This window comes from Mus musculus, chromosome 16 (assembly GCF_000001635.26).
Source record: "Mus musculus strain C57BL/6J chromosome 16, GRCm38.p6 C57BL/6J".
In the NCBI taxonomy this organism is placed as follows: Eukaryota; Metazoa; Chordata; class Mammalia; order Rodentia; family Muridae; genus Mus; species Mus musculus.
The window spans coordinates 51,966,851-52,230,384 of NC_000082.6; the positions used below are offsets into that span (position 1 = coordinate 51,966,851).

The 263,534-nt window shown below is 40.1% G+C and overlaps 1 protein-coding gene, 1 long non-coding RNA gene and 1 other non-coding gene across 9 annotated transcripts; 1 reads left to right on the forward strand and 2 right to left on the reverse strand.

The window, feature by feature from the left end:
- Positions 1 to 14,182: 14,182 nt before the first annotated feature.
- Positions 14,183 to 20,437, reverse strand: Gm29686 (predicted gene, 29686). Its single transcript, NR_153657.1, has 5 exons — positions 20,338 to 20,437; positions 18,719 to 18,837; positions 17,997 to 18,302; positions 15,626 to 15,735; positions 14,183 to 14,522 (listed from the first exon to the last, which is right to left on the reverse strand). It is a non-coding gene; the product is annotated as a predicted gene, 29686 (long non-coding RNA).
- Positions 20,438 to 64,379: 43,942 nt separating this feature from the next.
- Positions 64,380 to 241,197, forward strand: Cblb (Casitas B-lineage lymphoma b). Of its 7 annotated transcripts, none has more exons than XM_006521949.1 (20): positions 64,380 to 64,835; positions 65,328 to 65,448; positions 66,159 to 66,340; positions 80,349 to 80,599; positions 145,251 to 145,397; positions 164,215 to 164,371; positions 168,909 to 169,030; positions 172,641 to 172,778; positions 174,157 to 174,244; positions 175,917 to 176,048; positions 185,661 to 185,864; positions 197,446 to 197,631; positions 199,139 to 199,501; positions 207,504 to 207,598; positions 216,362 to 216,508; positions 219,285 to 219,382; positions 219,499 to 219,630; positions 222,163 to 222,303; positions 227,309 to 227,428; positions 237,583 to 241,197. In XM_006521949.1, exons 3-20 carry the CDS (start codon positions 66,173 to 66,175, stop codon positions 237,840 to 237,842), a joined length of 2,949 nt encoding a protein of 982 aa, XP_006522012.1. In that variant the 5' UTR covers positions 64,380 to 64,835; positions 65,328 to 65,448; positions 66,159 to 66,172; the 3' UTR covers positions 237,843 to 241,197. The 7 variants fall into 7 exon arrangements, with proteins under 7 accessions (XP_006522012.1, XP_006522011.1, XP_006522014.1 ...); XM_006521948.1 differs by having other exon boundaries at positions 65,328 to 65,409; XM_006521951.1 differs by lacking the exon at positions 219,499 to 219,630 and having other exon boundaries at positions 65,328 to 65,409.
- Positions 138,165 to 138,297, reverse strand: Gm23513. The gene has a single exon (XR_003952033.1). It is a non-coding gene; the product is annotated as a small nucleolar RNA SNORA84 (small nucleolar RNA).
- Positions 241,198 to 263,534: the final 22,337 nt, after the last annotated feature.

The window sequence follows — 263,534 nt, forward strand, 5'->3', positions numbered from 1 at the left end:
GCTAGTTTAAGGAGTTAAGGAAATTAAGTAAAGATGAGAAGAAGAAAAGATCCCTGGTAAGAGAAACAGGACATGGTATCAAAGCAGGCACTTGGAGAAATCCAAACGAGGGATGACAGGCTCTGAAACAAGAACTGAGGTTTTCTGCAGCAATCTGTTGAACTTCCATACGGCAGACTGCCATAGCAGATTTTGAATTTTGTTTTTATTTGCATTGAAAGAGTGAAATGAATGCCAATGCAATAATTTCATATCCTGTAGTTATATCCCATTTGGGCACCTATATTCTCGATAAATACATGGCAATTGTTTTTTGAAAGATTGCTCAAACTTTCGAAAGTTTGCTCAACACTGAACATATGATACTTATGCTAATTGGCTTGTTCCAAATATTTCATCATTATTTTATGAGTTTTGGCAACTGTACTTAGTCTTACGTCCTACTTTCATATTGACTGCTCATGCTTTCCCATGGTAATTGTTGCAGCCACAGAGTCTGAGGGCCTGGTTTCCTACTGCTTGGATTGGATCATAAGTCAAGGAAAGAGAAGAGGGAAAGGATGTATACAATAAAACATTTGAAGACAAGAAGGTAAGTGGTTTTATGTATGCATCCCAATTCAAAATGGAAAGTTCCCTAAATCCTTAGAATGCCTTTGAGATTTGGAAAATAATGAAAGGGAGCGGTTTGAGTCAGGACACTTTAGAAATGTGAGCACCAGGAGACTGGCACAAACCCGCTGGTGAGGGAGAAGTTGGCCAGGGACTGAGACTTGGAGCACTTGAAGTTCTCTTTCTTATGGAATGTGTTGGCCTCAGTCCCGGGCTGTTGATCAGAAGAGTCTCTTCCAAACAAGTTGTAGCTCATAAAATCCTGGAGATGAATGGATATCAAGTTTCTTCTATCAACTGCTATCACTACACAAGCTATCACAGGGCCAGCTAGCCCAGGGTCATGCTTCCAACTTGCATCTTGCTGTTGTTTTTAAATTTAATTTTAACTGCATATTAAAACATGTTTTATGTTAATATGAACATTATGGCATGTTCATATATATGCATATGATAACTTGTTCTTATTCACTGTCCTTTCCTGTCTTTTTCCCACTCTACCTTTCCCATCTTTACTCTTCCTCTCTATTGCACTCCTGATACACTTACCTTATGACCTCCTCAGACTGGATCTTCTTTCCGCTTTCATAACACACACACACACACGTGCATGCAGGAGGGGGAAGAGAGAGACAGACAGACAGACATAGAGAGAATTAAATCCAGATTCTTTTTTTTTTTTTTTTTTTTTTTAATTAGGTATTTAGCTCATTTACATTTCCAATGCTATACCAAAAGTCCCCCTTACCCACCCACCCCCACTCCCCTACCCACCCACTCCCCCCCTTTGGCCCTGGCGTTCCCCTGTACCGGGGCACACAAAGTCTGAGTGTCCAATGGGCCTCTCTTTCCAGTGATGGCCGACTAGGCCATCTTTTGATACATATGCAGCTAGAGTCAAGAGCTCAGGGGTACTGGTTAGTTCATAATGTTGTTCCACCTATAGGGTTGAAGATCCCTTTAGCTCCTTGGGTACTTTCTCTAGCTCCTCCATTGGGAGCCCTGTGATCCATCCATTAGCTGACTGTGAGCATCCACTTCTGTGTTTGCTAGGCCCCGGCATAGTCTCACAAGAGACAGCTACATCTGGGTCCTTTCAGTAAAATCTTGCTAGTGTATGCAATGGTGTCAGCATTTGGAAGCTGATTATGGGGTGGATCCCTGGATATGGCAGTCTCTACATGGTCCATCCTTTCATCTCAGCTCCATACTTTGTTTCTGTAACTCCTTCCATGGGTGTTTTGTTCCCACTTCTAAGGAGGGGCATAGTGTCCACACTTCAGTCTTCATTTTTCTTGAGTTTCATGTGTTTAGGAAATTGTATCTTATATCGTGGGTATCCTAGGTTTTGGGCTAGTATCCACTTATCAGTGAGTACATATTGTGTGAGTTCCTTTGTGATTGTGTTACCTCACTCAGGATGATGCTCTCCAGGTCTATCCATTTGGCTAGGAATTTCATAAATTCATTCTTTTTAATAGCTGAGTAGTACTCCATTGTGTAGATGTACCACATTTTCTGTATCCATTCCTCTGTTGAGGGGCATCTGGGTTCTTTCCAGTTTCTGGCTATTATAAATAAGGCTGCTATGAACATAGTGGAGCATGTGTCCTTCTTACCAGTTGGGGCTTCTTCTGGATATATGCCCAGGAGAGGTATTGCTGGATCCTCCGGTAGTACTATGTCCAATTTTCTGAGGAACCGCCAGACTGATTTCCAGAGTGGTTGTACAAGCCTGCAATCCCACCAACAATGGAGGAGTGTTCCTCTTTCTCCACATCCTCGCCAGCATCTGCTGTCACCTGATTTTTTGATCTTAGCCATTCTCACTGGTGTGAGGTGGAATCTCAGGGTTGTTTTGATTTGCATTTCCCTGATGATTAAGGATGTTGAACATTTTTTCAGGTGCTTCTCTGCCATTCGGTATTCCTCAGGTGAGAATTCTTTGTTCAGTTCTGAGCCCCATTTTTTAAGGGGGTTATTTGATTTTCTGAGGTCCACCTTCTTGAGTTCTTTATATATGTTGGATATTAGTCCCCTATCTGATTTAGGATAGGTAAAGATCCTTTCCCAGTCTGTTGGTGGTCTTTTTGTCTTATAGACAGTGTCTTTTGCCTTGCAGAAACTTTGGAGTTTCATTAGGTCCCATTTGTCAATTCTCGATCTTACAGCACAAGCCATTGCTGTTCTGTTCAGGAATTTTTCCCCTGTGCCCATATCTTCAAGGCTTTTCCCCACTTTCTCCTCTATAAGTTTCAGTGTCTCTGGTTTTATGTGAAGTTCCTTGATCCACTTAGATTTGACCTTAGTACAAGGAGATAAGTATGGATCGATTCGCATTCTTCTACATGATAACAACCAGTTGTGCCAGCACCAATTGTTGAAAATGCTGTCTTTCTTCCACTGGATGGTTTTGGCTCCCTTGTCGAAGATCAAGTGACCATAGGTGTGTGGGTTCATTTCTGGGTCTTCAATTCTATTCCATTGGTCCACTTGTCTGTTTCTATACCAGTACCATGCAGTTTTTATCACAATTGCTCTGTAGTAAAGCTTTAGGTCAGGCATGGTGATTCCACCAGAGGTTCTTTTATCCTTGAGAAGAGTTTTTGCTATCCTCGGTTTTTTGTTATTCCAGATGAATTTGCAAATTGCTCCTTCTAATTCGTTGAAGAATTGAGTTGGAATTTTAATGGGGATTGCATTGAATCTGTAGATTGCTTTTGGCAAGATAGCCATTTTTACAATGTTGGTCCTGCCAATCCATGAGCATGGGAGATCTTTCCATCTTCTGAGATCTTCTTTAATTTCTTTCTTCAGGGACTTGAAGTTTTTATCATACAGATCTTTCACTTCCTTCGTTAGAGTCACGCGGAGATATTTTATATTATTTGTGGCTATTGAGAAGGGTGTTGTTTCCCTAATTTCTTTCTCAGCCTGTTTATTCTTTGTGTAGAGAAAGGCCATTGACTTGTTTGAGTTAATTTTATATCCAGCTACTTCACCGAAGCTGTTTATCAGGTTTAGGAGTTCTCTGTTGGAATTTTTAGGGTCACTTATATATACTATCATATCATCTGCAAAAAGTGATATTTTGACTTCCTCTTTTCCAATTTGTATCCCCTTGATCTCCTTTTGTTGTCGAATTGCTCTGGCTAATACTTCAAGTACTATGTTGAAAAGGTAGGGAGAAAGTGGGCAGCCTTGTCTAGTCCCTGATTTTAGTGGGATTGCTTCCAGCTTCTCTCCATTTACTTTGATGTTGGCTACTGGTTTGCTGTAGATTGCTTTTATCATGTTTAGGTATTGGCCTTGAATTCCTGATCTTTCCAGAACTTTTATCATGAATGGGTGTTGGATCTTGTCAAATGCTTTTTCTGCATCTAACGAGATGATCATGTGGTTTTTGTCTTTGAGTTTGTTTATATAATGGATTACATTGATGGATTTTCGTATATTAAACCATCCCTGCATCCCTGGAATAAAACCTACTTGGTCAGGATGGATGATTGCTTTAATGTGTTCTTGGATTCGGTTAGCGAGAATTTTATTAAGAATTTTTGCATCGATGTTCATAAGAGAAATTGGTCTGAAGTTCTCTATCTTTGTTGGATCTTTCTGTGGTTTAGGTATCAGAGTAATAGTGGCTTCATAAAATGAGTTGGGTAGAATACCTTCTACTTCTATCTTGTGAAAAAGTTTGTGCAGAACTGGAGTTAGATCTTCTTTGAAGGTCTGATAGAACTCTGCACTAAACCCGTCTGGTCCTGGGCTTTTTTTGGCTGGGAGACTATTAATAACTGCTTCTATTTCTTTAGGGGATATGGGACTGTTTAGAAGGTCAACTTGATCCTGATTCAACTTTGGTACCTGGTATCTGTCCAGAAATTTGTCCATTTCGTCCAGGTTTTCCAGTTTTGTTGAGTATAGCCTTTTGTAGAAGGATCTGATGGTGTTTTGGATTTCTTCAGGATCTGTTGTTATGTCTCCCTTTTCATTTCTGATTTTGTTAATTAGGATTTTGTCCCTGTGCCCTTTAGTGAGTCTAGCTAAGGGTTTATCTATCTTGTTGATTTTCTCAAAGAACCAACTCCTCGTTTGGTTAATTCTTTGAATAGTTCTTCTTGTTTCCACTTGGTTGATTTCACCCCTGAGTTTGATTATTTCCTGCCGTCTACTCCTCTTGGGTGAATTTGCTTCCTTTTTTTCTAGAGCTTTTAGATGTGTTGTCAAGCTGCTAGTATGTGCTCTCTCCCGTTTTTTCTTGAAGGCACTCATAGCTATGAGTTTCCCTCTTAGAAATGCTTTCATTGTGTCCCAAAGGTTTGGGTACGTTGTGGCTTCATTTTCATTAAACTCTAAAAAGTCTTTAATTTCTTTCTTTATTCCTTCCTTGACCAAGGTATCATTGAGAAGAGTGTTGTTCAGTTTCCATGTGAATGTTGGCTTTCTGTTATTTATTTTGTTATTGAAGATCAGCCTTAGTGCATGGTGATCTGATAGGATACATGGGACAATTTCAATATTTTTGAATCTGTTGAGGCCTGATTTGTGACCTATTATGTGGTCAATTTTGGAGAAGGTACCATGAGGTGCTGAGAAGAAGGTATATCCTTTTGTTTTAGGATACAATGTTCTGTAGACATCTGTCAGATCCATTTGTTTCATCACTTCTGTTAGTTTCAGTGTGTCCCTGTTTAGTTTCTGTTTCCACGATCTGTCCTTTGAAGAAAGTGGTGTGTTGAAGTCTCCCACTATTATTGTGTGAGGCGCAATGTGTGCTTTGAGCTTTACTAAAGTTTCTTTAGTGAATGTGGCTGCTCTTGTATTTGGAGCATAGATATTCAGAATTGAGAGTTCCTCTTGGAGGATTTTACCTTTGATGAGAATGAAGTGTCCCTCCTTGTCTTTTTTGATGACTTTGGGTTGGAAGTCAATCTTATCAGATATTAGGATGGCTACTCCTGCTTGTTTCTTCATACCATTTGCTTGGAAAATTGTTTTCCAGCCTTTCATTCTGAGGTAGTGTCTATCTTTTTCTCTGAGATGAGTTTCCTGTAAGCAGCAAAATGTTGGGTCTTGTTTGTGTAGCCAGTTTGTTAGTCTATGTCTTTTTATTGGCGAGTTGAGACCATTGATGTTAAGAGATATTAAGGAAAAGTAATTGTTGCTTCCTGTTATTTTAGTTGTTAAAGGTGGCATTCTGTTCTTGTGGCTGTCTTCTTTTAGGTTTGTTGAGGGATTACCTTCTTGTTTTTTCTAGGGCGTTGTTCCCGTTCTTGTATTGGTTTTTTTCTGTTATTATCCTTTGAAGGGCTGGATTCGTGGAGAGATAATGCGTGAATTTGGTTTTGTCGTGGAATACTTTGGTTTCTCCCTCTATGATAATTGAGAGTTTGGCTGGGTATAGTAGCCTGGGCTGCAGTTTGTGTTCTCTTAGTGTCTGTATAACATCTGTCCAGGCTCTTCTGGCTTTCATAGTCTCTGGTGAAAAATCTGGTGTAATTCTGATAGGCTTGCCTTTATATGTTACTTGACCTTTTTCCCTTACTGCTTTTAGTATTCTATCTTTATTTAGTGCATTTGATGTTCTGATTATTATGTGTCGGGAGGAATTTCTTTTCTGGTCCAGTCTATTTGGAGTTCTGTAGGCTTCTTGTATGTTCATATGCATCTCATTCTTTAGATTTGGGAAGTTTTCTTCAATAATTTTGTTGAAGATGTTTGCTGGACCTTTGAGTTGAAAATCTTCATTCTCATCCACTCCTATTATCCGTACGTTTGGTCTTCTTATTGTGTCCTGGATTTCCTGGATATTTTGAGTTAGGATCTTTTTGCATTTTCCATTTTCTTTGATTGTTGTGCCGATGTTCTCTATGGAATCTTCTGCACCTGAGATTCTCTCTTCCATCTCTTGTATTCTGTTGCTGATGCTCAAATCTATGGTTCCAGATTTCTTTCCTAGGGTTTCTATCTCTAGTGTTGCCTCGCTTTGAGTTTTCTTTATTGTGTCTACTTCCCTTTTTAGGTCTAGTATGGTTTTGTTCATTTCCATCACCTGTTTGTATGTTTTTTCCTCTTTTTCTGTAAGGACTTCTACCTGTTTGATTGTGTTTTCCTGTTTTTCTTTAAGGACTTGTAACTCTTTAGCAGTGTTCTCCTGTATTTCTTTAAGTGATTTATTAAAGTCCTTCTTGATGTCCTCTACCATCATCATGAGATATGCTTTTAAATCTAGGTCTAGGTTCTCAGGTGTGTTGGGGTTCCCTGGACTGGGCGAAGTGGGTGTGCTGGGTTCTGGTGATGGTGAGTGGTCTTGGTTCCTGTTAGTAAGATTCCTCCGTTTACCTTTCGCCATCTGGTAATCTCTGGAGTTAGTAGTTATAGTTGACTCTGTTTAGAGATTGTTCTTCTGGTGATTCTGTTACCGTCTATCAGCAGACCTGGGAGACAGATTCTCTCCTCTGAGTTTCAGTGCTCAGAGCACTCTCTGCTGGCAAGCTCTCTTACAGGGAAGGTGCGCAGATATCTTGTATTTGGACCTCCTCCTGGCCGAAGAAGAAGGCCCAAAACAGGACCTTTCTCAGACAGTGTGTTGCTTTGGCAGTTCCCAGGTGGTACAGACTCTCACCTAAGCAGACTAAATTCCTAAGTTCCTTGGAGTCCCGGGACCAAGATGGCGACCGCTGCTGCTGTGGCTTAGGCCGCCTCCCCAGCCGGGTGGGCACCTGTCCTCCGGTCCGGAAGGTGGCCGGCTGTCCCCGGCCCACACAGGGTGCTGCCTCAGCGCCTCTGTGCTTCTGCCTGTTCCAGAAGCTGTCAGGTTCTCTGGCGCACCCTCTCACCTGTTCAGACTAATTTCCTAAGTTCGGCGGGTCCCGGACCAAGATGGCGACCGCTGCTGCTGTGGCTTAGGTCGCCTCCCCAGCCGGGCGGGCACCTGTCCTCCGGTCCGGAAGGTGGCCGGCTGTCCCGGGCCCACACAGGGTGCTGCCTCAGCCCCTCTGTGCTTCTGCCTGTTCCAGAGGCTGTCAGGTTCTCTGGCGCACCCTCTCACCTGTTCAGACTAATTTCCTAAGTTCGGCGGGTCTCTAAATCCAGATTCTTAGTATAATGATCTTAGGTTTAGCCTATTTTCTTGCAAAAGTCATAATTTCATTTCTTTTTATGTCCAAAAAACAATTACATCCTGAATATGTACCTATTCTTTAAATACATATCATCCCAAGGGCTGTCAAGGCTGCTTCTGTTTCTCAACCATTGATGTGAATGTATTTGTCTCTTCGCCTTATGTTCTGAAATACAGGCTCTATTCTCATCAGTTATCCTGAAGAAAAGATGCAATCACCCCACGAAGTAAATGCTACCTGGGATATTCTAGATGTGTTACTACATAACCAGTAAAAATTCTGTTCTACACAAGTACTTTCCAGCTACCTACTCATTTGGCCTCATTCAGTCATTATTATTGCCTGTGAGATAAGGGTTATTGGCACTGCATTATTTTCATGGAAATTAAGGTTCAGAGAGGCAGAGATTTATCCAACTTTAACACATGAAAATAAAGAACTATGGGCAGGGTTGAAGCCACATATCATTTCAAAGCCCCCGTCCTTTGAGCTGTAATGCTGGACCATGGATCAATGAGGGGTTGGATAGTGAAGGCCTTTTTGCTTGTTGCCGCTAACATCAAGGGACTGCTGATGCCAAAAGTTCCCTTTTTTGTACTTCCAAGAGTCCATGGCTCTCCAAAGGGACCTTTTGGCTGAAACATTGCTACTGATGTTTCAGCTACAGAACTACCAGGACCTGGAAGGTCTAATATACTGTGACATTCTTCTTGCTTCATAAATCAAAACGTTCTTTCTAGTGTCTGTAGGAATTAAAGGAATCTCCTCTCAAAAAAAGAAACTGTAAAAAGAAAAAAAAAGTTTGCCCTATTCAAGTGCTGGCATACATGCTTGACTCAAAATAGGGATTGGAGTTGTTCACTTTTGTTCTCTTTTGTAAGGTAGATATGGATAGCAGCACTTCCTAGGCAACCGAGAAATGCGCTGGTGACTAAGCCTCCTCATTTCACTTAATCGGGGTGAATAGATGTGTCTCTAAAATAACAGAAAATATGAGGCATGTAGGCTAACTATATCAAAGTCCAGCTTCATGGATTTCATAATATTGTCCAAGATAATTTATTCAAATTATCACCTTTCAATGAATATGATTTATTCCTAGCAATTCCTCTATCACATATTGCGTCTGTCCTGTGCTAGGCCATAGGTACTGAGTTCAGGGCATTGACGTCTGTCCCCATTCAGAGAGGGTACACAGTCACAGATAAGGTCTATGTGAGATTGACCATAATTGCTAATTGTTTTTTCCATGACTCATCCCTGCCTAAGGTGCAAGGTGGTATGTGAGGAGCCGCCCTCACATTTGCCATTATAAGATGGCACTGACAGCTGTGTTCTAAGTGGTAAACATAGTCTGCACACATGCAGGGGCAGTTTTCCCACCATGTGTTCTGCCTTTCCCGTGATGACAACTGGGCCGATGGGCTGCAGCCAATCAGGGAGTAATACATCCTAGGTGGAGGATAATTCTCCTTAAAAAGGGATGGGGTTTCGCCATTTGCTGGCTTGCTCTCTTGCTTCTTGCGGGCTTGCTCTCTTGCACTCTGGCTCCTGAAGATGTAAGCAATAAAGCTTTGCCGCAGAAGATTCTGGTTTGTTGCGTCTTTCCTGGCCGGTCGTGAGAACGCGTCTAATAACAATTGGTGCCGAAACCCGGGACGAAAAAAAAAAACTCGGGACTGGCGCAAGGAAGATCCCTCATTCCAGAACCAGAACTGCGGGTCGCGGTAATAAAGGTTCCCGTAAAGCAGACTGTTAAGAAGGATTCAACTGTATGAATTCAGAACTTTTCAGCTGGGGAACGAGAGTACCAGTGAGTACAGCTTTACGAGGTAAGTCTGATCTTGAACTTTCTAACGAAATTCAAGACAGTCTATCAGAAGTAAAGTGGAATATGTTTGGCCTTGAATTTTTTCTGGTGTTAGGAGCCCTTTTGTTCCTTTTCACATGTTATCAAGTGGTTAAGATAGGGAGGATTCTAGATGAAATTCAGGATAATCTATCAGAAGTAAAGCGGGGAGAGAGAGTAGGAGCAAAGAGGAAATATGGTACACAAAATAAGTATACAGGCCTTTCCAAGGGTCTTGAACCCGAGGAAAAGTTAAGGTTAGGTAGGAATACCTGGAGAGAGATTAGAAGAAAAAGAGGAAAAAGGGAAAAGAAGAAAGATCAATTAGCGGAGGTCTCTAGGAAAAGGAGCCTGTGCTCATCGCTGGATGGGCTCGGGAAGCCAGCTCTTAGTAGCTCTGAAGCAGGTGAAGAATCCTCCTCTGAGGAAACAGACTGGGAGGAAGAAGCAGCCCATTACCAGCCAGCTAATTGGTCAAGAAAAAAGCCAAAAGCGGCTGGCGAAAGCCAGCGTACTGTTCAACCTCAGGGCAGTCGGCTTCAAGGTCCGCCCTATGCGGAGTCCCCGCCCTGCGTAGTGCGTCAGCAATGCGCAGAGAGGCAGTGCGCAGAGAGGCAGTGCGCAGACTCATTCATTCCCAGAGAGGAACAAAGGAAAATACAACAGGCATTTCCGGTCTTTGAAGGAGCCGAGGGTGGGCGTGTCCACGCTCCGGTAGAATACTTACAAATTAAAGAAATTGCCGAGTCGGTCCGTAAATATGGAACCAATGCTAATTTTACCTTGGTGCAGTTAGACAGGCTCGCCGGCATGGCACTAACTCCTGCTGACTGGCAAACGGTTGTAAAAGCCGCTCTCCCTAGTATGGGCAAATATATGGAATGGAGAGCGCTTTGGCACGAAGCTGCACAAGCGCAGGCCCGAGCAAACGCAGCTGCTTTGACTCCAGAGCAGAGAGATTGGACTTTTGACTTGTTAACGGGTCAGGGAGCTTATTCTGCTGATCAGACAAACTACCATTGGGGAGCTTATGCCCAGATTTCTTCCACGGCTATTAGGGCCTGGAAGGCGCTCTCCCGAGCAGGTGAAACCACTGGTCAGTTAACAAAGATAATCCAGGGACCTCAGGAATCCTTCTCAGATTTTGTGGCCAGAATGACAGAGGCAGCAGAGCGTATTTTTGGAGAGTCAGAGCAAGCTGCGCCTCTGATAGAACAGCTAATCTATGAGCAAGCCACAAAGGAGTGCCGAGCGGCCATAGCCCCAAGAAAGAACAAAGGCTTACAAGACTGGCTCAGGGTCTGTCGAGAGCTTGGGGGACCTCTCACCAATGCAGGCTTAGCGGCTGCCATCCTTCAATCCCAAAAATGCTCCATGGGCAGAAATGATCGGAGGACATGTTTTAACTGCAGGAAGCCTGGGCATCTTAAGAAAGATTGCAGAGCTCCAGATAAACAGGGAGGGACTCTCACTCTTTGCTCTAAGTGTGGCAAGGGTTATCATAGAGCTGACCAGTGTCGCTCTGTGAGGGATATAAAGGGCAGAATTCTTCCCCCACCTGATAGTCAATCAACTGATGTGCCAAAAAACGGGTCATCGGGCCCTCGGTCCCAGGGCCCTCAAAGATATGGGAACCGGTTTGTCAGGACCCAGGAAGCAGTCAGAGAGGCGACCCAGGAAGACCCACAAGGGTAGACCTGCATGCCGCCTCCGACTTCCTATTAATGCCTCAAATGAGTATTCAGCCGGTGCCAGTGGAGCCTATACCATCCTTGCCCCCTGGAACCATGGGCCTTATTCTCGGCCGGGGTTCACTCACCTTGCAGGGCTTAGTAGTCCACCCTGGAGTTATGGATTGTCAACATTCCCCTGAAATACAGGTCCTGTGCTCAAGCCCTAAAGGCGTTTTTTCTATTAGTAAAGGAGATAGGATAGCTCAGCTGCTGCTCCTCCCTGATAATACCAGGGAAAAATCTGCAGGACCTGAGATAAAGAAAATGGGCTCCTCAGGAAATGATTCTGCCTATTTGGTTGTATCTTTAAATGATAGACCTAAGCTCCGCCTTAAGATCAACGGAAAAGAGTTTGAAGGCATCCTTGATACCGGAGCAGATAAAAGTATAATCTCTACACATTGGTGGCCCAAAGCATGGCCCACCACAGAGTCATTTCATTCATTACAGGGCCTAGGATATCAATCATGTCCCACTATAAGCTCCGTTGCCTTGACGTGGGAATCCTCTGAAGGACAGCAAGGGAAATTCATACCTTATGTGCTCCCACTCCCCGTTAACCTCTGGGGAAGGGATATTATGCAACATTTGGGCCTTATTTTGTCCAATGAGAGAGCAGCGTTGGGGGATAATGTCGATATTTCCACTCCCAATGACGGTGATGTATAATGCTCAAGTATTCTCCTGCTTTTTTACCACTAACTAGGAACTGGGTTTAGCCTTAATTCAGACAGCCTTGGCTCTGTCTGGACAGGTCCAGATGACTGACACCATTAACACTTTGTCAGCCTCAGTGACTACAGTCATAGATGAACAGGCCTCAGCTAATGTCAAGATACAGGGAGGTCTCATGCTGGTTAATCAACTCATAGATTTTGTCCAGATACAACTAGATGTATTATGACAAATAACTCAGCAGGGATGTGAACAAAAGTTTCCGGGATTGTGTGTTATTTCCATTCAGTATGAGAAATTTACTAGGGCAGCTAATTTGTCAAAAAGTCTTTTTCAGTATATGTTACAGAATTGGATGGCTGAATTTGAACAGACCCTTCGGGAATTGAGACTTGCCATCATTCAGGTCAACTCCAAGCGCTTGGACCTGTCCCTGATCAAAGGATTACCCAATTGGATCTCCTCAGCATTTTCCTTCTTTAAAGAATGGATGGGGGTGGGATTATGTGGAGATACACTTCGCTGTGGATTAGTGTTGCTTCTTTGGTTGGTCTGTAAGCTTAAGGCCCAAACTAGGAGAGACAAGGTGGTTATTGCCCAGGCACTTGCAGCTCTAGAACATGGTGCTCCCCCTGATATATCTATGCTTAAGCAATAGGTCGCTGGCCATTCAGCTCTTGCATCTCATTGCACGGGATAGAGTGAGTGTGCTTCAGCAGCCCGAGAGAGTTGCAAGGCTAAGCACTGCAGTAGAAAGGCTCTGCGGCACATATGAGCCTATTCTAGGGAGACATGTCATCTTTCAAGAAGGTTGAGTGTTCAAGTGTCCTTCCCCCAGGAAAAACAACACGGGACCAGACCAGGACCCCTCTGGGTGATGAGCCTGGGAGGAGGTTATGTGTACGGCTCCTTTACCTGCACACTGGGGATTTGACCTCTATCTCCACTCTCATTAATATGGGTGGCCTATTGCTCTTATTAAAAGAAAAGGGGGATCTGTGAGGAGCCGCCCTCACATTTGCCATTATAAGATGGCACTGACAGCTGTGTTCTAAGTGGTAAACATAGTCTGCACACATGCAGGGGCAGTTTTCCCACCATGTGTTCTGCCTTTCCCGTGATGACAACTGGGCCGATGGGCTGCAGCCAATCAGGGAGTAATACATCCTAGGTGGAGGATAATTCTCCTTAAAAAGGGATGGGGTTTCGCCATTTGCTGGCTTGCTCTCTTGCTTCTTGCGGGCTTGCTCTCTTGCACTCTGGCTCCTGAAGATGTAAGCAATAAAGCTTTGCCGCAGAAGATTCTGGTTTGTTGCGTCTTTCCTGGCCGGTCGTGAGAACGCGTCTAATAACAGTGGTAGACAAGATGGAATTATCTAGGGTACAAATAATTCTACATAAAAGGATTGCGTAAGTTGAGGACTCAGAACACAAAATGTTCTTTAATACAATGTGACACAGTTCGTGACAAACAGCTTGTGCTATCAATAGGTTGTTTCAGAGCAATAGAGATCACTTCATGCTTTCTTCTTACAAATTTATGAGAAGCTGAGAACATAATGTAGTGATGTTTCATAGCTCCATATTACAGATTATAATCTCAAGAATTGTATTTAGTGATTATAGGTATGCATGATAGCATGTAACTGTAATTCTAGCACATGGGGGATGGAGGACAGAGGGATGTTGTAAATTCAAAGTCAGTCTGCAGTATATAGTGAGATACAGGAGAGCCAGGGCTACAAAGGAAAAGTCTGTCTCTAACTAACTAACTAACTAACTAATTAATTAATTAATATTGCTTTGTTCCTATCAATGATCAGTAAGGACTCCAGTCACTTCATCTGTAATACAAAACACAGCATAGTCAAAATGTCCAGTCTGGAACTATATTTTTTTAAAGATTTCTTGTATTTATATGAGTACATTTTAGCTGTCTTCAGGCATATCAGAGAGGGTATTGGATCCCATTTTAGATTGTGAGCTACCATGTGGTTCCTGGGAATTGAACTCAGGACCTCTGAAAGAGCAATCAGTGCTCTTAACCGCTGAGCCATTTCTCCAGACCTGGAACTATATTTTTTACCATCAGAATTTTTAAATAACAACTATTGACTGAAGCATAATACTATTTCACTGAGTTTATTTTCTTAAAACCAGCTGAATAATATAATGGATGCATAACCTGTTTTGACATCTATAATCCTTTTTATTTCTCACGATCAGTTCTAAGTCTCATTCCATTCCCAAATATAAGGGCCACCTGTTAAAGATCGTCACCCTAATTCACTTCAAGTCAAATTCAAGTACAGAGTCTCCTCTTCCAATCACTACCCAGCAACGTTATTTCCCAAGAACCTCCTTTCAAACCCCTCAAAGGCCTCCATGATTCACCAGCTCTTGTGTACTTCCATGGACCCAAAGTCAAAATTTCTGATTAGTGCCTATCTCTTCACAGACACTTACAGAGATAAATTGACATGAGTTTAATTTCTGTTGTCTTTGACCACAGTTTTCTTCTTTTCTCTGTATAGGTGATTAAAGAAATAATAGTTAACATTTATTGAGTACTTATAACATAAGATCAATATTATCTACTTCGCTCCTTGTGATAACTGTTAGCTCAATGATAGCTCTGTTCCTTGTTACAGATAAGAAAATCCAGATGTAGATCAGCTAAGTTACTTGCTTTGGGGGTGAGGGGGTCATATCTCATAAGTAAAAAACTGAAGAAGCCTTAAATTTTATCAACCTAATTGAATTCAGGCTTTTGACTGTTATATGATTCCAATCATGAAAGAAAAGGACAGAGTAAGAATTATGGTAGCACAGAGGAAATACTCCCTTTACATTTTAGAATATGCAGCAATACTTCTCTGATACTTTATCCCTCTTTTAAACAGAATAAAGTCTGTGGAGCCCACAGAGCAGGCATTAAATGCATTAGCATTTTTGAAGCCAACAAGCTAAAAGCACATGTTAATTTGCTCATTTTTCAACCTGCTTACTTCTCCAATTTTGTATAATCGTGGTAAATTTTAATGCAGGCAAAACCTAAGATTGCCCACATTAAGGACAGAGAAAGACAGTGGGTAAGGAGAAGAAAGCTATAGCCATCTTAGCCTGGATTTGTGGAGAGTTTAAGGTGATTAAAGAGAGGAAGAGAGAAGCTGCAAATTGTCCACAATATTAATGAAGAGGTAGAGAATTCTAGTGTGTCTCTGTGATGAAGCATTCCTGAAACTCACTTCAACCTTTTTTTTGTTAGGTTTTAGCAGACCTCATTAGAAATATTTAGCTGAGCCAGGCAGCGAAACTGCTTGCTATCCAAGCTGGGTGACCTAAATCTACCCCTGAAATGCACATATGTGCGGGAGAGAAACCAACCCTACAAAGGGGTTCTCTGATATCAACGTGTTCAGCATGCTGTGAGTGCTACACACACACACACACACACACACACACACACACACATACACACACTACTAAAAATTACTTTCAAATGCACTGAAATTTCTTCTCAAAGCTTCCACAAACAGGACATGAAGAGCATCATCTGTGTTACTCACTCAAACTTCTTGAACTTAATTATAAAATTAATACTGCAGTGATGCTTTGGAATAACCCACCTCTCTCCTTTTTTGCCAATATAATATTTTTGTGGATTATTTGGGAGGCTCACATAATGCACCATATTCACTTGCCCATCTCCATATGTCCACTCGCATCCTTGTGACCCCTGCAAAAGAAAGAAGAAAGGAAAAAGAAGAAAGGATACCAAGTCAAATTTTTGTTGCTTATATACTCATTGGAGCAAGGTCAAACTCCCAATGGCTGAACCCTTAAAGAAACCTTGAGCCCTTCCTCACCCCCACCCCACTGGAAGTTTTCGGAAGAACTACACTTCAGAATCCCTATCACAATATTTTAAGTTCTTTTCAATTGATTCCTATCTAGACTCTGTTTTGTTTTGTTTTTTGGGGGGGGGTGTGCACTGGGGGGTGTCACAGAAGCCTTCTTTGTCTCTCATTCTCAACTGTGAGTCTGAAGTCATCAGCACAGGACAAAAGAAGCTTTCGTACCCTTTGCACTCAGTGGCTGCAGGGAATCACAGACTTCCACATGGTCTCTGTCATCAGCAGGACCATGGACCTCCTCATGGTCTCTGGTGACAGTACAGACTATATACATCAATATGCCCTCAGTTGGTACCACAGTCCAGGCACATGAACTAGGTTACCTGGTGCAGAGTACTTGGAGCTGAGTGAGGAAGGAGGGGTGTGTTGAGGGGGAGGGGGGCTCTACTCCACAGCTGACTCTAGAACACCTCAGGACCTCTGCAGGCTGTGCCCAAGTTTGCTCCACCTCCTAACCCATGTCTCTTAAAGTAAAATTGCAACATAATTCAAGTTTTCAGGTCATCTACTTAACTAAACTTCCCCAAACCTTGTTACCTCTGTTTGTTTGTTTGTTTGTTTGTTTGTTTCATTTGCTGCAATCTAAAGCACATGCTACTTCAATTTCTTTCTTTGTAGAATAATATCTATTCTCTTGTTTAAAAACTGGCACAGATATTTAGAAGCAATAAATGAGAAAAACTCACAGGAGACTTGAAGATTGCTCCACATGAGCCACAGCATTGTGGTCAGGCCAAATTCTCTTCGTACTCATGTTCTCTTCAGCTCCTTTCTCCCCATTTTAATCTCTGCTCAAACCCTCCTTGGAATTCATGCCCCTTGCTTATTTATTTCCCTTCATTTGTCTCTTGAACAATTTTGATTTCTCCCTTGATTTATTTTTTTCTCTTCTATCACCAGGTCCACCTCACAGTCCTGTCACTTTTAACCATCCCTCCTCACCTTCGTTAAGACACCCATGACATCTGTGTCATCTTACGTATAGATGGTGTCATTGAATGTTATTGGCCTTTCTCTTGTAGCCAAATTTTGTATTTTTCCTGTTCATCTGAAATACAGTAGAATCATACAAAACTTTGTACTTACTAGGTTTTACTGGTACGTATTTTGCAGCTTGTATTTAGAGTCTTGTTTAAGCCAGTCCTGGGGTATCACATTGGACCGTTCTCCTCTGAGCTCCTACACAGTTTATGAAAGCTGGACTGTGGAACCCCAGGGTTTATTCCATATACTTTTACTGGGAGAGCTTGGCTCACTCATCTGCTTAACTGTCAACTACATGACAATGATTTTTTGAATTGTTCGAAAATGCCTCTGAGTTTTAATTTTATGCCACGATTTGCCAGAGTAAAGCTCCTTTTGGAGAGCCAAAAGCAGTCCTTAAAATTAAAATGCTGCAGTTTCAGCCCATCATATTTCTCTCTAAATCTACAGTTCTGGAGTCTTTTGTGAAGTTGAGGGCTTTCCTATCTTGTGTCCATGTATGTGTGATGTGAGATGTGTGTGTGTGTGTGTGTGTGTGTGTGTGTGTATGTAAGGATGTGCATATATGTGTGTGTGCATATGTGTATATGCATATATACATTTATGTGAGAGTGTATTGTGTTCATATGCATATGTGCATACATGTGTATACATGTGTGTGTACATGTGCTTATGTATGTGTACATGTGCTTGTGTATATATGCATTCGTGTGTGTGTGTGTGTGTGTGTGTGTGTGTACGTATTCTTAACTATCCCATACAACTAAAGTCAGTTAAAGTGGTGTAATCGAATTTTATCAAACTTTCAGTCATTTAATGTAGCACTGTCAGGCTGTAATTTATAGTAAAACTTTTATAACTGGACAAAACTGTAGATAGAATGTAAATATGAGATACAGGAACTTCTAAAACTATGGATTGTTTTGTCATTCTAACAAGAAACACTAGAAATATCCTGGTTCCTTATTTCAGGAGTGGAAATCTCTTAGAGATCAGGACATTGTAGCACCTTAACTTTCAGAGGCATTAAGAGCTTCTCTCAGAAAGAATCAGGGTTGTAACATTTATGTTGCAATTTTTCCAGAGGTTTTGATGTTACCTGATATGGGCTTAGCAAATCTTGAGCTTGCCTCTGACTCACATCATTTATGTTCATGACAGCCATTAAAATCTCAGCGTCTGTCAGCCACTGGTTTGCTGTCTGTATTTACACTTCTAAACAAATCGCTGTCTTCAGGATATGGTCTTTTCCTTTTCTTTTTCATTTTCCTTTTCTTTTTCTGTTCCCCAGAGCCTTTCTTCTGCTTCCAAGTTACTGGGTATCAGGATTTCAATATACCTGAATAGGGCAGGCAGTCACTGGAAGCTTTTAAAGGTATAGTGAACTTAGAGTCCAGCCAGGTTTCTGGGGGAGTTTTGGAAGAAAAAAAATATGAATGATTAGTCTAAATAATTTCCTTGAGATATAAATTGAACATCTTTACTATAACTCTAAAACTCTGCCCTGAATATTTGTTATTTTTTAAAATTTGTGCTTTCCCCTATATTTGGCAATTTATTTTTTATCACCTCTTTGATGCTAATAGTTAAAAGACTTTGAATGCAAATCCTTTCTTTAAATAAAAGCACAAATAGGGGAACATAGGATTTTTTCATGATTTTTTTTTTAAACTTGGAACAAATCACAATGAACTGACCCATAGTTTTAATAGAATACATTTCAGTCTCTTTACCAAATTATTGAATTAATAGTTCTCTAGAATTGCAAGCCCTCTAGAACGGCTTCTGAAAACAAAGCATTTCTCAGCATGTAGTCCTGACCTTATAAGGCTTCCGGAACTGTGAGGAGGTGAGGTGTTCCTGCAGTGTCATCGTCTCCGAGGACTGAAGGGATGTTCTTTGCCAAGTGACGCTGTCGTTCGCATGGTTGGACCTACTGTCTGGAAAAAGAGTCACGCTCTCTTTAGTAATCCTCCTCTTTCTTCCTCTTCCTGTAAATGAAGGACATAGGAGTGGGAACATTCACACACACACACACACACACTCACACACACACACACACTCACACATACACTCACACACACACACACACTCACACACACACACTCACACACACACACACTCACACACACACACTCACACACACACACATTCACACACAAATCAGAACAAAGTATGTATCCCATGGGAAAGAACTATTTTAAAACTCTCTAAAAATATGTACTTGGGCAGGTCAGATGATTTTTGCAACATGACTGCGTTGTCCATTCAGTTTCTACACTGTCTATGAACATAAGTTCATTTCTGAATCCCAAGTCAATTCAAAATGCAGGGAAAGTGAACTTGCCAGTGAGTCAAATTGTTACAGGGCTAATTTCTTTATATTAAGTCCCAACCAGCTCCCCGAAGCAGAACTTATGGATATTTCTGAAAGTTTTAAAAGGCAATCGCCCTGCTTAGGATGTCTTCCTGATGGCATTACTCTCTCATCATGTAGCATTACAAGTCATCATCTTTGTAATTTAGTATATAACTTTATGACTTATTAAATAGGTCATAAATGTATGCAGGCAGGGAAAGACTGAGACACAGCAGGGGAAAGCCAGGTCACGGAGCTCATCAAGCACACTTGACTGGGAAGCTGTTATTCTTGGGCTGATTGGTGATTGGGGGCAAGAAGAGGTTGGCATCTCTATTAATAGAGGCTGTTTGAGAGTAGCCATAAGGCAAAACATAAAGCGACACAAAGTACAAAGAGAAGATTGCCTTCCATATCTGTACCCCCTATCCCACACGCTGTGATGCTAACACAGGATGTCAACTTCTGGAAAACTCAAGTTCAAAGAGAAAATCAAGAATTGAGTACTCTTTGGGGCATTTCACAGGCTCTCAGAACCCCATATTTTAGCATCATCATTCCCTCAATTATGAGGGAAGATTATAATTTTCTTGTTTGTAGATTTTTTTTAAACTTGTATTCATTTTAGTCAATATGCAAACGATCATTCCACATTTTTTTCTGGTCAGAATAATCACTAGATTCCCTGCCTCGCATATGTTTTTATCCGTGTAACAAGCAGGCAGTATTATGTTGTCCATTCTTCAGAGAGGAGTTGTGTCTAGAACAGAGGAAATGAATGAAATTGGCTGAGGTTGCACCTTTCCTGCGATAGTGATTACTGTCTTCTTCACTTGCTTACTCCCTCGCATACACCAAATTCCTTCTACTTCTCTTCCGTCTCATCCTTCATCATTTCCAATATGATCTCTCTACATATAGAGTTAGATGTATTATTTTTATTGAAGTTATAACTAAGCCAAAGAAGAGAAAATCTAAAGCTCATGACAAATAGATAACTCTGTATCTAAAGAAAAAGCAAAAAAATAGAGTTCCTCACAGGAATCTACTCATCAACACACCCTTAGGGTTCTAATCTTACCTGAATCCCTCCTCCTTCCGTCCGTTCTCCACACCCCAGGGAAAATTAATAGCAGTCTCCCCTGGCTATTCTTCATGCATTCATTTTTTTTTTCCGAGAAACCTCCAGCCCAGCCTATTCCCTAGATACTCCTCTACCACAGTGCATTTCCTCAATATGAGTCACACATTTGAACTTGGCTTGCATAAAAGAAGGCTTTAATTGTATAATGAAGAAATGTTAACTAACTAATTTCTGGAATGACCCTTTCTGAGGATGGAAGGAAAAGAAACCGAATTTACTCATCTCCACTGTACATGTGTTCCCTTTGACCTAAATCACAGATGTGAAGTGAATGGTATGTTAGGAAGAAGAATTATGATCCTGCCTTTTTCACACTCCTAAGCACTTATAAATGTCTTCCTTCCTTGGGGGAGGGGAGAGGAAGCATCACAAAGTAGGTCACAGACAGATAAGCTCAATAAAAATCCAACTTTTGTAATAAAATGCAGCAGCCAAATTAAATCACCATCTTGATAGAGCCAAGTCTTGATTATAATGTCAACCACAAGAAAACAACTTCTAGAATGTCAAACGACTTCACTGGCCTAGTGGTAAGGAAGGAGAGATGCCTCTAAATGTTGTAAGTACCAATTTCTGGATATTATCTTTTAATGGAGTTCTTGGCAGTATTATCTAATTATCTATTTTTGCAATACATCCCTACTAGTTCGTGAAAGTAACCTGAACTTACCATCCGCTTGCAACATTTTGTAGGTTTAATATATGAGGAGTAAATTTGTATATAATTATGTTCATTTACAAAGCTTACTAAGTGTTATTTGTCTTTGACGATGTCAATCTAATCCAACAAAGACAAATTCTGTTCCAAATACACAGAAGAATAAGTTGTGACTGAAAGTGTCTTGCTGATTTGTACCTGATAAAGCTAGATTAGAAAACATCTTGCCCCTGAGACTGTTCTTCATGTGGCTAGACACTAAGACTTACATTTGGAGAGAAATGTGTGTGCATAGCAGACACACTCCATTAACTTCCTTGCCTCCAGCTGCACACAGCAGCCACACAAGAAATCTCCACATCTGTTCAGCATCCCTGAACATATTGATGTTTGACATTAGAAAAAAATAAGAGCTAGACCAATGTAAGCCAGCTTCCCTCCATGACACCAATTATATATTTTCCCTTCTTTTTAAGAAAAAAGAACAAGGGAGATGTCAAAAATAAAAGGCTCCCTTGAAATTTCCCCATTAATATCATGCTGGGAGAAGGTAAAGTATGGTGTCCTGTTGCTAGCCACAAAGGCATAGTGTCTGTTAAAAAGACATTTCACACTGTTTGGGCAACTTGTCAACCATCTTGCAGGCAGAATATCATGACCAGTATGGTTTAGATATGCATGCTTTTTTGCTTCTGATTAATCCTAAACTGTAACTCAGGACACTAAAGATAGACATGGAGTGTCACTGAACCTTTTTTACCCTGTAAAAAAGGAGTTCCAAAGTAGTTACATTGGAACACTTTCCCTGATTCTCATCATTATCTGTGTCTCTAATTGGCTTATTCAGGGTACTGGCCAAGTCCAGCTTATAGGAGCTGCTAAGGCCCAGAATATCACTCTAACAACTCTTGCAACATCTTTGTGAAATTTTCAAGAGTGTTGAGAGTTGAAGATCTTGTTTGACTAACAAGGTAGATGATAGGAAGAATAACAGAAGAATAGGTTCCTTACAATAGTCGATGATAGAATAAGTTTTGATCAGCCTACCCTTACATGATTTTTACATGTTGTTAAAAAAAGAAATGATTGTAAAATATGTATTCTGCCTAACAACTGTAACAGGGCTTCTGCTTGTCTCTTCAGGGATAATGGGAGGTTTGTCTTTTATTTTATTCACTAAGCCTAATGGTGTGTTTGTGTGTGTGTGTGTGTGTGTGTGTGTGTGTGTGTGTGTGTGTGTGTGTGTGTGACAGATTCTAAGGATATTATACTGCTCTTCAAGAAAGCAACACCCATGAGACAAACTAGCATAAACATCTTCAGTATTCCATAGAAAGGGGTACAGTGAAGAGAAGGTGGAAAAGTCCTCAAACAGATCATGATACTTAAGATCAGAACTCAGAGGATGTCTAGTCCACTAGCAAGGGAGAGGAAAAAGCATATTCTAGGCAGAAAACAGCACATGGCCAAAGGCCTGGGGAAGCTTTATGACCTTAGTGAGCTACAGGAAATGAGTGTGAACTGCCTGGAATTTGCAGCACAGGGGAAATGCAGACTGTGTTACTTGCTTCCATCCCCCTTGTGCTACTTCCTGTACAGTGCGAATGCAACGCCACACACATTTACAAGAATTACTCAGAGGGTGCGTTTTCCTCTTCATGATAAAGATGCTAACTAACAAAATGACAATTCTGACAATTTTTAAAAAAGACTTTGTAGTTCAGAGCTGGTTTTGAACTCATGATTCTCTGGCCACTGATGAAATTATAAGCATGCACAAACACAGCCGTCCTTGCATTATTCTCTGTCTTTCCTTTGCACTCAGAAAAGAAGAGGGGACACAAAGGACTTCTCCAGTGTTGGGTTTGCCTTTGTTGTAAAGTCCAGAAAGTTGGAGGAGAAAATGTTTCATTCAAAAAAAGTCAGTGTAATAGAAGAGAGATCTCTTCTTAAAGATATAAATCCCAGAAATGGATAATCTTATGTTTTTATAATTAGTGTACTTTTGCAAGTTATCATCAAGAATTACCTGAGGATTATTCAGGATATCCACGTAAAACTGTCTACATAACTATAGACGAGTGTACTATATCATAATTCATGCTATTCAAAAAAAAAAAAAAACAGAACAAATTTTGGGCATGGGAAAATTAGACAAGTAATTTGGAGCTTGTCCTCATCATAAAAGGACCATTTGAAAGGAGTCTCATAGTCATGTTTGTTTCTTCAAATTCTGGAATGGAAAGAAAAAGGAAAGATGAAACCCCATGGAGATGTCAAACCACTGTAATGATTGTGGGACAGAATAAAATTACTGGACCTAAAAAGGAAGGTTAATGAAAGAAAAGGCAGTCACATCGGAAGATTGCTGAAGGTCAGCTTATGGGTGTTCAGAGATGGACTCACTAGAAGTATGGAACAGTCTTTTACAGAGATTAGAAATACTATAGGAAAGGAAATGGTGGGCAAAGAGTGAATAAAAACACTGGATTTAACTTTGGACACTGTAATCAGAAGCTTATCCCATCTCAATTATTTTGAAACACTTTTGAAGCTAATTTAAAAAGCTCCTAGAGACACTGGGAAGCTGGGTTATTTGTTAACAGCACTTGCAGAGAACTCACAAAGACCAGGTTCCCACACTAAGTAACAAGCCAAGCAGCCCACAAATTCCAGGAACTACAGCTTCTAAGGATACAGGGCCCCCTTATTATGTTCATATGTGCACACAGGTGTGCATACACTTCCCCTCCCCCACACATATGCTCATATACTTAAATATGGTAAATGTTTAAATAATCAAAACACTCTACAGAACTCTCAAAGAACTATTTAAAAGATGATATAGGTACAAAATCAGTGTGTGTGTGTGTGTGTGTGTGTGTGTGTGTGTGTGTGTGTGTTCATGTGTATTCCTAAGAGTGGATCTGATTTTTGAAAGACTAACAAAACCACCTTATAGATGAAGTGGACCTGTCCTATGTACTGGTGTACAAGTCATGTTTTATATTATTTTTATTTTTGTTCTGGGATTATCAGTCATGTATTTATGTGATATTTTATGTCCTTACTATGATATGTTGCTTTTTCTCACAGCAAGACAATGTGACAAAGGAGCAAAGAAAGCTGAGAATGCTCAGAAACATTATAAAGGGTGGGATTCTGAAAACATAAACACCTCTGAACAGGAAGAGAACATTTTAACCAATTCCTCCCAGCCATCTCCTTGACTCACTGGACACCAAAAGTTTTTCTTGTGACAAATCCCAAGTAATGTTTCACATGAAACGTTGTTCTTGCTGCTTTTAACAAACCTTCTTTTTTTTTTTCCATTTTTTATTAGGTATTTAGCTCATTTACATTTCCAATGCTATACCAAAAGTCCCCCATACCCACCCACCCCCACTCCCCTACCCACCCACTCCCCCTTTTTGGCCCTGGCATTCCCCTGTACTGGGGCATATAAAGTTTGCGTGTCCAGTGGGCCTCTCTTTCCAGTGATGGCCGACTAGGCCATCTTTTGATACATATGCAGCTAGAGTCAAGAGCTCCGGGGTACTGGTTAGTTCATAATGTTGTTCCACCTATAGGGTTGCAGATCCCTTTAGCTCCTTGGGTACTTTCTCTATTTAACAAACCTTCTAAAATGAACTGAAATTTCCTTAACTAAAATCCATTTCCTTTTTGTAGATTCTGAATACTAAAATTATAAGAAATACTAAATCATAAAGAAATAAATATATATATGAAATACTAAATATATAAAGAAATACTAAATATAAAGAAATATTCATACAATAAGAATAAGGAAACTAAATAATAGAAGGGAAATATATATATTTAAGGATGTAAATCGAGGAAATACATACTCTTTTACATTTTTATAAAGAGTCTGCAGTGTATGACTACAAATTTTCTGGTAATTATTTAGAATATTTTATTGCAATGATCTACATGACCATAGATAAGGCTCTAAAACAATGTTTTTATTCAGGGAATTAAAAGTAAGCCACTGTGTTCTTTGTCTCTTGGACCTTATGTTAAGGTTATCAGATCCTTTAGGGAGGACATAAATACTGCATTTCCCAAACTAATAAAAGCTGTACCTCACAGGTTATTTCCCCAGGTTGAACAATGGAAAATATTTCATCGGGCATGGACGGGGAGCTGACTGGGTAGCATGTGAGAGATGTGAACTGAAGTTCTCCAACTGCCCAGTAATCTACAAAGTAGAAAATAAATGTAAGCTGATTATCTATTATAGCACCATCCTAAAACTGAAAATTTCTACATAATGTCTTTTAAAAATCATAAAAGTAATTTTCCCTAAAAGAATGTGTAGAATTTTATATATGATCTCCCTGCCCCCCCCCCAAAATGTGTGGTCGTGTAAATTCTATAAATACAATGTGTATTAGAAAATGGGCAATAGATAATACATTCCCGTTTATTTTCAATATCTCAGTAGTCATTTGCTAACAAAATAAATTTTCATTAAAATATACGCTATCCGATGAGATTTATGCCATGATGTTTATTTATGACTTCAAGATATAACATTATACAATTAAAGTAAAAGTGTCCATTAAAGTCATCTAAATAGGAGCAGTCTTTCTCCCACAAATACTCAGTATTACAGGTTCCAGTTCTAGAACCCTGTGGGGCTGAGAGGTGTGGGCGAAGAGGGGAGGGAGAAAGCTCACGTCCGGCCAGAGCTCCTGTGGTCTGGGCAGATGATGCGGGAGGGCTACCGGACACCCGGTTGGGCATCTAAGCCACTGACCCCACTCCGTGGGGAGTGGACAAGGGGCAGCCTCTGATACTACGGGCCCCAGGGCAACAACCTCGGCCCTGGGGGTATGGGAGAGAGGGCAGAGGGAGAGAGGTTCCCATGCAGGTGACAGTCCTTAGTCTGGTCAGTGGATGGAGCACAGGAAGGCCTTCTGACAGGAGATTAGGCACGGCTCATTAGAAGAAAGCCTATCCCATCATCCAAGTACAGTGGGCTTTGATGAACAGAGACAGTCTATGGTTTTAGAGTTTTATTGTAGAAAGGCAGGGAGAAAGGAGAGAAGGTGGAGAGAGGGGGGGGGCATGGCCAAGAGGAGAGAAAGGGGGAAAGGAGAGAGAGAAGAAAGGCTGGAGTAAGAGGTTAGAGAGAGAGAGAGTGAGGAGAGAGAGTAAGAGAGGTTAGGGAACAAGGAGAGAAAATAAGAGAGTGACAGGAGAGAGAGTAAGAGAGTGAGGAGGGGCCAAGCAACCCATCTTATGATGAGCTGTTATCTTGTTGTTGCTAGGTAACTGGGAGGCATTTAGCCTGAAGGTCAGAAGCTTGGGACATTGTCTACATGACTGTTAGCCACAAGATTCTCCTGTGGGGGCCGTGGGGGTGGTAACTTAGACAAGGAACCAGGAGTCCAGGAGACATGAGGGAACGCCTTCTGTACCACGTATGTGAATTATAGCCACCGGGTTTCTCTGGGGTTCAGACCTTAGCTCGACTGGAGACCAGACTGTCCGTGAATAGCCCATTGCCCCACAGAGTCCCTCACCCTCAACCCACCACCACCACTCCCCAACCCACTCTCCCTCTCCTAGCACACATAAAAAAACTTCAATAATCTGTTATACTATTTTGCATATTCTCCTAAATATCATATATGCATACATATGTGTATATTATAAGCATGTGAACAAAAATAAAATTTATATATTATATCTGTGATTATTTGGACTCTTTGTAGACGTCAATATGTTAAGCTCTTGGACATTACCCTGTGATGTTATCTATAGGTGGCTTCTCCTCTAGAAGTCAGAATCTCTGGGGAGAAAATAAGTTCAATAAGATCACGTCTTTAATCCGTGTACTGAAAGGCTTCCTGCTGCTTCTTGGTCATTGTCTCTCTTCCTGTAAGGCAAAGGCTATCTTCTGCAACATGATGGACTCCATTACCACAAACCCATAATAACAGGCTCAAACACCTCTGGTCTGAAAGCGATGCAACTGTGACCCAAGCTAACCATTGCATCCTCATTTCAGGTTATTCTCTCCTTAGTTCTAAAATCTAACACACCTCTTCCAACTTATTTATCTTCTTTACATCTTGAATATTATTTCATGAAATAATTGTTTGCACTATTTCAAGGTATAATCCTTTTGCTTTACGGTTGGAATATTCCAAAGATTTAAAAGCAACTTTCCCTGAATATGATACAAATCTGGTTTGTATCTACATTGAAGGATCTGCCTGATCTCACAACAGCTTTGGCTACATTGCACTTCTTTAAGAATGCTATATGATACAGATTGACACCAACCCACTAAAAGCAGGGGATTTTAATACCCTACATTCTCCAAAAGACAGGTCATCTCAACAACAACAACAAAGTAATAATTACAAGCAGAGGTACATCAGAGTTAAATGGCATCACCCATGAAATGGACTTACCAGATACCAGCAGAGTATTCTACCCAAACACCAAAAGTATACATTCTTCTCAGAAACATACAGAAGCAACTCTAAATTAGACCACATACAGGGACACATGTATCGCATCCGTCCACAACGAAATTAAGCTTAAAACTGACAGCAAACCATCTCTAGTAACTATTCAAACTCATGAGGATAAAACAACTCATTACCCAAATGATGTATGTGTCAAAGAGGAAATCAAGAAAGAAATCAAATATTCTGGAGCTAAATAACAATTTAAAAGATGATATTTTAAAAAAATCATCATTAGATGTGACACACTGAAGAAATTTATAGCTCACTTATAGCTGGAAGTTCCTATGTTAAAAAAAAAAAACAAATCAGATCAGACACACATCAAAAAGATTATCCTACCTGTCTGGGTTGGTTTATTTTTGTGGTCATGCAGAAAAGGTCAATGAATAATTAATAAAGCACATCAAGGCACTTATTGACAAATATTAAATGATCATCTCAATAGATGGAGGAAAAGCCTTTGATTCAATCAACATGAATTCATAATAAAAGTCCTAAAGAGAGTAAACTAGAGGGAACATACCTCAGTATAGTAAAAGCTACACAAGAAGCACACAGCCAACATCATTCTAAATGGAGAAAAACGAAGCAACCCCACTGAATCAGGAATGAGACAGGGATGACCACTCTCCCCATTCCTGGTCAATATTGCACTTGATGCACTAATTGGAGAAATAAGATAAGGAAAGAAAATTAAATGGCTATAATAGGAAAAGCAAAATTCAAACCATCCCAATTTGCAGATGACATATTCTATATTAGAGATCCCAAGTTTCTACTAGAAAACTAATAACGATAAACAAACTCAGCAACGAAACAGAATATACTTCAACTCGTGCCAATCAGTCATTTCCCTATACTCCACCAAAAAACATACAGAGAAGGTGATCATGGCTCACTCGCTTTCATAGTATTCTCAAAAAAAGGGTTTAGGAATAAATCAATAAAAGGAAGTTAAAGACCTCCACATTGAAAATTTTAAATGTCTAAAAGAAGAAAGATGCAAGAAAACAGAACAACAACAACAAAAAGCTGGATGTGGTGGTTCATGCCTTTAATCCTAGCATTTGGATGACAGAGGCAGGCAGATCTCTGTGAGTTCAAGGACAGACTGGTTTACATAGTGAGTTTCAGGACAGCCAGAACTAAATAATAAACAAGTAAATAAACAAACAAATAAATAAAAATATGAAAAAATATTCCATGTTCAAGGATTGATAGGATGAATATTGCAAAAGTAACTGTTGTACCAACCAAAAACAATTTAAAAATTCAATGCAATCCCAATCACTATCCCTATTTCATTCTGTACAGGAATAGAAAGATATATTTTTAAATTCCTATGGAACCACAAAAGACCCCATATAACCAAAATATATCTTGGTCAAGATATATTACTGAGCCATCATAATAAAAATATTATTATGGTACAGACACACACACACACACATATGTATACACATACATATGACATGTAGATGAATGGAACAAAATCAAAGATCCAAACATGAGTACGTTAACTTTGGCCATTTAATATTCAACAAAGATGAAAAATACAATGGAGAAAGAAACTACCTTCAATGAATGGTACCAGGAAAGTTAGAAATGCATATACAGAAGAATAAATTTATACCCGTATCTATCTCGTTTCATGAAAATTAACTTTCCGGGCTGGAGAGATAGCTCCAGTACTGACAACACTGAGAGGCACTGGCTGCTCTTTCAGAGGACCAGGATCCAATTTCCAGCACCCACATTGCAGCTTAGAACTATCTGTAACTTCTATTCCAAGAGATCTAACTGTTTCACACATGGAGGCAAAACACCAATGTACATAATAAATAAATAAATAAACAAACAAACAAACAAATACCTAATTTTAAATGAATAAAAGTGTTTAAGCTGAAAGCTGAAACAATGAAAGTGCTTAAAGGGAACATAGGCAGTGATAAAGATGATAAAGGTGATAAAGTTGTGGGAAAGAACCTTGTGAATAAGACTCCATTTGCCCCAAAATTAAGGCCCATGAGATTCTTCATAAAGCTAAAAAGCTTCTCAAACTAAAATTCAAATCAGTGAAAATAAAGCACATAGACTGGGAAGGAATCTTTGCCTGCTCCATATCTGACAGAGGATTAACATCCACAAAATATATAGAACTCAAACACAGAATCAAAAATAGATAGATAGATAGATAGATAGATAGATAGATAGATAGATAGATAGATAGATAGGCAGATGATAGATAGATAGATAGATAGATAGATAGATAGATAGATAGATAGATAGATAGACAGACAGACAGACAGACAGACAGACAGACAGACAGACAGACAGATAGACAGATAGACAGATAGACAGATAGGACAGATAGACAGATAGACAGATAGACAGATAGACAGACAGACAGATAGACAGATAGACAGATAGACAGATAGGACAGATAGATAGATACAAAGCCAACCTAGCAGTTTGAACATGTTTGACCCGTAAGATTGACACTGTTAGGAGGTGTGACATTGTTGGGGGAAGTGTGTCACTGTGGAGGTGGGCTTTAGAAGTCTCCCCCTATGTTCAGGCTCCACCCAGTGTGGCCATAAGCTTCCTCCTAGCTGTCTGCAGATGCCAGTCTTCTTCTGGCTGCCTTCAGATCAAGATGTAGAAATTGCAACTCCTTCTCTAGTACCATGTCTGCCTGGATGCTGCTACACTTCCCACAATGATAACAATGGACTGAAACTCTGAAACTGTAAGTCAGCCCCAATTAAATGATCCTTTAATAAGAGTTACCTTGGTCATGATGTCTGTTCATAGTAATGGAAACCAAAACCAAGATAGCTAATGGCCCACTTAAAAAAAATTATGAACTTAGGATTTAAATAGAATATTATTGTGATGGTTTGTATATTCTTGGACCATCGAGTGGCACCATTTGGAGGTGTGGCCTTGTTGGAATAGGTATGACCTGGTTGGAGTAGGCGTGTCACCATGGGTGTGGGCTTAAGACTCTCACCCCAGTTGCCTGGAAGTCAGTCTTCCACTAGCAGCCTTTGGATAAAGAGGTAGAACTCAGCTCTGCATGTGCCATGCCTGCCTGGATACTGCCATGCTCCCACCTTGATGATAATGGACTGAACCTCTGAACCTGTAAGCCAGCCCCAAATAAATGTTGTTTTTATAAGACTTGCCTTGGTCATGGTGTCTGTTCACAGCAGTAAAACCCTAACTAAGACAATCATCAAATGAAGAAATTAAAATGGCAAAAAAAAAAAAAAACTCAAAAAATGTTCATTGCCCTTAGTAATTAGGGAAATGCAAATTAAAACAACACTGAAATTTCATCTTATTCCAGTCAGGATGGCATATATCAACAAAATAACTGACAACAAAAGCCTGAGAGGGAGTGGAGAAAAGAAACCCTTGATCATTGTTGGTGAGGTTGCAAACTCAGTGTGAAGAGTCCTCAAAAAAATTAAAAATAAATCTGCCCTATGTTCCAGCTAAATCATTCTTTGGCACACATCGAAAGCATCATTCACAATAGCCAGAAAATAGAAACAACCGAAAGACCTTCAATTGACAAATAGATAATGAAAGTGTAGTCTATAAACAGTATGGAATACTACTCCATAGTAAAGAAAAATGACAACATGAAGTTTTCAGGCAAAAGGTTGAGAATCAAAAAAGTCATATTGAGTGAGTGAACTCAAACTTAGAAAGAAATATGTGTTCTCTCTCATCTGAGGTCCCTAGCTCCAAATCTTCAAATATGAATCAATAACCTACAATAACTGCAGAAACCAGTAAAGCAAGATTGCTCCTAGGGAGACTAATTTAGGGGAGAATCCTAAGATAAAAATTATCTAAAGAGGTAAATAAAATCATGTAATTAGAGAAGGAGCGAGGAGACTAAAATAGCAGGAAGGATGACTGGCAAAGTCATAAGTGATCATAGTATTAACTATCTTGCTAAAACAGTCTATAGGTTATGTAAGTCTGTGCATAAATATACATATATATCTTAAAAGAAGATTTTCGATCCAGGGTGATGATGCTCTCCCTCAAGAGCCATAAATTATCTATCAAAAAATCTACCCATGAAGAGAAGAAGCCTTCGTTTGATCTGGTGAGCAGGGTTGTCAAAAAGAGTTCCAAAACACGCATGCTATCGCAATTGATTACATCCCAGAGATGGAAGGGAAGTCTATTGCTAAAGACAGTGTGCATTTCAGACTCAGTGCCTAGAACATCTCAGCAGAATCTCCCTGGAAACCTTCCTCCCTAGATTTCATGGTATACAAGACTTGTGAAAGCTTCCAAAGGAGGGATGTAACCAATAGATGCCTGTCCTATGAATCACAGCAGTGACCACCATGTCATGATAATCCTAAGGGTGCAATCGTAACATGTATACCTTCACAGTATCCAAAGATCTCTAATTGGACTTAAGGCCCATTGAACAAAAGGGAAATCTTGGTACTAGAAACTGTCCAAGTATGTGGGGCTAGAGAAGCCTCAGATTTTGGAGGAGAGCCTACACACTCCATTTTAGTAAACCATAATATCTAAATACAAATAAATAATTGTCCTTAAACCCTTAGATAAGTGTAATTTTCACCCATTATTGCAAAAACCTCCCCTTCGCAAAAGATAGAGGTCATTATGGAAACCCACAACCAGTCAAAATGCAGAATTTTACAGACCAGTCCCAAAGCATACATCTATGAAACAACTCCAGCACCGAAGGTCCAAGGATAACTATGAAAGAGGGGGCAGAAAGATAGTAAGAGGCAGAGGAACAGAGAGTTAGGTAAGAGACTTTGTCCCTAGAAATGTCAGAAGCTATATCCATTAAATCTTATAAACATGGTTTCCTGAACATGACCCTCTGAATAGGGAATGCCCAAATACACATGCTAATGTGAATGGGAGAAGGGCCACAGAATGCACTACATAGAGCCAGAGGTTGCTGAGAGTGAGACAAATAATCTTCCCCAGGGAAGAGCATCAACCCTAAAAACATACATGAGTAACATACAGAGTAAGAAGGTTGTATTTATATATTCAGATTTGAGTGTGTGTGTGTGTGTGTGTGTGTGTGTGTGTGTGTGTGTGTGTGTATAAACAAGGAAAAAGACATCATAAATTTAAAAGAAAGAAAAGGTGCCATAAATTGGTGGGTTTGGAAGGAGGAAAGAAAGAGGAATGAGGTAACTGTATTATCATCATCACAAAAAAGAGAAGTTCTTTTTATTAACTGAGAGGTTAAGAGTGTTTGTTATTCTTGAAGAGGTCCTGAGTTCAATTCCCAGTACTCACTGGCAGCTCATAGCTGTCAGCAACTCTATTACCCCAGGAATGGCCTCTTCTGCCCTCAGTGGCCACCTGGCATGTATGGTATACATCCATTTATACACACAAAATGAAAACAAATAAATCTTCTAACAAAAGAATATCATGTGTAAGGGAACAATTTCTTCCTCAGATAGCAGATCTTATGCTATGTCAAATGATGTTTTTCTCTTAAAAATCACACTTCAATTTACATTTTCAGTTATGTGAAGTGGGAAAAGTTAATTTGATTGTAGATGAATACTTCTTACGTTTTATTCTTAATCCATACACTGAAAAATGCTTTATGTTAATCATGTATTCATTTAATAATTTGTCTTTACAAACTTAATAATAAGAAGCAACTTTAAAGAGTCAGAGAAGTCTGGACTAGAGGAAGTTTCTCCCTCCGATGGCTCACACGAGTCATAACTACCACTCATAGACTTCTGCCTATTGCTTAACAGTCTGGAACTCTTGAGTCAGGGAGCGGATTCCTAAGAACCAACTGTGGGAGTTTCTCATGTCCCTGCAAGATTCTTATTTGGAAAGCATCAGCAGAATTTACCACAATGGAACTTGGGGAGAACTGATTTAAGGTTTACTCAGTTCCTGCTCTTGTATGTTATTGAATCCACAAAGTCAACACCTACCATGATGCTCACAAGCCAATGTCAACAGAGTACAGACTCTTGTCTTCCCTCAGTCACTTCCCAGGAGAGTCACAAGCTTAATATAGAGATTTGAGATCCTCCCAGGAAGCTTGCCCTAATGCATGGCCCACCACTCTAATTCAATACAAGTGGGAGTGTGTGGTACTTTGTGTTTCTTAGATAATACTTTCTACTTAATATTCCTTCTTTGTTCAGAGTGGTATCATTCCAAGACATTGACCTAAAATGTTTCTAAAATCTGAGTGAATTGGTTTTGAAGTAATACCAGTAGGTAAATGAGTGCAGTGTATCTGAAAGCATACTTTCACTAGGGATAAAAGAGTTTTCACAACCCAAGAATATACTTAGTGTGTCTAAAGCCTGAATTTACACACTTCTATTGATACAGATTTCTCATATCCTATGTTAATTCAAACTGTTAGATTTTGTTTCCTTGTATATTTACAAAATTCTGATGCCTTTCTATCTCACAATGAGGTTTTCTATATTCAGTACCAACATGTGTGTTCCTTAGCAATAACTGCCTTCAGGACTTCCTGTCCAGGGTCCTGCTATCCACAGGAAGCTCCAACATGTGGTGTGATTCATCCTGAATTTACTGCTACACTAGCCAGCCTGACTGACTCTCCTGATATCAATGAGCCTCTTCTGTTCCCAGAAGTCAGTGTGATTATTAGGCATTATACACTCAGTCATCTGTACATAGGGCAGTCTTCTGGGGGCACTATCCATAGATGAATATTGGCTTTCAATCAGCTCCACTTTCAAGATTAGCCTTTTCCAACAGCTTATTTATTCTTCTCTTAAAACTTTAATTGTCTAGCTTTTCAAAATGATTCATTTACAAACCTCTGAGTTCCCAAAACCATGCTTGAGAATCTTTCCTTAAACCAAATAAATATTTCTTTTCTGGCTTTACCGTCATATATTGGGCAAACAGCATCAGGGCCATGAGATGATCGGGATGAAAGTGAAAATGTTCCCCAGCTCCACTGTGATTGACAGCTTGGCGTGCCCCTTCCACCTTCCTACACCTCTCACTTTCTAGTAGGTGTTCCTAAAATATATAAGCTCTTTTTCACCTGGCTTCTGCTACACTGTGATAAAGCTGAAAAAGATTGCTTCTCTAGAACCGAGCCTATATAAAACTCAGAAACTTAAACTTCTAACAACGAGCTAAAGAAATATCCTTCTTTCTATATGTTAACTGCCTTTAGTATTTCATTGTAGAAACACAAAGCTAATTATGTTTTCAAGAAATTCTTATTTTGGGAAGTGCAGAGTAGCATGCTGAATATGAAAGTCATGACCATACCTTTGTACATATGTGCACAAATTTTTCTATTAAATTACACCCCAAGTCCAAAGAATGGTATTTTGAATACCTAAGACAAGAGAGGCAGTCTCTCCTCTTCCTTGTCATTTTATCTTTGATTGAGAGCAGTAATCAATTATATCACAATATTGTAACTATCTATTAAGGACTATATTGAAACTAGGAAGATAGATCAATTATTAAAGTGCTTGCCTTGCACATATGAGTCCAGCACCCACATGAAAGGCTGGGTGTGGTACTGTACTTTGTAATCCCTGAGGCACTGGGAAGGCACAGTCAAGAGAATCCTTGATGCTGACTAAAGAGTCAGCCTAGCCTAATATGTGTACACCAGTCTTAGTGTGAGACACTATCACCAAAACAAAACAAAAATCATCCGAACAAAAATCATAGGCAACTTCAGAAGAGCAACACTCAGGTTGACCCCAGTATTCAGGTATCCAGATGCATATGTCCAAGCACACTTGCATGCATCTGCATGTTCACACACACACACACACACACACACACACACACACACACACACACACACACACACCACATGTATAAAGTGCTGTAGTTCAGTGCCTACAGTATATTGCCTGGCATGTAAAAGTGTTCCATAAATATTTGAAAGTAAAATGTATGAAGTTGGAAATGAAGGAGAAAGGACAGTGGATGACACATGAATAAAAAGAGTGATATAAATGTGGCATAATCACAGAGTAGTTTATCCAAAAATACAGTTATAGTAGAAGTGAGTCTGACACGCAACAGTGAGTAAACCTTAAATAAACTTGGCTATATACGGCCTTGTGGTAGACGGTAATAAATGAGATGGATTTCAAGGCAGTGAACAGATTATTTGTGTTTGTGTGGAGAGGAATGAGGTGGGCAGGATATTTTGGTAGTTTTTTTTTTTTAAGAAAATATAAAAGCAGCTGCAGAAGAAATAATACAAGTGCAATTTTTCACAGATTGTTTCATAAGCATTAATGTAAAAGATGGAAAAAGATAATTAATGAGTATATCATATTATATGCTGTGTTTGTCTTTCTGCCTGTTTCTTTTTGAATTATTGCTTCAATGAAAAAAAATATATAGTCTTCACTGGAAATGGTGATGGAAAATGCCTAAATGATTCAAACAGAAGCATGGCTAAAAATATGTGGGGTTAAATAGAAGAGAAGGATCTAAACCAACCTCACACTTGGTGAGAGAATATAGATGACACGTTTTTATACTTCACTAATAAGTTATAAAACTTCCTTTTTCTTAGAGACATTAATTTAATGAATGTAGACTATAGTTCCTATGGCAACGCTATAGCTTGCAACTGTTTCTCTGAGTAGGTCCAACCTTTACACTGACTCTGAACATCGCAGAGCAGTTAAACTCAAAAGAATTATTAATGCACAAATCAAGAATATTCTCTTATCTTTGATATTAATTATTACTGAAAACCACCTTTATGTAAGAATACTTGAAGGCAGAGACCTGCATTTTTTCACTTCACTTATAACCTTCTTCTTTAAGAGTATCAAAGCTTTGAAAAAAGAGGTCTCACCTACAAATCTCCATCTATAAATGCACAACCATGCTACATACACGTCGGTGCATAATGCACACATTGCTACTGTGAATGCCATATATTAAAGTCGGGTTTTTAAAAAGTCTTATCAAGGCCGTTCACCAGAGTAAATTCGCAGTGCAAACTTTGCACCCATAGTCTGAATTTCTGACGAATAGTCAAAATACCAGGTTATAGCAATTATCTTTCTATTCAAGATTCTAAACATAATAGAACATATTTCTCTACTCTTACTAAAAACTACTAAGGAGATAACTAACTGTGGTATTTCTAGATAGTAACTGTGGTATTTCTACACTTTTACATATTAAATCCTGCCCACTATACTGTTTGGAATATAGTTATAGAATTGTAAATGGTGGTAGGCTATTTGCTTAGCATGCATTAAGCCTTTATTTTGGTTTCTTGAACTGGAAAAATAATAAAAGAACTATAGAGCTGGAAAATATAATTTTAAGTATTTGTATAAAAGAAACCACTATTAAGTCTGGTTCATACCTAAAATTACAGATAATATAATTTCAGTCAAATACCAAATGAGTGATGATCCAACTTATGGAAACAGAATTTTTCAGCAACAAAATTACTGACCATCCATTATAATATCTGTCCTTTTAATTAGTTTTTTAATCTTTGCATTTCTGCTATGAATGTTCCTTTTCAAAACACTTGAGTTATAATACCTTCTGTAATATATCTCTAGCTTCAATAATTAAATTTTCAATCCACAAAAAATTAATTGGGTTTTGTAAGTGAACTTCATAGAAATTACAACTCAAATATATAGAATAAGGTGATATTAAATTTTATTTTTGAAATTTAATTAGAAAATGTATTAATATCACTATTTCATAATTGACTCACAGAAAATAAAAATATTACTTTTAGCTTATGTAATAATTTAAATTTTATTAAATTATGAAACATTTGTACAAATGATTAACAAATAGTCTCATAAAACCAGTGTGTTAATATCAGAAATATTTGTTGTTTACTCATGGAATAGTCTGGTTTTATTGCCTTTGACAGATGTAATAGCTCCCCTCTAAGGTTTTGATGATGGTTCAGCCAGTAAAAGTGCTTGCTATTCAAGCATGAAGACCTGAGTTGGGAGTCCCAGTTCCTATATAAAAGCCAGGCACGACAGCAAGCAACTGTACTTTAGTGCAGTGGAGGCTGAGACAGGACCCTTGCCATTTGTTGGCCTTTCAGTCTAGCACATCAGTGAGCCCCAGTCTAACCAAAGCAGTCTGAAAGATATAGAAAGGGCTAGTACGATGGCTCTGCAAATAAGGTACTTACCACCAAGTCTGATGACTTGATTTCTATTCCCAGAACAACACAGCCAATGTTGCCTTTCAGGTTTCAAATGCATGCGTGAGCGCGAGCACACTCACATAACCCTGAACCAAACACATGCACAGACAGACAGACAGCAGACACACACACACACACACACACACACACACACACACACACACACACACACACGGCATTCATGTGGACTCACTGTGTGAGTCCCTTCTACATCATGATTTGGGGACTTACGCTTCTTTCACTTTGTCTTATCATCTGTCTTGGAGCGCTTCTCATGGACTTAGCAAATTAGAAGTAAAGAGCACAGGAAGACTGGTTGCTCTAGTTTATGAAATATTGATTAATATTGATTGCTCTAGTTTATGAAAGATTTTTTCCAATTATTTGAAAAGTCAATGCACTCGTTTTGCCTGCACACAGTTAGGGTCATTTTCACATTCTATCTGTTCTCAAGTTAACAAAACTCAAGAGTTTCATTTTTTTTATCAATTTGATAATTTACTAGCCTATTTGGGGAAATTAAAAACATGATGAGGGTAATTATAAACTTTTAATTATGCTAAATTATGATTTATAACAAACCCACTAGGAGACACCTTGGAGAACACATGCTACAAACAGCAAATCCACCTTCTATTTCTATGCATTTCAGTTTTTCTATTGCTCTCCATTTTCATCGTTTATTGTATAACTGATATTGAGTCAAGCAATTAAACACTATTTAAAAGTTTTTGAAATTTAGAAAATTATTATATCAGCTAGGTTTACGTTTAGCAGAGAGCAGAACCCACAGTGACTTCATCAGATGGATTGCTCAGGTTTGTCATTAGAACATGTGGCCACCAGCATAACAGTCCAGACAGATGCAGTACCTTCCTGGTTTTAGACATTCCAAGGCTCATATCTTCCTCATAATAATATAGTATTTTGTCATTATAGGTATAATATTGATGTCATAATCCTAGCTATTGGATCTGTGCTCCAGGCAGAATTTAGAAGGAAATGAAAACAGCAGTAGCATTTTAGTATTTTTCTTAACCTCTTTGGCTAGGAAACACTGCTTCCTTAAATCTACCTCCTAGATCTCACTACCCACCATTAGCTGGCCGTGAACTGAATACATTATCAACCTCAAGTAAAAGTTAGACTTTGGTTGGGACTGCAACCCAGTTATCAAAAGCACTTGCTTAGCAGTCCAGGAACTCTGGGTTCAGTCTCAAGCACTGTATAAGTAGGTGTGGTATGGTTCTACAGGTTTGTGATCCCAGGATAGGAGAGGGGAAAGCAGGAATATCCGAAGCTTGAGGGCATCAGCTACATAGAGACTCTCTCAGGGCAGCCTGGGTTATGTGAGAAAGTATTTTTTAAAAGACCCAAAAACCAGAAGTCAATGTTGTATTATACTTCCTAAGAAAGTACTGAAGTTTGATAATTTCTTACTAAAATTTACTGTTTTCTACATTTTCAATTTATTTATTTTCATTAAATTAAACTTATTTCTAATGTTATGCATATAATGTTTTTAAGTTGTGTGTGTACATCATGTGTGTGTGTGCATGTGTGCGCGCGTGCATGTATACATATATGTACTGTACACATGGTAGGTAAGCACTCACCGAATGAGAAACATCCCAGACCTTAAAGTTTACTTATATAGTTAAGACAAAAGCATACATCAAAAACTTCCTAGGTAACAATAGTCTATTCTCAAGATCTTTCAGATTTTTGTCAGTTATACTGTGACATTGTCTTTCAGTAGAATGCTTATTGAGACAAATAATTCTTATTGTTAATTTTCTTAAGTTTCTTGAAAGTTAAAGTGATTGATAATGAAAACTTAACTCGATAGTGAAATAGGTTGCTGTCAATGTTGGCTAGATTATATTGAGTTTAGTAGTAGTTTTGAATTTTACCATAATGCTCTGTTGTGCCACACATCTTAGGCTCTGTGTTTTGTAGAACTTACAACATTTAAATTGCTGAAATGTATTATATCTCCAGATCCTCATAGCATAATAAACAACAGAGAAAAGACCCACATTAGTGCTTTACAATTCCACATATTTAAAATAATTTTTTTCAATTGAGGTATTTGTGTGTATGTCTATGGGTCTGTACATGTGAGCAAATGTATCAATGGAGATCCAAAGAGATTGCCAGGTATCCTGGAGCTGAACTTAGAGGTAACTAGTATGTAGATGCTAGGAACTGAACTCAGGTCCTCTGGAAGAGCAACAAGAGTTCTTAAATGCACCGACATCTCTCCAACCCCAAACTCTATTTTTTAAACTGTGTATATATTGTATCTGTTTTTAAATGTTTTATTCCAAAAATATACGACAATCAACCTTGTATTTCCCAGAGCCACCATGAGTGCACTTTTGAAAGAAAAATGTTATAGATCCTACATCAGAAATCTGGAAGGCACTACCGCTTGAAAATGTTGATTAAATACTGAAAGCTGTGAGGATGAGGCTGTTTCCAGGCAGTCTGTCAGATCAGAGAACACAAAAGAAGGCCTTGTTGTGGTTGGCAGCAAGCTACTCCCAGCAAGCAGAGTCTAATAACTTCGTAAATGTGGCCCTGAACCACATCTGTAAGAACTAGAGACATCTGCATAACAGAAACTCTTCATCTGGTGTGAGACTATGGTAGCAGGGACACACAGCTCTCCCTCACCAGGTCTTCCTGGGGGAACTCCAGACTCTGGAGGTTGAATAAGCCAGGAAGAGAAGAAGGGAGTCTCAAGATGACTTCGGTCAACCCCAGAAACAAAAGAGAAAGAGCAGTAGAGTCATTTGCCCATTCTCAGAAATCCAAATGCCGTCCTTCCGCGCTCCCAAGAGGAGCGTCAGACTTAGATGAAATCTGGAAGTAGCCACGAGTACTAAAGTTTGGCTTAGGGAGTATAGGAAGGTCAGAAAAGATTATTTCATGGTCTCCACCTTATTAAGCTGCCAGTGCTTATATTGGGGCACTGGTTTATAAAAGACCTTGGCTGAAGACCTTTAACCTGTGGCGGAACTTCATTTTGCAAGACCTTGGGTTATTCTTACCGTATTACTGAGAGGTCCATGTCTTAGACTGTTTGTCCAGACCAGGAAGTATGATGTTAATCTCAGCCTCTTTTGACTTCACTTCATCTTTAACTCAAGTCCTCAGTTAGGATTTATGAATCTGTCCCTAACACATGCTCAGTGAAAATACTCAATGCATTCCCACACATTTTTGACATTGAAACCTGACTTCACATTTTTAGGATGTAGAAACATCGAGGAAGAGAAGGTCAGAGATGAAAATATTGTGGCATATGATTTAAAGTGTTTACATTTTAAAATCAATTTAAAAGGAAATTCAAGAAATGAAGCAACTAGGAAAATACCTTAAAACAATAACGTTTAAAGTTCTTCATCAGAAATGACAGGATATTATTACTTAGAAATACCACTTTATATTGAATTAAAGGATCAACTAATGAGAGATAATTTAATTTGCTTAAAGCTGAGTTTATTTAACAATTGAGTTCATTACTAAATTGTTTCATAAAGTGCTCTTTGCATGTTGCTTAAGGGGCGAGAGGAAAGAGATCATGAAGACCACCCTGGGTAGTGTGGCAGCCAGTACATAGATATACAGTTTTAATCCTACTTAATTGTAATTAAGCGAAATTTAAGAAGCATTTCCCAAGTAGCCTTAGCCATCTCTTTTGTGTTCAGCAGCCACATGTGGCTTTTAGGTGACGAACTGGGAAGCTGGGAGTAAGGAACAATTCATCTTTTCTGATAGCCAAAGCTGGAATAGCAAGAACATGAACGCCTTGAACAAACTTTGGGCAAACCTTGTGATACAACTTAAGCAATGACAGATCTTGCAAGTTAATTGACTTATCTGAGACACACTTGCAGTTTTATGAAAAAGGTCACATTTTCTACCACATGTCAGTAATTTCAGGAGTGAGTGTTGTGATAGTCTCAGGTCAGGAAAGCCCAATTTAGGAAGGTCATGTTATGGGAGAGGTGGAAGCCTGGGCTCTGCAGTCAGAAAGTCTGGGCTTCAATCCAAGTTCTGCTAATTACTGCCTTCATGACTTGGGCGGACTGCTAAACTTTTCTAAGCGTCAGCTCCACTTATCTTGGATAACCATAGGGGTGTTACAAAAATAAGAGAAGTACCTTTAATAGTTCATGATACCCATCAAGTAATAAATAAAAGCTAGGAAATTTCCACATGGAGTTAACCATCATATCAAAGGTAAATATGTGTACTAAATATAGCTTCTGAGAGTTCCACAAACTAAAGGTCAGAAATCACAAAATGCCACTAAATGAAGAAGCAATGGTAATAGGAATAGTTAGCATTACTGTTGGGGCGAGGGGAGGAAATGTGCCAATAATGCAATCGATTTGTTACTAAAATCAGATTTCAGTTTTACTGACCATCCATGTTTTGAATAATGCTACTTTGGTGCACTTACCTATATAAAAAAGAACGATTCGTTGGATCTCAAACTAATATTAAAGTATGCTCAGTAGAGTATCATTTCCACATGGCTGTTTCACATCTCCTCTTTTAAACATGTTTTTAACTGAAATACAGTTACATCACTTCTCCCTCCATTTTGACCCTCAAGCCCCTCTCAGCTAGCCTCCTTCCTGCTATCCCATGTTTCCCTCAACAGACCCTCAAATGGATATAGCCTCTTTTCCTTCGAACATTACTGTTACACACACACACACACACACACACACACACACACCTGTATGCACTAATGTATAAATAAAACCCGTGGAATCTTCATTAACTGGCTAAACTTTCACTTACAATGTTTTAAGAAATTTTAATGTGAGTTGTTTCCATACCACAGTCCTCATCTTAAGACAAGGGTTAGGCTTTGAAATGGTTCTGAGCAAGGCTCCATGCATGCATGTGACATAGTGTTTACAAGAGGCCTCCAATGAGTTTTGGCTCAGCCTTGCAACTTAAAAAGAACGACGTCCATGCATTGGCTTTGTGGTTTTGCCACTATGAATTTCAAAAGGATCATCTCTTTACTGATGATTTTATAAGCTGCACTTTCACATTACTAACTATACTAGTGTGTGTGCATGCGTTTGTGCGTGTGTGTGTGTGTGTGTGTGTGTGTGTGTGTGTGTGTGTGATGTACATATATATACGGCTTTGAGCAATGAGGTATGTAAAACATTTTTAAGATTTTAAAATTGCAGCTTCTGAATTGTTTTATAGTTTATGCATAATGAGTAATAAAACCAGAAAGTTAAAGATTTTAAATATAGAAGAATCTTATCAAAAATATGTGAAAACCCTTCATAATATGTATGTATAGTGGTTAGTGGGCAGCAAGGTACAGTCAGATCAGGTGAAGACACTGCAGGGTGTATATGCTTCACAGTTAGTGGGCAGTGAGTCCCAGTTAGGTGGATGGGGGCAAGAAGTTCTGTGGGGATGGAGCCCACTCATGTTCTGTGCACAGAGAACATCTAAAATAAAATGCCGTGAAAGTTTCACTGTAAGAAAATGATCAAGAGCTAGACATGTGTAAGCTGATTTAAATATTTTGCCACATTGATATTTTTCAGAATATTACATGCTCCCAATTAAAACGCACAGCTTTATAGATTGAAATATTATTAAAGATGAAAATTTAATTACATTTTATTTCATGTTTATTTCATTTCGCAGAAGAGAATACAGTCTGTGATGTTAATAATTAAAACTCACTGCTTAAAGATGGACGACCAAGACAACAGACACAGGAGCAAGGTGGTGCCAGGTGAATGGTCAGAATGGTCAGAATCCACAAGGAGGAGAATGGGGAGAAACAGGGAATTTTCTGGTGTTTTTTGTCACTCGATGGGGAGAAACAGGGAATTTTCTGGTGTTTCTTGTCCTATATACAGCATTTATGATTAATTAATGCAACTTTCATCTTTCTTCAATCTTTGAATAGTTTATGATTTACATGCCAAGTCCCCAAATAGAAATGTATGATTAAAAAATATATATACTTAGACTCACTATTCACAAATCAAACAAAGGAGGCAGACATTTTAAAAGTTTCATTTCAGGCTGATATTTTTAAAAATACAAAAAAAAACCTTTGAAAAAAGCATAAAGTACAACATAAAATATCCACTTTTGAAAGACTAAGGCTATGTAGGAAAACTAAACAGAGAAATGAGGCAATTCAGTAAGTATATTTGATTGGTGCAAAAGTAATTTCAGATTTTGCTTTGTTTTAATTTTTAACATTTGACATTGCCATATATTCTTAATAAATATGATTGCATTGCACATAATCTTAGTTCAAACTCCTTGCTTGTTACTCTTAATAATATATTACTTGCAGCTCATTTTGTATTTACTTCAAACTATGGAAATTATGTCAGGCAAAAAGGCAAGTTTGAATGATTTTCTCATTTGAGTTCAAAATGGTCACAAACCATTGAGGATGACAGGCCATGTCAATGATGAGATCACAACAACTAAGGAGCATACAGTGCAGCATTGCTTCACGAAGTCTTACAAAGGAGAGCAGAGCCTTGGGGAAGGGAAGCATATGTGAGGCTAACAGATGCTAACGATGGTCAATAGAAAGCCATCATCAAAGCTGATCTTCCACTGTCTACATGAGAAGATTCCAAAGAACTCAAAGTAATTCATGCAATAGTTATTTGGCATTTTAAGCAAAATGAGAAGGAAATAAATAAATAGATAAATAAATAAATATTAAAAAACTGTGTAATTTGTTCATGCTTCATAAACTCACGACAGCAAGCAAACAAAAACCCCACATCACTTTGAATTCTCATCTTTAGTAAATAATTTGGAATTTTGGTTTCTTTAAAAAAAACACAGAAATATTATAAGAATATGTTTTCATTTTAATCCCAGGCTTTGGTGCTGCTTCGGACTGTCCACAGCAGCTGACTATGATTTGCCTCATGGAGCGGCATGATTTTGCTAGCTGCAGATAGTTTCTGCTATTGTTGACATTTGGAATTCTGGGGACTTTTCAGAGGGTTTGTAGGATCCCGAGAGATGTTCTGGGTTGTTGGAGGGTTGTGATTGTTGTTTGGTTGCTGTTAGTTTTTGTTGGCTGCTGTTTGTTAAGTAATCATGCTGAAGGAGGAGGAGGAGGAGGAGGAGGAGGAGGAGGAGGAGGAGGAGGAGGAGGAGGAGGAGGAGGAGGAGGAAACTAGATAAGAAGCTAGATGCCCCTAATCAGCAAAATGGCAAAACGTAGTCTCAGGATAATTTCTCCCCCTTTCCTTTCTATTCGTTTTTCTCCCCTGTCTAGTGTTAGTGGTATAAGATGATGTATCTAACACTATGTATTACAAAGAAGTAAGGTCCAGGGTACTCTGTGTTTTTATATAATCCAGTATAATGAATGAGAAGAATATCAGTAAGAAAAGAAGTCCACATGAGAGTAGGAAGCTCTGTACTGATTTTCACACATGCAATTTAAAGCCTATATCTAATAGGTTTTATACCTATATACATTTCTGAAGTTGGTAAAAAGGTAGAGTCTTGAAAGTCATCTTCAGGGAGATAGTAGTCGAAACCATCTGAGCTAATGAAATCCGAACACAGCATTTCAAACGAGATGAAGGAAGTCAAAGACAGAACTTAATGATAGTAGCTGAATGGGAAAACAAAATTCGGAATGGTAGCACAAGGAAGACACACAGACAGGAAGAGAGTGGTGGAGCTTCGTAAGGTCACAGAAAGACTTCCTCGCTCACTCTGCTTATGTATAGCTTTTGTAATTTATGTAAATAAATGAACAGCATCAAGATGGGAAAACATAGGAAACAGGAGAGATGGTTCAGCAGTTAAGAGCACATGTTGCTCATGTGATGGACCTGGGCTTAGTTCCCAGCCCTCACTTAAGGCTGTAACCACAGTTTAGGGGGATCTGATGTCCTTTTCTCTAATATACAGATGCATCATCCACATCAATACACACAGGCACATATGCATATGTATAAAATAAAATTTAAAATTCTTTAAAAATATATTCAAATATAGTACTTGATTTCTAGACAATCCTACAAACATACAGATACACATGTGTGTAAATATATATATATAATATGCATTTGTGTTGTGTATACAAGCAGAAACATTCAAAAACATACATGTACACACAGAGAAACATACACTCAAACACACAAATGCATATATCCTCTTCCCTGTCATATTATGTAAGTATGAAGTAACTGATCATGAAAGTCATTCTGTATAATCCTCAGTACTGTGTATGTATTTAAGAAAATTTTTGTTAACTTGACTGAGGCCTAAAACAAATCAGAATTGAAATCTTATATCTTGAATTAAATGTCAAGAAACCATAGCAGTTATCTCCTGGGCTTGAGTTGTAGAGATTTTGTGGGAACATCAGCAGTATAACGGTGAAGTCACTAGCTTACCAGAAATGAGAAAAGGATATCTGCTGTATTATTCTTGCCCTTGGAATGCTCCCTCCTTCCTTCCTGTTTTGTTGCTGACATAGGATGTCGGCTGAAATTTACTGTCATTGCTGTCATCTGGCCAATGGCTATCATGAAATCTGGTAGGCAGTTAACCTTGTGTACAAGCCAAGGCGCAGGCAGTCTGAGGTCTGACTCCTCTAAGGAGGTTATCAGATTAGCTAAAGATTCTTGGAATAAAAACTTGGCAGTGAGAGTTTGCCTTCCATCCTTTCACTGAAGTGATTGCTTCAGAATTACTTTGTGTCCCATTCAAAGCAATGCAAATTTTCTTTCTTGCACATTTTCAAAATGTATCCATAAATTTAAGTAACATCATGAAAATCCATGAGAATTATCTTAAAAACAACAGCAAAATAAACATTTTGATGGAGAGGAAGCCTAAGATATGATTTTTTTAACTCAATATTTCTCTACTTGTGCAATATGTTACTCACTTTATGGAAGTTTTTCCTTTGGGTAGGGAGCTGCCTTGTTCATTGGAGGATTTTTAGAGGTGTTCATAGTATCTATCCTACAGATTCCAGCATGGCTACCCTCCCACCCCAAAATGTAATGATCAAAAGTCATCTCAGAAAGAGAACAAATGAAAAAAAGAGAGATGTCCCTAATCCAGACTAAAAACAAATAGAATTGTACAATGTGTACTGTGGTGTGGTATTTTGAATAGGTATATATCCTGTAGATTCGTGTGTCTGAATGCTTGATCCATATGCTGTGTCACTATTGGGAGGTTTGGCCATGTTGTAGCAGGTGTTGCCATGTTGGAGGAGGTGTGCCTAGCTAGGCCTAGTGTGGAGTTTACATCCTGCTGCCTGCTGATCAAGATGTAGAACTCTCAGTTCCTTCTCTAGCATAATGTCCACCTACACACCACCATGTGTTTCCTGTCATGACAATAATGGACTAAATCTGTGACCTGTAAGCCAGCCCAATGACATGTTTTTCTTCATAAGAGTTGCTGTGGTCATGGTGTCTCTTCATAGCAATAGAAACGCAAACTATGACAAGTGACATCACTTAAATTTCCTTTTGTACTTTCTATTATTTTGTGGCATAATTTTACAAGGATAAATGATAGCTTTCCAGAAGTCAAATTATCTGCTTATAGTAATACTTTACTAATCCTTATTTTACTAGTGAAAAACCTAATAAGCACTCAAAGATGAGGTACTGATTTTTAGTTCTATAGTGTTTTGAATTTTACATATTATTTTCATTCACTTATTTATTCAGGAAATGAGTATTTTTTTCCTGTTCCCCAGGCACTAGATATTGAGATCAAATAATAAATGAGATTTACAATACTGTTGCACCTCCTGTGTGGTTTGAATTCTAATAAAAGAAAGCATGTTACAAAAGCAGAGTTTTGTTCAACAGAGGCTCAGTAGATTTTGGTATGATTGAGTAAGGATTGGCAAACTATACTGGCTTGGTAGCTCAAATAAAGCTTTACGAAACACAGTCATAATTGTTTATTTATTGCCCGTGACTGTTTCTGATCCAACACTGGTTTTCCAGCTGTGACTGGAGAAGGTGGAGTGAAGGTGAAAACATCTGCTATCAGGTCCCTTACAGAAAATGTATACAAACCAATGATGAGATTGTGTGACCATTTTTGGTGAATACACTGAGAAAAGTATTCTGCATAGATGACATCTAGCATGATAGCTGAGTCAAAGAAGTCTAGCTTTCACAAATGAAAGGCAAGAAAAGCTGAGAGTGATAGATGGCCCTTTCACAGCGGCCACTTAAGACAACTGGAAAAATAAAGATATTTACAATTCATAACAATAGAAAACTATGATTACAAAGTAGGTAATCATGAGGAACTGTATTAAAGGGCCACAGCATTAGGAAGGTTGGGAAACACTGAGTTGGATTGTTAGTAGCAGAGATGGGGATGTAGAATTTGAGATGAGTTTAGCAATCAAATTTCCATGACTCATTATTAAGGCAGATTGATGGATAAGAAAAGGAACATTTTGAGGAGTAGAGACATGTTCATGGTTTGAAACTGAAAATAAATCTTATAGAATATGTGTATACTCCCTAAAATGCTTTATCGCATTTATCTTTTTTTCTTGTTGCTTAGTCCTACTTGTTAAATAGATTGTAATCAGTCTACATGTTTGCTATATTCTTACCGTGTCCCTTGGTTTCAAATAAGAAAACATGTTGCCATTTTTATTGTAAAATAATTTGGCCCCCAAATTCTGATACTTTAAGTGTGCATTGCTGCCCTTCTTGTGGATAAAGATAATACATATGAATTCTTTGTCTTGTGAAGAACATTCAAGGATTCATTTCACTAGAGTCAGAAGGAATGACCCATTGTATGTAATATACATATTTCATTTCTAGTTAATTTGCTATTTGATTAACAGAGGGATAATAATCTTGTTTTCCGAGACCACCTTTTCAAAAAGTTAGTAACATTGTGGCACAGTGTGCAGTGTGCAATTTTATGTGCAGGTGCTCCGCTGCAGGCTTTATTCGTGCCCTGATGTCTTTCCTGACCGTCTCTGCATGTCCAGTGTCTTTACATTAGAGACTATCGATCATAAAGCCAATTCACGGTTATGAGCTGGGTACATATATAGATATATGACCTCCAACCTCTACTGCTAATTTTAGCCATTACACAGCCCTATTTCTCTACTTCTATCTTTTATGTCTCACCACAAGGTATTGTTTTACCTCCTAATTGTGTTCTTTCGAGCCCAATCTGACTCAGCCCTTTTCAATTAAAGCTCATTAGGTTATTATTTCATGTATACAGGTATAAAGAAGTTTTTCTTACTGTTAACAGCATCCTTTCCCCTACTTTCCACTATTTGGATCCAAACTAGCGTTTGCTAGTGAATACTTATTTTCACACATTGATCTTTAGTGATTGAGCTTTCTATTTTTAACCTGGATTTTATGATAAAAGGTGAGAAATCTTGGAGTGAATTGCACCAGTCTAATCTAGGTCAGACATTAAGTCAACATTTTAGTTTCCATGGTGTTGATCTTTCTTAGCAAGTCAAGCAACACCAGTGGGAAGTTACATAACCAAAATGCAGTGTGTATGGAAAAGCTATGTGCAAACCTATGTCCTGCTAACTCAAAAAAAAATAATTAGAAACTAATAATAGCTGTGCAAACAAACATAGAGGCAGGCAGATGGTATACATCCATATATATATATACACATAATACTAGATAAGCAGAGATAGTTTTGATAAAAAAACTAGGATGGGTAGACAATGCTACTTATAAAACACAAGGGTTATTAAATAAAATATCAGTGCTATGCATGGGGTACTATGATTTAATGGTCAAGGTGATTCCATAGGCATTCAAGAAAACACAGGCCAAATGCCATTGTTGTTAGATGCCTATAATAACTAGATGGTAGAACTCTATTGCTGAAGGTCACTCACTATGAATGCAAGACATAGTGAAATCAACCTTGAAATAAGCAGGATACGCTCCTGGCTGGCGAGCTTTCATATTGCCAGAAAGCTATATAAAGGTTATTGGCAGAGAAAACAATCATCAATAGTCTTATCTTGTGTTGAGCTCTGCATGCTACAAGACTGACCTTCTGGAAAGATATGTCCACTGGTGCAGTAGAGCCATGGTCGTTAAGGGGTAACCAATGTTTTCTGATTAGATACGAGGTCAACTCCACAGGAGGGATCTTGTACCTGCTACATAAACTTGGTTCAAAGCTAATGGCTAGAGAGATCATAAGTCCTATGGGAAAATATACTATTGCTTGGCTAAATTTTCAGGCTGTCAAAATCTTTAACATATCTTTACTATATCTGGATTTATTCCCATGGATTTGTGCTGCTTTCAACTTTGATTAAATAAGCCCTTTTCTCTCAATGAGTAGTGAATGGTAAATCGCTTGTCAAAGTGCCAAGTAGACATAATCCTGAGTGCCTACCCATGGATGGGCCATCTCCATCAACAATAACTTTCTATGGAGTAGGAAGAAAGATGCAAAAGCCTGAGAAGGAAATCTGTGAAATGCTAACTTATGGATAGGCCAGGGTTATTGAATGCATCAACTCAGTGCAACTGAGTTATCTATTTGGAACCTAGACAAGTTCAAGCCAAAAATATTTCTATTATCGATGGAATATTGGACTCTACAGCTCTAATATTATTTTAGGAGTTATTGGCAATTGACTGTTAACTGGCAATTGGTCACTCTCCTTTGGCAATGTGGCCACTGTTAACTTGCTCATGCCCCAGTGGATAGTCACACACCTATGTGATGATGAGAAGTATTAATGGAATTCAAAGGATAATCAACCACAAAGCTAAAAAGAAGACGTGAATATAAGAGGTGGATGGGATGGGGAACACTTGGGGAGCTGGAGGGAGGTAGTGGTGTGTGGATATAATCAATACACAGTGTACAGATGCATGACACTTTCAAAGAACCAAAACTAGTATTTAAAAGCAACAAAAATCAGAAGCTACAAAACATACTCAAAATACAAACCTACACAACCACAAGAATCTTTTCCTCAAATGTTCCTTCAGCATGGCTCCTTAATCACACAGTACTGTTAAGTTTCAACAAAAATTCTTCTCTTGAATTTTTATTGAAGCTTAATCTTTGATAAGAAAAGTGTTCAGCCATTCTTAATCCGCTTACCAGTTTCAGGAACTAGACAAATGTCATATGACTTGCAGAAGATGCGAAGCCTCTTTTTGGATCCTGATGAGGCAAACCTTGAGAACAGACTTACCCAACTTTCTTAAGTTTGGGTAGAGTCATATGCTAAATGGCCTTATATATCACTAGGTGGATGTGTGAGAGTCTGTATTTGTTCAGATTTTAACTGATTGTTTTGAAATTATAGAATAAAGAAATTAACAAGATTGCTTAAAATAAATTAAGTAGCTTTCTAGATAGCCTTAAATGAATAAATAATCTAATAGCCCACAGCAGTGGTGTAAGATACCCTTAATAAACTTAGTGTCTAAAGGGGTTTTGTTCAAATACCTTCTGCTACTGGTAGGTATCAAGTGCAGGAATCGCCACTTTTGTGACATGATGCATGGAACAGCCATGTCATGTCTAGAAGCTAGCATTTCAAACCTTTCCCCTGTATCAGCTGTGTAAGGGGGAGATTCTGACATCAAGGTCTTGTTCCACAACTGGTTCTTGACGTGTCAATAAAGAAGTCAGAGGCCAATTGCTGGATTGAAGGTGCAGGTGGAACTTCCAGTTCCCAAGATGAAAAGGAGACACAGGGGAGGAGAGAGGGCTTTTTCTCCCATGCTTTGGAATAAGAAGAAAGCAACAGTTATGTAAGGTCTCAGGGCAGCTAGGGCCTGCAGCTTCTACTACAAGCAGGAGCCAAGGATGATGATGGGGGCTAGCTGATGAAAGTCACTAAGTTTAAGGTGGAGGGAGAGATGGATCTAATCAATTGATAAGGGTACTTTCCAGGCAGGAGGTATCTGTGCCCAGCAATTGTGCCACAAAAGATAAGCTGTAAAGTGACAAGCAGAGTGTGTGTCCTTTATCAATGGAGCAAGGACCTCTGAAGTGGACTGGCAGAGTGGTGGACTCCAGGAGGAAAGGAGGGTAGAGAGAGAGGCCAGGTTAGGGCTAACACAGCAATCACAGAGCCAAGCAGCAGCAAAGGTAGTTACAAAAGGAAGCTGGGTTGGGGATGGTTGTGATTGATCCTGGAGCTAAGCTGAGTGGGACAAAAGGGAGCCAGGAAGAGCCAGAGTACAGCAGCTCCTGGCCAAGGCAGTAGTGTGTTTTTAAAACTACATGCAACACTGCTGATTCTTACATTAATAACTATAATAGGCACTGAAGATGGATGACTTTACCCCTGCATAACACAACAGTCTCATCTGCTACAATAAGTAGAACAATATATACTGTTTTCTCTTCCCTTGAAAGTTCCAGGTAGAACAGCCAATCATCTGGCATGGAGTCTACCACAGCCCATCCCTCCGGGGAATCTCATTTACTCAGGGATGTGTTAGGGAGGTGGAGGAAAAATTGTCCTCTTTACATGATAATGTAAATTATCTTTTCCAGGTTTTTTTTTCTCTTAGTCTGAGTCACTGTTCTGTTGCTATGAAGAGACACCATGACCAAGGCAACTCTTAAACTGGAGGATTGCTAAACATTTCAGAGGTTCAGTTACTATCATTATAGTGGGTAGCTTGGTATTATGCAGACAGGCAAGATGCTGGAGCAGTAGCTGAGAGCTACATCCTTATTCACAGACAGAAGCTGTAAATGGCATGAGCTTTTGCCACCTTACCATCCACCCCAGCGAAACACTTACTCCAACAGGGCTCCACCTCCTAATCATACGAACCCTATCAACAAGTTAAGTTCCCTGGTGACTAAACATTGAAATATATGAGCTTATCTTATTCAAACCTTCAGACCTTTCCTTAGTTCAGGTGTATTGCATTAAATATGTGTATGAAATTGTCAAAAAAAATATAAAAAGGAAGACATACTCTTTTCAGTCAAATTATAGTCAAGTTTCCCCCACCTCTTTTAAAATAAAACCAACAAAACAAAACAAAACAAAACAAAACAAAACAAAACACAACAAAAACTGTGTTCATTCTATTGCTGGGGCTGTCTCATGATCCTGAGCTGCTCAAGACCAAGGAAGGTAAGAAGCCCTACTGTTCATTCTCTCAGTTAAAACAAAATTATACTGTGCTAACAATACATCCCTCCAATACTGACATTGCTGCACCATTTCTCTTCCGCCTCAGAAAATTGCTTGTAAATTTTCATTTTGATTACAGAATTGATAGAATCTTTCAGGTCTAGGATCAAAATATTGCACAGTTTATTTTGTAAAATCTGTTGAGTTTTGACATTTTTAATGTGATCTTTCTAGCACAGAACTGATACCCTTTGTTCCAGGAGATGTTTTGCCTCATGTTAACACTCCCTCCATTTACCTTCAAGCCCTTGTGTGTATTTACATTTCTGTCCTTAGATATCCTTCATGGTCCTTTTCCCAAGGCTAGTCTCTTGCTTCTTCTCCCAATGCTAAGAGGCCACTTCTTTTTTATTTCGTAATAGGCATTACAACAATATATTAATAGAACATAAATGTGGGATAGCATAGCAACACTCAATTTATAGAATGAAATTTCACATATGTAAAATGATCTTGGTCATTTTTTTTAGCAATAATGTTGTTTTATTGTGTGTATGTAATTGCAATTCCACACTGACATTTTCTTCCTACAATATTAGTCCTCAAAGAATCAGTGGAAATTTCCTGTCAGTGTCCGTAGGGAGGAGAAAAGCCTTCCTCTAGGAGGTTTAAAGCAGAAGGGGCAGATGACTGGCTCTCCACACAGGCTTGCAGGGAAGAAGCCTGCGTAGAAGCACGAGTACCCATGCTGCATATGTGTCATTTTTAGCTGTCTCAAGCAAAAGCTAATTTGATGCAAATATTATCTCACATCGGACCCAAAGAGGACTCTCTAGCTGCTCTTTGTATATGTTTCTGACAGGAAAACTGATTCCATGTTTTAAAACCCAAATATGGAACCCTCTATGAATAGAAGAGAGAAGAAATCAAGGGGGAGTCTGGAATGGTTTTCTTTTCTTTGGTGCCTATTTTTGATGTGGGTGGTAAAGGTGGTAGGCTCATTTGCAGCTTATGAAGGAGGATGTCAACACATTTAACAACTTAGAAAATCTGATTTTCTTCAAGAATTAGAGAAAGCAGTATTTTGTTCAAGAGTTTTGATAAAATTCTTTTATAAGATTTTTTTTATATAAAACTAACTTTAGCAGGTGATAAAAGTTCTCTTCTCTCCTCCCTTGCCGTCCTTTTCTCCTCTTTCCCTCTTCCTCTCTATCTCTGCTGTTGATATTTAGCTTAAAATTTCCCCTCATTTTCCCCTTTAGGAACATTTTAAAACATCTGTTCACTATGTTGACTGCTTTCTCAGCAATCTCTTTGTGATTTATGAGACAATCTTAGGGTTTTATTGCTGTGAGCAGATACCATGATCAAGGTAAGTCTTATAAGGACAACTTTTAATTGGGGCTGCCTTACAGGTTCAGAGGTGCAGTCCATTATCATCAAGGTGGGCACAAGGCAGTATCCAGAGGCATGGTGCAGGAGGAGCTGAGAGTTCTACATCGTCATCTGAAGGCAGCTTGAAGGAGACTGACTTCCAGGCAGTTAGGATGAGTATCTTAAAGCCCAAGCCCATAGTGGCATGGATATACCAACAAGGCCACACCTACTTCCAACAAGGCCACACCTCCTAATAGTGCCACTCCCTGGGCCAGCATATACAAACCATCACAGAGAGTAAGATGGAAAATTGAAAAGCAGTCTTTAAGAAAGGAGAGTAGCTCTCCATTGTTCTCTCCACCATCTGGAGGTCTAGCATCTACAAGGCTGCCTATTTCTAAATTCATTCTTCTTATTCAAACGCAGTAAAGCAAGAGACTCTTTCATCTACATTTTATAAAGACTATGCATATGAATGGCGGCACCAACCTACTTTCTTCCTTGCCTACTGGCCATAAAATTTTATTTTAAAAGTACACTTTTTTTTTAATTAACACCAAAGATTATATATCAACCCAGTGACTTTTTGATCATCCTATATAATCTTGGAAGTAGTTGCTTCTTTTAGCACTCTTGTGTGAACAAGATGACCATTCTTTTCAATACTTTGTCTTTCCCCTGCTGCTGCATCCTAAACTATGCAGATGACAACCTAAAAATACTCTCTCCCACAATCCTCGGTGCTTTCCATTCCTGTGTTTCCACACTTCACCCCCAGTTCCATCACAAAGCTGGTTTAAGGTTGTAATCTTCCCTCTATTCTCCCTGTTCAGAAAAGTTGTCCATCCTTTCAGGTGGATATCTGCTCAAAACATCCATCATTCTCCTTATGATCCATTCAATTTGAGAAGACAACTATTCTATTTCATCTAATATGGTTGGATTCCAATAGCACTGTGTGATGGTTTGTATATGCTTGGTCCAGGGAGTGACATTATTAGGAGGTGTGGCCTTGTTGGAATAGGGGTGTCACTATGGGTGTGGTCTTTAATACGGTTGTCCTAACTACCTGGAAGTCAGTCTTCCACTAGCAGCGTTCAGATGAAGATGTAGAACTCTCAGCTCCACCTGAACCATGCCTTCCTGGATGCTGCAATGCTCTTGCCTTGATAATGGAATGAACCTCTGGACCTGTAAGCCAGCCCCAATTAAATGTTGTCCTTAGTCTGTTCACAGCAGTAAAACCCTAACTAAGGCACACCATTACGTAATCTTTTATTAAGGTAATTTGTCATCTTTTTTTTTTGTCATCTTTAAAAACCACTTTAATAAAATTAAATCAGTTCCCCCTTCCCTTGCTTCCCTCCAACCTCTTCTGTGTCCCATTCATTCCCTCTTAATCAATGGCTTCCTTCTTCTTTCATTATTACTGTTACACACCTCACATACATTTGAGCACAAATACATGAATACAACCTGCTGAGTGTGCTTCTATGTTTACATGCATATGATTTCAAGGCTAAGCACTTTGTATTGGTTATGCAGTATAGGATATGTTTCTAGGAGAGGATAATTCTCCTGTTAGTGGTCATTAGTTGCCTGTAGTTCATTCTCAAGAAGTTGGACCTTGGGACATTTGTTCAAGAATACATTCATGATTACATTTCTTTCCTGTCAAATCTTTGTGTCGCTGTGTTTATACAGTCTGTGCCTAAGTGAAGAAACTATCTACATCCTTCATATTTTTGCAGTTTTTTTTAAAAATACAGATCTTCTTATCATTCATCTAGCTCCCATTCTTTTAAACCTACTGGTTAATCAACTGTGTTAAACAGTGATCCCTGTAAGGCCATAAGTGATCTCTCTGTTGTTTATTCCCAAGGGTGTTTTGTAGCAGTCCCCTGTGCTTGAGTTGAAGCTGGTGCTTTCTTCATGGTAACACCTGTCTCCCCTTGCTCAGTGTGAACCATACTTAATAGACTTCTCTTAGGATGTTCTCTGTCTTCTACATTTCTCTCAGTATTGGTACTTAGTATGCAGCTGAGTACTTAACACTCTTCTAAGCCTAGACAGCTTCCCTTTGATACAGTTTTAGTTCTATAATACTTTCAAGTATTATTGTCAATACTCTCAAATTCATAATGTCCTAAGCCTTATTGAAACACACACAGACACGCACACACTTGCTTATTCCATAGGTGCCTTAAAGTTCTCATATTCAAAAGGAAATTCATTTTCTCTTTCTTAGAGACTGTCCTTTGATCACCTCCATGCAAGATCCTGAAGACATCTTTCACTGTCATTAAAGCTAAAGGATCGTTAGTCACCCTTGCCTCCTTCATTTTCTGTATATACATATCCCTTTAATTAGCAGGGGCTACACAAAGGACCAATCAGTGGTTCTCAGCCTTAGTCACTAACTATGGTCACCAGGGGAGCTTTAAAAATATCCTAGATCAATTAAATCAGACGCTTTGGGCACAGAGCACAGAGCTTGGGGACTTGTTATTTAAATGTGCAGCGAGGATGGGAAACCACTTTTCTAACATTTTTTAAATACATCGCGTGTGCTTAGAGTTACCACTGCTCATAGCTTGTGCTTGGAGTTTCCCCTGCTCTATCCCAGGTCTTGATCATCACTGTGGCGTATCTCCTGATGGACAGTTGTACTTTCCATGCTGCTTATGTCTAGTCCATCAACAACCTGCTCATCTCAAATATATATTTTATACATCACCTCACTTACCTCTTCTGCTCCTATATACTCTCCCAGATCTCAAAACTTTTCAGTGGTTTTCCATCAAAAGAACAAATCCAAGTTCTTCAATTAGACATATGGGATTATTTTATTTACACTCTGAATGACACCTTCGCTGTAGGTTATCATTTTAAACCCCTCACTCTCCTTCTGTATGTGCATAACTTCTTTACTGTCCCTGATCATAAGAGCACGAATTTGCTGGGCAGTGGTAGCACACGCCTTTAATCCCAGCACTTGGGAGGCAGAGGCAGAGGCAGAGGCAGAGGCAGAGGCAGAGGCAGAGGCAGAGGCAGAGGCAGAGGCAGAGGCAGAGGAGGCAGAGGCAGAGGAGGCAGAGGCAGGCGGATTTCTGAGTTCGAGGCCAGCCTGGTCTATAGAGTGAGTTCCAGGACAGCCAGGGCTACACAAAGAAACCCTGTCTTGAGAAACAAAACAAAACAAAACAAAACAAAACAAAAACAAAAAACAAACAAAACAAAACAAAAAAATAAAATAAAATAAAAAAATAAAGAGCATTCATTCTTCTGTCTAAAGTAACCATGATGATATTCTTCTTCTCTAATCCTATTCTCTCTCTCCCCCTGCCTATCTCTCCATTGAATTTTTAAAAACATGGTTTTAGTCTATATCTCAGACTTCCCTGGGATTCCAGTATAGCCTTAAGTCCATTGTAATCCATCTGATATCATCTCGAAGTATTTGGATTATAAGTCCCTGGTCCACAACACCTGGCCAACTCTACTTATCTGTGTATCTTGACTTACTAATTACTTTTTCACATGTGTGTTGGCTGCCTTTCCTAAGATTGCCATAGCGACCTTTTCCTAAGAAATCATCACTTTCAATGCTTCAGCTAAAACCATGTTTGCCTGCATTTTCTTTGCGATTGCCTCATATTTAGTCATCTTATTTCTTGGTGTCTAGCCGAGCGTATATTGGCATATAATAGATGTTTAACAGAAGAGCTTTAGATTCTTGATACTTTGAGGGCTGAGTTCCAAGTGATAGTGGCAGCGTTGCTTGCCTTCTTGATGTAGACTACAGCCAAACATGTATATGCTTGATTGGGGGGAGCCGGCCATGTGTTCTGATGGCCACAGAAACAATCCAGCAAGAAAGGTATGGAAATGTAGAAGAACTACTTTTCTCTTCTTTCTTTCTTTCTTTCTTTCTTTCTTTTTTTTTTTTCTTTTATGGAGTCACAATTTCTCTGTGTAGCCCTGGCTGTTCTGGAACTCACTCTGTAGACCAGGTTGGCCTCGAACTCAGAAATTCGCCTGCCCCTGCCTCCCAAGTGCTGGGATTAAAGGCATGTGCCACCATGCCAGGCTAAGAATTATTTTTCAACAAAGTCAAGCGGCAATGAAATTTTCCTGATGAGTCCATCCTTTACAAATTAAAGAAATAGAGGAAAAAGGGATTGCTTGTGGTCTGGTAAAAATAAACCTGGATTCTGGATCATCAAATTCCTTTATAAACAGGATTCTAGGAGTGGCCAGAACAGCCATTTTGCTACCAGTGCAAATTGACTGGTGGTGAAGACATAGGGAGTAAAGACTTCCCCTTCGCTGGATGAGGTGACTGTAGGCATTGCTGCCCTTATAGTAGAAGCACAAGGCTGAGATTATCTCACTCAATATTAGGTCTTCCCTTTTTGCCCCTCCCCTAACCTTTCTAGTGCTTTCCAAAGAGACAGTCTGTTACCACATTTAAATGGCTCAAGTGCTGAAAGCTGGGATCTAGACATGTACTTCCCACCTGTGCTTTTTGTGTACCTGGAGGATGAGCCCTGAAGAGCTCTGCATGAGCCTTTTCTTAGCTTTGGGATTTATTAGATTTATCCTAGCATCACTAGATATAATCATGAAGGGATTTTTTTATGTTGTTGTTGTTGATCTCTATATTCATTTAGGAAGTTCTGTGCTTAATTTGGCCTGTTGAGTCGCTGCCAAATATTAGTTTAACACATTTTTTTGCAGAATTATATTGTTTCAATACTATAATCTGCTAATTTGAAGTCATCACTGATGTTCTTGATGGATTTATCATCATGGGTACATGTATAACATTTCAGATCTGCCCAACTGAGCAAACTGAGCCACTCCCTCTTTTGAAGCTCTGAATCAATATATTACATAGGAAAATTCAATGTCATATTTTTTCTTATAATCAAAATGCATGAACAGTGGCAGAGAAAATGTTAAAGAAAACATTTTCAGATACGAATTTCTTTTCTGAAAGTGTTGCGGGACAGGATTCATTGTAAGCATTTGTGAATGAGCGCCTGTTCGGGAAGCATGGGGAACCACAGGGAAACCCAGAGGGTGCAGTGCAGTAGGAAAGAGCGGAAAGTTGAAACAAAGTGGAAAATAGAAAGAAACCTGATTTTTTTTTGCTAGCTTTCTTGCTTGGCAGGAAAAAACAATATAGCACAGTGCCTTTCAAATTTTTGCAGCTAAGTTCTGGCCTTGATACACTTAGGAGATATATTTGTGGGATTCTGTAATGATTATTTAAAAGAAATTGATTCTAATGGATATTTAGTTTGTCCCTGACTCTCACTTTCATTCCTCGCTCGAAAATCGGTGATAATGGATGGAGTGTCTCTATCTACTTTGCTGTATAAAGTAACTGAGGACAGAAGCCCTGCACTAGAATTGTCTGAGGGAAACACAGATCTTTGAGAAAAGAGTAGAGCAACAGTTTCCTCAGTTTTGTTACTTTCTGACTGTGCTTCGGCAGCAAGGATGTATCTTGTTTAAGTTGTTGCTTGTCTTCTTCTTGTGGCTCAGTAAGCATTCTAATTAAGGCCAAATTAGGACTCGGAGTCAGGCTATATTTTTTTTTCTCCATTTATTAGCATCCATCTCTTTCAGTTGTTGCTGTGTATTAAAGAAGGAATAGACATGCAGCCTTTTAGCAAGCAAAGGCATGTTGAGTCCAAATATAGCTACATCATATGGCTCTTGTTTCTAGTTGTGTGGTCTCTCTCTGAGATTAGCATATTTTTATGGTATTCTGTTTTTTTTCTGTCAGGATACCCACTAGAAATAAACTCTGAAAGGTTTGCAGGTTGATTAAGAGCACCTTGCTGGAATTTTGAATTGAGTTCTCTGTCTTGTAAAACTACAATTGTCATGTGTTTCCCTATATGACATTCTAAAGTGGCTCACTCAGTTGACAGTTTTTCACCTAAAACTCCGTTAAACATGTTATAGATGTTCAGTTGGTGACTCAACAAAGGTTGTAGAGATCACTTGTCACTATGATGAAATAGAAAAAGAAAAGAAATTGGAATGTTTTCCTTAGACAGTTGTCAATTTTTTAATTGGATATTTTATTTATTTATATTTCAAATGTTATCCCCTTTCCCAATTTCCCCCCTTCCCATTCCTCCTCCCCCTGCTTCTGTGGGGATGTTTCTCCACTCACCTACCCACTCCTGCTTCCCCGCCCTCCATTCCCCTACACTGGGGCATCTATTGAGCCTTCGTAGGATGAAGACCTCTCCTCCATTGATGCCTGATAAGGTCATCCTCTGCTACATATGCAGCTGGACCCATGTGTACTCCTTGGTTTATGGCTTAGTCTCTGGAAGCTCTGTGGGGGTGGGGAGTCTGGTTGGTTGATATTGTTGTTCTTCCTATGTTATCTTTGATTTTCCCCCGTTAAACATTAGCTATATTTAAAGTCGGTCATATAATTGGTGTTTTTCCATGGACACTAACCTATTAGCATATGCTAATACTAAATTATCAGTGCTGACATTGAAAGTATTCATCATGGTTTCTAAACTTTCTGAAAATGCTGTGACATAAAGCCTTACATGTTCTTTTGCCAGCATGCTGGCTAGATTTTTTTTTTTCCAACTTGATACAAGCTCCAGTCATTTGGAAAGAGAGATTTTTAACTGAAGGATTACCCACATCAGATTGTCTGTATGCAACTCTTCGGGGATATTTTCTTGTTTAATAATTGATGGAGGAGGGCCCAGCCCACTATGGGCAGTGCCACCAGGAGGTCCTGGGTGGTATAAGTGAGCAGACTGAGCAAGCTCTGAGAATCAACCAGAGCAGACTTCTTCCATGGTCTCTCCCTTGGCTTCTTTCAAAGATAGACTGTGGTTTGTGCATGCAAAGCAAACAAACCCTTTTACCCCCAAGTTGGTTTTGCTCATGGTCTTTATCACAGCAATAGAAAAGCAAACCAAAAGAGCCCGTTGAGCTGTATCCTTCACCTATTTGGCCACTCTTGATACTGGCAGCACCTTTTAGCTAGGAACCCCACTGTTTCTCAAATCCCTCAGTGACACTACATTCACTTCAAAGTGTCTAGGGCTGGAGGCTGCCTTGTTTGGTAAAAATAAGCATATTATTCCCTCCACCAAGCCTGTTAGCTTGGAATATTACTGCTTAGACACAACATTTCACAAAGTCTACTTAGACAACATTGGTGCCTTTATTTATTAGTGCAGTCTTTGACTGAGGAATGCTTTCATGCTTCAGTTTTTTTTCCCAGCAGTCTTTATTCCTCCTGATAACAGAAACAAGGACTGATGACCTCCTAGCTAACCAGACTTCACCAAACACCAAGTCCTAATTTGAGCTCAGCTAGGATCCATGTTATATCTTAACTTAATTAGATATGAGATGGCTTTGATAAACAGAGTTCATACATTCCAATGTGTGAGTGTGTGTGTGTATGTGTGTGTGTGTGTGTGTGTGTGTGTGTTTGTCGTACATCTATGCCTTCCCGATGGGAGGCTTCTATTTCAGTTTTGAAGCTCGATGATTGTGATGGCCAATGTTGGTTCTCAACTAACTTGATCGTATCTTCTATGATTAAAATGCAAGCTTTGGGAGACTCATGTAATGAATTACTTTGAAGATTTATTTTATGTGTACAACTATTGTGTTGCATGAGTGTATGTGTACCACGTACACACTTTGTGCCCACAGAGGTTAGAAGAAGACATTGGATATCCTAGAAGTGGAGTTATGGATAGTTGTAAGCTACCACGTGAGTGCCTAGAACTGAACCAAAATCCTCTGCAAGAACAAGTGCTCTTAACCGTTGCGCCATCTCTCCATCCTGTGAGGTATTTTTCTCATTAGACTATTTGAAGTGGGAGGAACCATCCTACGTGTAGGCTGTTAAAAACTTTGCTTTTTGCACATAGGCCTTTATTCTTGCTGGTGGGTCCTCCAGTCTGTTGCTGCAGCACCCCTTTTCTAACATCAGAGCCAGCTTCCTCCATTTTCTAACACAGATTGCCTAACAGCAGCTCTCCAGGAACTGTCAGACCTTTAGCACCAGATTGGGATTAATGAGACATCAGCCTTGTGGGCTGAGAAACTCTTGGATTCTCAGCCTCTGAGTGTGAGAAAGAATTTGTCTGACTACCCAGACCACATAATGTGAGTCAGTCTAATAAATAGCCTTTTACATATATGTATGTTGTGTTATATATTATAATACACACACACACACACACACACACACACACACACACACACACACACATATATCTTATCACTTCTGCTCCTTTAGAGAACCTCAACTAACAGATTTTTATTTTTGTCAGCCTACATAAACACTATCTTAGACCAGTTTTTAGTTGCTTTGGTTAGAAAAGTTTGGCAGCCCCAGAGATATTTGTTATACCTGTGTCCCAGCCAGAGCAGAGGAGCAGAACATAATGAGGCTTGTCACTGTATCTCCATGATGCACTTTGCTCCGCAGGCCATTCTATTTTTTTAGTGTCATTGCCTTCAGCAAACTGCAGTTCAAAAGGAACTGTATTGTATATGTATTTTGTTCCATTTTACATTTATTCAAATATGAAGATAAGCAACACATTTAATTATACAGTATAAGGTTGGGCATAGCAAAATCTTCTACACATAGTGCCAGTTTCTTTTGGAATTGACTTTAAAGGTGCATTTTATACACATAGAGGATGTAACCACAGAGTTCTTTTTAAATACTGTCTCCACTTAGCAACCATAGCTACTGTTACAAGCAATAAGGGAGATATGGAGGGGCTATGGAGAAGCCTGCACCATCTACATATATAAAACAAGAAACTACTTTTTAATTATTAGTACAGAAATAATGAAAGAAAATATTACTTCCAGACTTGTACTTTACTGCCTGATTGCCTAAAGGGTCACATTTTGGTTGTTTCCATTACATGAAAATCATAACAATCTGAATTTAGGATTGCAGGACATTCTATGACCACTCAGGAGCCTTCACAGTAATAATTGTAGCACTAAAATACTTATTAGGGATTGGCAGAACCACTGAGACACATTTATCAGGATAGTTGGTTAGAAAATGCTTATATGTATGTATGTATGTATGTACATATGTATGCTTATGCATGTATGCACGTATGACATTTTTAAAAAGTGCAAAGTATTACACCCAGGAGCTCAAGGTGTGAGGTGTATCCATACTACCAATGACAGAGGAAATCACTCCCAGGTATGTAAACCTGGGGCAAATGGTACGAGCATGGTGAACCAAATAGAGAGAATCATGGAACTTGTCTAATGTGTGATTCTGATGACAGAAGGGCCCTGGCATTTCACTGTAAGCGTTACCAGACTGTTTTCTTTTACACGGCTATCAAGGACGGAGCCCAGAAAGAGACGAACACTGGAAGAGGATGGCAGAAACAGGGTTGTCATTAAAATGAAGATTCATCTACATAGAAGAAAAGTGACTCTGGCAAAAATCCAACAGCAGAGTTCTTTACTGGAATCCAGGGGAAAACTTGTTTGGAATATAAAGGTGTCAAACAGATTAGTAATCCCCATTGTGTGGAGTTTTTACTGTCCTGGGACGATTTACAGAGACTATTTAGCTGAGAGTTGTCAAGTATTTGCTTTCTCATCAGCCTGATGTTTGATCTGGAATCCTTCTAGAACTAATAGTAAAAGGGAAACATTTCAGAAATTTAGGAAGTTTTAGTTGGCACTCGGGTTTTACTCCTAGCCTACTCTATGTGAGGGTAACCTTCATCTTAGGAGCTATGGGACTGCTGCTCTTTATTTGACAGTCAACAAGAAACATGGTCTTGGACCTATTTGGCTGCTCTCCTGGGTAGCAGTTTGGCAGCCCTAGGGAGATGAATTTCTTAAGCCTGGGACCCGCCCAGAGCTGAAAAGCAGCACCACCCTGGCAGCCTCTACTCTGTTGCTATGAAACAAAGACTAGGAAGGTGAGTGAGGCAGGAAGTCCCGCCTTTTAGCCCCAGTTGGCTTAGACTCCCGCTCGGGGCGCTCACGCCCACCTGCGCACCCCTCATTGGTTAGCTCCCCGGCGCCTTGCTGCTACTTTTTCAGTTCCTTTCCTCGTTCCACTTTTGTTCCAGGCTAGCCTAGGTCCATTTCCCAACGAGTTCTTCTCCAAGTGGGACGCAGTGGAGTGGGCCTTCCTCTGGGGCCATTGTGTACCGTGGAGGACGTGGACTGGGGGGTAGCGCGGGAGGAGCGTCTCGTCCCGCCCATTGGCTCCGCCCGCTGTCTGGCAGAAAGCAGCCTCTCAGGATTGGTTCGAAGACTCAAGGCTCCGCCTTAGCTCCGCCCCACGCCTTGGTCTCCGGGGATGGCTCAGGGGTGGGGTGGCCAGTGAGTGGTCTCCTCCTCCGGCGGGCGCTGCGGCGGCCTCCCGAGTGTGGCGCGGGACTGCCGGGCGGGCGTGGAGCTTTTTGCACGGTAATTGCCGCGTCCCCGCGTCTCGGTGTTCCTAGATCTCGGTGGCTCCTTCCCCGGAGCGCTCTCCTAGGGCGATTCCACAGAGTCCCCACCCGAGCCACCCCAGCCAGGGCAGCGTGTGTGTGTGGAGTGGGACCCGCGATCACGCGTGGCTCGGGACGGCCGCGGTGACCCGAGTAGAGGAAGGAATGGGTCATCCCGGGGTTGGACGTCTCTTGCTGGCTCGGGGGCCCTGCAGCTGGGCGCGGGCCATCAGGGAGAGGGGACAGCCCTAGCTTCCAGCTGCTGTCGCCGCTGCGGGCCTGAGCCAAGTGGGGATTTAAACAGCAGTCCCTGGCTGGCCCGGGGCCCGGGAGGGAGCGGACTCTGGCTGATCGCCGCCGGTGGGAGGTGCGTGCTACTGGCGCTAGATCGGGCAGGCTGTGGGATTGGGAAGCCAGGACGGGGTCTAGGGCTACTTTATCTTTGCTGAGTTCCTCGTCTCTTTCCCAGACCCCTGAGTGGCGGGCTAGAGGCCCGAGCCTGGAAAGGGTACAGACGTTCTGAAACAAAGCTTTGGACCACTTGATACCGGGTAGGCAGAAGAGGGACCACCGGAGAAGTGAACTCCGCGGTGCGTGCCCGCCCTTGCCGGGTTCTCACCGCTTTTTAAGAAGGGGTTGCTTGTTGGTTTGTTTATTTGGCTCTAGGGAAAAACTACTCACCTCACTGCTTTAAAGAACTATTTGTGTGTCCGCAGCTGCTGGCTTTTGCGGGGGGGGGGGGTGTTGGGGGAATGGAGAGGGGACGCGCGCGCGCGGGGCGCGCGGGGGGGGTATCCAAGTCCTCCGCCTTTGTTGACAAGAGACGTGTCCCTTTTGCGTGTGTGGAGTACTTTGCATTTATGTAATAACTTGGCGAAATCAAACAGCGTGAAGGAGGCTACTGAAGTGAGGCTCCCAACGTGAATTTTAGGAGTTGCAGCTCTAGTATTTCGAATCTGGATTACAGCAGAAGGGGGGGGGGGGACGACATTGTGTTCTTACCTGTTAAAAGTTGTTTTGTTGATGATGTTGAGCTGTAGCTTCATAGAACACGGGCAGAGGATGCATCTTTAACTTTTAGTATTGTAAGAGCAAATCTTGTGTCATGGCTCCTAACTTGGAGGATGCCCTTACTCAGGGTTACTAAAAAGTTGAATCTGGGACCCTGGGCTTTGTCACAGAGACAGCGGAGAATATCATTAATGGGTACAAGTGAGCCTGTTCAGTTCAGGTTCCTGTTGGGGAAATACTTTCATATCCAGCTAACTTTTCCTCTCTTGAAATTCTATCTTGCAAAAAGGACTAAGATTCCAGATGGCAAATTCTATGAATGGCAGAAATCCTGGTGGTCGAGGAGGAAACCCCCGCAAAGGTCGCATTTTGGGGATTATTGATGCTATTCAGGATGCAGTCGGACCCCCAAAGCAAGCTGCAGCTGACCGCAGGACTGTGGAGAAGACTTGGAAACTCATGGACAAAGTGGTGAGTTCAGTCAGTGTGTGTACACGGCCCTCAGCACCCTGAATGCGATTTCTTCGGGTTTTATTTATATGTATGGCTAATAATCACTATTATGGTGATGAGCTTTGTATTTAGGTTGGGCCATTTTTCTTCAACTCTGTGTTTGCAAAAGTTGAATTCAGAGGAAAGACTTTTATTTTTTTATTACTCTTTCTAACTTATTATCTTGCTTTTCAAGTTCCAGAGCCCCTGGGTATTACTCCAATATGCAGTTTATACCATTGGCTACTTTTGCTGGGTGTATAGTATGGTTTGGAAGTTTGCTTAGTCTTATGTGGAGTTGCCTTGCTACTAGATAATATAAGGCTAACAAGTGAACAATAGGCTCTGCTGGAGCACACTTAGGACAAGCACATGGGTGATGTTGAAACCTTTACTGGGGAAAGAACCAGAACTCCAGGGAGGATTCAGTATTGAAGAGTTTGATTTTTATCCCTGTAAACTCATCTTTATTAAGAAAATATATACATATATACATATATATGTATACATATATATGTATGTATATATATATATATATATATATATAGTCTTTACTGTTCAGGACATCGGTACAGTTTCTTTCATCTATGATTCCATTTTGAAACAGGGAACCTTTTTGGTTGTGCGTTGTTTATTGTGAAAGGAAAATGTATGCTGGAGGCTGTGTGGGGCTGAGAGTGTCAGAAACTTCTGTGGTTTTTTTTTTTTTTTTTTTTTTTTTGTTGCTTTTAGATGAGCTCTAGTTTCACAGGAAGAAACCAAACTGGATGGCAGTTCTCAGTCCAGTTATAAGGGCAGTGTGCATACCTCCCAGGGCCCTGCTGGAAAAGCTAGCTGTCTGAGGAGGCTTGGGACACAGATGTGTTGGTGTCCTTCTCGGCACACATTCATAACTTTATGATGTTGAGAAGAAGTTGGGCTATGCTTTGCTGAGTTTGAGACATTGACAAAGATGCTCCTTTTGAATGATGAACAAAGGCGTGTTGACATCATTTGGTGTCATTTACCTTGGCTTTGGTTTGCTACCAAAGACAAAATTGGCTACAAAGAAGCCACTGAGAAGAAGTAACAATTCTGGGAGGTGACACTATGGGCTTTATTTTCATGTATTCTTATGGAGATTGTAGGTAAGATAACTAAACCATGGCCCTGCCATTGGATGGCCACTGATATCAAACGCAGCGCCAGAGCATTTTTTTTAACCAGGTAAATAGCCTTAGTATGGGGCTTCAGTGTGACCTATTTAAGCTTCTGCCAATGTTTTCACATTGTTATGTTGAAGTGCTCCAGACGGAATGACGTCATGATGTCAGAACATTGCAACTTGCTGCTTGGGCTCAGGTTTTGGATTTAGCTTTGGACACTTCGGACTGAAGAATTGTGCAGCTGGAAAAACTGCATGCATCTGGCAAGCACATGAGCTGTCTTTTGCTTTTCTACTGAGTCTTCTTCTGAAGGTCACCCTTACTGCCTGAGTCATTAATTGGTGGTAGGAGAAGAAATTCAAGGTTTGTTCCAGTTTATCTGTTGCATAAGTAGGCAACAGATGGGTGCCATTTCAAAAGGGAGTTGGTCCATCAGCATCGTTTCTTGAGATGTTTAGTATTTGTATATTTGCGATTGAGCTCTAGAGCATAAAAAAGATTTATATGGTGGCGTGGTGAGCAACAGTTACTGTCAAGTGGTCAGTGAAATAGTAAAAATGAAGTGGTATGCATAATTTTGCTGCATAACTGGTTGTTAACCAGTACATTAATCGCTTCTAATTATTTCACCATGAATTACAGTAAATGCCTGGTTATTTGACAGTTAAACACCTGGCATTGTCCATTAACCCTTCTGTGGGTTTTAACTTGGCTTCTACAGCTGAGTTTGACCCACAAGGAACTGTTTTACCCCAAGTCTCTACTTAGTGGGATGTGGGTGCCAGTGTTGGCAAAGGGACAACAATATGGCTTTCCCTAGTCATCTTCATTATTTGTCATAGATGACAATGTGCATACCTCTGTGGCTTTGTGGAGGAAACTCCCATCATTTGTCAATAGAGTTTGGTCTACTTATTTCTACTCTTCACACGCACTAAGAGTAAGGCACTGGAAATGACTATTACCAATTGGCAGCATATTATTTGAAGTTGGGATGTAGATGTCTTCCCCAGCATGGGTTCATCTCCTTCTGTTTGACAGTGATGAAGGAAGTGGATCATAATAGCAACACTATCTGGTGATTCTTCAGGAAATTTATTACTAGTACAGAAATATGACCATCTGCTGTATGACCTAGAGAAGCAGCAGTGTGAGTTTACTTTGTGAATACAGAACAGAAGGTTTCACGTCTGATAGGTTGTTAAAGAAAAGTCAGGCTTAAGAGTGAAGTTGCACCGTTTTCTTTATGGAACCTCTTTCCCTGGGGAGGTCTTCAAAGCATTGCTTTCACGTAATTACTAAGCACCATAACTCATTTTAAAGGGGGCAGAGAATCAGTCTTGGGCAGCACAGGATATATCTTAGAAGTGTATAATTTTATCATTCCTTGACCTCTAGAACTTAAGAAACTCAACTGAAAAGTCAGTTGCAACTAAGTGTTCTGTTTTCCCAGGGCAGCCACTCTTTCCAAGGTCACCCAGCATAGGAGAAAACAGTTGTTCCTTGTGTTCTTTGTAAGTTGTGTAACGTTTTTGTAATCGGTAGTGCAGAGTTCACAGTAGTGCATGCCCTGAGAAAATAACAAATGGTGGGATCCCAAAAGCATACCCCTTAGATAGTTTTCTGGTCTTAGTTCTTCTGATGAGTCTAAGAGACTGACTCTAAAGCCATAACGTCAGTGGATGGCTCATTGATAACACTGACAGAACTATTCTAGAATAATACACATTTAGGTTTAAATACATACAAAATCGTTTGTAGATTTTGTTCCTAAGTTGCTACAGGCATGTTTCCATCAACCCTTAAACACTTATTGAGGGTTTGTTGTGTGTCACTGAGTGACTATTACTGGGGGTGAGTGGGCAGACTAGGTAAGCCATAACCTATTTTTGGCCTGTAAACCAGGAGGACAGGATTAGAGCTGGACAAGAGTTGTAATTGCCATGGGGTGTGAAAAGGGCTGGGGTAAAAACCTAAAAAAAAAGGTACCTTGGTGTCAGGATAGAGGATGCTTGCTTCCCTCTGGATTTCAGTCTGGTTTCTGCTGCCCCAGCCTTTTAGGAACAACATTATTCTGCTCCTGTTAGAAATGCTGAAGCGAGGGGAAGGAAATGGTTGCTCATCGGTGTGGTTGGAGTCATCATTTATTAATGTGAGGTTCCTGAGTGTGGTTTGCACAGAGTCTGAGCCAGGTGATGGAAAACAGAAGAAAGCATTTTCCTCCTAATAGATGCTAAATGCACAGAGTGTACATGGATGCTCGGGAAATTAGGAAATAATTACTTGATGATAAAGAGCCAAGCAAGCTGAGTACCTGCTCCTTGTCTTGCTCCACTTGCCGTTTATTTGAAGTTGAGTTGGTGCACCAGTGTTAGATGCTCTTAGAAAGAGATGCTGTCACTCGGCGTTTGCTTGCCTTTCACCTATTGTATACCGCTTAGCCTTAAAGTAACTTTGTGCGTAATCTCACCAGAATTAAATTTAATGTCTGTCAAAGATGCATGAGTTATGTACTTATACATATTTTTAAAATAATAGTACCGTAATAATACTTTTTGCAAGGTGAGTTCTTCAGTACATCTGAGAAAGAGTCTACAAGATTTAAAATATAGTTCCCTGACCAGCTCCTGACAGCGGAGCAGCTGTGCTACCCACCACGGGGCTACATCCCCAGGGTATTTCTGACTTTTTAAAAATTTAGCTCTATTTCCTTTTTCTTTGCAAACAAGATCTCTAAATTGCCCAAGAACTCTCTCTTGTAGCCTAGCTTGTAGGCTTTGAACTTATGACCCTCGTCAGACTCCATAGTAGACTCCATGATATACAGTCCTATATCATCAGACATGAAAGTTTTGGATGCTAATTCTGTCTGTCAGCTTTCCAGAGCATTAATAAAGGGAACACCATTGATTTGCCTTATGCATGGATTTCCTTTTCTTTCTTCAAGTCCTTCATTAGACGGATCCTGGGCCCCATTAAACCTTGATTGAGTTTAATAACACACTAGCTGTTGGGGCAATTTTGCTTATCACTGAATTACATTTTGAATTTGTGCTGACACCATTGGCTTGATTCTAAAGTTTGCGACTAGTGACACCTGGAAAAGCTTTATTTGCCATAGTAAAAGTTTGAAAGTAGATCTGTGAAGAGTTAACTTGGCCTATCCCTGTAATAGAAAGCAGGCATATAATGGAAACCTTAATTGTGACTGATTTGTTAACTCTTAAAAATATTTTAGCCGGGCGTGGTGGTGCACGCCTTTAATCCTAGCACTTGGGAGGCAAAGGCAGGTGGATTTCTGAGTTCAAGGCCAGCCTGGTCTACAGAGTGAGTTCCAGGACAGCCAGGGCTACACAGAGAAACCCTGTCTTGAGAAACAAAACAGACAAACAAACAAAAACAAAAAAGAACATTTAGATTTTCCTTTCTTTTAAAAGTTTCTTATATGCTGTCAATTTCTTTATCTTCCCCTCCCCCACACCCCCAAATTCTAGCCCTGGACAGACATCGTTTATAAATAATATCATACAGTATATTAAATAAGCACTATAACATGATGCAAATACTGTTCCTAGTAGGTGGAGGTGACTGTTGCTTGCTGGAGGTGAGAAGCTGGTGAAAGGTGCTGTCTGTGTTCTAAAAGATTGTTTGAACTCGAGGGGCTGGAAAACATCTTTCACCGAAGGAATGAAGAGAGGCTGTTGTGTGAGAGTAAAGTAGAAGAGGATGGTAGAAGTTTCAATATTACCAAAGAATTTGGATCCAGTTAGTTTGGTAAACATATAAAGTTTTCTGAGGGGGGGGGGAGAGAGAGAGAGAGAGAGAGAGAGAGAGAGAGAGAGAGAGAGAGAGAGAGAGAGAGAGAGATCAAGGCCAGTCTTTCATGTGCTACTCTGCAGAGTCTGAAGGTTGGCGCAATGCAAGGAAGACTAGGGATGGGATCAGGAGGAGTCACAGCAATGTGGTTAAGAATTTATAAAGACCTGGTCCTGGTCTAGAGACTTGACAGTGGGTTGGGTTTAGCAAGTGTGTCACAGATGTGGAAGGTTATGGGGGGAAAATCTGCAGTCCCCGAGCATCTTGAGGGTTCCCGAAAGAAAGAGAAGACGAAGTGAAAGTGGCTTGAGGTTTTCAAGCTAGTCAACTGTGAAGGCAGTGGAGCCCTTAAGGAGATGGGGCCCAGGAAGGGAAAGGCCAAACTTGATGGTTGGCATGTCTGTCTGTTGTGTGTTGAGTATGACCTATGAGAGAGAAATTGATTTTGAAGTCAGAAAATTGGGTATACAGTTCCGAGAGAATTTGAAACCAGGATCATATGTTTGTCAGTTGTGTTTCTAGGCCGAGCATCTCAAGCTGTAGCACTGCGAAGGAGTTAGGATGCAGATCTAGACTCAGAGACAAAGGCAGAACACCCGTCATGGGGAGCAGGAGGGATATTTCTTTAGAGTTGGTAAAGAGATGGGAATTAGGACATAGAATAGCAATGGAAAGGTGAAGAAAGAGCAGTTGTGTATTAATCTCTACATCTAAACATAGAGAAGAGGATTCCTTCAACTTCTTACAAAGCTACATTTAAGAAGAGAAACTAAACAGGGTAAAACTTAGGAAGTCATTGGATTTCCTAATCAGAGGCTATTGTTGACTTTGGCACATTGATTTCACTTGTGATGAGGCCAGGGTAGGATGTGCGTGGAGATTATTTAGTGGTTCTACAACTGTAACAACAGACACAGAGCAAGCTGTGGTAGCTTGAGGGTTTATTGAGGGTTGAACTTATTAATTTTATCGTGTGTCTCTGTGTCTGTCCATCTATGCATGAACAAGGCTTCCATTGTACCAGCAGAAGGAATACATGAAGGTGTAGATTACAGTGAGGATGGAGAAAGCTCTATGGAAGCAACTAGGAGTGGCTAAGTGAGGCAGACAGGTATAGTTTCCACATAGGCAGGAGGGAAATGAGACACACGTAGGGGCGTTTTAAGTGAATATATACATCTCTTTTGGGTTGGTAAGAAGTAGTGTAAGATGGTATTTGTAGTGTTTAAGCCTTATCTTTAAAGTTGTACATTATAGACCAGTCTTCCAACAGTGGAGTGGGTGAGTTATATGAATTGAAGTGGCCTTCTGGCTCCTCCCTTTACATTAAGCATCATCTTACGCACATGCTGTGATGACAATGGTTGCTGTGCCATCTTCTTTGCTCCTATTTATGGCTTGTTTTTTTTTTTAAACTATTTGTTGGATGCCAGTTTTTTTTTTTAAATCAATGAAAGAAACTTTAGATATTGGACCAACATGTACAGCTTAGCATTTCACATTTGAGTAGTTGTTAAACTGAATCAAACTTGCACACATCAGCAGTTAAGTTAGTACTAGTTCAAAGATAAAATTTCCCTCCGTCTTTAGTTCTTTTCTTGAGAGTCTCTTAGGTTTGAAGAAACTAGAAGATGGCCATGTAAACTGACTAAAATAGGGGCCTGCCTTGGGTCTTACCCCATATAGAACACCCAGACTCTTTATAGTGGCCTGCCTTTGGTCTCACCCCTGTATAGAACACCCCAGACTCTTTACAGATTTCATGTAGCATAAAAAGTTTTCACCAACAGGAAGAGCCCTTAAACTATCTTGATGTTGAGTGGGCTACCTAGTGCCTTTATGACCTTGTGTTTTTATAAAATCTCCATGGGCTTTTCTTTGCTGTGATGGAATATAATGTATGAAGGGAGAAGAACAAGAAGGAAATGAGGGATGGATTTTCACTGCATGTTGTGCTGAGAACTGCACTTCTTATTTCTCTTTAAAAGTCTGTAAATCAGTGAGACTTCTAGAAGGAAGCAGCCAGTTTGGATTGTACTTAATGTGTGTCCCTTGTATTAGGACAGTGCTGCACACTGTTGCAGGGTGTTCTCTTTCTTACAGGAAGTAAATCACAAGGGTGTTTATTATTTACATTTTGCACTACCAAACTCTTCTCCAAATTTTGTATTCAGTTTTGGAGAGATTTATTCAATAATTTTATGGTTATCTTTTCTCTCTCTCTCTCTCTCTCTATATATATATATATATATTTTTTTTTTTCCTGCAATGTCTTAACTCTTTTCCTTGTAGCCTTCTCTCCATCAAACACATGCTGTACTTCTTTTTATACAAAGTGAGAAAGATAGACCAGTGAAAAAAACCAGATATGTTCTCCAGTAGAACAGAATACACAATGTGTATTTTAAGTATAAGCAGTTGTTTCGTAAGTGGTCCTTTAAATATTAACTCCCTAAAGGTAATGTCATTGTAAAACGTAACAGAATTAAACTTCTCAAGATTCCACTATAACCAGTCTTAAGCTCTTGGCCAGTTTTATATGCTAACTTTATTTTGCTTAGCTAATGTTCTGTAAAAACTGCTGTATTATTTTGTACTCACTATGTAATAGTATGTCTTCTTTTATGTATACTTTATTCTTTTCCTAGGAAGCTGTTGAGTTCAGGTAGAAAGAACATACAGACATTGAGATGCTTTTTAGACCCGTGGCTTTGGTGTAGCCGAGTAAGAAGCCTCTGAGGTTTCCAGAAGAAGGGCTCTCACACTCTTGTCTTTAGAATCAGGGACCCTATTGGCGTGCTCCTCCCTGGGGAGGACTACTTCTCCTGCTCCCAGCTTTAGTCACTTGTATGCAGTTCTTTGTGTAGAATTGAGGCCTCTGCTTTGGCGTGAACATTGGTGTCCTCCCTGCTCAACTCATTTTTGGCTGGTCATGTTAGTGAGACTCTACAGGGACAGCTTCTCGTGTTACTAGGAGACACAAGTGCCCAACCAAGTCCCGGGTTCTCTGACTCTCACAGTGTTTCTGCCCTTGATTGTGCATTGTTTCCTAAGTCCTAGGTATGGGAATGTTTTAGGGATGTAACCACTAGGACTTGTCCAGTGACAAATGCTCAGCCAACCCTGAAAACATACATCCATGTACAATGTATGGACTTGACAGGTTATATATATGAATATGTATGTACATGCAGATACATATGTGCGTATAACAACAACTGATGAAAATAGAAGTTAGGAGTTTGAAGAAGAGAGGGAGGGTTATATGGGAGGGTTTGGAGGGAGTAAAGAGAAGAGAGAAATGTAATAAAATCTGAGAGAGGGGGGGTTCTTGGGTCTTAGCTCAGTGGTGGTAGAATATTAGGGTCCTATCTCCAGCACACACATATAAACATAAAATACGTACTTGGCTTGGAGACTAAGTGACTCAATATGCTTCCAGTATCCATGAGTGTTCCTTGGGATGAAGTACGTTTTGGAATGAAAGTTATTTACAGTATAGTCACAGTTGCTTACCATTGACATGTTTTTGGTTTGTAAAACTTCTTTTGTACATTTAGGAACTGATTTCCACTTTATTTTCGAGGTGTGCTAGGTGATCTGAAACTCTTTATTTACCTTTTGGCTGGACATTTTCCTTAAGACACAGCTAAAAATCTTTTTTTCTTCTTTTTATTTTTATAATTTTTATTATAAAGTTTTTAAATTTAATGAAAATTTTTTTTACTTATTTACTTCAGAAATCTTTAAATGTAACATTCCAAAGTAATTAATGGCTTGAAAAAATCTTATAGCAATATTAAATTCTGTTTTTATGTTTGTGCCTTGGCTTTGATAATGTTGAAAAATGTCTAATTATATGGTCACATACATCTGTTTTTATTAAAATACATAAAGTATATATATATATAAAACAATAATGTTATGTATTTGAATCAACATAAACTATATGAACATAGAGTATGCATTGACATCTTTGAATATAACTAAATCCTAGTGTCTGTTCTGTAGTGTAGTCTCTGATCCCTAAGTTAGTCATCTGGGTACTGAGAAGTTAGTCCTAAACAGGGTGCATTTCCGTGTTTTAATGCTAGCATGCCACAACAAGAAAAGTTCTTTTAGTGATTCTAAAGGTTTGTAAAGACTTCAGTCTCAAAATCCTTGGGCCAGATGATGGGATATTCAGCTTAATTCCAAACCTGAATTTCTTTTTTGATTAAAAAGAAAAGAGTCATCATGTTAACCAATTCTTTTAGTTATCAGTGCCAGCCTTAAAATGCCCTTCATTGAATAACATAGTGAGGTTTATTTCTTTGTGAAAGCTCCTTTGTTTTCCCACCAGCTTTCATTGTAGGGTGCAGCTCAGATAGTTCTAGAACTTACTCTTGTGGTAAGCTTCATTTTTCCCCTTAATACACTGGTTTTAGAAGGGCTATTTTTCTTTCTCTGGCTTTGCCGTTCCGTGCACATAGCAAGCACTCAATAAATATTTATTGAATGGAATTGAATTTGACCTGCTTAGAAGTCATAGTCCTGGGGTAGGATTATTCATTTTCGGCAGGAGCGGCTATAAATCACAGAGTTTAGCAGTAATCCATCTGATGAAGTGCACACCCGAAGGCACAGAGTGGTAGCTCAGCTCCCTCAATCCTGCCTCCTCCCGTGGAAAGTTTGAGCACGGGGTAGCTTTCAGAGTCCTGGTGCGCTAAGGTACACTACTCCTTCCAACCTCCTTCGGGTCTTCTGAACTGTGTGCTGACAGCCTTCCTGTGTGCCCATCCTCTAGCACAACTGCATGATCCCGTTCCTTTACCCTGGTGTCTCACAAGCCTTTGTATTATGATTTAGCTGCAATATTTAGGCGTGCGTTTCTTGATGCTCTTGGGAATGTGACTTAGCCACGGCCTTTCTCCCCCAGAGCTTTGCAAGGTCCTTTGTCACACTTCTAGGTTCTGTGATCCTTTCTTACGCCCCCAGACTTTCCCACCATACTGCTGCATGAGGACAGGTCTGTGAGTGACTCCTTTGTCTTCCTTCTGCCTGAGACAATGCCTGTTATGTACACGTTCTTCCCTTGAACTAACAAATGGGCCATGAAGTTCATGTAAATTCGCAAATGGAATAAAATAAAAATGGAAATGAGTTTAGAAGGGAATCATTAATTATATGCCTAATTCTAATTAAATTGTAATATAGCCAGAAGAGGAACCCGAGATTCAGAAGATGCAGGCTCTTGTGTTGGATTAATGTTTTTTTAACTGTCCCTTAATCTTTGTAGTTCTTAGCTTTTTTAATCCGGAAATGAATGGATTGGATGAGATCTTTTCTAAGATCCCTTCAAGCAAGAATTACATTGCTCCTAAGTTAATTATATAGAACGAGGTCTCCTTTGCCAGACTCCTTGAGGCAGGGAGCGTGTTGTACTCATCCGTAATTTCCTGGCACGTAGCTCAGTACCTGGTGGATGGGAGTTATTCAGAGAGTTTTTGTCCTTTAATCAAGCAATGTGTTTCCATGTGAAATTATAATTGGAAAAAAAAAGCAAGTGACTAAAATGTCATATAAGGAATAGTGAATTAGATATGATATGTATGACACTGAAAAGTATCTACCAAAGAACAATTACTTGTCATGTCTAACACGTTTGTGATGTTTTTCATTAAGTAGTTAACAAATTAACCAATGGAACAAATGAATGTGAGGCTGCCCTTTTTACAAGTTAATAATTGATCAGTCTGTGACGTTTTACAAGGACATGTTGCTAAAATTCAGCGGTGTCCACCGTGAGAGGTTGGTGGAGTTCTTGAAATTCACCTGTGCTCTGGTTGCTCTTGGCTTTAAGAATTGAAATACTGGAGCGGGTAAGATGACTCAGTGATAAAAGACACTTGTAGCCAAGCCTGTGACCTAAATTTTATCCCTTAACCCACATGGTGGGAAGAGAGAAGCGACTTAATCAAGGTTTCCTCTGACTTCCACTCAGATGCCAACACACACACACACACACACACACACACATACATACACACACACACACACACACACACACACACACACACACACACACACACACAGATCCTCTTTGTCATATATCTCAGCTCTGTAAGCCCTTTTACTCTACAAAGACTTGGTATTACTTAATAAGGGAGATTCCATCTGACCTTTGCCAAAAAAAAAAAACCCAAAAAAAACAAAAAAAAATCTCTTGAGGATTAAGGTAGTATTCTTATATTTAAATTAAACCCTTACCCCTCATTTGTTAATTATATACCTATAGAACTCAATTATGAAAATTAAGCAAATTATATAGTCAAACCATTTATAAAAAGTGTGTGTGTGTGTGTGCGTGTGCGCACGTGTGCCCGTGTGTGTGGTGTTTCTTTCATTTAAGGCTAGGCTCACAATTTAAAAGACAAGTGTGTGTGTGCATGTTTATACACTGATTTTTTTCAGTCAACTAAACCTGTTTATTACCTGCTTATTTATTAGTTGAGTATCGTGTGCTAAGATCCTGGCCTTAGGAACTGTGTACACAGTGGGAGAAAATAGGGAAAATAGGGGCATGCAACAGGTCATTGTGAGAATTGATTTCGTTCATGGTCAATGCCTGGCCTGACAATTTAGGCCAGAGTGGTTTGCTTGTTTGTTTGTTTGTTTTTATAAAAAATATACCTATGCAAATGTGATAGTCTGAGGGCTGTTTATTTCATTGCTGACAAATTTACTTTGCGTTCCTGCTTTCTAAAGTGATTATAGTTTACCTATTTTGAGTTTGTGATAATACTTTTATGGGGTCTAGAGGCAGGTGTTGAAACCTGAAACTATTGTCATTTGGAGGGTCCCTACTAAAGTACTATATAAGTCTGATTATGAAAGAGAATTTTCTTTAGTGTTAAGCAAACAACAAACCCCAGCAAATTAAGCTTTTGAAAAGCTCCCAAGACTGCACATGTTGATAAACATGTCTGCACTGCTATCTGACAAGCTGCCTCTTGCTTGCATACTCCTCTGTTGCCTACATGCGCTTCCTGCCCTGGCTTCCTTGATCCTATTTAGATAGCATATTGAAATAGACCTTCTCACGCCCGAAGCAGGACAGTCAGTGCTTATGATATTTGCGTGTTTGTGTGTACCTGAAGCCTTGTGTGTGTGTGTGTGTGTGTGTGTGTGTATATATATATATATACATATATATATATGTATATATATATATATATACACATATATATATATATATACATGTACATATTATATGTTTCAGTAAAAGTTGTGTATCTGTAAGATTTATTGCAATATGATGTACCTCTGTAGAGAAAGAGGGAGTAAACATGTCTGCCTTGTTTTGTAGTAAGAGTGGCTATAGTCTTTTTCCCTAGAGACTTCAATTTGCAAGGTGACACTGTGAACTGTGGTTCTCTGTGCTTTGTGTTTGGCATCTAGACTTGTGCATCCCCTTTGACCTCTATCCCCCACTTTCCCTTCTCCTCCCTGCCCTTGAGAGCCATCATTCGATTTTGTTTCTACGTGTTTTACGTCTTCACTTTTAGAGTCTGTATATAAATAAGATCACATAGCATCTCTCTCTCTCTCTCTCCCTCCCTCCCTCCCTCCTTCCTTCCCTCCCTCCCTCTCCCTCTCTCTCTCCCTCTCTCGCTTATTTCAGACTGCCGACCATAATTTCTCTATTTATGGAACTGACTGCATGCTTTGCATATAAATTCTCTAAACCCATACTGAATGTCTCTCTAACTTGGCCTCCTGTTAGCCAGGTTCCAGAAATGTCCTTTGGCCACTCCGTTGCCACCCAAAAGGAGGTTCATTGTGATGGGAAGGAAGATGCAGGATCATTTATTTATAGTGTTTAAAATTGTATGCTCTGAGATCTTTTATAAAAACCAAACATGCACAAAACCTAGAGGAAAACACATCAGAAGGACCCAGGGGCCTTACGCTGTGCTGACATGATAGAAGCTCCTGCCGGTGGACATTGCGCCTGTCATGAGTGCTGGACTCCTACCTTATGAATGCACCATGCAGTTCCCAAAGCTCTTTTTAAAATGATTGAATTGGTGGGTTCCCAAAACCCTAGTCACAAGGATGAAATGAACTGGTTTTTATTAATGGCTAAGTTACCTTTACCTTAACGTGTAAAGGTGAATGCCGTGTAGTTTTAAATTACCACTTCTTTCTTCTCTTCTTCTTCTTCTTCTTCTTCTTCTTCTTCTTCTTCTTCTTCTTCTTCTTCTTCTTCTTCTTCTTCTTCTTCTTCTTCCTCCTCCTCCTCCTCCTCCTCCTCCTCCTCCTCCTCCTCCTCCTCCTCCTCCTCCTCCTCCTCCTCCTCCTCCTCCTCCTCCTCCTCCTTATTTTCTTCTTCTTCTTTCTTATTTTTTCCTGGAGGAAAGTATTTTCAGTTCTGCAGGCAGCCCTTCCTCTTTAATGCGCACTGAATGCATGGCACCTGGTGGAGTGGCTGAACGGTGCATGTTTCATAGGTCACGTGTTTCTAGGCCTATTAGACACTAGGAAGAGAGACAGGCTTCTTTAGACTTGACACCTGTTTAACTGCTTAGTAACTCAGTTGTGAAGGTTCAGAAATAGTGCATTCAAATATTAAAGTCTGTGAAAAAGCTTTAGCCATGAACTTAATACAGAAAAGTAGCGTCTTAAAATTAGATATTCATTGATTGCTTGCTTTCATATAAAACCATATTGGTGTTACCAGGCCATTAGTAACTACTACACTGTGTTCTATTAGACTGTACACTCTAGGACACTATGGAAAAGGTAATCAAAATGATTAGAGGTGAAAATGAGGATGGAATATAGCAAAGTTTGCCTGGAATAAGAAAACGGGATTTGGGTGTTGTAAGAGAAAAGTATTTATAGATACTTTCTAAGCAGATTCAATAATTCAGATCACAGATTGTATTATGGAAAGGAAAGAGGACATAGCTCTGTTCATTTATAACTTTCCTATGACAGAAAATAGTATAGTATCCATAAAGTAATTTTTTCTTTGTTTTTAGGTAAGACTGTGCCAAAATCCCAAGCTTCAGTTGAAAAACAGCCCACCGTATATACTTGATATTTTACCTGATACGTATCAGCACTTGAGACTTATATTGAGTAAATATGATGACAACCAGAAGCTGGCTCAACTGAGCGAGAATGAGTACTTTAAAATCTACATCGATAGTCTCATGAAGAAGTCGAAGCGAGCGATCCGGCTCTTTAAAGAAGGCAAGGAAAGGATGTACGAAGAGCAGTCGCAGGACAGGTGAGCACGTGGGATTTGTACTGTTCCTTGTGTCACGTTCTTCCCATTGTTTTGTGTCTCAAGGTTAACAGAAGTGCCCTTCATGTGTTCTGGGGACTATGCAGTTTCCTTGCCTGTTTCCTTTTCCTATTATTTAAGTTTGGCAAAAGTTGAGGTAGAATGTCGAACCTGAGCCAATGGTCTTGCTATTCTCTGGACTCCTTTTTAGAGCACTTCATGTTTCACAGAAAGACTGCCCACGGTAGTTCCTGCTGCTTCCTGCCAAGCAAGCCGTCTTCCCCAGCTTACATCTTTTATATGGATTTTCATAAAGACATGAGAATAAGCAGGTCTTCTCCCTAGATAAGCCACTGACAGAACAAAGAAACAAAGATTCCATCCTGGTCCAGCTTGGTAAAACAGCCTGATTTGGGGTTACATAGCGAGGTTGGGTGACTGTGCTCATGAGAAGTGTCACTGCAGAGTACCACCCTAGCATGGATGATGGCTCTGAAGTTGTGTTCTTAGAATCATATCTTCAACTACCCTTCCTCTTCCTATATGACTCCTCACCTCTCGTCAAATACCAAGAGCCTTGGGTCTCAGAGGCAATGGCAGCTGGACTATCAGATGCTCCATTTCCGTGGAGGTAGCTATCACAGTATGCTTTTGTCTATTTTCTTGTCATCTGTGTGGGGTCAACGTATCCTGTAGATGATCGTAGCAGTATCAGTTCCGGGATGGATATGTCATGCTCAGCATTGAGAATGGAGCTTCACTGCTGGGCCATCTTTGCTTTAGTGTGGCATACACTACCATTAGCATAGGGTTCACTGTTTTTATTGTTCTGTGGTTTACAAACATACACTTGTCCCATGTCTACCCATACCCTGTAAAAACTCCCTGTGTTAGGCTGGGTAAGTGGCTCAGTTGTTAAAGGCTATATATAGCACACTATTAAAATGACAAGAAATGTTCTACCTTCAACCTACACAGTGTGCAGTAAGTAACTGTTCAGACTGGTTTCTTGCTGGTCTTTTTATAGCTTGACAGCCTCCTTTCTTATTTCATGGATGATGACATTGTATGTTTGTACTACAGTTTGTTTCTATACTCACTCTTGTGTTGAAGGGTACCTTGATGGCTTCAAACGTTTGGCAACTGTGTTGGAGCTGGTAGGAACATTCAAGTCATCTGGGGAAATCCTTGGCGCATGGTCATTAGATCTTACGACTTGCCTGTGTGAATTCTATCCTGACATAGTGACTGTGTTGTTTTCCATTCCCACCAGTAATGAGTGAGATTTCTTGATGCTTATTTGCTTCAGCATCTGGTGTGAGAGATGCAGTACATTAGATTCCCTTCGAATCTCTTAGTGAAGTAGCCGGGAGTAGATGCTCTTTCAGCATACATATTTTGACCATTAAGTGAGAAACTGGCCAGGAAAGACTGATATGAAATTAAGTTTTAGTCCTTACTTTATAGTCAGGAAATGTTCTCGTTCTCTGTCTCCATTCTTGTCTTTCTCTCTCTGTCTCTGCTCTACCCCTTTCACCCACCCTACAAGTTCTCGTGTAGCCCAGGATGGCCTCAACTTCCTTTTTAAAATTTTCTTTTTGAAATGTTTATTTGACATGGGTGGCTGTTTTGCCTGCCCATCTGTGTGAGGCTATCAGATCTTCTGGAATGTGTGCTGGGAATTGGATCTGGGTCATCTGGAAGAGCAGCCAGTGCTCTTAACTGTAGAGCCATCTCTCTAGCCTGGCCTCAGACTTTCTAGATCCTCGTGGCTTGCCTTGAACTCTTGATGCTCCTGAGTCTCCCCGCTGATGCTACTGGAATATCACTCTGACTCTATGTGGCTCCCAGTCCTTGTGAGCTCTAAGGGCATGAATTCAAGCACCACACAGTGCAGTGTAGAAGAGACTGGGTTTACTACAGAGAAAAGTAGGGCACTCTCCAGGGATGAGTGTGGTCGGTAGCTGAAGTGATCACTATGCCAACCTCCATTCTTAGATAGGCTTTATCTAGTTCTCAACCGTTTCTAGAGCAGATGCCTTTTCTGAGGGGGGATTTCCCCTTCAGATGATTGATAGGCCCACTTAAGGGTCTAGGCAATCCCGCGCCCCTTCTTTACAAGAACATTCCCTAACTAGATAGAAGTCAGTAAGGTCTGGGTGGCTGTTTAGAATGCTGGGTTTCCACTTGAATCCAGAGATAGGATCACATTCCTTCGACCAGTTAAGTCCTCCAACTGCAGTTCCTGTTTGTCAAGATTGTGAGATAGGGGTCTCTCCTCACTAACCTTCAGACCTGCCAGTGTATACATATTTACTTAAACCAGGATGTTGAGCTTCTGAAGCAGGATGCTCTATCTAGGTAAGGGTGCGTTGATGGCTGGCGTCTGGCTCTTTAGGGTTTGGATTGAAATAGCTGTCTCCAGCTTGATAATGGAACTGATAGCTTTCACCTTTTCTGAGCTCCTTTCAATTTAGCTAGAATATTAACCAATCAAAGAAGTATTTCCAGCTGGAAAGCTAGTATGAATTAAGATACGTAATGTCTTAGCGTTAGCTGAATTAATTTACCACTCAGTATTTAAGTTAGGAAAATCTCTAAGAGACATATAATCTTTCATATCAGAACACATAACCTCCTTGGTTTGAGATGGTTTAGGGTTGTGTAATGGAAAATTTAGTTATCTAGTTACATAGGCTCTGAAATTGTTTGTAAGAGCTGGCCAAATAAATATACAGAGCGTGCAAAACCATCACATTCACGCACCGCAAAGGCCTCTGCCAGAGGTAAAATGACATAAATGTTGATCTCAAATGCTTTCCAGCTCATTCTCAGTCCTAGTGTACCCGTGGAGTACAGCGGTTCTGTGACTCTGCGTCCTCCACTTAACGTTCTTGGAAGACAGTTTATATTTCTTGAGGGCAGTGAACGTCCTGGCTGCCTTTCAATTGTAAAGCTCAAAGCCTCCCCAGGGCTTCAGACTCAGTGAGAGTTTGAATGGCCACATGATTCTAGCAGCAAGGTAGATGGAGAGAGACCATGGCGTGGGGTGAGGTTGTTCTTCGGGCTTTACGTGATGGACCAAGTTGTTGAAATCCAGATGGTGATGTAAACTTTTTCAAATAGTATTTGTACCACTTACAAAAACACCAAACCAAAACAAAACCAAAACCCAAAAAACTAAATTGCTTTTACAAACATCACTGTAATTCCTATTTAGATATAGCCTCGAAGTTCTTGGTATTCCTGCTAAGCACTTTATGATATCAGGATGCCAGCAAAGTGTGTAACTCTCAGGTCAAGCACTTGGAGCAGAAGGCGTGTTTTAGCTGGATGTAAGATTCAGGTGATAAACTCACATCTGACTTTTACGTGTTCCAAAGAAACCTGAAGCATGTTCCAATTCAGCAGACATTTTATAATTATCACTACAGCAACTGTCTTGCATTTACACCTGTGTCAAAAAAAAAAGAAATCACAGGACACATATAAAATTTTGTTAAGGGTGTAGAGTTCCACAGACAGTGGTAGGTCACATAAGACTGGCCATAAATTGCATCTGTGCCCCTGGTTTAAGTATCCAGGTAAATTTAAGTATTCCGAAGTCTTAAACATCAACTGTAAGAGGAAATACAGTAGTTTGTATTCTGGGATAGCATATTCCCTTATTGAATTTTACTATCGTCTGTGGTCTCTGTTTTTTTGTTTTTTTATGGTCTATAGCCAACCTTTGAAAGTACACATTCTTCTGTGCTAAATAATTTTCTAGTGATGATTTATAGTGAACCATTGGCATATGACACAGACTTCTGATCTGTGTCTCTCTGGCAGTCATCCACTTGTGCACATTCCCTGTGGAGCGTCCTTGGGAGTCACAAAACTGACGTGAGGTACATTCTCGCCCGTGGAGCCCTGTGGCATTTTGCTTTGTAGAACCTTACGGGAAATTCTAAGACTGTCCGTGAGGAAGTTCAGCTACTGAATATACTGTTCAGGAAAATGGCCACTGATGTGTCAGGCGCACAGGTTATTGGGAATCTTAGACATCCTTTGGACTGTCCTCTCTGATTCCGAACCGACTCACTGGTCACAGTAATGTTGTTCAGTTGACACTGAGGAACAGCAGTAGAAATAGTCATTTTGAATTAAAAAGAGCTCACACCAGCACTGCTTCAAGTGAGCCTCTATTGGATAAAGTTGTGTTGGATGAGTGCCTGTGTCGAGATGATCAATGTCTATGTATCTGCTGTGTCAATCAGTGATGGACTTCTTTCTGGCTTTATTTTAAAATTAAATGTAGATACATAAATTAAAAAGCAAACATTGGGTCATCAGTTCTGGAATGTGGAGCTGTCTTAGTTGACTGAATTGTTCATTTCATGCTAATGTGATGTAAGCATGTAAAACATGTACAACAAACCAATGTAGAATAAGCAGACAGCTTTCAGTGTATTTCTTTGTTAGTACTATGGAAGGAGTGAGGTAGGGCTTTTAGCTAGGTAAAGTGCCAGTGCTGCCCAAAGAGACATCTAAGGCACCAGGAAACTTTGTTGCACTGAGAATGGCAGGGTAATGGTTTCTGACTCAGGAAAGGCCCATGGGGTTGGGGGACTGCACTTGATTGGTCCAGCCACGCTCCTTTGTCTCTCTTCTCACATGTTAGGGAAGCAATTGAACCTCACCTGGCTTGAGTTGATGTGTCTTCAGTTGGGTGTTTAACCTGTTCTGAACATGTGTTTTTGGGAAGAGATATGTAGTGAAGTGTGACCTAAGAGTTCCTGTCAGTGTGCTTGGGGGGTGTAGCAGTAACTTGTAGAGAGGTCTACTTGGGGCATGGGAAAAGGAGACTGGCTCCAGTTGGTTTGGGGAATGCAAGAGACATAAGGGTTAGTCCTGGGGACCACGGCTATATCCCTTTCTTCTGTGAGTTTACTGGTACTTTCTTCAGTCGTTTGTTTTCATAGTGAATTTATCTTCCACCAGTAAAGTGAGCATCAGTGAGCTGCTGCCTAAAGCCTGGTGTCGGACAGCCATGTAGGGATAGTCCAGGATCATGGTTTCAGGAGTTATGCCTGCAAGCCGGGTCTATAATCCCTTCCCTCCCAGGAGCTTCACTCCTGAAACAAGACCTAAAGTTAATTTACAGGAGGTAGACTAACTGCATTAGGAAAGCTGTCTGTGGAGAAAATAAAGGCTTTAAAAGTGCACACAGAGACAACATAGATGTTGTCTTACTAATATCATTTTTGGGTTCTCTTTCAGTTTTTTTGTACACCAGTGTAGAAGAAGACAAATCCATTCCCAGAGAAAATGGAGCAAGTGCTCGTATAGGAGGGGCAGTATTCTGTTCTTTCGCATAGTAATGCTCGCACTTATTAAGGTTTAATGGGAGGGTATTTCCGCATAGAGAAGCTAATCCTTTGAGAGGCCAGCCTATATTTGAACTGCAGAAACATCAGGCAGATTTTCCCATTGTCTACTGACTAAGCTGAGCTAAGGAAAACCTGTTATCTGCTATGTTAATGAGCTGTCCTTCCCCTGGAGGACCTGTTACCACTGCGTCTCCTGCTAACCCCAGTCTGGGCTAGCCAGAATATTTTCCAGTTGATTTTTTTAGAGACATAGTTAAGCAAAAAAAAAAAAAAAAAAAGACTTGGAATAAAAATGACAACAGAAAAAACAAAGCAACCCCTTCATCCCCCGCCCCCAACAATAATTACAACAATAAAGAGTATCTGTAACAAACAATGCTACAAAAAAAAAGAGCCTCCTTCCTTTACGTACACTATGCCTTCACTGTTTAAGTAATGTGGTGTGTATTACGGTGTTTAAATTTAGGTCAGGCGTGGTGTCCACACCTATAATTGTAGCACTGCGTTGACTTGAGGCGAGGAAGTAAATTTACTGGTATCTAATGCTGCCTGTTCTATACATATCTATTTATTAAATAAATATCTATTATTTAACAGTACATGAAAGGGAATAGTTTTATTTATTTAAATAGACTATATTTTCTACTTTCTAATAGTGGAAAATTATAGCCTTTTTAAATTCACAAGGAACAGAGATATAAATTACAAGCAAAAAAAAGTGGTTTCTAAGTAAAATAGACGACAATTGTTTTGAGCAGCAGTGTTTTAATATAGTCACTGACTATTTAAATTTTGTATACTTCTCTGTATTCTAGGTATTTTGTCTTTTTAAATACTAAACGAGATAATTAAAACATTACTATTTCTATGTAGAAATATGTCTGCCCACTAGGATATGGAATTTTATTTTTTAAGAAACTTAATTCCTAGGGTTGATTCACTGTAAATGAGTGAAGTAAAATTTTTATTTGTTCCCAATAAGAATATTTTCATGCATCTGAGAAATTATGAATAGCCTGTAACCCTTGGAAATGAAAGGGATAATTTCTTTAATGCATCATTAACATAGAGGTCACAAGAAAGTTATTTGGACAAATGTTTTCAGAGTTAAACAAAGAAAGACTGTTAGGGTGGGCAAGCACCTGGAGACCCTTGACAAAGACTTTATGGCCCAGTAGGTTTGGCTAACTGCACCTCTGTTGCTTTGTTTGCTAGATACAAAGTAGTTTTTTGTTTTTGTTTTTTTGTTTTTTTGTTTTTTTTAGTTGATAGTTGACTTGTAGCAAGTTCTTCATTGGTGTCCCTTTTTCAAAATTTAAAAGAAATCAAAATTATTCATATGTAATTTGGAACTATTCCGCTTAAAACACTTTAGTGAAATATTTGCCTGTAACCCAGGTATCTGTTACTTAGTTGTTTCATTTGATTTCAACTCCACCCTACTGTCCTTTAGCCTTTAACTCCTGGTTCCATGTATATAGTATTTTTATTTTATTTTAGTCTTTAGTATCTTTCAAGTAAAGATGACATTTTATGTCCATACCTTATCTGGATTTTAAAATTGGGGCATTGCTCCTGGTGATTCCAGCTTGTTAATGGTTATCAATTCCGGAGATAACCATTATGCGACAAAGCTGTAAACAAATGCACAAGACTCCAGTGGACTTGGCTTACGGTTGAGTACCTTTTATGTTTTTCAGGTTTAAGGCAGCTTATTGAAATTGATGTTTTCCTGCCTGTAAATATCTGGTGATGCTCAGATTTGATAATTACAATCCAGAAGCACTTAAGAAAGAAAGGTTGTTTTTAGTTTCGTAATAACAACACTCCCGCAAAGAAGATTGATGAATGATGTCTTTCAAGTGGCAGATTTGTTATTTAGTTAGAGAAAGCTCCTCTGCCAGTTCCTCACAAAGCTAATTTAGAGTCTGTTTATAAAGCAGGCAAGCCTCTGCAGTGTTAATGCTATAGCCCTGAAGTGCTTGCATGTCTACCCTGAGAAGACTCTAGCTTTTCAGTGGTTTAACAAGGAAGTAGATTTTCCAGGAATCCAAAGGGATTAGCATTTAGCACTAATTGGGGGAGGGTGTAGATAGAACAGAGCTCAAGGCTAGCTGCTGTATAGTAAAACATCCCTCAGTTTTCTGAATCCATTTTCAATCTATTCGGTCCCTCTGAGCATCACTGTTGGGGCTTGAGTTCTTGTCTGTCTAGATACAAGTACATCAGTCTATACATGTGCTCGTTTCGACAAGGTACACTGAGGAGGTCCTTACCAAAAGAATTCTTCATTAGGGACTACAGTAAAAGCATTCTTCATTAGGGATTATAGTAAAAGCATTCTTCATTAGGGACTACAGTAATACAAACAGCAGCTCACACAGTTGGGTGAATGGAATGATGGCTCAGAGGTTTTACTGAACAGTGTTGTTCAAAATCAATCCCTGTTTTCCTCTGTCTTCCTCTCCAATGGAGTGCTAACTGATCGTGGTAGTACTGCAACACGTACACAGGCTGCCACAAGTGTGCCATGCATTCATTTCTTGGAACTGTTATAACAAAGAGCAACCACCTGGATGGCTCATGCAAGAGAACTTGTTTCTCTCCCAGTTCTGGAGGTTGAAATTGAAAGCAAAACATCATGCCAGGTCTTGCTCTGGGTACCTCTCCAGGAGGGCGTGCTGCCATGTCTCTTGCAGATTATGTTAGGTTTGGTCTTCCTTGGCATGTGGAGGCAGAACTTCAGAATGAGTCTACACCAACACATGATGTCTCCTCCTGCTGCCCCCCACCCCCCACTATCCCTTACCTTATTCTTCCTCTGTCCAACCAAACCTTTTTCTCGGGTCGTCAGTCATTTGCTGTTTGAAATGGGTCTTACTGACCCATCCTAAGTTGGCTACTTCTGCAGAGACACTATTTCCAAGCAAAGTCAGGGTCACCAGTAAGGGTGAGCCTAGAATTTCATTTATCTCTTTAGAAGATACAGTTCAACTCCTAAAAGTGATAGATATGGAAGTGTAAATTCGTACTACACAGGAGAAGACAGTTGGAACTCATTAGAGTGTCATCCAAGTGTGAGAAACTTTGCTGGATAGGATACGCCAAGCAAAATTACTTGAAACTCTTTGTGGAAAGGCTTGTAAGCCCAGACTAGTTTTGCCATTTTTAGAATCAGGAACGTGTTAGAATTAATCTGCACTGATTGATTTTGATTAGCATGCATATGTTGAAAATTATGATGAAATCAACATTGATCAACGTTTCACACATGGGGCAGATACATTTTTGTTTTAATTTTTAAAAGCCATTCTCTACTTTGAAAAGTTTTAGAACTATAAACATATTTAATTACAATTTATAATATTAACAGTTGTACTTACTCTTGATTAAGAATCCCCGTTTGTTTTTTATTGCATGATAAATGCTGGCAGGCTAATTTAAATAAGCAGGACTTACATCATTAAATCTGTACACAAAGTTCTTTGCTTTGCAGATAAAACGAAGTAGGAAGCGTTTGTCATGTGGCTGGCAGACAGTTACAGGTCCACTTCCTGCCTTTAACATTACAACTCAAAGCAGTGCGCTGTGTACAATTTTAAGTCTAGTTATAGGGAATTGGTTGAGAGACCTCAAATGAGAGTAAATGACTCTAAAAGTAGCTTGAGTCAAGGTTGCCCTGACTGTAGAGCCATGTAGTAACTATGTTGGACCTTGTTTCTGGGAAACAGTCAGCTTTGCCTTTGCTGTAGGAAGGAAACGTGTAAATTAATTGGCAGGACTATGGTCCACGAAATCCTATTTACAAAAACTGTGCTGGGGTTGAGTTCTGCCTGTGGGTTGTCCTTGGCCAGCTGCTGGTATAGAGTACTGAGCAAGGTGCTGAGCACAAAGCTATTAAAAGTGTCAACAGAGACAAGTATATGTGTCACCTCGTTGTGAAAATATGTGGTGAATAATGACACCCTAATGACAGTTTTTCTATGTAATTAGAAGTCCATGCTTTCTGGCTCTGTAATTTCCATCCTTGGAGATTGAGCTTTGTCTTTCTGTTCCCCTCCTGGGCGGAGATTTTTTGATTTAGCTGCATTCCCTCCCCCTCCCCCTGAGGCTACAGAAGAGAGGGGGAAGGAGGAAGAGGACAACATAGGAGCGGTCCAATTATCTTTCCTTTCCTTTCCTTTCCTTTCCTTTCCTTTCCTTTCCTTTCCTTTCCTTTCCTTTCCTTTCCTTTCCTTTCCTTTCCTTTTCTTTCCTTTCCTTTCCTTTCCTTTCTTTTCCTTTTCTAATCTTGTGTCTAAAAAACCAAAGCATGTCCTAGATTTCTCCCACTCAAGGTTTTGGTCTACTGAAAATGTATATTTCAACCTCCATTGTAGAGGAAGACAGAGGAGCACAGGGACTGAGGGAATGTGCTGTTAGCTGGGAAAGTCTGTTACAACAGATAAGCAGGTATGTACATGTGCTAGCTAGAAGGTTATTTTCTGGCGTGGTTTAGCCTTAAGGCTTCATTCTTTAAAAATATATCTCCAAGGACTACCAACTTTTATGTTCATCCGCTTCATTTTCATGTACAAGCAGAAGGCAAGAGAATCTTTGGTCACAAAATAGGACTGACTGTTAGTTTCTCAACTCACAGTCTATCAGCTGTGCTGAGTCTTTGCTCCAGTTCCTACAGGACAGAGCAGGACCTAAGGTGTATCTTGCAGGATCTCTAATCTTCAAGGACAGAGTCTGTGATAGTGATGACCTTTGCCCTGAAAGGAGACTTTAAATAGCCTCTCTGCTGACAGTAAATGCTCCCTCTGCTCCAAGGCAGACATAGTTACATCTTAGGGTTTTTGCTGTATAAGTGCTCCTGGGAGGACAGACTCCTGCTTAAGGCGGTAAGCAACCATTGGAGGATTCTCAGGGAACCTCAGAATGCGTTGTCAGTGACTTCTCAGGAACCATGACTGTGTGAAGTTTCGGGTTCTGAGTGCTACGTAAAACATTTTACTAGCATTATTATAAAATATAATATTTATATTGTGGCACGATTTGAAGTTGTTAGTAAGATCAAAATTTTGGATTTTGACACTATAACGTATAATGAACTCTGTATGGGTGAAATCTCACATGAGCTTTGGAAATCTCTCTCAAATAATGTGATATCAAGATGGACAATGGAAACTTGTATTTGGGGTTAATTTAAGATCAATCCTAAGGCCTCGTGTGTCTCAGGCAGGCACATCACTGAACTACACTTGGTCAGGTGCAACTTTTTATTATGCACCTTTTCAGCATTTGTTGGCTCTCTAGGTGGAAAATGCAGACAAATGATTAAATGAATGTAGGAAGATCGGTTCATTTCATATTTTGTTATCTAGTCTTTATAGAAGAGAAAGCAGTTTTATTTTTTTAAATATTTTTATTAGGTATTTTCCTCATTTACATTTCCAATGCTATCCCAAAAGTTCCCCATACCCTCCCCCCCCACTCCCCTACCCACCCACTCCCACTTTTTGGCCCTGGCGTTCCCCTGTACTGGGGCATCTAAAGTTTGCAAGTCCAATGGGCCTCTCTTTCCAGTGTTGGCCGACTAGGCCATCTTTTGATACATATGCAGCTAGCCGGTAGTGGTGGTGCATGCCGGTAGGATTTGCTGAAGGAGGCAGAGGCAGGAGGATCACGAGTTCGAGGCCAGCCTGTGCTACAGTTTTATATTCTTTTAATCATTATATAATATGAACCTGTGTTTCAACCCAAATAACTGACTTGCTGGATAAGGAAGATCAATGTTCGGTGTATTAGAAGTGAAGTGATATTGCTCATCTTCGTTATCAGTCCCTGTACAGCAGAGATCTGCTTCAGGCTACCTAGATCCCTTTTCCCGCTGGAGGGTCAGTGTTGGCTGGAGGTCTCAGGACAGGAGCTGTGTGTATGTGCGTCCTCATGGGATGGCACTTGGTTTCTCTGAGTCTATAACTGCAGGCATGAGCCAGGTTGATGTCACATGCCTTTTCCAGCCTTTCTTACCGAAGGACTCATTGGAACTATGTGCTCACTTAAGGACCATGAAAATTGCTCTTTTCTCATCTTCATGAAATTACTGTTAATAATGCCCATCAGCTGGCTGTTCAGAGCAGTGTGCTCTGTGTACCAAGACTGTCTCTAGCCATTCTCACAGTCCCAAATAGGCTTCTTGAAAACTATTTTTCCCCACCTGTTTTGTAGACCCCTGAGTTTGGGGGGAATGTTGCTGGACACCTAAACTTTTTTATTTTCATTTTTTATTTAATCTCTGTAAGCAAGGTATCATTTTAGTTTAAGGAAATAGAAGATTTACCTGAGTAACTTAGCCCCTCATTCCTTTGGTCACCTTAATCCTCTTACGATTTAAATGGTATGTGGAACTTCCAGAATTTTATCACCTGAGATCTGAATGTCTATAGATAGTTACAAGAAATGTGTGCTGTTTCTGACCTCTGGCATGACTTTAGAGCTCCCTGCCAGTGAAATCAACCTCATAAAACTTCCAGGGAGCATTGACTTGAATAGAATCCTGAATGCTTTCAGGGCTCTCTGCAGTTTACTGTGCCCTTGTGCTGCTCACTAGAGGAAGAGGGGTCCCACCCAGTCATGTCAACTAACACTTGACAAGAAGCCTGCTCCCCTGCAAGCCCTCTGAGAATGTTCCCTGGCAGAGATGAATTCAGACCCCCTTCCCCTCCTCCTCCACACCAGCCACATGGTTCTCTTCTTATGCCTTTCTTTTATTCTCCCTCTTCCTTTCTTTCTTCTCCCCTCTGAAGTTTCTCTTTCCTGCTTCTGGGTGAAGCGCCTACCCTCCCTCATGCTCACCTCCAGGGCTTCAGTGTTCTCTGACCAATCTGAGCAGACTGTCTTGTGTTCCTTTGACACATGTAGCCCTTATCAAGGACTGTCATGTGACGGTCAGCCCTGTGTCATCACATATTGCTGTCATGCTAAGTACCTACTGCTGTCATATTAAGTGGTGATAAGTGGTGGCATTACAAATATTGAGAAAAGTTTAATTCAGTTTTTTTTTCTCCCCTTCCGATCAAAGAGAACATCGATGGATTAAAGGAAAATGAGAAAGCCCTTGAGAGTGAGCAAGGTTCCAAGGAAGGAATAGCCTTCAATTAATTTAAAGGCAAAAGTCACTTCTGTGTATTTCCACATAGTATTCAAAACAGTGTTCAGACTTGGCAGATACATATAATAGTTGCTATTTCTCCCAATTTCCATATTATTATTTGAAAATCTTGATTTAATCTAGATAAAGAGCTTCTATTGCTTGGAAAGAGGTAAAAGGTAAAATTTCACATTGGAAACTAGCAAAAAGTCTAAAGTCGGTCATTTAGAACTTGTGGATAAACAATGCCACCTTCCTGAGATTTGGCAGCCGGGGCCAGTTCCGGGGCCAGTTATTTTAAAAGAAAGGCACGTGGGTAAATAGATTAATATCACTGCTGTTTATTGCAGAGTAGTCACAATTCAGGGCGCTGTCTTAACTGTGTGTCTATCTTTAGTGAAGTAACGTTTGTGGAAAAGTTAGAGGTGGTTACACACAGCGCCTCTGCCTGCTCCTGCATGCCCCGTGCGCATGCGCAGTGAGCATTCACAGCTCTCCCACTCAGTGGCTGGCTCTCTGAACCCCTGCGAGCTGTTTTCACTTCCTTTAAATTCTTATATTAACATTTCCTTAAAGACTTTTTGTTTCTGTTCTGTGCTGCGCTCATGACCCTAAATATACCAGCTTACAACAACTGGGGAATCCTCCAAATGTGCGCTTTCGACATGAATAACGTGGTTTTGTTTGGTCTGCATTATTGACAAAGGTCCTTGATCATAACTCGTGGTTCGCCTTGACAGAACATGGTTGGTCTTCCCTGCTCCAGATCCCCCTTAGAGTAGCAGGCATCGTGTTCTGGAAACTATCCTGCATTGCTGTTGATAGAATTTCTTGATGTGTAGGATATGATGTGAGAATTCCGTTAGATGTTCGGGAAAGTTCTCTTGTACCTTCTTAGTGTCTCTTTCCCCTTTATTCCTTTTAAAAGGCATTCTTGGAGGCTTGGCTCTGGCATTCTTGCTAACTATGCCTACCCCCTCCTTTTCTTCTGTATAAGCAAAGTGGCTTTGAGGAACATCTGAGACGTTTTCAATGTGTAAACAGCCTTTTAAAGAAATAGCTGCTGTGTTCTCCCATCACAAGCTGACTTGTAACACTTGAAAGACAAACAGAGGCCTGTGTGTTCTCTGTTATTGTTGCACCCCCTCACATAGCTGTCTGCGTTTGTCAGCAGTTTGTTTTGACTCATAATGCCAGGGAGGGGGTGGCTTGGTGTGTTTTTGTCAGTTATGCAGTGTAGGATGTCAGTTATCTCAAAGTTACCATTATGTTTGGCTGCTGTCCCTCTATGTAAAGAAAGCCTCAGCATTGGTTCCTGTTTCTCAGGCCAGTGTTGGGTTTTGAAACTTGCCCTTAAAATAAATGCCAAACTGTTTTTCTCATCTTGTAACCCTGGAGGTCAGAGGCTGGCTCTCTTGTTTCATTATTGTCTCGGTGACGTGTTTGTGGTATTTCCCCAGACTGGTTTGAGAACCTACCTGAACTGCCCTTTTCAAGTTCCCGTTGCTCTTCTAGAGTTGGGGATCTTGTGTATTCCAACAAGGTTGGAAACACTCCCAAATCAACATTTCATTTTGAAAGCGGTACTTTCAGACCCAGATGACTCTCCTACATTAATTCGTATGGGGACATCAACGGTTGTTGTACTTGACAGAGGCAGGGACCCTGGGCTTGACAGGGACGCCATTCTTCAAGAGAAAGTGTCCCAGGTAGCCTCTCCTAACATTCTTCCCATTTCCTTAGAACACTGACGCTCCCCCAGTTTTAGGCAAACTGTCATCTTTCCCAGCCAAGACCACCAACCTTAGGAAGTAGCAGGAGCTTTGGAGGTGAAACACAAAGGCAAATGCTATTGATCTTAGGCCACCAAGATTCTCATTGGATTTGAGTCAGTACAGATGTCTGCTGGCTCCGATGACTGCCCGCCATGTAAAGTGTCTGGCTGCCACCTCTGCTGTGTGTATGGCTTCATCCTAACAGCAAGTGCATACGCGTTTACTGCAGCCTGTCTCTTATGGGGGATTAAAATAGCCAGAAGGCCTGAATACCTAGCATTTTTATCTAGTATTTCAGCGATGGCGAGTTCATGGGGTGAGGGGTGAGACTGTGTTTGCTGTCCCGCCTCTCAAGCCATGACCTTTAACGAGGGGTTATTTTAGAAAGTTCCCAATTCACTGCGGGTCACTGGAGCTTGGGCAGAAGTGGGGATGCACGGCATTTTCATAGATCACCCAGCGGCTTCTCTACCTGAGCTGGAACTCATGGATTGTAAAGATTTCAAGCATTTGCCCTGAGTCTCTGTGTGCCTCCGAGTATTATCCATTTGCCAAAGGCTAAGCTGTGTTCACCACACCCCTCTCTTGTCATTCCTTAGTGTGGTGTGGATCCAGTTCACGCTCGCTGCTCCAGTCCTGACAGCTAACTGTGAGGCCTCTTCTGAATAGTCAGTGCCTAGGATTTAAGCTTTATTTTGTGTTTGTGGGAGCATCCTAGCTGATAGTTTAGACGTTGAACTCCGTCTTACACCTTTGATGTCCTACTTTGTTGAGGGGTGTTCAAGTCAGAAGGTTTCACAGATAAGATCTTGGAACCCAGCTGGGGGTCAGGAAAGACTGCTTGTGAGGAAATACTTTGGATCTAATGTTAACACTCCTGTCGGGGCATGGATTGGACTCAGGTAGAGAAGTGTACCACAGGAGACATTTAAGGACGTAGAGAAGCACTCCTAAGTTGGAGTCACGTGAGAACATGTTTTGTTGGGTTCTGAGTGTTCGATGGCTAAGCACTGTAGGGAATGGGAGACTGGGTGTACTGTAGGGAATGGGAGACTGGGTGCACTGTAGGGAATGGGAGACTGGGTGCACTGTAGGGAATGGGAGACTGGGTGCACTGTAGGGAATGGGAGACTGGGTGCACTGTAGGGAATGGGAGACCGGGTGCACTGTAGGGAATGGGAGACCGGGTGCACTGTAGGGAATGGGAGACCGGGTGCACTGTAGGGAATGGGAGACCAGGTGCACTGTAGGGAATGGTAGACTGGGTGCACTGTAGGGAATGGGAGACTGGGTGCACTGTAGGGAATGGGAGACTGGGTGCACTGTAGGGAATGGGAGACTGGGTGCACTGTAGGGAATGGTAGACTGGGTGCACTGTAGGGAATGGGAGACTGGGTGCACTGTAGGGAATGGTAGACTGGGTGCACTGTAGGGAATGGGAGACTGGGTGCACTGTAGGGAATGGTAGACTGGGTGCACTGTAGGGAATGGGAGACTGGGTGCACTGTAGGGAATGGGAGACTGGGTGCACTGTAGGGAATGGGAGACCGGGGCTTTGGATCAGGCTTTCCTTGTCCCTTCCTCCAGCCTTGATCATGGTCTTGTAAGTGGCAGACGTTTGCCTCCCGCCTGCCTGTACCTTGAGCTGCCCTTTATCTGTTCTAGTTAGCATGAGGTTGGGTGATACTGGCTTGCATGTTTGTATTTCACATGTTTCACCTTATTTGATGCACTCGTGTGAATCAACTTTGGATAAAGTTTGACTGGCAAATCTTGTGAAGGTACTTTATCGTGCCATGAATTAACTTTTTATTACAGCATGGAGAATATCTTTGGGAAAAAAAATACTTTAATAAGAGAAAAGGTTGCTTCTGCCTGTCCCAGAAGCTGTTAGAATTGGGAACAAAACACCCATGGCCTTACAGAGACAAAGTTTGGAGCTGAGACAAAAGGATGGACCATCTAGAGACTGCCATACCCAGGGGTCCATCCCATAATCAGCCTCCAAACACAGACACCATTGCATACGCCAGCAAGATTTTGCTGAAAGGACCCAGATATGGCTGTCTCTTGTGAGGCTATGCTGGGGCCTGGCAAACACAGAAGTGGATGCTCACAGTCAGCTATTGGATGGAACACAGGGCCCCCAATGGAGGAGCTAGAGAAAGTACCCAAGGAGCAAAAGGGGTCTGCAACCCTATAGGTGGAACAACAATATGAACTAACTAGTACCCCGGAGCTCTTGACTCTAGCTGCATATGTATCAGAAGATGGTCTAGTCGGCCATCATTGGGAAGAGAGGCCCCTTGGTCTTGCAAACTTTATATGCCTCTCAGTACAGGGGAATGCCAGGGCCAAGAGGTGGGAGTGGGTGGGTAGGGGAGTGGGTGGGAGGGCATGGGGGACTTTTGGGATGGCATTTGAAATATAAATGAAGAAAATACCTAATTAAAAAAAAAAGAAAAGGTTGATTTAGCTCTTGGTTTTGGAAAGTCATGGACATTGTCTTTGAAGTCACACAGTTCTAGTGAGGAGCTTGTGAATGGCAATAGGGGAGGCAGACATTAGTCTGAATTCCAGTCCTGAGTAGCAACAGAGAGAATGGCCATCACCAGTTGTGTTCTTCTTGGGAAAGTCCTTCATGACAACTTAATGGCCACCCTGTAAGCTACCTCATGCTCTAGTGGCCTATAGTTCATCCACTGTGAGCCACCTCTCAAGCTTTCAGGTTTTTTCAGCCCCTCCCACTACTGAGCTCTCATCAGACAGACCCTTAGTGGACTCTCAGGCCACAGGGAAAGCACACCGTGTGGTTTCAGCGCTGTGTTGGTTGGGGTAGACACGTGGCCTCACATTATAGCTGCAGGTGACTTTAGCTGTCAGTACCACAGGGGTTTATGTCTTATTTGGATGTCCTACTGTCTCTTTGTCCCTGAAAATACAAAGTCAGAGACTGTACCTTTTTATAGACTTTACCGGCAAACATATCAGAGTCTGTTTCTCTCATTTCTTCATTGGAGAAACACCTCCGGGACGGGTGGGGGAATGTTTTTAAACTAGTTTTCATCTCTTTTGTGATGCTTTGTAAGGCGGAAATTGTAACAGTATTACCAACACTTCCTGTGACAAAAAGAAAACAGTACAGGCCTTGGTAGTGCTGAGTTAATGGAAAGTATTATCTCCAGGGGAGAATAGTTTCCGCCAGGAAGGATTGCTTCCTCTAGGAGACGGAGTCCAAGGATCAGAGCATGTGGCCTGCAAACAGACAGCCTTATTAGGTAATTGTAGAGGACTGTCTGGGAGGTGGTCCACCGTGGTTCATGGGGTCGTTAACGTTGCTGCCATAGCCAGTGCTGAGTTCTTAGGGTTTCAGCAGTAGGACTGCGTGGCCGAGAAGGGCGATGGAGATTGTCAATCACTGCACATATTCTCTTCTCTCCATGCGCTTTCTTTTTAATATCCAATGAATTCGATTTCCCTGGATCAAAGTCCCAGTGAAAAGAAAAGCAAGTGAATATTCTCAGTAGTTGGACTTCCTGAGTGTATAGGTAATCCAAGTAAGTCCATGTACACTGAGATAGCCCTTTAAATCAAAATGGTCACAATGTTATTGGGCTGCTTTGAACTGGCGTTGTAGCAATAGTAAATGATTTTATTTCCTTATTAATTTTAATAGCTAGAGTTTCCTTTAGAGTAAGGGTAATCAGAAAATTTGATGATGTTTGGAAAATTTGAATACTGTCTCAGGCTATTATAAACTCAGATACTCTAGACTAAACGATGTGACATTTTAAAGCAGGTGTTAATTAGCTTTGAGAAGGTTTCCCTTTTGAAATCATGGCCATGCCACCAATAGTTAGAAGACTGGTTAAGTCCCCAGCAGATAGCAATCATTACAGTTGGAAGGAGAGACGGACAGGGTGGAACCTTGTGCTACCACGTGTTCTGCAGAATGAGGTAAGGGCCGAGGACTAACGCTGGCCTTCCTTCTTGTGACAAAAATGTGGGAAAGACCATTTCACCTAAACTTCCTCTAATAATGTGTAATTTGTCAGAAGTGACAAAACCACATTGGAAAAGCAGCCCACATTTCCAAAGTCCATATTTTGGGAGTTGTATAAAATCAGCCTTCTTAAATATGAGTTTTTGAATCACATTAGAGACTATCTTAGTGTCTCTTCTGCAGTTTGGACTCCAGGAATGGAAGGTAAATTTGATGGTTACTAAGTTGTTCTTCTTTTTTTGTTTGATTAGTTTTGTTTTGTTTTTTGATTGTTTGTTTTGTAATATTCAGGAGGACAGTTACTTAAGAATTGTAGTCACTGGCATACAGTAGCATTTCAGATCCAGACATATGACAGAGCAGTGCCCAGGAGGCTTCTGTTCCTGAGCGGCTGAACTGTTTTCTCACCCTCTTGAACACCTTCTGCCTGCTGCAATAGGGGACACCTGTTTCGTTCCTAGAAAATTTGGTGTGAAACACTCCTTTGACCTTTCTGGATGCTTGGCTAAGGCATCTTGTGACTGACGAGCCTTTCTTTTAAAAGGTAGTTTGTGTTCAGAACTGAAAGTCAACTTAAACAAGCATTTCAGTCAGTTACCCCCAAATGAAGATGTGGCATGTTTGTCTCAGGATCGAGAGTGACATTAAACCTGTTAGTGTCTATTTTTTTCTATTCAATTCCATGCTAAAAAATATGGGACTCACATATTATTTTTGTTGTTTGTTTCTAAAACTTCTACCTTTCACATGACTTGATGTTTAAATATTTCCTGTACGTAAAAATGAGTGAGCTTACTTCCTGGCTCATTCATTCAATAAATTCCACGTTATTTTTTACTGATGAGCATTACATGGCACTTTCTACTGCCAACTATAATAAAGGTTGGTAGTTGCTTCCAAGGTCTTTTTTCTGCCTACCCCTGTTCTGTAGGAAGTATTTTATACATCCTAAGTAAAGGGAATATTTCACAGGTTCAGATGGACCTAGTGTGGCCTGTGTCCATGTTCCCCCTCCATTCTCTCTTTCTGTCTCTGTCTCTGTCTCTCTCCCGCTCCCCCGCCCGTGTGTGTGTGTGTGTGTGTGTGTGTGTGTCTGTGTGTCTGTGTGTCTGTGTGTGTCTGTGTGTAGATCAGAGGCTAGTTTGGGTTGTTTTATTTTTTTCCCAGGAAGGCTCTCTAATTTGTGTCTTGAGACCAACATTGTCAATGGAATGTGGATCCAGGTAGACTAGGTGACCCGTGAGTGCCAGAGATCCTCCTGTTTCTTTCTCCTCTAACTACAAGCACACACATTCACTTTGTGCTTTTTACCTGGGTTCTGAGGTCCTTAGGCTTGTCTGGCAAGTACTTTATGGACTGAACTGTCTTCCTATCCCTTAACCTCAAGACCTCAAAGAGCTGAAAGGGAGGTGAGGGTACTGGCGTTCTTTTTCCCATTTCCTGATCCCTGCTGGCTCAAATATGAAGACGATTAACTAGTATCCCGGATTCCTTCAGGATGGCACGAGGAGTATAGGCACTTAATTATCCTGTGGACTCTAGAGGGAAAAGACATCAGTGTCAGACATTCTGTATTTTGTCACGCACTGCGAAATCTATGTGCTCAAATCTCTCTTCATGTTGACGGTGTGTGCTATTTCTATTACATTCTTTGATGTTCAGGTTTCAGATTGTATAATAATATATGAAGGCATTGTCACATGAAATATTAAGCTTTAGTAACTATACCTGACTTAAACCATAAGCAAGCATTGAGTTCATGAATTTTCAGCATTATATGTTGTGATTTTTATTAGACAGTTTTATCTAATGTTAAACCATTTGAAGACTATTTTCAGTCTTGATCGATTTAATGGCCCAACTGAGATTAAGCAGGGTGGTGTCTACCCACAATCAAGATCTCCTATCTTTTCATTCTCTATCTTCCTGTTGCTCTGCCTTTCTTTCTGTTCCTCTATGAACCTTTCCTTTCCCCATGTACATTGTATTGGGGAGTGGTAAGCGCTGGTATGCTCTAAGAGGCTACTTCACTCATCGGACTTAATCGAGGCCAGGTGCCTGGCAATCCTCCTGAACACACACACACACACACACACACACACACACACACACACACACACGCTGATCAAATTGAGTCAGCTGCTTGGGGAGCTTGCGGGCTTACATTATAATGGATGGAAAAATGCCCTGTGCTTTGCAACCTTTTAAACTAAGTAATAACATTTACGAGAAATTGTGAATGTTATGGGAACCACTTTCCATGTGGGAGATGACTACTAAGAAAAAAAGTTTCCTAATGATGAATGAGAGTTTTTCAAAAGCACGGTTTGGTTTGTCATCTTCAGTTCAAAAGGCAACTTACATCATCACACTGGGGAAAGAGATGTAGTAGCTAAATGTCAGGGTAGGTCCCCAAATTATTTGGTTGTGTTTTGTGACATCGAGAGACAGTGCCCTTGGTAGAATCATTGTAAAGCACACTTGAAGTTCTATGTGGAAAAAGTTGAAAGAAGGACCAGAACATTCTATTGGTGCCCTTTCCAAGCTGTGTATTTGTGGTTGTGCCAAATTCTGCTACGTCTTGGATGCAGAGCTGTAAGTGCCTACAGATACCAGACATCTCATATCTTAGCTTGGCAGTGAACATATGTAGTCTGCCTGATAGTGGTCCAGCCATATTTTGTAATTTATTTCATATATGAAAGGGAAAGTAAAAGGAACGTTTCCTTTCCTGTGGATATGGGGTAACCTGAATATCAAAGCTCATCTCCTCTGAGCTTGGATTGGTTTAGGAGTCACTGCATTTGCGTGTCCACTCTTGCTTTCCTGTTCATTTTCAGACATCTTTAGTGTCGTACATCTGTGATGTGATATTAGCAGGAATATGTTTTCACTACAGATTTTCTTTTTTTCTGCTCTGTCATTGTTATTATCATTCTATGCAGTCTGCAGTTTACCTGGGAGGGACCAATGGTCAGAAACTGTTAGCACTGCTCGACTCAGCCCTCCATGCATCCATTGTGTTACCTGGAATCTCTAACTCTAGTTTGACATTCCTCAGGCACACTCCCAGTCATGGTACATCCATATTTATTTATTTATTTTGTCCATGAAACCCACTTTAGATGTCTTGAGTGTTTTTTTTTTTCTTCCCTATGCCACTCAATGCGTTGTCTCTTAGGTCTCCCAGGTTTCCCTCATCTTTTCCCTGTTTGGATCCATTAATCACAGGCCATGCCAGTCTTCCTAGAAATGTTCTAACTGTATAATTTGGGCAGTCTCCTAACTCTTGAGTCTCCGAGTGTCCCTACTTCAGAGTGGGGCATTATAGTAATCACCATAGTGAACATGGGAGGATTCGGAAGGATACTGATGCGTGAGTTGGGAGAGTTCTGAAATAAGTGACAGTTGCTCTTGTCATCAGTATGACAATTACTTGAAAAAATAGAAATAAGACTAGTGGAGAAAGTTGGTGATGAACTAACGAAAGCTTAAAAGTATGGATTTGATATTACAGAAGATGTGTGGAACCAGCAGAGGTTCCTAAGCCCTGAAGTGATATCACTTAAAAGACCTTGAAGTTGTGATTTAAATGGTTTCTATAGTGATGGGAAAGATCAATCACTAATGTAAGAAGAGCTGTATTTTGTATCGAGATGTAGTGCTGTTTCCAGGTCACTGTGTCTTATTTCGTGTTTTATCTCCCTCCTAACTGACATTCTGTTTCAAGCTTCATTATTGCATAGTTTTATTACTTCTTAATAAGTGGCTTGAAGAAATCATTTTATGTATGTAGTGACTGTTAGTGTGTTCACTTCATGGTCAAGGAGATGAAGCAAAATTAAAGTCGAGTCATTTTAACTTTCCAGAGTGTTTGTGTTTGTTGTTTACTTCATTGAAACCAGGTTGGTAAGAATTTACATTTTGTTAAGTGGATTTTAACTTTCAGGAATCTTTATGCCCTAACTCTCTCAAAGACAGGATTCAGGTTTAAGTGAAACGGAATGGAAAGACTAGGGCCTCTCTGCTGCTGCAGTGCACGATTTATATCTCGATAAAATGAAGGGTGTGAGGTCACCTCTTATGGTGACATCATCCTTTTTATATCAGTGTTTTCCTGGCTTAACACCAGGAAGTGTAAATCAAGAGCAGATCAAAATGTCCACTAATGTCAAGTCACCAAGCGCTTTGGACTTTTCACGCTCTGTCAGGAGAAAGGGGCTTGACTCTAAAATCCGAAGCAAGCTTTTAGATGGCCACAAGCTTCTAGCTTGTTCACTTGCCTCACCCCCAGGTTGTTAGCCTTTTTGTGTATATGTGCATATTTGTGGGTGTATGTGCATGGCCATATGAAGGTCAGAGGACAGCTTGTGGGAATTACTTCTCTCTCTCCACCATGCATTCTGGGCACTCAACTCCGGTCGCCAGGCTAGCTAGCCCTTACTCCAAGAGTTTTCTCTGTTTACGCATCATACTTGAGCTCCTGCATAGATATTGGAGGAGCAGGCCAGCCAAAAGGGAATTGGCATGTACCAAACTGCTCTAATTGGAGTTAGTGGTGAGGTCCAGGACGGAGGGCACTCCTGAGCACTAGGGAGGTGCTGGGTTTGGCTCTGCTGGTCTAACACTTCCATAAGGAGTGGGAACCTCTGGGTCTTGCTGTAAGGTGGAAGGTGAAGTTACCCTGTCAGTATCTAGACTGAAGGGGAAAGCTGAAGGATAGCCCTGCCTTTACTGTGCTGTCTGGGTCACTGTGTGCGAGCTGTCCATTTCTTCCACATTTCACCCAGAGTCACACAGTTGGCATCTCGATCCGATTTTAAGAACCCTTTAGGAGAAAACACATGTCACTTGGCGTCGACTCCATGCTGGGCACCAGGGAAAGTCACACACAGACACACAGACACACACACACAGACACACACAGACACACACAGACACACACACCACACCACACACACACACACACACACACAAACACACTAAGACTGAGAGATGAGGGCAGAATTCACAAAATGCCCAACACTACAGATTTCCAGAGCCAAGGATATGTTCATGGTATTTAATCCTCTTAGGACACAAATCTGTGTGACATTTGAGCAAGGTTTTAGGTACATATTTGTGAACTTGCTCGGATGGCAGACTACCATTTTCTCATGCATAAGCAAAAGAGGTACTTGGTATTTGAATTGGCATCTCTGGTATGACTCCACGGATATCATACCCTCCAAGGTCTTTCCTACAGAAAATTGCCTTTCAGAGTGAAGGTTAAGCACCCAGCCCTTCTCGCTCTTTGAATATTGATCTGAGAGCCTGTGTAGGGCTACAGGCTCCAAGGCCATTGTAAGTCTGGAGCTGTTGGGGGGGGGGGTGGTTGCGATGCTGAGGCCCAGAAGAAACACACCCCTGGGCTTCAGGCTGAGACTATTTTCATCACCAGCTTCTCAGGAGGACAGAAAGCAGATTGACAGAAGCTATGGCCACAAGTATAACATAGTAATGGCGCTGGTGAGGGGCATGGGGATTCCACAGTCAGAAGGATGCAATAGCAAGGGAGGTGGCGGGTAGGGAACACTGTAATGTAGGTCCCAAAGAGTAGAAGATTGAAGGAGCCTGGTCCTTTTTTTTTTGTATTCAGGCACGAGAATTTCTGTCCTAGAGTTCAGAGGACCCAGACACATGGGAGCTCCAGCATAAGAGGTCAGTTGCAGCTGAAAACAAAGAGGTTAGCTGTAACCCAATCAGAGAAAAGCCCACCTGTTCCATCACAGCTGCATGGCCCCATCCTACTAGCAGTAGGAAGAGTCTACAAGGCTACTGTCTAGCAGTCTCAAAATAAGTTGATTGATTTGAAAGTAAATTTAGTTAATCAGATAATGTGAAATTTCCCAAGTGTCCCTTAAACTGAGCCCCCTTTCCTCAAATTTCTCTCCTACTGTTATAGAAATAGTTTGTGTGTAGTGAACTGTGGTAGCCACAAATGGGAATTCAGAGCTACAAAGAAACAAAGGCCTGTCACTGCATCTGGCTACCTCACCAGAAGTCGCTTAAGCGGTCTGAGAGGCTTCTGTGGCCTGAGAGGTAGAGATGGCATTAGGCCAGGGGACTGACTATTTTAGTGGCCTTCCTATTCTGGGTGGCTTTTGTCAGTGACACCAGTCATAGCCAGAAACAGCTGTTTCTGTGGAGTCCAGACTGCCATCTATTTTTAGTAGAAGCTGGGAGAATGTCAGAGGTGATGTTTGAGTTTCTCCGCCCTTTTGTGATGGTCTAAGATTAGGCTGTTTAGACCTTCTGCCCTCTGTCATTTCACTTATTGAATTCAAGCACAGCCTTTTAATTTCAGCACACGTAAGCTCTGGGGCCATTGAACCGGTTCTATAAACAAGGACTTTTCTGAGCCACAGATAGGAATACAAGAAGTACACAGATAGCGTGTCAGCCAGCAGTTGGTTTGAGAGGAGCAAGACTTGGGAGGCGTCTCTGCACTCCCCTGAAGGAGCAGGTCTGCTGCTTTGATTTAAGAAGCCCGGATGTTACAGAGAACAGCAAATGCTGAGAGCTTGGTGAAAGCAGCTGTTCAGTTCTCTAGACATTGCTACTCTGTAAGCTTTCACTATGTTGTATGTTGATTAAACAACAGGTATATCTCAGCGAAAATGCAAGATAGACAAGCAAAACACAATAGAATATTTGGGAACAAAGGATAACTGTTGACTAGGAAGACATTTTCATTGGAGGCCATATTTTCCCATTGTATCAAAAGGGTCCTTGTTTTACCTGGACTCTATTCTAAGTAAGTTTGTTTCCTTTGGCCCTGAGTGTGCTTCAGTGGGTATCAGCCTCCCAGCTTGTAACTGATTGTGAACATTGTTTTCCTTTCCGTTTTCTAATTCCAAGGGAAGATAACCAAGTTACACTCCTTCCAAATAGCTCTGCTTGGGTACAGGATCTTGACCAGCTAGATTGGGCAAGATTTAGTCAAGGCTGTTAGGATGCTGCCTGTCCTGAGAAGGGAATCGTCGTCATAGAACAGTTACGCCTGCTGAGGCACACCCTTCCTTGCATGCATCTTTCCTTGAGCACCTTTCCAGTGGCTACCCATTTAGAGATACTTAAACACCCTGTGTACATCTTGTGTACAAAGACTATATGTTTGTAGACTAATACAAAAAGTAGAAAACATAATTATAGAAGAAGTATATACTAGAGTTTATATGTGTGAAAAATGGAAATTGAGCAAATGATGGCTTCATATAATGAGGCTTCCTTTTGTTATTATAATGGGCTTTATGTGTTGTTCTGGGACTATCATGAGGTTGTTAAGCAAAACATAAATAAAGCAAAATCCGGGAGAGTGTATTTGCTGGAGTAATGCTGAGATGCCCACATGTAAGTCTGCTCATGTTTGAACTCCAAAAAGGAGGAGGAAGGCACAGTTAGGATCTTGGAAGTGCGCTAATCTTGTTCTTAAATTGGCTCCCTCTTCTTTGGTGTTCCCTAAGCCTACAAAGATACTTGAAATGATAGAAAAGTATTTAAGAATGAAAGGAAGAAATTGAGAATGAATCTTGATTTGTTGTTGTTTACACTTCAGTATTTGGAGTCAGCCATGGTCACTGTCTGGACAACCACAGTGCTCTCTCTAGAGTGTTCTTGGAGTATAGCACAGCTGCAGTATGGGGGCTAACACTTCTGAACTGTGATGACCTTTGCTGCACAAGTTCCCAAGGATCTGCACTCTGAGTGTGAATTTTTAACAGCCATTTAAAGACGTGTGTGTGTGTGTGTGTGTGTGTGTGTGTGTGTGTGTGTGAGAGAGAGAGAGAGAGATGGGGAAAGTACTAACTGGTTAAGTCATTTTCTCTGATCCATGACTTTTAGGAAGGTGAATGAATAAGCTTTGAATTGTTTATTTGACATTGAAAAATTATATGGATCCCTAAGTCTGGTGAAGCATCAACAAAAAAAAGTATATGCTCATATATACATATACATATACATATACATATACATATACATATACATATACATATACATATATATATATACACCCCACACACATACCCTCACAATATATATGTGTGTGTATATATGTGAATATATAGTATATATACATAATATGTGTGTATATATGCATATATAGTATATGTGTATATATACATACATACACACACATAAATGACTTGGGAATGTTAGTGGAATCCTTTGAAGTATTTTTGTGTGAATATATTTTAGGTTTTTACATAAAAACTAGACCAAGAATTAAATAAGTTTTCTTCATCTTCTGTAACTAGGAAAATAGAAACATAACATTTTTCATTTTTTGGCATTTTCATATAAATGATTATGGAAGTATTGGGTGTTATGGTATCTTGTGATAACTCATAACCATCACTTCGTGTCTCAGCTTTAAGAACTTTGTTAAAATATTCTTTATCAATATATCTATAAATATTCATTCAAAAGGTTAACATTTTGGGAGCTAGGGAGATGGCTTATTGGGTAAATGTGAATGCTGTGGAAGCAAAGGAACCTAACTTTAGATCTCTACATAGAAGCCAGTATTGAGGGGTGGGGACAGAAAGACACAGGGATTCCCCAGGGCTTGGTAACTGCTTACACAAACTGAAATGGTGGAGAATGATAGACATCAGCTGACATCCTCCTCTGGTCTCTGCATGTGTTATACAGAGGGATGCACACCCACAGACACATTTACACATATACTACACGCACAAATCACACACAACAAACATCAAACACACTCATGCATATCACAAACAGCAGACAAATCACACACAATACATATTACACACATCATGTGCACACACAACACACATATCACACATATATCACACACAGCATATCACATACACAGTGTCTCACACAATACAAATATACATATCCTATGCACATTTCACACTGCACACATATTACATGTCTTAATCACATTCACACATATCACATATGCATATATCACACATCACAAATATCACACATATCACTCATGCCACAAATACTACACATATCAACCACAACACATTATACATGTCACACACAACAGACATATCACATATCCCACACACATATCACAAATACAGAGTTCAAGTTTTAATTTTATAAAATTAAAATTCCAGTTTCTTTTCTAGGACAAATCAAAATGGAGCTGCAAGTATCATAAATAGACAATAAAAGTATAAAGTCTTTTGCAACACGTGTATTTTCATCACATTTCTGTCCAGTCTCATGTACTATGAGAACTCTCCCTGTATTGGTTTTTCTTGGGTTTTATGCTGTAAAAAATTTTGTTCTATACTCCTAGATTTTTCATTTCTAGTTTGCGTGTACTTGAACTTCACAGATATTAACTATAGATGGGTTTAAAATAAATGGCCATTGTTGTTTTCATTTTTAATGAGTGGTTTTCTTTAGTCGCCACAGGATGGAGTAGGGGATACCAGGGGACAGACACAGGACTTAGTGACACCACCTGCAGCCATGGCAGTTCTGTTCTTTTATGTTACATGTTTTTCCTGTGTTCAAATGAAACATTGCTCCTGCTACTTTACTCTATATGCAGACAAAACATTCATGAGCATGAAATAAATAAATAAGTCATAAAGACTTAATAGAACTTCACTCTAAAGATAAAGATTTAATCTAGAAATATAGTCCTATTACTATACAATAGGAAAGAGTATGAATGTGGCTGTGTGGCTGTTGAGTACGCTATCTAGTGACACTGAAAGAAAGCTCTACTTTGATAGATTTTTTTTATGTGTGTCATTCAGTGAAAAATTTGGTTTATAGTAGATTTCTGTAGATGAGAGTTGGAAGTTTCTAGGATTATTGAGTCAAATAAACACACACCACACACATACACACATACACACAACACACACACACACACACACACACACACAACTGAATTGTTCCTGAATGTCTTACTCCTTACTTTCACCCCACACTGGATACTAAAGAATCGGTTAATTTGATTTTTTTTATTTGAGGAGCTTCCTGCCCTCTATTAAAGTAATCACAATTTGGCTGTATTCAGTTGGTTCACAAAACTAAATCTAGCCAAGTGATCCCCAACGTGTTAGACAACCAGAAGCCTGGGAGTGTTAGTGTAAATGCTGATCCAGTGCATGGATCTCTGCTGTGTAGGCTAAGCTGTTATGAAATCAAGTGAGAGATAACGAGAGTTATCACAACCTTTTGGTTTTGCCAGTGGTCTTGTTTATTGACTTAGTCATTTTCTCCTATCAGAAAAGAAAACAAAAACAAGCAGTTGACTAGCACAGGAGAACAGTTGAATCTCTAAATTACAATTCTGCACTCTACATTTCTATGCATACTTTATAGCCGGCTAAAGATTCTGAAATCATTGGATGAGTTTAAGTAGCTGAATACTTTGGTCACTCAACACCTCTTACCTAAATTCACTTTTCTCCTCTAGTACATTCTATGGTACTCACCTGGACAAAAATACTTCTGTTGAAACATCAGGAGTGTTTGCTTCCATAATAAATAGGCTAGACATATTTACTGATTACAGTCATTAAATTTGATGTTTGCATTAAACAAAACAAAGGGAACCAACTTTCTTGGGGATGTCGATTTAGCTATTTTGCCAGGTCATCATCATCTGGATTCTAGTATGTACATTTGTTTTTTATTGTGTCATGTTTTTTCTCATTATCTTCAATGATCATAGAAACATTAAGGCACATAAAAGCTTTGGGTGGGAAATTTTAATTTTTTTTCCAAACATACTTAGACTTGAGGTTACCTTGATTTTGTGCAATTGTTCTGCCTTAACATCCAACTGAGTTTTTTTATGATAGTAATAGCAATGAAATAGTAATGACTAATTATCCCAGCAGCCATCAACTCAATCAAAATGTTTGGTTGAATTTCACTTGAAGGCAGACTTTTGAGTAGTTTCCAGTACCACCCGTCACCTTTCCCATCTTAGTAATTCTGAGCCCACAGGACTGTCGAACGATTTGCAGGAGGGTGTCTGGCTGTGTCTGTGTTCTCCACTGAACAGAATGATGCCTGATGTAAAGGAGGAGAGAGCAGATTGCCAGAAGTGGTGCGGGCGCCAAGTGGTAATGGCTCTACAGGCGTCCAGCAGGGATAGCTGCTATTCTTCGCCCAGTGCTTCTGGGTTAGCCCACCCATGATGTCCTAGTGCTGATTCCACATGCACTGCAGCTTAGCACCTGAGAGGTGAATCTTTTTCCACAAAATTACACATTCTCTACTCTTGCTCCTTAAATTATAAATGCACTATTGCTTTTGGCCCTGCGGGGCATAATTTTCTAAATCTTGAAAAATTAATTTCTGTCTGGCTACACTGAGGAATAATTGACAGTTAAAACGAATTTGCAATTTTAATTTGAACTAGTTTTATAGTAAGGAGAAATATGACTATTTACAAGGAAAAGAAAAGGTGGCTTTTAATGATTTTTCTCAAAATACCTATGCTTACAAATTCTGTTGTAAGGGTGCTGCAGCCTGACTCAGATATTGCTCTCTCGGGCTAGGTTATAACTTAGATTATTCAGTAAAATTTATCTGTGTAGTGAGTTTTCTTTTACCCCGAGTCTGGAATTATCACTCTTTAAAGTTCTTTCCTCTATGAAACAAGGCTAGACTGAGATTCACCTCCCGAGACTCATGTTGGAGGTTGCCTTTGATTTAATTTATTTTACTTTCTTATGTTTTGTTTGTGTTTGTGACTATGAAGTGAGATATTTTCTAGACTTTTTTTTTAAATGAATTTGTTCCAGTTTTCCCTTTTGGGGAAAATGGACTTGCCGCTGTTTCCTTGTTTATTTAGTTGCCAGATTTCACCTGTCTGAAAATGTTGTTGCAGGATTTTAGCTTTAACTGTTATTGGAATATTATTATCTTTGATTTAATATATAAGCTTTTATCCTTCACATCATCCTTGAAAATGCATTTTATCATCTCAGGTTTTAAATAGATCCGAGATGTAAAAGGCGATGACTTTTATGTATATTTTGTAGAGAAAGGAATTGACAAACTGGCCATTTAGGTGGTGATTAAGTTGGAGTAAGAAATTAGGGCTCTGATATTAAGATTTTGAGTATATTTGACATTGTCATCAGGGAACGGCTCTATCTTACATAACATTCATATTGGAATGGGAAGAGCAAAGAAGTGTCTGCCATTTGCTCTGTACGTGTCTTGTCTCAGTTTCCCTGTGTTCTTACTCCTTGTAGGGCTCTGTGACACTCTCCTGTCCTCGCAAGCAGAGTCTTGCTGCTCTGCATTTCCTCCTATATTGAAAACTATGAAGTATGTCTCTCAGCCAGCTCTGTTTGTACTGGCTCAGAAAACTGAGTTTTATCAACTTGGATCTGTCTCAAAATTGCAAGGAAAGGCCTACTTTTGGAGTTGCTCAGCGGGGCTCCTCTGCAATTCAGGAAAAAGCCTAATTAAGGTTTCCTGAAACTGCCTTTTAATCACTGGGATTACCATGAAAAGGAACGTTTCTAATCACATACATATCTGCTAATGCTTTTCTTGTGGTATCTGATTACTTTGATAATAAAAAGTAGCAATAAAGTGGAGAGTTAATGGGTTTTAAACATGTGGTTTCTGAACCATATAAGTTGTGGAATAGGTACGCTTAGTGAGTCCAATAGAGTTTTAAACATAGACTGTGAAGATGTATCACATACAGTTGATGAATAGTCAACCTCACCCAACGGTTCCTGGGAAGTGGAGGCTCTTGTATGTAACAGAAAGTAGAAAGAAATTAAAATCGTGTTGTGACCTGGACATTGGTGAGTCTCCTCTGTGGCTTCAGGTGATCCTTAGCTCCTGATTGGCTCTTGTTTTCTGAAGGTAGTCCAGCTGGTGAGTTACAGAACGCCTCTTCAAATGTGAATCCTGGGTACCGAGAGTGAAAATTAGCCACTTTAAATAAATCTATTCCACACAGGAATAATCTCCTGTATTTTAATGATAAAATTCCACTGTTTATTTTCACAAGGGAGAAAATAAGGTTGCAGGCCAGGGAAGCTCCTAGTAGTATTCGAACATGCTGTAGTGACTGTTAAGAAATTCAGTTGATGTCGATGACCAAGAGAACACATTCTCTAGTAGCTACTGCTTTGAGTTGGCTCCAGCGCAGGGCAATTCATTAGCAGCTGTTGTCAGTCCATAGCAGAACTCTTTAACCTACTTGGCAGCCTCCCTACATGAGCAATGAGCTTCTTTGCAGAGTTTGACTTTTGGACTTGATGGGATATTAGCTTACAGTTCTCCAAGTCAAGTACACAGTACTAAAGGTGTTCCTTCTGTTTGTGTCCAAATGCGCAAATGTCAGACTTGAGCCTGGCTGCTTTGCGACTTTACTTTGTTCTTGATACTGAGCGCGGACTGCTGGTTTCTTAGAGTCTCCTCTCATTTATCTTAAGAGTCTCTTCACTTCAGGCATCAAAAACACATGTGGGTTCAGTCCACATGGCTGTTTTGTTACTTACCATTGAATTGTGTGTTTGGGACCTTCGACCGTCTGAACCCTTATCTGTTTGATAAAGAAATTACCCAACCAGGATTTGGAAAGAAAACCAGGAAAAAAATAAATAAAAAAGACAGGGTGGTAGTTTGCTGGCCCAGCCTGGGATGTGTCTGCATTCCTAAATCCCTGCCTTTAAGTTTATGGCTATAACAAATATAAACAGCAGTGAACAAGCACGAAGAGCTTTTATTACACACACAGGAGTTAAAGATGAATCTCAGATGGTGGTGAGGATTACATTAGTCATTCATACACACAAGGTCTCTCTATATAACCCAGCCTGGCTTGGAACTTTCCGGCAATCCTGCTGCCTCTCCCACCTGAGCATTGGGTGCTAAGATTACAGGCTGTGTTGTCATGGCCTTTGGCTTCCCTGGTATTCGTAAGCAAGTGGCTACATGTATACACGCTTTACCGGGTTGAGAAAAGTCTCCCAGTGCTTTCGGATGAGTAGTGAGTACTCCGGTGTGGCAGCTAGTTCTCATGCTGACCTTGCTTCCAGGGAAGTCAGCCGACTGTTGACACGGTTTTTAGTAGTCATATTCCATCTGTGTCACTGAGTTGGGCTACATTAGTTATCTCCCAATGTGCCATTCAAATGTTGTGTCTTCTGTTTACAATTTATTAAAATATAGGGGAGTATAAGGGAATGAAAGTGTTTAAAGACATCTTTGGGGTGTGCTTGTTTTCTGTTCTCATCTTCCCACTTCTATGTATGTGTGTGTGTATGTGTGTGTGTGTGTATTTCTAAATACCCTTCTGTGTGTTGCCCCTCTGCCAGTGCTGCCCATCATTGAACGTGGCATGTAGCTATCATGTAGTAATAAGTCCTAGATTAGTCAGTGTGGGCGTGACCCTGTCCTAGTGCTGGTTCTTTCTGCATTTTCACTTCAGCAAGTGGCATAGAATGGTGCATGGAGCACTCATGACAACGGGAATGGGAACTATGATCACTGTCTTTATCCTTATGGATTTTGGGTAAATGGATACTCGGAAAATGTGTCTTTCAAATGAAGACCACAACATGAGTACACATGTTGGTTCTTAGAGGAACATGTCATTAATTGCTAAATTTTAGTAATGATGTAAGATTTGGAGGAAGACCATTAAATATTTTAACTTGATCATATTTTGTTAAATCCTTAAGTATACTTTTTTTTTTTAAAAAGAAAGACAAAACAAAACCAACCAAACAAACAAACAAGCAAAAATCCCAACCTTTTACCTGGAAAAGATGTAGTAGCTCTAGCTGGCCTTTTATTTTTATTTATGTGTATGAGAGTGTGTTTGTCTGTGAATGTGTGTGTGTGTGTGTGTGTGTGTGTGTGTGTGTGTGTGTGTGTGTGCAGGAGCCTGTGGAGTCAGAAGAGCGTGCCTGATACCTTGGAGTTGGTATTACAGGGTTGCACGTTACATGTGAGCTACCTGACATGGGTGTTGGTAACCTAACCAAACTGGGTCCTCTATAAGAGCAATATATCCTGTTATCTGCTCAGCCTTGTTGTCCACACCCCATGCTGACCTTGAACTCAAATCATTCCTGCTTCAGTCTCCCACAAGCTGGAGCTGTAGGAAGGTGACTTCACTTCATGTCTGCTGGCAGATTATCTTAATTACACACACACACACACACACACACACACACACACACACACACACACACACACACAGACACCCTTATGTGCAAGATATTTTCCCAATGAATTTTTTAGAAGGTCTTCATGAAGGAGGCTGATAACACTTACGTTTAAAAACCTAATCTCGACCAAATAGCTAGAGGACCAAAAATGGCCTTCAGGGAGATTCTATAAGCAGCTTCCTTCTGGGTGTCATGTGTCCTAAGTATACAGAGAAGGTGTGCACTTGTCGGCCGCACAGTGCTAGTGTAACAGTAAGTACCGACTGAGGTGCGTGGAGATCCTCCTCCCAGGCCTCTTCTCCCTGCTTGTGCCTGTGTGGCAGTGGAGGGACACTTTGCTGAGGTGGTTGCTCTGAGGGCGGTAGCTCATCTCCCCCGAGCTCTCTACCAGGTAGGTGGCCGTGGGTGTTCCAGCCTGCTGCAGAGGATCAGGTTTGTACAAAACCACAACAGAAAGATCCTATTCTTTTAAGATTTAAAAAAAAATCTTTAAATATATGAATAATAACACATTGAAGTGAAAATTAAATACCTCTCCTTTTAGTTTTTAAACACACAGCAAATTGCAATTACTAATGAATAGACCTGTATACTTTTTTTTTTCAAATTCTTCTAGATTACAAAAGTAGGTTTGGCTAAAAGAAAAATGAGAAAATACTGAAAGTAGTGTCATCTGTGATGAAACGTTTCTCTCTTGACCGTATGTGGTTTTGTATACAAAACCTGTAAAGCATTACTGATAGTGCTTGTTCAACACTAACAAGGAATATCTTTTGTAGCTCAGCCTCATTTGGATTGCTTTATACTGGGAAAAGAGAGAGAGAAAAAAATCAATTTTGTTTTCAAAACATTCCAAGATATTGGTCAGCATTTTGCATGAGCTCCAAGTTATCTTACATCCCTTTTCTGCAGTTTTCTCCTATTAATTTTCAGTTCAGAATTAACCAAACTGCTTTAGTGAGGGTTGTGGCAACTCTCATATCTGAGTGGCTTTTCAGCCAGATGTTTGGAACAGCTTAGATAGGGGCCAAGCCCCGGTCTAGCTCTGTGACCTTTAAAAAGAATATCCGCTTCCTGACACTAGATAAGGATCTCCCACTCACCGCCTCTTCCTCTTTAGAGAGCTCTTACAGAATCAGTTCATTAAACTATGTGAAGTGACAAATTATGCTTTTGGTTTAAAGTGGTGGTCAGTGAATATTTGAGAATAGAAGTACCTTTCCGTGGAGAATTTGGTTTCGTTGTGCTCAGGTTCCTCTGCATGCTGACTGTGTCTTTTGTTTGCTTGCTTGTTTGTTTGCTATTAGTAGTGTTTGCTAGTTCACCTTTCTACCACTCAGCCGTAACTCCCTGCCTTAGTTAAGCTCGGTAGGTTCTTTCCTAAGACTCTGTGTTGACCAGTGCAGGCATAGAAGTCCTTTCTTTAGTTCAACGCATGCTACAGTAAACTGAAAAGAAAAAACAAACAAAACAAACAAACAAAAAACCTCCCCAAACTTCTGAGGTTTGAGACCCAGAACAAGTTTTATTTGGTTTGCTCTTAATTTACCAACCATTTAACTCTTTATCTTCTCAAGTGCCTGCTGTGTACAGACAACTCTGGGGATGTTGTAATTCCTGTCACTTGTTGCCTATCTTAAAGAATCCCCTTTTGTTCTCATTTCCCCCTCCCTTTCTTATACCTTTTCCCCTTACGAGCATTCACCAGTGACAATTCTTTGAATATAACGTAAGGAACTGGAATGGTAGAATTCTGGACAAAACTGTGGGATCTCCCAGGCCCAGAAGGATTAGTTCCAACATCTGAGACTGGGACTTTGCTGGGAGATGAGTGGTCTCTCAACAGTACCATGAATTTGGCATTGTGAAGCTATAATGCTGTAAACACAGGGCTTCTAATATGTCTTAGATGGGGGGAATACCTTAGCAGTGGGTTGGGTCAGATGTCTTCAAGTGAGATGTCAGGGAAAGTATGGTTATAGCTTTCAGTTTGTGAGAATGAATGTTCAGAAACACAGACTTTTAAAAATTAGGCCATCGCTTGCCTCAGGTGATGAATGAAGTTCTCTGACCTGTGCTTTAGAAAGATAGTCCTGAAAGAATTTTGAAAACTGTATTATAGTTAATAGAATGTAGCCAGAGGGATGACTATAGATGGCTATATGACTGCGGTTTACATAAATGACCATGGACTCTGAATCACCAGTTATGTAACAGTACAGAGGCAAAAGACAGCAAGTGAAGAGGAGGAACAGCAAGGACGAGGAGCAGGTACAGTGAGAATGAGGTGCAGGTGCACTGAAGAAGAGGGACAGGTGCAGTGAGGATGGGGAGCAGGTGCAGTGAGGATGAGGGGCAGGTGCAGTGAGGATGGGGGGCAGGTGCAGTGAGGATGGGGGGCAGGTGCAGTGAGGATGAGGGGCAGGTGCAGTGAGGATGGGGGGCAGGTGCAGTGAGGATGGGGGGCAGGTGCAGTGAGGATGAAGAACAGATGCAGTGAAGATGAAGAACAGGTGCAGTGAGGATGAGGAACAGGTGCTGTGAAGATGAGGAACAGGTGCAGTAAGGATAGCATGTTCAGTGATAATGAGGGGCAGGTGCAGTGAGGATGAGGAGCACATACATTGAGGCTGAGCAGCATATGCAGCGAGGCTGAGCAGCATATGCAGTGAGGCTGAGCAGCATATGCAGTGAGGCTGAGTAACAGGTACAGTGAGGATGAAGAACAGGTGCAGTGAGGATGAGGAACAGGTACAGTGAGGATGAGGAACAGGTGCACTGAGGATGAGGAACAGGTGCAGTGAGGATGAGTAACAGGTGCAGTGAGGATGAGAAACAGGTACAGTGAGGATGAAGAACAGGTGCAGTGAGGATGAGGAACAGGTACAGTGAGGATGAGGAACAGGTGCAGTGAGGATGAGGAACAGGTGCAGTGAGGATGAGGAACAGGTACAGTGAGGATGAGGAACAGGTGCAGTGAGGATGAGGAACAGGTGCAGTGAGGATGAGGAACAGGTGCAGTGAGGATGAGGAACAGGTGCAGTGAGGATGAGTAACAGGTACAGTGAGGATGAGGAACAGGTGCAGTGAGGATGAGGAACAGGTGCAGTGAGGATGAGGAACAGGTGCAGTGAGGATGAGGAACAGGTGCAGTGAGGATGGGGGGCAGGTGCAGTGAGGATGAGGAACAGGTGCAGTGAGGATGAGGAACAGGTGCAGTGAGGATGAGGAACAGGTGCAGTGAGGATGAGGAACAGGTACAGTGAGGATGAGGAACAGGTGCAGTGAGGATGAGGAACAGGTGCAGTGAGGATGAGGAACAGGTGCAGTGAGGATGAGGAACAGGTACAGTGAGGATGAGGAACAGGTGCAGTGAGGATGAGGAACAGGTGCAGTGAGGATGAGGAACAGGTGCAGTGAGGATGAGGAACAGGTGTAGTGAGGATGAGGAACAGTGCAGTGAGGATGAGGAACATGTGCAGTGAGGATGAGGAATAGGTGTAGTAAGGAGAGCATGTGCAGTGAAGATGAGGAGCAGGTTCAGTGAGGAGAGCTTGTGCAGTGAGGATGAGGTACATATCTTTTTGAGATGATTGATGTGAGAGCACACTAGACATGGGATGGCCACTCACTGTAACAAAAGCCGTAAAGGAGTCTATCTGATGGATTCAAAAGCCATCAACAGGTGATTAAAGATGAGAGAGGAAAATGGAAAGAAAGCAGGAGATAGTTGGAGCTGGAAGTAGGACCTCAAGAGACAACCCTGTCTAGTGGATCCATATTGTGAACAGAAAACATTTTAAGTCATCTAGCAGTGATTTTAGAAACATTTTATTAAATAATTTATTTTGCATAAAATGTCTAAATTATCTTATTATATTAAGAGAATAATTCTGTTCTCTGTGTGTGTGTGTGTGTGTGTGTGTGTGTGTGTAGTAGAGCACACTGCATGGCACAGGCATGGAGGTCAGACAACAACTTGTAGGCCTTGGTTTTCTCCTTCCACTGTGATTGTGTAATGTGTAGGTCCTGTGGCTAGAACTCGGGTTTTCACGTTTGTTGGCAGGTGCCTCTATCAATTGAGTCATCCTGCCCACCCAGAATAATGAATTCTTAATGAAATAGTTTATATGTTTTTAATTCATACTGTCTTAAAATATGCTATGTATTTGTCCTAACCACATTTGAAGTGCAGCGTCTCACATGTGTCTCATGGTAATTGTTTCCACAGTTTATACTTAAGCCATTTTCAAAAGTCATCTACTATCTATGTAAAGTGCTGCAGCTGGGTAGTTTAAATATGCAGTCAGAGTGCCATCTGAGTGCTGCCAGTTTCATGGGATTAAGTTGTAGCTTAAAGAAAGCATACAGGCCTTTGGATCAAAAGAAGAAACACACTGGTAGCATTAGCCAACATGTGCTCCTGTAATAGCATGCCTTACTATTTTTATTAACTTTTTCATGCTTTAAACATGATTAAACTGCAGTACATTTTAGAGGAAATGCAAATTTAAAAGAATGACATTGACAGATTTGTAACTCCTTCAAGGTGTGTAACAATCACAAATCCATGTTTTTTCCAGTGACTCTTAGTCATAGTAATCAACCTCCATATTATTTTAAGTTTCCCCTAATGTTATATCCTACCTCATTGACTGAAATTAGAATGACAGAACAGATAAATACAGCTATCACTTCACGGAACTGCAGGGATCAGGAGTAAAAGTGGACCACAGCTCTCTTGTGTCCCACACTGCAAGATGGGTCTGCTTCCAGGTGGGTTTCTGGCTAAGCACCAAGGGTCTGAAGGAGGTAGTCCACTCCAGGAAAATCAACGCTGGCTGTCCCTCTGGTGTGCTTGGCACTTTTTAGAGGAGATACACTTGATAGGAGAGAGCAGCACGGGGATGGGGGAGAAATGGAGCCACACAGAGTACCATAGGAAGAAGAATCAGTAAGGGCTTGAGAAAGATCCCCAGGCCTCATAAATCCACAGCCTCTTTGCTTAAGCAGCAAGCCTAAAGAACTAAATAGAGGTTCCATAATTATTCTGAAGATTGTGTATTTTAAATCTCGTGGGTAATTATCACAGCTAAAAATTACACATTACAATAATCACAACTAGCAAATTACCTGGAATTGCTTGCTCAGTGGATATCTTTCAGCACCCGAAATTTGTACATAAAATGACTATTCATGAGAGCTATTTATAATGGAGTGCTTGTTAGCACTGGCTGGTGTAAAGACTTTACTGATTTCTCTAATTGAATTTCCATCAACACCGCAGGTTTCAGTGTTACCTGTCTAAGTCAAGGAGTTATCTTATCCTTAAATAAAGCTGTGAAAGTGTACTGGTGAAATGAAGTAGTATATCAAAATATATATGTGTATCTGTCTGTATAGGGGCTGGATTGGATTTCTTGTTAAGTGTTCTTTCAAATTTGACTTTACCCATTAATGAATGATGTATGTCCAGGGTGCCGGTGCTCAGTGTCTTGGCTGCTTCCATGTGGCTGCATCCTGACATACCATTAATGCTGTACCTAAAGGGCCAGTTGCACATCTTCCGATTCCCTCCCACACACAGAGACATGTGAATGATTTTTGTGAGTAGACACCTTTAGATTTGAACTTGGCCTGTGCTCTGAGTCCCCTGGACTCCCTGGGAGACTCCATTGAATTCAGCATTTAGGTCTGGTCTTTCCTTTGGCCCTTGGCGCTCTGACTTAGGTGTCAGTCGGCAGCCCAGGGGGAGAGGCCACTGTTCAACCTCTCTTCAGGCAGATACTTAAAAAGTCTCCTAGAGATGTATGGGATTTCTCTACTAGAAAGATACGGCATGAGTAATTTTGCTAAGGTCAAAGATGAATTTTTGAAATTAAAAAGCCAAGGGTGGGCTGTTCCAGCTGGGTATGACAGGATGTGGGAAGATACCCTTGTGCCCGAAGCAGCATCACTGTTCAAAGTGCCGAGAGCCTGGGTGTGAACCTTGCAGCCATGCATGCGGGTTGGGGCAGGGTGGGGCCGGGGCACTGGAGGTAGGGCCGGGGCACTGGAGGTAGGGACAAGCAGAGGAAGCTCCCATCATGTATGACGCCCACTTAAGTGGGGATTCAAGTGTCTCTTGAGTATTTCAAACTTACATCACCTTAGAGGCATGTTATGAGACTCTCAAATTATTAAGGTAGTTCAGCTATTTTTTGATGACTTTGCATTGTTGACTTCTTGCCAAAAATCATATTTTCACACACATGCTCAGAGCACTCTCCTTTTCTCCCTCCAGCATCCCTTGGATCTTTGAGAACCTTTTCTATGCTCAGGCTCCAGGCGATTGTGACTAGAGGTGGAGTCCTGGCCTTGGCACCATTTCTGAGGCATGTGGTTGATCAAGCACTATATATATAAAATCTGTGCCCACTTCTGAGAGCTTTTAACCAGCGTAACTCTGCTGCTGTGTGAAACAGGTTAGCGTAGAATGTGCTCTTGAGAAAAGTGATGATGGCAGGTTAGCTGAGGAGTCCTAAAGGTGGGCAGTGGGAAGGGCAAGCATGCTGTGGGACTCCTTGCTGGTCCCTGTACCATACAGAAAGCAGCACATTTCAAAGGCATGTGGTGATGTTGCAGAACAATTCAGAGTTCTTCAGAAAATGAAAATGGTAGACTTTCAAACCTGTCTTCATGTTAATGCTTACTTAAAAGGCCCAGTGACTAATTTGACTAACTCCTTGTTAAAAGATTTCTCATTTTAACTTTGGATACAATTATACTTTAATAGCTGCTCACATTTAAAATAGTTTTTAATGCATTGAAATATTAAATATGTGATATGCTTTTCTCATTAAAATTTCTGTCTTTTTATCACTTCTGTAAGTGTGGTATTTAACACAGCGATTAACTGTGGCTTTAATGCCCCGTACCTATGTTTTGGCAGCAATTAAAGTTATAGACCATTTATCTGTTCATAATAATTGCTGCTTCCTTTTAAGCCATTTTACCAAGTGCCGTAAAGGTTATTTTTATTAATAAGCCAATATTTCTGCCTCAAAGAAAGGGCTAATCCTTTCTGAAGTTTGTCATTTAACTAGCCTAAGTCATGAATGCTTTGAAAAGTGGTTCTCTGTGTATATGGACAAAAGTTTGTCAGTTAATTATTTAAGAAATGTGTTCAACAGGTCATGTCCAGGATTTTGACTTTTTAAAATCAAATTAATTTCTATGAATAAATATTTCACCTACTTGTGTGTATGTTCATCACCTGTGTGCCTGGTACTGATGTAGGTCAAAGGAGGGTGTCAGGTTCCCTTGAAATGAATTGACAGGTAATTGGGACCAGCCATGTGGGGCTGGAAACCAAACCCGTGCCCTCTGAAGAACAGTAAAGTACTCTTCACCACTGACCGAGCCAACATTCCCACTCGTGATTGTATTTTTAATTTGCTGATGTAGTATTTTTTCCTTCTCTCTCAGTCTTCAAAATTATTATGTAAACTTAATGGGTCAAAAATAATTGTTTGGGGCACAAAAAATCATTTTGAATAATTTTTCTTGAATCATTTAAGTGTTGTTGCATTTATTTCCTATTTGATTTGTGTAGTAGTTCACTAACTTTTGCTTTATCTTTCTTTTTAGTTTTATTTGTTTTATTTTTCTAGACTTTTAAAATATATTTCTAGGGGTACTTTTTAAAAAAGTGTGTGCTGTTTTGATAAAAACATTCTAAGATAAATAATTTTCTTTCTGCTGACCTGGTTAGTCTTGCCAGTGAGTCCCACAGGAGGACACAGAGAGGAAGAGGAGTGTTTAAAGTCACACCACAGCTTAGGTGCCCTCTGAGGCTCAGGCAAACGGGGGCTAGGTTGGGTCATCTTCACAGTAAGCATTGGTTTCCCAGCCCCTTGGGTGGTTTGTTTGTGCTGCCCACCTTGAGGTCCCGCTGGGTGGGTGCTGGAGACCCTCCTGGGTTGTCTGCAACCTTGGCTCCATGATGAAATTCCCTGGGAAGTTTAACCGACCTTGATCCCTGAACTCTTCCCCAGGAGGCTTTGCTTTAGTGGTGCAGGGCTTTGCTGCTGTCTGAAGATCTGTAAAATGGTTTGGTGAGTCTAACACGAAAGCAGGATTCAAGACTGTTGCCACCACTTTTTAAAATTTTTAACCAAATAGGGAATCTGAAGCTCAAAAGGAGTTAGTGACATGTCCGCCTCCAGACTGACACAATACAGACTGTAATCTTTACATTGCTTAAGTGTTTGTTAGTTTGTTTTTTAATGAGGACATCTAAGTTTTTTGAAAATAAAAGTATGTGCTCTGGTGTTTCTAAGGAACTCTCAAAAATGCCTCACTGTTTGGCTTAGTCCAGGAAAATGACAAGTATTATTTTTTTATCTGTTTTAACACAGGAAATGAAACATGGGCATTCATAGTAAAACCTATAGTCTTCACCTTAGATATGAAATTCAGGAAATTAAGGAGGTAGATTTAGAAGAGTCATGTGTTCTATGACCTGCCCACATCGTCTGAAAGAATATCAAACAAAGGATGAAGGCAACTGAGACTCTGTTAGGCCAGGTCGACATGTTAGTAATTCCAAAGGAGAACTGTAATGTTCACGTTGTGACATGAGTCATTTGGGGGACAAAGTTCCATATTCCTGCGGTCAGGGTTACTGCTTTCAGCACATATGACATATCAGTAACATAATTGCAAGGTAGAAACTAGACTGGCATTTTAATAATGGAGTTTTCAGAGTTATGAAAGGGGAAATACTGAGAAAATAGTGTAGACAAACTACATAGCCCATATATTTAGAAAGAGGTGTATTGGGGGTATTAAGTGAGAAGAAAGGTGCATGGTGCTTTTTATTTATTTCTGTCTATATTTCATTACTCATTAAACACACAGATACCCAACAACCCTTGCTACAGTTTTGCCAGGTACCTCTCAGACTGCCTGTGTATCTGCCTGTCTATCTCTATTTGTCTGTCTGTCTGTCTACCTATCTATCTATCTATCATGTTTAATCAGAGTTGTTGTCTTTCCCAGACTCCAATTTACCATCCCATGGACACAGGCTACGATGAACAATTATTTGCTGAATGCAGTTACTATACCTTGGACCTAGGGCAGTGGTTTGCAGAGTGTGAAGTATAGACCAGCAGAATTATCAGAGATGAAGACAGCTCTGGGGAGCTTGCTGGATGAAGATATTCTCAGTCCCACCCAAAAGTTCAGACACACCTGTACTAAGGCGGTATTCTGAAGACCGCCATGATTTCTGATGCTCATTTGCATGAGAGGATCATCACATTTTTTTTCCCCCATGAAAGCCTAAAATAAAGAACAAGATGGTAAAAAGAACATACTCATATATGCCCCAGGAGCATCTACAGCCAATCTCTTCTCTGAGGCTAGTTTGTTATCGTTGTGCGCTGGGTCTAATTGCTTCAAAGAGCACTTTTGTTGTCCTGACTGGCTTGACTACGGGGATTCTGTGGTCTGTGATGCCCAGCTATGGGTGGATGGCATTGAGTGGCTTCACTCCATATTCACAGCCTCAGAAGGATGTCTGGAGCTTCCCTCCACCTGTCTGTTCCCTCAGTAAGTTTGGTTTAGGACATTCACATGGTTGCAATGGACTTTGTCACAGCAGAGAAGGAGACTCATCAACACAGGGACTTTCACGATCTCTGTTTCTCTCTCGTAATTGTTACTTGGGCTGTTTAAAGGTGCCTTGATTTAAAGGTGGAGCAGTGGTCTTTATCTCTATATAAAAGAAGCAAAAGTAAAATTATAATTAATTCATATAGGCAAGAGAGGAGCTTGTTACTACTTTGTGATTTATTCAATATATATTTGCTGATGGATTACAACTTGGGATCCTTTAATGAACAGAAATGGCTTTAAGGCAAGGTGGGTAGCCTTTGAGAATCATAGGAAGGGCATGGAGGCCTCTGTGGGAAGAAGTCTGACTTACCCCACCGTCCACCCACCCACCCCACCGTCCACCCACCCACCCCACACATAAACACTGGCAAGTGTCTAGGGGCTGTAACATCTAGCTACTGCTCTGCACTGGGGATCAGAAGTTTGCATAAACTCTTGTCACTGAAAAGGAGCACTAAAGCGGAGAAAGGGTCAGTTCTCAGTGTTGAAAGAGGAAGTCGTTCCCCCACACCTAACCTCAGTCTTCAACATCTGCTTCTGACTACAGACAGGGGGGGAGGACAGACAGAGTTAACTCTCCCTTTACTCAGCTCTTGTCCCAAACAGTTTGATCTGTTTTTATTGCGGTTCGGGGGTCAGATGTTCTTGTTAATACTTGGGTAGCTGGAGAGGAGAAAGTTGTAGTAATTCTTTATGGCTTTCTGAGAAGTTACAATGCCACATACCAACGTTTTAAATCTGTGGATAGGGTAGGATTTAGTCATTCCTTTATGAACCCCAAAGGCAATAAATGATTATTAAATCCAGTGTGCTTTTGTGTTGTTTCAGAGATAAATCAAAACAAGAACCCTGTGAAATGGTTCATTCATTTACCTAGTGCATATTTTATTTTGTTTTAAAATTGCAGCCTACTTATCTCTGTTTAAGTAATAAATGCATAAGGGCAGAATCCAGATTGATGTGGTATCCATGTGATTTTTAAAAACTGCAAGTTTAGGAAAACATTAAATAGGACCTTATTTCTTTATTCAGTATAACTAAACGTGAAATAGTGTTTTTTTTTGTTTGTTTGTTTTTGTTTTTGTTTTTTTTTGAAAAGCAGGTGCTTTGTAATTTGAGGAGATGGTGCTAATCTAGCTGGCCTCTCTGAAAGATAAAAGCCTACCTGAAAATTAGAATAAGCAGTAGTTGGCATGGGCTAGCTGTGTTTGTGGCACTGGAAGGGAGCTCAGGGATTAATGGCAGCTGCTCTCATCCTGATACATATGTTCAAGGAAAACGCCCTTCGCATCAGCTTCATGCATACATGAGCGTCAATTAGGGATGTCTATGCAAGAGAAATGTGTACTGATAAAATCAGCTGTTGCCCATGTCTGAATCACATTAAAAATTGACATACATTACAAGGTCAAATCAGGTGTACTTATGCCTATATGTTTTACATATGCATATCACCCATTTGTCAGCATTTTCATGGGTTACTGAATTTTTATTGAATTGGACTTTATAAATTAGCTAATTGAACTTGTCAAAGGGAAGACGATGAATTAAGAAAATATCCTATAGTATTCAGCTAGTCACCACAAAACTGGAAGAAAAACAACACAACAAGCCAGCTCTCTTTTCAGCTCTAGGTGGCAAGACTGCTGGGAAAGTGGCTGGTAGGGACCTTGGGTCCCAGGGTATGTTCCTGAGAGTTCATGAAGGCACATAATGTCTCCGCTTCCTTACACAATGAAAGAGAAAAATGGATCCGTCTGTCTCCCCTCTCTGAGACCTTGCTGAGCATTGTTTATGAGATGCTTTCTTTGCTGCAGCATGTCATTGGTTGCAGTTGGCTCACCTTTGATACTATGCAGAATTCTGCCACATTCGGTTTCTCTGTGCTGTTGATAGACATTGGTCTTGGGTAGTGTTATCAATGTGCTTGTGTGGTTTTTGTTTGTTTGTTTTTTGTTGGTTTTATTTTTTTTGATGAACGCACACATATTTATGATGGATATCCGTCTGTCTGTCTATCTATCTATCTATCTATCTATCTATCTATCTATCTATCTATCTTTCTTTCTTTCTTTCTTTCTATCTATCTATCTATCTATCTATCTATCTATCTATCTATCTATCTATCTATCTATCTCTGAGTAAGATTGCTGGGCTGTGGAACATGGATGCACATGTATGCATTCTTGTTCAATAGAATATACACATATTTTAAATACATCGTCATATGTGTACATGATGCCTGCTTCTAACAATTTGAGCACTTAAAAAATGAGTTGTGTCTTTTTAATAGGCTAGCTCACAAGAAAGCATTTTCCTTTTGCCAGGAAACAATAGCAGAGTAAGTGTGACCTCAGTGCACCTGGAGGCTCATCCAGTCCGTGCTAGTCTTCAGCTGTTTAGGGACATTGTGTTGACCAGTCACAGAATTTCTGAGTTTACAGCTGTACGTCTATACTATGAAAATAGAAGCAAATTACTTCTGAGGTTACTTCTGTCTACAGCTTTGAAACTAAAAGTGTCCTGACAGAAGATTGCAAAAGAATTTGTAAATATCTGCAATCTCTGAAGGAATATAACTTCCCAGCAAGGATTTTTGGATATTTGAGGTATTCAGTTAGCAAGTCTGACTTCTGGTAAGAAGTTAATTAATGTGGCACTCTGTTAAAATAATGATTGTTCTACTAACATTGCTAGAAGTTTTACATCATATTCAAAATTGATCAAAAACAAAACCCACAGTAAATTCAAATACTTTGGCAACTTACAATTTAATCTCCCCACAAGTGTGTGTTTTGTGTTAAATGCCTAATGAGTTAGATGTGTGCTTTCTTACAAGTCTCACTCTTCAGTTCTGCACGTGTACCCCATTGTGACCTTTTCTGACATCTAACAGGTCGGTTGCCAAGTTGAAAAGTCATGAGCTGCTGTTTCATAGGGAAATAGCAACCAGTTGCTAGCAGGGCATACTTAATTTGGGTGTGGTGGAGCTGACTTTGACATTTTTCTTTCAGCTCTTTCTCTGAACTTGTGTTTGTACCTAACTGGATTCCACGACTGTGGAAGTACACCAGAGCTCTGCTGGACACTTGGGAACCCACCCAGGGCTTGCCTGTGCCCAGGACTGGCACTGGTGGATAGAACGGGCATCGGAGAGTCTTCTGTGAGGCTGAATCTCTCCTCAGTTAAGGCACACATTCTTCCCCTGCAGCCTCTAGCCTTGTTCTTGCAGCATGAAAGCATTCTGTAGTGACAAAGAGATTATAGGTCCCATGCTCACGTGTTTGATGGAGAAATAAACAGGACTCCTGTGTCACTTTCCCTTATTTCCATTGTTGAGCATTTGAGAGTCCTGTAAATAAAAGCATCTGGACCCAGTGGTTTATAGAAGACTTCACCAGTTGCTTTATATTCCTAGCTGTGCTTCCTGCACGGCTGACTGGCGGAGGCTTAGTTAGTTTTACCCTTGATTTATTGCTCTAAGCTAGCTCTACCAAGAATGTCTTCCTGCCTTTCACATTCTCTCTTTTAGCTGTAAAATGGACTGGCACCTCCCTTAGGATTTCTTAGCAGCTGATTTCAAATTCTGCTACTCTCTTGTCTCTTTTGACTCTTGTGTGTCCCCCACTCCACCATAGGCTACACTAACGTCTTTCTCTTGATTATTGTCCTCCGGACAAAGTACGGTAGCAGAGCTTGATTGACATTTTCCCAGGACATTTGTTGGAAGGGGTAAGCAGGGACAGGGGAACTTGCCAAGTTCCCTTTATTACTAAGCTAGAAGGAATATAATAGTGGGAACAGTCAAGTCTAGGAAAGAAAGTAGGTGTGCATTTACAGGTGACAGTTTTCATGTATCATTGCCACATGTCACTTGTTTTCCTTCTTTGGCAAGGCTAAGGTTAGGAACAGCCATACTGGGTGGATCCCTTGCACTTAGGCATCTGAAATGGTAATGGAAAGTGATGGAGCTGATTGAGAATTTGCTCCTTCCTCAGAAAGCTGTAGGTGAGCCACAGGAACCCCAGAGCAGGAATGCATGCCCTCTGCCAGTCGGAGAGAAGCTAGACATTTCCCAGTCCTTTCTCTGACATCCCACAATGGTATTTTATCAGAAGGTTCTGAAGTATCACCCAGCAGAGACTTACAGGATTAAACTGGGGTGTGGTGATTTGGGGATCAGCCATCTGATGCTGGTATTTACAAAAGTAAAAAGTACAGACTGTCCCAGGACAAGGCCTTCAAGTCCTGTGGTGAGTCTCTCTGGCGATTGAGCAAGAGGGGTGACAAATGAAAGTTCTGTAAGCCTTGCCCTTGAAGTCCCAAGTTGAAACTAACACACTGTAGAACAACCGTGTTACCGCCCACGGGTGATGTGATTGGGCTTCTAGCCTGCTGGCCGTGTCACCAAGGGGCTGATAGCTGTGGAGTGAAGGAGGGCCAAATGAAACCTCTCACATATCTTCAGGGTCTTAGACCTGAGGCTACTTTATATGCAGTCTTACAAGAAGAATGATAGAAAATGAAAGATTTAAGTGAAAATTGTAAATTCTTTTGACTTCCTGTCTAACCAGTGATTTTTCCGATGTCAGACTTATCGTATTAAATCCGCGCCCTGACTTAGTAGCTTTGAGGTGGGGCCTCAGACTCTGCATGTCTGTAGCTCTGAACTGCTGGGGATATTGCTGGCCTGGGCACCCAGTGTTGAGCAGTATTGTCAGACATTTATTGAAGCAATATCCACACTGCAGTGTTTAGCGTCCCTTCTTTCTCCCTTGGTGTACAATGGTTTCTAAATGATGACATATGTCATTCTCTGTGGTAAGCATTAGTTGTCTTATTGGAAGAACACTGATGAAGCTCGACCTTGGTGAGGAAAATTTAGATGCAACAAGCACACTTCCTGTCCTTTCTGGTTGCACACTAGTGCAGGCGCATGCCAGCACTACACTTCCATACAAGACAATCAACAGCCGTCTAGAAATTGGAGTTTTGTGCTATAGAGTGACACAAGAACTGTATATAGGAGACACAAAACTCTTAGTGAAACACTACAATACTCAGCTACATTCTGTTTTTTAAAGAACAATCTAGACCATAACTTAGAGAGTTAGGCTGGGTGTGTACTTGAGAGCTTAGAAGACATTCCCTGCCTGGAGCCTCTCCAAGGGTACGTGATAGGCTGCTCTTGTGTGTTTGCACTTGATTGTGTTCAGCCGAGTATTCTATTTTCAGTCATGAAGAAAAGGATTTCTTCACCACACTAGATGTTTGTCTGTTGACTCATAACTGGAACTGAGAGAATTACTGTGGTATCTGAAATGAAGACACATCTTTTCAGAAGTATATTGGGAATGGGGTGGTGGTGGTGTTATCTCAGGCTCTTTAAGATGGTGATAACACCTTGGGCTGAACGTCTTCAAGGCAGAACACCTGCTCTGTGTGCCTCTCTCTGTGTGTTACTGTTTTCATCTGCTTGCTTTCTTGGTCTGTTAACTGTAGAATGAGTTCTAGCAGAGACACGGAGGTTTGCTTTGTGTTCCCCCTCAAAATCCATCTACAATCTAAAACTTTAGAAAGCTTCTTCAACAAAGTTGGTAGGTGTGCATAAAGATCCAAGGGTTCCTTGTCATTAAGGTCTTAGTTGTGAAACAATGGATGGAAGTAATTTCTGCAAGTCCCTTCTTAGCCCCTGACCATGCACGCCTCACTGCTGGAATCCCAGTGACATTTGCAGATGATGCTCCAAGCTACTGTTGGGTGAGAAGATGGACAGGCCTGGGTGGAGAGATGACTTTATTTCTGTTGTGTGGTCTTCCTGCTTTACCAGCCTTGTCCCTTCATGCCTGTCACTTCTGCTCCAAAACCTGCTGTATCCTCAGCCTCATCTACTCCTGCAAGCTTTTTCTCTTTGCTGAACTGTCAGCTTTCATGTGTCATGTTCTCCCTCTCTTCTGCCTTCCTAACCCTGTCAGAAAGGCTTCAGGGCGCAGCAGGCTCTCCTTGACCTCCTGTAGTCCAGAAGCACCCTAACTGCAGCCCAGTGAGTCGGAGTTGTATGTTTTGCTCTCCCAGTAGTTATTAGACTGTAGATCAGTCAGCAGGGAGACTGGTAGCTTTCACCCTCTGTGGCAGTGGTGTAGAGTAGAAACAGGCTCCAGCAAGTTCTCAACGAATATCTATTGAATGAATAAAGGGATCCAGGGTGAGTGGCCTTCCATGTTCATAGATCACAATTTCTAAGCATGGTTCACCAGTCTGAATGTACAGAGAACTGACATTTTTCTAAGGTAAGATTTTAGACAAGGAAGCATAAGCCTGTGTTGAGGTGGGGAGAATATTTATTATTTATTATTACTATTACATTTAATATTTCCTCATAGTCTAGTCTCTGTTCCTCTCCCGTTCTGCCACCCTCCAACAGTTCCTCATCTCATTCCTCCTCGCCCATCTCCAAGACGATGTCCCCACACCCCCACATTCCCCCACACCCCACCAGGTCTCCTCATTTCCTGGGTCCCCAAATCTCTCAAGGGCTAGGCATGTCTTCCCTTACTGAGGCCAGACCAGGCAGTTCTCCGCTGTATATGTGTCAGGGGCATTGGGCCAGCTAGTGTATGCTGCCTGGTTGGTGGCTCAGTATCTGAGAGATACTGATTAGTTGAGACTGCTGGTCTTCCTATGGGGTAAACTTCCTCCTCGGAGTCTTCCAGCCTTTCTCTAATTCAACCACAGGGGTCCCAGTCTTCAGACCATCGATTGGGTGCAAGTATTTTCCTCTCGCTCAAGTCAGCTACTTGTTGGGCCTCTCAAAGGGCTGCCATGCTTAGCTTCCATCTGTAATCACACCACAGCATCAGTAATAGTGTCAGGCCCCGGAGCTGACCCCTGGGATAGGTCCATACTTGGACCCGTCACTGGACTTCCTTCTCTCCAGTCTCCTCTCCATTTTTGTCCCTGTAGTTCTCCAAGACAGGGACAACCCTAGGTCAGAGTTCCTGACTTTGGGATGGCAACCCCATCCCTCCAATTGATGCCCTGTTCTTTTTACTGGAGGTGAACCTCACAAGTTCCCTCTTCCCATTGTTGGGGAGGTGGGAGGTGGGGAGACCCTCTAGAATGTACCAGAGACCTGGGAGGTGAGAGACTCTCAAGGCTCAAAGGGAGGGAGCTGGGATATGAAACTATTAACTAGTGCTCTGTTAAATCTGTTAAGCCCTTATCTCTGTGTAGTACTTGGAGCTTTCACCCCTCTCCTTTAGTATTAAAATCTATAAGAAATAGTTAAGTATGGCATACCTACCCAAGATACACACACACACACACACACACACACACACACACACATATGTGTGTGTGTGTAATATATAATTGGTATATGATCTTTTCATATTTCTAAGTTTTAATTGAAAGATTAAAGTTTTTTTCTCAATATGCTGATTTTCTTGTTTCTGTTAAATTTTTTTTTTTTTCATTATGATATGAGAATTTTACTGATGTGTTAAACTTATATTTCTTTTTTTTTCCATTTTTTATTAGGTATTTCGCTCATTTACATTTGCAATGCTATACCAAAAGTCCCCCATAGCCACCCACCCCCTCTCCCCTACCCACCCACTCCCCTTTTATGGCCCTGGCGTTCCCCTGTACTGGGGCATATAAAGTTTGCGTGTCCAATGGGCCTCTCTTTCCAGTGATGGCCAACTAGGCCATCTTTTGATGCATATGCAGCTAGAGTCAAGAGCTCCGGGGTACTGGTTAGTTCATAATGTTGTTCCACCTATAGGGTTGCAGATCCCTTTAGCTTCTTTGGTACTTTCTCTAGCTCCTTCATTGGGGGCCATGTGATCCATCCAATAGCCGACTGTGAGCATCCACTTCTATGTTTGCTAGGCCCAGGCATACTCTGACAAGAGACAATTTGCAAATTCATCTGGAATAACAAAAAACCTAGGATAGCAAAAACTCTTCTCAAGGATAAAAGAACCTCTGGTGGAATCACCATGCCTGACCTAAAGCTTTACTACAGGGCAAATGTGATAAAAGCTGCATGGTACTGGTATAGAGACAGACAAGTAGACCAATGGAATAGAATTGAAGACCCAGAAATGAACCCACACACCTATGGTCACTTGATCTTCGACAAGGGAGCTAAAACCATCCAGTGGAAGAAAGACAGCATTTTCAACAATTGGTGCTGGCACAACTGGTTGTTATCATGTAGAAGAATGCGAATCGATCCATACTTATCTCCTTGTACTAAGGTCAAATCTAAGTGGATCAAGGAACTTCACATAAAACCAGAGACACTGAAACTTATAGAGGAGAAAGTGGGGAAAAGCCTTGAAGATATGGGTACAGGGGAAAAATTCCTGAACAGAACAGCAATGGCTTGCTCTGTAAGATCGAGAATTGACAAATGGGACCTAATGAAACTCCAAAGTTTCTGCAAGGCAAAAGACACCGTCAATAAGACAAAAAGACCACCAACAGATTGGGAAAGGATCTTTACCTATCCTAAATCAGATAGGGGACTAATATCCAACATATATAAAGAACTCAAGAAGGTGGACTTCAGAAAATCAAATAACCCCATTAAAAAATGGGGCTCAGAACTGAACAAAGAATTCTCACCTGAAGAATACCGAATGGCAGAGAAGCACCTGAAAAAATGCTCAACATCCTTAATCATCAGGGAAATGCAAATCAAAACAACCCTGAGATTCCACCTCACACCAGTCAGAATGGCTAAGATCAAAAATTCAGGTGACAGCAGATGCTGGCGTGGATGTGGAGAAAGAGGAACACTCCTCCATTGTTGGTGGGATTGCAGGCTTGTACAACCACTCTGTTAAATTTTAAATGACTATCTCCAGGGCAGAAGTAGTGATTACTTTTGCTACTTAAGGTTTGAATTAAATCCAGCAAGTCTTACCATGGCAAGCCATCTTCCTGAATAGTCATCTCACTAAAATTGTCTCCCTGGGATAGACAGGAACGATGGTCTGTTTAGCAGCATTGTTAGATGTCCTTTTGAAATTGTTGTTGTATAGTTTGGGCACAGTTGAGATCTAAAATAAGTGTTCTTTGAAAAGTATGTCGTTAATGTTGGTAAGCCAGGGATTATTAATAGTGCTTGACTTTTAGACTGAGACCCCTTTTAGACTGAGCGAATACACCTAGACAAGCCAACATCTAGGCTGATGTCTTATCTAGGCTTACGTCAAATATGGTTATGTTAATTTATTGCCAGGAGACACAGATTTAGATGGCAGCTCAATTAATGGACTGTTGAAAAGTCTGGGAACATTCCAATCCCTGCTTCCCTTTTAGTCAGTGTCAGGAGCTGCTCTGCCTTTCCCCGAGTACTTGAGACTTGTAGACATAAGTCTGTTGTTTGTCAGGGTAAGTCAGTGGCCTAGCTTAACCATAGGTTCACGGGTGCTTAGGAATGCTTTGGAAGTGAAAAGGTAAAAGTTGTTGACATAAGGAAAACCAGCCAACCAACCAAACAGTCATACATACATGCATACATGGGCCTGTGCTATTTGTAGCTTTAGATATCCATAGGGAATCTTGGAGCTGTACCCCTCTGCAATTAGGGAAGATCTTTAGGCCTTGTAAATTGGTAGTACTGTTTGACATAAGCCGACTATGAGTAACTGAAATTCACAACCCTGAATGCAGACAATCTGAAGAATTATGCATGATGACAGCATGGTAAATTATCCACTATGTGAACTATTTAGAATGTAATGTAAGCTTATTTGTAAGTTATATGCAATATAGACCTGACTTTATTCCCAAGATGTCTCACTATATACAAACAATTTTTTAATCCCTCCACCCCCACAATTACAGAACTACAATACTCTTTGTCAGAAGCCTCATGAGCAAGAGATGCTATAGAAACAGTGAAAATCTAAGACTTATACTAGGTATGGTTTTCCCAATGCAGTCATAGTACACTGTTTAGCAAACCATTCCAAACTCGGTGGTGTGATTTAACCTCAGTTATGCAAGTTACTGTGTGTTCTGGATAGTTAATCTTCACGTCCTGCTGGCTGGGGCGTTGGTTCAGCTGGAAGATCCACTGGGAAGTTATGCATAACATGCAGTGCTGCTCTGCTGCTGGGGGCCGATGGAAACATCTCTATACACACTTGCTTAGGCTTCCTCCCAATGAAGCCCGGGAGCACGTGCAGAGATATAGGTAAAACTTGGCATCTCATAAGATCCCCTCTCACCCATGTCACTTCTGAGCCTGAAGGGTGCTAAAGCAGAGCAGGCCAGAAGGTGCTTTAGATAGAAAGGGGGGAACGGTTTACACCCCGTGATGAGAAGAGTGACAGAATCATCTTTGGCCATCTCTAACCTCTGCTGATCTTCTAAGTTAAGTCCTGTTACAATGTGTCTATAAAGACTTGAGGAAACCATGGCTTACGGAGGATAAGACAGTGCCCTGCACCATACAGTTGCTAAGTGGTTTAAGCTTAATGCTAGCTGTGGCTTTGATGCCCGCAGAGAGGTTTTAATGACTGTGGTGAGCTGACAGAAAACACTACCTGGATCTTTCCTTATATTCCACAGCCAATAGCTGAGGGTAGTTTTATTGACTTGAGGAATTAGCCCATTTCAGTCAGACTGGATGACATTTTTTGAGAAGCTATCATGTGCTCCCTCTGCTGCCTCTCCAGATCTGAATATTTCATAATTGTTGGGAAAGGTTAGAGGCAAAATTCTGACATTGTCCTGTCCTGCCCTCATTATATATATTAGTCTATTTCCTTACCAAGAGCAGATATATCCTTTGAAACTGGATGTTCCCAGTGGGCACCCTCTGTTCTGCTACAGCCTACAGTTTTCATGTGGTTTCAATATTCTCATGTTTACTATTCATTAACATGAAACACAGATTTTTAGATTGACCCTTTTTTCCTGTTGTTCAGTGGTTTTTGTTGTTTTGAGAGCAGTCATTACTCATGGATATTCTTTTTGTTGAAAAAGGATAAACAAAAGAAATGTCAGAGATGACAACATTTGTGGAGAACAAAGTAAAAATGAAGGCCTCTAGATGAGCTAATGACAGGTTTTATGCTTACAATAACTTGAGTTTTCTGTATTTGATTCCTGGTTTCAGGGCATCTGTCTTTAATCCACACATGTTGGGGAGAGGGGAGTCTGTAAATTGAAAATATGGCGGCAGCATTCTCCTTGCACTTTAGCACGGTTTGTAAAGTTCACTCACCTTAGGGGCTCTTCAGGGCAGACTTCTCTAGGTACCTCCTGATCACAAGAAAATGTTAACCCTCCCACTGCCTGTTACGGAGCCTTTGAACATGTTCTACAACTGCCTTACTCACACGTGTTTTGGATGAGAGATGTTTCACAGAAGACCCATCTCTAGAATCTACAGTGACCAGCACTGTGCTGTCCCCATTATATGCTGGTATTCTTTTAACTGGCTGTGTCCTTTGAGATATCGATTCCACATATTGAGGGATCGGCCATACCTCTCAGGGCAGGAGAAGTTACACCTGGAAGGCCCCCATGGTTAGAAACCTGTGTCCATTAGGTTCATAACGTTTGCAGCTTTTCTTTCGTTGTTCAGAGGAGCATCAACTCCTAAGAACTGGTGGGTTACTGTAGGTGTTTTCCTCGGTTTCTTTGCCCTTTTATTTTTCCCCTGGAAAAGGAATAACTGGCAGAGATATCCTTGCGGAGTTCCTGTGTGATAATGCCGCTTGAAACTGTTTTCATATCTTCCATCTTGTAAATGGAAGAAAAGTATGGTCAGCAGCGTTGTCTGCTCTCAAGTAGCTGTATCTTTGTTGTTAAGGTATGCCGAAATGCATTGTGATGTCCTCATTTGACAAACTTCACAAAACTCAGAGGCCTTTCAAAAGTTCCTAAGAGTGTCTTGGCTAACTTTTTAGAGCCTGTTATGAAAGTAGGAGATAAAGCTATCAAAGCGACTTGAGAACATATTCTTTCTCGACCGTTTTTAGATACGGGCTTAAGTGTCTCTCCGTTATACTTTGTGCTTTTTATTTTAAGAGTATGGATGTGAGAACCCTTCTTTGGTGGTAAGGATCTAGGAAAACATACGTGTAAGGTTTGGGAAAACTTTGGAGGGAAATGGTGAGTGCAGCCCTTCCCAGAGATTCCTCTGTCAGTGTTCTCCTGAGTAGTTTATGGCGAGTGTAGCAGAAAAGCTTTTTCATGTGAAAGCCAAAGCTGGTGTTGCCAGTGGGGCTCTACAGATGGTGGAGCCTGTGCTGGGACTGGAAATCTATTTATTCTTCTACAAGCACATTTGGCCCTTGCCTTTAAAAAAAATAAAAAAAAGAGAGAGATCAATGTAATGGCGTTTGAGTGATGTTTTTGTTCCTTGTTGAAAATAAGAATATTTAAAGATTATAAAGAAGTAGAAAAACCAACTGTAGTGAATCTGCTTCTCAGAGATGACTGCTGTCAATATTTTTCTTGTATCCTACTATTCACTGTTTATGAATTATCTATCACAGATGAGGAAATATTAATATAGTTTTTTATTAATTTGGCTTTTGTCATCTCGTTTTTCTTTCTTCCATTCTTCCATTTTCTCCCAGTGTTATGATTGACGCACATACCTGGTTATGCCTACCATGAGTAGGCCTGGGTGTGGAATGGTGAATTAGTACCATTTTTGGTTATCACTCATAGGGCAGCTGTGGTTGATACTTCAGGGATGGCCCAAATCTCGTGTCTTTCCATTCGTCTATGTTGCAGAATCAGTAGTGGGGTGAGCTGGCCCTTCCAACTTCTGCATGTCCTTTGTCTTTCCCTTGCTCCATTCCAGGGGAACAATGTGGAGATGAGACAGCAGGCTACCGAAGGGAAAAACTTCCCGATTTCCAAATGGGAAGGAGGTTCTGAGGAATTGTTAGTGTGATAGGGTACTGGATGCTTCCCCAGGAAACAGGACAGATGTGTTTCCGCTGCTGCTGTCCCCGCAGACTGCATGGGAGAGTGGCAGCTCTGGTTTCAATTAGCTTGGTGACATTCTGCTTTGCCATTCATGAAGACAGAAGTCACAATGAGAAAGCATGAGACAACCTCCGAACTTACAGAGCAGTTTAACGTTTTTATGATTTAGTAGAGTCTAAGATTGAGCCCTATATTATTTTAATTTTGCTAGAACAATTTTTGGTAATTTTACAAATAATGTTTATCAAGGTTTGGAAGCATTATTTATAAAATTTATTGGTATGTGTCTGTTTGACTGTGTTTCTCTCTGTGTGTGTGATCACATATAACATTTCTATCTGGTTTTGGGAACTGTTTTGAGTGGTAGCAAATCTTTCCTTATAATTTTAAAATATTTTATGATCTCTTCATAGTCAAATGTGTGTGTATGATGTATGTATATATATATCACCAACAAAAACTTTTGTGGTAAAAAGTACACTGCAATATGTACAATATGCTTAGAATGTGCCTTCACTACCCTTCAGGGAAGACCATTTAGGGGTCAGGTAAAATGGAGCCTTCACAGTCAGTTGATCACAAGGAGAAAGGCCAGGGAAAACATGACTCAAGCATATTTTGATATAGAACCGGTGCAGAGAAGTCAACAGAAAGAGGCACGGGGAGACTGTGCCTGGGGGAATGCATAGAGACTTGGTGGCTGGCTTGGGACAAACTCAGCGAGAGAAATTAGGAAAGGCAGCTGGCCCTCGGGTCAGTAGATGTTCTAGAAAATACTGGAAAATTATACAGCATATTTAGTTAAGTGAAAACAAAAGGGAAACCATCAAAACCATTAAAACAAACAAACAAATAAATAAAACTAGTAAGCTCAAGAATTTTCCAAGTAAACAGAAACTAAGATTTTTTTTCTGATGTGTCTGTGATAAGGTTTTGTTATGTCATGAAGCAAACTATGTATTACTTTTTATGTTTTTAAAATTAAACTGGATTAGAAGCAATAAAACATGGACATCATATAAATAGCTGCTGCACTGCAGGGTTGACATTTGCCTTATGCTTTTAATGGTAGGTTACTTTGGGTCATAAGTAACAGGGAGGATCTAGTTTATTAAAACTGTTTACTTTATTTTTATTTGTTTGTGTGTGTGTGTCTGTGCGCGCGTGCGCGCGAGTGTGGACACACATGCCATGTGTGTAGAGGTCAGTGGATGATCTGCAGTTGATCCTCCTCTTCTGCCATGTGGGAGCAGGGGATGAAGCTTAGGTTCTCAGGCTTGGCCTCATCCATCTCTGCCCGCTGAGCCTTCGCTACTCCACGTTCACTATTCTATTTCAACTGCTCTTCTTCTGAAGTCAAGTTTGATTTGTTTTTTGATACATGTTACCCAGGTCATGCACCTATACTTGAGTTTCTAGTATTTCTTTTCTTTTCTTTTTTTTTTTAATGTGCCAGTGACCGGGCTATGGCAGCTGCCGAGAAGAAACAGCCCCCATGCATAAATCAAAGGATTTCTCTTGCCCATTGTATCCACTAGAAAGCTGTACCTACACAACAGCCTCCAGCAACCACATTGCTTTTCCTGCAATAATTAATAGTCTGGTGTATATTTTAAAGATTTATTACAGCTGAACTCTGTCACAGATGAGGTTTTTATCAAAAGATGCCTAATATTTAAGAAAAGAAGGGTTGTTTATGTTACTGGGGTAAGATTATAAAGCTATTAGACAAAATAAAGGTGGGAGTCATAATATAATGCTTTAGTAGATTGTAATGGAAAAATTTCCCCATAAAACCATTTATAGGAATCAACAAATATACCTTGATCATCCTGCTTTGGTATTACTGTGAAGGTAATATGGCCAGCATTAAAGAAACATTTAGGAGCTTTATGGAATATGTAAGTTAAGATTTAATATAGTCCTTCTCTTTGTGGACAGTGCTGGTGCACTCCTAGAACATTTCAAAGCCTATGAGAACAACTCTGTTCAACCCCAGAGCCACCACACCCAGCCTAATTCTTCTCCCTCCTTGAGCCCGTTGATCACAGACAGCATTCCGCACCTCTCTGGGAACCTTCAATTCCTTTCTCAGATGATTGCTCTCATGGGGTTCTGGGTCTCTCTTCCTTCATTTCTCCTGTATTTTCATCATCTTTGGAGATCCCCAAACCCTTTTAGGTGTAGTTAACTGCCTCTTTGAGTCCTCGGTCCTTAAACCAAGCCTGGATATGATAGACAGTCACAGAGATCTGTAGAGTAAATAATTGAATGTGTGTTCAGCTGCTTGTCAATTGTTCCTGAGTATGGAGTGTGTACTACAGTCTTCCTAAAGTGTGCACAATACTTTATGGCTGTTGGTTGTGTAGATGAAATCTATATTACAAAGGGAAGAAAAGCAGCCCACCTCAATGACTGTAATTTCTTTATTGATCATAACTTCTCCTTATGACTCCTCTAGACCTTTGGCTCCATACCTCACTTACTCATTAGAACATCTCAAGGAGCAGTCATTTTAGGTAACATTCCAGGATGAGGAAACTGATTTCAAAAGGCTTAGTAACGTAAGACTTCATAGCAGAGTAAGGATATGGACCCAGTAATAACAGACTACATAGCTAAACTCTAATGTAGGGTATTTAAATGACTACCCCACATATTTGAATGTGAATGTCTTAGAAACTATTCTAAGGATATTAGTTGTGAACATAGCGTAATTTCATATTTGAGTGTTAAGGATGTGATGGTAAATTGTCCATTTGTAATTCACCCATCTGTTTTTCTCATGGGCTGAATCTTTATTTTTATCGGCTTTGCCCGAATGGAAGCTTGTATATAGCAGATGCAAGAAGAAGATATGTAGGGATAAAAGAATGCTTACTATGGTCTCTGCTTTGGGCTACAAATTTGAGCTTGGCTTTTGTTCTAGCAGTCTTCTGGGTTGAGTTAATATTTAATTTCTTTTTAAAATTTATAATCAACTTTCATATTTAATTTGTTAACATTTTAATTAGCCCACAAACGAATGAAATTTATCATAGCATTTTTCTACTTATCGCTATACTTTCTTTTTATTCCCACTCTCCTCTGTATCTTCCTCCCCCCTTTTTGCTGGCTTTCTTTCTCTCCCCAAGTTAACCATCACTCTACAGTTTACTGGGAAGCTAGCTGATACAGGTACATTGCAGAGGGCCTCTGCTCCAGTCTCTTTCTGGCCCTCCTCCTGACTTGTCTGTGGCTTGAAGTAAATACTGAGTCTTCAGTAGTAAATCGTTGCTGAGCTCTTCCACTTCTTTCTTCTGATGTTTCACTTCCATATTGGACTTTTAAGGGGAATCTTCTTTGTTAGTCCCCTTAGAGGTATGGCAGGTCTCAGTATTTGGACAGAGTCGCGGAGTAATAATCAGTCTTTAAGACTGTCAGCCTCTTCCTAATAATAGACTGACTGTTTTCAGATGGGAGAAATGAAAGGCAAGGTTTCCACCAGCCAAGTCTCCTCACTCCCCTAGGAATCAGAGTGCCCCAGGTCAACAGCAATCCAGAGCACTCTATGTCACAAATACAATAGAAATGGTTCTTAGCTGGATGTGAGTTTCCTTTTAAGTGCCTCTGCTTATATATGTCATGTGGTTCTTTGGTTTTATGTTAGATTGTTTACGTAAAGAGCTAGATACACATGCTCTAGCTTTCAAGTGTGAGAAATGAATTATTAATAGTTTTGGATAAAATACCTGCCCTGTCTTCTACCCAAAGCAGAACATTCTCATGAAGTTTGGACTTCACTAAATAAATATCTTTTAATATTTTTGATTAATTCAGTATTTCTGCCTTTTTATTTCCTCCTCCATTTGTGACAGCTGTTTCTTCAATGTAGGAAACCAGCATCGTGCAATCTCATTAGATACATGTTTTGTGCACCTCTCATATTTAGTGGATGCCACCAATGAAAATTTGAGGTTATTAATTCGCTTTTCAACATTTACTCATGACGTCATAGTGGCCATAATTAAAGTGGACCAGAACACGGTGAAGTGTCATGAATTATTGTAATGCTTTTTTCATGCTAAAGTTTTTTTGTACCAAAGTTCACTAAAAGTAGTCTTATATATTCCTGTATCAAACTATTTATTCTTTGTCCTTTATGATGTTGGCTAGAACAAGCTAAACTACTTAGATTTATCATAATCAGTGAAGTGCCTTCAGTTTAAGTCATTTATTCATTCTTGTACAACCACATTCCACAACCTTGCTTGATTGTCAAAGAAATTGATTCACACCATTGACAGAAGATACAGGGTTATAAACTGAAGCTAAAACAGAAGAGTGTCGGGGCATCATCGGTGATGGCCTTGACATGTGGATGAATTATAGTTATAAGATTGTTGAGTCTTGGTTAGCACAATTTTTTTTTTTTTTTGGTTGTGGTTGGAAGGAGACTTTTAGTGATACAAACTAGTAATTAGTAATCATGAAAGTCCTTGTTAATTAGTCATCATTTCCTATCATATGGTGGCAAGTCAGACGGCTTTCAGAAGGGCTGTCTCACTGTGGAATGATTGTATGATAGGAACAAGTACCCCAGCTGCAGACAACGTGTTCTGTGAGGCTTTCTGTCTTCCTTTGTACTTAAACGGTGAGAAATAATGCAATTTTGTATTTTGAAGGTTGAGTGTTGTTAAAAGCAGTGTGTCTAGAATACAGAGTTTGTTAGAGAATTATATAAAGCATGTACTTCATAGAAAAGTACAGATATGTCACAGTCTTTATTGTGACATTAAATTTATAAGATAATAGATACATAATTCACTATCTTAACATGAACTATAACCTTCATAAGTCAGTGTCGTTGGCAATGATATTCCAAGAATTCACATATATGTGTGGTGTGTACTAGGGTGTGTGTTTAAATATATTATGTCAGAATTCTAAATTCTGGCCTATATGAAAATTAAAATAACATGATATCAATGACTCCAAATAGTTTTAATAATATGAATTGGGGTTTCTTTAAAAAATACATGTCAAGTGGGAGGTGAGAGACTCCCTGGACTCATAGGGGAGGAACCTTTGATGAGTTGCCAGACAGTGGGGAGAGGGAACATGTGGAGCCCACTTCCAGTGGGAAGACGGGATATTTGTGGGGTTGCCATCCCACAGTCACACCTCTCACCCATAATTGTTCCTGTCTGAAAGAATTACAGGGATGGAAATGGAGAGGAGCCTGAGGAAAAGAAGATCCAGTGACAGGCCCAAAGTGGGATCCAGCTCAAGGGGAGGTCCCAGGGCCTGACACTATTACTGAGGCTATGGAATGCTGACAAAAAGGGACCTATCATGACTGCCCTCCAAGGGACCCAACAAGCAGCTGAAAGAGTCAGATGCAGATATTTGCACCCAACCAATGGACAGAAGCTGCTGACCCCTGTTGTTGAGTTAGGCAAGACTGAAAGAAGCTGAGGAGAAGGGCGATTCTGTAGGAGGACCAGCAGTCTTGGTTAATCTAGACAACCACTTTCAAACACTGGATCACCAAACAGACAGCATATACCAGCAAATATGCGGCCCCTAACACACATAGAGTAGAGGACTTCCAGGTCTGTGTTCATTCAGAGATGAACCACCTAACCCTCAAGAGACTGGAGTCCCCAGGGAGTTTAGAGGTCAGGTGGGGTGGAGAGTGGGGGCATCCACGTGGAGATGGGGTGGGGTGGGGAGGAGGTCTGGGATGTGGAGCAGCCAGAGAGTGGATAGGGAGGGGCGGGGAATGGAATATGGAGTATAAAAAATGAATTATAAATAAAATAAAATTAAAAAATTACAGGTCAAATATATATATATTTGTCAGGCTGCTTTGCATGGCCTGAGGTCATCCATTTGAAGGTAAAAGAACTGTACACACAAAGAAAGAGCCACTGGATATACATACATATATATGTGTATTAGTGACTCTTAGAGCCTCTAGATTATAAATTTAAAAACTCTTGTTATTTCTGTTTTAAAGTTGAATGTCTACTAAGTCAGTTGTCCGTGGGCAAGCTGAATCTCTCCATCTTTCATCTCCTGGGGCTCAGAGAGCCGAGATTACTGGTAATCACTGACTTTATGCTTCAGACGTATACGTCGCAAGGCAAAATGAGAAACATTTGGATATGCTTAGAGAACAAAGACACAAGGGGATGGAGGCAAGCAGTTTAGAAAATAAGGAACAGTTGGCTAATCTTAATTATAACCATATTCATTTTTTTTTCTTTCTTATGTGTCAATTGGAAGTTTGTTCGAAAACTAACCCTCTTACCTGATAATGGGACTTAATTCATTGCAGGTTTTCTGCGGTGACTTTATGTTTTGTCTAAGCATAAATCCTGAAGCGCTTCTACAGTTGAGGGAACCCACACTTTGTTGCTTGGATGGAGAACAGTTTGCTATCATTTTTATCTGGATGGGACAGCCAGGTCAATCTTAACGATTCAGCTCAGTGGCAGATTCGTGCTTGGATCAGGTTGTGCCGAGCATCAACGCAGATGTATTTCAGAGAATGAAGATTTATCTGTGTACACTGACAGTAAAGCTGCAGATTGGTAACTTCTGACTCCTTAGAGATGAAATTGCGTTGATTAAGTATGTTAGGAGACTACTGGATATTTTCCTTAAATTGAAAGATATTCTGACAACACATTTATCCTTGATTGCTTTCTCTTTACTTTTACTCTCCTGTTTCTTGAGTATCTTGGCTCCCCCCCCCTTCATCTTATCTTTTTTTGTATTTTTTTATTAGATATTTTCTTTATTTACATTTCAAATGCTATCCCAAAAGTCCCCTCTACCCTCCCCTCACCCTGCTCCCCTACCCTCCCACTCCCACTTCTTGGCCCTGTCATTCCCCTGTACTGAGGCATATAAAGTTTGCAAGACCAATGGGCCTCTCTTCCCAGTGATGGCCGACTAGGCCATCTTCTGATACATATGCAGCTAGAGACACGAGCTCTGGGGGTACTGGTTAGTTCATATTGTTGTTCCACCTATAGGGTTGCAGACCCCTTCAGCTCCTTGGGTACTTTCTCTAGCTCCTCCATTGGGGGCCCTGTGTTCCATCCAATAGATGACCGTGAGCATACACTTCTGTATTTGCAGCTACTTATTTTTAAACATGTTTTAAGAAGACTAGGATCTTCGTCTTTAATCACAGATACATAGTACACCATGTCTTCTAAGCATCTTTTCCCTACTGTCATTAAGTATAGATACGGGAGAAAAAAAATGGTTAAAGCAACACGAATTTTAGTGGCAAAGACATTGCTAAAATAGAAAGTTTTATATATAGCAAATTAAATTGCTCTATATTTCCTGTGTATTTTCTTGAGGCAGTTGCTCTTACCCTAGTCCCCAACACACATATGCACACAAAATGGCTTAAGCCTCAAAACAGTAAGTGTGTGTATGTGGTGGTGGTGGTGGTGGGGTGAGTTTGGGTTGGTGATTGTGAGTTTAAAAAAAGTGGTAAAGTCAATTCAAAGTTAAAACTTAGATTCCTTTTTTTTTTTTTTTAGCATTCTGTGTTTCCTTTGCTTCGTCATTATCTAGCACTAGTTTATTCTACAACATAGTTTATGCTGTATACTTCAGAACTAGTAAGAACTATTACTGGTGACAGTGTGACTTGTGCCCCGTGAAGCACACATCCCCAGAGCATCCGGATTAGAATATGGGTGCCTGCTGTTCCTTCCTACCTTAAGCAGCTCTCACCCTCTTGTCACTTTATCCCTCTGAGACTTTTCGTTCAATTCCTGTTGGCTCTCCTTCCCATATAGCAGTCTGCCTAATGAGGGACACAAGTTAGAATGTCCCAGGAAAGTTTGGAAGTGCTTGCTTGCAAACCCCATCATTAGGGCATTTAGTTTGTAGCTAGAAGAGGTCAGTGAACTTGGGAAGACCTCGTCTCACTGATTGGCTCTCTCTTCATGTCAAGTCCAAACTAAATGTTTTTTCACCCTATTTCCCATCACATCTTCTTTCCCTCTGCTGTGCTTCAGTGACCCAAAGTGAGAAGCTTTGCTTCTAATACTTTCTGGGCCCTTTCTGCTCCTCCCCAGCCTCTTCTTTCCACTTTGGGACACTCGTGTGCCATGCAATTACATGACTTTCTCAACTCTCCTCTTTTGTCAAAATTTCCCTTGCTTTTCCGGATAGAAGTAGCACTGTGTCTTGGCATTTATGTCTGATTATGCTTCCCATGGGTTTCTCTTTCTCATTAAACAGTGAGCTTAATGAATGAAATTCTGTGATTTTCCTTGCTCATGTTTCTGTTAAATAATCACACGGATAAAGGAGAAAATAAGAGCTGTTAAGAATGTATGTGAACAGTGAACATTAATTTAGATGGAATCTCAGAGTGGCATTAACCCGTTTTTAGGCTCATGAATGTCTACTAAGACTCAAGTGTATATATGCTGAATTTTTTAAAAATATAGATTCCCATTAAAGATTCCATGCATATATTTACTTCCCTTTCTCTTTTCTCTTGTACTTGACAGACGGAATCTCACAAAGCTGTCCCTTATCTTCAGTCACATGCTGGCAGAAATCAAGGCGATCTTTCCCAATGGCCAGTTCCAGGGAGATAACTTCCGGATCACCAAAGCAGATGCTGCTGAGTTCTGGAGGAAGTTTTTTGGAGACAAGTAAGTAGAAATTGCTTTCATAGTCTGCATCCATCTTTCCAGAGTCACCTAATTGAGTGTATAGAGAACGTACTTGGTAATTTTTATAAGATTTGATGGGGTTTTTGTTTTGTTTTGTTTTGTTTTGTTTGTTGAAAAAGGACATTTTTCCTACTTAAGTGTTTTACCACTGAGCTATGCCTCAAACCTTGAAATGTATTTAGAATAATGGCTCCTGGTATAGCCAACAAAACTATTTGTTAATAATGGAACATATAAATTATGTTGTTAGAGTACATGTCAGATTAGACAGAATTTATATTCTGAGAGAATTTATTGAGTCATTTAGCTCCAAGAAGCAGAGACACATAAAATAATTTCTGTATGTAATTTCTTATCACTTAATACTCATCTAGGATATATATATATATATATATATATATATATATATATATATATATATACACACACACACATATATATAATTGAAAGGTATAGGGAAATATTTACTTTAATGAGCATAAATAAGACCGTGGAGATAATTCAGTGGTAAGAGCTTGCTGTGCTAGTAGGGACCCAGAGCTTGATCTCCTAGTATCCACATAACTGTTGGTGTGCATGGCGGCTCACTGTAACACCAGCACACTGCAGCTCACAAATGGCATTCCTGAAGTAAGCTGTCAAGCTAGACTAACTGAGGTGGTGAGCCCAGGGTGCTATGAAAGATCTTCCTCACATAAGGTGAAGGGAGAGCAAGTGGGTAAGACACACTCTGTCTACCTCAGCCTTCCTCAGGTATACATCCACACATGCATCCATAGGTACCAAAGGAGCGTGTTGAGCTTAGAGAACTTAAAAACGTATCAAAGCAAAACTGAGGTGTAAGAAGTCCCCTAGATCACTCAGTTAAACCTGTGTGTATTGTCCCAAACCCCACTCTGTTTAAAGAAAGGCTACCTGCCAGTGTCATCAGGAAGCTGCCAAGCGAAGACTAGAAGAAGATGTTTCTTTTTTCTTTTTTAATATTTTTACTAGGTATTTTCCTCATTTACATTTTCAATGCTATCCTAAAAGTCCCCCATACCTTCCCCCAATCCCCTAACCACCCACTCCCACTATTTGGCCCTGGCGTTCCCCTGTACTGGGGCATATAAAGTTTGCAAGTCCAATGGGCCTCTCTTTCCAGTGATGGCCGACTAGGCCATCTTTTGATACATATGCAGCTAGAGTCAAGAGCTCTGGGGTACTGGTTAGTTCATAATGTTGTTCCACCTATAGGGTTATAGATCCCTTTAGCTCCTTGGGTACTTTCTCTAGCTCCTCCATTGGGGGCCCTGTGATCCATCCAATAGCTGACTGTGAGCATCCACTTCTGTGTTTGCTAGGCCCCAGCATAGTCTCACAAGAGAGAGCTCTTTCTAGGTCCTTTCAGCAAAATCTTGCTAGTGTGTGCAATGGTGTCAGCGTTTGGAAGCTGATTATGGGATGGATTCCCAGATATGGCACGCTCTAGATGGTCCATCCTTTCGTCACAGCTCCACACTTTGTCTCTGTAACTCCTTCTATGGGTGTTTTGTTCCCAATTCTAAGAAGGGGCAAATGTTTCTAATGAGCACTTCTTACTCAGATACAGATGGCCATGAGCAGGGTGTGTGTTGGGGCATGATAGTCTGAATCCATCACAATTTATTTAACATTTGGAAAACTTTGTGCAATGTGGCCCAGGTGTCAACAAAGGAGGCATATGCTTCTTCAGTGACGTCATAGGTTCCCTTTACAAAGAGCGCCTTGGGATGCTCTCTGTAGAGTATGCTGCCCAGTAGGGAGGAAGACTGGTGGCTTCCTCATGGAGAAAATGGGGTTAATGCCTCTGTCTGCCACATAAATTGTAAAGTCAGACATGTAAAGTGTGGGCTGAGCTTTGAGCTGCTCAGTGCTCTCAGATTAGTGAGTGAAGCATCGCTTTAATCTGTGTCTTTTCCTTTCTATCATGAAATGCTTGGTTTATATAGCTTCTACCCCAACTAGAATATAAATAGAGCAATGTTTTTAATTGGCATACAATATTTGGGTGCCAGAACTACATTTTGGCTTGCTGTTTGAGAAGCGGTTTGCTACGTAGCTTAGGCTAGCCTGAAATTTAAGGTTATTCTCAGGCTGCCGCCCACGTGCCAGGATCACTGTTGCCAGGATCCACTCCTTGTTTGGCTTGAAATGAATATTAAATCCTATTTTTCACTTCCAATATTAAAATGGACTTTTTGAAATGAAAGGGAACAATACCATTTTATTCCAGTAGTATGAACATTCTGGGTTCTAGAAATCCAGCTATTCATAACATTTCTATATCCAATTAAAGTGAAGGATTAATAGTTTCATCCTCATCTGGTAATGGGAACTACAGAAGCAGAGAGTATACTCATGAAATATGTATGAGTCTGCAAAGCAGAGAGGCAGATTCCGGAAGACTGCCAGCCTCCTGTATTAACACTGAGAACCCAGAGCATCCATGGTGACTTTCAAAATCACGTTTCTCTCTGAAAATGTATAGAACAGGTTGTTCACAGAAATTCATTTTGAAAACTGAAAACTACGTTTTGTTATAAAGTGCTTTGTTAGCAGGTTCTTAAGAAACGACAGCTTTGCTCAATTGTTTTTAGAATTATATTTACTTTGTTAAATATCACAGCACAGTGAATTATGAATTTTTGACACTTTGGGTTTTCTCTGCTTAGCTACAGACAACAAGGGCCTGTTATTGTATAGAACTGTTATGTCAGGAAGTCACTTAACCTACAGGTCAAGTACTCCCCCTACCTCCTCAGCCCTCCCACCGCTTGCTGAGTCTACAGACTGAGGAAGGCTGTAAATTGCCTTTAACGTTTTGTTACTTTTAGGATGAACATTCAGTTCCAGGCTACTGCCAGAATGTATACAGAAATGTATAACTAGAGTTCTAAAATGAGCAACACCTTTGGGAGATGTTTGGAGAAGCGCTCTTCACTGTTGGTTTTTCTGTCGTCCCTGTGCTTTTTGACTTCGTGAACAGTGCTGACTAGTCTACCTTCCCACTGGTTGAGTTCTTTCTCTTTCTTCTGCCCCAAATTCTTCAGACTTACTTGATTCTCATCTTAAAGAATTCCTGTTGCTTATCCCCGATAATGATGATAAGTGAAAACGATTTTATTTAATCTACCGGTGACTTTAAACTTCAGAATAGTATTGTTTTCAAAAACAGACCCATAGGAGGTTGTCTCTACAAACAGTCAGATTATCATTTTATAAATTGTTTTGTTTGCTGCTTAATGACTGTTATTGTGACTTACTTCCCTGAAGGGATAGTCATTTCTAACAAAGCATTTAGAATGAATTAAAATAGAAAACAAACCATTGTTCATAAGATGTTATGATACTCATAAATATAATTTCAGGTCAGCCCTTATGAAAGCAGGGAATAGAAAACCAGCTTTCAAACCAGAGCCCTGTTCTCTGCCTGCGTAGCAGCCATTAGCCCCATCTGCTGAGAGCCTTGGGAACACAGAATGCCCATGACAAGGGGAATAGAAGAGCCTGCCTGTGCCAGATTATTAGGGGACTCCATTTACTATTTCAAAAGTTCAGTCTTATCTTTACTTCCTATTATTCTATCCACCAGGAGATAATAGCAATATGTAGTAAAAGAGCATTATTGAAGAAATCTGTCAAAGTAAGTTGTACAAATCTTCAAATTTTGTAATAATGTTTATAATCCAGAAAAGAAAGTACCGTTAATCCAGAAACATTTTCAGTCTGGCACATTTCCTAACTCACACAAGTATATAATTGCCTAAGAAACAGGGCAGGAGGGTAAGTAAGGCAGGGGAGAGGAGGTGGAAGGGAATCGAGGGATGGGTGGAGGAGGACAAGTGGGAGGGTTGGGAAGAGGGATGAAGGGGCTACCATGCCCACACTCTAGAAGTTCTTTTTCTAAGCAGGACCAGTAACAATTGGAATTGCAGGGATGGTTTTCAAGCAAATTATTATTCAATGAAAGCTGATGGGCTATTTAATTCTCATGGCTGTCTTCTTCTAATTCATCCATTACCAGTTTTATTCTTTTTTGTTGGTTATTTTATTTATTTTCATTTCAAATGTTATTCCCCCTTCCTGTTTTCTTCTCCACAACATCCCCTATTGCATCCTCCTTCCCCCTGCCTCTATGAGGGTACTACCCCACCCACCCACCCACCCACTCCTGCCTCATTCCCCTAATGTGGGGCATCAAGTCTCCACAGGACGAAGGGCCTCCCTTCCTAAGGACGCAGATAAGGCAACCTTCTGCTGCATATGCAGCTGGAGCCATGGGTCCCTCTGTGTGTGCTCTTTGGTTGGTGGTTTATTCCCTGGGACCTCTCAGGGGTCTGGTTGGTTGATGCAAATCCCTTTAGCTTCTTTAGTCCTTCCCCTGACTCCTCCATTGGGGTCCCTGTACTCAGTCTGATGATTGGCTGAGGTCAGTTTTACTCTTCAAGTTGAAGTTTAGACACTCCCCGGCTTGCTGTAACAGCCTTTATACTGGAGCCTCTGTCTTCAATCACAGCTTCTGAGATCAGTGCAACCTGTGGAAAGCAGAAGCTGTCCATCATTCTAGACTTCTGGCAGAACTGCTTTCAGGGATATTGGCTCTGAGATCATGTCAAGCCTTTGGCCTTAAGAAAGGTTGATCTCTCTCTCTCTCTCTCTCTCTCTCTCTCTCTCTCTCTCTCTCTCTCTCTCTCTCTCTCTCTCTCTCTCTCTCTCTCTGCTTCACCCTCCTCCAAAAGGCCACACCCAGGTCATCTATATTCCAGTGTTTCCCCTTGCTCTCTTCTGTCTTCACGCTTCAGTCTGTTACCTTTCCTTCCACTACCTGGGTGTCTCATCATTGTGCCCTGCCACTTTGGAGGGTCCCTGACAGACTGTCTGAAGTGCTCATCCACATTCTTATTGAGCCAAACACCCAGGTTCCCATCCATTCTTCTAGCTTACATGGTACTGTGATATGTTCCTGTTTCCCAGCTGAGGAATTTCCAAGAGACAGGACAGTCTATTTGAAGACAGGGACTGTCTCATTTAGCTTTGTTTTTGTGGGCCTGGCGTATGTCTTAGAATGTATGGGCACTAGTATTTATTCACAATCTGCATGCATAGTTGGATGGACAGTGTCTGTTCTTGGTTCTGTTTGTAATGACTCCATCATTGTTTCTCTGTCTTTTCTTTTTTTTCTTTTTTTCTTTTCTTTTTTTTTCTTTTCTTTTCTTTCTTTCTTTCTTTCTTTTTTTTTTTTTTTTTTTGTTGTCTCTTTTCATTCTATAGTTTTTATACATTTCTACAACTTTGCCCCAGAAGTTTACTTTCTGGTTACTTCTCAGTCACTTACCAGCTTCCACACAATTAACTACCTGACTCTCTGTACTCTTGCTAATATTTCTGAGTGCACATAGTTGAGTATGATTTTACATGGGCTTGTCCTGCACTGTTAATTTTTTTACAGTTATGTCAAATTCTGTGATGTTTCTTTTTGGAATGCTAGTTCTGTTTTCATTGTCTTCTGTAAAATGCTTCTCCACTTTGTTTTATGTATATGTGTAATTTGCCTGAAGTTATATCTGTGCTTTATATACATGTATTACCTGCCGGGGCCAGAAAAAGGCATTGGATCCCCTGTGACTGGAGTCACAATCGATTGTGTGGGGTCCTAGGAATCAAATCTGGGTCCTCTGCAAGAGTAGCCAGTGCTCTTAAACATTCAGGTTTCTGTCCAAGTCCATTTCCAATACAATCTTTACACTTTTTTCCAAGTGGTTTTCGTGCTAAGGTAGCCTATAGGACTATGCACTATAGAGACACCCTGTTGTTCTTGAGCACACACGTGAGTATATGAGACCACTTTCCTACTCTAGGTTCTCTTCCTTGGCTGACACTCCGGTAACTTCTGTTCGTGGGACTCTTCCAGAGGCATTAGCACTTGTAGCTTCTCATCTTTGCTCCAATTAGCCCTATCCCTTAAAGATAGTACTTTTGCTCAGACTATGGAACTATCCTCATAGCAGTGAGACTATGGAACCTGAAGAGGTCATCTCCTGTAGCCAGGCAATGGCCCTAGTGGAGTGATAGAGACAACAACCCACCCAGAAAACTTTCAATGGAAAAAATCTATCCTGTCTACAAGAAAGGCAGGGCTAAAGATGGAGCAGAAATTGAGGGAATGACCTACACGGGTAGGTGCTGATTATTCCTAATTGGTTCTTGATTGTGTCAATAAAGAAGGCTAGAGCTAATTGCTTGGTGAAGGGTAAAGGTGGGACTTCTGGGTCCCAGAAGGAATAGAAGAGATGCAGGGAAGGAAGTTGCTTTTGGCAGCTATACATTAGAAGGAGCAGAAAGCCAGTCATGTAAGGCCTTAGTGCACTTAGGGCCTGCAGCCTCTGCAGCAGGTGGGGGCCAAGGAGTTGTGTGGGAGCTAGCTGTTAGCTGATAACATTGGCAAAGGATAGTCTTTGCCCAGCAATTGTGTTATCTGGTAAGTTTTATATTAAAAAAAAAAGATACTGTAATCTCAGGAATAAAATTCTCTTGAATCTCTTCAAGTTCTTCCATCTCAGGACCCAACCCTCCCCTAAATGTTACAATCAGGTCCACTGATTTTGAATAAGCCCTTCCTGGCCTCCTGCATTTACTATTTTTAATATTTTATTTAAAATCGTTTGGATAATTATCATCTTCTCAGTCCGTGTCTAAGCTTTATGAACTGGGGTTCACTGCTTTGTGTCTGTGCATTTCAGCAGAGTGTGTGCTGTGTGCTTTCATGAACATTGGATTTCATCTCAGAAGGATAGGGGAAGAAGAGGTGCAGGGCCTCTTAGTCCACACACAATAGAGATGGAGACACAGCTCCTACCTGGGATGGGAGGAAACTAGACTGGCCCTGAGGCCCTGCCGCACTCGCCCTTCACTGCAGCCTCTCCTCACTCTGTCACTGGGCACACTCCTTGGCCTGCCAGTGGATCCCTGTCCTTTTGTCTAAAGTGTGTGCCTGTGAGACGGTGATATAATCTCTTGTCTGGTGTTGCTGTGGAAATTCAACACGATAAAAGCTGCCTATAAAGAGGGAAATAGTGTCTGGCTCATAATGGGCCAACTGTATTGTGAAGTAATTACGTAGTTTGGGTCTTTGATCTTACTCCAAATATCATCTATGTATTTGCTCATTCTAGAATTAATACAGTTAATCTTTGACTTTGATGGAACTTCCACACCTGGCAATGGAAGGCAAACCAAAAGGAATTAAAAATAAAACTTGAGTTGTCCCAAGATCATGTCTATCCCTATATAAAAGTGAGTTAAAGGTCCATGATTTTGCTGACCCCGGGGAAAATGGCCTTTTTAGAGCTCAGTTATTGCTTCTGCCTTTGATTTCCCGAGCAAGTGCTGTAGACTCTCTTTGGTTTCTTGTGTTCACTGTTCACTTTTAATAAGAAACAAGGAAAATTATGTCTTTTCCTCTCCATTGAGTAAGATATATGTTCTAGGCTGTTAATTAGTTCTTTTTCTCCATTATGGAAAAGACAATCTAATTCTCTCTAATTAATAGAGAGAGTGCACAGTTGAAACTGAGTATACTTATAGTGAAACTGGACAGCAGGTTCACTAGAAAAAAATAACTAAGAAATGAAATAAGCTCAAAAATAATTTCTTTTGAACCAGCTCCCAATTTTGTCTGTTTAAGCAAATTATAGTATTTTATCTCAATAAAATAATGTAGCTTAAATAGAAATTGAAATTTTTTGCTAGTGTTGGACTCATTATCTAAAATGCAAAAGTACAAAATTGTGACATACTAATTATAAGCATTCTTTTCAGATTGGGAATGACAGAAAATAAAAAGGTGATAAATGCTTAAAGTTCTCATTTGACGTTAGGAAGTGCCTACTGAAAACCGGAATTGTATGCTTCATTACTGACTTATTACCAAGGACTTTTTCAGCACAGGATATTACTCAATTCATCTTTATCCTATATTCATGTTTATATAAATTATCTATCTCCATTACTATACTAATGTATGTATTCACAATATGCAAAACACACATAAAGTGATACATTATACTATAACATTTTAAAACTATATACAGGGGGCTGGAGTGATGGCTCAGAGGTTAACAGGTGTAGCTGTCCTTCCAGAGGTCCTAAGTTCAATTCCTAGCAACTGCATGGTGGTTCATAACCACATATAATGAAATCTGGTGCCTTCTGGCTGCAGGCATACATGCAGACAGACACTGCATATAAAACAATAAGTCACACACACACAATGTAAGAATAATGTTGATATTTGCTTCACATCCTGGCAAGCATGTGTGCATACCTCTAGTATCTAAGACTACCACCTCCACATGCACTTCATTTAAATACAGAAAATGGTAAGGTCCATATAACTTCTTTGTACATGCCCACTCAATATTTTGTTCATCTCCACTCCTTTAACCTCTCTTTGTTTCCCACCTCTCTCCTGCTACCCTTTCTATCCTCAACTCTCACCTCTGCTTTCATAATGCACCTCACACACACTCACTCTCATACACACAGACACTTTCATTCTCTCTCTCTCTCTCTCTCTCTCTCTCTCTCTCTCTCTCTCTCACTCACACACACACACACACACACTCACTTTAAAAAATAAAATATAAGGCGAGAAGTAGAAACAAGGTGGAGTAGGGGCTGGTGGGAGAAGTGTGTGATGTGGACCATGGTAAAAGCTACAGTAATGGGCCCTGCTCCTTTGTGAGACAAAGGTGAGTGCAAAGGGTTGCAACTGAGCTGCCTTCTGTCATTTATCTAGCTTTGCCTTCCCTCCTTCCTTGACCTCTCCTCCCCTCCCTTTCTTTCCCATCCTCCCTCCTTATCTCCCTCCATGTGTCTTCCCCTCCCTCACTCTCAGCCCCATCTTCCCTCCCTTTCTCTGCCTCCACACTTCCTCCCCTCCCCACTCTTAGTCCCAACTTCCCTTCCTCTCTCTCTCTGCCTCCAAACATTCCCCTCCCCCTCTCAGTCCCAGATTCCCTCCCTGTCTCCCTGCCTCCTGTATCCCCCTCCACCTTTCCCTCATTTTTGTGTATGCACTGCTCAATGAGAAAACTGCATAAATGACATCCTGGAGGTCATTAATGTTTTCTGAATGAGTTCTCAATATTATGATAATCACTAAAACTCAAAATGGTGTCTCTAAACTGTTTTTGAAGTATAGTTTAGAAAAATCCTTGTGTAACCTCTGTTTAAAACAAAAACCCAAAAGAGAATGAGAAATTATGTAATTAAATTTTACTTTGAAAAAATTTAAATAACCCAAATCACTCCTTCCTGTAAAACCCCAAAATCCATAATTTTCTTTTCCATAATTCTTGCCTACTAATTAGTTTGGAGTTAATTCAATAAAGAACGTGTTTAAGATTGTGCATCCTCATTCTCAGAAATTCTTGTATGTTTTTACTTTTTGAACCATTAATCTTAACAAAGCTTGAATGCTAATATTTTTAAAGGGTTTTCTATAATAGTTTATAATCTCATTGTAATATTAAACATATTTCAAAACATTTGGAATAAATTACAACGTACTTAAAAAGAGACCTCATATAATATTCTTCCAAGACAAGCTGTTTCTCTTTGAAGCAGAGATCCAGTCTGTTGAGCCCTGAGAACCTTTGTACTGTTCTCCCTCTGTCCTGGATGTCTCTTCCCTGGCTGCAGGACTGGAGAGAGAAAGTCTGGGAAGCTGGAGATTGGAAGGGTAGGTTGCACAGGCGGCATTCTACCCCACACCCCCAGAGATGATTAGATTGGTGTGTTTATTGCCCATTGGAAAAGATCTGGGTTCGTTAAGTGCCAGGTTCTGTATCACTGACAATCACACAGTGCATGTGGAGCCACTGGGCATCTTCATAGAGAGAATACAGGCTCAGGGAACACAGGGAAGACATGGGTGATGCTCTCACCACTGTCTTGCTGTGAATAATACACATCTTTTTTTGCTAACCCATGAAACTGAAAACTAATTTTCTAGAAGCTTGGAAGCTGTGTATGTACCCCACACTCCACAACACCCTAGAATCACTTTCTGCTGGCAGGCAAACTAATTGACTTAATAGCAAAGTAATTCTTTTTTTTTCCCCTACAGTCAACATATAGAAATGTGTTACTGACTGCTAAATATTCATTACTGACTGCTGAATATTCATTTTGTATTTTGAATGTTGATTCTCACTGTGAAGAACAGTAATGGATTTCCCTGCTTAGTTCCAGTTCTGCTCTTACTCTTCAGTAATAATGTAGTGTTTCTACAGAACATTAAGCATGACCTGTGCGTCCAGCTACTGGAGAGAGTGAGGCAGGAGGATTCCAAAATGAAGGTGTGACTGGGCTACACAGACAGTTCATGTCCAGTCTTCGGTACTTAGTGAGACCTTCTCTGAAAATACAGAGTAAAAACAATGTTGAGGACATAGCTCATGGTGTGAATGGCCCTGGGTTGATAGAGAGGGAGGGAAGAGGGAGGGAGTATTGGGGGGGAGAGCTCAGTGATTTCTGACTGTAGTAGAAGGACATTTTGCTAGACCTAAATATGTGCAGTTTCTCCAGTCAGGGGCTTAGAATATTGCTGGATGCTTATTTCCTTTGGTTTTAGACTCAGATGTCTAAGAGGCTTCACTCACTCTTATCTGACTTAATTGGGCAATATTAAGAGATTCAAGAGGAATTTTGTTTTTATTACTGGCAGAGTGGGTGTGTGTTGTGTGTGTGCACACGTGCACTTGCATGCATGTGTTTGTAACAATGAGGTCTTATTTTTGAAAGGAAGATCATTTTCAAACAAACTTCTGTGGTATGATTTCCCATTTTTCATGTGCACATTATTTCAATTTTAAGTAATCTGATTGTAGCCTATCAAAGGCAGCTTGCTTTAAACATCAACAGTTGCATCCCAGGCACCTTCCAGATGTTAATGAACTTTCTGAGAAAAGGCAATGAAGACTAGCTGTACTTTAGGAAGATGTGAGTAAATACTCAACACTTTAAGACCAGAGTCTGCTCTTCTATGGTTCATGACTATGACATGGAAAAACGACAACAGGAATTTTAATTCAATTTTATATGTGATGTATTTGCAGCTTCTCTGCCTAGTCCTTTCTACCAGTAAACCATATTTCCAAAGTGAAAGAGTAAGCATAAGCATTGCAGTGGTGACTGGGGATTCCCTTAGTTAGTTGTTACTCTCCTGTTTAATAAAAAACAGTTAAGAAACTGGACTTGGAAGCATGGTGACCATTTTCTTAGAGCTTGAGAGAAAACCAGTAGGGCAGGCAAGCTGGAAATCTCAGTATGTGCCAGGAGGAGATAACTGTGGACTAGGAAGGCAAAGACCCATGCCTTCACCCTCAGGGTCCAAGAAGATTGCGGTGCAGATATGGAGGTCAGCAGGCAGTCTATGGCAGAATGCAATGGGGCAAGTGCATCCCAGAGAGAATAAAAGCTATCCATCAGGTCATGTTGCGCTCACCTTGTCCAGCAAGAAAAACGCAACACGGTTGGATTCTTCTCAACAGCCTTCTTTATTTCAGGAACACCTCTATGCTATGGGAACCCCGGAAACCCAGGGAGGACTGCTTATATACACCCCAGCACTGGGAAGAGCTATGTGTCCTCCCGGGATTGGTCAGTCTGCTGGCACTTTAATTTCTATGCGCCCGCTCGGGAGGGGTTGGCGCCAGATTCGGGCCAGCGCCTGCGCAGTGGCGTTGTTTACAGTGATGGTGTACTGGAGGCCGGCGCCATCTTTTAGGCGCCCAGGCTGCCTACAAGGTCATAGAAAGATATCTTATGGAGAGAGAGGAAAGAACAAGAGTGGTTTAAAATGTGAGAGCAGAGTTATGTGGACATATCACAGTGTTATTGTGAAAATCAGTGACAGGGAGTGAGTGAAAACATTTCCTTATCTGTTCCTGCAAGCATAAAACTCTCAATGTAGATCTCAGACTGGACATGAGGTAATTGGTCAATCCATAGAGACACCCTGATAATGCTATAGCAAACTGGCACAGGCTTCTTTGAATAGGAAAAATGTGTATCACAAACGCTTTCGGTGTTTGTTTGTTTGTTTGATTTTTGTGGAAGTTGAGAAGTGGTTAGATCTAGTTCTGAACATCTCTGGGCACCATGGTTGTTTCCTGTGAAATATGAGTAGTCCTATAGCATGTGCATGACCCCAGTGAGCCTCCTCTGCCCCTCCTGCCCTGCTGCAAAACAATTGTTTTTTCCTTAGCGATGGAGCAGTGGATCAATGGCCGCCCGATAACAATCTATTTTCACATCCTCCAAGAAATGCAGTCATTACAAAAAAGATTGGATTTAAGTAATAACTATTTACAAAACTGTCAACAGACTCAGGAATCCGAGTTCTAATGGTCTGCATCCATAATAAAAACAGAAAATCAGATTCTCCAGCCTCCTGAGAACCCCAGTCCATTGCTGAGTGAAGCTAGCCTTCAGCTCGGATGTTCTGACACAGAGTATCTGCTGGGTTAGGTAAATACGTTGAAGAATTCAACAAAAAATTTAAAATAAGAATAAGGTAAATACATGTAGGACAGATTTTCTCTTCAAAGCTGAGATGACATTGCATATGAATGAACTACAATCAATTTTATCAACAGCCACCACCACAGCAAAACTAACAAACAACAAAAGTGTTGATTTGCTTACTTTTTTATTAATCATTTTATTCCTTTACATTACAAATGACATCCCCCTTCCTGGTTACCACTCTACAAAAACCCCATCCCCTCTGCCTTCCCCTCCCCCTCCCTTTTGCCTCTCTGAGGTTGCTCTTCCACCCTCTCACCCACTCCTACCTCTCACCCCTCTAGCATCCCCCTACACTGGGGCATCAAACTTCCACAGAACCAAGGGCCACCCCTCCTATTGATGCCAGATAAGGCCATCCTCTGCTTCATATGCAGCTGGAGTCATGGGTATCTCCATGTGTACTCTTTGGTTGGTAGTTTGGTCTCTGGGATCTCTGGGTGGTCCAGTCAGTTAATATTGTTCTTCCTATGGCATTGCAGTCCCCTTTAGCTCCTTCTAGCTCTTCCATTGGAGTCCACTCTTAGTCCAATGGTAGGCTGTGAGTACCTGCATTTGTATTGGTCAGACTCTGGCAGAGCCTCTCAGGGAACAACCATACCAGGCAGGTTCCCGTCAACAAGCCAACAAGCACTTCTTGGAATCAGCAATAGTGTTGGTGTCTGCAGATGGGATGGATCCCAAGGTGGGGCATTCTCTGGATAGCCTTTCCTTCAGTCTTTGTTCCATTTTTTGTCTCTGTTTTTCCATTGGACAAGAACATTTCTGGGTTAAAAATTTTGAGGTGAGTGGGTGGCCCCATCCCTCAAATGGAAGCCTATTTACTGGGGGTGGTTTCTACAGGTTCTATTTCATTTTGGGTGGTATTTTGGCTAAAGTCATCCCCATTAGGCCCCGGAGCCTCGTGTATCCCTGACATCTAGGAGTTTCTAGTGGCTACCCCCCAGTTCTCCATCTGCCCCATCCCAAAATCTTTTTTGATATTCAATAGTGATTTTAATGTAATATTTTAAGAATTCAACATACAATTTAAGCTTAATGTTCATGGATAGAAGCATGGATGGCATTATGTAATGAATTTTCAAGATGAGGACATACAGATATCAATACATTCTGAATAAAGTATCAGAATATTAGTGGCCCCTCCTCTGAGAACCCACACCTACAGCCAGACCCAAGTAGTCACCTCCTGCCCACAGAAGTCTCACATCGGAGGGTGTTGACGTCATTAAGAATTAAACAGCATGTGATGTGTTTCTTTTTAATGATATTGGTTCTTCTCTATGTTATGCTCATGAAAGCTCTGCATTCCTGCTTGCAGCAGTGTTTAATTCATTTCTCTTGCTCCTTTGTGTAGATATTCATTCTACTCTTTGTGGCATTTGAATGACTATCAGTCGTGAACGGCTGTATATACCTTTTCAAAGTATTCATGCAAAGTATTCAAAGGCCCTCATCTTTAGCAGGCTCCCCAATGGTTCCTGGAGTACTAGTAGTCACTTCCAGCAGGCAGTGGTTCACCTTGCTCCACACCCCTTCCGCACTTTTCAAATCCCTCATCTTTTTACATATTTCTTGGGAGAGTGAATTTCATCAGATTCACATTTCCTTTTTTCTCATGAGCAGTGAAGTGGAGACTATGGTTGTATGTTGGTTCGGCATCTTAGTAATTGTGTTTACAGTCTCTTCTCATACACATATCCCCCCACACCCAAGCACTCCTCACTTACTGTATGCTTTGAATGTTGTGGGTCCTGTTTAAATTGTATGCCTAGTCCACATGTGTGCAGATACCTTCCTGTATCTCTTCTAAGAACATCTTGTTTCATTCTTAGGTTTAAGATGTACCTCAAGTTGCTGGTGTGTAGAGGTCAAGATTCAGTTCCATCCCCTATTTGTGTTTGTCAGACCACCAGCATTTGTGGAAAACATCTTATTGTCACCACTTCTTACAAATAGTTGACCTTATACAGCAAGGCACTGTGTGTGGTTATATTTGCTTCTGAAATGGCAGTTTTCCCACCTCTGCTTGTCCATGTCTTGTCACCACAGTGTTGGTTAATGTGAAGGATGTATGATTGCTCCTGTTCTTCTAAAGATTTTTTATTTAATCTTGGTTATTGGTGTTTCGCCGTGAGGTTTAGAATCTGTTTCTACTGCAGCAATGCCTCTTGGGGGTTTTGACTGAGGTTATATTAAATCTATAGATCAATTTAAGGAGAAGTGACAAGCTTCTGATACCGAGCCTGGCAGCCTCCTGAAGGGTTTATCTCTGTAGGACTTTTCTATTTCTGACTGCACATGTGCTGACCGAGTGTATCTTCTGGTAGCTCCCCACCCGCTCACCCCATATGTTTTATATCTTCAGGTTACAGTGCGTCATTCAGAAGTTTATAGTTTTATGATCTAGGTCCAGTTTCTAATGATATTTCTAGTATTATGAAGATGCTAAACATTGGACCCTTAATAGCAGTAATTAAACAAAATCTAGCTTATTTAATAATGTGCTATGAACACCTTTACATGTTGCACATTGTTCTGTGCAATTCCAGTTTCTGTAATGCAGTCTTCCATTCAGTCATTAAGAATTTATTTGATTTTGGTTTAGGCTATTACATGTAGCAGTGCTATGAAGAGACAGGTAAGAGCTCTTTACAGAATCAGATAGGTTCTGGACCAGTGCTAGACTCTAGTGGTGCATGGGCTATGAATCTTCTTACCAGTTTGGCCTCTAGAAATGCTGTGTAAATTCTCTTCTTTCCACAAGTGTTTACAAGCTCCTGTTTCCAGACACCATCATTAGAGTTCATAGTCACACCTTTATTGTGTGTTTTTTCCCCACAAGTGTTGCACCTAAAACCCATAGCCATCGGTGAACTACAAGTATCATGAAAATGCTTTTTCTTCCTTTGGTTTTTCTATACTGATGTCATAACTCCTTGATTCATTCCTTTCCCTTAAAATTGCAAGACTTCCATATGAACCTGATGCATGCTTTCTCTTTCACATAGGTGACAGCCTAGATGACGAAGCCATCTCTTGATTGCTGACCCACTGACCCCCTTTATGTTATGTTTTCTGGCATCTGATTGGTGTCCTTTTCTTATTTATCAAAGGATATTTGTTTTTGTCTAGAAGGATTGAGATATGGCACCTACTAACAGAATGATAGCATAGTGTTATTTACCATGGTGTTTTCTCTGGACATTATATGAAACAACTTTACCTTTTTGTAAATCCTTAAGATTTCTGAATTGTAGGTGAGCAGTGGTAAGCTGTGAAGGAATCACAGCTCTTCTCTTTACTGCGGTTTTAAAGAGTCTGAGATCATACTATTGAAGCAATCGTCTGGATACCCACTGGTCTGTCTAACCTGCCTTGTATATTGAACATTGTGTTTGGTCAAGTAAGATGACCCTGCAGACAAGCTTAATCCCCATGAACAACATTATGGAAGGAGAAAATCAACTATGACAATTTGTCCTCAGATGCCTCCCCACTCTCCAGATGCACACACTTGTGTGCATATGCACAGAAATTAAATATATGTTATAAAAATGAAATACTTTCTGAGTGTACTTTGATGGTTTTCTGCCTGCAGCTAATGTGATTTATAGTGACAGGAGGCAAATGAAAGAAAGTAAATTTTCTGGGATTGTGAGATACCAAAGCTCAAGTTGGCCACTTTGTGCTTCTCTCTGTCTCTGCTTCTCTTCTCCCTCTTTGCCTTTGATCACTGCCAAGACAAACAAGTTCACAGATACCTGTGAAACATTTCGCCATCAACATATTCTCCTCTGGCATCATCTTATGACAATTGATAATCAACTTTGTAAAGTAGACCCAAGGTGCAAGAGTTCGAAAACTCTGTATTTTTTTCTTTCTTTTAAAGAGATCTTTGCATTTTTCTTCTGTTCTTTCCTCATGAAGCTAGTCTGCCCCCAGGCCTACCACCCCCTACACTGGGAATCTGCTGAGTCCACAAAAGTGGAGGGACGATACAGTAATGATCCGGTGTAATAAACCAGCCAAATAATGCTCTGGTTTCTCAGCCTTCTTTTCCAGCTTTAATTAAGGCTCTAATGAATATGTACTTGGGGCTTAGGGTTTATCACAAATGAACTATGATCAAATCTCATTACACAGCTAGTGTGGAAATGTGTCTTTTTATGTTGGAAATTATTGCTCTGCAGTTGTATGGCAGAGGAAAATTTTAGAAGTAGCTGAAATATATATTTTCGTCTGGAAAGTCAGAGATATTCAAAGTAGGTTATAATCTGCATGAATGTTAAATATTGGATATGATGATTTTAGGGTAACATCAAGATGCTTATTACAACCATTTTGTTTTGACTTTATACTTTACACACACAAAAGAGTGAACTTTTCCACTTGGCCAGTTTCTTTACAGTTTATGCTTTTTAAATAAAATAATATTGTGCTTTTCTAGAAAAAAGTTGTGTCTATGTCATTCTGAAATTAGTAGTTCTTTGATCACCATTTTCCCTTCTGCAAGTTAGGACTTTAGTTTTCTGTGTCTGCTAAGTATTGGAAACTTTAATTTGGGAAAGGAATATTTTCCTCTTAGGCAACGCTTTCATGGTCATGCAATGCAGCTGACCTAACTACATATCTACACGTGTCTATTAATCAATAACTGCCTAAGATTGCTAAATACTTTCCTTGTGCTTTTATGACATTACCTTTTGTAAACCTTAATCAGAGTGTGACGTGTGTTTCTCCTAAATGGCCTCTGATGTGGTGCCTCTCTTCAGTTCTCTGTGGTTTCCTGTTTTTTTCATACATAGATTAAAGACTTTTGAGGTATTAAGTATCTTAACTTTCTTCTTTAATGGTGCTTCACACCTAAGCTTTCGTGCAGGCCTGTCTTGCTATTTTGTTTTCAGGCTACTTCCTACACCACTCTGTAATCACTTGGGTTTGTGTTGGGCAGTCCATCAGCACAGTTTTCTATTTTCCCCATTTGGATCATCGAGGGATATCTCTGTATGTCCCTCAAAGCCAGAGGTGGTGTTAGGCCTTTCCATAGTTAAGTGCCTCTAGTGTCATTGCCAGGTGATAGGTATGGCCCATCAGTGGCTCTGAGAGACCAGCAGAATCAACACTCATTTAAAAACTCATTTAAATTGCTCATTCTCTGGCCCCTCCCCAGGCCCACAGATTAATTTAGGTTCCAAATTCTCTGTGACAATAAGCCCTTTAAATGACATAGTCTGTGCTAACAATTTACTACTGTAGATAATGATAGTAATTCAGAATATTCAAGTTATAACTGTATGTGATCTTTAGTGAGAAAATGGGGATTGAGAGAGGCCAAGGAAATTTTCGCTCATTTCTGCTCAGTTTCTCCAGAGACAATGGTAAAGAAAAACTCAAGATTGAAACATGTACTATCTTTCTCACACATGCATATAGCTCTTGTGTCCTGTTTTGAAGACTGAAATATAAATGTTTAAAGTATGAATAGTTTCTTCCTTCCATCTATTCATGAGTAGGAACTTGGCATGATGAAAGGAGGAAAGGTTGCTAAGAAACAAATGATGGGTGTTACAGATTTTCATATTGGGAAGGAGGGTGGTCAAGGGCTGGGAATGGCTGAGTTCTAAAAGGGAGAGACAGATGTTCCCCCAAATCTGTTCACTAGTCCTCAAAAATTCTGAAGCATGTCAGTGCATGGCTTATTGAAACTGTTGCAGTATGATATATAATAAGATATATTGATTGGTAGGAAGAGAATAAACCAAATCCTATAAGATGGTTACACTTATGAAAGACACTTTCTAGTTGCATTCATAAGAAACATAAAAGAACATGTGTTTTCACCCCTACAAAAAGCATCTGGGAGGTGGGAGGCGGTTGATAATTGATGATTAGTCTATCTTCAGCATGCAAATAAAGAGTTCAGGGTGGCTAACACTTGGACCCTAGTGCCCTCTGTTTGATATGCATTTAGATATCCATGACCTGGATATCCATGAACTAGGATTCCTAGCAAACACAGAATAATCAAGTGACCATATTCCGTGGAGCCTGAATCATGAACCATATTTTCAACTATTCCAATGCAAGCCTGCTACTGCTGATGTTATGGCTTCCATGTGCTGCCGTGAGGCTCTGCCGTCGATGGCCCTGATTCCCTGACTCCTGCTTTTCCCTTGCACAGAACTATTGTACCATGGAAAGTCTTCAGACAGTGCCTGCATGAGGTCCATCAGATCAGCTCTGGCCTGGAAGCAATGGCTCTGAAGTCAACCATTGATTTAACTTGCAATGATTACATCTCAGTGTTTGAATTTGATATTTTTACCAGGCTATTTCAGGTAAGATATACCCTTATTTTATCTATCTAGCCTCTCCTTCCCTCCCTTCTTCCACAGCTCCGTATGTGTTTCTTTTCTCTCTTATATACACAGTATACACAAAGGTATGGACAACAACCTCAGTCTTGGTAGCCAGTCATTTTATTAATGTAAGCACTTGGTCGTTCCTCTACGCTTGGACTGAGTCCTCTGGTACAAGCTTGTATATCGGGTTATGTGATCCTGGTAGGTTGCTACCATTCATGAATCATGGGAGGAATTCATGAATCATGGGAGGAATTGTTTTTAATTCCCTGTTCTTTCATGTTGTTAGCCTTTTAGCCCAATGGCTGCTAGATTGAAAACTTTATAGGTGGGTGTCTGCCAGAGGTATATCCCAACATCTCTTTGGCTGTGACATTCTTTGGATCAGAAGATAAACAGTAAACAGGCCACTGTTCTATCTACATAGTATATTATGGTCCTATAGCACTTTGCAACTTGCTTTTCCCTTTCAACCAGTTGTAACTAATATTTTTCCATACCATTAGATATTCTTCATCAGTATATTTTAAAATTCCTTTATGATATTATATCACAACTTTATGTTAATATTAATTTATAAAATCTATTCAGTTTGTTTTTTTTTTTTGCTTTTTCCAATAACCTTTTTTTGTGTTTTCAATATTAGTTTCACATGATGTTCTAAAGCAAGTGACATAATACTGAAATAGTTTTTTTTTCTTTTCTTATTTCACATATATATCAAAACCAAATTCTCTAAATGCAAAGAATTAAAGCTTGTGTTTTCACAAACTTCAAAACAAAGTTGTGTGTTTTGTATATTATCTATGGGGTTGAATTCAAGCACTTACAAAATAAAATCATCCTTATAAAGTGATTACAATCCTAGTTATGATAATTATAGTAAATGTGGTAAAATTGACTAGAAACCAAGCTTATTTGTATGCTAAAGTATTGTTTTAAACTTCAATGTGATCTATTCTGCTTGTAATGTAATTAAGTAAACTGTTAGATTATGAGAGTGGCTTCAGGTTTCCCATACTATGGATTTTTTACTTTACCTCTGGCTGAAAAGGCTGATGTACTGATTTCTGTAACCAGAAACCGCTACATGGGCTCAAGTTCAAGTAGCTTGGTGAGAGGAGACAGACTCTGGCGGACAACACGGGGCACATTTTACTTTATCACGATTGAGAAACCATGACTCTCCATCCACTGGATGTGGAAGACGAAATTAAATACTGGGCAGTGTATGTGTTTATTTTACGTTTCTAGTGGCTTAATGGTTGTTCTCCTTGATGTATATATGTTGTAAGCCCATTTTAAAATTATTTTTATAATACAACTGTAGCGTGTAATTTCAAAAGATAGAAATAAGCCTTGTAGAAAAACATGTTGCTCAGTAGTTATCATTTACAACCTAAAGCTCCTGACTTAAAGATTTCTGATCATTTTGAAGAGCGAAGGCTTCACTTTTAATAGAGAAGAGGGAGAGGGAGGGAGAGATGACTGCAGATAGATGATGTTTCAGTGTGGATGTCAAGTGCTCTATTGCCTCCTTCACACATAACTGTGTATAGACAGCTTCATTGTAGTTAAATGTTCACCTACACTACTTGACTACTTCAAGGTGCATACATTACCTTATATGTAGTTTCACTTAAAAATGGCCAAGTAGCCTTACGATTCTGAGGTTTGCTTATCTTGTGTGTGTTCGCTGGGGTGTGAACAGGAAAGTGAAAGCATAGGTAATGTAGCAGCTGTGATGACCTTCACCTGGGCAGATGATTGGCAAGCGTTTGGAAACAGTCCATTGTATCAGCGACTCACCAAGTCTGACGAGTCCTCGGATTTCAGAGGGACTTCTCATTCCCTCTGAATGTACTCACTGTTTAAATACGTCAACCATAATCATCATACGCAAGGCTTTAAATAAGAAAGTTGTCCTGTGGGGTTTGGGGGTCTGAAATAGAGTAGCATGGCTGTTTAGAAAGCAGTGAAGTACCCAAGAGATGAAGTGGGGACGGTACAGGAAGTATAGGACCACGTCACCTTTGCTTCCTCCCACCCTCTTCCTATGTCTGCAGGGAACTGAAGCAGGTGCTGTGAAGTTGAGAAGGAAGTGGCAGCCTTGGGTGGTCCTCCTAGCTCCTCTTCTCTCCGGAGGCTTTTCCCTCCTCTTTCTCCTCTTCAGCTCACCAAAGGGAATTGATAGAAAGATAATATAAGTCATGCAGTGAATCCAGGGATCTTTTCCCCCTCTCCCTTCCCCAAAGCTGCAAGTTGGTTTCTTTTCACATTTGCCTTATTGCAGGAGAACCCTGGGCCATTGGGAGATAGTGTGTGTGGCAGGTGTAGAATAAGGAAGGGATATTTTAGAGAACCTGTTAGTTAAAGTGTGAGTTCAAGAAGTAGTAGAATAGAAAAATATCTGAGAGGAAGGAAGCCATCAGTGATACCAAGCCTTCAAGGAGTGTCTGACTAGATTGGTTGAGACCCCTCTTCTAGCATAACACAGTGCTTCTCTTAAATGCACCTCAGTACATTCTGTTATTTATTAACAGCCTCCCAGAATTTTGTGAGGAAAAGGGGTTTCCTTAAATCCCAGACAAGTGAGTTATAGAATAATTAAAGCATTATTTTTCTCTGAAGCATTTATTTCTTCTATTTTAAGCTGGGGGGGGGGGGATGACCTCCGACTGTGTGAATTTGTTGCCTTCACAACACTACTGACACCTCCTATCACATAAATATTTCTGCAATAAGAAGCTGCCCTCTGGCTTAATATCTCTGGGGATGGCCTAGCCTTCAGTTTCATCTTGTTTTTTGTTTTTAGTTGTATTTTGATCTGCTAATTGGTTCTCTTTAAACTTTCGGATTAGAAACAATACATAATTTCAAGAATGGATGCCGACATTAATGTAAGCAGCTCTGGTGTTTGTTTGTTATTCCCTCTAGATTTGTCCTCCATAGATGGTGGAGCAAAACAATAAAATGAAAACTGAAGTGTCTGGCTTGGCAGTCATTCCTCAGTTGCCTTTTTGACATGTGCTGATATTTTCCCAAGTATTGTTTTATGCAATTTCAGTCAAGCCCTAAGAAGAAAATTAAAAACATGATGTAGTTTTCAAGTGCAGGGCCAGTGTCTCTGCTGCTAGTGTTCTTGGGGCTCCTTTCTAACCCAATTAGTTGTGTCAGTGTAACGAGGAATTTCCCTAAAGAGTATTCTTGTTAAGTCAAAAAGACTAAATGGCTCTTTATTACTAAATTATTCTTTCTTGTTATTCTTATTGTAAGAGACAAGGTCCTTGCAGAGTTCTGCCTTATATGCCAGGAACATGAAAAAGTTTCAAAACAAATGAAAGCCCGAGCGAACTTGCCTCACGTAATCAAGACCGGGTGCCTGTTTCAGCAGCTTGAAGTTGGGGACATGAGACACCTCCTCTCTTTTTTTTTTCTTACATAGAAGATTTGAGTGACGCGTCTGGCAGAACAGATGGAGCAAGCTGCCAGTGCTCTGGGATAAATGTAGCTTCAGCCTTGGAAGTATTGCAGTATGATTCATCCACACCCCGCAGCAAAGTTGCCTGTTACTGGCTGCCTCTCGTCTCTTGCCGTGGTACCTGGAGAGACACCTAATTAGATTAAGAGAGATTGATGGCAAACACATGTTTTCGTGAAAAGCTTTCCTCTCACTGAGCTTCCTTTCAAACATTTCCCAGGTCCATTAACTGGGCTAGCATAAAGCAAGTGTGGGGTCTGGAGCCTGTTACCTCAGAAGGAGCCTCCCCTCTAAAGCAAGCCTGCCGAGGTGCAACCATAGCAACCTGATGACCGTGTATGTGATGCTGCCTGGATGACTGGGATCCAGGCCTGAGCAGCGCAGGAATGCTCCTTGGCCTTACATGGCTTGTGGTGATTGTGTAACGTTTTCCAGAACACTTAACTTTTGTAACGTGGCTTCCTGTTATATGGTTTCCTGTTATATGAGGCAGCAGTGGACAGAACAGATGGGAAAGATGAGGACTATAGAGAGATAATTTTAGGTAGGAGGGTCTAAGAGGGCCTCATTGAGGAAGAGTTGGTAGTCATCTGATTGGTTGGGATTTGAAAAATTCAAAGATCCTAAGGTAGGGGAGGGTTTTGTATTTGAGACTGGTAGAAAGGCCATTGGGGCTACACCAAGAAAAGCCAAGTAACAGTGCTGCCAACATGTAGAAAAACAGCCAAGGATCCAACCTGAAGGCCAGTTGGTCAATCTTTCATTTCGTAGTGATCACAAATTCTCTATTGGCTGTCTACTTGGTTTTCCTTTTGCCCTCTCTGTTGTACTCCAAAGAAATATGTTTTCTATTTAAACATGTTTCTTTAAAACCAAAAAGCAATTGCCTATTTGTCATTGTTTACAAAGGTTGATCTAATACTTATATTTACTTAAAAATTATCAAAGAGCCTTTCTTTCCCTAAGCATGAGAAACAGTGTCATCGGCGTGTGTTCTCTGGGTAATTGCTTTCCATTTATTTATGTGTTTAGCCCTGGGGCTCTATTTTACGGAATTGGAACTTCTTGGCTGTGACTCACCCGGGATACATGGCATTTCTCACGTATGATGAAGTTAAAGCTCGGCTACAGAAATACAGCACCAAGCCTGGAAGGTAAGCACTAATCTGGACGATCTGCTTAAGGAGAAAACGCCCTGCTGTTCCCAGCTCTGAGAATTACCCATAGCCTCCAAAGGCAAGGTAGTAGGGAAAGCAGGAAGACTGACTGAGAGGGTGCATATTAATTGAGCCCTTAAGTTGACTTTTAACATTGTCAAAAGTCAGGAGCTTAATAAGTTTAAAGATTCTGTAATCCTCAGTTCTCTTTCTCAAATCTGTCTGGGATGTTTTCACAGTAGTTTTGTTGGGTACACAGTGTTCCTGCTCAAACTTACGTATGTATAATTGAACCCTTGAGTATTGTACTTAAGACAAAAGTAAGTAGTTTACTTATGTGTGCATTATTTTAGCACAGTGTTGAGTAGTTTCAGGTAGCAGCTCTGATTAAACAGAATATTCAGATAAGTACATAAAAGTATATGAATTTATGATTACATTCCAAACTACTCCCATGCCCTTGTCAGTTTGGCATGACCCACTTCTTTACATCTTCAAAGTGTTATGTTTTGCTTTTCAAGTTACTAACCCAAGTGACTATCAGAGGGCTTGGTTTCTAGTCAGTTCTGCTGGCATCGTCCAAGAAATCATTCCTCACGGGCAAATAAGAGACTGGAAAAATCTATCTTTCTCAGCTCAGAGGATGTTCACACATGTGTCACCTAAATATGTGTTAGGCACACAATCAATGACATCTAAGAAATAGTCAATAATACCTAAGCATAGTCCTGGGGACAATATCAGTGACATCAGAGATACTCCCTGGAAGACTTTACGTTTTAGAGTTGGTCACTGTACCATTAGACTGTTCCATTTCTATGAGAAAATGTTTTCTTTTTTTAAGTCTATATTTCTGCTAGTCATCTTTATTTGACTTAGAATAATTAAGCTTGGCCTTTGACACAGTTTTCTCAAGTCAAAGCCAAGAGTTTTAATTCCTTCTCTGATAATGAAAATGCTCATGTTCCTAAAGATTTAATATGACATATTTAAAGAAGCTAGTGGTATGAAAAAAAGTCAGAGTCCAATTGACGCCCTCTCTGTAAAACCTACAGACATGACTCTGCTGACCCAGAGCAGTGGTCAGTTAACTTTCGTATTTTCCAAAGTTTAGATGAATCATTTTGCTTCATTCAAAGTTCATTCAATGAAACCAATACTAGAAAGCAAATTATAGTACGTGCAGTGTGCTTTTACTATTTAAAATACATAGAAAACCTCCTTATGAACAGATATTCACTCGCTTTGTAAAATATCCATCTAAGCAGCCCTTTCTCGTCAAAAGTATTTGTCCTCTGGCCTCACATTTAAAAATAAAACATTTAATTCCATTCCAAGGACACTGTGGTTCCTTCAGTAGTGATTTATCTGTCATAAATAAATAAATAAATAAAATGAAATATGTAATATGATATATATCATACTATATATTATATATAAATAAATATAAGACTAATAAATCATTAGCTTTTTGCCCTAAAAGAATGTTTACTGAGCATGCAGAAGGGCCTGCATTTGATATTCAGCACCCTTCCAAAGAAGTGGGAATCTAAGAAAATCATCTTTTCGTGCCTTTTAGTATTAAGGGTGGCTTTCAACCATGAGCTACGTTATGACACAGATCTATCAGATTATGTTAATCACACCAGTTTGCAGAACAAGGTACAACAGCTGAAAGTAACTTTACTTCTTCCTAAGGGAGGTGAGACCCGCAGGGGTCAGCAGCCAATGACTTAAACAGTGTTGGGCAAATGGAATCGAGCAGAATGCTGAGAGAAATAAATCGCTCTTAAGTGTCATCTGTGGCCCTCACAATGTGTTACTAATGGCACACTTTGTAGGGAGGGCTTGAACTCCTCAGTAATGACTGGTTTTAGAAATGCCATCATGAAACAATGCAGGAATTTCACAAATATTCAAGATGCATAAATAGGCAATCACTTTAAAAAATAAATAAATAAATAAAATGTGTAATATGATACATATCATACTATATGTAATATATAAATATTAAGTGGTGAATTTTTGAATTTTCTTTTAGCATCACATTCAACGTGTTTTCTAAAATACATAGGCCCCACCATCTCTGAGATTTCTACATTTTGTTCTTTATTTGAAAGTATTATGTGCACTTTTTAGTAAGTTTTTCTAATTGGGAAGAATGATTTACTGAGTGTTAGGTATGAACACAGTGTGATGCAGGTCTCCCTAGAGGTCAGAGAGGGGATCACATATCCTGGAACTGGAGTTGCACGGGATGTAAAACACCTTGGTGTGGTTGCTGAGAGCCAAGCCTAGGTCCTCTTCAAGAACAGCAAGTGTCCTTAACTGCTGGGCCATTTCTCCAGTTCATTCCTTAATGTAACAAGTGATCTTCCAAATTATAATTAGACACTCTATATTATCTGAGAACAATTTTCATTATGTAGCATTTGTCTGATTTGAGTGGAAATATTTTCCTGTTTCTGATTAATAGTATTAGTAATTTATATGTAAATACTTTATCATTAGGGTCACTTAGGGGCATCAGTTTATACTAATTTGAAAATCCCCTTCTGAGAACTCTTTGAACAAACTCCCTTTTTGTTCAAAGCCTGATTTTCTTGTTAACTGACATGTAATTGTACCCTTCACCATATGAGGTTATTAAATGTAGCAACAAACCATCCTGTATGATAAACTATAGCAGCATGTGAAGTTTTTTTTAGTGCACTCTATTTATCAATAACTAAAACATGAGAAACTTTTCTTGCTTTTCCCCCTGATGTATGCATTCATATAACAACTTAAATATAGCCAGTAGGTCTTAAGATGACTTTTGGTCTGATTGACGGACAGATTGTATAGTCCAGATCCCAATATCTTGATGGCAAGATTGAGTGGCATTCAATCCTACAAAGTGGGATAATGTACTGAAATAAATAAATGATGATGGATTTAAATCAACGCCAGTATCTCCCTTTATTGGAAATTAATTTAAGAGATTTATCACTCATTTGAATGACCGGTGTTTGAATTATGTTCGCTGCCTTTGGAAAATATTTGAATGGCAGGTTGTGTAGAAGCTATGAATGTATCACATGTGCTTTGTAATTGATATAGTTCAGCTCCTTTGAAATTTGTTTAAAGATGAATCACTGAAAGGCTTGCAAGAAAACATTAAACAAGTCTATGACCAAATTTTAATGCCTAAATGGTAAAGTAATATATTGAATTCCTGTTTCAGTTTCCATGGTGGATAAATTAATTATTTAGCTATTTGCTTCATTTTATCCTTCTCCAAAGATGATTTATGTCACAGCTCTATCACAGCAGCCACATCCCCACACATCTCTTTGAGGGCGGTAATAAATCTCTTGGTAGTTTCCAGCCTCATTTATTTTAAATAGAACTCTGGAGATACTTAAATGAACAAGAATTATTATCAGTGTTTCTTACACAGATTGATAACACTAAGGTACAGTAGTGTTAGATTGTGGAAAAGGATTGAAATTTCTATCAGGAATTCTAAATGATGCTGCTCAAGAAGACAAAATATTAACAAACTGTTTACTGGTTGGCATGCCTCCTTGAGTTTGAACGAACATCTTTTTACCATGTTTCGTAGTTACATTTTCCGGTTAAGCTGCACTCGGCTGGGACAATGGGCCATTGGCTATGTGACTGGGGACGGCAATATCCTACAGACCATACCTCATAACAAGCCCCTGTTCCAAGCCCTGATTGATGGTAGCAGGGAAGGCTTGTAAGTATGAGCAATTCTTTCAACTTGCAAATTTCATAACTAGAAACTGTCTGGGCATAGAGCATACCATGGGCATAGAGCAGGCGAGTAAGGCTAATGATCTCATAGTTTGCGGTTTACCTTAAGACGAACCAATAGCAATAGTGGTGCCTTCAGTGTGTTGCTCATGCCTAAGCTGCAATTTTATGACCATAATTACATAGAGCAGACACATCCCAGCATCAGAAAGCATTACTAAAACATAAAGGCACTCTTAAAATATGTGTATAAACTATTACTACTTCAGAGTACTTCATTTCTGTTATTTTGTGTAAAGCTAAATTGAGGCTGCCTTTTGTGTGGAGTACTAGATTTTTTTCCTTCCTAAGTCAAAGAAACTCTTTGCTCTGTTTGTTACTGTGTGAGAATATTCTGTCCTATAACTCCAATTTTCTCCTTGTCTAGCAGAATTTTCTAATATTGATTACTATGCTGTTTGTAGACACTTCATTTAAAGAAGGTTTTTCTTTTGTCATCAACATTTTGCAGACTTTTTCGTTAAAATAGTCATTACTGTGCACTTTTAAACTTTTATTAAGCTCTACAATATAAAAAATTTTCAAAAGGAGTAACTGTGAGTTCTAGTCACTTTTATTGAACTAGTTATACCAGCAATAACATTATGGTCATGTTTTACTAAAAATGACATTTAATGACAATAACCTTGACTTTCAGTATACTTATGAACGAAAATCCCTTATTGTAGCTTTAGCTCAAGTTAGATTCTTAGTAGAAAACCTTGATCCGCAAACCTGTCTGTGTGGCTTTATTGAAGTCAGTGAATTGTGGAATTGTCATACTTTCCAGTTTTTCTGACATGCATGTGCACATATTACAAGGTGCATATTTGGGCATTGTGCATATGTGTGCCTATCGGCAGGAGTGGACAGAGTAGGAGAGAAAGACAGGGATGTTGGGAAAGGACACCATGGGAGAGCTTCATTATTCAGGCCATAGCTATGGCCTAATCTGTTTTCTCTCCTTGGAATTTTCAACATGTAATAAGTATGATGCAGTTTGATGCTTCCAAGAAAGTATATAACAATCTGCAAGTAGAGCTTGATTTAAACAGTTTTAGGATAGGCTATAACTCACTACTAAATTAACTTTCTAACTTTATGAGGACTATATTACTAATTGATTTTAATTGAAAATATTATATAGTGGATTAGTTTATATTATACTTTTCCTATGATTGAAAAAAGAAGTGCAAGAGTATGGTGTTGATTTATGGGAAAAGGACAAATGAAAATGTGAGTTTAAATATAGAGTACTCTGATTAAACTGAACACACTGAAGCCTCATACATTAAAATAATATGGTCTCTGTTTAAATTCAGTTATCTTTATCCTGATGGGCGGAGCTATAACCCTGATTTAACCGGATTATGTGAACCTACACCTCACGATCATATAAAAGTTACACAGGTAAGGAGAATTTTTGGAAAGATAATAATACATATCTATACCACCCCAGAAATAAATGTAAACTTCTACCTACATTGTGTTCAAAAGCATGCCCCAGTGTTTAACATGATAACATCAGGAATTCTGAGAATACGAATAAATTTTATGATTTCTTTTAGATACATTTTTTTGTTGTTAGTGATAATGCTTGTAATCTAATATATATATATATATATATATATATATATATACACACATATATACACGTACAGAGAGAGAGAGAAACACATTTTAAGTATGTTCATACATTGATAAACAGTAAAGGTCAAAGGTGGTAGAAAATTTTTTATTGGTTTTAGTGTCCACAGTCTTGATATGCTGCAGTATGAGAGGGTACCAGTATTCATGGAAGGCTTTTCATAGATGACTGCCATTCCTATCAATGTATAGCAGTTTTATAATGTATATTCTAATATGTATAAAGGGATACTAATGAGAGATCACTCCTCTTTCTGAATCCACTTTGTAAATTGAAACTGGCTGGGCATGACTTCAGAAGACAAACACCTTCCTGGCATGCCTGAGCTCTTTAGTTTGAACTCCAGTGTTACAAAATAAAATAAATCAGTTAAAGTGTACATAAATCTTCCAGAATATTGCGCTCCCTAGAGTTTCACATAAAATAGCCTTACTCCTGAGAATGCAGTAAATTCCCTGCTCGTGACTTGAGCATGCTCTAATTGCAGACCGACTCGGGCAGATCTCATTGCTAGAGCAGGATGCTCAGGCGTTCATTCATAAGTTGGCATGGGTTATTTGGTAATAATTCTTTTCCACTTTCTTTCATTTCCTTGTCCTTATTTAGTTTACTAAATATCTGGCAAATATCATAGTGGACGAGATTTTTATGTATCCATGCATGCATTCATGTATGTGTGTATATGTATGCACAACTAGAACATTACAAAGTTTTAGTAATCACACGATAAGAATGCCATTTATGTATTCTATTTCAGTATCTGTTCACTGAGGTTCAGTGTGCCAAACATTCTACACTCGACTCAGCCAGTGTTTAGTTACTCAGATGCTTACTGTTCACATCCTTCAGAGTTAGAAACTTACTCTCGAATTTGAGAGCAGTACCTGAAACCTCATGGTGAGCGAACGCTGCGCTCGCACTCGTGGACTACAGTAAGTCAGGCAGCAAGCACGCATGAGGAACGAACGTTGCTTATCCTTCGTCCTCAGATTCCTAAAGATGCCTAAGAAATAAAATGTAACATCCAGATGACACTTACTCAGTTTGTCAGTGTAGACAAAAAAGAAAAGAAAACAAGAAAAAAAGAAAAGACCGAGTCATTTATATTGTCATCTTAAAACTGTACGTACTGCCTGTTGCTGGTAAAGCAAGTTCTTTCTTAAAGCAATAGCATAAAATAAATTAAATAACCGAGAGCGCTAAGAAAGAAAAGCTTACATATAAACTGATGCCAGGAGTTCGGACGTTGTAAAAATTGATTTTTTTAGACCAAATTGTGAATATCAATTTAAAATGTGTCCTTAAATGGTAGCAGAATTCTGACAAGTTCAAGTGTGGGATATTTACCATAAGTCATTGTATTTTAGGGAATTCCATATGACGACTTCATGCTAGTAAACCATTAACCGCCGGCCCTTCTTCCCTGTGTTCCAGGAGCAGTATGAACTGTATTGTGAAATGGGCTCCACTTTTCAGCTCTGCAAGATCTGTGCAGAGAATGACAAAGATGTCAAGATTGAGCCTTGCGGGCATCTGATGTGCACTTCGTGCCTTACCGCGTGGCAGGTACTGCCTTGTTGTCTGTCCCGTTCACACTTCCCCTCTCAGCCTTCCACATCTTACTGACTCAGGAAGTAATACTCAGAACTGTTTTATCTAAAATAGTAACTTACATTAAAAAAAAAACTTACTATGTTGAATGCGTAAAATTGATAGCTTTGCTGCGTTTTATATTGTGTTTCTTACATGCGTGTAACTTAAGTTCCTGTTGATTATAAGTGGTTCTGCATCCGTCTTGCCGTTAGTGTCATGATGACGCCAAGAGAGAGTATTTACCAGGTGAGCGCTTCCAGTCAGCTCACGTCGTGCTCCTGGGAAGATTCTGAAGTTCGGTGGACCACAGCAGATACAGCTTACGCTGCTGCCGTCCATCACATTTCTCTTCTCCTGAGCCATGGGTCATGTCTCACACGTGTTTATGGTTGCTTTCATGAAACCAAAACAGGGGAATCAGAGAAACATGACTTTGAAGCAGTTTGTACCCAAACAGGCAATTTCCAGTTTTGAAAAACGTAATCAAAGACTATCTTCCTTCCTGCCCGTGGGTAGTCAGTCACTAAATACAAAATGAGTCAGTGGTTTAGAATAAGGCCGTGGAAAAGCTGTTTTCCCACCGATGACTTTTTGTTGTGGTTTAACTGTTGCAACAGTTGGGGATTTAAAATGGTTATTTTTGACACAATTCCAGTTTTAGCTAACTATTTTGATCACGCCATCTTGCAATTTGCTCTTTAACGGAGCCCTGTTAAAACTAGGAGTATGTTGCTGTAATTTGGCAATCAAAACACTTAATTTTTAAACCTCAGCCCTCTCATTCTTTGGCCATCATTTTCTAACCCTGAATTCCGATGTAAGGGGAAATAGAGCAGTAGGGGAGCGAGGAGTATGAAAAGAGCTGTGTCAAAGGTCATGGTACCTGTGCAACTTGTGGATTGGTGAAAAGATGTAATAACTATCACAATTTCAATCCCTATGTGAAGAGAGCTTAAAAGGTGGTGTTGAGGAGACAGTGAAGTCTAGCTGATGGGATACTTCTAGCTGATTCACACACTTCTCTGTGCACTCACAGGCATCGTTATCACCCCAGTCAACCTGCTCAGCATCTCCATGGCTGTCCTCTCCGACATGCTTTTAGTATATATGTTTCCTTAAGTTTTTTTTTTTTTTTTTTTTTTTTTTTTTTTTTTTTTTTTGCAATCTATTCATTTTGAAGATGAATCTGCACCTTAGAGGTAGGAAGAAAGGGACTCGGTGTGACATCAGGAAGAGTTGTTCTCAGCCAATGGGTACCCACCTTGCTAGGTCTGTTAACAGCCATCATTCTGTAAACTTAGCAAGGGGTTTCTTGAAACTGACTTGCGATAAATTTTGATTTGCTGCCAAAAGTCAGATTCTTCTGCACCTTAGGACATTTCAGATGAAACTGTACAAAGTGCGGTTGACCTTTCACCTCCTCTGACTGCCTGTGTAGGGGTATTTAGGTCTGCTTCACCTGACACGCATGCAGGATGCCAGGATGAGTGCTGAACTGAGAAGAAGTCAAGTTGTATCGCTTTGGTCTAGTAATGCCGTTCTTAGGCATTCCTGAGAGGGGAAGAAAGCTTCTTTTTTTGCTTTTGTTTATTTGTTTGTTTGTTTTTATTGTTTTTTTTAAAGGAATGCATAAATTTAGGATAGTGCACACCCGGGGGCCTCAAATCTGCAATACGGCCATGTTATGCATTCTGGGAATTGACATGTTTGATCTAGTGCTGTGCTTACTATTGGGAAGGTAGATGGTTTAACATGGTGCTATTTGCTTGACTGGGATGAAAGCTATTGTTTAATACACTCTGCATATGTAGCTTACCTTGTAGCCTAAGGTGGGTCTTTTAACTGTATGCTTGAGTGTAAAACAAGAAAAAGTGTGGTAATTCTGTATACTCTTTGAAGGACTGCTTATCATCTTTTTTCAGCTTTCTGTAAAGCTTTGTTTCAGTCTGCTGCATAAAAGGGCATGGCATTCATTCCAGCTTCTTCCTCCTGTGTTGTTGATGCTCTGCCCCTTACGTTACCACAGCTTTGCCTATAGTTCCTCTTTCTAGCTGATAATCAGTTCCCGGATGCCTTGCATACATTTTCATAGTAATGTTAGAGACCTTACATGTAGATATGTCCAGTAGTGTTCATAAATTATTAGCCCTTACTGTTTCCCCTTTTAATACTTAACTCCCTCTCAGTTTCACTGTTTGAAATTGGGGAAGTGCGTGCACGATCAAGCACTGGAAACAGGAGGAAATCAGTAGACGTTATTTGAAAAAGTGCTAGTAAATTAATAACTTATTAAGTAAAATTTTAAAAAGTAACTATTTCAAATGTGTTCATGAAATTGAAATATGTCTCCCGTTAAATTACACTTACACCACTAGTGAGTACTGTTATCTTAAACAGATGGTCAGCTTTTGCATATAGACAAAGAAAAAATGGCAAAATTTTGATATCTCCTCACAAAAATAGTATTTTAATAAATGTTCTGGTTCAGTCTGTACAATTCCATAAGCTTCTTCCTGGTTACATTGTAAACATGTCTATGTATACCCATTTGCAGTCTAGAGTATGGATTTCTGATACAGGGATCGCTTTGCATATTCATGTCCGTGCATGTAGGCGGTTACCCAATGCTGATTTTCAGGTCAGATGCTATGAAGGAAAGTGGAGGGGGTGGGGGGGGGGCATGAGATTCTTCTAACTGGACAGTGCTGTAATCATCGATGGAAAACCTCATGGAGTGCTTGTTTTAGACTGTTAGTTCTTCATGAGAAGGCATTACCTTTCAGAGACCTTGGCGTCCTCTCTCCCTGACAATGTGCCTGAAAACTTGTAGCCACAGGTACATGTGTTCTGTGCTGTAGACATTGTACCCTGTTATTTACCTCTGCTGCTCGCTTAACCTCTGGCACAGATGGCCACAAGACCTGGCTTCTACTTACTGTGTTCTCTCAAGGAATATTTGCAGTGACGTCTGATGCACATTTTCCTCATTTTTAAGTAACTTGTCATTTGGACATGGCTTGAAATTCCTAAAGTGGCAGTCTGGAATCACTGCATCTCAGTGGGGTATCACTAGTGAAAACTCGATAATCAGTAAAGGTGTCTACTACGGGGTAAGGGGCATTCCTACATCCACATACAGGTATCACTCAATATGCCCTGCTGACTAGGTTATCAGTGTTCAAAGCCTTCCAGTTAGTGCATGAGCAGCAATATTGTGTGATCTTTTAGACATGTTATTAAAAAAGTTTCCTTTATTAAGAGCAAGTGTTACAAATTTAATTCAATTAAAACATAGTGAAAAAACGTTCAGTAACAAGCCCCTGTTGGGAGTGTCAGTTTGAGGCTCACTGGATTTAACTGATGGTGTGTGCCTGAGCAGAGCACATCTATAGAACATTTCTTTCCTTCTGTAATATATTGTCAAACCTTGAATCTAAACTTACAGATTTACTGGAAGATTTCTGAGTTTCGGAGCTCTGGGCTGAAAGAAAGGCAGGTTGTAACAGATGTCTCTGTGTTTTTACTTTGCCCGTGTTCCAAAATGATACAGTACAGGGTCTTTTTTTTTTTTTTTCCTTTTTTCTTTAAAGCTGTTAGTTTTACTTCACGGGATTTTCCACTGTTACAGCCTTATAAAAAGTTAAGCTTTTAAGGTCAATCATGCACAGCACAAATCTATCGTTGAACAACACCCTTTGATAGGAACAAACCTGGGCACGTCAACATTTGCTTCCCGAGAAGTCAAGCCTGTTGCTTTGACTTTTATTTTAAGGAGGATCTCTTGAGCAGCTCGTGTCTCTATAGCAATCTCTGAGCAGAAAGGAAGTTCAGACGTAGTTTCTACTTTAAACTCACTGCTAGAAGTTTTATAGATGGGATTACTACCAGTAATTACCTGAAACGAGTATCTGCTTCTCCTGCAGCTTTAATTAGGGACATGAAACCGTTTCCTCTACCTTTACAGTTCTTTGGTTAGGTGTGCTGATATGAAAATGCTTTTAGGGAAATGCATGCCTCCCAAGGAGTTAGGATGTATCTGTCAGCATCCAACAGGGAACACTGAACCTGGACTACAAATTATAATGTGTTCAAGAAAGTGCATTTTTAGCAAGTTGTTCTTCACTAAAATTGTCTTTCATTTGATGCCCTGTTTTAGTTTAACTCCAATTCATTGGGGACTTAAATTTGATGTAATTAACAGCAAACCTAACAAAGGCACAGTAGTGGTTGCTGTTACAGTCTGTCAGTGGGTGCTCCTTAATTGCTGTCATAATGGCCTATTAGTCATGCCTCCAAAGAGGTGTCAGATTTTTTTTTTCATTTTCTGAAACATCTGTGTTATTTAATAAATTGAATAACCACGGAAGAGTTTGCCCAGAATACCAAGTAAGTTAAATAATATGCTTTGTGGAGCATTTGAAGCTGAGTTTCTCTGGGTGCGGCTTCTCTGTTTCACTCTTGATCAGTAAAGCTCGCGGGCACCCCTCTCACTTTCACCTGTCACTAAGAGGCAGAGAAAACATCTCCATGCAGAGTCCCGAGAGCATCTTCTTCCTGTGTACACAGTCTGTAAAGCACTGCAGTAACCCAGCAGCGGCACTGCACACAGGGTAAGGTAAGGAGCTGCGTCTCTCTTGACAAAACAGAGGCAAACAAGCAGTTCTGCTAAACCACGTCTGCGCTTCCAGATGACGCAGGCAGCAAACTTTGAATGTCTCACATAAAAAAGGCCATCACTGTCAATGCCACGCAGCTATACTTTGAATTCTGCCAACAACCCTAGTTTTATGAAATGGAAACTTAACTTCTGTGGCTTTTCCCCTAGACTTTTCTTCAGACACGTTTGCAGGAAAGACTTTTCTGTGTCCAAAGTGTTGTAAGAAAACAGTGAGTGCATTCAAATATGAGTGTGGCGTTAATGCCGTACGATCAAATAGAGCACTGTGGAGAGGCAAAAATCTAGCTCACTGCGTATGTCTCAGTGAGAAACAGATATGATTCTGGCTTATTTTAAAAGCAACATTCGCATGTCTAACCTTCTAGAAACTTTTTAACGAAAACTAAAACAATATTTGCTTTTAAGACCGTTTCAAACGTACATTTCTCTCTTTGCCTTCTACTGTCTCTTTTCTGGGTTAGTGTGATAGAACAGACTGGAGCGTCTCTTTCTCAGAGGGGGACTGAAGGAGTTGGGAGTCTTGGTGAGCTAGTGCAATGGAGCAGGCGTGAGGAGTACCCAGGCCTGAGAGGAGGGCGGGTTGACGGTGAGGTGTAAATCAGAGAAGCCTTTGAAGAGGCTGGCCTCTCCCTACACCTTGCTGAGGCACCGACCCTCTTATTTGTGCCCAGTCTAGCAGGCCTCAGATTCCTGGCCAGTCTCCTGTCTCCACCTCCCATTTTGTCCACAGGAGTGGTGGGATTGCAGACAGGTGCCACTTATCTGCATCCAACTGTCTGTTCCAGTCTGCGGGCTTGAAGGAAAGGGCCTGTACCTGTGGAACCACCTCACCCACTGCAGCAAAAATAAACTCCCGGAGAACAAGTCTAAGTTAGCCTAAGTCTGCTAACTAACTCAGTAGACGGATTCTCACAGCACCACAGTGTATTTGAGAACTGAAATGGACAATTTGGGAACAGTATTAGTTGACACCAACACTCTACTGTGGGCTGTTCTTTTTGAAGACTTATTTTTATTTGATGTGTATGAATGTTGTGCCTGTGTGTTGTCTGTGTGTCACAGCTGTATCTGTGGAAACCAGAGAATGGCATTGGGTCCCATAGAACTAGAGTTACAGGTAATGTGAACCACCATGTGGGTGCTAAGAACTGAACCCTGGTTTTCTGCAAGAGCAATAAATGTTCTTAACCTCAGAGCCATCACTGCTGCCTAAGCCATCTAAGCGAGTTGCTGTTAGTCACAGCGCTTCACTAATAATTCAGAAAGCAAATAAATTACATGTGTAACGCTTATCTTAAGACGTTTAAGAGACAATGTGTCATGGTGTGTGTGTCTGTGTGTGTGTCTGTGTGTGTGCGAGAGAGAGAGAGAGAGAGAGAGAGAGCAAGCAAGCAAGCAAGCAATGTGGTGATTCTGGTAATAGTTTCAACTTGCAGTGTTCATTTGCGTGCTTAAAGACTGTTTATAGTAAAGCAGATTTGTTTTCTTCATTATTTTTTCTGTATTTTCTATCATTGGATTGTTGTGGCCTAAAGTTATGTTTATGTATATTAATTTAAGGTGTTAATGGATGGTATATAAATCTAAATTACTATATGATGGATATATTATGTAGGTAATATTTAGGTAACTAGTTTTCACTGGTAACTTCTCTCACCTTAAATTTTGAAGTATTTCTACATTGGGGAAGTGAAAGCCACTGAGTCAATTAGAATAGAAGGAATCTTAAATACTTCCTCCTAACATTCACAAGTTGTGAACATCTTCAGGACTAAGTACAAAATTATTTATTGTTCTTTCTTCTCCGGTAACATATGTTCTTCGATCTTGACTTAAGTATATGTTGACAGGAACATTATTTTAATTATCGACGCCCCATCCTGATGAGTTATGTGTCTATTCTAGACATTCTTCATCTGTATTCAATCAACCATATGACAGAAACTAGGGCAGAGGAACCAAAGTCTCATTTGAAAATTTATGGCTATGCCTCATTTGCATACGACAGTAGTTAAATGAAAGCCAAAGAGTGATGGGTGAAGTCATACCAGAGGATACACTGCAGTCAGTGTGAGCCACTTGTCAATCAAATGGGTAGTCAGTGTAGCTGTTGACATTTAACATCCACGAGATGTACATATGTTAGATCTAAGAAAAGGGATCACAACAACAGCCATGTAAACAGGTTGGAGAAAGACCTTAAGTCCTGGTTTATAACAGCCATGCCCGGGCTTTCTTGTGTTATCTGGGTGCTGTTGCCTATCACCTTCTTCCTCCTCTCTCCACGGAAAAGTCATTCAATCTTAGGAGGAAAGTGGTAGCGTAAATTCAAACAATCCTTGACCAATGCTGCAGGATGATAGTTCTGGAAGTGAGAGCATGATAAAGAGTATTACAGCTTCTAGTCGCTGTACTAACAAATGTACAGCTTTATGATTGAATTTGAATAAAGTATTTCTAGTTGCAGTAGTTGCACTTAGATTGTTAAGTGACTTGTGGCTAGGTATCCATACTAAAATATGTGTATATGAATTTATACAGTGTACTTCAAAATAATAGACAGGTGAAAGACATGAAGGCATAGAGGAAACAGACTAGGCATGAACTGATCATTATTCAAGGTGGGCATTGAATACATGTATTCATTATGCTCTATATCTTAAGATAAGCGTTACACATGTAATTTATTTGCTTTCTGAATTATTAGTGAAGCGCTGTGACTAACAGCAACTCGCTTAGATGGCTTAGGCAGCAGTGATGGCTCTGAGGTTAATTTGATACAACAGTGTTTAAAGTGTATTAGGAATGAGATGTCCACATAGGGCCCAGAATTCTACTTTCCATTCATTTGTCACACATTCTTGTTACAGAGAACGTGAGTTCCTTTTCAGCTTACACATGAAGAGCTCCCTTTTTTGAATGACTCGATATAATGTAGATCTATACAGAAACACCAGTACATACACACAGTACGAACTTTAATCATTACAGTAGCGAGATTTCATCCAGATGATAATGCGTATTAAATTGGTCCTGTAACTTTAAGGTTCTTTTTGTAAAATTGAACTAGGAAGGTTTAGAGTTCTTTAAAGTTTCTTAGTGTTAAAAGGTCAAATTAAGGAGATTACCCAAAATGGAAGAATTCAATCTTGTTTCTTTTAATCTTATGTGAAATTATGAATCACAATATTTTTATGGCCATCAGCTCTGAACATGATTGCTATGTTTTCTCTCTCTCTATCTCTCTCGCTCACTCTCTCCCTCCCTCTGCTCCCTCCCTCTCTTTCTTCAAAATCATATGTATACATATGTATACACATGTACATATTTATCCATGTATTATATATAATTGTACAATTTTGAGTCTTAAAAATATGTAAAGACATATAAATAATGTTGTTTCTTTTACCAAAGCTATTCAATGATAATTTTTCTTTTTGGTAATATACATTGTAAAGAAGGTATTTAGTCTGTTGATCCGAGAGAAGTTAAAGGAAACAATAGACCAATAGTATCTGCTTCATAGTAGACATCTGGGATCTGTCCAGAGGTGTCCAGAGAACTTTTTACAAGCCTCTGAAGCCACACTGTTAAAGGCAGGTGATTCAGCTTCCACAGGCCAAGTGGCTATAGTACAGTCGTCCTGAGTTAAGTACAGGATAGCTTTTTAAAATCATGATACTTTGTCCAGCTTTTTTTTTTAAAAAAATTTAAATTTTTAACTTTTTACAATGTAATACTAATCTTAGTGTACAATATCAAAATGCCAGAGTAGTGACTGTCTTTTAACTCCTCTGTCTAGAAGGCAGGGTGAGAGGGCATCTCATTTTGTCTGCTCCCTACTGGGAATTTTCAATGCTGTTAGAGCTTAGAGATATGAATTTGGAAGGCTGAACCAAACCTAATGATCACCAATAAATGCGTTTCTCAACCCAAAGTATTTTACCAAATCTTTTGTAGCCGCTGCTTTGAACTCTAGATTGGGAGGTAGTTCATGTCTTCCAGTGGTAGATTCCACATGAGCAAGTCAAGACTGCAGGCTCGGCAGTAGTCAGCTTCCCACTGTTGAGTCAGAACTGAGCTAAGTCAACTGAACGAATGAAATCTTGGTTCATGACTCCTGAGGTTTCAGGCTATGCTTGGTGGGGTTCCTTGCTTTGGGCTGGTGATAAAGCACATGATGGAGCCAAGATGTTCACCTCGTGTCACCTAGAAATTGGCGAGAAAGATTGGAAAGAGGGCAGTGTGCTGATAACACCTTCACTGCCACACACCAGTATAGCTCACTGCATTCCAGTAAGCTTTGTGTCATGAAGGTGATAAAGTAGAGTGATAACTGAGCCTTTTAGAGGATGTATAAGATGTAGACCATAATGCTTTTAGCCTAGATGGTTACTTCTCAATAGTTTTATTTTCCATACTCATTCCTTTATTAACCAAGATTTGACAAATCCTAGAGGATGTAAGCAGAAATATTTACCCACAGTTGGTAAGCACAAGAACTTTTCCAAAGTAGACTTCAAATAGGTTGCTTAGATTACTATTAATTATTGCTCTAGTCATTTTTAATTTTGCCAGGATGTTCTTTTTATGGACTATTTAATTAGCATTGTTGTTTTGAAGAGGGACATAATTCATTTTTCAGTATTTGAGGACTGTAAATCCTTGCTCATTAGAACTACAAATGGATCCGTGTGAAAATTAAGTTAAGCTTCTTTACCTGTCCAAGCTTTATTTTTTTGCATTTGCTCATAAAATATTTTGTTGATTTACCACCTTTGTGCTCAACTGCTTCTTCAAGATATACCCATCATTGATCCACAGACTTGTGAAGCATTTTATAAACGTCCAACCTTCAGACTTCTCTAGATTGGTTTGAGCCAGTCAGTTTGTTGTCTTTGTTGCAGGAGTCTGATGGCCAAGGCTGCCCCTTCTGTCGCTGTGAGATAAAAGGAACGGAGCCCATCATTGTGGACCCCTTCGACCCCAGAGATGAAGGCTCCAGGTGCTGCAGCATCATTGACCCTTTCAGCATCCCCATGCTTGACTTGGACGATGACGATGATCGAGAGGAGTCTTTGATGATGAACAGGCTGGCGAGTGTTCGAAAGGTAAACGTGAGTGCACGAGTGCAGCTTGTGTGCTACAATTAATACTATTTAATTAGTAGTACCAATCAATTAGTCTCTATGTGTGTCCTTGGCTGAGAAAGCATTGTTGATTTAAAACTAAGGTTCAAATATAAGCAGTATTCCCTTTTTCAAAAAAAGTATAGCCCTCATTCCCCATCATGGAAATTTCTCTTTGCAGCTGATAAAGACAACTGCCCCCCCCCGCCCCCGCCCCAAAATCCCACAATGAAGTGTTAGAGTTGTGCAGCCCAGTCCCAGTCAATGCACCCACAGAACACCCCTGCAGCTAAAGCTTGGGGAACACTGCAAAGTGGGGAAAAGATGGGAGGAACCAGAGGACTGTGGATTTTCTTTCAATCTAACAATCTCAGAAGGAGGGAGTCTCGCCAACGTGACTGGGTAACATGAGCAGAACAAGGACAACAATAAATAAAAGTGGATGGGGGAAGACCATGAGGCCTCAACCATACACACATAACCACAGACAGCTAAGGAATACAGAGTGGAGAAATAGTCTTTCCCAGAGAAAAGTCCACCAATAGTTTATCCAATGATCAACAGTCAGCCCTGAAAACATACATACAAGTAATATTATACAGACTGAGTGGGTTATATTTAAAAGTAAGTGTGTGTGTGTGTGTGTGTGTGTGTGTGTGTGTGTGTGTGTGTGTCTCAATGATTAGTAAGGAAAGAGGCCAGACATTTGAAAGAGAGCAAGGAGAGGTATTTTGGGGAGGTTTGGAGGGAGGAAATGGAGGTTTGTGTGATTATATATTCTCAAAAATAAAAATAATAATTTGAAACACTACATTCAGTATTAATCAGTTCAGAAAAATATTAGATGAAGGGGAATAATTTGTTTAAACCTAGTGGGAGTCAGATGAGAACATTTGTATAAAATTAAAAATCCAAGAATGAGATTAACAAATGTGGAGAAAAATAGAAGATAGGAAGTTATTTTATTTGAAATAGTAAGATTGTACTTGATTACCATTTTTGTTGAATATAAAAGTGTCCAGAAACGACATCCTGCTGCTCTATCTATAAGAAGTCGCATAAAATCATCTCAGTGAATGCACTATAACTTAAGATTTGCTGGTTAAGTTAGAGCACTGACCTTATGAACTGAAAGTAACTGCTCCAGCCCATCAGTGATTACTTCACAAAAGAATCAGCGTGGCAGTTGAATAATTTAGAAATCAGAAATGGTGGGTAGATGGCTAGATCTCAGACTGCCCTTTGTATAGAAATACATATGAAATCCAAATTACATGGAGAAGTTGAATGCTGTGGACCTCAGAAGTGGCATTGGTTGCTATGAGAGCATCTGTAATTACGGGAACCATCTCCCTCCTGGCTCCTGCAGACATGACTACTCAGCCACATCCCTCTGAGGTTCACATTGGCCTATGAGCTTTCCAACAAAGCCTTAAGGAGAGCCCTTTGCCACTGAGGTGGAGTGGTGATGATGGCAGCCACTTTAGGAACTTCAACCTATGCCCCTATTACTATACAGTTGGGAAAGAGTAGGTGCAGAGTCCAGAGGAGGCCATTTCTACAGCTAATTCAAGGCTGATTCAAATATTGCTGAAGAAAACTCTTGGAATTTCTGTCCGGGAGTTCCACACTGACCTCAGACATTCCATTATCCTATTTACTTGAAAAATCTTACATGTGCAGGTAGGTTGACATCACCAGTGTCACTATGCTCCAATTCAGCTTTGAGCTGAAAGGATGTTGGTTCTTCACCCTGTTAGATGTACATAAGTTCCATAAGGTAACTCATAGGCTGGTGTTTTTCTCCCCTTTTGGGGATAACATCTGTTGAGTTTTGTTTTGCTTTGTTTAATTATATGGCCTCTTTGACCCAAGAGAAAGTTGTTACTCCTCAGTAACTCTAAATAATGAATACAGAAGAAAGAAGTCTCAAAGAGAATTACAATTTGAGCGTCCAGACAACTAACATTCAGCCTTCCAGATAAAGGGAGCAGTGAACCAGCTCTGTAACAGGATAGAACTAGCTCTGTAACAGGATAGAACCAGCTCTGTAACAGGATAGAACTAGAACCCTCTGAAGCAAACTACTTAGCACCCTTCCCATAATCTGCATCCTCTTGCAAAGCACGACAGCAACAGCCATTTCCTATAATAACTGTTGAAATGATCCAATGAGGTCACATATTTAAGAGGCTAACACATTGTAACGTCAGTTGGACCACAAATAGTGGCTATTTTATTGCCTGTATTAATTGAAATTAAGAAAGCCGCAGATTGTGACCCACTTCCCAGTCTGAGTTAGTACAGATCATTGCATCCTGTCCATATAAAAGGAGCTACACTGGCACATCAGGGATGATGCTTCCCCATCCAAGAAGACATCAGGGACCCAGCTCACTGTTCTGCCAGTCTGGCCATGCCTCATGTCCTGCGTGAGAGTCATTCAAAATCAAGAAAGGATGCAGACTGACAGTGAGAATAAAGGAGCGGATGCTGTAACATTGCCTTTATTGATTGATGGGACTTTCTCCCTTGAAGTAACAATTTGCATATCAAGTGAAATGTGTTGAGGTGATAATGAAGCAATAACATAGTCACTTTGATTCCTATCTCTTGATCTGCTCAGCCTAAAATATTCCTTACCTGACCCTTTCAGAAAGCTTGTTGCCCCAGGTATAGCTTTCAGGGTGCACTTAGTTTATTGAGTGCCAGCCTGGGTAACCTCCGATGGCAGGAAAGCATTTGAGAAACCCACAACAGCTCAGACAGTTCAGACAATTTCTGGGGCACCGGTTTCTAGCTAGGAAGAAGGCATTTCTGTTTTTCTGACTAAAGTTCAGAGTTCTACAAGAAGATTGGGGTGTGGCTGCAAGAAAAATTCTCTCGAGAACTTTGTGTACCTTGCTACTTAGAGAAGGAGAAAACACCTGTCTTATGTCAGTTTGAATTAAATTGAAGCTTAGGCCTCATCTCATAGGACTCTAGTACTACAAACTGAGAATGGAGTACAAGGTGAGGGACAGGGCTGCCTTCTGTCCTCTCCAGCCTCTCCTGATTGGTTCTTCCTGGGACCCTGCGAGGTGTCTATTTGGAAAATGAGAGACTTTCAGTAATCCTCTCTCTGTGTTGTTTAACCCAAGAGAAGGATGCTCTCCTGCATTCTTGGCTCACATCTCTCAATGATTCTGTGACCTTCAGTGTTCCACTCCCCTACAGCAGTCAGATATTTTAGAAATGCAATTAAATTGCCGTTCTTTAGTTTTAATTTGATGTCATGATTTAATTAAGTGGCTCTTATGTCTACTAATCTGTCTAGTCAGTTAAGCAGATCATGACTTTTGTATTATTTCACCAACCTTTGCCACTTAGCTTTCATCCTTAGTTTTGGTATGGGTGCAAGCATAAATTCTTTCTGAGTAGTTGGAAAAATATTGCTGCAAAATCATGTTTCTATGCTGTGTTTATGTGTTTTAGTACAGCTGCTGTGTAGACTTATTACAGAAGACTATAAGTGCTAAAACCAGGCCACGTCTAATGTTTTTGTCACCAAGACACACTCAGTAATTATCTAAAATAAACCAATCAATGCATGTGCATCTTCTGTCTGAGGGTGGTTACCTGATCAAATCTCGTGCTTTAAAAAAGAAAATCATTTTAATTTTAAAAAGAAAAAGTTCAGTAGATTTTATCCAGAAGTGAGTTAGAAAACAGATTATAAACAACTCCTAACATTGACATAGGACACTCTTCATGCATGCTCTTCCTGTTTTGTAAGCATCATCAACTTATTCTGTATTTTTTTTATTTTTAGTCTTGCTTTCCCAACTCAGGAGCGATGTGCATCACTGACCAACAGGAAGATTCAATGTTCTAATCTGCTACTTCCGTTGCTCGTCTTTCTCTCCTTTCATAAACTGGTTGATGACCGTATTGTGCGATCGTTCCTGCCTGTCTTAAGCCTTTTGCCTTTATTAAAGTAATACTCCTTCCATCATTACATAGAGAACTGAGCCAACTGTAGTTTCCCGTTACCATGGAGATTTCACACTTCCAGTATTTGTAAGTTGCCCATACAGATTGTTTCCTTAGCATTCTTTCATTAGTAAAATATATTTGGTAAAAATGGTGGTTCAAATAAGCAGAGAGAATCTGTGACTGTAAAATGATGAGTTGTTGCCTTTCTAGATAGGAAGTCGTTTTATGATTTCATTCAAAAGTGTTTTAAGATTTTGTCCAGATTGGGGCCATTATCTAAGTTTCTGAGTTATGAGATTTCCCAAGTAATTTGTTCTGCGTGCTGTGAGCCCCAGGAAGTAGTATAGGTATGATGGGTGGGAATGTTGGAGTTTTCTCTGTTATTACAGGGACAATAAGATACCCATAATGCTAGTCAGATAACTTCTTAATATTGGAAAAGATCAGCAAATTCTTCTTTTAATTGTTTTATTTATTTACATTCCAAATGTTGCACCCCCTTCCCCGTTCCCCCTCCAAGAGTTCTTCATCCCGTTCCCCCTCCTCTTTGCCTCTAAGAGGGTGCTCCTACCCCCCCCCCCCGCCCCCCAACACACACACACTGTATTCCTCTTCCCTGGGGCATCAAGTCTCTATAGGATTAGATTCATCCTCTCCCACTGACGCCAGACAGTGCAGTCCTCTGCTACATATGTGCCAGGCGCCACAGACCAGTCCAGTCCATGTATGCTCCTGGTTGATAGCTTAGTCCCTAGGAGTTCCCAGGAGTCTGGGTTAGTTGATACTGTTGGTCTTCCTATGGGGTTACCATCCTCTTCAGCATCTTCAATCCTTCCCCTAACTCTTCCATAGGGGTCCCCAACTTCAGTCCAATGATTGACTATATCTGCATCTGTCTCATTCAGCTGCTGACAGAACCTCCTTGAGGATAGCCATGCTAGGCTCCTGTCTCCAAGAACAATATAGCACCAGTAACAGTGTTAGAAATTGGTGCCTAACCATGTGATGTATCCCAATTTGGCCCAGTCATTGGTTAGCCTTTCCTTCAGTTTCCGCTCCATTTTTGTTTGTTCCTGCATTTTTGTAAACAAGAATAAATCTGGGCCCAACATTTTGAAGGTATGTTGGTGACACCATTCTTCCACTGGGTACCCTGTCTATGTACTAGAGGTGGTCTCTCCAGTTTCCATGTCCCCACTGTTGGGCATTTCGGCTAAAGTCATCTCCATCAAGTTCTGGGAACCTCTCACATCCCAGGTCTCTGGAACTTTCTAGAGGTTCCCCCTCCTCCCACTCCACACAGCTGCATATTTCCATTTATTCTTCTAGTCCCCCGGGCCAATCTTTTGTCTCCCCCTCCCCTAGAATTTTTTTAATAGTTTGTTCGTAGAATTAATATTTAATAAATCCTGGCGGCAGATTCGATACCTGGATCAATGGTTTATGTATCCGAATGAAAGACTCACACATTGCCTTTATATTTGAATATGCCTAAACTAACTCAATAGCTGGACCACTGCCTAACCTCCATGAGGTTAATCTACCTTCTGACAATAATCCCAAGTTTTTATTACTAAGTTTTATATTCTATTTTGGCTGCTCTGGGCTCCGCTCTCCTGGCTCCTTCACGTGGCAGCCATGCCTCTCTGTACTGCACTCTTCTTAGGCGTGGCATCACTCCTCTCCTCGACACTCCCCTGGCATGAAGGGTCTTTCTCCCAGAGGACTAATATATAATGTCATTAATACCATCAAACTTACAACTGCCTTCATTTTGATAATTACAACAACTCATGTCAATTGAAACCATTTCAAACAGTTATTATTCCTTGAGATAAGTTTTCTCTATTTCTGTGCCTTTGTTTCCTACATTTGAGATCAAACGTCTTGGTTAGAATACATTACTTGCCAAATATATAAAATAATTGAGAAGAGTTAACAACTTACATGTAAAGTAAAGCAATTGATGAGGTCAACTTGTAAGTGAACCTGAATTAGTTCTGTTGCATTGAGCACTGTATTTTCTAAAAAAAGCAAAGTCAAATGAAACAAAAACAAAACTCCCAGTTTTTCTTTCACTAAGATCGATCATTTGATGTGTGTCATTATAGGTGACTGGCAAACACAACTGTACATCACTCCAAAATTATTTGAATATATAGCATAGGAGGAAAAGCAAGCATTTGAATGCTAACGCCCCACCTTGTGTCCACCTCAACTGGCAGATTTGAGCTTCCTGAGGGGCAAGTCTGTCCCTTCCTTTCAGTTTCAGGGACTCCTGGTGTTGGTGAGCACAGGGTAGCCCTCTGAGCACTGTTTAGTGCTTGGTGACCTGCTGATGCTGTTCCTAACTGTGCTTCTCCGAGCCACACGAGTCCCACGGCCACGTGTCTCAGTCTAGCTTTGTGCTTAGTGTCTGTGCGTCTGGCACTCTTCCCCTCCTTGTGTTAGATACACCTGTTAAGGAGAAGGGTGAATGGGTTAAAACTAGAAACGACAATAGAATCATGCGGAAGGCAAGCATCAATTGTTACATTAGTTTTTACATAGTGAAAGTTAAAACTCCTTAGAACAGTGCTGTCCTGCTGAGAATTAAATATTATTATCTTGATTTGTCCATGAGATTGATTAGATTTTACTACTCTTGCCTTTTTATGGTGAAATTATATTGATTTAGCAAAACCTGGCTGCATTCTGTAATATCTCGTTACCCAAATGGTAGTCCTGCATTATTTCTTCAGTACAAGCCTATCCCCAAAATAATTTACTGCTAAAACATGGTTCATGCTTTAAACCACACAGAAAATGCAAAGCTGTTAAGATGTCAGGTAAATACTCTTTTAAGCGTTAAATAATTTAGGTAAGTTTATGGTATACTTATTTTCTGTATTGGAGGTAAATTTTTAAAAATTAAGAATTCTGCACATTAGAGAGAAGAACAGCAGTCTCCAAGCAGTAATTGTTTGCTCATTGTTCTGTCTGATGTAAGGAGAAATAGGGGTTTCAGGTGGAAGGAAGCCTTTGCCCACTGGCTGAAATTTGTTCCTTTAATTCCCGAGTGTTCTTGCTTCTCCGCCATCTCTGTGGAACCATTTCTGAATCATATGTCACCCTTCCCTGCCTTCTCAAAATTGCTTATGCGGCTGAGTGAACCAAAGGTCACATGAAGCCACTAAATGCAACACAACTTATTTCTAGAAACTTAAACTTTGCAACAGGATTTAAGGTTGTATCGCAGGAAGAGAGAGGGGATGCAAATTTAAATTAAAATCATACATATACTTGCATCAAGTTGTGAAATTCACACAAGTGTTTAAGGTAAAATGTAAAACTTCAAAGAAATTTAGAGATTAAAGTGGCTATTCACCAGCCAGGAACTGGTGACCCTCCTACTAGAGGCCCTGCAAGGAGAGTCAGTGTCACATTGCATGCTTAGCAGAGTTTATTACTTTAATAGAGATGTGCCCTGGGTTAGAGCTGCATGTGACACACTCTGTAGTACTGTAAAGTAGCCCTTCTGGCAATTTTGTTGTTTAGTTCCCTGACAGACGGTAAAGTACAGTCAGCCATCCCTGTAACTGTGCTCCGTGTATAAGTTTATCGCCTGCTCAGCGTTTTCCTTATGTCTGCTAGGTGGTATCTGAGAAGTCCCAGAGCAGAGCCCCAGTGGAACATAGATATTGACTGTGTTGGCTTGGATAACGATGGTCCCTATAAGTAGGCATCCGAAGACAGTGGAACAGTTTGGGAAGTATTAACAAGTGTGACCTTGTCACAGACAAGTATGTCACTGGGGATGAGCTTTCAGGGTTCAAAAGGCCACATCATCTCCAGTGTCTGTCAGTCTCCCCCGCTCAACCCCTGTGTGTGTGTGTGTGTGTGTGTGTGTGTGTGTGTGTGTGTGTGTGTGTGAGAGAGAGAGAGACAGAGAGAGACAGACAAACAGACAGATAGACAGACAGACAGACAGGTAAATAGATGATAGATAGATAGATAGATAGATAGATAGATAGATAGATAGATAGAGAGAGAGAAAGAGAGAAAGAGAGAAAGAGAGAAAGAGAGAAAGAGAGAAAGAGAGAAAGAAAGAAAGAAAGAAAGAAAGAAAGAAAGAAAGAAAGAAAGAAAGAAAGAAAGAAAGACAGACTTTTGTCTGTTTTTCTCCATCTTTTGCTTCTGGATCAAAATGTAAGCTCTTAGCTACTACTCCAGTGCCATACCTGCCTGCCTGCCTGCCTGCTTGCCTGCCTGCTGCCATGATGGTCATGGACCATCTGAAACTATGAGTCCCAAATTAAATACCTTCTTTCTATAAGGTCATCGTGTTTTAAGATAGCAGTAGAACAGTATCTAAGAAACCAGCCTACCTTCTCTCCACAGTGGACTAACTATGTCTTAGTGAGGCAGCAGGATGGCCACACTACTTCTCTCAGAGAATGCCAAGAAATGCTTACCACATGTTTCATTTTCAGTTTCTTCCCAGTGTCTCAATTTGAATTTCTTTCAAATGCTTACAGGTTGAGGCTTCTGGGAGCTTGGCTGTGGAGAAATATGCTGCATTGGTTCTATACCATGTGCTTCATATAACCTTTTGCTTATTACTGAAATGGGGCAGTGCTAGAGATAAGGAAGAATAGAGAACATTAACTGTCTGTGCCTAACCATAAACTGTGTGAAAATGTTTGAGTGTGAACTAAACATTGTCATTGTGTGTAACTTCTGAATAATACTTTATACTAGCTATTTTAAATACTTTTAATTTCTGATGTGCCCACAACTTAATACAATAAATGAAGACCAAGATAATAGTTGGAAGCAAAGAAAATAGACTTAAAATATTTTCTTCTATTTTATGTGGTTAAAAAATTACCTCTATTCATTAATCCTCAGGCATTTAGAGAGGAATATTGACTCTCTGAATCCTTCCCATCATGCTTATTATAATACAAGCATCTCCCTTGTTCAAATATGAAATTCATTAAGTAGAGATCTTGCTCGAAGTATCATAAGGCGACTTTGATTATCTCTGTATTGTTAGAACTCTCATTAGTTATTGGGAGCTTTTCTCCTGCTCCATTTTTATAATAACCTGCCTAGACTTAGAGCTCCTTAGCAGATGTCTCGCCATTTCCATAATAATGGATCTCATTAAAGCGTCTTCTAAAGTCGTTCTTTAAAGGTGTGGAGAAAGGGAAAAGTGACTCCAGTGGGTGAGCCCCCCACCCCCAATGGTTAGCAATTGCTGAGCAAGAGGCAGTGAAGTTTAAATGCTTTGCCTCTTCGGCTTGTTCCGTGAAGATTTTCTGTTAAAGTCACAGATGTGGATCCTGCCGTCTGTATGGCGGTCACTAACATTGTGTCTTACGTAGTAAAACACATTGCACATTTTGTCAGAGAAGTAAATGAGTAAGGGGGATTGGTAGGCATAAGCACATGAAACTGTGGTTCTGATATTTCTAGAGTCTCCAAATCCCTGCCCGTGGAAGATGTAAACTTAGGAGATGAGGTTAGACACATAGGCTGATGAGGTAATCTGGAGACAGAAATCAAGGCCTGTGGATTCTGACCAGAGCTGAAAGGAAAAGATCGGGTTCTGAGGGTACTAACGGTGGCAGAGACCCAAAATCAAGATTAACAAATGATTTGTTACTCATTTCCCTAAACTGGAAAGAATGGCCCGTTCTCCCCAGTGTGAATGGTTTGAATGTTATATCATAAATTCTTTGTATTAATGCCACACATAATAGTTAATTTCTCAGTAAGTCTGTCTGTCACTTATTCTGTAATGGAAAATCTGTATGGTCTTTTCTTTAAAGTCTAATGTTAAGGCTACATTATAATACAGACAGACAATGAGCCCAGAACAAGTCCTCACAGCAGGGTAATGATTGTTAAATGCCAGGGTATCTATTCAAAGCACCTTGAGAACTGCGTTCTGGGATCATATTTAATGGTGGTTAGATTCTCTTGGTATAGTGCTAAGCAGTGTAGAGCAGATTCAAAACTGCATTTTTGGTAAGTAACAAGCATCAATAGCAATTTGTAGGAATTAATTTAAAGTTTACATAGTGAAAGTATATATTATTTGCATTAGAGAGCTAATAAGTGAAACAAATTGAAAAACATGTGTGGAAATTGGCACCATGTCCAGGGAAACATTATCAGTTACAAAGAATGTGCCAATATGCATACTTCTAAACTTTGCACATTATAATTTGGGGTTTCTGACTTTTAAACTCTGCCTTAGAAAAACATGATCATAGAAAAGTCACTTCTAAATTTGGTTTCGTATTGATCACTGTTAGTACAAGAAAACAATCCACCAAGTGTTTCTGTTTTAATATGTTTGTAATAGAAGACTTCTATTCTTAATATTTATGCTGATTTCAGTACTTTAAGCGATATTAGCGGTTTTTTGCTGTGATGGTGAAATTGCACATAAGCAGTGGGAGAAGATGCTTCTCTTACGTACCACTGCAAATTCTTTTTCTCCCTATTTATTTTTAATTAGCACAGTTCTTTCATACTGTCATAAGTATGACAACTTTGGTTTGCACATGAATTTCTAGCTGTCTAACCCCAGGGTGTCACCAGTTTCTGACATCTCACTTGGCGGGCAGTATGTAGCTCTCCGCTTTACTAAGTCCTTGTGAGGACATTTCAGACAGTAGCTATCCTATGTCCTGTCCTGTGGGATACTAGCACTCACCTGCACTGTTAGGTTCATTTTCATACTCATTACCAAACACCCATCTATCCCAGTCCTACCCTCTGGTGCTCACTGTTTCTGCTGTCCTGTGAGTGGGCTTTTTTTTCACTTTCACATAGAGAATGCACAGCATCTGCCTTTTAGTATCTGCCTTAGCCCATAGGACCCTCTATGCATGTCACCACAGATATCCCTGAATAATACTCCACATTCTTTATCCATTGGTAGACACAGTGATTCCATATCTTGGCTGCTGTGAATAGTGCTGTTGTACGTAAGAGGAATACAAGACAACTCTTACACATAATGGCATCATATCTTTGGATGCTTACCTAGTGGCCGCTCAGATGATTTTTTTTTTAAAAAAGGATTTACAAGGGGGAATGTCATTCACCATCCCCTAAGTGTAGCTTGAGCAGTGACTCCCAGAGAGGACGAAGACCGTGACGCAGCATAGAACCTTGACTTCTGCAGCACATGCCCGGGCCCTCTGAGATTTGCATAGCTGCTTCTGATGAAAAGCATTTAGCTTCAGGACTTCCTTTCCATATGGAAGTTTAAGGAAAAAATATACTTGGTTGAACTGTGTGTGTTTTACATGTCTCCTTGTTTTAAGGCTGATCTCCGTTCCTAGTTTTCCCTGAGCAACATGTGGAATAAATGCACAGTGTGTAGAATCTGTTTACAGGTGTGAGAGAAACCCTTCAGTTTGTTCCCTTGGTTATCCTCCCCTCAAGGACCCCACTGAGATCTCCCGATCTGTCATTCATCATTTACTTTAACAAGTATGCAGCTGGCCTTCACTGTCCTCCTCAGCAAGGACAGGCTGTTCTTCCCTTTGCACACAGGTACCCAGCATCCTCTCTGCTTCTCTCCTAGTGCACGGACAGGCAGAACTCACCAGTCACATCGCCAGGCTCCTCACCCCTTGCCCAGAGAAGAAAGCCTCAGCCAGACCCTCTCCAGATCCCCCACCTCAGCCTGCCACCAGTGCCTCCCCGCCTAGATCTCATTCAGAAAGGCATCGTGCGCTCTCCGTGTGGCAGCCCCACAGGCTCGCCAAAGGTGAGTCAGCGCCTCCCTCGGGAACACAGCAGGCAGTTCTCTGGGCTTTCTGTGTACCTATATATTACTTAGGCTTGTTTATAACAACAGTGGTAAGTTTCTCATTTTATTTATACCAAGCCTGCTGTCATATCCCTTGCTTTATTGCTATAAAATTACTATGAAAGTTATATAATTACTCAGAGCCTGTCTATAGACCCCAGATTTGCTTAAGTAAATAGCAGTGTAAGGTATAATATCTATAAAATGCATTTAAAAGGTCATCATATGCATTACAATAATTTGCGTGCTGTTATTATCAAATGGTATTTTACACTTACTTTCATAATGTCATAACAAGAAAAATGCCAGGGGAGTGTATTGGCATAAGGGCTTGAGGTGTGATACATTATCACCCATGCTGCAGGTTACTCAGAGGACGGATCATACAGACTGCGCTTCAACCCAGGAAATTAATTACAACAAATTACAATGTTTGCAAAGTCATTATTTTACTGTTTAATATTAAAGGCATAATTTTAACTTAAGCCTACGGTTCATTGTAGTTTTATGCGGGATTCTTTGAAATTTTAATGATAAAGAGCATGTATTTTATTAATGTAAATTCATAAAACCTTTAATACGATTTGCTAATGGACTTATAGTCTAGGATTGCCAAAGAGTACAGCACATTTAGCGCAGTTTTCTTCTCTTACGCTGTCTCGAACTTGGCTTCTATCCCATGACTCCTGGCTAGGGTAGAACTTTGAATTATATAGACATGCAGCAAATTCTTGTTCCTTGACATTTCCTAATGTAAAAACATAAACTATTTATTAAATAAACTTTTAAATAAACACTAAAACCTCTTGAGGGGCGTGCAGAGTCCCCTTGGGAGGATTCCTCTTCCGCCATTTGTCCCCTGGCAGTTAAGACTGGCAGGTGTTCTTCTTTTCATTTTAAGAACCCAGAAAGTCATGAGTCTGTCAGCAACTGCTCTGCCATTTAGATCTTCACTGTTCTAGGAATGCTGTTCAAACTGCCAAAGCGAAGGGCCCACCCATATGGCTGCCATTGTACTATAAAGAGGAAAACAGAGAAGAATCTTAAGACTCTAAATATTGCAAATAATTTCTGTTTTCAAAAGTGAAGAAGCAATAAAAACTGTGTTTCTGAATCTTTGTGTCTCTGGAATCACAGGAGTTTACAAATTCATTGATAATTGCCATGATAATATAATTAATATATAATTGTAACTTTCTATTTCTTTTCTGTATGATTTCTAGAACTCTTACATGTATATCGTCATTTGTTTAAAATTGTTAGTGTGGAACATTGATGTAAGTTTTTCATTAATTTTCAGATTTTTCATTAGTAGTAAAAGAAACATAAAAGGTTATTAGAAATGTAATAATACTGCATTGTGGCTAAAATGGAAATCGAGTAATCTGTGTCTGAAGGTCTTTTCAATGCATGGTACAAACAACGTGCTCTCTTGGATTTGTGTTTTGTCCCCTCTCTCTTTTAGTCTTCTCCATGCATGGTTAGAAAACAAGACAAACCACTCCCGGCACCCCCTCCTCCCTTGAGAGATCCACCTCCTCCACCAGAGAGGCCTCCCCCCATCCCACCTGACAATAGACTGAGCAGACACTTCCACCATGGAGAGAGTGTGCCTTCCCGGGACCAGCCCATGCCCCTCGAAGCCTGGTGCCCTCGGGATGCCTTCGGGACTAACCAGGTGATGGGATGTCGCATCCTCGGGGATGGCTCTCCAAAGCCTGGCGTCACCGCAAACTCCAGCTTAAATGGGAGGCACAGTAGAATGGGCTCCGAGCAGGTTCTTATGAGGAAACACAGACGCCATGATTTGCCTTCAGAAGGAGCCAAGGTAAGAAAATGTGCAATACAGAAGCTGGAGAAGCAGCCTTCGAGCTTTCCCTGGGAGGCTTTCTGCTGGGGCTGAGATACCGGACAGTGTTTAGGTCGGTTGTTTGTACCTGGATGGCACAGTACTTCCTCCGTGCTCTTTAACTAGCTCCATGTTCTGGACAGTGAGGAGCTCACTTAACGTTGAACACGAGGGAAGGGAGGAAAAGACTGTCCCTGTATAATAACGAGATGCAGACACAGGACAGCTGGACAGAGATAGGTCCACTTCCTCACTGTTTTGCTGAGAGCCTCCCCCATGCATAACTCGGTGTTATTGAAGGGACTAGGTCTTCTTGCTCAGTCAGAATCGGGAATGTTGAATCACTGCACGTATCATAAACCAGTCTTCTGATCCAGTCCAGAGTCGGACCTCGCACCTTATAAAACATGACCCAATTCACTCCTGTTTGCCAATCAAACTATTCCTTATAATGACATTCCCACACTCATTTAAACAGGAACCCTCTCTCCCCTACATTTAGGGACGAATCTAAGAGTGCAGGCATCTGAAGAGGCAGCACCAGCAGCCATTGAGACTAGAACACTGAGTGGTCTCCCCAGAAAGCATCCTGAAATTCTTTCTGGTGCTTTATTCTGGTGTTAGCTGTGAGATCAGATCTGTGTCCTCTCCCTCTGTACTGAAAAGAATTTCACCTCTTTAGCTCAGATTCAGTTGGCCCCAGCTTTTTATTGGCTTTGTTAGGAGGTGTAATCTAGTACTTTAAAACTCTGGATTGTATTTAATGTGTTCATCTGACATTTAGAAAACAGCTTATTGGCACACAGGTGTAATCCCAATGGGGATGAGAAGTTTAAGGTTACTCTGGGGAACTCAAGGCCGACAGGGCAACGTGAGACCCTGTGTCACATGAAGGAAGGGGAACAGATACAAAGAAACTATGCAGTGCCATGTACTTACGTGTGTGTGTTTGTGTGTGTCTCTGTGTCCGTGTGTCTGTGTGTGCGTGCACTTGCATGTTTGTATACAAACACCGTGATGGTGAAAACTTTGCTTCCTAACATCACTCCTACAGTGGTCTATCAGGTATCCTGTGGTGAAAAGAGCCAGCTCTCACAGGCATCATACTAAAGCCGAGAGCATTAGTTGCGAACCACAGTTGCCAGTGAGCTGCCATAGCATGGTTTTCAATTCTTTAAGGTTAATTCACTACAGTGTGAGTGTAAGGAGAATGCATATAGAAAAAAACAGTTTGGTAATGTCCTCTAGACGTTAAGAGCCTGTCCTCAGAGGACTTCCCACAGCCTGGAGTCCCAGCTGGAGAGAATTTCTGGGATTTGGTTTAGTTTGTGTTTCTCCTTTAGTCTCTGTTGGCTCATTTGTGCATGGTGACGCTTGTCATGGGAAGAGCCTTGAAACAAGCTCTCATGTGAAGAGACATTTATCCTCAGGGTGCAGGTTACAAGTTATTTCTGAATGACTTCAGAAATACATAGTGTAGTTGACACCACGGCCAGTTCTTTGAAGGCCCCCTCTTTCAGGGTTCTTTTGGATGTTGCCATAAATGTAAACACAAAGCTGGCCTTCCAGAGCAAGGCTGTTAACTTTTTCAGATGTTATAATCTGAAAAGTGGGATGAAGACTTCCTTTGGGTATGGATTTATATTCTGTAATATTAACACTAGTTCTCATATAGTAGTAAAGGGTTCAGTTTTGGTTCTGTTGAGGATTCCAACTACAAAAGTTACCTCTTACTGAGAGGTGGATTTTCATCCTATTTCTAATCAACCTCTTGGATAGTCCCTGGACTTGGATTCAAACTCTTCCCTAATTTTTTATTTTTGTCTCATGATTGAATTCTCCTTCAGAGGAGGCCTCTTTTTTTTATTTGTTTATTTTTTTAATTAGGTATTTATTTGATTTACGTTTCCAATGTTATCCCAAAAGTCCCCCCACGCCCCCCCCCACCCAGTCTCCTACCCACCCACTCCCAATTCTTGGCCCTGGCATTCCCCTGTACTGATGCATATAAAGTTTGCACGACCAATGGGCTTCTCTTTCCAGTGATGGCTGACTAGGCCATCTTCTGATACATATGCAGCTAGAGACACGAGCTCTGGGGGGGTACTGGTTAGTTCATATTGTTGTTCCACTTAGAGGGTTGCAGATCCCTTTAGCTCCTTGGGTACTTTCTCTAGCTCCTCCATTGGGGTCCCTGTGATCCATCCAGTAGCTGACTGTGCGAATGCACTTCTGTGTTTGCTAGGCCCTGGCATAGTCTCACAAGAGACAGCTACATCTGGGTCCGTTCAGCAAAATCTTGCTAGTGTATGTAATGGTGACAGCGTTTGGAAGCTGATTATGGGATGGATCCCCGGATATGGCAGTTTCTATATGGTCCATCTTTTCGTCTCAGCTCCAAACTTTGTCTCTGTAACTTCTTCCATGGGTGTTTTGTTCCCAATTCTAAGAATGAGCAAAGTGTCCACACTTTGGTCTTCATTCTTCTTGAGTTTCCTGTATTTTGCAATTTGTTTCTTATATGTTGGGTATTCTAAGTTTCTGGACTAATATCCACTTATCAGTGAGTACATATTGTGTGAGCTCTTTTGTGATTATATAGCTGAGTAGTACTCCATTGTATAAATGTGCCACATTTTTTGTATCCATTCATCTGTTGAGGGACATCTGGGTTCTTTCCAGCTTCTGGCTATTATAAATATGGCTGCTATGAACATAGTGGAGCATGTGTCCTTCTTATCGGTTGGAACATCTTCTGGATATATTCCCAGGAGAGGTATTGCGGGATCCTCTGGTAGTACTATGTCCAATTTTCTGAGGAACCACCAGACTGATTTCCAGAGTGGTTGTACAAGCTTGCAATCCCACCAATGGAGGAGTGTTCCTCTTTCTCCACATCCTTGCCAGCATCTGCTGTCACCTGAATTTTTGATCTTAGCCATTCAGACTGGTGTGAGGTGGAATCTTAGGGTTGTTTTGATTTGCATTTCCCTGATGATTAAGGATGTTGAACATTTTTTCAGGTGCTTCTCAGCCATTCGGTATTCCTCAGGTGAGAATTCTTTGTTTAGCTCTGAGCCCCATTTTTTAATGGGGTTATTTGATTTTCTGGAGCCCACCTTCTTGAGTTCTTTATATATATTGGATATTAGTCCCCTATCTGATTTAGGATGGAGGAGGCCTCCTAAGAGGACAGACTCTTTAAGGTCTGTGCTCCATTGTGTGTATTAGCGTGGCTGTGCTTACATCCTCAAAGATTATTTCATGTTGCAACAAAACTGCTGTTTGAACCCACACTTTGCAATAAATATTTTAAAATATGATACAAAGTTAAAGTTGTTAATTCTGGGCATCAACAATGTTCCCTTGAGAGTCTGAGGATCCAGCTGATTCTTAGTGACAAACACTGTCTTTAACTTATCATCTGCCTGGCGAGGACATTACAGATGACCTTATGTAGAACAATCTTTTGAAGGAATCTCTAGATAAGATTGCCCTATGATCTTCTTCTTGTGATTATAACTTTTTGTGTGAGGAAGCACATGTTCATGCATATGATATTAAACTTATCTGTAAGTTCCAAGATTTGCAAGAGCTGGCTTTCAAAATGGGAGCCTTTGTGCACACGGGCCTCATTTGCAGTGTCCTACTGAACAACACATGAAGACATGCTCTCTAGATTGTGGAGCAGTTATAATCACAAGATAGAAAATACATTTGCATTTGATAATAAATAAAATCTAGGCACCCATGATGTGTGTGTCTGTCTGTGTGTATGTACATGTCTGCGTGTGTGTGTGGGGGGGTGTGGGTGTGTGTGTGTGTGTATTACTTACACATATCAAATAAATGCAAACAGATAAACATGTTTTTAGAATAAAAATCCTTTTCATTGTACAGAATTTTTCCTAAAATATCACTCTAACCTTAGACAATATAGTCGAAGTCACAGGAAAAGATTCCGAACATACGTGTTAAGACTATATGGCACCTAGAGGCACACAGAAAAACCAATGTAGGAGAGCCAGGTTTACAATAGATTGCACAGCCCACATTGGAGGGCTTCCACACCGCAGACCCTTCAGGAATGGGGCTCATTTCGTCATCCTCACTCAGCTGTGCAAGTAGTTGGATGTCTGTGACACAGTGAGAATATTGTGAATGGAACAATCTTAAGCACAGGACAGTCCAGGGCCCACAAGAGTGCTCTCTGATGTGTGACAAACACCCAAAATATATGTAGTTGAAAGGAAAAGAAGTTGAAATCCTGAAAGGAAAGGCAGAAAAGGAATAAAGTGTTCTACAAGCTGGTCTCTACCAGCTGGGCTAACAGAGATGGCAGACAACGGGGTAGCCCTCCCCAGCCCTGCCACCGGACCTCCATGGCAATAACAGAAAGGGATTTCAAGTAGATAGGAAGCAGGACAGTGAAATGAAGTCAAGGGAAGGAATTGCAGTGCATATAAGGATAAAGGCATGTGCCCCCAAACTGGGTAATACAATTTGAAACCAGTTCTGGTATGACGTTTTCTCAGTCCTTTATGTAGGAAAGAGCTTTCAAAGTAGAGATAGCACGAGACTAACGTGACCAGCGATGCGGATTTTTAAATGGTAAATCCCTAAGATTTCTGGTAGAATTCTAATGGATAGGTGACAGCCTTGAAGGAGCCTGAGCCCAGAGGCCAGCATCTTGCAGACTGTTGTTTCCACTATTCACAAACAGGTCCTCCAGATTCCTAAGGAACATAGAATATTCATTTTCAGCTAGGAGATGGTCGTGTACTCCACTCTCCACTCTCGGGTAGTGACAGCCAAATTCTGCTTTGATGAAATGGGTGAAGTTGAACGTGGAATTCAGAATCACATGTTAGATTTTGTCCTCCAACAACTCCTTTTCAGAAACAATCATATTAGATTCACAGAAATGAGTCTCAGCACTTGTAAGCCTTTGACTGTTTGCATGCTTGCATAATTTCGGTCTCCTAATTAGGAAGAACTACACAGAATTTCATGTGTGGTATTAAGAATATGCTCAACTCTCAAGACACAGTTTAGAACTGATTACAGCATGATCAAATACTAAGCAAATGATGTGTACTTTTAAAATAATATAAAGACAAGGTGTCTTCCATTTATAGCAATGAAATTTCCCTGGTCAGTGCCTCCACTACTGAGGTCACCTGCCCTGTTGTCTCTCAACATTCATGTAAGCCCTATTGCACATGACCCATGTAAGGGAATTTGCTATAAAAACAAGTGAGAAATAAAAGACTGTAGTCTGAAATACATACAATATTGCATTAATTCTCCACAAAATAGAACTACACTTGCAGCTATCAAATAAATTGTTCATTAAAAACAAAACAAAAAATGAAAAAAATTCTTAACTTTTCAGAGACAGGAGAAATCTTTAAGCTACAGTCCATCAATACAATTCATGAAGCCATTAGTTAAAATGCTACTCACATTTTGAAACATACTAATCTGATGAAGTTAGAAAGGAGTTGCTTAATCCCCTCAAGTTAATGCCCTACCAGAGAATGAATGAACCTGAGTAATAGATTTTATGATTTTTCCAGGAAAAACAGGAAAAACTCTGTTGTCAGTATGATATCACTTTATTTTTTTATTTTACTGTGTGTATGTATGTGTTGTGTATGTATATGAGTATTCTTTTATATATACATATTATATGCACATGCATATGGATGCTCATGTCCACATCCATCTTCCTTTGTCATTTACTCACCTGACGTTTTGATTGATTGATTGTTTGATTGACTGATTGATAGGTTTATGCGTGTTTTACCTGAATATATGTCTGTATACCATGTACTTGCCAGATCCCCTGAAAGTGGAGTTCAAGACAATTGTGAGGCTTTGTGTGGGTGCTGGGTATCACATCTGTGTTCTCTAGAAGAACAGAAAGTGCTCTTAAACACCGAGCCATATCAAATGCTTCTGTCAAATGCTTTTCTAGGCTGGGAATGTCCAGTAAGCTCTTGTGATCTGTCAGCACAGTGCTGGGATTCCAGATGCACACAGCTGTGCCTGGCTATGATGTGGGTGCTGGGAATATGAACATAGGTCCTCTTTCCCGTGCAGCAGGCACTCTAGCAGCTGAGCCGTTTTTTGCAACAGATTTCCCTTTGAGAAATTTAGTATCACACAGAGATGTTGTGTGAATTGTCCTATCAAAGTATCGCTCCTTTATCAAGGTTGAAACATGCTTTTATTTCCATATCAGTAGATGTTTGGGTATATTGACATTCCTGCTCAAGTGTGCTCATAATGTTTTGATTATGAAATTATAGTTGGCTTATTGTTGAAGTTGATACCATGAACTCTTATTTCCATATCATCCTTTGTTACTGAGCTCTTATCAAGTAGTAACGTGATAGATATTATTACCGAAAAAACAGCTTAGTCCACATTTTTAAAAAGAAATCCTTTCATTTTACACAACTTTTAAGTGTAATTTTGATAAAAATCATTAGATTTTATTGCAAAAATCTTAGCACTATGTCTGCTCAGTCAATGAGAAGAATTTTGATGAAGAATACTTTCAAATGTTCAACACTATAATTGGCATTTATAGCTGGATGCATGTATTCATCAGATAAAAGACAATTTTTATGTTAAAGGATTTCATTGAACCTCATCATGATACATATCTCTTAGGAAAATTCTCTTCTCTAGCAAAGTTCAAAAAATTTTGTCATGTTCTGATACATGGTTCTCAGTCAAAAGCCCACGATAAAATCACTTCATTTAAAGATGTGTTTTATCAGGATGTAACTGCAGCGCGTTGAATCTAATGAGGGGAGACTTGGGAAAGAAAATCTGAACTAACATAGTCACTCGCTTCTAGAGTGAAATTTCAATGCTATAAAATTGGATTTTTTACAGCAGATGAGAGCATCCATATATCTCAGAGGTGATCTTGCAGTCTGCTGTTTGGTAGGATACCCATGGCCTTTGCAGGTTTTCATTTTAAATCCTCACCACTGTTTATATAACCAAGAATCTAAGCAGTGGATCTGGATTTATTTAGCCAAGGTACAAAAGGTACAACTCACCCATCAGGGCTCATTTAGCCAAGACTACTAAAAATATATCTCAACCATCTGGGCTCATTTAGCCAAGACTACTGAAGGTACAACTCACCCATCTATCCCTAGTATTCATCTCCCTTCTCAATATGAGTTAATAAGAGCTTATGAAAGAAAGAAGTTTATTATAAAAAATACCAATTCAATTCATTACTTACAAACTTTAAGAGGTCCATAGCCTTGTATGCCTTTGCAAAGTTACCCTTCCATTTCTTCCACCATTTAAGTTGATCCAGTTCAAGACTATAAGAGAGGCAAGGAACAGTTGGCCAGGTGCTTCCACCAGCATTACCACTGCGCCTGTAAACCGGAAGCCCCTGATCCCCACTGATAAAACGTTGGCTCTGAGCTTTTTGCAAACCAAAAGTAGATGTGGGATTTCCACACACGTGGAAAGTCAGAACAATTGGCTGACTAAAATGGCTCTGAAGCTTGGCTTGGACATGACACAGGCCTGCAGGGGTCTACTCATACCCTGTGACATCAGGAATTGAAGATGGCCCTGGGAGCCCTAAGTCTGTTTGGAGGCATGTAAAATGACAGTTGTGTCCACATAGTTTCTTCCTCTAGCCAGCCCCTATTCTTGTGATATAATCTGATCGTTCCTGGGAAATTCTCAATTGGATGTATATAAATTATTGCCTTGCTTCTCCGTTGTGTTTAAAAATCATAATGTAACATCTTTTCATATAATCTGTGATATGGTAGATCACCACTGATCCTGCTGACTCCTGAATAAATTGTATGGTATTGCACTAGTCTAAATAAGCCAAAATTATATGAGCTCTGTGAAATTCTAAGAGCTGCTGTGGTTTCAGGCTTTGCCAGGAGTTGAAGTCCAGGAACTAACACCTTTGGTTTACTTTCAGGTCTTTTCCAATGGCCACCTTGCCACTGAAGAATACGATGTCCCTCCTCGGCTTTCCCCTCCGCCTCCAGTCACCACCCTTCTCCCAAGCATAAAGTGAGTTTCCTTGGATTTGGAGATCGTGTGTCCATACCTAATATAGGAAAGAATGTTTTTCAGGTTCTTAGTACAGCAACTACAGGGTAAATAGAAGGAAATCAGTAAAGACAGAAGCGGTGGAATTGGGTTTATGACTTCAAGTATCAGATGGTAAGACTTCTGCTTCTGGGAGTAGCTCCTACAGACTTCCTAAACTCCTGAGAAGATGAATAACAGAACGAAAGGGCAAGAAAACTTAGCCTAACCTCCATCGAAGCAGAGGGCAGAGCAGCACAGCAAGCTCTCTACTCCAGCCTTCTTCTTTATGACTTTATCTCACTACCCAAGTTCAATAAAGTTCCCCCAAGTTCCCTGCTTTTCAAAACTCTTCAGTGCCCAAGATCTGTGCATGTATCCCCATGGAGTTTTTTCCTATCCAGTTAAGCCTCCCCTTGCTGGCTCAGACTCAGCTAGACTTCTGAGAATGTCAGTAGATCTGCATTGAGTTGGGACCAGTGGACATAAAGCTGGGAATTGGGGCCACTGCATGCTGGACAGTGAGGTAATGTCCAGCCAAGTTGCCACTCCTTCCATTTCCATTTCCTTCTGAGCTCTCTGTAGCAGTATGAGCCTACAGAAGTTTAGTCAGCTAGAATTCTCATCTATTCCTAGTGCTTGCACTATGCAGCAACCAAGCCCCGCCTATCATGTTCCACCTTTTCCTCAAGTTCTATGTCTCAGCGTTTGCTTTTATAAAAACTAATGTGACTTGTGTTCAATAATTAATAGTGGTTGACAAAGCAGAGATTGGCAGTATATATACCTATAATCCCAGCATTGGGAAGCTGAGACCAGGAGGATCATCATTAATTAGAGTCTACCTTCAGAAGGATATAATGAGTGCCAGGGCAGCCTGCGATCCAGAGTGAGCCTCTGTATCAGAAAACAATAGAAAAGACTGACTTGCATTTTTCTTGTTACAAATTATTGTTCTTGATGTAAGTAATTATGTACTCTAATTTTAAAAAGATTGGATGGTTTGCAAATCATAAACAAGGTTTATGCTTTCAAATACTGCCAGGGAAAATTATTTTAAGGGGTGTGTTGTTGTTTTTGTTGTTTTTGATGGCTTGGTTTCTATCTACTAAGACTGCCAGGTTTTTCTTTTTTCTTCTCTGTTTTTAATTTGTTTCTTTTTCTTTCTCTTTTTTTCTCTGGGAGTCCTATACATGCTCAGACAGCGCTCTCTCTCAGGTGCATCACTAACTATGCAAAGGCCTTCTTTTATAACGAAAAGCCTCCTTAGAACTTCTTCATTCCTTTCCCTGGAGGTCCTTGAGTTTCCATTAGATTTATAAAAGAAAGAAAGAAAGAAAGAAAGAAAGAAAGAAAGAAAGAAAGAAAGAAAGAAAGAAAGAAAGAAAGAAAGAAAGGGAAAGAAAAAGCTAACTCTCAACCTTCCAGGAATCTGATATGCTCTAAAAGTAATCTTTTAACATGTGTGACATCACAAGAGAACACTGCACCAAACGGTGTACTGCTCATTGACTAGGGTTTTTGGTTTTTTTGTTTGTTTGTTTGATTGGTTTGTTTTGGTTTGGTTTTTGGTTTTTGGTTTTTTGTTTTTTTGTTTTTTTTTTTTTTTTTTTTTTTCGTCCTTTAAGGAAAGCCATTACAAACTGCATCAGCAAAGTGTGTTTCATAGTCGGGACAGAAGGAGTCACTGAAGATGGGCACAATTAGATACTGCAGTGCCTGAAATTAAACCAGAGTGCAATTTGAGATCCTTGAGGGAAGAGTAGAGAAGCTGAGCTGAGACCCAGCAGTTACAATCACGCTGTCATACAGTCTAAGTCTGTGAGAGCAAACCTGATAGTGCAGGCCTTGCAAATAAACCTTAAAGTGTGCGCATACAGTAAGACATCGCCGCTCTATAACCTCTACAGTCAGGGTTTTAAGAAACAAATTACTGAGATGGTCCAAGTTCCTGATCAGCTCCCCCAGCCCTCTGTTTCTTTAATTCACAGAGTGAAGTATGACTAGAGAAGGGGTCTTGGTTTTGTTTGTTTCTATTTGGTCCTTTTATAATTAGCATGAATGGTAAATTCCTAGTGAAGTGCACTCACTGGTAAGTTTGTAATGTTTAACTCTGCAAGAACCACTAAGATCGGGTGATATTTTCTCTCCACTTTCTAATTTTTTTCTCAATATTTTCTAGTTTATACTAAAAAATATTTTAACAAGCATTTAACAAGTATTTTTATCAGCAACTTAGTTAATTTGCATGTTACATATTAGCCATAGCTGTAAGCATTAGATTTGTATTGTATGTTTCTCTTCCCCTCCCCACAACTATATCTGTAGAAATTAAGTAAAGTATATAAGAAAATATAATAAAAGAAAAGGAAGAATGAATAAAAGAAAATATATAAAATAAAATAATCCTAACAGCAGAAATAAATACTCAAAATATCAACATCCAAATTTTATCCTTGGGTCTTTTGTGAAATTGAGATTTATTTTAACATTATTTAGTTCATTTGTGGAGATGACATCACACTCTCCTTGTCCTTTGATATTGTCACATCCATTTTTTTTTCAGAATATATATACTGTTTTTTCTGTGAAATCATGAAATTCTGAAGTAAAATCTGCAGTAGAGTAAAATCATGTTGGGTTCCATGTCTTACCCTAGCATTTATTAATTGCCCTATTTTGAAGAAGGTTCCCTCTCTGGACTTTTGGCTTCTATCTGGCTAATACATGAGAGGATATGTTTAACTTAAATGTTACCTAAAATCTTTTGAGCTTCTGCTCCCTATGCAGCAATTGTTATGAATTATTCACTATATGGTGCTAATTTTATTGGAAACTTTGGTGACCTGAATGCTCTCTACTATAGCTGGTTGACCACTTCCTATTGCAGAAGCCATCATGAGATGAACTATCGACCTTACTAACATTACTAATATCATAATGCGTATAATACTTTCATTATAATCATTATATTGTTCATATTATTATTATAGTATCTGATAGAATGTTGGTTATGAAATTGTACTACTACATAATATCCATGCAATTTATTATTAATACAGCTCCACTTTGACCCAATGGAGAGGATAGTCCATGTCCAAGGAGCATCCATCATAGGAGGATGACAGAGCAAACACATATGCTCACTGACATGGCGCTGTTAGACATTCAGGTCCCCATTGCCATCTTAGATTCTTGGTCCGTGTTCAGACATCAAGGCAAAGGAAAATTACAAATCACTGTCTAAATTAACTTACAGTTCTTACAAATGTTGGAAGTCACAGAGCTGCACATAAGAATACCAGGCTAGCAATTATCTTTTAGTTTCAACTCCAGTGATAGTAACAGTTAGGAAGATATGAATTTTCGGCATTTGATACTGGCCCTTGATGCCTATTTTCTTGAGGGCAGAGGATATCCTGTGAGGTTTCCATTCAGGCCAGTCTTCATCTGGGTGATTATGTGACTCTTTCTACACACTTTATAATTTATTTCTGAAAATATGGTATCATAAAGTGATAGTGAAAAGAAACAGTCGCTGTTTGAATAGATACTCCATTTTCTGAATTTTTTAAAAAATAGATTCTACATAACATTGGCACTATCAATATAAAGCTTTAAGTAAAAACTTGAAATGTAGATATTTATTATAACTTTTTAGAAGAGAGAACAAAAAGTTCCTTGTGTATTATTTTATTTTATAATTAAATTATAATGTATAATATGTACTTTACATATATATGTAGTATTTTATTACATATATGCTTACTAAATTATATCCAACTAATTTGATTTTTAAGTTTAATGAGATGGAAGACTAAACAATTGAAATGTTTATTGTCCTTGGCACACTATACTATCAAATGAACACATATGATATTATAGATAATAAGGTAGTGAATCCATCCAAGTAAAACAACACTGTAGAAAGCTGAGGAATAATTTCTTTATGCTTTGCTGTTTACATGGGGACAATTGTAGTTTTGGCATATTAATCACAAGCTGTCGAATACCTTGGAACCAAAGCTACTTGGTTCATGCTTTTCCTAACGGTCCTCTGTCGTGGGAGGTGGTGACGTTTGTTGTTGTTGTTACACATCTCTTAATTAAATAAGGTACTAAATTTGGGAGGTTCGCTGAAAAGAAAATCCAATTTTTGCCCAGCTCTCTAGTTTTTGTTCTGTTGCTGTGCTCAGCTGAGACTTGCGGGGGGCCAGATGGGGCAAGATCCAACTCCCTTCCCCTTCGGAATGGGTGCTCTAGTTAAGGAAAAGAAAGTGAGAAGAAAGTCAGTTAACCACTTAGCGGTAATCTCCGGTAGGAAAATCAGACGTGGGGCAGGATGACTAGTGACACACAGACTGTCACTCTAGATGTGGTCCTGAGGAAAGACCTCTCTGAAAGGCGCTTTTAAAGCAGTAAAGCAAGGGAGAGAGCCCAGCTGTGCGTGAAAAGCCTGACCCTGGGGCACCGGGGTGCAGCTGTCCTAGCTGTCTCCAGGTTTTCAGCAAATCTGTGAGATCGCTCGCAGTCAAAGCTTAGTCCAAAGCTGCAGGCTGCAGCAAGCTCACCTTTTCCTGATAGTGTGAAAAGCACCCTCTCAATCATTGTAATACTCATGCCAGGGTTTTGGGCAAATGACTTGTGTGCTGCAGACACAAGATAATCTTGTCGAACATCACTGTTTGTTTTGCTGGCTCTTTGGGCTTTGGTTTGTCTGAATTGGAGATGTTTTCTGTTCAGGTAAGAACAGTGTAGCACATGAAACATGAAATAAAACATGGCAGCTTGAGCTTTTATTTAATAAAAACATGTATATCTTTACTTTCTGCCATTAGTTGCTTGAACAGAGATCTTCTGATATGGGAAGCAAGTAAAATGGCATATTATTTAAAATGCTTTTCTGTCCATGAAAGGTTCTGAAAATTGTTGCTCTCTCTCCTTTTTTATCGGCATGGTGATTTTCCTTGCTAATACCCCCTCATTATTTTTATTTAAAAGCTTGTAAGTGCTCAGTTACGTGCAAAGTAGGGTAATCCTTGATGGCCTCAAGGTCTTCCCTTAAACATGTTGCAATTGTAGACAAAAACAGTAAAATAACAGTATAGGAAACACATCAATAGAAGGACATATGCTAAATACATATAACCGAAAAGGTCAAAGAAAATTACTGAATTTGTTGCCAGTTTCATGGGGATTTTTATAGACACTGAAATATGAAGGGGTCTGCTTTTTGTTTTCGGAGAAAAGTTGGTGTGTCAAGGGTTGCTCCAATTAGGAATGAAAACCACTTGAAGAGGGTGATATTTGAGGTCCATTATCAAAGTAAATGGTAATGGCATGTGCAGTCAGTCTGCCCTGTGGTTATTCTGGGAGTAGGCAGTTCTTGGGAGGAATATGTTTGTGAACCTTCAGCTTTGAAAGGTGGCCTCAGAAAGTATCACCGTGATGGAAATAGACCTCTTTCTCAACATGGCGAATGTGCCTGCACACTCAAGCCAGTGAGTCACCATGAGGATAGGAAGGCTCAGATGAGTTTCAAGTTAAGGGGATAATGGTTTTGCAACCTGGAAAAATGTACCTCCTGTGCTATGACTCAGGAACAGCAGCAGAATGGAAGAGGTAGCAGGAATGTGGAGTCATATAACAGTGTAAATGTGTGTAAATGGATGCAAATGGCTTGGTATCTTTCCTTTGGAGCCAGCCAGATAGCTGTCCTACTTTGTTCCTCCGGGACCCTGGAGGAACACAATGAAAATAATATCTTTCCCTTAAGATATACCAGTGACTGACTGAGTCTCCATGTCCCTAAGTCCACCATCTAGATAACATACACACAGACAGTGACTCTGTGTCTAGTTATGCTGACACCTGTTGACTCATAGGCTATACAAAAGTTTGGATACAATGCATAGACTTTGGGTCAGCTTGATCTCTCTGACTTTTTTATTTACAAGTTCTTTATGATAAAATTTTAATAAATATTAAAACATTAACCTAAGAGAAAATAGTGAACTTTCTTACAAGACTTTATTAAAATGATAAGTAGAAAATACCAGGATGGGCTGGTGAGATGGCTCAGTGGGTAAGAGCACCCGACTGCTCTTCCAAAGGTCCAGAGTTCAAATCCCAGCAACCACATGGTGGCTCACAACCATCCGTAACGAGATCTGACTCCCTCTTCTGGAGTGTCTGAAGATGGCTGCAGTGTACTTAAATATAATCAATAAATAAATCTTTAAAAAAAATACCAGGATGTATTTTTTATATTTCAATACAAATGGCACATAGCTTTCTTAACTTCTAGTTATAACTCACCAAGATCCATTCAACCTAATAAAATGTCTAACTAGTAGCTTCTAAAACTGAACCCTTAGTTTTTGATAAAATGATAGATAATTATTGCCTTTCATATTTACATCAGATGCTCTCTGACTAACAAAAGAGTGAGTGGTATTTAGCCAGGCAAGATCTTCTGTCAATGAAGGGTAGCATCCAGAGCTAACCACAACAGGTGTGGTTTGTTTGTTTTTTTTTTTAATTGTTTATTTCTTGCACTGACAAGATGGTTTCTTGCTACAAGGTCTGATCACCTGAGTTGAATCCCTGGGAACGGCAAGATAGGAGAGAGTAAGAACTGATTGCCACAAGTTGTCCTTGACCTCCATCCATACCTTGGCATGAGCACACACATCCCAATACATACTATATGTTATGCAAATTAAAAACAAGTATTCTTCCTTCAGAGTGAAGTGCTTCTTGGAAATCATTAAATTATTGAAGTAACCTGTAAGACAGATTTGAACTTCCACCTCTTGATGTAGTTATTGAATATTAAGTCAAAGGTCCCTTTTGTCTCTGAAGTATTTACTTAAGTGGTATGTATAGAGATGGTGTTCACTGAGACTGGAAGCAGAGCAGGATGAGGATGGGAACATGCAGGGCCCACTTCCTCTGCCTATAGAGACGTCCTGGTCTTTGCAGAGGTTGGTGAGATTGATGTCTGTCTCCAAGAATTTAGTGTTTGCAAGAAAATACAGTTATTTCTATCCTAACCATATTAAAACACCATCAAGTCATCATTTTGAAACATCTTTACTTTTGTCACCTTTAGTTGCAAGGTGTGTCTTCTAGGATTCAACTAGAGTGACTATAACACTATTGTTTGTTTATGAATTTCATAGCCTGTGTTCTGGGCTGTGTAGAGACCCCTCTGCTACTACAACAAAGCTTCAGGTTACCATTAACTGACATTTGGATCCTGAAGTATCTCTTAACAAACAGAGCTTTAAAAATCAATACTGAAAACTTCTTCAAAGACAAACTAAAAGTATAAGCTTTTGAAAACTCCCAAGGGAAGGTTTTCCGTGATCTCTGAATACAGTTGAAACTTTAAATATGAGCACACACATACATGCACACACACACACACACACACACACACACACACACACACACACACACACATACAAAACACCTCTGACATTTTTTTCTATTATAACGGGTGTTCAGCCACACTGACCCAAAAGTGAAATCATTATAGAAAGTTCTCCAAAATCCAAAGCTTTTTTGAGGATTACATGAGGGATACGACTGGTAAAGTCTGCAACTGTTCCAAAATTTGAGGGGAAAAAATAATCTGAAAAAATGTTTTAGTCCCAAGAAGTTCAGACAGGGACACTCAGCTCTCGGAGAGAAGAATACAAAATGAAAATGAAACTTTGTGGTGAGAAGAAATGAAAATGGAAAAAGAAAAAAGACAAAAAGCCACATAGGCATCGACTGCCTCACGTACCAGAGGGCTCCTGCTCCCTCTGCCGAATGTGCTGGAACATTACACTGTTTTGTGTTTTTTTTTTTTTTTTGGGGGGGGGGGAACATTTTCCGTGAAGTTTATAATAATTAAAGTGGCTTGGATCCGAGTTTTTCTAGTGTCTTGCAAACTAGCTGTCTTTCTACCTGTTGGCCAAGTTGCATTTTAACATTTTTTTTTTTGGACTGTTGTCTTGGGCAGTAGCAAAGGTTAAATTAAAACCCACACAGGAAGTAGAGTACTTTTCAATTTTATTTTATATATTTTCCCAAATGATCAAGTAAAATGCTCAAATCCACCACGGTATCCCGCTAAGTGTTTTATTCGTTGCAGTTAGGTATTACACTTAGGTATCATGAGTTACAAAAACAATCCATCTCAAAGATTTATTTCTGTCATGATCGGCTTCTAATTGTGGACACGTTTCGTTCTTAATTGTTGCAGTGGGAGGAACTCTAGCACTACAGTTATAAGTTGACAAGATAGTTAAATTTCTCTCATGTATGGCTTTTTTAAAACTATGGGTATTAGCCATAGACCAGTTTGAACCTTTAAAGAACCTCTTGTTTCCAGTTGATTTCAGTGTATCCTTATCACTTTTGCTGATTTCCAGTACATGGGAGGGAGCAATTAACATTTTAATAGCTTGGACTTGAATAATTGTACACATCTTATGTTAAAGCTTTATTTATAAAACCCTTTCATTTTCGTAATTTTCATTTTTTTCTTAGTTCACCCTTAAAAACCACAGGTATGAATATCTTATCTTAACATTTCAAGGCCTTCCATTTCTATTGGATGTAAGAACAGTTTACAGTTGAAAACTTCCAGTGACAAAGCAGTTTCTTCATTGTTCTATGTCACATCAGACCTTCCTGCTCTGGTATTTATGATGCTTAAACCAGATTGGATTTTCTTTTCCCTCTTGGTAGGTGTACTGGTCCATTAGCAAATTGTCTCTCAGAGAAAACTAGAGACACGGTAGAAGATGATGACGATGAATACAAGATTCCTTCATCCCATCCTGTGTCCCTGAATTCACAACCATCTCATTGCCATAATGTCAAAGCTCCTGTTCGGTAAGAAGATGAGCATCTCTGTATCATCCTGCATCGGCATAAGCATCGTCATGCTGTCAAACGTGGGGGTTGTTTCTATGCGGTTCAATAGTATGTGATTGGTTAAAAATCCTGTTCCTTGCCTAGCCTGTAGTTCCTATATATTTCCTTCATTGCTTCCACATAAAAGATTTTGTTGCCTTCTTCCCCACCCCCACAAAAGGCCAAATTACAATCTAATAAAAAGGAGCTATACGTTACATATAATGATGATTAATTCATGCATTTCCCCTAAGATATTTTAATGAATTTCAAAAGGTCCAAGCATATATATCATGAAGAAATATTAGTGCTTAGAAACTAATATTAAGGTACTAGGTCAACCTGCTTAAGAATTTTTCTTCATAATGTGAAGGCTAGAATAATTTATATTCATTTTCCTTCTTGATATGTAATATACTTCTACTGAAATCATAATACAATGGGGGGGAAGCCTTAACGTTACTTCTGTTAACTTCTTTTTTGAGCAAATACCTTCTCTTGCATGAGCTAAGAATACAAAGATCACTGGGTTTTGTTGTTTTATTTTGCTGTGTTTTCTTTTTCTTTTTCCCCTCATTATAATAGGAGCATTATTGGTCTTCAAAGTGCCAGTCACATTGACTTTTATAAGAATTATTGATAATGGCTTACATGTTTTGAAATATGTTTGTCTCTAAGCAAAATCATGGCTTTGCATGCATGAAACTTAATACAGTTACAGTAACATTTATATAATTTGCATCTTACTGACATGTCAATCTATTAGCTTTATTTTCTGAACTTATTTTCTGGCCTGCATTCTTCTTGCATAGTATTCCTGGAGCTGTGCTTGGCTCCAAGTTGCTCAGCTCTGTTCAGACACTGTTAGTGGCTGAGCTGCCTGGGGCCTCCTGATGACTGACAGATAGGAGACTGCAAGGCCATCAGTCATCCACGCCATCTTTACTCAGTGTGCTGCTTCCACTTGAGGCCAGCTCAGTCGACTTAAAGTATTTTATGAGTAGAGTTTCCATCTTTGGAGTTGAAAACGCTTCCCAGGTGTCTCACAGAGGTAGAGAAAGAAATTCTTGGAAACCAAGAGTTGTGCCTCCAAAGGGATGCTGGTGGGCGGAGTTACTACCCAGGCTAAGTGATGCACTGCAGCCCACGCTTTCCCTGATTACAGCAAGAACCAGCTATCTCTTGTTAATCGTGCTGATGAGTGCTCCTGCAAAGACGATAACGGAGAGTGTTACCCTGGGAGAGCCACGTGCCCGCTGAGCTAGCTGAGGGAAAGTCACGCTTGCTCATCAAGTATAAACTGTGAACAAATCCCAGTTTCTTTGGCTCTTACTAATTTAGTATAGTAATTTTTAAATGCTAAAATTGAACGAGATTTTTTTGGGTTCTTTGGGATTCTCATTCTTCTCATGGCTGGAAGACTGAAGGATATGATTTTAATTCATCAAATTTTAATTGTCATGTCACAGTAGATGATATTTAAGTGGCTAACCTCTTGGATACTGAAAGTCAATTTGAATTATAACCATCATAACCAAGTCCCCACAGTTATAGAGAAATAATAAATGTTGCTAATTCCTAAGCTTAATTGTAATGAATACTTGATCTAATTTGTTCTTGAAAACCAGTGAGTGGAGTGGCACGTTGTGTCATCTGCAAAGTCCCCCCACCCCCCCTTAGAACTTCCTTTTCCTGGATGTCACTCACTCCCCCTTTGGAACAGCAAGAAAAATAAATTGTCAGTATGTGGGAAGTGAAACAGTAAATGAATCATTCAATTCATATCATCATTATGAAGACTCAATACGTAACTGTTCTTAAATGAACCATATCGTGCCCGTTAAAAAGAAATGGCCACCAGAGAGAATAGAAATGAATTTCAGATGAATCACTCTCTCAATATCTACTGAAATATCGACTATCTCCTCCATTATGAATGTAGTTTCACTTTGCTCTAAGAAATCAGACTAATTCAAAAGGAAAGTATAAAACTTCACTCTCTCTCTGAGGCTCTTTGTTAGCCAGCCGTTACTAAGCTAGGAGCTTAAGGGCAAGTGTGTTCTGTGCCGCCTCCCATGCCTCAGTTTCATCCAGTCTTGATGGCAGTACCAAAATCACGGCTTTTAAATGAGCTACTATTTTCCCCCATATTAAACCATCTTGGTGATGTGCACCCAAAGCTTTTGCTGACATCACTTCCCTAAGGTGTCAGAGGGCCAGCGTTTATTAAACATAGTGGTTAGATAGGTTCAGAAGGAGTAGGTCTTGGAGTGTTCCCTGCAGAACTTAAACGAAATTGTCCAATGCTTCATAGTGGTTCCTCTCTTTTAAGGCCCTTTGAATTTCAATTCAAAGAATGCTTAAGTTGAACCAACAAACACATTCAATGCCATCAACAAAAATGGAGGCCCTTAGACCTTACATAGTTTTCGGTAGCGTATACTCCGTCACTTCAGAACTCTGGCCAGGTGTAACTAAAATCGTACTCAAATGTGTTTAGGGTTTCGGCTGCTTTAGTGGCCGTAAATTGCAGTGAGAGAAAGAGAGAGACATGTTTCCCTTCAGACGAACACGTCTGATTTTAAAGTACAGGTCAGGGTAGCTGCATGTTGTTACTAGTCCTTTTTCTAGAGAAGATAATTGTTTTTGTTTTGTATTCTTATTACCTTAGTAGGAATGACCGTTCGCTCTATTGTCCTCCCCTCACGCCCGCCATGACACTTAAATGATTCTTGCCCTCTGGTCTCCACATTAGGTCTTGTGATAATGGTCATTGTATATTGAATGGAACTCATGGTGCGCCTTCAGAGATGAAGAAATCGAACATCCCAGATTTAGGCATCTATTTGAAGGGTATGTATGGAGTATGCTTTCCTTTGCAATATACATCTTAGTGGCCTCAACCTAAAGGGAGAGTTCCCTTGTGTTTTCATACTGAGAATGCATTAAGGTTTTGTGTTATCCTCTAGGAGGTGGTTCTGACTCAGCCTCTGATCCAGTACCGTTACCACCTGCCAGGCCTCCACCCCGGGACAGCCCAAAGCACGGCTCTTCAGTCAACAGGACGCCCTCTGACTATGATCTGCTCATCCCTCCATTAGGTTGAAACGTTAAAAGCAGTTTAAACAACCCTGACCTGCTCTCCATATCTGCATTATTCGAATTAAGAGTTCAATATAATGCAGACTCTTAGTTGAGAATTGGCCTAAACTTAGTTGGGTTCTCTGGTTGATGGTGGCTCCTGCATTCACATGACATCACTCTAACAGATGAACTAATTGCATAGGAAATAGCTGGGAAATTTTAAGCGATTTTCATAGCATCTTTCAGAGTTTTTAAGTGTCTGATTTTTCTGCAATAAGGCGCTGCTTTTATAATCAGAGAAAAAGTACTTAACTTTGTTTTAAGCTACATTTCCACAATCTTATCCTTACATAACTACAAAGGAGAGCCTGGACGGGCGGGCGGGCGGGCTGGCTGCCGCCAGCAGGGATTTCATCAGTTCTCTCATCTAGAGGCAGTTCTGTGTCAAGACCCAAGAGTGTTGCTCGCTCCCTTGGCCTCTGTCCAGAGGCTTTCAAGTGCGGTTCTGGAGCTTTAAACCAGGGCCCTCCAAATTTACTAATCCTTAGTAAACATGACCCACGCTCTGCTTCAGCATGAAATTGCTGGGCCCTAACTTATGAGAAAGGATATACTTCATCCTAGAAAACACGAACTAGTTCTGTTTAAACTGTTTATAAGCTTTTCTGAATTGTCTGTTAGGCTGCTAGAAATACTAAGTGAGCTTTTATATTTCTCATATGCACCCCAGACCAGTAGTTTGAGCTGTCCTATTACAGTGTCTTTTGCTTCTGATTTATTGATCAAAGGTTTTCGTTTTGTTTTGTTCTGTTTCTCCTCTTGTGCTTGAATTCTACGTTCCTGTCTACAGTCTGGTTTCCTTATTTGCTTTTTCTCTATACTGGATCTTGACCCCTCACTCAGGCCCTTACGATCTAGATGACAGTGTTTAATAGAGTTTGCTGTAGGGCTGTCAGGGACCTATGTGTTTGCTTCTGGTCTAGTTGATTTTTTTTTCTTGTCCAATATAATAGCCATGGATGATTGATGACCTTTCTGCTAGCTATTCCCATAGAAGTTACCTCCTACCTCTTCTCTTGGGCCTTCCTCCAGCGTGGCCTGCGTATTGGTCCTTCCTTACTGTTCTCTTGGCTAAGCACAGGCATTACCTGTCTTTCCTGCACATGTATTTTTGAACCTCTGATGTTCCACTTGATAGCAGCACTTCACTGGATGCTGCTTGTATTTTTCTTTTCTGCTCTCATAAATTCTCCTTTATGAGGCCAATTAAACCCTTTCACCTGTCAGTCTTAAGTGTTTGCGAACAGGTTTTCACTCCCCTTGATAGTATTTAAGCTCCTTAAGTTTTGATCTTCATATCACTCAATTCCTAGCATGGTGCCTGATACTTAAGGGCTGGAAAAAAGATTTGAATTTAATTATGTGACAGCAAGAGCCTGAATGATAACAAATCTCTTCTAAATCTTCAAATACTTAAAATTAGAAAAATATTTGTGATGATTAGATCAAATATTCTGCATATTTTTGCAAGGCAAGCACAATGATAAATTCATTTTTATGTATTTATGTCAAATTCATTCTGCTTAAATACATGTGTATTTTTATTATTAGAATGTGAAGGTGTTTACGTATAGCCTGTCTCACTGACAGCATATTTGATGTACATACTTGCAAATTATATGCAGTTCATTTTATTTTTTTAAAGATTCAAGGTAAGAAAAAATCTGGTCTAGCAATAAGTTGCAGGGATAAATATATAGACATAAAGTCACACTGCAGTATTCTATAAGCATTGAATAAACCACATATATATTACATATACACATGTGGGTAACTAGCTTTGGAGCCACCTAATGGGGATCTCCATTGACGTGTTCTTCTCTGGAGATGACAACTAAGCAAACAGTACACTCTGCTGCACTTGTGCGTTTGCTCTATATTTTTACAGTAAATCAAATGTGTGGTGCTATATAACTGAATTACAGTCCAGTGGAACAAGTGTTATGGAGTGGTTAGACACGCTCTTTGACACTAAATTACCTGTGCATGGTGTGATTTTTCTCAGGAGAGGCCATGAACTCTCTTTGTTGCTCAGAGATTTCGGTTTGGCTGGTTTTACTGAAAATACTTTTCAGTTCAGAGTTCTAGTATACTAATAGGGTAAACGTGACAAAGGGACAGTGAGCTGATATGTTACTTGCAATGCTGCTTTTTATAGAAAGACCCAGGAAACAGAAAAATGGTTTCACAGAGGGGTGTTTCATTGGTGTGTGTGTGTGTGTGTGTGTGTGTGTGTGTGTGTGTGTGCGCGCGCGCGCGCGCGTGCGCATAGGTACATTCGCATGCATGTGTGTGTTTATATGCATTTTCTATCCTCACACCCACAAAGCAACACCATTCTGTAAGTCAGGGAAGTGCTGAATCCACCCTGCAAGTGAACTTACTTGTCAGGTGAAGCAGTAAGGGAAAAATCAGTCATAATTTTTGCTTGGCACTGTGGTTTGATTAATGAAGTTCCACTGTTAATAGTGCTCCTTCTTGAAATGCAGGTGAGGACGCCTTTGATGCTCTCCCTCCATCCCTCCCTCCTCCCCCACCTCCTGCAAGACACAGTCTCATCGAACATTCAAAACCTCCAGGCTCCAGTAGCCGGCCTTCCTCAGGGCAGGACCTTTTCCTTCTTCCTTCAGGTAGGAGTGAGTGAAAAGCCAAAGAGGGGGACAGGAGGGGGGGGGGGGGACGGGGCTGGAGAGATGGCTCAGTGGTTGAGAGCACTGACTGCTCTCAGCCAGAGCTCCTGAATTCAATCCCCAGAAACTACACTGTGGCTCATAACCATCTATAATGAGATCTGGTGCCCTCTTCTGGTGTGCAGGCATACATGCAGGCAGAACACTGTATACATAATAAATACATCTAAAAAAAAAAGGCAAAAGCAGCATTTTCTTTTAGAGCAAAGTACATCTGAGATCATGCTCTCAAATTTATGTTATTGTTTCCTGAGTCTCTGTCACATTAGCAGAAAGATTTCTGGATAGTGAGAGCTGTGATTGCCTGGTTTGCTTGACACCAGATCGATTTAATGACCAAACATCACAAAGATGGCAGAGCAATAAGGAATCACAGTGCTTGCACATGACCCAGTAAACAACTCCACACCCAAGTACATATGGGCAATACCGATGGAATTTAGTGGGTTATTTAATACTGTTTAAAAGGAGAGATGTAAAGTCAGACTGGAGATGTGTTAGTGGAGCAGAGTTGAAGGTTGCTAGGTTGGAATTGGGGTTGAGTTGTATATTGTACATTGTGTACATATATAAAGTTCTGAAGCAAAAGAAAGATCGGAAGGACCGAGGGAGCATGCTCTGCATATTATAGAGAGCAAGCGATGCCTTCAGATGACAGCAGAGTTCCTGAAAGACATATGACAGTGTGATGGGCCAATAGGAGAAGCACAATCTTTAGGTTCTCAATCCCCTATTTCCAGTGAAATGTTTTTCTAATAACGGACTTCAATATTTTTTTTCAAGGTGTGCTTTAATACCCTGGTTTTATTCAAAGCATAAGGTTTTATGTCCTAACAAGGTAGCTCTCCTAAATGTTTGTGTTAACAATTTTAAGCATGGAGATATATTGTCTTCAACGGGAAACAAATACAGTTTTCTATTAGTGCACATCTGTAGAGTGTGGAGCAGATATAACAATGAAGAGACTAAAGGAAACCCTCTGCACATCTTGGGCAGAATTATCAGAAAAAGGAAACACAGCCACACATGACAGCAGGCTATTGCTATCACTGTCTCCAGTCTCCCCAGTCTGCCTGGGGAGAGGTGTGTGGTCTGTGTGCCTTGCAAGGCTACCCTCCTGGACTAGCTTTGGTAAAGCAGTCTAGGTAGACGTGGAGGGACATGGCTGTAATCCCAGCAGCTGCAAGTTTGAGGCACAGGACTGTGAGTTTGACGTCATCCTGGGCTATACCAGATTTGCCTCAAGAATAGAAACAAATGTTTTTAATGTTTTCTGCACATTTCCACATAAGATAAATCATGGGAAATCTTTTAAGTGTTCTGATTGTTCATTGCTTCACCAGTAACTCATTGAAAGTCTGTGGAGCTGTTAATTTCCCCTCCCCATCCCTACCACCACGACCAATGGCTCTGTTTTCATCCTCTCTCCTTCGCTCTGCCCCCACTGCCCCACCCCCACTCTGCTTTACACTCTTCTCTTTCTCACCTGGTTTGATAATGTAGAGACATTGGAGAGAGTTCATGAAACACAAACTCTGGTCACCTAACAACACATGTCACTTTGCGTTTCAAGGGGCTGAATATGGAAAGAATAATTTCCAGTTGAGGTTTTCAACAGCAGTTGTCTTGTCTAGTGTTTGGTTCATTATTAACGCATCCTTCCCCCCGTGCTCATGGTTTGCCAGGGTGAGACCTAAGGCCAAGTGTCCTAAGGTCATCTGCTGCAAGCAAGAGTTAAGACAAGCATGCAGCCACAACTCTTGGGTGCTGAGCTTTTGGCAGCTTCTGGTTAGCATCCTCCTCTAGCTTTTGTAATGTACTCTCGATTTAATACCCGACTGGTGAAGCCTCTGTACAGTGGGCTCCCTTACAACAAAGTCAAAATTTCTAGAAGCTACCAGAAAATATTTTGTTACATTTTACAAAATGTGTGACCATTTTTCTAAAGAAATACAGTGGCACATTGCTAGTGGTAATTCTTCACTCTTAAGAGTAAAACTTGATGAAAGATATACTTACTAAGTCACAGTCCAGCTCACTGCTTTTACAATTGTAAAACTGAACAAAGGTAGCTGCCCAACTCACACTGCAGCAGCTACGACGGAAGTCTCCCTCATGCCCAGTGTTTTTAATTAATTAGTGGACTCATAAATTATTTTGCAGTGTTGAGATGAGTTCCTTGAAAAGTATGCCAACGTAAGGGCAGAATAGATATCTCATAAAAGGCTATTGCATTTTCTCAGACTATTATATAAAATCCCCATCTCTTTCTGATAGCCGTCTACGCCCTGCACAGCTGAGTCAGGGTGCCAGCCTTTCCACTGCTCCAGAGTTCAGCTTTCAGACTGCAGAGCCGCCTTTCTGCAGAGAAGCCTCATGAGTCCAGCCAGCTAGCAGAAGGACAGCCATGCAGAGACTCAGCTCTGTTCATCCTTTGTGTTTCCCACCTTGGGCTTTCACACAAGATTTCTTTTGGCAAAATTATAATTCCCACTAACGTGCTCGAGCCTTCCTTTTGGACGAGCCAATCAAAACTTAACAAAACCGGAGTCCTCAACAAAAGCTCCATGATTTCCCGTCCACAAACCCAAGGCAACTGCTGGCATAGGTGCCTTTTTCTCTTTGTAACAAAAAGAGAAAAAGGCAGTCTCCCTGTGTGTGGGAAGGTTGAAATAGGCATTTCTACAGTTTTGCTTAAGGCAAATAGGGCATGTGCTTAAGCAACAAGAGCTAGGAAAGCACTGAGTCTTAGTCCCACCCTGCATGGAGTCTTTGGGAAGGACCCAGGATGCGCCCCAGGCTTCGCAGCCCTACCTCACCTTCCTCTCTTTCCCTGTAACCTAGGATCCCCAATATTAACATCTCAATTCAATTTTAAGATCTAGTGACGTTATTAAAGGTAAGCAGTACTCTTGACTCTGAGACATGAATATTCATCTGTATAAGTAAAACTCAAAGGAAAAGGATGCAGTGGGCATCATTTATTCAACCCTATTGAGACATCATCAATAACGGGGCTAATCAGAGAGCTCGTGCCATCTGCAAGGTTGACAGAGGAATCACATAAGTGATGTCAACTGCGGTGTCCTTCCCGTGTGGAGGCTGCCATGTTCACATGTGAGAAGTTCAAGGGCAAGAACTGGGCTCTTGAAACTCTCTCTCCAGCTCAGCAGCAGCCTCTGGGGATTTGCTGTAAGAAGTCAGGCAGGACCTGCCTAGGCTGTAAATTAGAACGACTACATTTCTTCTTAGCAAATTGAACACATTGTGTGTATTACATTCTCGAAAAAAATTATATTACTGTATAATTACACATGGGCTGTAGCATTTTCAATTTGTGTGTTTTAATCATAAATATGGACATTGGCCTTACTTAGTTTTAAACGAATTTAATTCAGCAAAGCTTTATTGATTTTCAAATTTCCCTTATCAGAGGACAGCTAGTAATTATAGCACTCTGTAGTAATTATTCTATGTCACGCCATCCCCTTTGGAACAGTAGCTCCAATTCCATGGCTCTCAACAGGGAGCATCCTTCTCCCTGTCCCTTACCAGGAACAACTTGGTCTAAAGCGAGGTAGAGCATGTCATGATGGAACAGATTCTAAGTGGGTTTGCTGCTGATTTAAATAATTTATTGTATCCAGTCCCTTCTTAGGTAAAATGGTTTAATGGGAAAACATTTTTAAACTGCAATTGTTTATTTTATTTAATTTGTTTATAATACTAAAACATGTCCAGATTTTAATATTCTACGTTTTCAGTTTCTCTGTAAATAATGTAGAAATGTCCAGTAAGCCTGAGTTTTCTCTAGGGTATAATGATATAGCTAAACTATATATACTTATAGCCCATCTTTCTTTATGGAAAGTATGTGTTTGCATGGATTTATTTTTAGTAGTTACAATATTTATTAAGAGCAAGTTAATTGCCAAACAGTTTGCCTGTTGCTGTATTTAAGTTAAGAGATACAGTATAATTAAGGAAAATTCTGCCCTCCAAGGAACTCAGAATAACTTCAGAGATAGTACCAGCAGAAGAAAATAGATGCAGAAAACATGAGAGTGGAGGTGAAGGCTGTAAATTATTAGCGAGCCGAAGAAGTCAGAGATAATGTTCTTCTATTCAGACAAGAGTACACACTAAGGCTTTAAGCCCATATACTGCTAATTTTAAAGCGGTTAGGCCCCTGTGGTCCTAGTGACTTCTGACAACACAGACTCCTGTCTCTGTTTAGTTACATTTGGTGAACTCCATCACGTATAGTGAAATAAGTTTTCAGTCTACTATTCACGCTTCACAGTTTTACATGGCAGAGTATGAAAGAGTACATTTTTAATGTGTATTCAATCTTTATTTTTAGAAATGCTGTATTTTTCGCAGTTGAATTAACTATTCAGTGAGACAACCTGAGAACTTGGTCTTAGCATATTTTGGGATGTCTAATATAGTACAGTTTTTAAAATACCTTATATTTACTGATTTTTGTACAGGCATAAATTCATTTAAAAATCGCAAGCTTCAGGTCTGTTTACAGATTCATCTTGATGTCCACTTCAGGAATCCAAGTGACCCAACAGTTCTCTCTTAAGGCAAAGTAGGCAGCATTTTCTTCAAGTTTTTTCCCCTCATCAGCTTTCTTTCATTCATTGAAATGCATGGGTAGGGATAGAAATTTGAGTTAGGAGGAGGTTCAGTAAGTGATCTGCAAAGATGAAGAAACAACCATGGTCTTAGTTTTGGAAGTAAATGGAGTAGCTCTCGCCTGAACAAGTGAATGAGTTTGAAAGCTGCACAGTCCATTTGGGTATTACTGCTCATGAAATTAGTTGACCAGTTCCTCATCAAAATCTACAGTCCTGAGAAAGGTCCCAGAATTCTTTCTTCAGCCAACCAGCTGGGATCATTGTCTTAATTTTTTTAAAAAATGTCTTTATTTTTCAAGATCCCTTTTTTGACCCAACAAGTGGCCAAGTTCCATTGCCTCCTGCCAGGAGAGCAGCAGGAGACAGCGGCAAAGCCAACAGAGCCTCGCAGGACTATGACCAGCTCCCTTCATCTTCCGGTGAGTTGGCTGAGAACAGTAACAATATTGTCCTGTGTTTTTACAGCGCCTTTTCTCTGTAGCCTCTGCCTTTTGTTTATTGCACTATACCTAAGCATTCACTTACTGTCCATGTCCTTAGTATTTGGCATGTAAAGCGTACATTATGAAAACAACACTCAGAAAAATACCTGGGGGAAAGAAGAAGTGAGGCTTACTATTCTGAGTGAACAGTCAGTAAACTCACAGTCTTTATTTTGGGATGCATTCTTTCTTTTGATTTCCTTTTCTTATCCAGATAATATCCTTGAGCATCTGCCCTTACTGGTTTTTTGTTGTTGTTGTTGTTTTTGTTTTGTTTTATTGTTTTTGTTTTTTGTTGTTGTTTGTTTAATTTCTCATTAAGACTGACAACTCTCTAAAATTCATATCAGTAACAAACCATGTTACTGTTAATTGTTTACTATGGGTTTTTTATTGTTGCTTTTGTTGCTCCTAATGTTGTGGTTCGTTGATTGATTAGTTGGTTGGCTGGTTTGCTGGTTGGCTGGCTGGCTGGTTAGTTAGTTGCTGTTAGGGTTTTTTTGTTTTTTGTTTTTTGTTTTTGTAGTGAAGTGTGGGCCTTTTTTATCTGCATATTAATCCCTTTCCTGAGAGTTCCACTCTCACAACTTACTCAGCTACTATAAAGGCCTGAAGATAGTGTGGCCCTATGCCTTGCTCTTGTGTTTGTTCTTCAGGCCTTTATCCAACTAACCAAGCAACAAGCCACAGCAATGCCAGCACTTGGAAGCTGAGCAGGAACCTTACACCACGTTTAGCAACAGACTGAGCTACACAGTGGCATAGGAAAGCCAAGACCAGTGTGGCCTATGTAGGGAAACCCCATCTCCAAACAAACTACTCAAGTGAGACACAAAAGTATTCCTGTATCTCAGTTCTCCTTCTGGATGCCCAACGCATAAATTGATGGGGACCGAAAGAAGAGGTGCTAGATGTAATAGTTGCATAATGGGACTCTCTGAATCATTGAGCTGCTTTGAGTATTATCAGCACTGTACTTTTCCATAGTGCTGTGTAGGAGATGCAGAATTCTCCATAAAACCACAAAAGTGTTAACACTTGTATATGACCTGGGAAAGCACAGAATAGTTTAACCCTTTCAGATTTTGGTCCATGTTGTCTGCCTGATCACATGGAGCCACTCAGGGCTTTCAGATCCGTCTGTGTATAGACTGTAGTTCCAAGGAGACTGACAAAGCATGGAAATCAAGGAGGGAAAATATCTGCCAGCCCCATGTGACATAAGAAAGCAAAGCCATTACTGAAATATTGTTGAAGTACACCTTTGGCCAAAACACCACGTCTGACTTGAAATAATATATTCAGCACCTCTAACTCTTAAAATAATGGTATTCATTCACATCATGAGTCGAGTCATCACTAATCACTGTTTTCACAGGTTCTTCTCTGTGGGCTGCACAACATGCGAGTATTGTGGGGTCAATAGCATCATTCATGTGCAGGATTTCGAGTGTTATAGATTGGGGTTGACATTACAATAGAAACTTCAAGAGTGCTTTGACTTGCAAACAGAGAAACACCCATATAACGGGACTAAACTAGGATTTACGTAAGAAATTAGAAAATAATTCTAATAATCAGAGCCAGCTATAGCATCAAGTATTTCATCCTACTTCCTAAACCTTTTCTAACACTAGCAAAGCATGGGACTGGTGCCCTGTGTTACACACTAGCAAAGCATGGACCAATGCCTCTGGTTCTGACCTGTGTTTGTTAGCAAGAAACATGCTAGGTTTTGGTTGGTTGGTTGGGTTGGGTTGGGTTTTTTTGGGGGGGGTGTTTTTTGTTTCTTTGTTTTTTGGTTTAGTTTGTTTTTTTGGGGGGGTTGTTTTTTTGTTTTTTTTGTTTGTTTTTTGTTTTGTTTTGTTTTACAGATACACATCTGTACTAGCCTCTGAATTAGGAGTTCTCATTTTAAAACCTGACCTAGATACTATGTGCCTTCACAGTCTCTTCTTGTCAAAGGCCCTACTAAATGGCCTAACAAGGATTCTGGTGTGATTGTGAACTCTAAAACCAAGAATGTCTATCATCTTTCAGAGCTACATAAATAAGTGATAGTAGCTTACTCTTCCATGAACTATGAAAAGAACAGTTCTAAAGATTCAGAAACAGTGTTATCAATATAAAATTATGTTCCTTGTTCATCTGTCAAAACATCATGTGCGCAAGTGCATCTGTATAGCTGCGATGCACTTCAAGTGCATTCATTCCTCTCAAAGGAAGTATTTCATAGATTTAAAAAAGTGAATGTTGCCATCGATATTTTTACCAAATGATTGTGTGATAAAACACATTTATAAAAATAAAAATAAAAATTTCACTGGCTTATTTTAAAAATCACATACTTCTGGGTTGGGGCAACTTTCCTGCCAGTAATCGACTTACTCTTTATACAAGCACATTACTCACACATAGCTTGTGTCACTAATAGCTATGTGTAAGTTTTATAAAATTTTGATGCCACTTTCCACCTAATGTATATTGTGCTGCAGTTTGAATTCCTTGAGCATTCCATAATGCCTGTTCTTACATGCAGCATTACCCTTGAAGGAGATTATTCATATCATTAGTAGTTAAAAGGTACTTCAAGGACTTGAAACAATGCTAAGATGTCTGTGACTCACATGAAAGGATTTTATTTCTGAATATACTGACAAATTAAGGAGGTGTTGTTATAAGGGGAATGAGCTGCAGTGCTGTGTCCTTTGTTTATTATTGGCTTAATGGAAAATTGAAGGGCTGTTGAACAGATTGTTATATGGGTAATGGGTTTGGAAATTTCAGCTGGAAATCAGAGCTGTAATTCACACAAGGTGTAGAGAACTGTTTAAGTTATTGGTAGTCAGTGATGGGTAGTTTGCCATTAACACTCGGTTCGGATTCCAGGATGGGAATGTCAGTGTCGTTGATCTCTACCAGTTCAGCCGGTAGTTGATGCCACTTGAAAACCTTCACACACAGCTCCAGTTTAAAACCTCGGGGCTGGAGTCTTTTTTCACAAAGATCTGAAACAGTCTTGAGTTCTGCATTCTGTGTATTCTAAGCACAGTTATGTGAAGATTTTTCATGTGTTCGTGTTTCACTGAAAACTTTATGTGAACTCACAGTGTCCAGACTAATTCAGCAACACAATGTAAATAGGCTCCAAAATTAATTAACAGTGCATATATTTGAAAACAAGATTGTAATATATTTTAAGATTTTGTTCATTCTTTATTCAGTTTATTTCATATTATTTCTTCTAATTATCAACTATTACAAAACATAAGAAACGTAAGAAAATTATTGGTCAAAGGGTGTTCATGCTTATTCCAAGAATTGTATGCATTTCCTATATCACTGTAAGTCTATATGTAACTATATGTACATGTTATATAATATTTAATTTATTTAACATTTACTATAGGATAGATAACTATTTTAGGAGGCTAGAAATGAGAATCACATATATCATTTAGTATACAAAGTATATTACACACAATTTTTTCTATGTAGATACATAGTTGATATTTTACATAATGTATATACTGTTATATACTTTAAACATAACTATAATATAAAATATAAATAAATGTGTACAGCTGCAATAAGTTTAATTTATAGATTAAAGAAAAACAGCATGTTTTACTAATCTGCCAAGGATCCCACACCAAGTGTCAGCCCAATAAAATATAAGTTGATTTCAACAATTTTTAGTAAGGTGTTCAAACATTTATTCTTTTATTGTTAATGAAGTTTGTGTTGTGATTCCCACAGTAGCCAAACCAAAAAACCAAGTTAGGACATAATAAAAAATAACAGCTTTGTGTAACAATGGTTGCTAAAGCATTCGTGGATCACCTTCCTAGTAAAACAGAGGAAGGGCCATGAAGGACGAGCAGTGACCATAGAGTAGTGGAAGGCACCGGAAGCAGTGAACGCCCCAGGACCTCGGCAGCGCCCCTCCCTGGGTCTGCTACTCTCTCATATCAGACGATCCTCAGCATCTCAGTCTTGGTTCAGGAGCAGCTCGCGTCGTCTGTTTAGCTGTGGTGCTGTGGATCGCACGAGCGTGACATACGCATTCAGAAACACAATGTAGTGTAGACGGCAGCGGTAAGAAAGGAAATCACTTAGAGCTGTGCCACGGGGGTGTCCCATGGATTCCCAGTTGGTTTCGTTCCGTGGTAAGATGTAGGGGTTGGATTTCAATCCTCTCCATGAGATACTTGATTTCCCCAGCACCATGGCCGAGACATCCCTTTCCCCGTTGTGTGACTTTTAGTGACTGTAAGAACTGGCTGGCGGCAGATGCGTAGGTTCTGAATCTCGGTTCCACCAGCCTCCGAGTCCGTCCTGGTGCCGTGGCTCTGTGATGCATCTTGCAGTGTGGTATGGGAAGCCTCCAGCTCTCTGCTGTGCGTTCAGTGTGGCCTTGGCTCTTTGAGATCCCCGAGCTTTCGGGTGGATATTGGGGGAATCCACAGATGGATTTGAATCTATAGAATAATTTATAAATTACAGACATTTTATCAGTAGTCTGTTGGTCCATGGATATGGAGAGTTTTCATTTTTGTTTTTCATGTCAGTTTCTTTGATTATTGATTTGTAACTTTAACTGTAGAGCTTTTACTTCTAGGGTTAGGTTCATCCCTGAATGTTTTATCTGTAGCTTTTGTGAGTTTTATATCATTGAGTTACTACTAATTCTTGTATGTGAGCTCTGCGTTCTGCCACACCATTGAATTAATACTTACTAATGCTGTTTTGGTGGAATCCTCAGGTTTTGTGTACAAAAATCATGTACGCACAAAATCAGTCACACGAAGTGTCCATTGAACTCCCTTCTTTATTTGTATGGCTTTTGGGTTGTTTCTTGTTAAGATGTTCGGTTTGAAATGTATGGTTGGTTCTGCACTGAGTAACCTGGTGGCAATGGGCAACTGAACTCAGAGAAAATCCTTGCAGCTTCTCTCCATTCACATTAATGCCATCTAGGGGTTGTACTTAATTCATGCTGTGTTGAGGGGCTTAATCATAGAGAAGTGTTAAGTGGTATCAAGTGCTTCTTGTATATCTGCTGAGATCATATGGTCATATCGTTTCCATATTTTATTGTCAGTATACACATATGTGTATTGATTTCCATATGTTGAACTATCTTTTAACTCTGAGAATGCAACCAACTTGAATAATAGTGAATAAACTTGAGTCCTTGGGATGAAACCAGTGACTTACTAGTGAGTTTGATTCCATGAAACTTTGTTGAGAATATTTGTATCCGTGTTCATCAGAAATATTAATGGTCTATAAGTTGTTGTTGTTGTTGTTTGCTGCTGCTGCTGCTGCTGTTGCTGCTCCATACTTGTCTGGTTTTGGAAGTTGGATAGTGCTAGCTAGGTTCTTGGAAAGTTTTCACTGTTGATAAATTGCAAAAAATCCAATGAAACGAAACTAGGCAGTTAAACATCACTGGTGAGCCTCCTGGCTGTGGGCTCCCGGTGAGGGACTTCATTGGTGATTCAATCCCATTACCACCATTGTTCTTCCCAGATTCTGTGTCCTCTGGATTTTCCTGTGTGTTGGCATAAGTTCATAGGGGTCTCTATGTTTACCTTTCTCTGGCTGAGACCGCAAGGCTTCCTTTTCCCTTTCTGACCATACCTACTTGCTTTCCCAATTAACCTGTCTGGAAGCTTATCCTGGTTAAGTTCCTGAAGAACAGTTAATGGTTCGACTAATCCTTTCCAGCACTTATTTCTGCTTAAATCCTTGTTGTTTCCTTCCATAGACTACATTAGGCTTAAGTTGGTTCCTGGTTTTCTAAGTACTGGACATCACCGGGATATGTATTTACTTAAGGGTTTTGGGAGTCGGTTTGAGTTTTGGGGTTTTATTCTTTGTTTCTTCTTGTTGTTGCTGCTGCTGCTGCTATTGTCTTGTGGGTTTTTGGTTGGTTGGTTTTGGTTTTGGTTTCTTTGCTTGATGTCCCTGTTTCTGCACCCACTTCCCGCCCACTCATGCCCCGTGAAGATACTCACAGCCTGTGTTTATACCTTTGGATGCCCCTTGTTACATATCACACGTTTTCTCTATTGTGTTTCCATTTTCATTAGTGTTGCGAAATTTTTGAATGCTCCCAGCTTTCTTCATGACCCACTTAGTTGTTAAAAAGAATCTTCGGTTTCTATGAATTTTTACAATTTTCAGAATCTTTTTGTTGAGTCATATGTTATTCCATTTTGATCAGAAAGAATAGAGGGTACCACTTCAGTTATTTTCAATTTGTTGACTTAACATGGACTATTCTAGAGAAAGTTTCATGTTCCGATGAAATGTCTGTCCTGCAGCTGTTGGATAAAGAATATTCTGTAGGTGTTATTTAAACTCATTTATCCCTTTCAGAGTTTAGCTCTGGTGTTTGCTCATATCTTTATCTGGATGATCTTGACAGATGCAGGATATTGACATCTTGTCGCCATCACTATATTGAAGGCTGTCTGGCCTTCCATATCCAATGACTTTGTTATATAAAAACAAACAGTATTCTGATGATAAGTTCATATAGATTCAGTCATACTGCCTTGTTAATTGGCTTCTTTATTTAATAACGTGACTTTCTTTGTCTCCTTGGGTTTATTTTTAGATGTAAATGTAGCTGGTCCTGTCTGTCTTAAGCTTCTGTTTAAAACATCCATCATAAACCATCCTTTACTCTCGGCCTGTCTGTGTACTTAATAATGAAGTGAGTTTGTGTTTGCTTGACTCTGGGGACTGATTTAACTGGAGAGTGAGAGAAGGAATGACACACAGACATACACACAAAAGCTAGGATCAGGTGGCCTGAGACTCTCCATGTATTTATAGAGATTGGAAGGAGGGTTTTTAAAGACAGACAGACAAGGAAGCAGGGTTATTATATAAAACTGTAAAACTGAACAAGGAGTTGATGTAGCTAGTGTTCATAGGAGCAGTTCCTGTAGGGGAACAGTTCTCAAACTGTTTACATCTGGAGAGAGACCGCTATGGTGAACATTTGATGCGCATTCTGTCAACATTCACATTCAGACCCAAGGAAAGCTTTTCCATCCCTGAGCATCTCTAGGGCTACTCCTGTAGGACTGAGTCCTTGTCCTCGCTTTGCCCAAATCAAACAATACACATTTACAGAGGGCTTCTCTTGCTCCCTGCAGTCTTAGGAGACCTGTTATTGGAAATTGTTTTACTCTCGTGTGTGTGTGTGTGTGTGTGTGTGTGTGTGTGTGTGTGTGTCTTAGACTTTATCCTTTTTTGCTCGTTCACTGTGCTTGCTCCATTGTTCTGTAGTGTATCTCTTCAGTGAGGTTTCCTATTTTACATGCTTTCATGATGGTGATTACATTTCTTTCACTTCAGAACGTAGGAATTCTTATACCTATTTGGAAGCCGTCTATGGTAATCCGACAATTTCTCACTGGCAGCTGTCTTGGAAGGCCTTGGTTCCCTGGATGGATATTGTCATCATGGAAAGCATTGCTTTCTTTCAAGAATCTGAATGTATCCCTTAATGCTTTCCTGGCCTATAAAATGTCTGCTCAAGCATTCAGTGTCACTCTGATACGGTTCCTTTGTGTGACTTTGATCTTTCCAGTGGAAGATTTAAAGTTGTTTCTTTGTGTTCTATAGTTTGGACAGTTTAATTGTAATAAGTTCCGTGATGATCTTTTCTGGTCATGTTGATTGGGATGCTGCATTTGTCCTCTACCCAAATGTTTGTAACTGTTCTAAGGTCATGAAATCCTCTGCTGTTATTCCTAGGTTATCAATGAGCTTTTTTGCCCCTGATGAAATTTTTCTCGTTGCCTTCGGTTATTCCAAAACGTCAGTTTGGGCTTTTCCGTTTTGGTTTTGTTTCCGTGTTTGTTTCTCATTTACTAGCATGCCAGAGATCTTGAGTGCTTTATGTTTGTGTTGGGGGCACAAACAGGATGCTTCCCAAGACACATCTGTGAGCCCATGCCTCTGCCCCTCGATGCGGTGAGCTGCAGACCTTTCCATTCTGAACTCCTCATGTCTAAACTGTGCTTGGTTCGTTCTCCTTTGGAGTCTCACTTTACGTTTCTTATCCTTGTTGCCCACACTGACTTCCTCATTTCACTCACCTGGTGCTTGCTTGCTTGCTTGCTGGCTTGCTTGCTTGCTTTATTTATTTATTTTGAGCTCTAATTTTTTTCCTACTCATTCTTTTTAAATTATTTTGTTTTGTCAAGCATTTTATCTGTGTCTCTTTCTAGCTTTTCCTAGAGGCAACATGCTACCTTTTTTTGTTTCTCAAATTTTTGTGCTCCTGTTTTGAAACTTGCACCTCTGGCTAATTAGTTATTCCTGCTTTTATGTGGTAGTCTTATTAGAGGTGGGGCCTTTGAGATTACCCCATCCCCAGTGCCTTTCAGCTCGTGTTGTATTTATACAGGTCATAAGTATTGGAGATTTTATGGGTACAGCTTTCCTTTTATATATAAAAGACACTGTCTCACAGCAGGTGTCCTGGTCCTCTCCCTCTTACAATCTTTCTATGCTCATCTTCCTCAATAAATGTTCCCTGAACCTTAGGCATTTGTTTGATATATACAGCGCTGGTTTTGCATCTAGCTGGTCACCAACTCTCCTTTCTTAGATTCTTATGCATTTGGGATTAGTGAGTTTGGGCACTGTATATGTATTGTCAAAATCAGGTATACCGGTTCTCTGTGCATCCCACAGGAACGGAGACTCACTAGCCCTTTGCCAGGTAAGGTGGGATGGGCAGCAGACAGTGTGAGGAGCTCACTGCATAAATACTCCTGAAATTGAAACAGTGGTCCTTGCTGTGGCTTGAGGTGGGGGTGGAATCAACACAGGCCCTGTGGGTGTTAATTCTACTTAATTAATTAAGTTAATTCAGTAGATGTTGTGCTTTTTGTGCAGCTTGAAGGGACTGAGTTTGGATTCCCAGAATGCGTTTGAAGCCAGGTATATTAGAAGGCATCTATAGTCTCAGCCACCTACAGTGAACTGGGAGTAAGAAACAGAGAATCTCCAGAGTCTTGTAGGCCATCCAGCCTGACGTATGCAGCGGAACAAGAGACGCTGCCTGAACAAGGTGGAAAGCAAGGACTGATCCACAGTTGTCTTATGACCATCACATGTGGGTCATGGCAAGTGTGGACCCACTCTCGCTCTCACACACAAATATAGACACATCTACACGTACTGCTGCCCACATATAAAAGAATGAATTACCTTCAGGGTCCTGCACCATAAGCCAGTCTCCTGCTGATGCTTTTTTTTCCCTCTGTTTGCATTTTCTTGGACAAAAATGCCTACATCAGAATCTAAAGTGTTTGCTTGAGCAAAACCACATTGAATTTGCTCAACCTGTTGACTGACAGAGTCAGACCATCTGCGGGTTTTGTTTCCCTTTTCCTTGGTATAAATGAAGTGCAGCAGATTAACTTGGAAAACCAGGGAGGAGGAAACCCTACACTGAATTTCGTGGAGTAGCTCCTCCACCAGAGCATGAGCAGGACAGAGGTCATTTGGGGACTATTCTGCACTTTTAAAATTTTGTCATTGGGATGCTTATCCCTCTGGTAGGAACCTCTCAACTCCATCCTTCTTCCTCCTTCTTCTTTCTCCTTCTCCTCCTTCTCTTCCTCCTCCTCTTCTTCTTCCTCCTTCTTCCAGGAGCTACAGTCAGTGCCACAGTTGAGAAAGATATAATATGTGACTAATCCAATCTTGTCACTTTTATTCTGAACTTCAACTGTTATTGCACTAGTTTTTTTTGTTTTTTGGTTTGTTTGTTTGTTTGTTTTAAAGCAACTCTTTTCTGGCCTAAAAAGTAAAATATGGAATCAGAAATTAAGTATTAGTTTTCAGTCAAACTACTACATTCTCCCCCTAGATCCTAATTTTTAAAATGAAATAACATTTTCCATTCTGCAATAAGTAACTAACAAATAAAAAGAGTTGGAGAGAAAATGAACAATAGTATTTAACATAAAATAATGACGTAACAATATTGTCTTCTATAGTGTTCATTTTTATCTCACTGTTTCACTGGTATCTGTCTTTGACAATCTCCACAGATGGTTCGCAAGCACCAGCTAGACCCCCCAAACCACGACCCCGAAGGACTGCACCAGAAATTCATCACAGAAAGCCCCATGGGCCCGAAGCGGCGTTGGAAAATGTCGATGCAAAAATTGCAAAACTCATGGGAGAGGGGTATGCCTTTGAAGAGGTGAAGAGAGCCTTAGAGATTGCCCAGAATAACGTGGAAGTGGCCAGGAGCATACTTCGAGAATTTGCCTTCCCCCCTCCTGTCTCCCCACGTCTGAATCTATAGCAGCCAGAACTGCAGACACCAAAGGGCAGTTAACAAATATTCCAGGAGTATGAGACAGAAGGACTGAGAGGGAATGCAGGAGCCACGGTGTCTTTCCGTGTGGCTTCCCCAGAAGGCAGCCTGGAGTCCAGCTTCTCTGGTTCCACAGCTCTCTTAGGATGCCCACACTGAAGCTTCTGTGTTTGTGCTAGCCATACTTTGAAATCAGGGTTGAACTGATAAAATAATTTAAAGACGTTTACTCCCCCTTGAACTTTGAATCTGTGAAATGCTTTTCCTTGTTTACACGTTGGCAGAATTGCAGTTTGTCTCTGTTTTTGATCCCTGTACTGTGTTCCTGACAGGCCCTTTGCAGAGTTGCTCAGGTCTGCTGTAAGTTTCTCCATGCCTGCCCTGGTGCCCACATCAGAGGCTAAACCATCTCTTTGTTTTGCTCTCTATCCGGGCCCCACCTCATGTCCCCAGCCAGGTCCAATTCCATTTCTCCCATTCACACGGCACGCTAGTCTGAAGGTCCTGATTTTTCAGTGTTTCAAACTAATGCAGAAAGAAAAAGGAAAATGTGTGTGGTCTTGTCTTCACTACTGAGTCTTTTCTTTGGGAACCATCACTGTTGAGAGGTGGGGGAAAACCTGAATGTAAAAAGCATTTATTTGTCAATAAACTGCCTTTTGTAAGGGGTTTTTATATACTATAAAAGAGCTTCTCTTGTTAGTTTAAGTTCTGTGACCTTTAGGTTCCCGAACTCTCCCTCTCATCCACCCAGGAGTGTCATAATGCTGTAAAAGTGACTGCTGCAGATGCAGGGAAAACAGGCTTGCAGGAGACTGCTTGTACTCCAGTACCATAATGAGATGCCCTGATATTAATGCCTGCATCACTTTCAGGAGAGATGGAAAAGGGGACCACCGCCTGGAAATATGTTAATATGCCTTTAGATAAGGTCATGGACATACATGCCTTTCCCAAGTGGAATAGAGCCCATTTTCTATTTTATGATGTCACCCTGGCTCCTCACAGTGTGGGAGCCCCCTAAGGCACTGACGACTGTTATGTATCACTGCAACTGCAGGCCTTGTAAGTTGCAAAACTCTTAGTACCCTTTCTCCACTCATGGTAGGAGTCCTGTTTACTCTGTGGGTTTTGTTGTTGACTGCTCTGTGTTGCCCCCATCCAGGCAGATGAAACTGTGGTTACTTCTAATCTATGGATATCTTTTGACCATCTGTAATGTGCGTTGCACTCTTGTGGGCTTTGAAAGCACAAACTCTCACACATGGACTCCATCATATTATTTGTGTAGATGCGTTTGGTGGTAAATGTCTCCAGTCTGATGGATGAAGCTTCCAAGATTGGTGTAAGGACTTTAGACCTCTGTGGCAATTTCAGGTTTTTGGGTTGGGTTGGGTTAGGTTGGGTTGGGGTTTTTGTTTCTTTGGTTTTTTGTTTTTGTTTTGTTTTGTATCCCTAATAGTGGGGGGAAAAGAATAAAAACTATCTCTGTGCAAGAATGCTTGAACCACATTTTGATAGTTTCTAAACATTGATTTTAGGCTTGTGTGGATGTTTCTTACCACTCGTTACTCCACACCTAGTCTCACATACAGAGATGCCTCGGATAATCACTTATCCTGACAAATGACAAGATAGTAAGTACATCAGACAGATCCGATGGAGCTGCCATTGTACAAGACTCATGGACAAAGCTGTGTTTGTCCAGGAAGGGAACCCAGCACATTCTTTTACAGTTTGGCTTTTATGGAATGAGACAGGATTTGAGGACTCTTAGTCTGCATATTTTAGGTTTGTTTGGATGGTCTTATGTTGCTTCTGCTACCAGAGGTGTATTTTTTTTTTTAATGTTTTCATATCCTATACCTGGGAGGAGGTATGAATACAAGTTTTTTTTTATACTTTCTACAATTGGCTATTTGTTGTTTTCTTATCTGCTCTTACTTTCTGTACTTGTTTTATAAGTTCTGATGTCATACTGATACAGTGCTGTGTCTGTTGGGCTTCATGTAGCTTGCCAGCAATCAGCATAGCCTAATACCTAGAGTTGCCCCTTTGTTGTCCTTACACTGTTAAAACATCCTTAAAGGAGGAGGGGGTAGGTTTACAAGAGGAACCCTGGGACCCACAGCATATTCACCTCCACTCTCAGAAAGTACAAGAGATTTTCCTCCAGAATTTAAAAGCTAAGGATGTGCTGACACAGTTTTTTGGAACCTGAAGTTTCGGCAGGGTAGGGAAGTGTAAATAATTTTCTGGATTGTACCAAGATCCCTACTGCAGCCACTCAGTAGCCACTGTTGGTTTTCTCATCAAGGAAAGTGAATCTTAGGAGTCATATGTAAGACAAAGCAAAGAGAAAATGGGAAAACTCACAAAATTTATTTGAAAAAAAAATGTTGAAATTATTTTTCATTTTGAAAGGGACTACTAGTTAATAGTTGCTAACTAACACAATGTTCCACACTTTGTTCCCTCTGATCCAGAAATTGAGGTGCCCCCCCATGCTCAAGATCTGATAATAGAATTACCCTCAATCCAATATCTTATATAGTCTGCACAATTAAAACAAACCATGGCTAATTGTAACCCCTACCTGGGATCCATCTCCAATGATATTCCAGTCATTGTTTTTCTAGAAATGGGGAGTTATTTTTTTCCTTTTCCTTTTATCCTCCCCACCCCCCACCCTGCACCTGACTTCTTGGTATCTGATATATATCACAGCCAAATTTTCTGGACACAAATACTGGCATTTTGATGCTTAACTTATCATGGTCCCACAATTCCAGTAGATAGCCCTTTTCCACGTTCTCCCTCCCTACAGTACAACAGAGCCCTGGCTACAACCTTCAGAAGTCTGTTTGCTAACTCAGTATTTCACACACCCAGGACACATGCAGAGCTCTTCATAATGTGAACTTCCTAATTGTTCAGTTCCAGAAGCATTTCCTGCAGTTTGAACGTGACTTTGCCTCTCGGATTTTCAACTTGAAGCCTTAGTTTGCACTGAATTGTCTCATCTGGTTTTAAAATGTCTCAAATGGACTGATTTGGAATCAAAATGTGGTATATTTTAAATATTGATGCAGGTACTTTCTGTAAGCCTGAAATGTTGAGCTTCGAAGGAGACTTTCTGGAAAAAGACAGCAATAGAAAGTTTTCTTCTCAGTTCCTATTTTTATTGTTTTGAAATGCAGTTTTTACGACTTGTCTAATGTGGCAAAATAGCTATGTGTTCAATTAATTTATATTTTATTCTTTTTTCATTTCTGGATATGTAACAAACCTCAAGTACTTTATCTGTTCTTTTAAGGTATTTTATAAAATGAATGTTAACAAATGCCTTTTGTATGTTATTTTTCAAGTGAGCACAAGTACGTCTTTGAAAGCATATTTCTGATGTTATTTTTCCATAGGATTATGGAAATGGCACTAGAAAGCTACCTGGGCAGACATATCCACCTTACAAAAGGGCTTAGTCACCAGGTGCCAAACCCACGTAACTTGAGACGATCTAAAGTCAGTCATGTCAGAGACCTGAAAGTCAGTATTTAAGGTTACACGTAATGAGGACCCTAATTTGTGAAAAGGCTGCTTTGGAGAAGATTACACTAGATAATGAATGGGCATCTCCTGACTAATATTAACATCTGTTCTTTAAATCTTTGCATTTGTAATCATTGGATGTGGCCAGGGATTTAAAGTGGGAAGAGCAACCGTATAGAGAATAGAGGTTTGATAAGAGTAGGTAAAAATTCTTAATGAGTAAATGCAAGGGCCAACACATCATCAGGGGCAGCTGCCATTATGAGATACCCTATTCAGGGAACTCGGTCTATATCACGAATCAGAGAAAGTTGTTCTAAATAATAAATTGAACATGCAAAGTCCCGTACACCATGATACTCATATCCCCTGAATTCACACACACTCTGATGAGAGTCACATCAGTAATTCCACACAAATAAATGCTGTATGTTACCACTTTATAATTCCATTGTACACGCCCTTATGACGTCTGTTGTTGGCTATTCGTTGTCTGTATGCCTCTTTATTCTCGCCTGGATACAGAGGTAGCCCCTCTGTTTCTGCTTAGCTTGCAGTTGCCCATAAATGTCTTTGTCTGTGCTTACCATTCCTTTCTAATATTTGTCTCCTTCCGTTGTGCTAGCTCTGCTAATTCTTCCAAGTACAGCCTAAGTATTGACCCTGTGAAGTATGTCCTGCCTTTGTCTATGGGCTGACTTGAACATGCCCCTTTTATGTATCATACAAAACCAATATTATGATCAATCATGAGGTTAAAGAAGTATAGTTGCTTTATAGCAAATACCATCCAACTGAGTAAAGGGTTTCCAGTAAGTGAGCAAGAGTCCTGAAATGCACTTATTGCCATATGGGTAAAAAGACATTTCTTCCTTTTATTCTTATTTCTTCACTAAGGACTACAGCATGAACAAGACTATTAGCATGATTATGCCAGCTGCCTAAATTTTCTTTCACTAGACAAAGAGCCAAAAAAACAAAAAAATTATTTAAAAGGTATTTTTTAAAAAATCACATTCTGACATACTGGGGTTCCTTCTGTGTTTGATCAAAGCAAAACAAAACTAGAAGGGAGCCAGCAAGTATTTGCCAAGTATTACCACTATTGAAGGACAAGTCTTGATCAGAGCCCCTTGGAGCCCATGGACCCTTGTAAAGGCATTGAGCTTTGCACCATCTTTTATGATGTGTGTCAGTGAACCAAACTGAACAGCTTCCTGACAAACATACATGTGAGCTTAGTGTCCACATTTGAAGACTTACTACAAAGAAATTTTGAAATATCAAAGTCACACTCCAGTAGCAATATGAAGGGGACGGAATATCCCTCCCTTTGTGAAACTCTTCTTGCCTTTTTCTCAAACCCAAAGAAACAGAAGCACAAAACTAACAAGAGGGAGTGAGAGAAAGAGGTAGATCTTCACTTTCATGTCCCGAGGTGGAATAGTGGGCAGGGTTGCAGAAGAGTGGTAAGCCTACATTGAATTAAAATGTATATGACTAAATGATGAACCGTAGGATCAAAATCAGTGACTGGAGAACAGATGAACATTATCCACCAGGCTGGTGCTCTTATCAAATGCAACGTGTACCATAAATACTGGGCACCTTGTCTCACATGGGTATTGGAGATAGTCATTTCTTAGAAGAGTTACCCAAAAAAGAGGCTTGCCCAAAAGATGCTATGATCTGGGCAGGTTCATTTGATTTCTCTGGATATATTTTTGTCTGACAGTGCCAGTTGTCTCCAGCCCTTGAGAGCAAATCCTAGTTGATCCCTACTACTCTCTTAGGGAAAAAGGCAAGTCCCTCATCCCTTTTCTTGTCAGGCAGCAGGGCAGGGTCCACCACATCCCATTTCTCTCTTTGTTGCAGTCATTTCTTCTCATGGAGTGAACTCTCCATGCTTTCGTGATTAGTTTATTTATGAAATAAATATCGAGACCACGAAATAAAACAGCTGGCAGCAACTTATCCAAAACATCAATGATCACCCTGCAATTACTCTCAAACAGAACCTGTCACCCTAAAGAACCATTTCAATGGACGATGCAAGGTATTTTTGAAGAAAATGTAACTTAACCACAAGTGCCTAGGCCTAGGGCTATTCAGACATGAATCAAACCTTAGCAGTACCAATGCACTTATTCATGTAAATGTTTAATCAGGTGCAATGTGGAATGTCTACTTATCTGGAATTTCCTACAAAATGAGGGAGGAAAAAAATGGTTGACAGCAAGACTAATGTATTTCTATTGGGCATTTTAATCTCCCCTAACACAATGAAACATTTATATAGCAGTTGAGGCTTGGGAAGTTTATATTTTGTTTCCAATCTTCTAAAACTCAAACCTGTGACTCAGACCCAGTATTCATCATTCCTTCCCTTTGCAAGTAGAGAAAATGGGTAATCCAGAGAACATCGTTCTCTTCCCATGAGATGCTAAAAACAGATGAGAGCAGATCATTCTCTAATATTAAGTTTATTGAGTTTATCCCACACATTAAACCTGAAGTGGAACCCAGAGAAATGAGGTAAGATCTAGGCACTGTCTTTATAGACAAGAAAGAAGTTGAGAATGAGTCACTGTTACCTGTATCCTAGCAAGTATGACTGCAAAATGTAAATATATATTTCTTGTTTGAAGAGTATATTTCTTCAAGTATATTTTGCTAATTGGCCAGCAGATGGTGAACCGGACTCATGCAGGTGAAGAGGTACAGACAGCACCTGTGGCAAAGAGCTCAGGTTCTTGAAAGTGTGAATGATTCATGCGTCATGCTAATCAAACTGGCTTACAACCCTTGGTCTTTCAGCAAGCCACTTTGAGCATGTAGGAGCACCTACTTTAACATTTCCATTTATTATGAGCACTAAAGAATAGAAAAGGGAAAACACGCTTCAGCCTACAATTTCCCAGCAAAAGGAAATTCATCTTAATTGCTTCATTCATCGAAAACCTAATACAGAAAGAAGGAGAACAAATACGTATTCTCACAGGTTAAATCAGAAAACATCTGTTTCATTTGTGAAGCTTTATTATGTAGGCACAGAAGCACTTTTGGCAGCTGTGCTATTAATCGGTAAGAGGCTATAAACTTGTCACGGTAAGGACACTGCAAATTCAGCTTGAATACAGTTTGCTTTTCACATTAATGATACGTAAGGACACTTGTGCCTCTCATCATCACTTCAGAGCTTTGAAAAGACCAATGTTCTTGTTCCCCTCTCAAAAGGCCACTGGCACTTCAGCTCATGACCCATCTGCTCTTTGTAGTATTAACCCTTAGATTAAATTCAATCAGAGTTGAAGATGGCTTCAAGAGCACTTACTTCTCTTTTAAAGATCACACGCATCCTTTCCACCTGGAAATTTCCAAAGGAACCAGACCCTTCACTGTTGATTAAAATCTGCCCAGATATCAATAAGGACATTCGAGCTTCATTTGCTTAGAAGAATTGTCAAGATGTTTGCTCTAAAATAGCCTACAGGAAATATAGTGAATCTCACAGTAGATTCAGGACTGTGGAGTGCTCTTGATCACTTTGGGCTGATCAGCTAAGGTAAGCTCTAACATTTGCAGATTTGATGTGCTGGATACAAAAATTACTTCACTTCAAAAAATTAACACGTGTCACCAGCCCTTGATCTTGTGAAGATCCACAGGTAAACTTAAATGATATTATGTGGCTTTACTCACAGGTCTTCACATTTTTGAAAGAACAATAGTCTTTTGTTTTGTTTTGTTTTGTTTGTTTGTTTGTTTGTTTGTTTGTTTTTCAAGACAGGGTTTCTCTGTGTGGCCTTGGCTGTCCTGGAACTCACTTTGTAGACCAGGCTGGCCTCGAACTCAGAAATCTGCCTGCCTCTGCCTCACAAGTGCTGGGATTAAAGTCGTGAGCCACCACGTCCAGCAAGAACAAAATTCTTAATATGAAGAGGCAAGAGGACTGAAAGGAGGTATCTGGCCGTCACTCATAATCATAAGAGCATACTAGCCACTCTCACTTCAAGAGATTTCATAGTAATAATAAAATTTGCTACCCATTTGGGGAGCTGACTAGTCTAAAAATAACTGGTCTCCTCCATTCACGGAACTCAAATCTGTTCTAAGAATCATTGCCAGAAGACATTTTAGCATAGGAACTATCAAAAGATCATATGTCCTATTAGAAGTTTTGGACTGGTAAGGACCTCACTGGGCAGATGTCAGCACCCTCCGCATCCTGTTGCCTGAGGACAGGCTACAGAGGCCCTGAGCTATGCCTTACTAGTGTGTCTAGCAAGAACTAGGAGAGGCCTCCTCCCCACTATATAGTTGAGGAACTCCTATTCATATGTCTCAGTTACTCCTTAGCCCTGTGAGGTTAATAAACATGCCAGGAGGTAGGGGTTTAAAAATAGACCCATCTCAAGTAGATGAGAGAATGTGAACTCAACACTGTCTTCAAAGACTATATGATCATTTTACATACCAAAAAGCCAGGGTCATGAAAACACGAGTTCGTGAGAATCAGACCCACTAATGACAATTTTCTACCCTGCTATGAAACGAAATTATGTCCAGTAAGAGTGAGTAGATATACGAAATAGTCACTGAAATAGCTTACAATAAGTTTTGTCTGACTGTTAAAACCATACATACACTAGTGAAAAGCCTAATATAACAATGAGCCATATATTTCATGAAGACCCATCTATTGACACTAAAAAAGCTGTGCCATTTTGTGTTTTGTTTCTGTTTAGGATAACTTGAGAATCTGCCCCACCCCACACACATTGAGGTTGTCTGACTTTTCTCATAGCACAACAGGCTGTACAGTTGAAACAGAGCCATTATTACATAGTCATGAATAAAGGCTCTACATATTTCAGTCCACCTGAGCCCTGTAGCTCAAAGAATGTGGTTGCAGTTCTCATCTATACATATCCTCTCCTAATAGGAGCAAGAGAAGATGTTCTTTCAAGCCTATTGCCTTTGGACTGGAGGTGTTTGTATATATCACATTAGCATGAATAAACTTGCACATGCAGTTCAAGGAAGGAAGATCATCTTTGTTCTTCAAGTTGTGGACCATGAGGACCAATGCAAAAAAAGTTGGTATTGTGTGCTTTCACATACACACTAAATAAACAACTAAGTAAGCAAACTAATACTGTAAAAGATGTAATAATAGTAAGGACTATCAAACAAGTTTGGGTTTTGTTTTGTTTTGTTTTGTTTTGATGAAAGACTAAAGAAAATTGGTTGACACTAGCTAGCTGCTTTAACTATGACTGGGAATAATCCAACTAAACTTGGGCTAAAAATATCTGAAAAACAGATGGAAATGGAGATATACTAATTGCCATTCACAAATACAACCAACATAGGAAACTACTATGAACAATTGCATCCCAAACCTAAATAGGATGGTAGGTTCTTAAACTTAGATATCCTGACAATACAGAATTTTTAAAACTTTAAAGTATAGACAAATAATAGTAGATTGAGATTGAAAGAGTAATTTAAAATTCCCCATCTGAAATAATTCCAGCATTTGATAATTTTCATAATGAACTCTAAACACTAGTTGAAAGAGAACTGCTTCCAATCCCCAAACATGTTCTGAGCGAAACAAATGATCCTGGAGGTACCATAAACACTGACTTCATAAAGCTAAAGCAGCAAAAGAGTTGTATACTGACTTTTAAATCTACAGACCAATAGCACAGAATAGAGAACCCAAAAGGAGTCCATGTTGATCTAGCTAATTGATTTTTGGCAAAAGCATCAAAATGTGCAGTGGAGGGGAAGTCTCCATAAGAACAGTGCTGTGTGAAGCTAGATGTGAAATACTGTAAATGTGAAACCTGCACACAGAAAACTGTACGCAAAATAAACTAAATGTGGATCGGATACCTGCATACTAAGCTCCAATATATGAAATTCCCACAGGAAAACATAAAATAAGCACATCAACCAAATGATGCAGGCAATGATCTTTTACCTAGGACCCTAAATGCACAGAAAACGTGTATATTCATACCCTGTCTATATGCCCCAAAGGAAATTATCAATATATTTATGAAATGACATACAAAATGAGAAAACAATTTTCAATGGATTCATCTGAGAAAGTATTAACCTCCAAGATACATAAAAATAACTAACAATGAACATGGGAAAACAGACAACCCCATAAGACATGGAATATGTAAAGACTTAAACAGATACTCCTTAAAAATAGACCAAAAATGGCCAAACTTTATGACAAATGTTGAACTCACTAACCACAGCAATATGTCATAATCACAATATTCATAATTTTGGTTATGAAATGAAATATCATTTCACTGTGTTTACATTGGCTATTGCCAGAAATATAAGCTTGTGCAGTCAGCATATGGAGCAGTATAGATTTGTAAAAGGAACGAAAACTGGAGCTACTATATAACTCAATAATTAAATTACTGTTATAAAAACATGGGAGGTGAATTACTATACTCAACCTATTTTCTAGTGTTTAGTGGATCTAAGAATACATTCTATGTTACTATCAAGATACAATATTTCCACAACCTTGTCAGGTACATTATGCTTCCAGTACTATTCCCAATAGCTACACTATTAAATCTACAAAGATGACATTCAGGAGATGATATTTATATGTGATTGTTATCTGGTCAAAAATGAAATCCTGTCCTTTGCAACAACATACATAAACTTAGATCTCATCATGTCAATTGAAAGAAGCTGGTCACAGAAGGACAAATACCACATCTTCTCTGTCCTTTGTGGAAATTAGTAAGACAGTGATGTAGAAGAACAGAATAACATAGTGGTCAGTGGAGACAGCAGGAGAAGTGGGAAGGGAAGTGGAGACAAATTCAGAAAGGGTCCCTGACATAGAGTGGAGGAAAAACTCCTTATCCCTCTATGGCATGGGAATTAAATTATAGATTAAAACCACCTTTGAGATACCTTTAAATGGCTAGAAAAATATGAGACCCCCAACACAAAAAGATGATTAATGTTTAAAAACAGAAATACTTATTACTGTGATTTGAGTGTTACATGTTGCAAATAAGTACTGGATTAGCATAATGCACCTAATGAGAATGTGCGAATGGTTTATCTCAAAATGACACAGAATATATTCTTACAACCTTTAAATATTTTACAAGGAGCAGGAAGCAGACGTTATCACTGATTCAGTTCTATCCTCATTTCCCCCGACTTCACTTATTACACTCTTTCCTCCCACATTTAATTCTGTCCGGGGAACCTTCTTAAAGAAATTTAATTATCTAAGTTGGAAAGTTCCCACAAGTTTCCGGCTCCTAAAATTATTTTGTATTTTTTCTAAAAACCACTCCACTAATAACTTTGTTGTTCCATAAAGCTACAGCATACACATCCCCTCAATGAAATCTGGTTAGGGGTGGACACTTTATTTTTTGAGCCACAATGACAAATGATGTCATCTCCAGGACCCATTCTCCATCTACATAACGAGTTTTGACTGATGTGTGGTACACATTTCCAAATCCAGACCTACATGAGAAACATATCACACATAAAGTTATTGTTCAGTTGTGGTTGGGTAGACTGACCACAACAACATTTATTTACATTTAAGTCCTGGAAGGTAACCTAATGCCCTGTGATAGAGCTTCTTGAATCTACCTTGTGATATCTTTTCCAATGATGGTTCAGAAAGCTGCATTTAAACCTTTTGTATCCTTTTGACTAAACTTCAGCAATACAGGAAAATGGAAGTTAGCACGGTTTCAGGCGGAATTTCTTGGCAACCTCTCAACCAACTTTCAGCTTACCACACTGCTGACTTTCATGTGTTATTAGGGAGATTAACTTTAAGCACTTACTGGTTTCAGTCTGAGCGAGATGAGTGACCTTTTATTTCCATCAAGGCCGTCAGCTTGCTCTAAATCCGTCGGTGTTAAATTCGGGAAACCTAAAGATTAGCCACTGCCTCCGGCTTTGCACTCTAGCCTGTTATCTTAAGGCTACAAAATCTCCCTGGTTGAAGAAACCTGTAGAGCCCATATGCCAAGTGTGAACTTACTGGGGACATTCCTAAGAAGACATTTTTGTAGGTAGAGAGACCTTGAAAGGCCCTCAGAGACTCATTATCTTCATCTCCTTGACTGTCATTTTGTCCTTAAGAGATAGGCACAGAGTGCTAGCCAGACCCAGGCATTCCTGGATTTCTAAGGGGCCACAAACAGGACTGCAAAGTTCTTACAGCATTTTTTTAGCTATACAAATTAAAATTGAAGCTTATTCTTGACATCTTGTGAGACAATCCACATTCAAGTTCTCTTTCAACTCCCCACTGAAGACACAATTAAGTTTCCTTAAGGATAGATAGATAGATAGATAGATAGATAGATAGATAGATAGATAGATGATAAGTAGATTGATAGATTGATGTATATCTATATAGAGATAATGTTAGGTAGAGTCTAACTAGCTATAAATCAAGTAATATCAGATAGTGTTAAAATTTTAGCTCAAACTAGAAGTTTCATATGGTAACAGTTTTTAGCTCCATACTTTGCTTTTGTGAATGCAACTTCAACACTTTAGTCCCCCAAAGAAATAGTATCGCTCAAATATGACTAACTTGGGAATTTGAGATGTAATAGAGTGGAGTACTTGCACTTACCCAACAGAACTCCCAGTGAACTATCATGATTGGCAAGCTTTCATGTTACATTTAGAGATAATTCATTATGAATTACCTATTAATTTCTACATCAACTGCCTGTGTGTTATCGGATGCATCGGATGAATTGGTTGAATGGAACAATTTTCTGTAATCCTGAACTACCCTCAGTTCTTGTTATTCATGGTGACTTAGAAAGATGGGCAAACTCTCCATTACTTGTTGTCTGATCTGTAAAGAAATCAAACAGTGCTGACTCTTCTTTTAAAGAACTTGGAAAACACCAAACATTGTCTTGAAGAGTTAGGAAAGAATTCTTCAAACCTAGCTAATATAATATGCCAGTGGTTCTTAACTTATGGGTTGCAATATACTGCGTATCGGGTAATTTTTTGTACATTTGACAGTTTCTCCTCCCTCCTGTCCACCCTGTCGCTTCATCTCACCCACCCTTCCCCCACACCTCCTCTCTTCCCTTCATCCATCCCCCCTCTGTCTCTTCAGAAAAGGGCCAACCTTAATGGAAATCAACCAGCCATGGCAGATCAAGTTCCAATAAGGCCAGGTACCTCCTAATCTATTAAGGCTAGAGAGGTTAACCCAGTAGGGGGAAGATAAAGGGTCCCAAAGGCAGGCAAAAGAGTCTGAGACAACTTCTCCCCCACAAGAAGATCAAGCTTTACAAGTGTAATATATTTACAGAGGGCCTAGGTGGGTCTCATGCAGGCTCCCTGGTTGCTGGTTCAATCTCTTTGAGCCTCTAAGAGCCCAGGTTCATTGATTCTGTAGGTTTTCTGGTGGGGTCCTTGACCTCTCCGCCCCCTACAATACTTTCTCCCCTTTTATGTGGGACTCCCCAAGTTCTGCCTCATGTTTGGCTGTGGTTCTCATCAGCTGCTGGGTGACTCTTCCCTAATGGCAATTGGCTAGGCACCAATCTGTAAGTAAAGCAGAATTTTATTGGGAGTCTTTCATTGCCTTTTTTTTCGAGGGGGGGCAGTCATATATTTGCATTATGTCTCCTAACGATAGTAAAAATTATAGTTATGAAGTAGCAACTAAATAATTTTGTGGTTGGGGATCACAACAACATGAGGAACTGTATTAAGGGGTCACAGCCTTAGGAAGGTTGAGAACCACTGCCATTTGGAAAGGTGTGTCGCTTTGTCCATTATGAATTGTCGCTTTAGTGTATGGTTGGCGATTCTGCTTCTAAGGGAGGAATTGGGGGAGAGTGACTTCCTCATTTGAGTCATCCCCTCCCAATCAGTCTGCACACGGCAATTTGCTCCTTAGTTGCTGCTAAACTGTGGCAGCCTGCTGTGCCTGCTGTCTTGATGCCTCAATTACAGCGGGAGAACAAGACGTTATTATCAATCACTAGATGCTGAAGCACTGACAGAGCCCCAAAAGGAAGTAAATCCAAGGAAATAGAAGGGAAGACAAGAAGACAACCGCACAGAGAGCAAGGGGGTAGGGCATGCAGGAAACAGAGATGAAATGACTTTCTGGAGGAGAGCAAAGACATGTAAAAACAAAAGCAAAAACAAATAAATCACCAAAAATACACTCCGGGATCAAATTTTATTTCCAGCAGGCACTTTTGGAAGATTTGGCACATTTGGTTAATATTGATGAACTAACCCTACAGAAACTGGGAGACACAATGTGAGGCTGTGATTTAGTTTCCACTACTCAGTAGTCACTATGTGACTAAATTGACTTTCAAGCAACAAAATGGAAAGGAATCAAGGACAGTTCAGAGAATTTGCCAGCCTCTATCCAGAGTTTTTTTGGTCTCATTCTGTCTCAATGTCTCATGCTGTCTTGGTTCATTGTCTATTGCTAATAAAACAATACAACAGGCTTGGCAAGTTTTAATATAGAGTGGCTTCATCTGCTCCATGTCCTAGAAGTGTAAATAAACAGGGAGCATTTGGGTATAGATTTTTTTTATAGGTAGTACAATGAGACGACTCAGGCACTCCTCTAAGGCAATAGGAACTCCTTTATGTCTCATCAGGGTTTCTCCCTCTTGCTAAATTATCAGCAGTAAGTAAAGGGGCTCCATTGTTCTGGCCTTATCTATTACAAATTTATTCTAAAAGGCATGCTCTCTAGCCACTGTAGTGAGGTTAAGTTTGTGTTCTAATGTCTTGAAATGAGTATTCAACATCTACATGAACTTTGGAGGGAACAAATCATATTGAAACATGAGCCAAGGGAAACATGCACCAGTGGTTCTAATGGGGGATCAAGGATGGAAGTGTGAACAGTCTTCTCATTGCAGACACTTAACACAGGGTGGCGCTGTTCAGTTACCCAGCCTCACTCACTGCCTTTGAGAAGCACTTTTCAGCACATTCCTTTCTAAAAGAATTTGAACTCCAGAATTTTCTCTTTTTTAGTGCTCCAGTTTAAGAACTATTTTTTTGTTTTGCAATATCTTTCACATCGTTGCTCTCTGCTAGCTCATAGGCAGTTAGAAATAAAAATGATAATACAAAAACAAGACAGAAACCAACTGTGGGATGTACAGACATTGAGGCCAAACAGTGTATATGTAAATGATTGACCTGCACCATAATGTTTGTTGCAGCTTGGATCTTAAATATAGCCCATGGTTCAAGTACAAAAGCCTTGGTCTTCAGCTCCCAATGGTGTTAGGAATTAGGGTCTAGTTGCAGAAGATGATTGCTCCCATGGTGCCCTGGAAAGCTTATTAGAGTCCTAGCTCCTTCCTCTCTTTCTTAATGTCTGTCTGCCATGACATGAGCACTTGTTCTCTCTTACAGTCTCTACCTCGCCATCCTGTTTATCAGCAGGTCCACAGTGCCATGGATAAGCAAGTATGGAAATTAATCTCTGAAATCATGAATCAAAAGGGGCATCTGTTACTATTAACTTGCCGTTTTCACAGGAACGGGATACTAAAAACAACAACAAAAATTAATAATAATTCCATAGATATAAAACAGATGGAATGAATAAAAATGCCATCGTATCTCCTTGGGTTCCACACTCACATATTCAAACAACTAGGAATAGAAAATATTCTTTAGGAAATTTAAATTGCATCTGTACCAACTTTGAACATGAATTTTTAATTGTCCCTTTGACCTAAATAATGTAACACAGATATTTAGATTGCATTAACATTACATTACAAACAATCTACACATTGCTTAAAATGCACAGGAGAGTCTTATGTAAGGCATTTATATGCACATTTTTATATCCACTAGGATCCTAGAAATCGTTTCCTTTAGATGCTGATGGGCAAGTATATAGTAAGCACTTATAATAGGAGTTTCTTTTAAATTATTTTTTTCTTAAGATATACTAATTGTACACACTGAGTTTTCATTATGACATTTTCATATAAGTATATGTTGATTCTATTTACTCCTCTAATTATCTTCTCTTGTTCCCCTCACTCATGCTGTTCCTCCCCCATTCCTATTAGTCTTCTTTATACTGCTATAGTTTTTGTTGTTGTTGTAGTATTTATCATTGTTGGTTTTGTAGCTAATGAGGTTTTTTTTTTTTTTAAACTGATTTACCTGAGTGTGGGTGAGAAGTTAGCAAAAGTATGAACAGTTTACCAGTTACCAGGCGTAACCTAGCAGCTACACCATTGAAGAACATCCATTCTTCTTTCTCAACAGCCATTAGCTGTCAATAGCTCTTCCGGGAAGAAGCGTTCCCCATCCATGATGGAATGTTGACTGGCCCATTTTTAAATGCTTTATCATAGCTGCTCTTTTGTTTTGATGTTTTTACTTTTAGTGCAACAGCAACACGGTGCCTACAAAGCAGTAGTTCGAAACACTCTTCCCTTTCCAGTTGGCTCACACATTCTAAATGGTCCTTCTTCCATGATCTTCTCTGAACTTTGGATAGAGTGATATGGTTGTCCCATTTGGGGCTTAAAATTGAATGGTCACTTATTCTTGGTACTTTGACTAATTATCGGTCTCTACAAGAACCCTGGCAAAGTGTGAAAGAAGCTTGCTTAGCCAAAGCAGAGGGCAGTACTAAAATATGTTCACAAGCAAAAAATATCGGAAGACAATTTGGTGAGTACAAATTATTCATCTAGAAAACAACATTGGCAACTTCTTTTGCAGAGTCTCTCTCTTGCAGGGTCTCAGACTTTCGATATTTGAACAGGCTCACAGTACCTAATATCGATATTTCTTGAGGCATAGATCTTTAGTCCAAAGAAAAAACAGTTAGTTACCCCCATTGCATTCATGCATTGGGCTAGGTCTGAAGATTGGTGAGGGTATGGGCAAGGTAGAGTCAAATGGACAGACTTACTGGGCTGACAAACCACTGGTTGGGACTGGGCCTGGGGTTGGATGTGGATTGAACAGAATATGGTCAGGAGTACTCTAGTGTGGACCGCATGATTTAAATGTGATTTTAATTTGGAAAGACAATATGCTGAAGGTGAAACTCATGGATTTCTTAAAAATTAGGGTGAAGGAAAAGTTTATAATTCATAGGGAATGGTCCTCTTCTCTAACTGAGTACCTGATTTTAACCTGAGTTCTCTATCATCTACATCAGGTGAGTAATAACTAACAAAATAATTGTGGAACAGTCCACATTCATTGTATACCCATTCACTTGTGCTTTTTAAGGTGATATATTTTACGTTTTAGGCATGAAACAACTTGCCTTTTGCTTTTAGAGGCCTGATGATTAAATATTCTAATGTAAACATACAGCAGATTGTAAGGGGGAAGTATATAAAACATCTCATCATGGCAGCATTGAAGGACAGTGGGTACCGGTGATAGTGTGAGAAATTTAAATGTCTTCTTCCTAGGTATCAGACATATGGAGAAAGTGGATTATTTTAGAGGAGGTTTATGATCATGAAGTATAGCAGTTTTGCTGGCCTTTAGGTATAGCCCCAAATCTAGTGTTCCTTATTATTGAAAACATCTGTCTTTCCTGACTGATGAGATGTCAGGGAAGAGATTCAGAACAATCAAATGTCACCTCGGGGGTTCTGTGATTTCAGGGAGACAGGGAATTCCAGAGAAATCTCTTCCTTGACCTTACTCTTTGTGCTCTTTGGAATTCAAAGCAGTTCATTTCAAGGTGTCATTTGCTAAACTCCAACACTATCAATGGAATATTTTAAATGGCAAATGATGTTTGAATATTATTATATTTCAACTGTCATGCCTGCGTGAAGATCTATATGTCAGAGTGTTTTTTTTTTTCATAGATGAGTCTAAAGTCACTATCTACATGAAGGATTCAGCAACCCTAGGACATGAGTCACTTCTAATTGAGGCAGAACAGAATTCATGCCCTCTACTGTCTTCTGGTTTATACATAAGTGTTCTGATCTTTGGTTTGGTCAATACTTCTATAATATTCATTGAATACCTAAGGTCAAGAACTGAGCTGCTAGCTGGATATGCACCAAAAAAAAAAAATCTATACACTTGTCATAGATATTATACTTTGGGGAAAACAGTGTGACACAACTAAATTAAGTACATTACATCCACAATATACCAGAAATGATAACTATTAAGAAGACTATAGTAGGGCATGAGATAATACATCTGTCTCTGGATGGGTGAAAATTTTAGAACCCAGAGCCAAAGAAGACTAAAATGTCAAAGGTGACATTTTAGTGACTATTTAATTGAAATAGAAAGTGATGTGATGTATTCACAGTTGAAAGACATTACATGCAGTATGGCATTTAGGATTAACTACTTTCAGACCAATTATCTAATCCAGTGACCTATTAGGTATGCTTTATTTACCTAGGTCATTTGCCACCAACACAGTCCTATTTATCTTCTTATGTAACTACAGGTTTCTCTGTAACCAGATTGGGTTCACTTACAGAAGACAATTATCATTCAATTCTCTTTAAAAAATCAAATATCTTTCCTACTTTCTGTCTTTCTTCAATTGTTTTATTAATTTATTCCTTGACAATTTCATATGTGTATCTCTTCCTCCCACCCCTGCTAATCCATATTCTTCCTCACATCAAGACCACACCCCACTTTCCTGTCTGTTCTGTTTTATTCTTGCTTTGTGACCCACTGTGTTTAGCTAAGACTACCCTCCAGTCACGGACATGACTCGGTCTCCTAGTAACATGTGTAACTCACTTGTGGCTACATTACTCAAGACAATGACTTCCTTTTGTCTAGTAGCCCTGAAATGACATCATCTCCCCAGGATAGATCAAGACCCCATGAGCTTCTCTCCCATCTCTGACTAAATGTTTACTACCTCAGTCTTAGGCAGGTTCTTGTGCAAACGACAGCAGCTGTTTTGTGTTCATGACTACAATGATAATGTCGTTCCCATATAACAGCAATTGAAACCTCTTCTCCCACTTCTTGGATCTTAGATTTTGTTGCTTCCTCCTTATCTACGGTATACCTAAAGTCTTGGAGGGAGGTTGATATGAGTATCTGATTTAATGCAGGATACTTAGCAGTGAGCTGTGCCAGCACCTTCTCTGGTCTCTTCACTAACTGCTGTTACTGCAAAGAGTTTCTTCTTTACTAAAAGCCAATGATAGCACTACTCTATTGATATAAAAATATATAATGTATATATTTTAACCATTTTAAACAACATATTCATTTATCATAACAGCAGTGTAGGGCCTTTGATCAGAACTGCAGGTTCGGACAAGAACTACCTCCCACTGAACATGCCTCAGATCAAGTCAAATAATCAGTTTGTTGCCCCAACAACAGTTATGTCACCATAAACATGTTTTCTTTTTCTTTCTGACAACTTAAAATGGTAGCATGTAAGCCCTAAAGTTGAGTGACAACCTTTTCTAACTTTTCTCTTCTAGCTGCCTGCAACTTCTAGAATCATGCAAACTATCCAGCAAAAATAGAGGCTTCCAGCTTAATTCACTGTATTCTGCTGCCAACATACGTGGTGTCTCCAACAATGGGGTTATACCATACACTTCTGGAAGCCTTCCAATTCACATAAGTTGTACAGTTTTAATAATCTCTTGCGCCCTTTTAGCTAGCATATCTCACTCTTGGCATGGGAGTTTTCATTTAATAATCTGTCTATATTCAAGTCTTATCTTTTGAAGAAAAAAGTAACTTATAAAGTAGTCAGTTTCCATATGATTTCTCATCTGTTATTGATTCTGATTAATGCCCTAAACACCCTATCTTCTAATCCATCATCCAACTCAATTGCTATTTAAACTTTGATACCACTAGAGTTCTTGAAATGTCATAGTACACGTACTGCACAATCCTTCGCCTCCTAAAAGCCTCTGCCACTCTTATTCACAATGGCAACTTTCTCACTTCAAGGACTCTCTACAGATGTTCCAGCTTGATCAAACAAATTAAAAACTTGAAGTTATGATCCACGTGTGAGAAGAACATGGAGCATTTCTGTCTAACCTTGAGCTTACCAAAGACAACAACAATAGACATGACTGTGAGGTCATGGGCAGGGCAAAGCCCATGATGTCTGAATCCTACACGAATAACTACAAGCAGCTAAGGAATGCTGAGAATGGAAAAAATAGTCTCCCCCAGGGGAGAACACATTGCTTGCTTATCCTATACCAAATAGCCCTCAAAACATACATCATACAGATTAAGCATGTTGTATTTATGTGTTTAGGAATATATATGTATGTAAAATATATGTCTGTAATAATAATTAAAGAAGAAAAAGCTATGGGTTTGAAAAGAACGGGTAGAATAAGTCAGAGGGTGTGAATGGAGAAAAGAAAAGGGAGAAATAATATAATTATATTATAATTTCAAAATAACATATGTCATATATGCCTACAATACATAAAGAATCCCTTTATTTTCTATGATAACTGGGTAAAATGAAGCAGAAAGAAATAACCCCCCCCCAAAAAAAACATAGGAGAAACTGTGTTGGAGCAAGGGGAGAGGGGTAAGACTATAGACAATTCTGTATGATTTGTACCATTCTCTTACAAACTTGAAATTCTTTACAAAAATTACAGTTTATCTCTATAAGGGAAGAATCTTGTGCACAAGGGATTGAGAAAAAAAATCTGTGACTATTTTTGTAGTTTACCCCATTACCTAAGAGGTTACAGAAGCTGCAGACCCAGCCCTCCAGACTCATAATAGCCCCTTGCTACCTGGTCCAGAAACCCAGGAACTTGCACTGTGTCTACTGAATACAGTTGTGTTTGTGTGTCCTCAACTTCACCGGTCCTGAGACTTCACATCCTCCTTTTTCAATAGCAAAGTTCTTTTCATTCCTTAACCAGGGTTTTTTTCTTCTCCTATGAATGTTCTTATCCTTTATTCTCAAAAAAGTCCCTCTTAGTCAGCATCATTACAATGTCCTGGACAATAATAACTTTATTACTTATCCTGATGGCATAGACTTTTTTACTTATCCCGATTGTCTTTTTTATTATGGTTACTTCTCTTTTCTTACCTTTGTTTTTTTGACAGAGTCTTGCTGCATAGGCTGGCATTGAACTCATGTTCCTTGTCCTGAAACACTGTGCTCTGCTTTGGATTTGCTTCTATCTGGTCTCTGTGAGTGCCAGTCTTGTGAATTGACTGCCATTGTTCCACTTATGGCCACACATGGTGCAAGTCACAAAATTGGAACAGAGCATCTGCTTTTAGAAAGAGCAATTAAATGTAAAGGGATGTAGAGTTTCTATTTTTAACCTGAATGGAGTTTTGGTGTGTTTTGGTTATTTTGTTGGTTGGTTGGTGTTAGGTTGGTCTATATTCTCTAGGCTTCAGATTCTGCAAATTTCCCAAATGCCATTTATTTGCAAACTCCAAAAATCATTGTATATAGAAAGAAGCTATTAAATTACAGAAGTGATATCAGTAGTAAATGGCTTCACATAGTATGTTGTAGATGCAGGAATCAGATTTAATGATTAATGATCAGATTTTAATGATTATACAATTTCACTTATAGCTGTGGTAAAAGGAAAATACACTTGAATTATTAGCAAGTTGGACCAGAGACATCTAATGCAAATGACAATGCTAATCTTATAAACATTGCATTAGACTTAGGTCCATCGGGATGAAATTGATGGTCAATACTGGAGCACTCCAGATACATTTTTTTATTAGTGTGACAATGGGAAACAGTGAGGAGTCTGAGTCCCATTTTAATTGATAAGCAGATCACTTTCTGCCAAGTATTGAGCTCTAATGGCCCAAGGTCTGCTCACTTTTGCAACATCGTCTGTGTGCAATTGAAATGAAATGATCAATTTGTCTTTTAAGCACAGCATCTGTGTTTTGAGGGCAAGTTGAGAATGGAAGCAAAAATCAATTTCATGGATGGAATCTCAGAGGGGTGCTGGCTCTTTCCCTTCGGGAAAGTTCTCATCTCTGAACAGAAGGTAGAAGCTTCCAGAATAGGAGAGAAATGATAGATACATGCAAGTGTGGTGCCCGGCCTGTGGTGTAGCTTTAATTGAATAATAATAATTGATGTAAAGGGATGCAAACCTAGAGTTCACTTAGTAGAAAAATACACAGTGACCTAAGGAGAGCTTTAGCTACTCAGCATTATTCAGTGAACGAGAAAGGAGGCCACCATTTGATCCTTTCACTGACTGATAGGCTACATTGTAATATAACTGAGAAGGAAAAATTTCCTTTGAAGAGAATCCTTTTCCCTCTTCTAGGCAATAGCTTAGGCAATATCCTGGCTTTGTAAAATGTACAAATCCTTACAAGTATTTGAAGTATTGTTCTTAATGAATGTTCACTTGGAAAACAATCTTCCAGGACATACATACTACATACACATATATACGTGTACACACACACACACACACACTGAATATTATACTACAAGAAATGATTGGTAGTAATAAGATCAGAAATAAATGAACATGACAATCAAAATGAATATCGGTATTTATACAGAAGACATCTCTATCCAACAGCACAGGCGCCTACTCAAGGGTAAGATGAAACATTGGCTAAAGTCCCAGAGTTCCATTGACACTGCAGATTTCCACTAAACATATTCTCCCTTCCATTTCACTTCAGTGATGGAATTCCCACTCCGTAGATGCGTTCCTTACTTAACACCACCAGACCATGCAGGCAACTGTACCTTCCCCCAACACTACACATAGATGAACTCACTTGACTTCAGCCTCATGAGTAGAAGGGTAAAATTCTTAATGACTTGGGTTATAATTTCAAAAAATTACCTTACTTGCTTGCCTTGGTCATTAAAGTCTTTCCATAATGTCTAAGACACAGAAATGGGACCAAAACGATGCCTGTAGCTACTACCGTGGCTTCAGGGTGTCTTCTCTCAGGGATGTTCCTGTTGGGTTCTATGGTAATAGGCCGCCTGGATGCTAAAACATAGACAATACGAATCTCATATGGTAAGCCAACTTGGAAGGCCAGCTATAAAGTAGGACTGCAGTTTTTAAACTCATGGGATTCTTATAAGAAATTAATGGTAAGTATCTAGGGAAGGACAGGTGATGAGTAAACACCCATGACTTTGTCATTTTCTGGTAAATCTCCACTGTTGGAGTCTTTGGTCTGCACTGAAGGATGCTATGCTTGAATAAATGGGCTGTAGCCCCAGACACAACTTCCTACTCTGAGTGATTGATAGGTACTCATTATCTCCTTCTACGCAGCAGCTGCTGTCAGTTGCCACACAAGTGTCCCTGGGTGTTCTGTTAGCACATTGGGGTGCTTTATTGCCCGCAGTCAACTGACCATTTCTCTGGAGAAGAGAAGAAATGCAAATCATGTGTGTGAACTATCATTGCCAGCCTATTTAGCGTGTTTCCAGACGGGATACATATAGTCACAGCTTTAACTGGTTCATTACCTGTAGCTCCATGAACTTAACACAGTCCTAGAAAGCCCATTATTACAACTGGAGGCTGAAAATACCCTACCATTTGTGTTTATCTTTAAAGCCAATTGTAATCTCAGTGGTCACGTTTTCTAACAGGAATTTTCCAGTTGTTCTCAAGACTTAATGTAATGACATTGACCTCTTCTCTTTAGTCACGGGACTCCAAGACATCATAAGTTGTATTCTTCTCATCCTCCGAAGAGAGTGATCTTTGGGGCAAAATACAACATGTGGATATGAGCTATACTGTGTGATGTGGTTCTTGTTATCTATGTGGATTTCCATAACTTAAGTCTCATTTGTCTAATACTAACATGGAGGTAATAATACAAAAGAGCAATGGATGATTAAAGTTTTAGTGACAGAACAGTTGGAAATACTTACCATATAACTGATACACCTCACTGTTTAATATTCTGCTACTCCTACTGAAGGACTCTGGGAGGTCTTGTTCTTCCCCCTTCCCTCTCCCTTGCTAAAACATTCAATTACATTCCCAAAGGAAGCCTCTAAGGTCTGTTCCCTTACTTGGCCTCTTATGCTCCAGTCATTCCTGCGGCTGATCAAAAGATCCAAACAAAAATCTCCATTTGGTTATCCTAATTAACATACCCAATCAGAACTCACCAACCACCCTAGCCCATTCTAATAGAGACCTTTTCTTTTTCCCTCTTAAAATTAGCACTTACAATTGGCTGCTTCAGATCCTTTACCTTGCCTTTTACCTTGGTTAATTAAGGATTTTTTTTTTTTTGAGAAAGTGGTATTGGATTGTGGTCTGTACCTAATCCGGGGTCCAGAGCAGACACACCCATAGCGTGCAGGTGCATTTTCTAGTTATACCTTCCGCAGAAATTCTTACTGTAAACCTTCGACCTGTTTTTCTTCTGTCTCTGTCCCAGCCCCTCAATCTGCTAGATGAAACCTCCCTTCAGTAGAGTTAAGACAACTTTAGAGGAGCCTGTAGCTGTGGAAATATCTCCAGCAGGGTAATTCCCTGTGCCTGAGACTTGGAGGTAGAGCCTGAATAGATGGAGCCTCCCTGGGGAGAAGAAGTCATAGCCTGGGGAAAAAAATCGCTAAATGGTAGAAAATACCAGAGCATTTCCAGGATTTTATTGGGCTTACAGCACCTGATTAGGCTCAGTGAGGGAAGACAGTGATGAGAGCTGCTTGTCAGTCCGTCAGCCTCCTGAGAGAACAGGGGAGTCAGGGCTAGCTGGATGGTGCCACCACACCTTTGTTCATCCTAAAGCAAGGGAGCTCATTTTAAGCTGGCTAGTACTCTTTCAGCAGAAAATTTCCATTCCTGGAGTCCAGGAATTGGAAATTAGGCGCAACCAAGGTGACCAGAGAATCTTGTAAATCAATGAACCGATAGACAACCTGAAAAATAGCTGAGAGAACAGGCTAAGCAGTACCTCACCCAGTGTGGTGCAGAACCCTTTTGTATGCCAGAGGGAAGAGCGCGGGGGTGGGGGGTGGGGTGGGGGTGGGGGAGCGGTGCATAGCCCTCCACAGAGATGACACAATCTAGGATCAGTTGTTAAGGAGTGCCGCACAGTCCTCCCTGTGTTTCCGTTTACTTAGTTCGTCCTTTACAATGTTTTAAAGAACGTTTTTGTGTTGTGGCATGTCGCTCATCGTTTAAGGGCAGAGCTTGATCTGAAGGTGAGAGGGCTGGGCTGATTCCGTGACAGGCTTCAAAGTGGCAGTTATGGAGACTAGGCCTCGTCTCTGTTTCCACCTTTGGCCTGAGGCAAGGACAGTGGGTCAACAGCAGTTTCCAGTCTTCCTCAACTACTTCCTCAGCCAACAGTTGCCTGGCTCCCCAGCAAGTTTCCAGTCCCCACACTCTGGTAATGGACACAGCAGATTAGACTGGAATTTCTTAAAGATTTCAAAATCAGCCCCTCAAGCTCACTTGGGTGTCTGTCTATCTTGGTAATGGGGAGGCCCAGCGTGCTAGACTTCAACAGAATAAAACCATCGTTGTGTTTACACATTATTTGAGTCCAGGGTGTCATTCTTCCCTTACAAAGGAACTTCTTTTTCACCAGAGTTTGGGACTGGGGTGGTCTAGGGGTGAGCTAGGGGAAGCCCTTAACCTGGAAACCAGGGTGTACTCTCCTTTGGTTCTGCTGTGGTTCCCTCCCTACATTTGGCCAAGGACTCTGAAGAGCAGTTTGAGCATGATCCCCAGGGTGTCCCAATTCTTTCAGAAATGCCACCCTGCAAACAGTGATTCACACACTCTTGCATTTGAGTCCAGGAGAAAAACAGAGCCCTCCCACACAGTCGTGGGCTTGGTTCTGGATTTCCTTTGTGAGTTTTATGTGATAATCAGATTCTCATGAAAAAAATAGAAACTGAAAGCTGCAACATGAATACAAGTGCCTAGCTGCCAGTCATTTCAGACAAACCATGGAAGGGTGTGGGTGAGACAATCATTTCTAATGATTTACAATAACGTTTTTATTACTGTGGCTTTTTCCTCCTAAGCCATCTTTGGTTTTAGAGTGTTCTAGAAGGCTGTTGCTATTTGCTACAGT

Coding starts and splice junctions, on each gene's coding strand:
- Cblb (XM_006521949.1), top strand. CDS start 66,173: ATGGCAAATTCTATGAATGGCAGAAATCCTGGTGGTCGAGGAGGAAAC. Junction 169,031..172,640: donor TACAGCACCAAGCCTGGAAG/GTAAGCACTAAT, acceptor CATGTTTCGTAG/TTACATTTTCCGGTTAAGCT. Junction 227,429..237,582: donor CCAGCTCCCTTCATCTTCCG/GTGAGTTGGCTG, acceptor CAATCTCCACAG/ATGGTTCGCAAGCACCAGCT.